Genomic DNA, 256815 nt, shown 5'->3' with positions numbered 1-256815 from the left:
ATAAGAAGACTATAACCTGCAGCTAGAAACTAATTCCATAACTTGTCTGTTATGGCATATTTTTGAATCAGCACCCACCAACCTATAACATGACATTGTAAGGGGTTATCTCCTGGCCTTGAGTTATTTATTACATTTTTTTCTGGTGAGTAGGGGGAAGAGAAATGTGCTTGCTTTTTAATATTTAAATGTAGATCATTTTCATAGGGCTGAACACTCATGAGACAGAACTGTTTCTAGTGGACTGGTGGGAAAGCAAGTTCCTTTGATCATTGATGACTTGGTTTCCCCATTTAGCCCATCAGAGTACTGTTTGATGTTAAGCATTATGCACTCAGTTACATTATAAAAAAAAAATCTGTAAATCCAACTGGCATTTTAAAAAATAAAATTGGAGTGGTAGAAGGTGAGGAGAGACCTTAAATGTTCAGAAAACTTACTTTCAACATTTCATTTGAAGATCAAATAAGGCCATTGACAAGGATGTGTGGACAAAAATGTGGACAAATTTTTACCTGAAAATGTCCAACTCCTTTGGTACAAATATTTTCTTTTTTTTTTTTTTTTTTTTTTTTGAGACAGAGTCTCGCTCTGTCGCCCAGGCTGGAGTGCAGTGGCGCAATCTCAGCTCACTGCAAGCTCCGCCTCCCGGGTTCACGCCATTCTCCTGCCTCAGCCTCCTGAGTAGCTGGAACTACAGGCGCCCGCCACCGCGCCTGGCTAATTTTTTTTGTATTTTTAGTAGAAACGGGGTTTCACCGTGGTCTCGATCTCCTGACCTTGTGATCCGCCCGCCTCGGCCTCCCAAAGTGCTGGGATTACAGGCGTGAGCCACCGCGCCCGGCCAGTACAAATATTTTCAAGGCCAGACGTGATGGCTCACGCCTGTAATCCAACAATCGGTTGTAATACCAACTGAGACAGGAGAATCACCTGAGGCTAGGAGTTTAAGACCAGCCTGGGCAACACTGTGAGACTCTGTCTCTACAAATGTAAACAAATAAATTAGCTGGGCATGGTGGCACGTGCCTGCCCATACTCCTAGCTAATCAGGAGGCTGAAGTGGGAGGATTGTTTGAGCTCAGGAATTTGAGGCTGCAGTGAGCTATGATCATCCCAGTGCACTCCAGCCTGGGTGACAGACAGAGACCCTGTCTCTAAAAAAAGAATTTTTTTTTTTCAAATTCGGTCTGCTCTTGCAAGAGAACTTTAAAGGCCTGAATATCTGAGCACGATACAGTTGATGCCCTCAGGTCAGTGTGACTTCAGTTATTTCTCAGTCCCCCTCCTTTTGAACTATTTTGCCATATCCATTCCATCTCCAGTGCACTCTTGTCGTTTTAGAGTGATAAAACAAAACAATGTGTAGGTGTAGGGTGTAGGCTGAGCATGGTGACTCATGCCTATAATCCTACAACTTTAGGAGGCCGAGTTGGGTGGATCACTTGAGCCCAGGAGTTCAAGACCAGCCTGGGCAACATAGTGGGACCCCAAATCAATCAATCTATCTATCTATCTATCTATCTATCTATCTATCTATCTATCTATCTATCTATCTCAAAACCAACCAAACAAATAGAAACATACAAAACAATGAGTGTAAAAAGAAAACTGGAAATGTTGTGCAGCCATTCGCTTGTTTCATCTTCTACTCTGTACTCAGGACATTTTGTTGTTAGGTCAGATCCATCCTTTCACCATGAACCCTAGAGACATGCTCCATTCAGTTGGCAATAACCAGTCCAGAGGACTTCAGGCCATGGCCCAGCTGATTTCCATTCTCTGAAGACACAGCTAAGACCTCCTGAGGCCAAGAAGCCTGTTACTCAGCCTGGCTGGCACACACTTAAGTTTGCACTTCCTGTAGTCAGAAAAGGAGTATGGAGCTGGAGACCCACCTGGCTGTGCTCATGGCAGGTTGGAGATCGATATGTCACCTTCTAGTTCCTTCCCCAGGCCCTAGGAGAATAATGGAGTGGTGTTTGGATAGGTGATGCTCTTGAGTTATTCCAAACTCTCAGAAAGGAGCAAGGAGACTCAGGTGGAACCAGAAAGGAGCTGGCTCAAAGCCCCCTATTGCAACAAAGCTCTAGGTGGGAAAACATCAATGAGGATTGAGATTCAAGAATGCAGGTCCAAACAGAGCTGCTTTGGCTGCAGTTGCACATTCCTAACCACTCCACTCCATTGTCATCTTAGGAGGATACACCTCTCACTGAGCAGTTTTTCCGTGGTGAGGGTTTGGGAGAGCCCAATTCTGGGAAGTGGTCACTCCTAATAGGGCAACTTCTGAGCAGCTTCCATGATGTTTTTGAGATGAAAATGATGGTTAGGTTTAGCCTCAAAGAGCAGAAAGCTGGCTCCATAAAATAAACATGGGAGAACCTTATTCAAGCAGAGAAGGGCACAGGCTGCACCTGGAGACCAAGTAGAACTCCAGAGAGAGGAGAACTGACTAGAGGGGCAGAAACTTGACCTGGAGGAGGAGCCAGCGACTCCCACAATAGTCCTTTATTCATAAACAGGACTTTATTGGGTTAGCTTCTTTGCAATTCTTTTGGCTTTTGCCTCATAGTCACAATATGGCTGCTGTAGCTCCAAATATCTCAACATCCAATGGCAGGAAGGTGTATTTTTTTTTTTTTTCTAAAATGTCTTTTTCATTACTTTCAGTTGCAAGATCACAGTTACTTTTGCACTGACCTAATATTAGGGAGGAAAGCTTTTACAAGTAGCTTTCCTGTAAATCACCACCATGAGGTATCTTCTTAAGGCTTTCTCACAATCACAAGGAATATATAATTTTCTTAGTCTAAGCAATATTGATACCCCTGGGTCTGGGGATGAACCCTCCTTCCCAAAGTACATTGCTACTTGAGACCTGAAGTCTGAACCAAACCAATGTTCTCTTGTGACACAGAAAGGGGAGCAGTAAGACATGGAGTTGGCAGCCAACTCTGTTCACCATATCAACATACTTATCTTCCAATAATAGTGCCTAAGTTCAAATGAAAATATTTCAATATATTTAATGCCCAACCTTCACCTCCTGACTTTGTCCCACAGAACTGGCCTCTTTTTCCTTTAGGCCATTATGGTACCCTGTATATATGAATACGTATAATCATTGTAGTGCTCATAACATATTTACTATTCCTGTTTGTTTACCTGTCTGAAACAGTCTCAAAGACTGGACAATATTTTATTTGTCTTTGTCTCCCTAGCGCATAGAAAATATAGAAGAATGCAGAAGGCACTTATTAAATGTTTGATAAATGAACGAATGAATGAATGAGCAAATAAATGAGATGGTGTGTTCAGAGAAGCTGCTAACAAATGAGCCTAGAATTCTGAATTTAAAATCCACAAGGGAAATCGCAGACCACAGAACTAGCTGGCTAGGCCTGGGCTTTGCAGAAAGCTTAGGTGCAGAGAAAAGGCAATAGCTCAGGAGTCAGATGAGGAAGGAGAAAGGGAAAGAGTCAGGGTCTGGGGTTTCCATTCCTCTCCCTGGGCTGGGGCTGCATCTGTCACAAGCAGCTCATTTTTGACAGAGACAGCCAAGGAGAGCAGAAGCTCATCGATCGTAATCTATGGTCTAGATGTAGGCTAGATACAAACATCTTCCATTTTTTATGGGAGGTCATAGACGCTGGGAAAACTGATTTCAAAGTTGCAAGATGTTTTCACACTTGTTATTATGGCCAAATATCCAGGCAGCATGTCAGTCTGTGGCTATAAATGAAATCCTGTTAACATAAATAATCCACAGTTCTCTATCTTGTCTCCACTTTCTACCTGCCCAAATAATTAAACGTCTTCCCAATTATTGATTTTCAGGAGTGCCCAGTGGGTTACATTGGCAGAGTGGGGTGTGGGGAATATGATGGGGTTGCTGGATTTGTTACAGTCTTCCTTTCCTGCTCTGGCTTTCCCTGCCACTGCCACAAAAAGGGACCCTCACCACTTTATGATGCCTGCTATGAGAACATCAAGGCCCAAGCCAAGAGCGTTATCCTTCAGAACCCACAGGGCTTCCACGTTTTCAGCAAAGCTGGCAAGAAGGGTTACCTCCCCATCTCTAAGCCCAAAGCTACACTGCTTGGGCTCAGAGTCTTTAGGAACAGCCCGGCCTGGTATCCTAGCGCTCACAGTTGAGAGTCCAAGGGAAGTAGAGGGGCCTCCATTGACATGCCTAGGCCAGGGCTATTGGTAGCCCTCTTCTAGGCAACTGCCTCCTGCCTTTCATCTAAAAGAGGGCAAGATTGGGGATGGAATGAGGGAGTGAACCCCTCACTCCTTATCACATGTATAAAGATAAAATATTTTAATAAATTGTATTTTATCTAGTTCTAAAGACATTGGTACTTATTTTATAAGCATGTAACTGAATTTTGGAAAACTGCCTTGGATATACAGCCACAAATGAAAGCTGGTGGCCTATCAAATAATTGACTCAAAATGGCCACCAGAATATAAAACATCTAGTTTGTGTATTGTTGTTTTAAGCCATGTAAGGTGGGTCCTTAGGATTGAACTCTGGGGCTGTCTGTGCAGAGCTAGAACTTGGAAGGGCTGTTGGAGAGAGGGACCAGGGAGATTGATATAAAAATCCAGAGGCATTTGTAGAGTGTCCAGATGGAAGGCGAAATATCCCACTGTCCCCAACACCCTTCACTCCAAATAATCCTTCTTAGTGAATGTCTTATCTGCAACAAGGCAAAACAAAAGTATTAACACCTCAGCTAAACTTTCTTGAGGGGCGTGGTGGGATATAAGGTAGATTCTGAAGATTCTCTCTAGCCATGAGCAAAGCATAAAGAGTAACGTGATTGCCCATAATGAGCATGTCTTACATGTCATAGCTATTTTATTTGGTGTGCTAGTTTTATTATATTTTTGTATTTCATATTGAAAATACAAATATTTACAAAGATTTTCCAAAATTTTCTGGAGTCTTCTTTACCCAACTCTGTTTTTTCCACAGGATCTGGAATTCTTCAATGGGAATTCTTCTACCTTAAAGGGTTTTAGGAAACCGATTTATATGGTTTGGCTGAGATTATTATATGTATGTAGTGCTGATTAAGAATAAATATCACACACTTGAAAACGTGTTTTGAATGAAACAAAGCTGTCTTTTATTTTGCCATTGGAAAGGGAAGCTCTAAGGAAACAACTGCCCTTCCTCCATTTCTCTATTTCAGGGTTTCCCGACTGTGACACTGTTGACATTTTGGTTAGGATGGGTAATTCTTTCTTGTTGGGAGCTGTCCTGTGCATTATAGGGCATTTAGCAGCACCCTAGACTCTATCCACTAGATGCCACCAGCATATTCCAGTTGTGACTATCAAAAATGTCTAGAGACATTGCCAAATATCCTCTGGGAGACAGAGTACCGCCCCGTTGAGAATCTCTGCTGTATGTTAATACATCTCTTGTATTAACAGGGTCATTGTGTTTGTAAACCTGTCAAAGCTGAGATCTGTGTTGTTCAGTGCCTGAGTGGGTAGAGTTCAAAGAAGCAAAGTCCTGATAGGAATTCTACTGTTAAAAAATGAGATACAAGTGTATAATCTAGAGCAGTTCTTCTTCTTCTTCTTCTTTTTTTTTTTTAGATGGGGTTTCACTATGTTGCCTAGGTAAGTCTTGAACTCCTGCTTACGGGATTCTCTTGCTTCAGCCTCCCAAGTAGCTGGGACCATAGGTGTGTGTCATAGCACCAGGTTGGAGCAATTCTTATCAAAATGTTTTTCCTCTTATCTTCTCCAATATCCAACAAAACCAAGATCCCTCACCCTCTTTCCCCAGAGTATCATGCTCTCCCATCCACCCATTCTCTCCTTCTATCTCTGGCTGTCTTCCTGCTCCCACTTGGTGCCTCTGAACACATCAAGGGCCCCCACTCTCAGTTGCCTCTTGCAAGAAAAGCTTGACTTTGATTCTTTTCTCACTAGAATGTACCCATGTGGCTTATGTCATTTCTATTCCTCCCTTATTTTTTACAGTTTTGTATCGAAATCCCAAAGATCCGGTCTGGACCCTCCACGCTCTTCTCTACAGTTGGGTGTGGGTGGATGGGAGGAACTGAGCAGCCCAGGCAGCATCAAATTTAGCAGAGTGGGGAGGAGGACGAGAAAAACTGGCAACACTAGTATGTGTGAAGGGTTGCAGATTTTTTTCACCCTACCCACAGATGTGCAAAGAAGATGTAGCATCTTCATTTCTCTAAAATTGTTCTTCTCTGCCTTATGAGTCTCCAATCACTGAATAGAGGGGAAAATATTCTGGTGCACCAGTTTGTTTGTTTGTTTGTTTTGAGATAGGGTCTCACTCTGTCACCCAGGCTGGAGTGCAGTGGATGATCATAGCTCACTGCAACCTCGAATTCCTGGGCTCAAGGGATCCTTCCGTTTTAGCCTCCTCAATAGCTGGGACTATAGGTATAAGCCATTTATTTTTATTTTATTTTTTGTTAAGATGGTGGTCTTGCTTTGTTGCCCCAGCAGGTCTCAAATTCCTGGGCTTAAGCAATCCTTCTGCCTTGATCTCCCAAAGTACTGGAATTACAGGTGTCAGCGACCTAAATAGACACACTATGTAAATGGTCCATCCATTTAGGTAAATAATGCTCAGCGCCTTAGATATCTGCATTCTTTTTCTATTTTTCTGAGATGGTGTCTGGGTTTTTGACGGAGTTGTGGCTAAATGACCCCATAGAGACAGAGAAGAGGCAGGGTCCTCATATCGATGCAGTATCTTCTGCATCTTTGCAGATTTCTGCTGTGGGTGGGTAGTCTGGATACTTCTTTTGAGGGTGAAATGGGCTCAATCCTGGGAGTTGTGTGAGGGCCTGCTATTGAGGCTGTATCTATAGTACCTGTGGTTTGGTTTCTCCTGGCTTGGCAGGGCCTGCTTGTTTACCGTGATGACTCAGACGCCACTCTGGCTGCCTCTCAGACCCTACATCCTCCATCTGGCTCTTCACTAGAATGCCTCTCCCCAGCCTTGCTGCTGATTCACCTTTCCTTTGTGATGGCTGGTGCCTGGAAGCCTGGTGGCTACCAGCTCAGCTGCTTTCCAGGCCTCTTCCCTGGAGTATGTGGGAACTCCTTGGTCCAGTCTATTCCATACTGGTCTTGGGGGAAGCTCAGGAAATTATATTTCACCCCTTTCCCTGCAAGCTATGCTGTACTATTGAGTTAAACTTTGATATAGCCACTTCCGGGGTGGTGTCAGGCAACCGGTAAGGTGAACTCCTCCCAGGGTCCCAAAGATGTGGTACTCCGAAGCCCTCAGACTTTCCCCTATCTGCTTAACAAACCTCTTCACTTTGGGCAGGATCAGGAAACGGAAGATTAGATGTGGCCTCCCTTACCTCTCTCTTCTTTTTTTCCTAGGTAGTCCCCTGGGATGAATAGCGGGGAGGGGTTTCCTCTTTTTCTTATCTTTCCTTGTGTAAAACTCCAAGATTGGCCAGGCGCAGTGGCTCACGCCTGTAATTCCAGCACTTTGGGAGGCCGAGGCAGGCGGGTCGCCTGAGGTCGGGAGTGTGAGACCAGCCTGGCCAACATGGTGAAACCCCATCTCTACTAAAAATACAAAAATTAGCTGGGTGTGGTAGCGTGCGCCTGTAATCTCAGCTACTCAGGAGGCTGAGGCAGGAGAATAACTTGAACCCGGGAGGCGGAGGTTGCAGTGAACCAAGATTGTGCCATTGCACTCCAGCCTGGGCAACAAGAGTGAAACTCCATCTCAAAAACAAAACAAAACAAAACAAACAAACAAACAAAAACCTCCAAGATCAAGGAATCTAGAACATTTTTTCTCTCTCTTACAAAGCCTAGCTTTTAAGTTACTACCTGGCCAAAAAGCCCCCAGATCCTATTTAGAAGTTGATAATTAACTGTGTTTTCCTCTTTTTCTTTTCTCTCTCTCTTTTTTTTTTTTTTTGCATTCCCTCTGTAACAATCCTAAACCTCCCTGAGACAATTGGAAACCTCTAAAGATTGGGGGAAAGGTAAGTATAAGAACATGTAAAAGAAGCCAGCAAGTTGAGGGACTTCAAAATTATATTATCACCATTATATACATTGAGAATTTTTCCTACGCACATCATGTTCTAATGTGGTTATTCCATAGAGGCTTGCAAGCCTGAGACCACAGCCCTGTGGGTAGACCACATCTGTCCAGCCAATGGCTGAAAGAAGATGTAGGTCCTCAGACAGGAAACCAGAACTCTGAGGGCAATCTTAGCCGACAGGAGAAAGCGTTCTTGGCCATCTCAAGGTTTCTTGGCCATCTTAAAGTTTCTTGGCCTGGCCTCACAGGAGCCTCAGGACAGTCCTCCCACATGTGGGTCAATTTCCTCTCTCAAATGGAGTCAGGCCAGGGTCTTTGAAGGCAGACTTCTTTGTAGGTCTCTGCTTCCCCGAATCTATAATTCAAAAGATTAGCGAAATAAAATATTTTTAGTAAGAGGACTAACATAGGAGTATCACTTTTTATTTTGCCAACATGATTGTTTAAAACAAAGCATTGTTTGTATTGCAAATGTTTCTTTCAAAAAAAGTAAAAGTATTATTTGTATTGTCAGTGTTGTATTTAATACCTGAAAAGTTGACGATTTTATTTTAAGGAAGGTGTCATTTACTGACAAGCAAGAAAGTCACTTCAGATGCCTGGATGGCATGGAGCAAAGGCGTGGAACAGAGGCAGAGAAGGGAGATAAACACGGTCATTCCAAGGCTGGTAGGTATACTTCTTTGCCCAGGATTTGCACGGGGGCTATGGGAGGTGGGACCACAAGGACTCCGGAGCATGTCCATCCTTGAGTAACAGGGTGAGGACTAGAATGTCCACTCTGAGAAAGTCAGAGCTTCTGTCTGTTTCATGAGGAAGGAATTGACTAAGAGAAAGCCATATTTGGGAAATTTAAGTTGTAGGTTATGTGCAGCTTCTGGTGGAATTACTGCATTTTGTGGGAGAGAAGTGAGAGGAAGGAAAGCCATTTAGGAGAGAAAGCATGGAATCTATCCCAGACTTTGGCTGAAGTGTAACATCTAGTGCGACATGAATGGGGCACTTTTTCTGCATCTGTTAGTTATTGTGTCTGTTGGTTGCCATGGGGGACCGGATGATTTTAAGAGAGCCACAGACACTCTTAAAAATCCAATAGATATGCACAAGGTAGATTTGAACATTTTAGACAATTTCTGTCTCTTCCCTACAGAACTTAGTCCACATTTGTACAGGTCTTCCACCTTGGTGCCTGTATCGTAATATGGCTTGCCCTTTTGCTTTGGGTCACTTACCACAATTCAGATTATTTCATTAACATGAGCTTTTCATTAATATCTGTTTCCTTCACTAAACCATGAGGTCCGTAAGAACAGGGCTCATGGCCGGCGCGGTGGCTCACGCCTGTAATCCCAGCACTTCGGGAGGCCGAGGCGGGCGGATCACGAGGTCAGGAGATGGAGACCATCCTGGCTAACACGGTGAAACCCCGTCTCTACTAAAAATACGAAAAATTAGCTGGGCGCGGTGGCGGGCGCCTGTAGTCCTAGCTACTCAGGAGGCTGAGGCAGGAGAATGGCATGAACCCGGAAGGAGGAGCTTGCAGTGAGCCGAGATCGCGCCACTGCCCTCCAGCCTCGGTGAGAGCGAGACTCCGTCTCAAAAAAAAAAAAAAAAAAAAAAAGGCCGGGCGCGGTGGCTCACGCCTGTAATCCCAGCACTTTGGGAGGCCGAGGCGGGCGGATCACAAGGTCAGGAGATCGAGACCACGGTGAAACCCCGTCTCTACTAAAAATACAAAAAATTAGCAGGGCGCGGTTGTGGGCGCCTGTAGTCCCAGCTACTCAGGAGGCTGAGGCAGGAGAATGGCGTGAACCCGGGAGGCGGAGCTTGCAGTGAGCCGAGATCGCGCCACTGCACTCCAGCCTGGGCGACAGAGCGAGACTCCGTCTCAAAAAAAAAAAAAAAAAAAAAAAAGAATAGGGCTCATTATTTTACTTACGATTGTATCTCTAGCACCAAGTATGTGCCCGACATATAAAAAAGGCACTCATAGGCCAGGCTCACGTGTGTCATCCCAGCACTTAGGGAGGCCAAGGCGGGCGGATCACAAGGTCTGGAGATCGAGACCATCCTGGCTAAGACGGTGAAACGCCGTCTCTACTAAAAAATACAAAAAATTAGCCGGGCGTGGTGGCGGGCGCCTGTAGTCCCAGCTACTCGGGAGGCTGAGGCAGGAGAATGGCGTGAACCCGGGAGGCGGAGCTTGCAGTGAGCCGAGATGGCGCCACTGCACTCCAGCCTGGGCGACACAGCGAGACTCCGTCTCAAAAAAAAAAAAAAAAAAAAAAAAAAGGCCAGGCGCGGTGGCTCAAGCCTGTAATCCCAGCACTTTGGGAGGCCAAGACGGGTGGATCACGAGGTCAGGAGATCCAGACCATCCTGGCTAACCCGGTGAAACCCCGTCTCTACTAAAAAATACAAAAAACTAGCCGGGCGAGGTGGCGGGCGCCTGTAGTCCCAGCTACACGGGAGGCTGAGGCAGGAGAATGGCGTAAACCCGGGAGGCGGAGCTTGCAGTGAGCTGAGATCCGGCCACTGCACTCCAGCCTGGGCGACAGAGCCAGACTCCCTCTCAAAAAAAAAAAAAAAAAAAAAGGCACTCAATAAATGAATCAACGCATGAATGTACCTCTAGTAAGAGTGATTGGAATCTCCTCATCAAGTACACTTTACTGTCAGTGTGAGGTATAATTTGTTTGTTTTAACAAAGTGAGCTTCTTTTTTTTTTTTTTTTTTTTTTTTTTGAGACGGAGTCTCGCTCTGTCGCCCAGGCTGGAGTGCAGTGGCCGGATCTCAGCTCACTGCAAGCTCCGCCTCCCGGGTTCACGCCATTCTCCTGCCTCAGCCTCCCGAGTAGCTGGGACTACAGGCGCCCGCCACCGCGCCCGGCTAGTTTTTTGTATTTTTTAGTAGAGACGGGGTTTCACCGTGTTAGCCAGGATGGTCTCGATCTCCTGACCTCGTGATCCGCCCGTCTCGGCCTCCCAAAGTGCTGGGATTACAGGCGTGAGCCACCGCGCCCGGCAACAAAGTGAGCTTCTTAAAGGCCACAATCAAACACAAATAAATAATGGATCCTACAGTTGCTGTTACGCGAAGTGGTCTTGGTAGTTCCCGGCAGCTGAGGCACGGTGCTAGTGTAGTGCCCCCTGTTGGATAAAACAGAAAATTCGGCTTTTTGCACAATCACATTGTGCCTTTACAAAGAAACATGTAGTCCCATCTGAATTTTGTGGCATCTCCTCTGGCATTAACAAATTTTTATATTTGACCTCATTTCCTCAGCTAAACTTACTGTTTTCTCACTCTTTCTCTATTAAATAGTAGCTTTGTTTCACTCCATTTTCCACATTTCAGATAAGGAAATCTTATGTAGTAAATTGTAGTAAAATTTCTAATTCACAAAAGTAGTCAGGGAATTGAAGTATTGCATTAATAAATTACCTTATGTGACATGTATGGATCACTTGAAGACACAGATATTTGTTATAGAAATACATTCTATAGTGATGGTATGCCAACACATTCATAGAGAAGATTATTGAGAAGAGATACTCATATCAAAACCTATGGCATACAGCAAAAGCAGTATTAAGAGAGAAGTGTATAACAATAAATGCTTACATTAAAAAAGTAGAAAAATTTCAAATAACCAACCTAATTATGCATGTTAAGAAACTAGAAGATCAAGAAGAAGCCAACCCCAAAATTAGTAGGAAAAAAGAAATAACAAGGATAAGAGCAGAAATAAACAGAACTGCGACCAAAAAAATACAAAAGAAATAAGGTGTTTTTTTGAATAGATAAACAAAATTGCCAAACCATTTGGCAGACTAAACAAAAAAAATAGAGAAAAGACCCAAATAAATAAAATCAGAAATGAAAAAAGGAGACATTACAACTGCTACTACAGAAGTCCAAAAGATTGTTAGAGACTGTTGTGAACAACTATACAACAAAAAATGAGAAACATAATGGAAATGCATAAATTCCTAGACATGTACAACCTACGAAGATTGAACCAAGAAGAAACAGAAAACCTGAATAGACCAATTGTAAGTAAAATGATTGAATCAGTATTAAAAGTCTCCCATCAAAGAAAAGTCCAGTACTTGATGATTTCACTGCTGAATTCTACCAAATATTTAAAGAAGAACTATACCAATTATTTTAAAACTTTTCCAGAAAGTTGAAGAGAAGAGAATTCTTCCAAATGCATCTTTGAGGCCAGCTCATCCTGATACCAAAACCAGACAAGAACACAACAACAACATAAGAAAACCATAGGCCAATGTCCCTAAAGAACATAGATGCAAAAATCCTCAACACAATACTAGTAAACTGAGTCCAACAGCACATTAAAAAGATCATTCATCGTGATCTACTGGGATTTATTCCAGGGATGCAAGGCTAGTTTAGCATATGCAAATCTATAAATGTGATATATTACATCAAAAGAATGAAGTACAAAAAATCATCTTAATAGATGCAGAGAAAGCATTTTATAAAATTCAACATCCCTTTGTGACTAAAAAAAAACCCCTCCAAAAATTAGGTATAGAGAAAATCTACCTCAATACAATGAAGGCCATATATGAGAAACCCACAGTTAATATTATACTGAATGGGGAAAAACTGAAAGTTTCTTCTCTAAGAACTAGAATAAGACAAGGATGCCCATTCTTACCACTCTTATTCAACATAGTACTGGAATTCCTAGCCAGAGCAAATAAGCAAAAGAAATAAAGGACATTCAAATTAGAAAAGAGGAAGTCACACTGTCCCTATTTGCAGATGACATGATTTTATATATAGAAAACCCTAAAAGTTCCACTAAAACAAAACAAAAAACTCTTAGAACTGATAAGCAAATTCAGTAAAATTGCAGAATAAAAAATTAACATACAAAAATCAGTATCATTTCTATATACCAATAACAGACTAGTGGAAAAAGAAATCAAGAGATCAGTCTCATTTACAACAGCTATAAAAAATGTAGGAGTAAATTTAACCAAGTTGATGAAAGATCTCTAAAAGGTAAACTATAAAACATGAGTGAAAGAAATTGAAGAGGTCACAGAGAAAATGGAAAGACATCCCTGTTCATGAACTGGAAGAATTTATACTATGTAAACGACTATACCACCAAAAACAATATACAGATTCAGTGCAATCTCTATCAAAATACCAAAGACATTCTTCACAGAAGTAGAAAAAATGACCCTAAAATGCATATGAAACCACAGATGTCCAGTAAGAATGTTAGCTTAAAATTTTCTTTAAAACAAAAGAAACCACAGAAGGCCCCAAATAGCCAAAGCAGTCCTGAGTGAAAGACAACAAAACTGGAGGCATCGCATTACCTGACTTCAAAATATACTGCAAAACTATAGTAAACAACACAGCATGGTACTGGTATAAAACCAGACACACAGACCAATGGAACACAGTTGAGAACCCAGAAATAAATCCATGTGTTTACAGGCAATTAATTTTTGACAAAAGTACCAAGAACATTCAAAGGAGAAATGACAGTCTCTTCAGTAAATGGTGCTGGGAAAACTGCATATTCATAGACAGAAAAATGAAACCCCTATCTCAATCATCAGCAAAGCCTGAGTCCTGTCCTCTCACTCTCCTCCCTGGACAGCATGAGCTTCACCACTTGCTCTACCTTCTCCACCAACTACTGGTCCCTGGAGTCCTCCCAGACACCCAGCTACAGCACCTGGCTGGTCAGCAGCGTGCCAAGTGTCTATGCAGGCGTGGGGGGCTCTGGTTCCTGGATCTCTGTGTCCCGCTCCATCAGTTTCCGGGGTGGCTTAGGGTCCAGGGGTGTGGCTGCAGGGATGGCCGGAGGTCTGGTAGGAATGGGAGGCATCCAAAGTGAAAAGGAGACCATGCAAAGCCTGAACAACTGCCTGGCCTCCTACCTGAAGACAGAGAACCAGAAGCTGGAGAGCAAAATCCAGGAGCATCTGGAGAAGAAGGGACCCCAGGTCAGAGACTGGGGACATTATTTCAAGACCATCAAGGATCTGAGGGCTCAGATCTTCGCAAATACTGTGGACAATGCTTGCGTGGTTCTGCAGATCGACAATGTCTGTCTTGCTGCTGATGACTTTCGAGTCAAGTATGAGACAGAGCTGGCCACGTGCCAGTCTGTGGAGAGGGACAACTGTGAGCTCCCCAAGGTCATTGATGACACCAGTGTCACTCGGCTGCAGCTGTAGACAGAGACCGAGGCTTTCAAGGAGGAGCTGCTCTTTATGAAAAAGAACCACAAAGAGGAAGTAAAAGGCCTACAAGCCCAGGTTGCCAGCTCTGGGTTGACTGTGGAGGTAGATACCCCCAAATCTCAGCTCCTCGCCAAGATCATGGCAGATTTCCAGGCCCAATATGACGAGCTGGCTCAGAAGAATCGAGAGGGGCTAGACAAATACTGGTCTCAGCAGATCGAGGAGGGCACCACAGTAGTCACCACGCAGTCTGCTGAGGTTAGAGCTGCTGAGATGACGCTCAGGGAGCTGAGACGTACAGTCCAGTCCTTGGAGATCGACCTGAACTCGATGAGAAATCTGAAGCCCAACTTGGAGAACAGCCTGAGGAACCTTCCTGCTATGCTATGCAGATGGAGCAGCTCAATGGGATCCTGCTGTATCTGGAGTCAGAGCTGGCACAGACCCGGGCAGAGGGGCAGTGCCAGGCCCAAGAGTATGAGGCCCTGCCGAACATCAAGGTCAAGCTGAAGGCTGAGAGCACCACCTACTGCTGCCTGCTGGAAAATGGCGAGGGCTTCAATCTTGGTGATGCCCTGGATGGTAGCAACTCCATGCAAACCATCCAAAAGACCACCACCCACCAGATAGTGGATGGCAAAGTGGTGTCTGAGACCAATGACACCAACGTTCTGAGATATTAAGACAGCAGAAGCAGGGTACCCTTTGGGGAGCAGGAGGCCAATAAAAAGTTCAGCGGTTAAAAAAAAAGACACTCCTATTTCTCACCATACATAAAAATCAAATCAAAATGGATTAAAAACTTAAATGTAAGACTTGAAACTACTAGAGGAAAACATCAGGAAAGTGCTTTATGATATTGGTCTGGGCAAATTTTGGGGGGTTAAAACCTCAAAAGCATAGACAACCAAAGAAAAAATAGGCAAATAAGATTGCATAAAGCTAAAAACCTTCTGCACAGCAAAGGAAACAATCAACAAAGTGAAGAGACAATCTATAGATTGGGAAAAATATTTGCAAAGTATCCATTCAACAAGGGATTAATAACCAGAATATATAGGGAACTCAACAACAACAACAACAACAACAAAAAACACCAAGTAATACAATTTTTAAAAGGGCAAATGAACTGAAGAGACATTTCTCAAAATCAGACATACAAATGGCCAACAGGCATATCAAAAATGCTCAACATTACTAATTGTCAGGAAAATGCAAATCAAAACCACAGTGAGATCTCACCTCATCCCAGTTAGAACAGCTATTATCAAAAACACAAAAAAGCAGATGCTGGTGAGGATGTGGAGAAAGGAAAACACTTATACACTGCAGGTGGAAATATAAATCAGTACAGTCACTATGGAAAACAGTGTGGAGGTTCCTCAAAACACTGAGATCTAAAAATAGATCTACCATATGATCCAGCAATCCCACTGCTAGATGTATGTGCAAAAGAAAGGAAACCAGTATATTGAAGAGATATCCGCATACCTATGTTTATTGCAGCATTCTTCACGATAGCTAAGAAATGAGATGAATCTAAGTGTCCATCAATGGATGTATGCATAAGAAAATGTGGTACATATACACAATGAAATACAACTCAGTCATAAAAAAGAATGAAATCTTGTTACTCGCAGCAACATGAATGGAACTAGAGATTGCTATGTTAAGTGAAATAACTAGGTGAGTAAAGTGAAAAAAGACAAATACTGCATTCTCTCACTCACATGTGGGAGCTTAAAAAGTTGATCTCATGGAGGTGGAGAGTAGAATGATGGTTGCCAGAGGTTGGAAGATTGGGGGATGAATAGAGGTTGGTTAATGGGTGCAAAAAATACAGTTAAATAAAAGGAATATATTCTAGTGTTTGATGGCACAGGAGGATGACTAAGTTAACAATAATTTGTCATATATTTCAAAATAACTAGAAGAGAAAATTTGAAATGTTCCCAACACAAATAAATGATAAATGTTTCAGGTAATGGGTATTCTATTCACCATGATTTGATCATTACACATTGTATTCATGTTTCAAAATATCAAATGTACTCCATAAATATGTATAATTATTATGTATCAATTTAAACGTTACTACTCACTAGAAGAAAGCTATCTTAAAGTTCTTATGGAACCTAAATAAAAGCCCAAATAACCAAAGCATCCCTAAGCAAAAAGAACAAATCTGGAGGCATTACATTGCCTGATGTCAAATTATACTGCAAGGCTATAGTAACTAAAACAGCATGGTACTGGTACAAAAATAGACACATTGATCAATGGTTCAGAACAGAGGACCCAGAAATAAAGTCACATACCTACAACCAACTGATTTTTGACAAAGTTGACAAAAATAAACAATAGGGAAAGGACACCCTTATTTAATAAATGATTCTGGGAAAATTGGCTAGCCACATGTGGGAGAAGGAAACTGGACCCCTTTGTCTCATCACATACAAAAACTAATTCAAGATGGATTAAAGACCTAAATGTAAAGCCTGAAGCTATTAAAATCCTAGAAGAAAATCTAGGAAAAACACTTCTGAGTATCAGCCTAGGTAAAGAATTTATGACAAAGACCCCAAAAGCAAATGCAATAAAAACGAAAACAGACAAATGGGATTTAATTAAACTGAAATACTTCTGAAATAATCAACAGAATGAACAGACAACCTACAGAATGGTAGAAAATATGTGCAAATTATTCCTTCACCAAAGGACAAATACCCAGAATCTACAAGGAACTCAAACAATTGAATAAGAAAAAAACCAATAACTCCATTAAAAGCTGGGCGAAGGACATGAATGGACATTTCTTAAAAGAAGAAATATAAGCAGCCAACAAACACATGAAAAAATGCTCAACATCACTCAGTCATTAACGAAATGCAAACTAAAAACCACACTGAGATACCATCTTACATCAGTCAGAATAACTACTATTAAAAAGTTAAAAACAACAAATGTTGGCATGGATGTGAAAAAAGAGAACTGTTGTACCCTGATGGTGGGAATGTAGATTTGGTTCAACCTTTATGGAAAAAGCTCAAGGAACTAAAAATAGAGCAATCCCACTAAAGGAATCTACCCTGAACAAAAGAAATAAAATTTAAAAAAAAAACACCCACACTTGTGTGTTTATTGCAGCACTATTATTTATCATAGCAAAGTCAAGGAACCAATGTAGTATCCATCAATGATTGATTGGATACAGAAAATGTTATATATATATATTTATATATATACAGAAAACATGATATATATTTATATATATCACGTTATATATATATATAAAAACACAAAAAAGCAGATGCTGGTGAAGATGTGGAGAAAGGAAAACACTCATACACTGCAGATGGAAATATAAATCAGTACAGTCACTATGGAAAACAGTGTGGAGGTTCCTTATACAGAAAATGTGATATATATATTTATGTACATATACACAGAAAATGTGATATATATATATAAGTTACTACTTATAACCTACATTTAAATAAGAGCTTTGTTGAGATATAATTCACATACCATAAAATTCACCCATTATACTTTAAAATATAATTAAATGTTTTCAATTTATTTTTTTAAAAACTTTTTTTGAGACAGAGTTTCACTCTTGTTGCCCAAGCTGGAGTGCAGTGGCGCAATCTCAGTTCACTGCAACTTCCACCTCCCAAGTTCAAGCGATTCTCCTGTCTCAGCCTCCCAAGTAGCTGGGATTACAGGCACCTGCCACCAAGTCAGCTTTTTTTTTTGTATTTTTAGTGGAGACGGGGTTTCATTATGTTGGCCAGCTGGTCTCGAATTCCTGACCTCAGGTGATCGACCCACCTTGGCCTCCTAAAGTGCTGGAATTACAGGCGTGAGCCACCGCACCTGGCCTTAAATGTTTTTTAGTACGTTCGCAGAGTTGAACAACCATCATCACAATCAATTTTATATTTTCCTCACCCCCCAAAGAAACTCCATACCCATTAGGAGTCACTTTCCATTTCCCTCTTACTCATTCTCCCTCCCATTCCATCCCCACCCTATCCCTAAGCAACTGATAATCAACTTTCTGTCTCTGTAGCTTTGCCTATTCTTACGGCTGAATGATAGTTCATTGTGCGGATAGGCCACGTTTTATCTATCCTTTCATCAGTTGATGGACATTTGGGTTGTTTACACTTTTTGGTTATTATGAAGGATGCTTGTCTTCAAGTGTGTGTATAGACATAGGCTTTCGTTTGTTTTCCGTGAATTTCACTTCAGCCAGGAGTGAAATTGCTGGGTCATGTGGTAACTCTGTTTAATCTTTTGAGGAACTGCCAAATTGTTTCTAAGGCAGCTGCACCATTTTACATTTCCACCAGCAATGCATGTGGGTTCCAATTTCTCTGCATTTTCCCTCATACTTGTTTTTATCTTTTTAAAAAATTATTATTATTACAGCCACTCTAGTTGGTGTGAGGTGGTATTTCATTGTGGTTTTGATTAGCAGTTCCCTAATGGCTAATGATGTTGGACATCTTGTGTTTATTATGTTGAGCATCATGTGTTTATTAGCCATTTGTATATCTGAAAAAATATACAAATGTGCATGTTTCCTACATGAGTATATTGTATAATGGTGGGTGTGTTTCTAGTGTATTCATCACCCCAAAATTTGGGCAAAACTGTCTATTTAGATTCCTTGCCCATTTATAGATTGGGTTGTCTTTTTGAGTTGTAATAGTACTTTACATATTTTAAATATGTCTTTTATCAGACACATGATTTTCAAATGTTTTCTACCATTCTGTGGGTTGTCTTCATTTTCTTGATAGTGCCCTTTGAAGCATAAAGTTTTAAATTTCGGTGATGCCAGTTCACCTATTTTTTGTTGCTTGCGCTTTTGCTGCCATATTTAATACATAATTCACCTTTATAAGTTATCCTGATATACAAATATTATTCATTATGCAATAGAAATTAATATGTTATCTACATTTATATGAAATAATTTAAATATCTTGGGTTTATGTGTACATTCTTAATTACTAGAAATCCAGAAAACAAGATGTGACCTACATGCAGCCCCATTGAAGAGGAAAGGCTTTTTTTTTTTTTTTTTTTTGAGACGGAGTCTCGCTTTGTCGCCCAAGCTGAAGTGCAGTGGCGCGATCTTGGCTCACTGCAAGCTCCGCCTCCCAGGTTCACGCCATTCTCCTGCCTCAGCCTCCCGGGTAGCTGGGACTACAGGCGCCCGCCACCACGCCTGGCTAATTTTAGTAGACATGGGGTTTCATTGTGTTAGCCAGGATGGTCTCAATCTCCTGACCTCGTGATCGGCCCGCCTCGGCCTCCCAAAGCGCTGGGATTACAGTCGTGAGCCTCCGCTCCCGGCCGAGGAAAGGCATTTTCTATCTGAGACAATTGCTTTAAAAGTTAGAGGAGGGTGAGGTTGGACTGAGGGGATGGGTTTTATCCGTGTGACTCACAACACAGTTATAATAACAATAACACTAAATGTGGGAAACATTTCATGAGCGTCTGTGATATGAAAAACATTTTCACCTGGGAAAGGGCTAAGCCCAGAAAGAACCATAAAGAGGTTTCCCAGGATCGGGGGTGGGGGGAAGAATTCTGTTTTACTCGGAGGGAACATAAAAGGAATTTTGTGAATCCTTTAAACCCAGATTCATGGAAATTTGTTTTTCTTAGGACTGAACACTAGATGTCTCAGTTACATTGAGTCTGCAATGAGAAATGCAGACATTTACAAAACAGATTGACAAAGAAATGTAAGCTGTGCAATCTTGTCTATGATGTAGCTTTTTATTTGGGGTATTAGACTTTAATTTTAATTACGCTTCCTTTGAAACCAGGCAATAGATACTCATTACCTTTAAAGTCCCTAACTAAAAACTCATTGAAATGTCAGAAATGTCCTGTAATTTCCTGGATGAGGAAATAGAAAGTTATTCGGAGAGTTGTTAAAAGCTGTAGATGCAAGTGGCGTTAGAAATCAGGTTAGAATCCAGAAATGGCCAGTTCTTTACATTGTTCTCTAGAAAGCAGCCATTTCCATTAATTTACAAGAAAAACTTTGTTAATATAAAAATAGAAAGTGCACCAGATGATACAGATGTATTTAACAGAAGAGCGGTGTGGAGAGAAAAGCACTGGAACCCCAAACATGATTTTTAATCCTGAAATCACTGTTTTTATGCTCCATGATGCCAGGCAAGTCCCCTCCATCTGGGTCTTGTTTTCCTCAACCTCTATGGGGAGTTCAGCATTCTCCTCCTGGAGGAGGAGCTCAAGAATCAATGGAATTCTTATGGTGATATGGTTTGACTCTGTGTCCACACCCAAATCTCCTCTTGAATTGTAGTTCCCATAATCCTCACGTGTTGTGGGAGGGACCTGACGGGAGGTAATGGAATCATGGGGGCGGTTAACCCCATGCTGTTCTCATGATAGTAAGTTCTCATGCAATCTGATGGTTTTATAAGGGGCTGTTCCTCTGCTTTGCTCTGCACTTCTTCCTGCTGCCATATGAAGAAGGACATGTTTGCTTCCCCTTTTGCCATGATTGTAAGTTTTCTAAGGCCTTCCCAGTGCTGTGGAACTGTGAGTCAATTAAAACTCTTTCCTTTATAAATTACCCAATCTTGGGCAGTTCTTTATAGCAGCATGAGAACACACTAGTATATATGGCTACCACACAACTTGCAATTTTTTGGTAAAGAGAAGTAAACTAAGTGCATATCTATTAAACTATAAAATGTTTATGTGCCACTGAAATGATCTCAGATGCCTCTTGTGGTACACATACCCTGGTCTTAGGGGTCTTAGGGGAAATGGCTGCCTCTACTGCAGCCAATGCAGAGTCACGGAAAAAGGACGGAAGTAGAAGTAGAATAAGGAAGAAGGTGGAAAAGAGGCCAGGAGGGCATGTGACAGCAACGATGACCCCAAACACACCTGTTTTTTACCAAGTTGGTCCCATGAGCTCCTCCCAACCATGAGAGGGAGGGGAAAGACTGGCACCCTGTGGAACCAGAGCAAGCCCTAAGGGTGGGTTAATCACTGCAGGTATAACTCACTCTGGCCCTGCCCACTTCCCCACACTCACACTCAGACCCTGATCTCTTTCTCTCTCTCTCTCTCTCTCTCTCTCTCTCTCTGTCCCGGCATTCAGGGATAGCCTTGGTCTTGCCTCTATAACTATAGAGAAAGGATAGAAATAAAAGACCAATTGTTAGTATATGAACCTCTTAAGTGACATTTTTGGTACTTCCTGGAAAATCACCCTTTCCCCTCACCTCTGGTCCTTCCAGGGTCATTGCCCACCCCCACACTCCTCCTCACAGTGCAATTTATCCAGGCTCACGTGGGTGTGCTCTCGAGGTGGAGCTAGCAAGGGAAGCTGAAGGTTAGTCAGTTCTGTTCCCAGACTGCAGAGTTTCATTGAGAAGGAACAAACGATGACTGTTCTGGAAGGCCACACAATGAACTGCTTTCTCCTAAAGCCATGCCCTTTAGCCAGGAAGAGGCCAAGCACACTTATCAAGTCTCTGCATTTGCTGCAGCGAATCTGTGGTAAACAGAGCGAGAAGGCCCACATTGTCACTGAGGGCCTTCAGAAACCAGTTTATTTATTTAGTTAGTTAGTTATTTTGGAGATGGAGTCTTACTCTATTGCCCAGGCTGGAGTGAAGTGGCGTGATCCCAGCTCACTGCAAACCCCACCTACTAGATTCAAGTGATTTTCCTGCCTCAGCCTCCCAAGTAGCTGGGATTACAGGCACCCACCACCACACCCAGCTAATTTTGTATTTTTAGTAGAGACGGGGTTTCACTATGTTAGCCAGGCTGGTCTTGAACTCCCAACCTCAGGTGATCTGCCCAACTCGGCCTCCCAAAGTGCTGGGATTACAGGAGTGAACCGCCATGCCTGGCCCCATAAGCCAGTTTTTTACAAAGAGCCCTTGGTTGCCTGATCAAGGCCTATGATCCAATTTTACTGTGGCAATTGGTTATTTAAAGTTAAAAGGTAATTTATTTAGTTGGGTTTTGATTGGCCTGGATAATTGCCAAGGACTGCCACTGTGGCTATGCTATGGTGAACGTGTTTGTTGTTTACCCATAACTCATGTCTTCTCTGTCCATACTCATGGAGCCTCGATTCTGTATAGCTATTCAGTAACCATGCCACCACTGTCAATGGAGAACCCTCATAGAAGCCATCCCTTTCCTCTTTGCTAGGGATTGGGCTATTGTGAAGTGCTGAGGGTCTGTAAGGAGGGGAGAGGGTCCTGTCATGCTGCCCTTTCTCCTTGCTTTTGGACTCGTGTAAGGGCCTGATGCTTCCATTGGCTTTGGCCTTCTTCTGGTCATGAGGGTAGATATTACAAACAGAGTTGACAGGTGTGAATAAAGGCCCGAGTCCTTGTTGACATGGCTGCGCTTTGGAATTGCTTCCTTTGGGACACCTTGTTAAGGTGGTTTTTCTGTGGATTGCAGACCACAGCATCCTAACTGACACAGATACTTCTTCCCAGCTGACCTAACATAATCAGCCACAAAACAAAACCTTCAGCAAATAGTTGATACCAACACTCTGGTTCTGTTATGGCTTCAGACAAGATGCTGAACTCCAGAGGATTTCTGATTTCTTTTGATTGTGTCATTACACTACAGAGCAACTGGAAATTGATTTGAACAATCAGCATCAGGCTGGATGGCCAAGGAATACCCTTTTCTGTCAAGACCACCGTCCTTTAACCTCAGAACCCACTTCCTTTTTTGTTTAGTTCTTTTTCTGTCCCTGAAGGATTTGGAACAGAAATCCATCCATCCATCCATCCATCCATCCATCCATCCATCCATCCATCCATCCATATCTATTAAACCCCCTGCATGTGAGCATTTACCAGTGTGGGGGTGATGGGATCTCTGTGTGCACTGTGATGACTGGCAGTGCTGTGGACCACGGACTGTGGACTGTTTGGTTCACATCCTTCTCCTTCCAAAGCTAGGCTCTTTTGGAGGTAGCATCAGAGGCAGTTCTGGAGAACTCAGCCTAACAAAGATTTATCCAGTGCCAATTATGCCAGGACCACTGTGTTAGGGGTGGGGTAAAAGATACCACAATCGTGATACAGGATCTATTGCATCAAAACATGCAGAATGAATTTTGCTGGCTTAGAAGAAAGTTTCTAAGAGGAGACTTAGGAAATGCTGTCTCAGTAACATTCAGTTGACAAATGAGGACACAGATCCATAGAACTTGTCACTCGTTTTACATATGTTAAGATTCATTAAGCTGCATGCAAGATTTGCATACGGTACCGTGGGCATGTCTTACTTTAACAACAACAACAACAAAAAAAACCCAAAAAGAACAAAAGAAAAAATGTCCTCAATATCTTTACCATCACTAAAAGAAAGGAATAAAGGCACTTCTTTGAATAAAGGGAGTATCTGTGATATTTTACACATTTTAAATTCACAATAGTGGGAATGGTCCAATTAATTCGTATTTATCATTCCTTTTCTGCTAGAATCTCTTCTAAATCTTCAGTTTCAACTTCATTTCCAATAAGATGCTGTTAAGTCTGTGTTGTTTTTTGCAGACAACATGTAATAGGACAGTTATTACCTCTATGTTAATCTTAGACTCAGATTTGTGCCTTGCAATTGCTAGGTCACAGTCACAAAGATACAGAATGGCCTAGATGTTTGCATGGGAACAAGCATATCACACATCCATTGCCCAAAGGCTGTAAGGTTCAATGACCTGGCTGCTCAATTACCTGGTGCTTGGGTGGGGGACAGGCCATACATCCTAATGGCTCCTGTAGTTGGTATTTTCACCTGGCCTCTGAGGCCGGCAGCCTCTTGGCCCGGGCCAGTATGTGAGGCAGATGGCATCATGGGACAATGCAATGGTCTGTAGGTGCCCAACTGCTTCCTCCCACATTTTACAGTTTCTTCTCCTCCATCTTTAATTGGTGTATGAGCCCTGGTGACATGTCTTTGCTCTGATGGTGGCCATTGAGAGGGCTGGCAAGTCAGTCCATTATACATAGGTGCTGTCTGTGGCTAGCTCTTGGCCCACAAGTGGCTCATAGATGCCTCTCATTTATGGGAGCTCAAAAGGTGGATCTCGTGGAAGTAGAGAGTAGAATGATGACTACCAGTGGCTGGGAAGCAGGGGTGAACAGGGAGGCTGAATAATGGGTACAAAGATACAGTTAGAAGGAGTAAGTTCTAGTGTTTCATAGCACAGTAGGGTGACTATCGTTAACAATAATTCATTGTGTATTTTAAAATAGCTAGAAGATTTGAAATGTTCCCAACATCAAGAAATGATAAATATTTGAGGTGCCATATCATGGAATCATTTCCTTCTCTAGGAGGGTCTTGTTGTGTGCGTGGGGTGAGTGTATGTGCATGCGCATGCACACGGGCTTGCATCCTGAGGTGGGAGTCTACTCTCAGTCACCCAGGCGAGAAGCAGGTGGATTAAGTTTATCATTGGGCTAAACATGGAAAAATACAATCCAAGGTGAAAGCAGAACCCGCTGTTCTCCTGTGTTCTTATTCTGAGTATTAATGTTAAACACCCTTAGGTTTGGGATATCAAAGCCTACTACTGAGAAAAAAACTGCTGATGGCCCGCGCACACTTGATTAGTGCAACACTGCCATTTATCTCCTTCACTGAGCTAAGCAGTCATGAGGTTAAGAAGAGGGCAGGGGAGAGGCGGGCACAGCCTTGTGAGGAGGCTGTCCTGCCGCTGACTCCCAGCTGGTACAGCAGTGACCTCTGCTGGCAGGAGTTTCCTCTCCAGTGTGCACAGAGAGTAGGAGTTCCCTCGGAGTCTGTGTGGTTCAGCAGTGTTCTTCAGAGAGACGCCCCAAGACTGATGCTCAAGGAAAGGGCCGACTGGGCTTTCCTGTTAAAACTGTCACTAGGGGCTGGGGTTACCCTAGTGAGTCAGGAGTTGAGACAGATCATTACCCTAGCTTCAGCGGACTTTCTTTCAAACACATATGGCTTCTTTACGTTACTCATTTTCAGATTGAAACATATTTCTTTAAAAATTTGTTCTCCAAAAGAACAAAACAAGTGTTGGTGGGCGCAGTGGCTCAAACCTGTAATCCCAACACTTTAGGAGGACAAGATGGGTGGATCGCTTGAGCCCAGGAGTTCAAGATCAGCCTGGGCAACATGGCGAGACGCCGTCTCTACAAAACATTAAAAATTTAGCTGGGTGTGGTGGCTCATGCCTGTAATCCCAGCTACTCAGGAGGCTGGGGTGGGAGGATAGCTTGAGCCCGGGCGTTCGAGGCTGCAGTGAGCTGAGATTGTGCCACTGCACTCCAGCCTGGGCGACAGAGTGATACCCTGTCTGAAAACAAAAACAAAAACAAGTGTTACCCAAACAAGTCCATGACATTGCTTGAGAATAACACATTTACAATCTGACAAGGTGATATGAAAACATTCTCAAAACTTTTGTGTGTATGTGTAGGGACAGGAGCTGAAGCATCCTTTACAAATACATGAATCCTACTCCTCAATTCAGCACGCCACATCTCACCCACAAATAAGTGTGAAATGCTGTTGTTGGACAAGACCTGGGCAGAACTTTTTCTGACCTATCCTGACATTATCTATAATGGAATACTCTGGGTTAGAGAGCTAGACAGCCAAGTTGAAGCCATCGTGACGGCTTTGAGGGTCCCTCATGCAGAGTTACTAAGCAGCTCTTGTCCACAAAGCTCTTGTCCCCATGGGACCACATGGTGGCACTTGACGGCCGTTCCCACCCCACCCATCTCCGATCACCGTGTTTGTCCTTGGCGTGGGGCCCCTGCAGCCATCTTCTACGATAGGGCTCTGTCCCTTGCGCCAGAGCTCATCGGATCATGGGGGAACCAGTCTCTTTAGTGGGTGTGGGGAAGGAGGGCCGTGGATTCCCTTGCCTATGAGGTCCTGTAGGGCTGGCTAGCATCTTCCATCCGCAGGCAGGGAGAGGCAGAGAAGGCTGATGATTAGCACAGACAGAAATGAAGAAAGGTGACACAGGGGGACACAGATGACAAGAGGTGGAGAGAGGGAAGTTTTCTGCTTCCTGTTTCCAACTTTTCCCTGTCCTCCCTTAGTTTCTATCTTTTTTCCTTCCAACATCACATTTTGCTTAAGCAACTAAAGATCCCTAAGACACGAACTTCTGTTTAGTTTGCATTTAATACACAACAGAAGAATTCCGAAAAGTTTTACTTGAGAGCTGAGAATTTGAATTCTCTTCGTTCCAACTTCCAAGAACCCTCAGACTATCGTATGGCCTCTGTTCATCATATTTTCTGGTTAAATAAGAGTTAAGCAGAAAGCTTTTTTCTCTTTGTTTATATCTCTATTATAAAAATATGTCTAAAACGTAAACACAAAAGCAAAAGATTGGAAACAAATGCCAGCCAATTATTAGATGATGGGTTAAAAATTCATACAATGTCCCATGATTTGAGGGAGCCTAAACAAATTCATACAATGGAATACTATGCAGTCACTAAAAGAATAAGACAGATCCAGCATAGAAGCTTTTCCATTATCTATTGTTAAATAAATGAAATAAGGCAGAGTGGCATGTGTAGTGTGCTCTCATTTATATACAACAAGAAAAAGGAAAAAATTTGTGAGTTTAAATGCACACACACACACACACATATATATATGCGCTTAGATATGCACGGGATATCTATGGAAGGACACCCAAGATCTGGTAACAGTATATACTTTTAGGGAGAAACCTGGGGGCAGAGAGGGAGGGAGACCCATTTTTCTCTGTGTACCCTTGTGCAGCATTTGAAAATTATTTTTTCTGTTTACATGTGTTAGCTTTTTAAATACATACATAATACATAAGTACACACAAATGCATTATCCCTCTTTCTACTATAATTACAGAGTAGTCATTTCTCTTAATCATATGAGTTCCTGGAACTTGGGGTAGGCAGATCTTCATACATGTCCACACTGTTTGGGTCACTTATTCTAACATGTTTGCATTCATGCATAAAAGCCATTGGGTGGCCAGGTAAAGGCAGGAAGAAGTGAAGTCTGGTGTTCCAGGAACCACACAAGGTGAGGGCAGAAGGGAAACGTGGAGGGTGTAGTCTGAGCACCAGTAGGTTGATGTCTGAGGTTGAGGAACTGCCAGTGAGTAAACTGGGGCTATCATTCCTGTGTGGATTGTCATCACTCAGAGCAGTGGAGTCCTTGGACTTGGGCCTTCACTTGCTGCATTGATTAAATGGTGAAAACAAGACCTTCTTTCCAGGTTCTTCTGAATAAAGCTGAAAGTATGTGCCTGGCTCAGTTAGTCTTAGCTGGATGCAGAGTGTTCTGTGGTCATTTTGATAAATTTTTCTTTAATGTATCCTGAAAGGAGGTGCGTACCCTATATTGGTAGAGTTTCTGAGTGTCAGCTCTGATGTCAGATGTCCCGGATGTGGATTCAGACTCTGCTCTTGAGAGGTTATTATTAGAAATATCGCTGCTCTCTTTCAAGACTTTTTTTTTTTTTTTTTTTTTTAAGAGTGCGCTTTCACCGTTTTGGAGAACTCCATCCCCTCAGCCTGGATCTCTCTGTCTTGCAACTGGGGAGAACTGGTCTGAGACTGAAGCTAATGCAGAGGAAAGTAAGAGAGAAAAGGGACAGAGAGTGAGGGTTGAGAGAGATCTCATTTTGCTAGAGCCTTGAATTCAGCTTTGCTTAAAGTCAGCTACATCCTCCCCATACCATGAACAACTGGGTTTCTATCTCTGGCAGTGGAGAAGGTCCTGACTCAGTTCTTGTGTTGAGATGTAAAAAAACTCGTGCTAGAAACCAGCTTATATGCCTCCCTCCCAGTCCCATCAGGTGGCCACTGATCACCTGATCCTGATTGCAGATACGGTCTGAAGGTGGAGCTGATGAATAAGAGGGTGAGGGGTTGCTTCTAAAGGAAATTCAGGTGCCTTCACCCATAAATGCAGAAAAGGACTCAGCAGGAAAACCCATAGCTTTCCTCCACACTGGGCAGGGTGTAGTGGAAGACTTGTACTCACTGTTTTTTAGGGTGGACGCTATCAAAAATTCTGAGAGGCAAATGCTTGTGTGGGCAGCTGGAAGCGGTATGATGAGCTCGGTTTCCCAGGAGGTTTTTCAGAGAAATGAGAGAATTAGGAGTGTCTGGGAAATCACTGCAGGATTTTAGTAAGGCTCTGGAGATTGGGGCCCAAGGTTCTTCGCTCCATTTTCTCAGGCCAGACTTGCACAGCCTGGCCAGATTTCTGTGTGGCCTAGGTGTTTCCTCACCGCTCAGGAAAGACAACGTCCTCTTAGTTGTTTGAAACTGAAATTGGCCAATGAGTTCTACTTCTACCATGACTGCTGATGCTCCCTCCCTTTCTGAAGAGGCTCTTCCCCGTTAGGGTGACCCATCGTCCTCATTTGCCTGGGACTGTCTCAGTTTTAGCACTGAATGTTTTGCATCTTGGAGAGTCTTCAGTGCGAGGCGCACCAAGACAGTTGGTCATCTGGGGTGGCGAATCGGCAGACTTCATAGATGACTTTGACGGCAGCATGCTGATGCTGGGAACATCCCGGAGGAGCTCGCTGGCTGACGGCAGAGGCAGAATTGAAAACGGCTGAACCCAGAGAGCTATGGTGGGGCTTGAGGTCAAGGCAAGCAGAGGTCTGAGGCTGTCTCATACAACACTGCAAGGAAGAGGCTTTTGATGGGGCCTTTGAATTAGGTACTGAGAAATGATCACATCGGTGCATGGGGCTGGGGTAGGGATGGGAATGAACATGTCAGCATGGTCAGGAGCTTGTATACACAGACAGCGCGATGAGAAGCCAGGCATTTTGGAGAGTGGTGACAGCCGCCCCCTCAACACTCGCAAGGCGGGGAGCAAGTGTGCAGATGGAGGCGTGTATATCATGTGTCTAAATATTTAAAAGTTATAAACCAGGCTAGCAAGTTCTTAATTAAATACATTCTATTCTCCTCCCTTGACAAATATACCTTCACAGCAATCTGGAAGACCGTGTTGGAGTGCAGAATTCCTAGTTTCTGGCATTTCCTGCTGGAATGAGACAGCAGGGGAAGAGGTGGGTCAGATCCTCTCCCTCCCCTCCTCCCCTCACCCTGCCCTCCCCGCAGGCTGCTAGGGGCCTCAGGCACACATGTGGACCCTGAAACTCCATCACAAACTAGGTCCACAACCCCTGCAAACAGCTGCCCTTTGGCTGTCCCAGGGGTGTGGCACTGGCAAGGAAGCGGCCAGAGCAGGCCTTGAAAGTCTGCAGGGAATTCTCAGGTTCTGGGTACCCGAGTGCGGTCTCTGGCGATGGCGTGGACACTGGGTGGGCACATCCCTGTTGGCCCTGCAGACTCTTTGCCCCGTGCGGCTGGGCACCTCTGGAGAAGGGCCAGCACGGAACCCTGCTGCCTAGGTCTGAGAATGATACTGAGTCCTGAGCAGTTCCCCGCGGCTGGAATGTAGTCGTGTTCAGCGGGAGCAGCCGCAGAGGAGGCTGATTCCTATCGTGAGGAGAGACGATGAAAATAGCGGCCCTGAATTCCTACCTCTGGTCTTTAGGAAGAGGAATGTCAGAAATAACGGAGTCTGATTTGGAAAGACCTGGGACATGGCCTGATGCTCTTCCACTCACCACACTCACGCAGATGTCGAGCGGGTCCAAATCAGTGTGTGGAACCTGCCTTTCTGGCCCAGAAGTTCTAAGAAGCTACACATTGAAAAGGGCCTAAGTTACCCACTGTCTCAGGTTGCTAGAGTTCCAGAGAGAAACCAACCACTCCAGAGGTGAGTGGGCTTACTTGTGGCAATACCCACTACTCCTGTGATGTGACTAACCTTTTTGAAGTAGATATGTCATTTCCTTGTCCTTCCATTAGAGGGAGCAAATGTGCGTAAGGTCCTCGATGACCCAGACATTTAGCAGACGATGCCGAAGGAGCTTGAAGATCCCTTCTGAAGCTGGTCTGCACTGCAGATTTTAACTCCCTGGTCCAAGCCTTAGTTTCTCCCAAATATGACCCCTTTGAGTATCTGACTAAAGGTTCCAGATTTTAATTATTTATAAGGAAAAATAACACACACATGCCCCACCCACCCCCGCCCACCAACACTCTTACATTTTCATTCTTTCCTGATTGGAAAGATACATGAAAGTATGAAGGCTTCCACTTGCCTTGGGTCACATGAGACCATATTTTCACCCCCAACATAACAACAGCCTTGTTTAGACAGTCCTTGACGTTTCCTAGTATTTTTAGAATTTCTTCCTTTTCACTGATCCCTGATAGATGACTCCAGGACTCTCCAGCTCTGCTATGAATAAGGCTGTGCTCGTCACACCCTGACTCTGCTGTGAGTCTGGGCTGTGCTATTGGGCTCCAATCCCTTTTGCCTCTCCCAGCAGGCTCTGGAACTCAACTGCCTAGGATTAACTCTGTTTATCCACATACCAGCTGTATGGCCTTGGGTAAGTAATTTAACTTCTCTGTGCTTGGTTTTCTCATTGGGAATGACCTGTCATTGTAGCTTACCTCTGAAGATGGCTGCCATCAATTCCTTCCCTCCCTATAAGTGTCTGTGACTCCCCCACTGAGGACTAGAGTATACTCCTTCACCCCCTTGAAACTGGGTGGACTGTGGCTGCTTTAATGCCAGCCTGGTTATGCCTTTAGATGACTCCAGCCTCATCACCATCTAACTGTAACTGCGTGAGAGGCTCTGCCCGGCTGATCCCAGTCAAACCACGGAACCATGTGAAATAATAATAAATGGTTGTTTTAAGCCACTGTTTTGTGACACTGTGCAGTAAAAAGATACCCACACTAAACATTGATGGCAATGATAATAATGTTTCCCTCACGGGGTGATATGAGGATTAAATTAATCTTCATTAGATGCTTAGAACAGCGGCTGGCAGTACTAATTGTCATATAGAATATGTTGAATAAAAAAAGGAATGACCTAGGTCTCTGAAAGTATTAGAGTCTCAGGCTAATAAACACTCATTTTCAGGAAAGGACAGTATTTTTTATTGTTTTAGCTCTAGGTTCTTCCAAAAAATACCTTAGTCAATGTGGAATCAGTAGGATGAAAACAGTGTCTTGGAGACCAAAAGGCTCAGAGTTGGTCCTGTCTGGCCTGGGCAAGCCCCTTCACCCCGCTGTGCCTCAGTGTCCGCAGCTTCCAAATGAAGACAGTCATTATGCCACCACAACAGGACTGCTGCGAGGGAGGAAGCAGACAGTAGTTGTGCAGAGCTTCAAAGATCATAGACTCTAACCTTATTGAGACACCTTGTTTCTGGACCCTCCATTTGTGTCATTCTATCAGACATTGAGGTCTGTACTTCTCTGGCCTCTTCCCTGCCTTAGTTTGTGATATGGACTATTATTTGACTCATCTTTCACATACAGATGCTCCCTGACTTATGATGAAGTTATGTCCCAATCAACCCACTGTAAGTAGAAAATATAACAGCATAGGCCGGATGCAGTGGCTCACGCCTGTAATTCCAGCACTTTGGGAGGCTGAGGCGGGCGGATCACCCAAGGTCAGGGGTTCGTGACCAGCCTGGCCAACATGGTGAAACCTATCTCTACTAAAAATACAAAAATTACCGGGCATGGTAGCATGTGCCTGTAATCCCAGCTACTCGGGAGGCTGAGGCAGGAGAATTGCTTGAACCTGGGAGGCGGAAGTTGCAGTGAGCCAAGATCGCATCATCGCACTCCAGCCTGGACAATAGAGTGAGACTCTATCTAAAAAAAAAAAAAAAAAAAATCTACCAAATAGCTTAGCCTAGTCTACCTTAAATGTGGGTCAAACGCTTACTTTAGCCTGTAGTTGGGCAAACTCATCCAATGCAATGCCTATTTTATGATAAAGTGTAGAATAGCTTATGAAATTTGTTGAATACTGTACTGAGTAAAAAATGGAATGCTTGTATGGGTACTCAAAATATGGTTTCTACTGAACGTGTATTGCTTTTGCATAATCATGAAGTCAAAAAATTGTAAGTGGAAACCTCAGAAGTCAGAGGCCATTTGTACTAGTGTTTTCTAGATTCTTCCTTCTCTATACAAGCTTCATGGGGGGGGACATCTTGCACTCCTAGCTTCAACAAATCTAAAACCCAAAGACTATCCTTGATCCATCCCTAGCCCTCAATTCCCATGTACCATCAAACATCAAGTCCTGCTGTTTCTGTCTCTTAAGTATCTCCCAAATCCTCCCCTTTCTCTCCATCTTCACTGCAATCACATCATCAGTTTAACTAAATTTGGCCTAAGGATGCCTTCATACTCAAGTCCGAAATGAACTGCAACCTTACTTAGTATGTAAACTAACTAAAAACCTAAACTAACAGCTGAGTCTCAGTCAGTTCAGCAGCTGAGTTTCAGTCAATCTCAGGCAGCTGACTGATTCACATAAGGCAGAACACTGAGCTGCAGCCAATGAAGCTGTCTCTGTACCTTACTTCTTCCATTTTCTTCTTATAAATGCTGCCTATGTTGTAGGCTGGAGTTCTTAAAACCTCTTCTGGTTCTTAGGGGTCCCCAATTCACAAATGGTTGTTTGCTCAATGAAACTCTGTTACATTTAACTTCTTTAAAGTTTTTCCAGTTAACAAATCCAAGCCACTGTAATCTCCAGCCTGGACAACTGCAGTAGCTTCCTAACTGCTCTACTTCTGGCCGCTACTGTCTTCCAAGCCATTGTCTATATTTCAGCCACAGTGACTCTTTTGTAATACAAACCTGATTAAATATACCTCTTCTTGTCCCAACCTGCTTTAAATAATTCAATGGCTTTCTGATGCTCTTAGTATAAGATCCAAATTCTTAGCATGACCTTGAAGGCTCTGCATGGTATGGCTCCTGTTCTCTAGTCTGATTTTAAATCAATTTCTCACATACTCTGGACACCACTGGCCTCCAAAGAACTGTGTTCCCTCCACAGGCTGCCCTTGATATCTGTTAGCCCCCAACCTAGAAACTCTCTCTCCTTCCAACTATTATTTATCTCTTAGGCCTCAGCTCAAAAGTTACTTCCTCAGGTCTAGGTCTGAAAAAAAAAAAAGTTACTTCCTCAAAGACAGCCTCCCTTGAACCTCCCAACTAGGTTACATTCCCCTATTAGATGTCCTCAGAGCACCATGCAGCTCTTCATAGCATTTACTATGGTTGTAATTAATCAGCTTTTCAGCCTTTAGTGTTCCCGTCTATGCCACAGGCTCCAGGGACTATTTGTTTTGTCCATTCTTGTACTGTACTCCCACCTCAAATATATTTTGAATGAATGAAATACAACTTTCAAATCCGTATCTCAAGTCAGTCTCCTCTTCTGAACTTCCAACCCAGGTATCTAGTTTGTTGGCAACACCATCCTTCTAATTGCTCAGGCCCAAACCTTGGTGTCATTTTTCATTCCTCTGTTTTTCAACCCCTGGTTGAAAAATCTATACCATTAGCAAATCTATCATATCTGTCTTCAAAATACATCCAATATCTCAGCCACACAGAGTGTACCTCAAATACATCCAATATCTCAGCCACACAGAGTGTACCTCAAATACATCCAATATCTCAGCCACACAGAGTGTACCTCAAATACATCCAATATCTCAGCCACACAGAGTGTACCTCCTAACAGAAGAATCCCCCACCTAGGAAGTTGTCTTGTTTCTTCCTAGACTATGATCACAGAATTTCTTCGGAACGAAATTGCAAAGGGAAAAAATAGAAAATCTATAGATTAAAGGACAGGTATATCAACTAATTGTAGAATGGGACTTTAGTTGGATTCTGTTTCCAGTTGTAAAAAAAATTATAATGATGGGACAACCAGAAATTTTAACGAATGGAACTTGATGATATTAAGGAAATGTTAATTTTTAAGGAATGGTAATGATATGGTTATATGAAAAATGTTGTTTACCTTTTCAGAGATGCGTTCTGACATATTTACAGATGAAATGGTATGATGTCTAGGATCTGCTTCAAAATAATGCAGTGGAGAAGGAAAGTAGATGAGGGTATTGATGAAACAACATTGGCTATGAATTGTTGATTGCTGAATGATGGATACACTGGGTTTTGCCAAACTATTCTACCTCTGCATAGGCTTTAAAATTTCCATATTACAAAATTTAAAAATCTGTCTCCCGAATGTGACCCATTTCTTACTGTCTCCACTACTCCCACCCTCTTCCAAGCCAGTGTCATCTCCTGCCACAGCCTCCTATCTCATCTCCCTGCCTCCACTCTTGCCCCGGCCTGTGGTCTATTCACTACACTGCAGTAAGAGTGATCCTTGTAAGCACATCAGATCCTTCCACTCTCTGCTGAAGTCCTCCAAAGGCTTCCCATCTTGCTTGGATATTGTGTTACCTCTCTCTGAGTTCACCTCCTACTACCCAGCCCCTCCTTTGCTTGCCCACTGCCTTATGCTTTCAGGATAGAGGTTCGACTCTGGCAAAGCCAAGGCCCTGACGATGTGTCCCACGTGCCTCTCCAGGTTCATCATCCCAAAACCCAGGCTTTTGGAACAACCTACATTCCTCCGTGGCTCCTTTGTTTTAGTCGCTCCTCTCTAGACCTGACCCCTCTGGTGAAGCCAAGCTCCACTAGTCTCTGCTCAGTATCACTTCTCTCTGCTTTGGTTCTAGGCCTCTTAAGAGCTCAGAGTTTTGTTTTATAATCATCTATTGTCTCATCAATCTCCTTCACCAGACTTAAGTTCCTCAAAGGCACAAGCTACCTCACATCTCTATAGTCCTAGTTCAGCAGTAAAAATTAAGTATATTTTGAATAAATGAATTACACTTTTACATAAGTTAGCATTATTATTTTTTGAGATGGAGTCTTGCTCTGTGGCACAGGCCAGAGTGCAGTGGCATGATCTCGGCTCTCTACAACCTCCACCTCCCAGGTTCATGTGATTCTCCTGCTTCAGCCTCCCCAGTAGCTGGGATTATAGGCACCTGCCACTACGCCCAGCTGATGTTTTGTATTTTTAGTAGAGACAGGGTTTCACCATGTTGGCCAGCCCATTCTCCAACTCCCGCCTCGGCCTCCCAAAGTGCTGGGATTACAGTTGTGAGCCACCACGCCTGGCTGCATTATTACATCTTTAAAATGTCTGTTTACCAGTTTCTCTAATTGGAATAAAATACTTTTGGGTATAATTACATACAAGTCATATATTTTAAAATTATTGCAAAAAAGTGTTTGATTTTCCAGAAAAACATTCTAAATAGAATGTTTTAGATGTTACTAATGAAATAAAAATATAACATTTCTAACTAGTTCGTCCATTCGTTGTCTAAATTTAGAGTGAATAGTTCTAAATTGCACACCCAGCCAACCTTCTTGCTCACTGACCATCTTGCTTGAAGAATTGGGTTAGGAGGTACAAACTAGGGAGGGAGCAAAGGGGGCTTCTCTCTCCAGAAGAGAAATCAATAGCTGGTCAGGATTTGGGGAGGGGGAGTGGGATGGGGATGAGTTCTTGGGATATGGAGGAAACCTAAGTGGAAGAACTGTTGCTTCTCTAAAAAGAAACTCATACAGACAGATGGGAGTGGAACCAAATCAATCAGTAGGTGATGAGATAAGACAAAGAGCAGTAGGAATGAAAATATCCGAAGTGATGGAAAAGAATGTACTAACATTTTTTGTTTTATGCTTTTACTTTCTCAATTGTTACGAATTCTTTCAATATTAAATGTTTTCTTTTAGATAATGAAATTAGTTTTAGCAGATAACAGTTATCAAATTTTTGGTGAATCTGGTTTGGATTGCCCTTCCAATACAAAATTGATGCTACTGGCCAGCCATTGGTAGGCCTGGCAGTAATTTTCTCTGTGTTGGTGATGGACTGTGCTGCCTGAGCCACCGACATCCCCTCTCACATGGCCCACTGGGACAAACTGCAGGCATTTGCAAGATAGTTAGCTAAGTTTAGGAGTAGAGTCTATGACGACGGAACGTATTTTTTTCTTTGTGTGAAAATTACTAGCCTATAATGCCATTACAATTTTACTCCATATCCTTAAAAAAGTGCACAAATTTTACTGATTTTATAGGGCAATCTCCTGAGATATAAGGGAAGCCCAATTCAGGGGAAGCTGAACCCGACACAGCCTCCTTTAATCCCGTTCCAGGGCAGTCACTAACTGCCATCCTAAAGCTGCATTACTTTATCATGTCTCCTTTCCTCATACTCTGTTCAGTTTCTATAAATCACTTTTCTCTACAGTGTTGAGAAGGAACAAAAACATGGGCTTTGGAGTCAGGCAGACCTAGGTTAGCATCCTGGCTTTGTCTGGTTGTGAGACCTTCTCAAAGTCACTATAAAATGAGGATAATGAGGTTGAATTCTGGTGTGTGTGTGTTAATGAAATAGCCTATGTAAAGATGTTGCCTAGTGCCTGGTACTCAATATATGTAATTTGTTTCCCGCGGATGAGTGCAGCAGAATGCTTCCTGGAGAGCATTTCATTCTCTGATTTATCATTATAAGATCAGGCCTATCCAAAACACTCAATCATCAGAAGACTTCAATCTCTTTTATTCTGCTTTTTTCCTAATGTCATAATCCATTTGACTCCTAAGCATGTAAGTAGGTACCACGGAATGTAAACAAGTAAGGAAACAGAAATATACCAAATGAATAATATGTGGAAACAAAGCTGTGACTCAGATGAAATAGCTGCACGAAAGAAATAACATTAAAACATTTAAAAAGAGACTTAATATAGGAATAAGCTATTTTAATCAAGCAAAAACAAATTTATATCCATTATTTCTAAAAATAAAATTAGACTTTTCCAATCCTTAACATCTGCATTTAATAATATCTTCTAACCAAAATACAGATGCTAAAACAGCAAGTTACATTATATCTTGTACAGCATACAGTATGTTCACTGTTTACACTTACTTTAATTCTAGTTGGTCATGTACTCAATGCATACTTAAACATCACTCAATAAAATTTTCACAATTAACAAAAAAAGTGACAAGGCTGTCTTAAAACGGCTCTGCTATAAATTGTATAGAATATACAGAATTACAAAGTCAAGTATTTTTTTATCAAAATATACACCCCTCCCTGAAACTAACACAAGCTATCAACATTTTAAATGAATACAATTATAGAAAATATTTGCAAAATTATTTTTTCATGTATAAATATTCTGCCATATTTACTTTGGTCTAGAATTATCAGCATACAAGTCCCACTTAAAAAATATCCACATGTAAGGGCTGGGAGAGAAACATCACTACAGGTAGTTTTATATTTGGGGTTAACTGAAATCAAAATGACTAGAGTACACACTAATTATCTTTGATTCATATTATTAACTGATAAAACAAATTAGTGGATCACAGGATTGCTTCTTCAGTGTTCTAATTATCAATTCAAAAATGATTTTCATAAGCCCTTTGTGACTATCTAACAAAACCCAAATGAATAGTGTAGGGTATACATATATACAGTGTATAAAATAAAGTTGAATTTGCTTGCATTTTCCCATTTTTCTCTACTTATATAATACTGTATGTAAGTGAAAGTAGATGAACAAAAGATAAATGCAGATACAATAGTGGGGTTACTTAACAGCAAGGTACTACAGTATTAAAAGGTCAACTTTAATCATGTCCTTTCGTGGGTGTTTAAATGCTTTCTTACCCACCCAAATCCATACTAAGTCTTCTTCATGGAGACATCACACTTGTAGAGAGAAACCGGAGTCCTTTAAGCTACTTCTTCACAATGATAACCTTCCAATCTTCGATAACCTTGGGTTTCCATTCGTCAAATCCAATGAACATGAATGACTGCAGGTCAGGCTGAAACTGCATTCCGGATTCTGTTCACACCGGTGATCAAAGGGTAAAAATGTTTTCTCTCTCCCTCCCATTCTGGCAGTTTAAAAAAGAATCATGCATTCCAGCTTTCCAGGAACCTGGTCCACATGATAGAATATGATGTAGGGCAATTAGATTTGAGGGTAATGTTGATGGTGTGGGTCAGTGTAAAAGAACATTAAAAAGACTTCAGTGGGTTTTTAGCAAGGGGTGTAGATGTCTGCAAATATGACGACAGAGCATCTGGCTTTGTAGATATATTTCTGAGTCTCATAAGTAAACGATAGAACCATGTCACTCCACATTCTACCTTTCCATCCCCTAAAAACAAAGCTATTGTTTTAGGCAAGGAAGGCCATCACTTCTTCTTGCCCACTCAAGTCATTAATGGGTGGGGTGGAGGGTGGGGGTTCCTTTGCCCTTTTGCTTTATACTAGTCTGTACTTGTGGGCTGCATAATCTCCAAGAAGGCTAGTAATTACAATTACTTGGGATTAGGCAGTCACTTTCAAGTGCCTGGGAATTCACTACTGCAGTGTACCTTGCACTAAATCTCTTGGACAGTCCTTCAGTGGAATGGGAGATGGCAGCTTCCACTTGAACCCTTAAGTCTGTCTGGAATAGACCCCCCACATCCATGGCCTTGTGGTGGTTGGAAGACTGCAGAGAGTTTCAGAAGAATGTGACCCTCTTTCATTCTCTGAGATGAGGCCATTGCAAAGTAATATGCAGCACAGGCAATCACAGGTAAATTCTGGGAGGGTGTTCCCCCATAGATAAGGCATGACCTATGTTTTCTGTGAATTGAGTAGACCAGTTCTAAGAACAGCTGAGCCATAACTTCAAGGGAACAGCATTCCATCTAAAAGCATTCACATGCTCTGAAATCATATTCAAAATGCTTTCTACTGATTTTTACATCAGTCCTCATTATTTGCAGATCTATTGCTCCTCATAATTCTCTACAGGGGATATGGACAGTTAAAAGTTATAGTGATTTATATATGTATTTTACAAGGTTTGTGTTGCAGAAAAGTAGTTCTACATAATGTATGAATGTCCTACTTTAGGTTACTCATTATGCACATAATTTCAGTTATATTGTTTAAGTATTTCATGTGTATCCATTAATTTAAACAAATTTTAATAGTGCAGAAGCCAGATGGGAATAAAGACCGTCACACAGCTCATTACCACGTAACATATTTACGAAGATGCCATCTTCATTTTCTCCAGTGACTAAAGACAGTTCAGCAGCCAGTTCCTATTAGCAATTATTAGAAAGTTTCAAACTAGGCTAAAATTAAACTCCTTTTTTCACTGGTAGAAATACCACAGCTAAGAACTTCATTAACTTTCACAAGAAACTTGGGATACTGGAGGAGTCAGCTATTTTGTTTTTGTGCACTTTGCATAAAGTTAATGCTAAAACCCAAAGTAGATATTAGGATCCTTTTTCTGGAATTTTCACAAATGAGTGTTTTTTTGTTTTGTTTTTAAATTTCACTCCTTCATGACTGTTATGTGAATAAAATTAAACTAAACTTAAATCATAACCAAAAAAAAAACACCAACTATATTTTTGAAGATTTTTCTAACTCTTGCCACTCAAAGGACAACATTTTCCACACCGGTTTGTATGTTATCCTTTTGATCATTGTCTTCTGAATCAATGAAATGTTGATTCTCCAAGGGATTTGAGTTTTCCTGGCACATTTCACCTATTTTCTCCTGCTGACTTGGGCTTTTGAATAAGTGTTTCTTTTGGTGCATTCCAAGGGCAGCAGCTGTTTTGCAAATTTTGGGGCACTGGAAGCAGGCATAGCCCTTCCCATTATGCTCCCGAATATGCCTCTGCTCATGATTCCTTTTGGTGGAGAGATACAAAAATCTCTGAAAGCAGAACTGACAGTGGTAACGCTTTTCTCCAGTATGGATTCTTTCATGGATTTTGAGGGTCTCATTCAAGGTGAACGCCTTGTTGCAATACTGACAGACAAACTCCTTCAAGCCCAGGTGGATGCGTTCGTGTTTCTGTAAGTTTCCTTGCACCGAAAAGCACCGTCCGCAGGTCTTGCACTGGTATGGCTTTTCCCCGGTGTGACATCTCATGTGCATTTTGAGTGTAGAAGGGCTCTGGAACTGCTTGGCGCAGAGCTCGCAGGTATATGGCCGAGAAGTAAGATGTCGGTGGGGCCTTCCTTGGTTTCCAGCCCCCGCTGCTTTGTCTCCGTCACAGAGTTCACACTGCAGCTTGGGCATCTCTTTAGTTTCTTCTTCCTCAAAGGGTTTATCCTGAGGAGCCTTCCCCACGGCGCAATCCAGTTCTGCTGGGTATTTACATTTATGGCTCGGGCTCCTGTTTCCGTGCTCCTTCCTCCAGTTGACTTTCCTCATTTTTCTCAACTGTCTGGATTTCTTTTTGGGTTTGTAGTTGTAGTAAGGGCGCCACGGTTTGTCAGTGGAATCCTGGTCACTTGCGTCATCGAACACTTCACTCATCTCCATGCACTCGGATTGGCAAAGCCCGAGTGGGCTGTCTCCACTGGGTTCCGGGTCATTCCCCTGTGGCAAAGGCTCCTCCTGCATCTCATACTTAGGTCTTCTCCCTCTTTTATAAAACAATTTAGATCCTAGGATGTGCCTTTTCACAATGGCTTCGTTTCCAATTTTCACTGTTATTTGGCAAAGGGGTGCAACGTTACTATTTGTGGAGGTTCCCGGCAGAGCAGGTTTTGCAATGTAGGTTTCAATTTTACTGGTTTCTTCAGTAATATTTGTGGTTTTGCTCAATGATCCTCCAGGATCGGCAACATATTTTGACTCCTCCGGTATTTCTCCCCTGGTATGTGATGTAGTTTTCTTTTTCTCCTTAATGCTTTTGGGTCTGCTTGCAAACTTACCCACTTTATCTGGCTCAGGCTTACTGTCATCTTTCAGGGACTGACTGACAGCTGGGTCTGAAAAGGCTCTGTGGTTGCTGCTGGTCATGGCAGCAATGGCATTGCTGTGCATGATCACCGATGAAAACTGGCTGCTGTGTACAATGACCGAGGGTGCAGAGCCACTGTAGCTGATCACAGAGGCAGCATTCTCACTGTTATTACTCAAGGATAAAACAGGTACATCCCCTGCCCGGAGGTCAGAACTGACAGCATTTTCAGTGGAAGAAACTGACACCTCAGCTGAATAAAAGTTATTGTCAAGATCAATTTTCAATGCCTCCTCTCCCCATTTGGTGCCCTCTGCATTTTGTACATTGGCAGAAGTGGGTATGTCCTGACATGCAGATGTTTCCAATGGGATGGCTGGACTGTTGGTCAGGGTGTTTACAGTATCTTGGAAATTCAGCGTAGGTAATTCAGAGCTGTGTGGATTCTGAACAACATAGGTACCAGGTGCAGACTCATTCATTTGACTGTTTTCTCGTGCATTTTCATAGGAAGAATTTCGGTAGCTCTTATAAGGGGCCCTTTTGCATTTCATAGGCAGTAGCCTATAAAGTTTATATGGATAGACACTAGGCTTCAAGCCTCCATTTGCTGTTTTTTTACTGATGGAAAGTCTATGATCGATGGCATGGAAAGACTTCTGATGATTTTTGAGTATATAGTAGGTCATGAAAGTTTCAAGACAGAAAATGCACTGATATCGTCTTTCTCCCGTATGCCAAATTTCATGCCTTGTCCTGTACTCAGCCAATGCAAATACTTTGTTGCAGTAATGGCAAGGATATGTTCTTCTCCAGGAGTGAACATTTGCATGTCTTCGGAGGCTAGATAAGGTCACATAACTACGTTTGCACACAACACAACTATAGAGCATTTGCCCATTAACAAATTTAACCATGTGGTCCGTGTCTGGCAAAGTACTTCCGGTACTGGAAAATTCACCAATCCTATTTTCAGATAATAAAGGTTCTGGACCCGTGAATGAACCTCCATTTTGTCCAATGGTAGGATAGTTTTCTAAAAAGCGTTGGTTTCCTCCAGGAATGGGCATGTGGCTTGACCTCATGCAGATCTGTTCATGCCGATCCAACCTGTTCAGGGTGGTGAACTGTTTGTTGCAATACTTGCACACTAAAGGCTCCTGGGTTGGCTTGTGAAGCTGCATGTGGGCACTGAGCAGAGTGCTGCTGTCAAAGGCTTTGGAACAGCAGCTACAGTTGTACACCAGAGGTGGAACCTCTGCTGCTGGCGGCCCGGGAACATCAGAAGATTGATTTTCATCTTCCCTGGAAAAATGGACATCTCCTTCATTGTTTGGAGATTTTGAACGAGCGAGAACGGCAGCTGGCTGTGGACTTCTTTCTTGATTAACCTCTAAGTTGGATACTGGAGGGGGTGGTATATTTTCTGTGGCTGAATCAGAATCCTGTGGTATGGAGAATGTCTTTGGCTTCCGACATGTTTTCGGTTTTGCTGCAAGGGCTTCGCAGTTTTCTTTCCCTGTGTTACCAGGTGAACTGCCATCATGTTCACGTACAGGCTGACTTCTGTAAGCCTCAGCTACGGAAGAAACAGCGTATGAGTGCTCAGCGAGTGTGCGGACAGGCTCTGCCTCGTGGCAGACGTCCGTCCTCTCCAGGCAAAGGCTAGCTGTTCTCATGGAGTCAGAGACCTTTTTGAAACTTGCCCTCAAGTCCAGCGGGGAAAACATGTTATTACTATTTTCTGTTTCGATGATGGAAAATGCATTTGTGATCCTTGGCCCATTAGTGATGGCTGGTTCTTCATGCCTTTTTTCATGTTTTTCTTCTTTAACCACTCCCTTTTCAGTAATACAGAATACATACGGACCCGGGGAATTTGAGAAGTTGCGATCAGTAAGGTCTTCCAAGAATGATATTCCCAGCTTTTTTCCTGCAGCTGCAAGATCAGTGACTGTTTCCTGTCTCTTGACAACGACTGTGGAACTGTAGATATAATTAAGTATTTCGGTAAACACTTCAGCTTTGAGATCGTCCAGCTCCAGGACATGGCTGGAAATACAGATTGTATGGCTCCAAAAGATATTTTTAAAATACAGGCTTGAAGCTGCCAGAACATTGCTGTGGGCTTTAAATTTGGTATCTTCCACAATGATAGTGACATCGCATAAAATGCCCCGAATGCGCTGCTCATTTAAGATGGAGAGCACCGTGTCACTGTGAAAGTCGTCCTTGAGGTCCCTGGAAAGGGACATGACTGTCATCTGAAACAAGAGGAGAGAAATGGTTAGAGACTCTTCCACAGGTGGCTTCTTTATCTCTAGACTATTTTCCACTTCTGTGAAAAACTGTTCTTTTGTATGAAACTTCAGGTTTTTATCTCTCTGTTGATGCTCCCAAGGCTCAAGAGTCAACATTAGAAGCTAAATCTTTTTCTTGCCCCAGCCTGTTTCTCATACCATTGCTAATAGTTGTTATCATTGGAAATCCTCCCAGAACTCCTTCCCCTTTACTCCAAAGTTGGAGATATATATACATGTCCAAATTTGGGAGGGGAGGAGGTTTTATTTTACTTTATTTTTTCTGAAATGTTAAGGGTCTCATCATCACTCAAGGCTGCTGCTTTGAACTACTAGAGCTGGGCAATTCCATGGTCCTGCCACAAGCTTCCTGCCTATTTTCAAAGAGGACTCTGATGATCCAGTCATAACCATGAAGCAGGAAAATGATTTATTATTTTTTTTTGAGACAAAGTCTCACTCTGTCACCCAGGCTGGAGTGCAGTGTCACAGTCTCTGCTCACTGTAACCTCCACTTCCCAGACTCAAGCTATTCTCTCACCTCAGCTTCCTGAGTAGCTGGGACCACAGGTGCAAGCCACCACGCCCGGCTAATTTTTGTATTGTTGGTAGAGATGGGGTTTCGCCATGTTGCCCAGGCTATTTTTTTAAATGAATTTTCCTTAAGTGGTACCTATATGCAAAGCTATTGCCCACTCAGAGAAGCAGCAAGAACTGAAGGAGCCCTTCCTGGTTTGTGGCTCAGAAGGGTCTCTCTCTCTAGAGTTGCAGGATGTGTAATCGAGTCTGACCACCAGGGGCACCCTGCCTTTCTGCGCTATTGGCCCTGCGGGGACTCATCAGGTTCCTTTTCTAGTTTCCCCTTTAGTAGAGACAAAGTAGACTAGGGCTTTCAAAAAGAACTGTCGGGTACTGAAGGCAAATACAAAGGAGATAAAACGTAAAACCAGGAAAGGACATTTCTAAATCCTTTGACAAGAATGGACAAGAATGAATCTAGTCATAGGTTCCTGAATTAGCACAACTTCAAGGCACAGTGGCTCTTGTTCTGGTCTGAGGATCCCATCTCTATTCTTCTCTGTATTTGCTATATTCTCTATATAAGTCCTACTCCATGAGCTTGGGGTGCTAGAGTTTACTAACTGATATTTTAGTGAGGGGCAGTGAAAAGCAGCAGCTTTCGTACTTCCCACAGTAAGAGACAGTGACCTATCTCTTACGATCTCTGTCACAGTACATAGTGACCTAAGACACAAATGAAATTAACACTCACCCTTACTAGGTGTGATGCATTCTGTTCTGCTCTAGTACTTTGAGATGGAGTCTTGCTCTGTCGCCAGGCTGGAGTGCAGTAGCATGATCTCAGATCACTGCAGCCTCTGGCTCCAGAGTTCAAGCAAATTCTCCTGCCTCGGCCTCCCAAGTAACTGGGACTACAGGCACATGCCACCATGCCCAGCTAATTTTTGTATTTTTAGTAGAGACGGGGTTTCACCATGTTGGCCAAGATGGTCTCGATCTCTTGACCTTGTGATCTGCCCGCCTTGGCCTCCCAAAGTGCTGGGATTACAGGCGTGAGCCACCATACCCAGCCTTTTCTTTTAAAGAATGCTTACAGCAACTCACTAATTTCACTACCCACTAATAGATCACCACATGCAGTTAAAAGTAAAGCAAAACAAACAAACAAACAAAACACACACCAAAAAAACCCCTCTGGTCTAGAGAACATACTAACCAGCTATTCATCCAGTCTCTCCATGCTATTCTGTATTAAGTGACGTCTCCAGAAAGCCTTACAGTTTGATGATACAACTTTAACTCAGTGGCAATGCTTTCCTGGCACTAAAGTATAACATTTAGCTCATGGCATTTATTTAGTTGGATGGACCAGATGGCCACACAAAGAACCTCTCTTTACCTTTTTGTAAAGCTGCTATTATAAGCTGTGACTATTATGTTATTTAATGTCCTTTATACAAGGATCCATCTGACAAATTCTTTTTTTTTTTTTTGAGACGGAGTCTCGCTCTGTCGCCCAGGCTGGAGTGCAGTGGCCGGATCTCAGCTCACTGCAAACTCTGCCTCCCGGGTTTAAGCCATTCTCCTGCCTCAGCCTCCTGAGTAGCTGGGACTACAGGCACCCGCCACCTCGCCCAGCTAGTTTTTTGTATTTTTAGTAGAGACGGGGTTTCACTGTGTTAGCCAGGATGGTCTCGATCTCCTGACCTCGTGATCCACCCGTCTCGGCCTCCCAAAGTGCTGGGATTACAGGCTTGAGCCACCGCGCCCGGCCGACAAATTCTTTTATAGTATCCAGTCATAGGAAAAAAGTACCTTTCTATTAACAAATTCTTCAATTCAGATAATGAGAACACTATATTCACCATGTTTCTGTTTTAATTCTCAAGACAAAGAAGCTCAGAACTAACTTTTATCATCAATTGTTGTAGCTATTCTTGGCCTGGGTTTCTGGTGTGCCTATTGTTTCATTTTCTTTAACATTAGTTCTTCTGCTCTTGTCTACCCTGCCTTTAACTGTAATCTTCTATGAATCTTTTCCAGAAGTATGGGGGATTATTTCTACAAATAAAACTAGAATGAAATGAAATGGAATCTTATGACTTCCTCTTTGCCCCTGAAGGGGAGAAAGGGTCACCCCGGAGTGAAGGAGTCTGTCCTTCACCGGGTCACAGATCGATAGCATACTATGCTGATGTTTCTTTTGCCTTCTTTGAAGTCTCTCTGCTCTGGGCCCCTGTAGGATCTCCTTTCTCCCCTGACGCATATATTTTTATCATGTTTGGCTTCTCAGAAGCCCACACATTATTTTAATACTTTATCAGCCTGACTAGATAGCTTCAGATCTGAAAAGACACATGCTCTATGATTCAGAAAGGTGGCTTAGGTCTATGCTGACATCATCTATTTTGTCCTTCCAATTCAAAACTACTGCTTCTTCCAAAACATTCTGCTTCACAGCATCCTGAATCTCCCTTTAGGCTCTGCTTCCATTTGGGGAATACGGCATTTCACATTGGGCTAATGAACACTCTAGGGTGTCCTGACTCAGATTTATAATATACAAAGCCCCAGCCACTTCTGTGGGATTCTGATTCTTCTCTCAGATTGTTCAGCTAGGATGGTCAGCAAAAGGCTGTGTTACTTTTAACACAGAATAATACCGTAGTCATACTTAACAGAACAACATATACAATAAGTATCATTATATATGTCATTAAAATATTGTCATAACTTTGCAAAATCAAAGCATGACATTTTTCAGGGGGGATATCTACCTTTGTGTGGCAGAAATCCTTTAAAAATCATAGTTACTAAGTAGCACCTTGACTTGCCTTCTTGACACACCTTCTAACAACTTTATTCAGTAAATATGTTAATATGGTCAGACATAGTACTTGGGTGCTAGAGATATACTGGAGATATGAACAGGAGGAAGGCAAGTCGCTGATCTCAAGGACCCCAGAGTCTAGGGGAAGAAAGAGAACTGTCAACTAATCATTGGAATCCATGAGGGCAGGCCATATACTGGAGATAAGTATAAAATGTTAGAAGAGTAAGTAAAATTATTTACAGAGGCCCTGGATTACTTCCATAAATAAGTAAAACAGGGGTATAGGAAGGATTCTGTAAGGAGAAGGAACACTATAGGCAAAATAAATTAAAAATGATCAAAGCGGATACTGTTCTCAGGGGCTGATGAGGGAGCCTGAGTGGTGGCAGGAGTGGTGTGTGCAGCCCAGTCGACAGTGTCTATATGGGGTCAGGCACATGGCAGGCCTCAGCATGTATCTGTTGAATGAGACGGCCTGGGAAAGAAGGGTCAGACCAGATCATAAAGGGTCCTAAAGGACTCTCTACAGTTAAATTTTATATAGAAGTGAATAGGGAACCATTGAGAGTCATGAGATCTGAGCTAAGAAAGTGGGATGAGGTGGGTGAGGCGTGGTGGCTCATGCCTGTAATCCTAGCACTTTGGTAGGCCAAGGCGGGTGGATCACCTGAGGTCGGGAGTTCATGATCAGCCTCACCAACATGGTGAAAACCCGTCTCTACTAAAAATACAAAATTAGCCAGGCCTGGTGGCACATGCCTGTAATCCCAGCTACTTGGGAGGCTGAGACAGGAGAATTGCTTGAACCCGGGAGGCAGAGGTTGTGGTGAGCCAAGATTGCACCATTGCACTCCAGCCTGGGCAACAAGAGCGAAAATCCGTCTCAAAAAAAAAAAAAAAAAAAAAAGAGAGAGAGAGAGAGAAAGTGGGATGGGGTGTTGGAGGTGGTGATGGCATCTGAATTCAAAATTTACTTTAATTCTCTTAACAAACATTTACTGAACAATTGCTAGGCAGAAGGCATCAGCTAAGTGCTATAGAAACACAAGCAATCAATCAGCTGGGCATGGTGGCATGCACCTGTAGTCCCAGCTACTCAGGAGGCTGAGGCAGAAGAATTGCTTGAACCCAGGAGGCAGAGGTTGCAGTGAGCCAAGATTGCACCACTGCACTCTAGCCTGGGCAACAGAGCGAGACTCCATCTCAAAAAAAAAAAAAGGACAAGTGTTCATTCCTCCTTTGAACGAATGCTTACTGAATACCTATTATGTGCTTTGAGACAGTGGTTCCTAAACCTGGTTAGGCATCAAAATCACCTGAGAGGTATTCAGATATTACAGCTTTACAGATTCCATCTCCCCTGCTCCTACAGAGATTCTGGTTTAGAACAGCTGGGGTGAGACCCTGGAATCTGTATGTATTTTTACACCTTAATTTCTTTTGTGAATAAGTAATAAATTCATATGATATCAAATTGAAAAAGCATACAGAGTAAACATTGGAAAGTCTCCTTCCCACCTTGTTCCAGAGGAGCACCTTATTTCAGGTAGTTTTTAATCAACCAGCCAGAACTATTTCTAAGGGCTGAAATCAAAACTTGGTGCCATAAGAGAAACAAAAATTCTACCCTCAAAGGTTTGCAGGGTGGCAGGGGAACTAAGATGTGCTCATGAAACACTGCAAAAAAAAAAAAACAAAACAGAAATTCAGGGAACATCCAGGATCAGGCATGCAGGGAAAAGGTATGGGAGTCAACAGAGAGTAAGGGAGGCAGAAGGGGGAGGCTGAGAAACTCCCTGAAGGAGGAAGTGGCATGTACCGGATTCTGCTGCTGGAATTAAGCACTGCAGATATGGACAAGAGGAGAAAAGGCAACTTCAGGCAGAAAGAGACAGAGTCAGAATTTCATGCCCTCAAGAAGTTTATAATCCAGGAGTCAACGCACTTGCTTAAAACAGAGTCTGAATCTGCAAATGGAACTTGAAAAAAAGCAGTGAAACTTGTTGGAGAAGCAATTTAAAGTTAAGACTCTATATCCACCTCTCCAATCTTAACAGTGACCACTCCCAAAACCACCAAGTGTTGTCAAAACTGTCTTCAGAGCACATTTATCCAGCTCATTGGATGATCTCAGAAAGTGCTACGGCTAAAAGCCATATTCCACAGGTCCAAAGTGCAACAAGGAAATCAGTTCTAAATCTGCAGACCAGAGGAGGCCCACTGTAAGCCATACAGCAAATCTGGTCCCCACAGGTTTTGTTTGACCCGTGTGATTTTTAAAACCATATTTTTGAAAATCTTACTTAACCATGTTGAAAAACTCTAACATAAAAATCAATGTAGCCGGCTGGGCGAGGTGGCTCACGCCTGTAATCCCAGCACTTTGGGAGGCCGAGGCAGGCGGATCGCTTGAGATCAGGAGTTCAAGACTAGCCTGGCCAACATGGTGAAACCCCATCTCTATTAAAAATACAAAACTTAGCCAGGCGTGGTGGTGGGTGCCTGTAGTCCCAGCTACTCAGGAGGCTGAGGAGGAGAATCGTTTGAACCCAGGAGGCAGAGGTTGCAGTGAGCCAAAATCATACCACTGCACTCCAGCCTGGGTGACAGAGCAAGACTCTGTCTCAAAAAAAAAAAAAAAAAATTCAATATAGCTTTTTTGAAAAACAGGAAGACCAGGCCACACTGGGGTTGTAGCCTGCCTGGCAAAAAGGACTGGTGCCAAGTGGCTGTGTCCCCAGCACACACACTGCCTGCCCAGGGATTTATCACCAGGCAGCTTCTCTCAGTAATGTGGCCGCCTGACCTCTTCGGCAGGTTAGGTTTGTGTGACTGATAAGAACAGTAAGTAAAATAACATTGGACCCACTTAGACATACTTACTTGAAGGATATCCCCAGGATGAAAATTTAGACTTTAAAAGAGCTCATGTGGGAGAGGGAAAGTCATTTTCACCAAAAACAGTATTCTTTGACTTTACTTTAAAGCAACCTCCTCCACTACATTTCTTCACGAAGAGTAACTTAAAACAGAAGTCTTAGGAGCTCCTGCCAATGGAAAGCCCCAACAGATTTCAGAAAAAGAAATGTAAGTTAGAAAGAAGATGAGGTTTAATTTACATGTAACTTTCTAAAATATTTTCTAAAAAGCAAGTTTTGTGCAATAAATTCACCGAGATGGAATAGATAAGCATAAAAAGGCTAACAAAAATATTCTAGATATAAAAATTTGGGTAAGTCAATATTTTTAAAAACATAAAGTAATTTGTAATTGGATAACTGGCCACCTGACTTTAATGTCACTATTTTCCTGAGTTTGCATTTTAGCTGGAATAGCTTTTAAAATATATTTTTATGTTCTTTTTTTTTTTGAGACGGCGTCTCACTCTGTTGCCCAGGCTGGAGTGCAGTGGCGCGATCTTGGCTCACTCAACCTCTGCCTCCAGGGTTCAAGCTTTTCTTCTGCCACAGCCTCCCAAGTAGCTGGGATTACAGGTGTGTGCCACCATGCCGGGCTAATTTTTGTATTTTTAGTAGAGACAGCGTTTCACCATGTTGGCCAGGCTGGTCTTGAACTCCTGACCTTGTAATCTGCCCACTTCGGTCTCCCCAAGTGCTGGGATTACAGGCGTGAGCCACTGTGCCTGGCCTAAAATATATTTTTAAAATGTATAGTACACATATGTATACAGCCACATGTGTGTGCAAATACAAGCATGCATATATAAATACATGGACATATATTATATTTAAATACATTTTATAAGCACAGATATAGAAATAGGATGAACATATAATTCAGCATCCAAAACAGGACACTTGAGAGAGAAAGGAGGTACAACTAATGCCAGGAAAACAGGTATACATTGGGATTGTACCTCAAAAAATCAGGATGAATGGTCATCCAGTATTTTATATATAAACAAAATATAAATCTCTATATACATTATTTTACTTTTATTATCTTTTTTCTTTTTTAAGACAGGGTCTTGCTCTGCCACGCAGGCTGGAGTGCCATCAGACGGCAGTGGTGCTGTCATGGCTCATTACAGCCTTGAACTCCTGGGTTTGAGTGATCCTTCCACCTCAGCTTTCCCCCATCCCCCAACAGTAGCTGGGACTACAGGCGTGTGCCACCATCCTTGGACAGTTTCTAAATTTTTTGTTAGAGATGGGGTCCCACTATGTTGCCCAGGCTGGTCTCAAATCCTGGGCTCAAGTGATCCTCCCACCTTGGCCTCAAAAAATGCTTGGATTACAGGCCTGAGCCACCACAGCCAGCCTGTATAAATTAAATAAAAAATTATATATCATACTTATAAGGACATTTGTGTATATTTACATAAAGTATATTGTACAAATATTTAAAGTACTTTAAAGAATTATATAAATATATGATAAACATATTTTATAATTAGACTTTATATAAATGCCACTGGGAAATTCTAGTAAATTAGCATATTTGGAATTTTCAGTTTTTATCTCCTGCTATGCTTCAGCCTTATATAATTAAAAACATATACACATAATGTAAACAGAGGCACTTAAGATACTTTTGATGACTGAAATGAACTTTCTTCACTTGCTTTTTAGAATTTCCTAGCTTTAGAAAAAGAAAATGAATCTATGTTCATGGTCAAAGACTGAAACAGCACAGATATGCATTAAGGTAAAAAGTAGAAGTCCTCTTCTCCATCCTAGCCTCCCCACTCCCTACATCCATACTCCCCCCCCCCCCCAACACACACACAGCACACACTCTCCCTTGTCATGGGTCCCTTTTCTTATAACTTTGGACGACTTCTACATTCTGCCTGAATAAAGCCTTAGGAGAGAAACTGTATTTCCTCTTAAGATCATCCTTCTCAGGCCGGGTGTGGTGGCTTATGCCTGTAATCCCAGCACTTTGGGAGGCCGAGGTGGGTGGATCACGAGGTCAGGAGATCGAGACCATCCTGGCTAACACGGTGAAACCCTGTCTCTACTAAAAATACAAAAAATTAGCCGGGGGCAGTGGCACACGCCTGTAGTTCCAGCTACTCAGGAGGCTGAGGCAGGAGAACGGCGTGAACCCGGGAGGTGGAGCTTGCAGTGAGCCGAGATCGCGCCACTGCACTCCAGTCTGGGAGACACAGCGAGACTCCTTCTCAAAAAAAAAATAAAAAATAAAAAGATTATCCTTCTCTCCCAGTCCCTAGTTCCCCTGCCTGGCAATCCTCGCTTGTTCATGTCTCAGTTGATGTCTTATCTGGATAGCCTTGCTCCTCCAGAATTTCTAGTTTTTGGTTTCCCATCATTACAATGTATGGTATCATGCATTTGTTCACATTTATATCTTCCCTATGAGCTCCTTGAGAACAGGGACAATCTGATTCATCTTTGTACTCTCTGCACCTGTAGGCATGACAAGCCGTTGCTGGTGATGTTGAGAGTGAGCAGAGGGGAACTTGCCCTAGAGAGCAGCCTCGAGAAAGTGCCTTCGAGTTCTAAGAATGTAGGATTGCTTCACTCTTCTCTCTGCAATCTCTTAAAGATTTACTAATAAAAACACACTTTTAGGAAATTATCACTTGTCAAGTTTTGGTGTAGTATCAAAGAATATCCATAATTAGCTGAAAAGGCTATTAAAAAATTCCTTCCCTTTCCAACTACCTATTTGTGAGAAGCTGGATTTCCTTTACATACTTCCACTAAAACAGCGTGCCACAGCTGAAGGCAGGAGCACAGATGAAAATCAAGCTCTCTTTCTATTAAGCCAGACTTTAAAATATTTGCAAACATGTAAAACAGTACTAGTCCTCTTACTATTTTTTTTTTAGAAAATAGTTACTTTTAATAAAATGTTATTTTATCATTCCGTTGGATTTATCACAGTCATTTTCCATCAGTTAATAAATACTAGGTAGGTGCAATTAAAAATAGTGGCAAAAACTGCAATTCCCTTTGCATCAATCTAATAGTTCTTTCAATTCTTATTTAAAATGTTGAATATGGTAAATATTGATAGAAAGAACTCAAATAAAAAAAGCTCTTTGTATACCCAATGATTGTAAGAGTGTAAGGGAGTCTAGGGACCAAAAAATTTGAGAACTGCTGTGCTAACCAAAACCAAAACAAAAAAAAGTCAAAACAAATTTAATTAAAAATCTTAATTAAATAATTTTCTAAGAAATTATTTAAAAATAATTTTACTCAATAAAATAAATCTATATAAGCCTAAAAGGACTAAAGAGACAGTGAATAAAATGTGGTGAAACACAAAGCAGAAATCCTCAGGAGACAGATGGAGACCAAGGGATACAGAAACACAGACACACCCACAGTCACGCAGATATACACACTCTCCATACCTGTCCTTAATTTTCCAAGTTTGAGGCGATGACTATTTCTTGAGTTTGAACATGGCTGAAAAACCAGGTGGAGCAACAGTCCACTCCACACTGGACACAGGTGAAAATTGTTCTTTGAGGCTGCTACCTATAATCTGTTTATACAATCAATCTATCACTGCTTGCATCCTGGCCTTCCAAGTCTCAAAGGTTAGCTTGGTCACAGTAATCTATCCTGGATATTGCTTTTTAAGTATTGGTTCACTCATTCTGGGAATGAATTTGAAAATAAGGGAAATAATTCTTGGCAATAATCTGACTTTAACTACTTCCCAGTATTTCCAGCTTAATTAAATTTTCTCTCCTTTCAATTAGTTAAGGCGATCTTACTGAAATGCACAGAAAACTTAAAATGATAGTTTCCATATAAACCCTAATTCTTACAATGCAAAAAAAAAAATAACTTGAAAAATCTCTTTAAATTGTTAACTAATGCATTTATTATGCAGATCTTTATAGGGCTTGTTAGTAAAATCTGGTGTATTTTTATTAGTAAAGCTCTAAGACATTACAGAGAGGAGAGTGAAGTAAACCTTTTCAGTCTACATTCTTAGAACTACAAGTCACTTACTCAAAGCCACTCTCCAGGGCCAGATTAAACTCCATTTTTAAAAATCTTCTAATCAGAGGAAAAGGCCAAGAGCCCTCTTGCCAGCCCTTGGCCACGCAGCTCCTAACGAACGTACATAATAACAACTGAATCGACAGAGCAACTTTCTCCTCCCTCTATGGCAAGTTGTCTTCTATAAAAAGAAACTTAGAAATAAAACCTAACTAAAAAAAGAACGCACTGTATTAGGATACTGACCTGGAATCCTGCAAAAGTCAAACCTGCAGTCCATACTGGGCCAGCGCAGGGGCCATATCAAAGTGAAATCTATTGCACGGGTCTGTTATTCCCTGCGGAAAGTTTTCCGACAAAGGACATTTTGCTTCAGTGAGCTGGCTGCACCATCCCACACACATCTTTGCAGTATATTTTCTCATAGTCATGTTGGGTGACTACGTCAGACCTCCTCACGTGACGGGGTGTTAGAAACACACGCATCAGATCTCGAAAACAGATTACAAAACAGAAGTCCTTTATGGAGTTGAGCTGTGTCTAGGAAAAGGAAAATCCTGTTGATGTTGCCTTCTAAATGCGGCCTGAAACGGGCACAGAAAAGCTACATTTATCAGATTTTACTGCACTTAAGCTATCAGATTCAAGAAGGCATAGTGTGACAGGGGAAGCTTATTTTTTAACTGAAATTCAGGCTGTTCTGAAGGCCAACATCGGGAAGCTGCTGGAGTGCTCTCAGCAGAGAGGGAGGCCAGCTTGGACAACCTCACCTATTATCTGGAAAAGGTAAACATTAGGGCCCTGGACTTGTAGTTGCGTGCACATAGGATTGTGAGAACGAGTACTGTCAGATTCATGAATGATGCAATGGGCCCAGTTAAATATTTTAGGTTGCTTGTTTGGAAAGATGAAAGGGGGAAAAGGTCCTAGGTTTCTTTTTTCTTTTTGAAATGCAGCAGTGTTTCAGGGTAGCTCATGCACCTTGAGTTCATCTCAGGATCAAGCTTGCCTGGGCACCTGCTTACTTAAGAAATCTGGCAAACAGGCTTAGAGAATCTCTCTGAAGCCTTTTGAGTGCTGTCTTCATTTCTTGTTTTACCCAAATTCCACTGACACTCAGAATCCCCCCAAAATATATATATATATATACACACACACACATATATACATATGCATACATATATACGGGTGTGTGTGTGTGTGTGTATATATATATATATTTTTTGACATGAAGTCTCACTCTTGTTCCCCAGGCTGGGTGCAATGGCATGATCTCGGCTCACTACAACCTCCACATCCTGGGTTCAAGCGATACTCCTGCCTCAGCCTCCTGAGTAGCTGGGATTACAGGCGCCTGCCACCATGCCCGGCTAATTTTTGTATTTTTAGTAGAGACGGGGTTTCACCATGTTGGCCAGGCTGGTCTTGAACTCCTGACCTCAGGTGATCCGCCTGCCTCAGCCTCCCAAAGTGTTAGGATTACAGGTGTGAGCCACCGTGCCCAGCCCCAAAATGTGTTAATAGAAGGCATTTTTAATCTGAATGCTGTGGGGAATGATGTGTCCCAGAGTTCCCCAGGACAGGGTTCCTGTCCCCTGAAAATTTTCATTTTAGGAGTCAGCTTATCAAGAATTGATTTCAAAAGCCAACCATCATTTCCTTGTGAACCCAAAGGGCTGGCTGATTGAATGGAAGGTGGCTCTGTACCTCTCAGTTGATTGCTACCTCTGGGGGAAGGCAGAGAGAAGAGCCGTTTACATTCCGGCTTCTGAACAAGAGTGAACCTCCAGCTAATCACAAGAATGAGTTGTCCTAAAATGGACGAAGCACCAGCTGCTGCTCTGGTGTTAAATCTAAATCCGCCTCCCCCACTGCACTGCCGCTCCCCACTCCCTGCCCCTCTGCACGCTGGGTTTCTCGGGACTCTTGCAAGACAGTGAATCACAGCTTACAATGGTACTTCCTGGATAAACCAGAAACTGGGCAGTGAGGAGTGAATGAGATGATGCTCCTGAAAAGCACCAAGTGTGGTCCATGGCACCTAGCAGGGGGTTCAAGAACTGTCAGCTGGAATTAGCTTGAGAACTGACTGCATTCTGCCTAGTTGGTGGCTATGGAGAGAACTGCTCATGCGGCTTACCCTTCATGCAGTATGTAGGGTGATCTTTAAAAACTACAAATGAGGCCGGGTGCGGTGGCTCATGCCTGTAATCCCAGCACTTTGTGGGGCTGAGGCAGGTGGATCACCTGAGGTCAGGAGTTGGAGAGCAGCCTGACCAACATGGCAAAACCCTGTCTCTACTAAACACAAAAAAAATTAGCTGGGTGTGGTAGCACATGCCTGTAATCCCAGCTACTCGGGAGGCTGAGGCAGGAGAATCACTTGAACCCAGGAGGCAGAGGTTGCAGTGAGCCAAGATGGCGCCATGGCACTCCAGCCTGGGTGACAAGAGCGAAACTGTGCCTCAAAAACCAAAACAAAACAAAAACCAGAAAAACAAACCTACAAATGAGATCAAGTCAAGCCCTGCTCAAAGCCCTTCAGTGGCCTTCCCCTGATCTTAGGATAAAATCAGACCCTTCCCAGTGGCCAGCAAGGCCCTGCGCTGTCCACTCTCCAGACTCACTCGTTCCCTCCTACTGCACTCCTTGCGCTGCCTTTCCTCAGGCACACAGGCTCCCCGGGCTGACTGCACCTGCCCAGTCTCTTCTGGCCCTGTGGCCCTGTGGCCTTTGACACACACGGTTCCGGCACTGCCTGTGGCTGGCTCAGGCTCGTGCTTCAGGCCCAGCTCAAATGTCTCCTCGGAGGGGCCACCCCATCTCTCTATCTGCTGCCCCTTTGGTTTGCCCTCAGATCACCTTGTTTATTTCTTCATACTGCTTACCTCAACCTGCAATTATCACCTGTCCTTGCCTGCTTGTTTACTGTCCACTCTGCCCGCCAGAAAGTAAGCTCCAGGAGGAGCTGCTTATCTAGGCTGCTCACTGTTCACTGTTGTATCTCCAGGCCGCAGCACATGGTGGGGGCACGCAGTAAATGTCTGGCACGTTAAGAGATGTGACCACGCCTATGAAACACAAACCAGGCTCACCCCGACTAAAAAAAGCAACCTGCTGCCGTCCCCTATACTCACGATCCCCCCAAAAGCAAGCTGCCACCGTTCCCTGTACTCACGATCCCCCAAAAGCAACCTGCCGCCTTCCCCGGCATTCACGATCCCCCAAAAGGCAACCTGCCGCCGTTCCCTGCACTCACGCTCCCCAAAAAAGCAACCTGCCTCTGTCCCCTGCACTCACGATCCCCCTCGCCCTGCTCTGCTTTTTGACTTTTCCATGGCACTCGACATTCCAATATACTGCATACAAAATGGACTTATTTATTGTCTGTCTGCTTGCAAAAATGTAAGCCCCACAAGAGTATCAATCTTTGATTTTCTTCACTGACATATGTTAAGCACCTGACACAGAGTAGGCCCTCAGTATTCATTTACAAAATGAACAATCTGTACTATAAAAAGATATATGTTTATAAACCAACATTACATGAGCATAGTCACCATAAATAATGCCAATTACAATTTTCATCTCTCTGAATTCTCCAATATTGAATAAAATTGCTTTTATCAGATATATTTCATGTTATAAAGCACTTTGCATATTAATTCATTTAATCACCTCTACAACCTCCTGTGGAGGTTGGCACATAAAAAATGGAAATACTGGTTGGGTGCCTTGGCTCACACCTGTAATCCCAGCACTTTGGGAGGCCAAGGCAGGAGGATCATCTGAGGTCAGGAGTTTTAGACCAGCCTGGCCAACATGGTGAAACCCTGTCTCTACTAAAAATACAAAATATTAGCCGGGTGTGGTGGTGGGCACCTGTAATCCCAGCTACTCGGGAGGCTGAGACAGGAGAATTGCTTGAACCCAGGAGGTGGAGGTTGCAGTGAGCTGAGATTGCGCCACTGCACTCTAGCCTGGGCGACAGAGCAAAACTCCGTCTAAAAAAAAAACACCGCAAATACTAGTATGTACTCATAGGATTCAATGAATTAACAGTTAGTGCTCAATATGGAAGCTAGTATTATTAACATGCTCATAGTACAGATGTGGTAACTGAGCCTGGAGAAGTGATCTGCCTCACATGTATGTGCGCACATACAGCAGTAATTAAGTCAGAGCAGGTGACTTGTTCTATATGGCACAAAAGGGCCCAGCAGTGAGTCCAAACCGCAGGCTTGTTATACAAGATCCCCACGGAAGAAGCTGGCAGCTGGAAAAGACCCAGAATGGGATTCAAGAGGTTGGGCAGATGGGGGCAACCAGCCTGAGTCATATGCCAAGAAATCTCAGAGAGATAGAGGAATGTGCCAGAGAGGTCTCCAAGCAGGGCAGCCGAGGATGGTAGTTAAGGCATGCAGCCCCTTGATCCCGGGTGGCAGTTGCCAGGATAATCTGAGCATTGCTGGGTGGTGGGCCTTGGGCCTGGGATCCTTCATGGCTGGCCAGGTGTACAACAGATGTCCAGCAGGCATTTTCCAGATGCCGCCTGATATGTAATCAATCTGTGTCTGCCCCACAGCCCAGAAAACACTGGCACAGCCAGGATTTGCTAATCTAAAGTAAATGCCTCAGGAAGATGGGTTTTCATTCACCTCCCCTCCCCTACCACAAGTATGTAGGTTTACCCTCTTATTACAGGTCTGTGATAATGCAGTCCCTAGGGATTATGGGGCTCACGCTGGGGACCTGCCGGTCAGGGTGCAGCATGAGACTGGTGAGTGTGAAGCCTCAGGGGAGCACTGGGGGAAGACAATCTCCAAAGGCAGAGCTGGCTTCTGGCGTGAGCCTCCTCCATGATGGAGGGAAGAGTCTCCTGGCCAATACAGAGTGGAGACTGGTCAGCAGGGCTTGTCAAAACCCTGAATCCAAATCTCAGCTGCCTTACCAAGGCTTCTAAGGTCCCCTGTCATCTGACCTCCTGTCCTGCCATTCTAACCCACATTAGCCGCCCTTCTGTTCCTTGAGTGTGCCCGCGGCCTTCCCAGCCCAGGGTGTTTGAGCTGCTTCTGCAGCCTGGAATGTCCTTCTAGCCTGGGCAGCAGCCCACCCTCACCTCCATCCACCACCCACTTCTCTCCTCCCATCTGGTGCCTCTGTTCTATATTTTTTAGCATACTTTTCTTTCATAGTACTCATTATGATTGTAATTAAAAGTTACTTGACAAGTCTGTGCCTTTACTACAGAGTAAAAATTATATGAGGGCTGAGACTTTTGACCAGTTTTCCTAGCACTCAGCCCTGCAACTGCCACATAATAATTAATAAACCTTTACTTAATGAATACAAAAACAGAAAGCACCCAAAACTAAGCTTTATAGAGCCCACCATACCTGGCACTGTCACCGAGCTTTCCAGACCCAGTGTCAGGTCAACCTGAACTGCCCTGCTATTTCCCACCTATGCTAATGGGTGGTCATAAAAAAAAAAAAAGCCAAGAAGGTTGTTCTGACATGAAAAAGGAAAAAGAACCCACCCCACACACAAATCAACATTGCTGGCCTAAAGCTGAGCTGCGTAAGATAAAACAGAGCTATCTGCTGCCCACAAAGCTATTACAGCCCAAACAAGTTAAAACACTGAACCACAGCTCTGGAACACTGAAAACTGCTTACTATCACCATTTTGGCCCAAAGGAAGAAAAAGAGCAATCTTTCAAGCACTACGGACATGCTTTGTTCAAAGTCCAGGAATTTGGCCTTTGTCTTGAGTACCTGGGCTGAATTGGCAACAAACTCTTTACAATTTAATACTTAAAAAGTTGTAAAGGTGGCAACATGGCGGTGTCGTGTAAGGCCCTGGTGCTGGGTGTTTGTGAAGGACTTAGCTTCCACGTGACATCTTCCCTTCCCACACTCTGGCAGCTTTCCACCCTGCAGTCACCGGTCGCTTCCTTCTGGCGTCTGCTCCCTCCCCCGGCCTCCTCTCCTCCTCTCCTAAGAAGCTAATCTGGACACGGTGCTGGGTCTGTGGCCTCCTGCTGGGTCATGGAACTGCAGGTGCTTTGCATCCCGGCACACCAATCTATAAGCCCTTGCCCCCCATCAGGCAATGAACAGTAGATGGAAGAGGCACGATCGTGTGTACTTATAATGGTGGTTCTCAGCAGAACTATGCATATCAGACTGACCCGTGGAACCACAAAAAGAATTTGAGATCAGTGATATCACTGACACTGAGCCAGGGTGTGGGAGACACGGTCTGGGCAGGTGTGCTTTTGCATCCTGCTGAAAATTACCAAGATATATAGCCCACACGACCTGGCCCGTGACTTCTGACTACACTATGAAGGAACAGCTTACCATGTCTCCTGCTTATGCTGGAGCCCCTCTGGGCAGCTGAGAACTGCTTTGAAGTGACATCCCCACACTCCTAACAAATGCAACAATGTCCCCATTGTGACTTATCATTTGACAGGAGGAAGTCACCTACATATGTCATCCAAGCTGTGTCCCAACAAGCACATATGTGCTGTGTGCTCAGCACCGTTCTACACACTGCATGTATATCATTCCACACTGCATGTATATCATTCCATTTAGGCCTCACAGCAACCTTTCTCATTTTACAAATGAGAAAAGTGAGGTTCAGAGAGGCTGTGGAACTCAGCCAAGATTGTTTAGCTATTGGTGGCAGAGCTGGGATTCAAACCCAGGCAGCATGACTCAAAAATCACACTTTCCATTTCAGGTGCAGGAGCATAAAGAACTTAGCTTGTCCATGTTTTTCTTGGTTTCATTTAGCGACCCAACTATTGAAGGCTCATAGGGCATCACACCAGCCTACTGACCAGTTTACAACTGGCAAAATGTAAGAGGGCCTGGAGCAGGGCTGCCACGTGTGGGGTACAGGCTATGCCCTGTGGTAAGCTGAGAGGCAGCCCAGGCTCTGCTTGGTTGGGCATGTCCCTCGGTGCAGGGCTGCAGTCCCTGCCAGGAGGAGGCCACTTCTTACTGTGCACAAAGATGCCATATGGGACCACCAATAGCTCTGGGGTGAATATTTAAGGGAAATTCAGTATTTTCCATAAATTCTACTTTTAATTCATTTTCTTTTTTTTTTTTTTTTTTTTTTTGAGACAGAGTCTCGCTCTGTCGCCCAGGCTGGAGTGCAGTGGCCAGATCTCAGCTCACTGTAAGCTCCGCCTCCCGGGTTTACGCCATTCTCCCGCTTCAGCCACCCGAGTAGCTGGGACTACAGGCGCCCGCCACCTCGCCCGGCTAGTTTTTTGTATTTTTTTAGTAGAGACGGGGTTTCATCGTGTTAGCCAGGATGGTCTCGATCTCCTGACCTTGTGATCCGCCCGTCTCGGCCTCCCAAAGTGCTGGGATTACAGGCTTGAGCCACCGCGCCCGGCCTTTTAATTCATTTTCTTAAAAAATGTATACTTCAAAGTAATATATGACACTTATGAATATGACTTATTTTGATTTTTATCCCCTTCCATTTCAAGATAATATTGAGTGTATATGTAGGGTTACCGTAAGATGGGGACATAGAAAAGGAATGGTGAAGAGATTAAAGTTGTCGAACTAAAGGAACTGAGACACTCCCAAAGCACTGTTATGTCCATTCCTAAAATAGGGCTCTACGATACTTTAGGATAAGGCATACCACGTCCAGTCTGGTACAGTGGCTAAAAGTCTGAACTTTGGTATCTGGGGGACCTGGTTCTGTCATGCTCTGGCTGTGACCTTGTGCAAATTTTAAAAACTTGCCCTTCAGTTTCTTCCTCTGCAAAATGGGAGCTAATACTAGAAGATACTCGGGTTAACATGAGGACTAAGCGATACCTTTAAAGTGCTTGGCATAGTGTCTGGCATAAAAATCAAGCTTCATAAACATTAGCTATTATTATTATTACTATTACCAATTAATTCTTAGTCAAAAATGTCAGCAGAAGCAAGTATTAGCTAAGCCTTGGCCCCAGGCCCCAAATTAGGGAAAGTGAAATTCCTTAATGGCAGGGACAAATGTCCTGTTTCACTGTGTGCCCAGAGATCCCCAGACCCCGTCACAGTGCGTGATACCCCATAGGGGTTCATTAACTAATTATTCTTTCTTAATTCAGAGAGCAGTTACACCTGAGCTTTGGCCAACACACACACACACACACACACACACACACGTATGCACACACATACAGGCATTTAATTACAACTATCATTTAAATAATTTTCTTTCTTTAGTTGCATTGTTAGCATCTCTTCTAAGCAAATGGAAAAAGGAATTATTGTTTTTTTTTTTTATTTTTTACTGACAGGGTCTCACTCTGCCACCCAGGCTGGAGTGCAGTAGCTTGATCATTGCTCACTGTGGCCTCGAACTCCTGGGCTCAAGTGATCCTCCCACCTCAGCTCCTGAGTAGTTAGGACCACAGGTGCCCGCTAACATGCCCAGCTAATTATTTTATTTCTTTGTAGAGACAGGGTCTTGCCATGTTGCCTAGACTGGTCTTGAACTCCTAGGCATAAGTGATCCTCCTGCTTTGGCCTCCCAAAGTGCTGGGATTACAGGTGTGAGCCACCACACCAAGCTGGCAGTAACCATTTAAATAAAAAATATTTCAAGTTCACTGTTTATTACCTGTCCCAGTAAAAAGCTTGGTAGAAAGGAGGGTGTTTAAGATATATACTTGAATCATCAATACATTTCTATTATATGTACTTATCCTCTTAAATCAGAAGGTCACTCAAATTTGGGTATAAATTGATGAATAAAAACAAAGCTAGGGTCTTATCTGTGTATTGAGTTATATGTCTGTTTTAGATAGTGAAATTCTTTCACCTTCCTAAAGAAGCCTCTCGTGCACTGTTTACAGACTTGACAAATTACATCTGTTCCTTTCTCTTCATCCAAAGGGGGTTTTTAATAACATATTAATTTGGTTACAATTTATTTTAGAGAATATTTTGGTGTTTTGGGTTTTTGATTTTAGAACCTTTTTTGTTTAATTCTCAGTTTAATGAATTCATTAGTTTGTATTTTGTTCAGTAAAAAATAATTAAAAATTTGGGTTCACTTTGGGATTTGGCATGTTTGTTGTGCTTTATTTTAGATTTTGGTTCAAGCTTCCCTTGAAGTCCTTGATTAAATTACCAGGAACTGTCAGATGTAGTCGATAGTTCCAAGCTTTCCCTTCGTGTTCTGTGGGGCATCCTTTTTCTTCCTGGATAGTGAGTTATCTTTATCTTCAGAGGTAGAGCACTGCTTACCCACTCCTGGGTTTAAATTACTGTTCCGCTAACTTGCTAGCTGTATGCACATGTACAAGTTAATTAGCATCTCTAGACTTGGTTTTTAAAAAAATCTATAAAGTGGACACAGCAGTGTGACCTTGTTCTTATGAGGATTAAACAATACAGATAAAATGTAGTATCTCATTCTATAGATCCTTTTTGCTCTTGTAATTTTCCATGAAAATTCCAGAAAACAAACAAAAACCTATAACCACAGCTTTTTCTCTAGCTCATCTCATTATGATACTAGCAACCAATTAAATGCTCGGCGGTTGAAAGGCATTGGAAGCAGGGTCAGTTTGTAAGTGGGGATTTCCCTAGCGCTGAAGTGCAGCGCTGAGTGGCCTGGAGAGATTCAGGCTTTAAGAGCTTCCTCTAAGTCCTGGCAAGATCAGCTCTGCAGGCCGTATGGTCAGGAGCTGAGGGGCTCAGGCCAGGCTGACCCTAAAAGAAGGGAAGCCAGGGAAAAAGTGCTTGTGGAAGGCACATGCAAAACCAAATTTTTAACAAAATAGGGGACTATAGGTAATACAGTATGAGTTCATATATTAAGGCCTTGGGAGAATATGTTAATATTTTTGGTACAGTGAAAAAACCCTATTTTTTGGTATTTTCATTGTATAAAAAAGTATTTTTATAATACTTTCAAAGAATAGATACATGCATCATGATGTAATATTGGGATAAATACAGTCAATAACTGTGTGTTAACAGACAAAAAAATTAAGTGACTATATTGTTTTGGGGAGCCCTGCATGCCCACTAAGGATAAGGCACCCACACAGCTCCACTGTGAAGAACAAACAGAGAAGAGGTTAGGGGTTCAACCAACCAGAGGGGAGCTTCTACCCCTTGAGTGGCTTTTATAGGCCACACGTTGCCTCTTCCCATTCAGGGAAAGAGATTGAGCAAATCCACCCTCAGAGCATCACTTTACCCTGAATTAGATGATTATTCAGTTTCTTCACACATAGAAACATCAGGGCAGCCAGCTTAGGAGTGTTAGGAGACTGGGCGAAGAAGGCCAAAGAATTTCCGCACAGAAACACTCTGTTCCCTTCACAGCCTCATCCTGGTCCATCCTCGCCTTGGTGGTGAGGGGCCTTTTAAACACAGTAAGGTGACTTATGCTCTGAGAGGCAATGAGTACCAGGCCAAGAAGAGGAGGCAGGGCAGAGGAGTGTCCTGGCCCAAGAGGTGGGGCAGGATGCAGGATGAGAAAAGCCAGAGAGCAAGGGATATGGGGCTCCCCCTACCCGGAAAGCCTCTGCTGTCCTCCTGAGTGAACGGTAGGTAGCCCAGTGCTGCAGCATGCCCCTGGAAAGGCCTGGCTCTTTCTGCATTGCTGAACCTGCCCATTCTGCTCTTTCAGGTGTCATGGGCTTAATAACGAGGTTAGAGTCATAAAAGTGAATGCCCCAAGGCAGTTCCTAGCTCTGAGGGCAGGCAGTCTTTCTTAAAAACAGGATTCCTTGGGCAGAGCCCTTCCCCAGTGGCACCTTTTTCAGGGATTTGTTTTTGGGTTCCTTTAGATTTGATGACCACAGCCCATCCCCAGTTCACAATGCTGTGTCCACAAGATGGTGCTGAGACCACACAAAGAAATGCTCCTAGGTCCCAGGTAGCCAGTCATTCAGCCCCAAGACCTTTCTCAAAATGGGCAGATGAGTAAGCATCACTTCACTAGGACCAGAGCTTGAGGTGTTTTAGATAACAAAAAGCACAGAGGTCATGATGCTTAGTGGAACACGCACTCTGACTCATTCTTATTTGCCACAAATGGATTTTAGAGATTCTTCAGATGGGGAGTGGGGTGGGGGGCTGAGGATGGCTCCAGCCAGTGTGTGAAACTCCTAGTTACAGATGTCCCCACCAAGGAGGGAGCAACTGAGGGGCCCTCAACTGTAGCCTTTGCCAAACGACAGCCCTTTGAATGTTTACCCTTTCCTGGGCTATATATCTCCAATTTCTTCAGCTACTCCCTTGTAACAACAAAAACAATACAAAACAAAAAAACCAAAACTTTACAGAAAAGCCTAAGATCTCATAGTGTGACCAAAAGAAGTTTCTAGACTCCTTGATGGGTGTGGTAGCTCACACCTGTAATCCTAGCACTTTGGAAGGCCGAGGCAGGAAGACTGCTTACAGCCAAGAGTTCAAGACCAACCTGGCCAACATAGCAAGACCCAGTCTTAGTTAAAAACAGAAAAAAAAAAAGAGAAGTTTCTAGACTTCTGGTTCCACATGGCTTATTATGCCATACTCCTCAAATGGCAGATGCTGGGACCCCACTTATTAAAGTGGTTGACCTCACTGTAAGCCTCAGTTTCCTCATCTATAAAATGGAGTGACTACTATACATATCATGCAGTTTGGGAAGGATTGAGAGTGTATGAGCACTCAGCAAGTACACAGCAAGTAGTAAGTGCTCAATAATTGATTTTATTTATAATATACAGACTTTTTTTTTTTGCCCGAATTTCTCCTTTCTTCCCTTGTTTTATTCCTCTCCTTTGGCTTCCAAACCTCCAGGACTGGATTTTTTTTTTTTTTTTAACTGAAACTCAAAATTTCCCTTGTTTATTCTGGTTAAACTTAATTGTGTATGCTTTATCCATCCTTTCTCTGCCTGTTGAGGTATTTTAGAATGTCAGTTCTATCTTAAAATACATCTACTGATCACTTAAACATGCTCTACTGATTCCTGCTCCAGAAGCTTTCAATAAGTTCAGGACAGTGATGACTGTGATAAAATGACATGACTGTATTCTAGCTCACCTCCACAGAGCAGCAGAATGGGATCATTCTTCTTCCCCAAAAATCATATTTTGAGATCAGTACTGTTATACTTAGAAAATATTTTTAAATCTATTAGAATAAGAAAAGAGAAAGCCTTGGCTTCATCTTTAAAGAAGGAAACTGAGCACACATCATCAGGATGTGACCCTGTACGAAGCAGTTCTGAACAGCTTAATCCATCAGTATGTTTGGACTCAAGATACTGAGGCCACAAGGCAAGTAAGCTCTTGAACTCAGATCCAGAAAGTTTCAGAGCTCCTGGGAACAGAATTGCTGGGAATAACCTAAGAATAAAAGATCAAGATATCAAGCTCCCTGGAGCTGATCTGTAGTCTCTGGGCTCGTCTTTGGTTACAGGTGACCCAGTGCAAAACTCCAACCAATTACATTCTCTCAGCTCCACGGTTTCAAAAACACAGCAAGACTCTAATTTTCAACTGTTCTTCTCTGTTCCCTCATTCTCCCTAAGTAGCTCATTCCAGTTGTTTTTCTTGGGCTCACATCCCAGCATCCTTGTGCCCCACCCTGCCTGGAATTCAGGCAGCCTGCGATTGTTTCAGCGCCCATATCCGCTTACCCAGCAGAACACCACCTTCCTTATCCTGACTCCTCCCAAAGGCCAACCTTGTCAACCCAAACACAGAACAAAGACAAAAACACCCGGCCATATTCCTGTGTAGCCTTGTACCATTTGCAAATCATTTTTTTTTTTTTTTAGATGGAGTTGTACTCTTGTCACCCATGCTGGAGTGCAATGGCACAATCTTGGCTCACCACAACCTCCGCCTCCTGGGTTCAAGCAATTCTCCTGCTTCGGCCTTCCCGAGTAGCTGGGATTATAGGCATGCGCCACCACACCTGGCTAATTTTGTATTTTTAGTAGAGATGGGGTTTCTCCATGTTGGTCAGGCTGGTTTCGAACTCCCGACCTCAGATGATCTGCCTGCCTCGGCCTCCCAAAGTGCTGGGATTACAGGCGTGAGCCACTGCGCCTGGTCTACAAATCACTTTCATACATGTCACCTTATTTTCCTTCTCACAATGCTACTGCAGGCAGGGAAATTGTATTTCCATTTCAAAGATGGGACACCAAGGCTCAGAAAAATGAAGACAAAGTCCCAGCATCTCATCACTTGTCACTGGAAAGGCTGGGTTTTCAGCCCTGATCTTGTGACTCTGAGCTTCAAACTAACTTCTAACATACTTAAATGGAAGACTAGATTTGTGTGATTCTAAACATTAGCAAATATAAACCACCATCTCATCTTTTGATTGGTATGCTTGACAGCTGTGCTTGTTTTATGCCAAATTCAGTGTCAAACATGTATCTGCCACTCAAAAGAACTACATATGTGATATGGTTTGAGTTTGTGTCCCTGCCCAAATCTCATGTTGAACTGGAGGAGGGGCCTGGTGGGAGGTGACTGGATCATGGGGGCGGATTTCCTCTTTGCTGTTCTCCTGATAGTGAGTTTTTACAAGATGTGATGGTTTAAAAGTGTGTGGCACTTCCCCCTTTGCTCTCTCTCTCCTGACGCCATGTGAAGAAGACGCCTGGTTCCCCTTTACCTTCCACCATAATTAAGTTTCCTGAGGCCTCCCAGTCATGCTTCCCGTTAAGCCTGCAAAACTGTGAGTCAATTAAAATTCTTTTTTTCATAAATTACCCAGTCTCAGGTAGTTCTTTACAGCAGTGTGAAAACAGACTAATACAATATGGTTAGCTATTTTTACCAACAAAACCAGTTTTTCCTGATCAGCCTATAGCATGCCATTAACACACTGCTGGCCAGGTGATCATGTAAATATTCTACTTTGTATTTTCTACCATCTTGCATTACTTGATCACACAGCATTTTGTTTAACTTGTTCTATAAAATGAGAATAACTCCTGAGAAGATTATTGTGATAGCTGAAGAAGGCGGTGAATATAGAGACCTTAGCTAGCAAATATTCAATTAATAGTACACCATATTACTACCACTAACAAATTTTCAATGCTTTCATTAAAATCAAGCAGAGTTTTGTTTTCTTAACAAGTATCTGATGAGGTATAAAGCAGCATCAGTACAATAATTCAAAGAAACAGAATGATTTCCTCTCCTTGGCCTTTTTGAATCCTTTATTTCCTCCCTCATTCAGCAACCTCCTGGAGCCCACTCTCCAATGGAGGAGAGGGATGTGCAGACAGTTCCTATGATGATGAGAGTGCTCCACCGATGGGGCAGCCAGGGCTCGGGAGGAAGCAGCCTTAAACTGGGGAAGAGGAGTCAGAGCAAGGGAGGTGGGGCTCGCTCTTGAAGGATAGGGAGAATTTCCTTGGAATCCAAGAGGGAAAAAGGCATTCTTTTGTAGGAAGAGGTCTAAGCAAAGGCAAGAATGATGCACTTGGGGAGGGGCAAATAGGTGGGATGGCTGCGTCACAGCCATGTGCAGGGGCATGTTAGGAGATGGGGAGGAACCCTGGTGGGGCCTAGTCATGAAAAGTTTCCAATATTGGATGAGTTTGGACCTTATCCTCTAGTCCCATAGTTCTCACCCCCTAGCACATACTGAAATCGCCTTTGGAAACTTGAGAAGACACCAATACACAGGCCCCAATTCAAGATTCTGATTTGTTTAGTCCTGGGTGGGGCCTGAGTATTGGGCTTTTTATTTATTTATTTATTTATTGAGATGGAGTCTCGCTCTGTCACCAGGCCGGAGTGCAATGGCGTGATCTCAGCTCACTGTAACCTCTGCCTCCTGGGTTCAAGCGATTCTCCTGCCTCAGCCTCCTGAGTAGCTGAGACTATAGGCATGCACCACTACACCAGTACATACTACATTAATTTTTGTATTTTAGTAAAGATGGGGTTTCACTATGTTGGCCAGGGTGGCCTCCATCTCGACCTCGTGATCCGCCTGCCTCAGCTTCCCAAAGTGCTGGGATTACAGGCGTAAGCCACTGCACCCAGCCTGGGCTTTTAAAATAAGCTTTCTACGTACAACTTGAGCAACGGCAAGCCATTTAAAAGGTTTAATACGGGAATGATTTGACAAATTTGCAGACAGGTCACTCTGAAAGCAGTTTGTGAGAAGGGTGTCTGCAGAAAGTCTGAAAAGAAGGCAAAGAGACATGTGGGGATGAAAGAGGGGGGAAAATTTGAAAGCTATTTGAAAGGAAGAATCGACTAATTGGAAATTAGGGACAAGGCAGTGGGGCAAGAATGACTGACGTGCCAGTTCTACTGCATCTAGATGTGCCACTAACAGGTCGGGAGCCCAAATCAAAGAGCTGGTTTGGGAGGAGGATAATGAAGTTTGTGAAGTCTGAGCCCCCTCTGAGAAGCCTGAGAAAATGCAGGTGGCTCCCTCAATCAACAGACATCCAAAATGGACTTCAGTGCTGAAAGGGAGCTGGAGTGAAGATTCAGATGTGCAGTGCAATGACGTATGGGAGGTGGTTGCAAACGTGAGCATGAATTTTGCCCAAGTTGAAGTAAACTGGATGAAAAGAAAATAGGGCTAAAGGCGGAGCACGAACAATGGATGCTGGTGCATCAGAACCACCTGCAGACCCTTACTACAATTTCATTTCTTCAGGCCACTCCAGACTGAATCTGGTAAGCCCCAGAATCTCATTTCTAACAAGCTCTCTTGTGCTGCAGGATCAAGGCTAGGTTTGGACACTGTACTTGTTTCCTGGGGCCGCTGTGACAAATTACCTCAAACTTGGTGACTTAAAACAACAGAAATTCATTATCTCACAATTCTGGAAGACAGATGTCCAAAATCAAGGAGTCAGCAGGGCCGTGCTCTTGGCTGCAGGGAGAGAATCCTTCCTTGCCCCTTCTAGTTTCTGGTGGCTCCAGTCTCTCCTTGGCCTGTGGCTGCGTAATGCTCATCTCTGCCTTCATCTGCACATGGCCTTCTCCTTTCTACAAGTGTCTCTTATAAGGACACTTGTCATTGGCTTTAGAGTCCACCTCTCATCTCAGAATCCTTAATTACATCTGTGAAGACCCTTTTCCCAAATGAGGTCACACTCACGGGTTCTGGGACATGGACACATCTTTTGGGGGGCAGCCATTCAACCCATTACTGACACCATGGCAGTAGCTCACATGAATGAATGTGAGAGGGAGCTGGAATCCAGAACTCCACGCTAAGCTTCCTGACAGTGGTAGGAAGAGGAAGAAGAGAGGAAGGGAGAGCAAGCCAGCTCAGAGACTCCTAAGATACCCAGTTGCACTCCCAAGTTGTGTTCTGCTCAAGGGACCACAGGCCACTGTGAGTTCAGGGCAAAAGACCACCTGAGAGTACTCCACAGCATGGAAAAAAAATCACAATCATAAATTCACAAAAAGCCAGGCCATGCTACCCTTAAAATGTAGGCAAGAACTTGGAAGGGCTGAAAAGGCTTTTAATTCATTTTTAAACTAGATTAATGCAATATGAAGCTGGAATTTCCTCTCTAAGATTCTGCAGCCCTTTTCTCACCACCCTAGTAGTTTCCAGTCCAGACAGGTCACCATGGCAGCATGGGATTAATTATTTCTGTCTTTCCCATTGTTTTCTTAGGAGCAGGCAATGCCCTCAGCCATGAACATTAAAGAAGTTCAGTTACACTTCCCTTTTCACCACCTACAAGGGTCCCATAAATATTCACTGAGAGCAGATCACCCCTCATTTTTATACTGATACACGTTCCACCATTAAAATCCTACATTATTTGTGTCAGTTGCCTGATACACAAAGGTTTTCTGTCCCCTAAAACAGGACTTTCCCTGCTTGGCAACAGGGTTTCCAAGGCCAGAAGGTCAGTGGGGCTGGAGATGGTAGAAAGGAATGAGGCACTATAAGATTAAACTCACAACCAGGGGACAACAAGAGTCTTCAGAATCAGATTCTTAATGTGGTCAATATCACCCCATCATACATTTCTACAGCAGGGCTTAAAAGGCACAACCCTCAACCCCACCCCCTAAGACCAAAGCATCCAATCCACCTCCTAGTTAGCAAGTCCACAATCTTACATAGGTCAATCTCTATGTCAGTCTGTCTCTGTGCTTCGCCGGAGTGTCTAGAGCAGCACTCCTCAAATGTCAATGTGTGTAAGTCAGCTGAGGATCTTGTTAAGTGCATTTTCTGACACAGTGGGTCTGGGGTAGGGCTCGAGGCTCTGTATTTCTAATGGACTCCCAGAGGATGTCCATGCTGCCAGTCTGAGGACCACACTTGGGGTAGCAAATGTCAGGTCTCCACTGCAGCAGCATCTGATGGCTTTTCTTTGGTCAAGTCATCCTGGAACAAGTTTCTAGAATGATTCCACCCTGGCCCACCTAGAGTCCAGTCCACATAGCATAAGCCCTACAACTTCACTTACAATGGCAGACACTTGTATTTCTAATAAAAGCCCAACTCTTACAACGGAAATGGGTGACATAAACAGGACAAATTCCAGAAAAGCGTCTTGTATGTCTGGTCCATCTTCATCTATGTCAGGGTAGAGATGGCTGAGGTACCCCTGAAGATGTGGTTTAAATGGAGTGTAGGGAAACCAAGTTCCCTGACCTCTGGTGAAATAATAGCTAGAATGGAAATGATGATGATGATGCCAGTAACAAGAAAAGCTAACACTGACTGGGCACCTTTTACATCCCAGGCCCTGTGCTATGTGCGTCAAAGACATTATGACTCAGCACCAAGAAAGAAAGGGCAGGGTTAAAAGATGTGTAGAAAAGAGGGAAAGCATTGTAAATTCCAGGGTTTGTGGAAGGTCAATAAAGTGTCAACAGAGGGAGACTGTCAATAAATTGTCAACAGACAATTCTCAGATTGTCCCAGTCTAGGACTAGTTAGGAAGTCATTGTTGAGATATTTCAGAAAACATCCTTGGACCAAACGTACCAAAGACCAATTATATCAGGACATATCTGCTGTCCCTTGCTGTTGTCCATCACCTGATGCCATCCAGGTTAGCCTCTGCAGGCTTGGTTCCATTTGGCTGCCTTAAGAGGGACATGCCTGGACACGGAGGGGCTTCCTCCAATGTTCTTCCTGTCTCACCCTGGGATCAGTACACTGAGCACTGGGCAACTTAGTCAGGGCTGCTCTGTCTGAAGCCTTCCAGATATGCCTGGACACAAATACCATGCTCTGCTACTGACCCCACTGACATAATACTTTGCCTGTATGAAATGGACATAGTTATATCCAAAGCGACTGACTTATTTGTGGTGAGATGGAGAAGGTTCAATGGCCTTTATTTTTCCCTGGGCTGGGCCTTAGACAGCTTCAAGCCCAACGCTCTGCAGGAGAAGACTGGGCAGGTTGCCACTGAGGGAATTCAGATCAGTGGACTGAGTCAAATTGCATGCAACTGCCATGCAAGAAGCAGCCCATAGGCTCCATTCGGCCTGCAGATGCTCTCATCAGGCCCCGATCTATGTGAAAAAGTCTCAAACCTCCAGTTTGCCACAATCTAACCACTTGCTTACCTTCTCATACCAAGCCCACATTTAACGTTCAGATTACCTTCCTGTTCCTGTATGTGAGTTTTAGATCTTAGTCTATAAAAATGTAAGTATAAATCACGTGTAGGTTTTGTTCTGCCTGTGAAATTTTAATCTCTGCACGGTGATTCATTGTCCTAAAATTTAAATGCTGAGATGTCAGTATTCAAGTTTTCAAAACTCTCAGAGTGCTTCGTCCTAATGAAGGACAGGTGTTGAGAAGCCTTACCACAGAATATATTTGGGTGATATACTATTTCTTAAGGATTCCTTTAGTTTGTCCATTCCTATGGGAAAAATTTCCCTACATAAATCCTCAGAGGCAGAGTGGCAAATATCAAACTCTTCACTTTGCTGCAGTCAGTCACATTAATGATAGTCTGTTCAAGCTTCAGGAAAAAGGGGTACCTGACTCCTAATAAGCATTTCATGAAATCAGATTTTCTATCAGAGGCACTCAGCTCTCCTTCTTTAAAACAAGCATCCTACAAGTCATCATGAGCAGGTGTGTAACGGGAAGCAACACTCACTGAGTTTTATCGGTTCCAGTATCCTGAGCTGACATCATGCTCCCTCCTGGGTTACAGTAGGTGGGAGTTGACATCATGCTGCATCACTGTGTCACACAAATACAACAGTTCCAAAAAACAGATCATAGAAATAGGGCCTGGACCATCCAGCTGTCAGGTGTTCCAAACAATAGGGTCAACACCATGAAGCATCTCCACCAAGATCACAAGTACCCTCAAGGAATCCTCAGAACTGCTCAATGAAAATGGTGGCTAAACCCACGAAGCAGATTTCAGCTTTAGCGACATCAGGGGGGATGTGCAGCTGATCCCTCAGTCCGGGGAGCATTCTGACTGTCTGGGGCGTGAGGACCTCCTGCTGGAAGGCGGCTGAGGCTCTGGGCCGGGTCTTCCCCACCTCCTCCCCACTGTCAACAGACACCTGGCTCCAGGTGCAAAATGCCAGCGTACAGAGATTATCTGTATGGGCCTGGGCCCTCAGATATTTATTTAAGTCCACGTACACACTTTCCCTGCACAAACATTTTCTTCTTCCCCATTTCCCACAATTCCTCCTCCCATGTTTCCAGTTTGAAGCCACTGCTGGCAACACTACGACCTCTGGAGGGAGGCCAGGCCTGGCAGCACAGAGCGCGAATGCAGCACAGGATTGTGAAAGTTGCCTCTTCATAGGCTCAGGAGACGCAGGCGCTTGGCAGAGCTGTCAAGCAAGCCCACCAGCAGGTCTGAGGTACACGGAGAGGCACAGAAGCTTTCCTACTATGGAAAAGTGACCAAAACTCTGGCCAGTCTTTCGAATGGATGAACAATGGTTCAGACAAAAAAAAAAATCGAGTGGAAAAAATTGTGGGGGGGGGAAGAATATTAAGGGAGCTACGTTCCAGTCAGCTGTTGCCAATTTCACCCCAAAAGAAATTTAATAGAAACAGAAGGAAAGTTTCTGGCAATAGTCAGGTACCTACATAGTTCCCCTATTCACCTAGTTTAGGGTAGAATTATCTGAGCAGAAGGAGCAATGACGTTGGTAAATAAGTTGTGTACATTAAAAAATAAATAAAACTCCCCACGCAAACTCCAAACCACTGCAGGTAAACACTCGCAATATGTTGTTTAGAAAAATTATGCTTTAAATATACTGATCTAAAAAAAAAATTGAAAGAACAGACTGTTCTGTAGAATAGCTTGAGTTTCTGCCTGTGCTTTCATTTTAGAAAACAAATGCTCATAGACCTCACAGCGGGAGGAGTTTCACACAGGGATTCAGCTCACAGAAAATGGCCACCGCCTTTGACAGACCTTAACACAACAAACAGGGCACCCAAGAGACCTTTTGGGAATATGAGGCACTTGCCTTTCACAAGGGTAATCGTCTAGAGATACACAAAAACCCCTTCTTTTTTTTCTTCCCGACCAGTAATATAAATCATGGCCTCCCAAGTACTTGTTTACAGAATACCACAATGACTAATTACCAGAACTTTTCTTATTCTCTCTGAGCAAAGGAACCTCATGGGAGAAAAAAAAAATAGGTCATTTTTAATGTAAGGGAGTTGCTAGGATTGGAGGTAAGACAACTATTTAAACTTCATAAAAGGAAAAAAAAAAAAAAAACCTCAAAAAGTATTTTCTAAAATAGAGAAAGGCGCAAATCTTCTTATCAGAAACGCATTATAAATAGAAAAGAAATTCTTAAAAGAGATTGTTCAAATGTGACAAAAAGCTCTCGGTTTCCTGAAAATGTCAAAAACAAAAACAAATATCGACAATACTCTAAATATCCAACAGACAGAGTAAGAACTTCACTTAGAAGCAAATTTCCATTTAGGTAATTTACGGTGCTTCTGTGCACAAAGTTGCTTTACACTGTGTAGTCACTGAAGACACTCCAGAATTGCTAGACCTTCACAGGAAAAATTTTAAAGGTCAGGGTTTTTTTTTTTTTTCTTTCTCTAGTCAGCACAGCACTCCGGGGCAGCCAGTTCTCTAACGTCTGAGTAAAACCCTACACAGGGCTTCATTTCAGTGCCACGTCATGGCTTTTGCAGACTATCTTCTTGCCTCTGCTTCCTCAAAGTGGTCCTTCTGTCTCCTCCCATTAAAGCAAAGGTGGAACTTGCATTAATCCAAGAGAAGGGCTGAACACACCACAGAAGGCATGGTTCAGCCACAGGCACCGGTTATGGCTACATTGTAAATCTCTTCCACCAAAGAACATCAAAGACCCGCACGGAGACCGCACGGAGACCTCGAGAAACCTTGCTCTTTGAGCTCAAGTCAGGGACTAGAAGACCAGACTAAATAGGTTTAAGCAGGGACAGACCAGAATGCTGAGTAGGTTTTTCAAAAAGGGAATCCTCATTTAGGTTTCTGGGAGCCAATCACTGTGCTATTAGAACTAATCGGAAATCTCCGTGCTTACATGAAACGCACAAAAGTATGGGGAGACTGATCTGAATATGCGGGTCTCCCTCGCCTGGCAAGATAATAAATTCATCTTTGTTCGGACTGAATTGGTGGTCTTATTATCTAATTGTAATCAACTCTACAAATAGTCAAAGTTGTTCTAACACACGAACAGGAAAAATAACATAAATAAAACAGGGCCTAGAAACAATATCCAACTCACAAAGCAGGAAGTGACAGCTCATATCTGTCTCACCTTGCACAAAGCCTGCCTTCATGGATTGCTGAAATAATCCCAGGATACCCTTCCAGGACTTAAATAGCCACTGGATTTCTCACGAAAATGCATCCTGGTATGAACACTCACAGTAGTGGCCAGAAAAACTGGGGTGCGCAAGCTGGGTCTTCCTCCCTCCCCAAGAAAATGTTTAATTTCTTTCAATATTAAGTTATAATATACCTTAGGAATTTTCATTTACATGAGAGAGGAGAAATGCTTTTGTAAGATGGAAAACAGCCTTCTGCCTCTCCCAGGTCAAAAAGAAATTTGCTTGACTATCTTAATTGGCAAAAACCCAAGGGCTCCAACTGGACCGGAAGCTTTGCATCACGGTGTCCTACTGCGTGTGTCTGCTGGAAGTCCAGCAGATGTCATGGTCAGCTCGCTCGCATGGGACAGTGCCAGTCCTTTAAGCTTTGCTGCTGACTGCCATCTCCTGCTTTTCTGATAACCTGCCTGTTTCTGGCAGACTGGGCCTAGGACAGTGGGTTCTGTTCCCACTTTGCCACTAACGATGTGGCCTTGAGCAAGTCCTAAGACTTCTCTGGACATTTCTTTCCTTATCTGGAATGCAAAGAGGTTGGGCTAGTTTATTTCCCAGGTTCCCTATAAACATTATATTTGAAAACCACGATTCCCAGCCAGTCCCAATCCTTCTGTAAGAGTCTTCATTCCTTCAAAAGTGGACAATCTCCCACCCTTAAATTCATGCACTTTCCTCAAAAGTGTAGAAGGTAAAGGCAGAACCCAAAGTCTGGCTAATATCGGCATATCTATGAGGACAGGAGGGAGCTGCTACATTGAGACCCCTGGGAGACCTCAGACTGAGTCCCTGCCCCTGCTTGTCCCAGCACCTCTGCTTTTCTGCTCGAAAGAAAATAAACTACTACACCTTAGAGCCGGAGGAAACAGCCATCATTGAGCGAAACCTTCTCTGGTTACAGGTGAGGAAACCAAACAAGCGAAGTCATGCTGGGAACAATTCCTAGGCATCCCCTCTGGATTCTCACACGGATGTCTTTCTTCTCACCCCAACCCAGCCCTGCAGGAGCTCTGGGCAATTTTCCTAGCCCCCTGTAGAGTTCCTCAGGGCCTCAGAGGGTAATCAACAAACATTTACTTAGCCCTCAGGGCAATCCCCCAAGGAGCAGTTTTAATCTTTCAACTGGTACAGGCTCTGGGAACATTTAGCCCAGCATAGTGACAGTGACAGCTATAGCAAGACACAAATTAATTGATCTTATCAGTGTGGAACTCCATTGGTATTTTACTCTAAAAGAAAAGCTTGCAGCAGCACAGACAGTAGATAAGGATAGGTTAGGGAGATAGGGAGGCTCCATGAGGCTGGGGTTCTGATCTCCTACCTGGCGCGTAGTTGATACTAAGTAAATATTTGCTGAACAAATTCAAATTTGCACATTATCTCTGCTCCATTTGCTTCTTGTCAAAAAGTCTGAGGTTACAATAATATTAAGGATGAGGATCTCTGAGCCTCTCAGTTAAAATCACGAACAGGCCGGGCGTGGTGGCTCAAGCCTGTAATCCCAGCACTTTGGGAGGCCGAGACGGGTGGATCACGAGGTCAGGAGATCGAGACCATCCTGGCTAACACTGTGAAACCCCGTCTCTACTAAAAAAATACAAAAAACTAGCCGGGCGAAGTGGCGGGTGCCTGTAGTCCCAGCTACTTGGGAGGCTGAGGCAGGAGAACGGCGTAAACCCAGGAGGCGGAACTTGCAGTGAGCTGAGATCCCGCCATTGCACTCCAGCCTGGGCGACAGACGGAGACTCCGTCTCAAAAAAAAAAAAAATCAGGAACAAACACTGGCTTCATACTCTCACTATGTGGCTGGGGAGGCAGCCCAGAGTGTGGAGAGAAGAGGCTGGCCTTGTGAGTCAGACAGACCCCAGAGTGTAAAAATCTCATCTCAGGATGGGCACAGTGGCTCACGTCTGTAATCTCAGCACTTTGGGAGGCTGAAGCTGGTGGATCACCTGAGGTCAGGAGTTCAAGACCAGCCTGGCCAACGTGGGGAAATCCCATCTCTACTAAAAATACAGAAATTAGCTGGGCATAGTGGCAGTCACCTGTAATGCCAACTACTTAGGAGGCTGAGACAGGAGAATCACTTGAACCTGGGAGGCAAAGGTTGCAGTGAGCTGAGACAGCGCCACTGCACTCCAGCCTGGGCAACAAGAGTGAAACTCCATCTTAAAAAATAAAAAATAAAAAATAAAAAAAACCTCTCATCTCTACAACCTTGGCTATAGTTGTTGAGTTTCTTTTTGCTTCACTTGCCACACCATGTTGTCTGAGGTTCTAAAAGATGGCAGAGATAATGCATACAAGGTATAGACCTAACTCCATGAATGTCAGTTCCATCCTCTTTCCTTGGAGCTGTGGGTATAGAGAGAGAAACTCTGTTTCTAGGAAAGGCTCCAGGCCATCAGCATCCTCCTCCAAAGAGGCAAACCAGCAAAAGGATGCTGACATCGTTTTAAAATGACTCAATATAGTTTTCATAAATATATTCCCACTAAGTCATCTTATTTCTAAATTATGTATAGAGAACATAACGAGCAATTCAATATACATGTCAAATGTTTTATACTTTCCATATCTAAGTTAAACACCAAACATGTCTATATACCTCAATCCTTTGTTGTGAATAAACAAAGAGGGGAGCTAGAACTAGGAAGAAAAAAAGGATACATTCTTTTTCTCTCTCTCTCTTTTTTTTTTCCTTGAGATGGAGTGTTGCTCTGTCACCCAGGCTGGAGTACAGTGGTGCGATCTCAGCTCACTGCAACCTCTGCCTCCCAGGTTCAAGTGATTCTCCTGCCTCAGCCTCCCCAGTAGCTGGGGCTACAGGTGTGTGCCACCATGCCCGGCTAATTTTTGTATTTTTAGTAGAGACGGGGTTTTGCCACGTTGGCCAGGCTGGTCTCGAACTCCTGAACTCAGGTCATTCATCAGCCTTGGCCTCCCACAGTGCTGGGATTACAGGCATGAGCCACTGTGCTCAGCCAAATGATTTTTTCATCTATAAAATGGAGTTGGGATAGATGAAGAATATGAACTTTAGCCTAAAACTTAAGTGACTTTAAGATGCAAAGATTGAGGGAAATAATATAATGACAGAGATGTTTATCTACCAGAAGACAGAGTCATGTAGAATAATTTAATGGCATGACTGTGTAGTGTTGTCACTATATATATTGCTAACAAACAAGTTACAGTGGTTTTGCAAACTCTGGCCATGGGACAAGGTGTCATCACTTATTCCACAGGAAAGAAACTGGTTTGTGGGCAGTATGTTACCCAGTACTGTGATCACACAGCAGAGAGCAATGAGATGATGCGGGGCAGGAGGGTGCAATAATACCACCATTCCCTGACTCTCTGGAAAGTATTTGCTTTTATCTGATTATGCATATAATCCATTAACATTAATGATATAAAAATTTTGAGCATAGACATATCTCTGGTAGAAACAGGATTTGAAACTAGCATCTCAAATCTCAGGTTTATCTCTTCCTCTGCTTCACAGAAGTTGGCAATTGTTAATCTTCGTCACCAGCCATGACAGTGCTGTTTAAAATACAGATTCCCTTGCCCCACCTGGGAATCTACATTTTGACACGTTCCCCAGGTAGATTCTTGTCCATACTAAATTGATGGTCACTGGGACTAACCCAGAATAAATCAGTGGTAATAGGAGGTGTGTGCTTTCCATGATAAAATTAACAAATTAAAATGAGTCTTAAAGATAAGGCTTTATGTGTAGATGCACATTATATAAATTTATATATCTATACAAGGTTGTGAGGGGAAGGGAACCAATATTAATTAATTGCCTGCTACGGTATATAGAGATCCTGACCAAATTATATATTAGTCAGTTTTCCAAATAATCCTATATGAGTTACGGATGGAAAAAGTCAGGCTTAGAGAGAAACTCTTCTAAAGTCACAAGTCTGGAAAGTGGCCCAGCTAGGTTGTGAAACTAGATTTATCTGACCCCAGTCTCCTCATTCCATTGTACTAAGCTCATATGCACGTGAAAACACGCAGACACGCATATGTCATACAGTAGCCATATGGTAAAAGGCAATGGAATGACATTATTGTTAGAAACTTTTTGCATCAACAGAAATGTAGTTTTTAAAGGACTCATTCTATTAAGGGATATTCTTTAATTTGTATGCTGACAACAGAATACAGTGTATGACTACTATTAAAACCACATTTAACAGCTTGAATTTTCATAATCAGAAATGTGTTCTGGGACTTGCCCGGGACAAATTTAAGAGTGATTCTTGATTTGTGTAAGCTACACACTTATGTAAATTAAACCACTTAATATTCATCATATACGTCATATTACCTTAAAAAGGAAAACACCAACAATGTAACTTCGCACTTGTCAATCCAAGGGTCTTCCTAAGCTCATCCCTCACCTTCCAGGGTCTGACGTACCTGGTTCCCTCCATTGGGAACCTCCTTCTGCTGGCTTCTGGAGTTGCGTTCCTCCATGGTTCTTCCTTACTATCTTGCCGGACTTCTATCTGCCTCCCTGGATCTTCCATTCTTTTCGCAAAAGGCTCCATCCTCAACCATTTTCCCCCTATATTCTCTCTCAAAAATCTCTTTTCCCGTCTCTTGATATTCTCTCTCAACAATCTCTTTTCCTGTCCCTTGACTTTTTGTTATAAACCAAAGACTCCCAAAGGAGCCCTGGCCTTCCTGTGGAGCGCAAAGCCCCCTTCTGCCTGGGAGACAGCATGCTTCAACACTGCAAACACAGCACCTCTAAAATGTAGCTCCTTACCTCCTTCTGAGTTTCTTCCATGGGAACTACTGCTCTGGAAATCGCAGTGTCAGCTTTAGCTGTTCCTTCTCCACTGACACATCAGATTCTGTCAGTTCTTCCCTCTGCATCTGTTCCTTTCCCATTTCATTGTTATCAACCATTTCAGGCCTTTCCTGCCCCTCTTTTTCCTTGGTGGGTCATAGCAGCTTAACTGGCCTTCTGGCCTCTAGTTTCTGCCCTGCCTCTCCTCCTGATCTCCCCCAAGCTACTCACAAGAGCCTGGTCCTGAAGCACAGCCACAACACTCCCCTGTTCAAGTATCTTTAATGACACCTATTGGTTAATGCATTCACATTTCCTAATTGGCATTCAAGACTGTATCATTTGGCACCGAATGTTCTACAGTTTTGATGCCTGTATATAGACCAGTTCTAACTCAATTGGACTTGACCCTTTTCCCTGAATATGCTCCACGTTTCTCCATCTCCTACTAGTCCTCCTATCTCAAATGCCTCTTCCCTGTTCTTTTATTGAAATGCCACATCATTCAAGGACTTGCTTAGATGTTTTTTCTCAAGAGCCTCTTGACTGCTAGGGATAAAAGAGACCCCTTCCTCCTCAAATTACCAAAATATCTTCTTTTTGCATTTATCAGACGGTTATTTCTGCATATCTTCTTTCCTCAACAGAGTCTGAGAGCGAAGAGACCAGATTTTTGTGGCAGCTGAATTCTCCATTCTCTCTAGCACAGTCATACTTGTAGTGGATTGCTGTACAGCATTCATAGAACACCTTAAAGTTTACAAAGCATGTTCACATTCAACATCTCATTTGTTTTATTTGGGGATTAAGTTATTACAGGTAGCATTCAAGTCTTGCAATTTGATTTCTGTGGCTTATTGCAATTCTTAGAGCTATCTCTAATTTTCTACCTTATAAATTAAACAAACATATTTCTTAAATTACTTTACTTTTGAATACCCACAGTCTTCTGTGGCCTACAAAGCTAAGAGAAGAGAACGTTTCAAATCAAACAAAACCCCCTTGCCAAACTGCTTTTTCTTGGATTCTGAGTTAAATGTACAAATAAAAAGGCCTCTATAAGCAGGTAACAAGAATGACAAAATCAAAATTTTAAAGAGAAGTGTGAAATTCCTTTCTAAAGATATTAAGACTTTTTAAATGGCTTTCCTATATATCCATTTGGAATTCTACGTATGGGTCAATCTCCAACATCCATGAGCTGACGTTCCAGCATATTAACAATAGAAAATTGCTAACAGTTGAACAACAAATTCTTTGCTAAGAGACTGGAAATGACTAATATGATTGTAAAAACAAATCTGTCTGGTCTTGAGTACCCAAGTGCCTTGTAGAAGCTCAATAAACATTTGTTGATGAAAAATAAATCAATGAATTCAGAGAAGGCCTTACTATCATTTATAAATTGAGGGCATAAGTTTTAATAGATGGGCGGAAGTATAGATTTAAGTGGAGAAAAAAGAAAAATTGAATTTAGAGGTAGAAATTTTGGTATGTCTATGACTCTGGTCTGTCCCTGTGATGGACCCCACTCTGCAACTTCTGGAGAAGCAGGGAAGGAGGTGGAGGTGAATGGCAAGCACCATCCATCCTACCGTGCCTCTCTGGAATCAGGCTGCAAGCTCCTCCAGGATGGTCACTTTGCAGTGCTGGCACAGCGCTGTGCCCACAGAAGGGACTTCATACATGTAGTATGAGATGCAAAGCCCTCCATGACCTGTCTCTATTTTCACATTTCAATCCTTTACGCCTATTCTTCCTCACCTCATAGGGCTATCGTGAGGGGTAAATAAAAAATACTGTGCTTAAAGCCCTTCACACACTGCCTAGCATACACATGCATACAAATGCTTGATAAATGGTAGTTGTTATTGTCACCATCTGGGACTTTGTATATGGCTCCAAGGTAGAGCTTAGCGTGTTGGGCCGTCAATACTTGGCTGTGACAGCTGCAAGTGTCCTGGGGATGGTCTCTTCACGTTTGTATACTCTGTGCCTAGCAGAGCTCACCTCACAGAGGGCCCTGAAGCTGGCTACGTGACTGAGCAACGAAGATCCAAGGTCCAGTCCTGCCTTGACCCCCAACTCACTGGGTAACCCTGAAGCGTCATCTAAACTATCTGGGCCTCAGCAATGTCAGTGCATCCTTCCAGCCTTGGGAAACTAGAGATCTGTGAAGAGACATGTAGAAGACTCCAGAATAATTGCTGACAGAACTGGAATGAGAAACCAGCTGTCCTAAGGCCTTGATCTCCTAGTTCCCCTTCATCACAGGGGCTTTACACATCCGGTCTCCCAGTAACACATCACTTGAGTGTCATGGTCACTTTGTAACCCCAAAACTTGATGGATTGCTGTCTTGAATCATATACCCTTTGGGAGTCCCTCAGAAAGACCATTTCCTGTCTCATGTAGACTAAGGAGAGACGCGAATTTAGTTACCTCAGTTAGAACAGACCAGCTTTAACAGAGTTAGATTCCTGTGCTTTGGAAGAAATCACTTGGAAATCCTTGGTTCTGAGTCCTCCATTTCTTCCACATCAAGATCTAAAAAGAAAAAGAAAAGTGCAGTGTCCCATGACTAGCTGCTAGGATTTGATGTTTTAGCAACAATAACTGCAATCAGCACATATTGAACACATAAGTCAAGCACCCACAAAGTGGTTGACATATGTGGTTTCGTGTTGTCTTCATAACAACCTTCAGATGTAGGGAACATTCCCCCATTTCACAGCTATAGAAACGGCGACTCTAATGGGCCACAGAACCTGTTCAAGGTCACACAGCTGGTTTATGTGACAACTAGGACTCAAATCCAGATTCAATTGATTCCAAAGCCTGGGCCATTAACCAGTAAGTCAGGGTTTTAAAAACTTTTCAGCCAGTGACCCACTGTTTTAAAAATTTATGTTATATAAACTGAAAACCAAAAGTCTCATAAGACAATGCTTACCTTCACTATGTGCAATGCATGTTATTTTCTATTCTATGTTTCTCTGTATTGTACTGTATATTCTATATCGTTAAGAAGATTTCCAGTAGCAACCCACTAAACTGATCCCAGAGTCTTCTAATGGGTCCCCCACTCTTGAAAAACACTACACTTAGATATAGCGCCTCACTAGCTGCTTCTCTGAAACCAGGACAAAACTCTTCCACATTTTTTAACCATGAGAATCTGACCAAGTAGTTGAGCTTCACAGAAGAAGTCTTTAATCTTTAAAATGTGTATAAGGCACTATAACACATATCACCTATAATCGATCCTTAGAAGGGATACTCAATTAGGGCCAACGTCCAGAATGGAATTAGGCACTTACCTACCGCAGTGCAGGAGTTATAAAGCGGAACCGCGGACAGACTAAAATCTCAGGTGATTTATGATGTACCCTACAAAAAAGTGGCTAACGGCGGGCGGTTGTGTTGTATGTTGTACCAACAGAGCAGACCTAACTACTGCAGAAGTAGGCGTCTGAGACTGCAAACCCCTGGGGGCAGGGCTCTGCCTTTGCACGTCCCGTTCAATTCCAGAGTCTTGGTGTTGCATCAAGGAAATTATCAAGTTCCCGCAGGGTCAGGACTAGGGTCCGATTCTCAATCCAGGAGACGGGAGGTGTGACTGTCAACGCAGTGCCCGAGCCCGCTGGACTCGAGCCCACCACGTCCCCAGTCCCGGGAGCGCATTCCTCCTCGGCCCCCGCCCTCTAGCACAGCCGCGCAGTTGGGCCACGAGATGCGGCGCAACCTGCCCGCACTCTCCAGCCGAACCCACCCCGCCCCGCCCCGCTCCGCTCCGGGCGCGGGCCCCGGAGTCCGGGCACCTGCGGGCGCTTCCTCCCCGCGGGCAGCTCGGCTCTGCTGCGTTTTCGGAGCTCAACCCTTGCGAGGGTTTCCCCAGCTCGGCTTCCCGGCTCCCTCCAGAAGCGAGGTGCAGTCGGGCCGGCGGCGCCCCGGGTCCCATGCCCGCAGGCCGCGCCTCGCCCCGCCCCCGGCCCCGTGAAGACCCTGCAAGGGGCACTTACGGGGCTCGGCTCCTCAGCCGTCGGCGCGTTTCCCCGGGGGTCCATGGTGCTTCCGGACCCGTGAGTCCGGCCGCGGCGCTGCACAGCACCGCCCAGAAAATGGACGCCGGCGGCTCGGCTCTGCCGGCCCGGCCCGCCCCCGGCGCGGGGCAGAGGACGCAGCCCGTCCGGGAGGAGGTCGGCCCGACACGCAGCCCTGCGGGCCCGGGGCTGGGGGAACCGCGGCGCCAAGGATCAGGCCTCAGGAGGGCGGCGGCGGGACCCACGAGGGCCCCGCAAGGCCCCATGCCTGACCCAGGGGCCAGGCGGGGCCCCCCACCGAGTAGGCAGCGGCGTCAGCCTCCTCCGGGAGGACACAATTCAGAACCTGCCGAAGGTCAACGCAGTTAGGACTCTGGGCCACACAGCCTGGTGACTGTCAGAACAAGGCCCCGGGCCGCAGAAGTGTCCGTGAGCTCCTGTTCCAGACTCTGCACACAGGATTCGCAGAGTCTGGTGCTGTTTCAATTGCATCAAATGCTCAGGAATAAGGAGTCACCTGTGTTTTTCCATGGCCGTCAAGAGAGGCCTAGATTGATTTTTCCCAGCGTGGCATAGAAACTATTTCACGCAAAAGACCCAGTCCTCTTCTTTAAATGAAGGGCCCTGGCCGCTGGCATCTTTCTTCCAAGATCCAGGGACTGCTCATTGAGAAAGTATTCAGAGAGGGCCTGCCACAGGCTGGCCATGTGGAGCTAATGCACGAATAATGGACAGGTGTTTGTTTTTAAAACATCGTCCATGTTCCCTTGTTTTGATAGTAGAGTCTTAAAGTTTCTTTTAAAAAAATTCAAGGGCACAGCTTAAAAAGATTAAAAAGTCAATTCTTTGCATAACTTACGTTTTTAGCTAGGAATCTATAGTACTTGCAATTCTGCATCCCAGTTCCTGACCATGTTTTAAGAATGTGATCACTTGATGAATAGACTCCAATATTAAATATAAAGCCAACAAAACATTTTAAATAATGAGGGAAAAATATATTGACTCCAAGTCAGATTAAAGAATCGTGTTATTTAAAAATAAGAGGAAGAGTTTTGAAGGCCGACAGTTTAGGCAACATGCATACACATGTATATTAGCATTTCCGAACCTCCTCAAAGCCAAGCACCCTTTATTCTTCCTCCATATGCCACATGTTCAGCAAGATCTACTCCACTAAATTGCATTTATTAAGTAATGATTCATCTTCCTACTTAAACAAAAACAAAAACCTGCAATGTTTTTGTATATGCAATTGCCAATCAGAGCTTCCTCAAAACCTGAACTAAGCTGTTGTTAATAGTGGATTCTAACCTAAAAAACTTGTGGTCTATTAATAATTGCATGTTTATATGTTTCCACTGAAGCTTTTGGAAACTCTGAAAATTATTCAAAGATCTCCAAGAAAACTGAGGCACATGGATTAGGAACCAGGGTTGGGAAGTGCTAGTATTCGGTATTGCTGTCTGTGTTTCCCTGTGACTGGAAGGTGGGAGGTGGTAGGGCAAGGCAATTCCACTTTGGATTCAGCCTGCCTGGGTTTAAAGCCCAGCTTTGTTGCTTACAAGGCCAATTTAGGCAAGTTAGCTAAACTCCCTTGGCTTCTTCATCTATAAAATGGGACTAATTTTAATATCAGTGCCTACCTTGTAGGACTTTTTAAGAATTAAATGAGATAATACATGTGAAGCATTTGCAAGAGTACCTGGTATTATGTAAGTGTGCTGTGACTGTAGGCTGTTGTGGCTGCCGTTAGTACTGGAAGTATTCAGAGTTCTGAGTTCCTACCATCCAAGCAGTGAGAATCATAGCTACTGTGTGTAAAACAACCTTTACACCCTAGAAATTTTCCATGGGTAATCTGCCAGGGTCACATGGTGAGTGACATAAAGGGATTGAAACAGGTCTGACTCCACATCCACTTTTTTGTATTGTTAACATGTTCCAGGTGGTACCTTGATCAGACTCTGTCAACAGCTTGTTAAGGGTAAAACCGGCTCTGGGTTTCCTAAGAGGCTTAGCAAGTGAATGGGTCTTTACATCCACTTGGGAATTCACAAACAGTGGCATTTCTTTCTTATTAGCGCCAAATGTTTCTCCAGAACTGACTAGATTTCCCCAAATTGTTATTAATAACTAAAATATCACAGCAACAGTTTTAAACAACACAGTCTAAAAATTACATAATCAACCCGTCCTTCAAAATTTTCCATCCTTCCTCATAACCAGTCACAGATTCTCTCTCTTAATCATTCTTCTGAGTATGGGGAACTATCTGGAAATTTCCAGAAAGGACCCAAGTTGTCATAATTATTTTCTTTTCTGCAAAAGTTTATCATTTTCAAGACCACTAAACATGATGTGTTTCCTCTATCTTTATAATACTTCTCATTTCAATACATTTGCAAAAAAAAAAAAAAAAAAAAAAACCAAAAAAACAAAAAACCCAAGACTTTCAAGATTATCTCCTCTCTTAAATTTCCACCAGTTCTTCACCATTCCCACAGTATGGTTCCTGATTCTTTTCCAGGGGCCTTTTCTAGAAGGTTTTCCTACCTCATTCATTTAATCTCCACACTGATTTTTGTTATCCTACAACTGCCTGCTTGCACTTTCTGACTAGGACTCTTGGCCAATTTAACACTTACTAACCTCTTCTCTTTAAGGTTTCAATATTATAATATATTAAAAGACTAAAGTATCTTTTTTAAACCAACTTGCTGTCTTTGTTTCCTACTATTGGTTAGCAATCTGTTAACACATTCCAACTTTCATACTAGCAGCACTCTGTTAATTTAATTCATGGTTTTACTTTTTTTTCCTCTTTCCCTCAACCTGTGTTCTCACCAAATTCTGTAACTCGGCCTCCCCCAGTTTGGCTGCTTATCACTTTCCCTTCAAGCACTTTAAGGAAGTCTCTTTCCAAATCATTTTTTCTCATCTCTACTATGTTCTTGAAAGGCCACTTGTTGTGTGTGATGTATGTGTTTGGTAGGAAATCTACCAAAGCCCCTGAAGAGGCAATGTTTAGAATAGGGGTGTCAACTTCCCATGCCTGTGGGAGCCAGGCAGATAAATGTGTGAAACTGCTTATGGGAAGTGGCATGAACTTTGGCCTGCAGGAGAATTCAAGTCCCACCTAAATGGGGTTGGGAGGTGAGGAATGGGGATGGTGGCTACCCAACCCTGGACCAATTGTTGCCAGGTGGCAGCACTTCCTAAGGGAGCCTGAATCAGGATTTTTACATAAAATCTATGAAATGTTGACTACTTAAAAAGAAAAAAAGGAATATAAATCTGATCAAGTCTGTAGATGTAACTCCCAATTTACAGGAACTCTCTGAGATAGAGAAACACATAAAACAGCACCAAGGGAGGTAATCACCGATTTCAGATAGGAGGAAACTCTACAAACAGTTTCTTCAACAAAATTTTTACAGCAATAGCAAGGAAAAAAAGAGAGGAGGGAAACCTATAAATTAAATAAAATTTAATCGTGTCAGTTGCACTGTATGGACTTTATTTGGATTTGAGCCTTGAACAAATAAATTAGTTTTTTTAAAAGATGACCTTTCATTTTTTGAATGCTATGATGTTCTGCTGTAATTAAAGAATCATTGTTCTTTGTTGGTGTGGTCTAGTACTGTGGTTATTTTTCCTTTTTAGTAATCCACATTTTAAAAGTATATTTTAAAAGTAATCTACATTTGTAAAACTTTTTATTTCAAAATACTTCAAACTTATAGAAGTGTTGCAAGAACAGTGCAAAAAAAAAAAAAAAAAAAAAAAAAAAAAGATTCCTGTATACTCTTTACCCAGACCTTCCTGAACCATATGAAAGTTACAGACAACATTCTCTTTTACCCCTAAATATTTTAGTGTTTCTTTTCGGAGAGAAAACCCTTTTTCTTAGAATATTTAGCTTTTAGAGAATCATACTAAATCATACTAAAATATTTAGAAATTATACGATGTCTGAGATTTGCTTCAAAATAATACAGAAGGAGATTTACATGAAACAAGATTGGCTAGCAGTTGACAATTGTCAAAGAACTAACAAGGAGTTCATTAAACTAGCCTCTACTACATATGTTTAAAGATTTTCATAAAGTTTTAAAAGGTTGGCCGGGCGCGGTGGCTCAAGCCTGTAATCCCAGCACTTTGGGAGGCCGAGACGGGCGGATCACGAGGTCAGGAGTTCGAGACCATCCTGGCTAACACGGTGAAACCCCGTCTCTACTAAAAAAAAATACAAAAAACTAGCCGGGCGAGGTGGTGGGCACCTGTAGTCCCGGCTACTCGGGAGGCTGAGGCAGGAGAATGGCGTAAAAACCCGGGAGGTGGAGCTTGCAGTGAGCTGAGATCCGGCCACTGCACTCCACCCTGGGCGACATAGCGAGACTCCGTCTCAAAAAAAAAAAAAAAAAAAAAAAAAAAAAAAAAAAAAAAAGGTTATGTTAATAAAAGTATTTATTTAAAATGACATAAAATGCTTCTGCTAGGATGTTAAGTAGACAAGCAGGTACATAGTTTGTCTACAAATTACTATCTCAACTATTAAAAAATACACCATGCATAGATAAAAGGCTGAAGGGATCCGTGCCAAAATGTTCAACACTCCAAATTACCTCATAGTAGGGATATACTACTTTTATAATTTGAAAAAAAAAAAAAGTAATATCATTTTAAAACCAAGAAACAAAAATATTGGCAACTTATTCAACTAAAAACATTGTTAGAAGTGAAACAAACACACAGGTGGACTGAATCTGGCCAATAGGGCCCCAGTTTACAGGTTTCCAATTAGAAAATGGGCCTTCAAAACCCATTAGGTCCCTCGGGCCACATCTGGCCTGATACCTGTTTTTGTGTAGCCTATAAGCTAAGAATAGTTTATACATTTTTTACTTATTGGGAAAAAATCAAAAGGAGAATATAAACATAGCTCGTTTTACTGCACTCCACTTTATTGGGTTTGTAGATACTGTGGTATTTTTTTTTTACAGGTTGAAGGTTTCTGGCAACCCTGCGTCAAGCAGGTCTGACTGGTGCCATTTTCCTAATAGCATGTGCTCACTTTGTGTCTCAGTGTCACATTTTAGTAATTCTAACAATATTTCAAACTTTTCCATTATCATTATATGTGTTATAGTGATCTGATGTTACTATTGTAATTGCTTTGGGGTGCCATGAACCACGCCCATATAAGATGGTGAACTTTATTGATAAATGTTTATGTTCTGACTGTTCCACTGACTGGCCATTCCCTACCTCTCTTCCTCTCCTTGGGCCTCCATATTTCCTCATCTACAAAAATACTGAAATTAGGCCAATTAACCCTACAATGGCCTCTAAATGTCCAAGTGAAAGGAAGAATTGCGCATTTCTCACTTTAAATCAAAAGCCAGAAACAATTAAACTTCATGAGGAAGGTATATTGAAAGTCAAGACAGGCCAAAAGCTAGCCCTCTTGTGCTAAGCATTTAGCCAAGTTGTAAGGAAAAGTTCTTGAAGGAAATTAAAAGTGATACTCCAGTGAACACGGAAATGATAAGAAAGCCTTATTGCTGATATGGAGAAAATCTGAGTGGTCAGGATAGAGGATCAAATGAGCCACAACATTCCCTTTAGCCTAAGCCTAATCCAGAGTGAGGCCCTAACTCTCCTCAATTCTAGGAAGGCTAGGAGAGGTAAGGAAGCTGCAGAAGAAAAATGTGAAGCAAGCAGAGGTTGGTTCATGAAGTTTAAAAAAGAAGTTGTCTCCATAACATAAAAGTGCAAAGTGAAGTAAGTGCTGATGTGGAAGCTACAGCAAGTTATCCAGAAGATCTAGCTAAGACAATTGATGAAGGTGGCTACATTAAAAAACAGATTTCCAATGTAGACAAAACAGCCTTCCACTGGAAGAAGATGTCACCTAGGACTTTCATAAATAGAGAGGAGAAATCAGTGCCTGGCTTCAAAACTTCAAAGGACAGGCTGACTCTCTTGTTAGGGGCTAATGCAGCTGGTGACTTTAAGTTGAAGCCAGTGCTCATTGACCATTATGAAAATCTTAGGGCCTTTAAGAATGATGCTAAATCTACTCTGCCTGTACTCTATTAATGGAACAACAATGACTAGATGACAGCAGATCTAGTTTAGTGAATATTTTAAGCCCACTGTTGAGACCTACTGCTCAGAAAAAAAGATTTCTTTCAAAATATTACTGCTCATTAACAATATACCTGGTCATCCAAGAACTGTGATGGACATGTACAAGGAGATGAAGGTTGTTTTCATGCCTGCTAACACAACATCCATTCTGTAGTCCTGATCAAAGAATAATTTTGACTTTCAAGTCTTATTAAAAATATATTTCATAAGGCTGTAGCTGCAATAGACAGTGATTGCTCTGATGGATCTGGGCAAAGCAAATTGAAAACCTTTGGGAAAGGATTCACCATTCTAGATGCCATTAAGAACATTCATGATTAATGGAAGGAGGTCAAAATATCAACATTACCAGGAGCTTGGAAGAAGTTGGTTCCAACCCTCGTGGATGACTTTGAGAGATTCAAGACTTCAGTGGAGGAAGTAACTGCAGATGTGGTGGAAATAGCAAGAGAACTAGAAGTGGAGCCTAAAGATGCAACTGAATTTCTGCAATCTTATTATAAAACTTGATCAGATGAGGAGTGGCTTCTTATGGATGAGCAAAGAAAGTGGTTTCTTGAGGTGGAATCTATTCCAGGTGAAGACACTGTGAACCTTGTTGAAATGACAACAAAGGAGATATAATACTACATAAATTTAGTTGATGAAGCAAGGACAAAGTTTGAGAAGACTGACTCTACTTTTGAAAGAAATTTCTACTGTGGGTCAAATGCTATCAAACAGTGCCACATACTAAAGAGAAATATTTTGTGAGAGTCAATAAATGCAGCACACTTCACTGTTGTTTTATTTTAATAAATTGCCACCCCAACCTTCAGCAACACAACACTGTTTAGTCAGCAGCCTTCAACATCCAGGCAAGACCCTCCGACTGCAGAAAGATTATGACTTGCTGAAGGCTCAGATATTGGTAGCAAATTTTAGCAACAAACTATTTTTAAACTAAGGTATAAACATTTTTGTAGACATAATGGTATTACACACTTAAAAGACTACAGTATAATGCAAACACAACTTTTACATGCACCGGGAAACTAAAAAGTTTGTGCACCTTGCTTTATTGCAACATTTGCTGTATTGAAGTAGCCTGGAACCGAACCTGTGATATCTGAGGTATGCCTGAATTTCATCATGTGAAAATTATATGAAATGCAGATTTCAGAGTTTATAAGTGAAGTTTTGAGACACAGTCACATTCATTCATTTCTGTATCTATGAATGATAGTATATCTATCATTATTACTATACTTAATATTACAGATTGTTGTACTTTGAATTTCATCAATACAAAACTTATGAAAATTTGCTTTGTCAATTGTTACATAAGTACCTATGAATTATCTTCAGTTTTGCCTTGACCCACTGTTAAATTAAATGTATAGGAGGCCATTGATTTAGACTGGCTCCTGCACTAAGCCCCAAGAGACCAAACCAAAATGGAGTCACTCACGCCAAAGTTCCACATCACCAAACTGAAATGAAGTTGTTTATCTGACTTGAGAAATTAGGAGAGAGATAATAGGCCAATTTTAGTCACAATAATAAAGAAGTCCCCTCTGCTTTAATCTTTATAAGGAAAACTACCTGCAGTAACCTGATGTTAACCAATCTGCTTTTTGTATTATGTTATTTCCTTATAACTGCCTAAGCTACCTTATAAAAACCAACTGTTCTGCCATGCCCAACAGAGTACCTTCCTATTTCTTATAGATAGCATGTTGCCTGATTCACGAATTGCTAATAAAAACCAAGTAGATCTCTAAACTCAATTTGTTGAAAATTTGTTTTTTTCATGCCATAAAGCGTAAAGTATTTGTTGTCTGATTCTTTATAGAAAAAGTTTGTCAGCCCCTGGTTTAGAACTGGCCCTTCCCTGTGACCTCAAGGCAGCTTTAGTAGAAAGAGCACTGGTCTAGGAGTCACACATGGTTTCATTCCACCACTTAACTCTCCAAGAGACCTTGAGAAATCCCATCTTCTCCGGGCTACGGTTACCTCAAAGATAGAATGAAAAGAGTAAAATCAACAAGGCAACTGAAACTTGTAGTTCAGATTCCCATAAGAGCTTAGCAGGAAGTACAGGGATGACGCAGTGCTAAATGCTGGTATGCCAGCCAGGTGTGGTCTCCTGGAGACCAAACGATTTAAACAATCAGAATATCCTTTGAGGATGGCTCCACAGGCACTCAGACCCGGGGCTGGATAGGCTGGTGAAGGAAGGAAGAGGAAGGCTCTGGGGGTTCCCAAAGCAAAGTAGCACGCCTGCAGTGGGCAACCTGACTTTGGGGAAAATAATTTCCAAAATCTGCAGTGTACAGCAGGTATTTTGGGTAGGTCGTCGGTCTGTGTTTTGTAGAAGACCAAAAGCACCTGATCACACAACATGAATAAAAAGTCTGCTTATTTCATTTAATGTTTAATTCAGATCTAGTACAGGAACAGGGAGGAGGGTGGTAGGGGGTGGTGGGGAGTTGTGGTAAGGGGGCCCTCTGGCATCCTCAGCATGTAGAATAGGAGACTTGGGATAGAAATGGAAAGTTCAGGCTGGGCGCAGTGGCTCACGCCTGTAATCCCAGCACATTGGGAGGCCGAAGCGTGCAGATCACGAGGTCAAGAGATGGAGATCATCCTGGCCAACACGGTGAAACCTCGTCTCTACTTAAAAAAATACAAAAATTAGCTGGGCGTGGTGGTGCTTGCCTACAGTCCCAGCTACTCAGGAGGCTGAGGCAGGAGAATCGCTTGAACCCAGGAGGCGGAGGTTGCAGTGAGCCGAGATTGCGTCACTGCACTCTAGCCTGGGCGACAAAGCGAGACTCCGTTTCAAAAAGAAAAAAGAAAAAAAAAATGGAAAGTTTATATGACATTGCAGTAAATCACCTTTAAAGACATCAATCTCTAAGCGCTTCACAATAGGCAACATGGGGCAATTAAGTAGCAAGGCCAACATTATGAGCGAAGCCAGAGAGTACATCATAGCACCCAGTCTGTATGCAGTAGGCCTGCAACCTGCATTGAGGGTCTCTCCTGAGCCTTCTTTTTCTAGTTGCAATCCCTTCCCACTTTCTCCCTGGTACCTTGCTCCCCCAGCTCCATGGCGCAGCAGAGCGGCATCTCCTTTTGTCCCCCAGCTGCCTCCTGACTGCTTCCTTTGTTCCCTCTTTCTTACCTTCTGCATCCTCACCCTGCCCCGTGCTGCCCTCTCTATCTACAGCCAGCTCCCCATTTTGCTTCCCAGATGACCACCCCATTCTCTTCAGCATTGTTTCCCCAGTACCCTGAGTACTTCAGAGAATCTTTCCATGGTGTAGTTCCTTCCTTTCCCTGCTCCAGGTTCCTCTCTTCCCTTCCTCAGTTCAAGAAGCAAGAGAAAAGGAAAAATAAATAAATTAATTAAAAAAAAAAAAATGACAAGGGCACTGCCCTTCTGGGATTTAACCACACTCTCAGCTGGTGGCTTTTGTTTTCTGGCTTCACTGGCTTGTAAGGCCCTCGGGGCAGGGACTCTACGTCATGCTCAGCACTGGGGAAGGTCGGCAGGATTGTTAGGCCTTAATTAGCGCAAGGCCTCAGACAGGGTGGGAGATTTTAGCAAGCAAGAGGAAAAGAAATTTCAAAATATCCATTTGGCAGCAATGACCACAGAGTAAGGAAGAGGATTGTTTGATTGTAGAAAGCATGTAATAAAAGCCTCCACTGCTTTTCATGAGCACAGAAAGAATATTTACACTGGCATTTTTCAAACCAAACAGCACCAGAAAACAAACTCCCTCCACAGGCCAAACAGAGAGAGTGTAGACACAAGTGCTAGTCCTGAACCCTGAGCAGGAATTGCTGCAGAAGCAAGGAGGACATTAAGGGGGAAAAATGCAAAATGAGTTATGAGATCAAAAGAGCAATTTTCTGGTCAATGAGACATTTAGGCTAAGGCAGTGGCATGCTGGGATCACCTAACAAAGACAATTGATTTTGCAACTGGTCTCTGATTTACCTGCTGCCCAGAAAACCTTCTGCAGAACAGCCAGCATGGAGACCCCCCACTGTCAGCCAGGGAAGGTAAAAAAGCATCTTGCCTGCATCACAAATTCAAATTTTTGCATTCGAGGGCTTCTCAACTTAACATCTGCTCATGAATGCAAAAGTGGCAGCCGTTATTGAGGTCACCTGGCAATGCAGGCAGACCAGCTTGGAGAAGGGCAGCCAGACATACGGTGGCTTATTAGGAGCCAAGACATCTCGGGAAGGTGGTGAGGTCAAGACACAAAGTCCGAGTGAAGAACTGTCCTTGTCATCAGCTGAAATGCCCCAAACTGAGTGATGGCCTCCAGCGAACAGCATAAAAGGCCATTAAGAGAACAGCACGCCATTTATTTCTTCCTGGAACAGGGAGGATACACAATTGTGCTTGTCCATACAATGCTCTACCCTTGTGTGGGAACCTGACTGCAGTTTCATAGGGGACCATGTCGTATTTCATTCTGCTTGGCTTATAGCAGTGTCTGGCACATAGCAGATGCTCAAAAAATGCTCAAAGAAGTAAACTGAATTGTTGCAGTCTCCTTCCCCACTAATGGGCAGAGAGCCCCTTTACACCAGTCCCCTTCCCCCACTCTACTACAAAGGAACTGAACAAGCTTGTCTTCATGTAGTGGAATGTTTCAGGACCTCTCAAAACCAAATGAAGTATAACATGCCAGCCAGGCCACCTCTGCTGTGATAAGCAAAGTCTGCTAAGTAATGAATCAATCTTAGAAGGTGCTTCTGAAATGTTTAGAAGGCTCAAAAGAGCCTTATGGTTTCTAACTCGCATAGCAAACTTCTCCCTTTGTTCCCTGACCTTTGTCAACAGACTAACCTGAAAAGCATGAAAGACTTCTGGTTCTTAAGAAGATTTTTTTAAAGAATGACTTGCTCTAATAGAGAAAAAAAAATCTCACTAGTTCTTTAGAAAGCCACCAACAGGCAAAGATGTGTGCAGAGCTGAAGCATTTTAGCAAAACCTGAAAAAAACTTCACTCTCGTGGGAGGCATTTTAGGACTAAGACAATCTACTGGCCAGATGAGATGAGACAGACCCTTCCACCATTTTGCCTTTGAAAAAAATTCAATGACTATCTCAATGTTTTGCCATTGGTTTAAATTCTGGAATTCTTATGAAAAATAAAGCAAGAGGCTTCTCAGAAATTTCTTTACTCTGAGAGGTCTTTCTTCTGTGGATTTCTTGGGTTGACACTGAATCTGTGCCAGAATTTCATCACCACCTAGCACTGCAACATACTGTACCTTCTGAAGCAGTTTCAGGGTCGTGATTGGGTCAAAGGCAATGACCCCATGAGTACCAGACTCTGGGAGTTTGACTGGCCAACACCAGTCACAGGGACCCGGGCCATCCTCTTACTGTAGGGGAAGCTTACCTAAATAAGCCTCAGCCCTTGAAGCTGTCAGACTTGGCTCTGAGACAGCAACATTTACACAAAGAAAGGAAAGTTTGAAGGCTGAGCATGAGCGCTCCTCAGCCTGGTAATGCCCCACGTCAGATCTTCACCTGACTAGATTCTTCTCAGCACACAGATCTCCACTTAAATGCCACATCCTCAGAACATTCTGATCAAACATTCTAAAGTGGCTCTCCTCCCTAGAACCACATAACCCTCACTTTTTATTTTTTTTAATTAAAAAAATTTTTTTTTTAGAGAAAAAGTCTTGCTTTTTTGCCCAGGCTGGAGTGCAGTAGTATAATTCTAGCTCACTGCAACCTCGAACTCCTGAGCTCAAGTAATACTCCTACCTCAGCCTCCCGAATAACTAGGACTACAGGTACACACCAGCCACTATGTCCAGTTAATTTTAAAAATTTTTTGTGGAGATGGGGTCTTGCTATGTTGCCCAGGCTGGTCTCAAACTCCTGGTCTCAAGCAATTCTTCTGTCTTGGCTTCCCAAAGTGTTGGGGTTACAGGCATGAGCCACCGTGCCTGGACCACTTTCATTTTAAAATTTTTAATTTTCCTCTGTGTACTCGCCTTCTTTATTTACATCTATATTTTTGCTTATTCCCCTCCCCACAAGCACCCTCCCGGCCTCTGGAATATGCCTGGCATATAATAGATGCTTAATAAATGTGTGGACTGTTTATTTACCAAGAGAGCTGTTAAGAACAGCATTTCCTCTAGAACGGAGCTATTAGAATGAACCACATGGTACCAGGAACTCAAAGACTTAGCATGACTTAGTACTAAAGAGAAAGTGCTAGATCTCTTTCTAGATTCTTCTCACATAACAGTGAAGAGGCTCTAAGTCATAGTCTGATTACCAGTCCATCTCTGGGAGATCCATGGAAATGGATGAGGTAGATCAATACCACTCTAGTATTATGGCAAGAGATGCAATCTTGGTATTACAGGATTATAAATATTATAGTATTTTATATTATAAATCATTCCAACAGAAAACCACATATTTGCCCATTTTGTTTTGGTGAGAACAGTGCAATTGTTTGCACAGTCTTCTTGTCGCACCTGCTCTGGCCTGTCCAGTAAAAATACTGGAGCCAAAAAGTGTAAATGGGTTCAGGATAGCTTTTCAAACAATGAGATGGGGTAAATGCCATCCTCTACAGTCATCAAGAAGCATTTTCAGCTACTCTTGGAAATTCAATAATAATTGTAAATGGGTAAGTTTAGGAAAGCTTGGTGCCTTATCAAGATTGCTGTGAAATATGAAGGCAAAGTATTCAGGTGAAACACAACGAAGTAATATATAGTAATTATTATTCTATTCACTGATTTATTTATTAGAATGACAATGATACGATACACTTCCCAACAATCTTATTTGGCTTTCTAGATCCTTGAGTTGGGTTTAAAATTCTTTTAGGCAAGACTAAGAGCAACATAAGTGAATAATGCCACAAAAAAACCCCATTAAGTATGAAAATCTACAAGATGACGCAACCATGCTTGAGTTACAAACAAAAGAATCGACATTCTACAAAGAAGAAATACACTGTTAAATCTATCATGCATTCATTTTAATGGTAAAACAACTGCATTGCATCCATCTAATCTTGTTATTAAGATTCAAATAGGTGCAAAATGATTACTTTGTACTGGCCTATCAAAACAGAAGACATTGTAGTTATAAGCTTTCTGACTAGCAGTAGTGTTTTAATTATAAATGCCTGGCTCATTATTTGCTCAAGAGTGAATGACAATTAGCTTGATCCTATTGCAACTGTTAATGCTGTTGGTACGAAAAAAATGGGCAATATTGAATCAGGTTTCTGATATTTCCCTTCAGTTTACAATCTTCTGATTGATACTATATTCAAAATATACTTAGTCATTTAAAGTCACAGGCAAGAAGGAAAATGGCTCCCAACAGCCAAAAAAAAAAAGGTGTTGCAGGAAGGGTATTTCATGGCAAGCCTGGAGAACAAAATCAGTATGAGATGAGTCACGTTCTAAAATAATTGAACCAGAGAAAGACTCCAAGCAAAATATTTTAGTTGGCCACAAAACAACATGACAACAACCACCACCACCCTTCAGCCCATTAGAAAGGTTCAATTCTACGATAGTGCTATGGAATAGAATATTAGATAAACTGCTAGAATAAAGCAACCATTTACACAGATGGTTTTGAATCTCAATGTTCTTCACATTGAAGCAAACCTCGGGGAGGTTTCAGGTTTAGCACCATCTTCCTAACACATCTATAGAGATATTTCCACAAAGGTTCAGGGTGCACTTGTCATTGGAGGTGTAGGCTTGGATTTGGGTCCTTTTCTACCGAGAGCACTGAGGTTACCAATGGAGGGATCAGGGAAGGCAAGAGCACAAGCATTTTCTGATTCTCAGAATTTCTGAAATACCTTTTGTTTCAGTGGCGCTGGTGAACTTGTGATAATGAAACTACACCTCTGTACACAAACCTTGACCTGCATTCTGGAGCATATTGCAAAGAAAACCTTAATTTTGAAAGTGTTGAGCACAAAGGAGGGAGAGAAAAGCTGTCACTGTGCAAGCTTTCTCTATATGTTTAGAAACATGGCTTAATTTTTAAGGCTTGAAGACCGCATTAAAACCATCTGAAACCAGTTCAGATTCTATATGAGAGGAAAAAGAACTGTAAATTTTTCATTAAACATTTGTTTCCTTTTTAAAGACATTCTTTTGCATATCTGTTATTGCATGTTGAAATACGATTTGGTTACCAAGGAAACAGGTTCTGGCCCAGTGTTAAATTTGAAACTAAAATATATTTGAGAAGTTAAGCTCAAAAGAAAGAGCTCATGAAATTATTTTGAAAAGTGCCAGAACCACAGCTATATGGTCTGCAATGAACCATTCTAGGGGCTCGGTTTCATTCAGTGAAGCTCTATTTCTGTTAAGAGGGCCATCTATATTTAATATTTCCCTCTTTGAAAATTGCAACTCCTCATCTCCCCAAATTATATACATAATATAATATATTCTTGTATATTACCTAAAATTAATTTTGGAAGCATATTAGTTTTTATTTTCATCTTTCATATAACACGTTTAAAGACCGCTTCTTAAAATTTAAATATTTTTAATGTTTCTTATTAAGCTTGTTTACGCTCTTTGAAATCATCTCCAGAAACCCATTTATTTTTAGTTTCAAGCTGAAATGGAGCTGAATCATCACTCTTTTCAAAAAATTCTTTTGTTGTCTAATGGCACCACACCTATCATATATATGATTTTTAAAAAAATTAATCTCCCTTTTATGGCAGAATCATTTAGTAAGTTTGTAAAAGCTATACATTTATATACTATCTGAAGAGCAGAGGCTATCCAATTAAAAACCCTCCCCCAAAAGATTACAACTGTCTTATTTAATTTTTGTTTTTTTAAAAGTCATATTCTAATGCATCTAATGTTCTTGCTGCATGGCTAAAAAAAAAACTATAAAAACATGCAAATTTCAACCTACCTGTATGCATCACTTAATGCAGTGCTAGCATGACAAGACACTCAGCCATTTTTATGTAAAGCGATGGAGACCAACTGATTTCTCTGTCTTCTTGCTCACAAGTTTTAGATGCAATTGTCACATACACACAAAAATCATACGCAGAACAGCTTGAATGAACTGTGATCACAGAACTGAATTTATCAACAGGAAAACAGGATTGAAAAAAGAAGTTTCTCATCCAAGGTTTCTCTGAGACTGCAACCAAGGAGGTGGTGTGTTGAATTTTTTTCCCCTTCCTCCTCTGAGAGTTCAAAGCTCGGAGCTGACCACTGCAAAGGCCACTGTCACATTTGCTGAAAATCAAACCACTGATACCAGCATTGAAAATACAAATTTGAGAACCCAAGTTGCTTGCACATGATGGAGTGCATAAGAGTTAAAAATAGAATCCACCTTGCCTCCTACCTGCATAATAAACATGTAAGTTTCAAGTGTTTAATTTGATATTCACATTAATTAACAATACAACATACATTATTTAAAAGACAGCAAATGCACGAAGAAAGGAGAGACACCATCTGGTAGCAGAGTTTTGTTGTTGTTTTTGTTTTTAGGGTTTGTGGGGGGTTTTGGTTTTGTTAAAAAAAAAAAGGTAAAATCATATTTTGAATGTGATGTAAAGCAAACATCCAGAAGCAAATGAATCGGAAATGAAAGGTGATGTTGAAATATCTAAGGCTGTAATGAGGCAAAAACAAGTCTTCGCTACCAGATGATATGGCATACAGAGCATTTACATACTCACATCTGAAATACTAGGCAACGTGTAATGAATTCTAGACACAGCATGCACACACAGCACAAGCACGACTAATCCTGCCTGCCATCTTAGGCTCGCAGAAGCAAGATACGTACTGCATGCAGCACACGAGCACTGGGGAAGGAGGAGGCAAGGGACAGCTCACCTTAAATGCAGTATCTGATTAATGTTGTAAGTGACATTGCATATCAGCCTCAGAGTCTTGGTTCAACTGGGTAGGAGGGAACAAAGAAAAATGTCATCAACTGGTGATGCAAGATGAGCCCAATCACTAAACACTGTTTAGCAAACTCCAAATTCTGCAACCAGACAGAAGGCATTTCATACACTTAAGCAGAGCTGCTCCACAATGAATGTGTCCTTCTGCTTCTGAGAATCAAACAATCCTTTTGCTAAGGAAGAAAATAAGCTGGAAAGAACACTCTCATATTCTCTTCTTGAAGAAAGCTTTCAATACAGTATGTATCTGGTCCGGGATGCATTTTATAGATTGTTAATTTTATAGAATTGCTAAGAAAAAACCAAAACTGTTAAGCTGTTGCAAATTAAAGAATAATTTTGATAAAGGGTATAGCATTTCTAGATTATTTTTCAAAACCCTAAATGGTGCCGGCAGGCTTGTAGAAGAATGCATGATCAGCTGTCTGTATCCGTGCTATAACCTTTAACCACAAGCAGTGTAAATGTATCCTGCTAAATGGATCTGCAGTACAGAGCGGCAGATACCGCCTCAGAATTTTATTAAAATATGAATGGATTTTTTAAAACTTGGAAGCAGAATAAAATCAGAACAGAAAAATAAATTGATGCTGAATTCCTCTGGCTGTATAGCTGACCATCATGAACGATAAAAGCTATCCTTAGGATACTGACCTAAATAATACGAAGACTTACACCAGCATACTGTATGCGTTCAGAACATAGAAAATGCAAAATGATTTTTCTTCTCCCTCCCCCTCCAAAAGCTAAATTTTAAAGTAACAAGCCATTAATAGGAATACCAAAAGGCTATAGATAGTACATACTGTAAGAGAAGAAATCGTATTGTGCTGAGATGCAATGTTTCTTTGTTTTACTTTGAGGCTTATTTTAGCTACGCTTGCATGATGACATTGACATCAGGAGGTCAGTGCTGACACCGGGTTGATATCTGTTTTATGAGTGAAATGTTTTCCGAAAATTAAATCTCATCTACTCAAACACGAAATTTCATGTCATCTTCAATACCACCTCCCTACCCCCACTGCTCAGGATTGATGGGATTTAGTTTGGCGGTATGTAATAAATTGGAATCACCTTCTGCAGATACTCCACTACGTAATGGTGAGGAATTAATTTTTTAAATAAAAAACCTTCAAGAATTCTTATGCACCCCCTTTCATTCCTTCCTATCAACACACACACACACACACACACACACACACACACACTCGAAGCTCGAATTGCAATGAAATGTTTAACATGTGGAACAAAAACTGTTGAAAGAGCTGCTTATTCAGGATTTTAAAGAAATGCCTAATAAGCAAATACGGTTTTGCTACAAAACCAGTGTCACCAGGTCCCCAAAGAGGAAAACAGCATAGCTTGCTAGCAAAATTTCCTCCAGATCCTGCCGGCAGGTAAAAAAACAAAAAAGCATTTTATTTGCCATGCTGTATAAAACAAGAAGTCTTTTATTTTTAAGGAAATAGAACAGATTCTTTTCCACTCTATTTCTTTAGCTACAAAGAAACCATACCCACCCCCACCCGTAGATCCTGGACATAAGCCAACATTTTTATAAAATGCTGAGACTGATTTTGAATATGTAATATTTATAGTTTTCTTCTTCTTATCTCTCCAAAAGTCTTTAATTGCCTATTGCCTCACTGAATATGCTGTTGTTAATTTTAACGTGTGCAAAAATGAGTTGATATTTTCTGGGGTTGCTAGTTTTCCAGCACCTCAATCTTCTGTAAGGACTGGCTGAAAATAATCAGGTTAGCAACATATTGAAGTTCCCCAGAATTTTTTTAAAAGAGAAAATATGTTCAAACACCTCAGCTGAGGTACTAGGTTTCACAACTGGATCTTTTGTTTCTAGCTCTCATTCTATCTCCTGCCCCAGAGCATAAGTGATTTTTAGCTTAGTGTGTGGAATGTAGCCTGCCTTCCTATATCCTATATACTTTAAAGTCTCTGAGTTGAGTTCTCCAGATGGTCGGTCATACCTGAACCATAGCGAGAGTCCTCTTCTCTTTGGAGTACATCTCTCTCTCACAACTACTCCAGAAATAAATGTGGCTCTAACGAAAACAGTAGCTCCTGGTCTCATACCAATAGTGGAACCATCTTCCCCACCCCCACATCACTGCTCTATGAGTTCTGGTTAGCATTGACAGCATCAGAAAATTAGAATGGAGTGTCCTTAGGCCAATTCCTCCTTTACCATGGGGGTTGAGAATTAGAGGGATGATCACGGTGAGTTATAAGGCACCAATTCAATATATGGTCATCTATGAAGCAGAGTCCTTAGAGTGGGGTGGGAGGAGGTTGACGCAAACACCTAGGCATTGAATGCTCTTCATGTCTGTTGAGATATTCCCCATTAATGACGTCTGAAAGCTAGACGTTCATTTAAAAATACTCACAAATTATTATCATGTAGGCTAAATATACACGTTACGGAATCAACTCTGACCACATAGAACTAAGTCGTCTGCCTCCTCTGTCGGGAATAATAAATGACAGTGACAACAACAGTAATCCATATTAGGCTCCCGGGAGATGAGTAAATAGTATTCTATTCCCTTTACAGGGAAAGGTGGTGAATGTGGTCAGGTCCCCTACTGGTACTTGTAAGCCAGATGCCAGGGCAGTTTCCAAACCCCCTATGGGGTTCTCTGTCCACCCTCAGCCTAAAAGCCACGTATTGGTTTATTTTGTGATGTACCAAGACACTCATTCAGTAAATGTGGTACGTTTACCAGACCTGCTCGAGTTAAACAAATACGAACTATAGTTGAAAATATTCAAAGCAATGAGCTTGTTTAGGCAGACATTATCAACTAGTAAATCCTGTTTTATACTTTCAGAAAACCATGATCATGCCTGAATTACTTAAGCTTTGTCATGATTACTAGTGGCAAGGGTATGCATTCACTTATGATTTTAAAAAATTGCGTGCTTCTCATCAGCCTCCTCGGGGCATGTGCACAAACATTAATTTAAAAGGCAAATCCCTTTTCCACAGTGAACATTTTAGCCTGTTTCTGCCACTTTGACGAGTCAAATACGAGGAACCCGAAATAATCTGGCAGGCACAGGCTGGAAAAGGACAGAGCTAGAAGTGAAGGGTGAGCCTTTCACTTTGATTAACGTGCTTACTTGCTCGCGGTCTCGTTGTTCCGCAGGCTGAGCTAATTTTCTTTGCAGTCCTGTGGGTTAAAGTTAAATTGCACGGCTAATGCAATGTACATAATTCAAGTATGAACAAAGCTTGACTCTCTATGTTTTTAAAAAAACATAAAGTCAGGGCACTGAGTCCCAGAGGAATACTTGGTTTATAAACATTTGGATCAGTTTGCATGCTCCTTTATGCTGTTCACCACATTAAACATTACAGTTGGGTTCTTTTTACACCTAATAGAGATAGTCAACATTTGTGGGTACATTGTTGTCAGGTTAGGTTATTCTAATTGAAATAAAAAAATAAAAGTGTTTACCAATTACACTTTTGCTTAAATTCTTAGTATTTAAAAAGTTTAAGTTTTTTAATGAGGTTGGTTATTAAATCTGTCTATAGTGTATTTAGTCCTGGAAACAACACGGTGACTTAATTTACCAATGACCAAAAATGCCTTTGGATTTTTGAGAAAGTTCAATGCTACTTTGAACATCTTCATCTTCCCTAGAGACCTGGGCAGGAACTTCTGCCTTCCGCATTGATCAGAGCTAAAATGTCTATACTAGCTACCCTTATGGAGGACCTACTACATTCTCAATATTTTAGCTACATGTCCAATGTTTATTTCATTATAACCCAATAATTCTGCAAGCTGAGTATCATCAATTTTAGGTGAGGAACTAATAGAGATTATACACAGTAAATAGCAGACTTAGTGTTCAAACCTAAGTTTGATTGATCGCAAAGTCTACGTCTTTCCACCAATCCTAAGAGGATAAAACTTCCTCCTACGTCCACACTCTATCCCTGATGTCAGTAATCTTCTTATTGTGCAGACACCTGGTAGAGGACCCTATCTCCCTGGAGCCCTGACTACCTCCGTTTATATGAATCAGCCTCTACCCTCCAGGCCCTAGGAATTGTGGGAACCTAGGATGCCACCAGCTGGAGACAGGCTGGGCCCAGCAGGTGGAAAAGACACAATGAAAGAGAAGGAATCAGCTGGACCATGTTGGAAAGTTAAATGTACAAAGCAGAGTAAATATTTTAGTGGGAGATTTGCCATAATTCAAAAAATATTTTATGAGGTAAAATAAATGAAAATAAATGACATAAATATATTTCAGATGGAATGTTTATTTTTAATAAATACATTTTCAAATGGAAATGTATTTATTAAAAACCTAGTGGAGTCTAGTTTTTTCCCTCTCACAGGTGACCAAACAGGCTGAGAGAGATCCAGTGATTTGCCCAAGATCACACACTTCATGAGTTTATTATTAATGCAGCCTTTCACTATATTAAAAATTATAGCTAGTTTCCTTTTACACCCAATGTATTCAGCATTTGTGAATAACTTTTTTATCAGGTTGTTAGACTGTTCTGCTCTAAATGATCAGTTAAAGAAAAATCAATGTAACAATCAGACTAGCCTGTTCTCTTTTGTTTGTTTGGTTTTGGGTTTTCTTGAGACAGAGTCTTGCAATGTTGCCCAGGTGGGACTTGAACTCTCAGTCGATTCTCCTGCCTCAGCCTCCTGAGTAGCTAGGATTATAGGCTCATAACACTGTGTCCAGCTGAAACTGACGTATTTTCAACTCACAAATAGTATTTTTCTCCTAAACAGATAGCCTAAGTAGCTATTATGATTTTTTTCCAACATATTTTTAAATGGACTTTTAAAAAGCCTAATTTTGAAGAGATTTTCCTCAACCAAATTTACTGTTTTATTTTATCATTAAAATGATTTAAACACTAAAACCATTTTAATGACCCTGTTTGTTAACATCTGTTCATTTTGCCTCTGTCTCGGGTCCCTTCCAGTTCTGAAAGTTTGTGATTCTAAAAAAATCAAGCCCAGCTTGTTTTCTAGGTCAAGTAGGCCAAGAGCTGGACTCCAACTCTCCTGCCTTCTGGTGTACGTGGCCAGCTGACTATCCTGTTTCATTTGCAGTAATTGTATATGCCAACAAGATGGCTCTCAAAGGGGGCTTTCTAATCCACCAGCTCCACCCCACCTGGGAATAGGAGAAGAAGACTATCTTGCTCAATGCTCATAGGCAGTAGAATGAAGGGTTGGGTGAATGACATGCTTGAGGATTCTGAACTCCAGGAAACATTCTCCAGTTCTTAGACACGAGCGTCCTCACGTCCATCCATTAGCATCTGCATAGGATGTGAGAAAGGTGTACACACCTGTTGGCAAGGATTGAGCAGCAAACCTTGTGGACCAAACTGGGGTTACCCTCCAGGAAAGAGCTGGAAGGAAAAGGGAACTGTAAACCATGTGTTTTTTAATAAAGGAAAAGTGGCAAATGACATAGGCTGTAAGGCAGACTGTGGCGGACAACATCTCAACCCAACCTAACCCAACTCAAATCCTCCTGTGGGAGCATCCTCAACAGGTGTCACCACCATTATGGAAATCACTACCTCAGCTTTAGCAACAGAATAGTTGCTGCTTTCATTTCTCAGTGCATTTGAAACGTGGCATGAATAACGACCTTGAGTGCCCATTCCTACTACCCAATCACATGTTCATTTTCTGCCATGACTGCTTGTCACGCACCAGATGGAGAGCAAGTGAAACAACAGGGCCTTCTAGCTTCTGAATTGGTAAAATACATTCAGCAAGGAAGTAGAGTTTCATATTTTTGGAGAGACTGGCAACTAGGCTGAAAAGGGAAGGTGGGGACACAAATGAAGGTAAAAAAGTAAGAATTCTTACAGATCCATAAAAATTCACCTCATGTGAGAGCATAATCTTCTCTTTGTATCTTTCTTCACACCCTGGGCAACAAATATTTCAAAACTTAAACCTGGGAATAAATTTACTTGCTTGCTCTTCTCTCAGATAAATGATGTTGCAGCTCAGAAAGGGCCACAACAATGCACCTCTTCTCAGTCAGAGCAGCTTAACAAGCCTCAGTGAGTCTTCAACTCCTTTCGACTAAAGAGAAAAGCACAATACATTTGGGTTGTATTGAATTATCTACCTAGGCCCATGTCTCTGGCTTGCTTCCTGCAAGATCTTTGTATCTTCCAGGGCACTAGAGCATTTCCTAACACAATGGAGAGGCTCACTGAGGATGTTTTGGACTCACCAACACCAAACTCCAGAGTCCTTTCTCTACCACTACAGTGGGATCCTCAGCTTTGTATCATGAAGCCACTTCCTAAAGTTCAAGTACTTGCTTCAGGAGTTAAGGAATGGGCTTGGGGGCTGAACATCTTTCAAGTACTTAATCACTTGTTTACCAAGGGCAGCCACAAGTTGTCTGGCAAGCAGACCACAGTGCTTTGTGTAAACCTCTCTCTCCTAGAACAGGGAAAGAGGAGACAGGAATAAGAGTGGCCTGACAACACTGCCACAGCCTCCAAAGAATACCTCAACATTTTCTCAGGCCCTCAGTGGCACAGCATGTTTCACAGAATTAAAGGACAAGGAAGACTCTAGAAAATTTCTTTCAGGGAGAAGAAAATTGCGTTCAAAGAGAGTGTCATATTTAAATAAAGGCCTCAGCAATGAGCATAGAAGCCATATTCCTTAATTTCTAGCATTCTGCTCTTTGTAATTCAACACACTGGCTCAATTAAAAAAAATTCTAAACTTTCAGATATTAAAAACAGCTATAGGTTAATTGAATTAATGACTAGATGACAGAATGGAGGGTTTATGACATGTTTTCCAGTCCCTCTCATGAAAATATCATACTACATTTGTTCAACTAAAAACAAAATTCAACTAAATATAATTTTAAGCAAAATAGTCAATGTTGGCCAAAATATCACCTGGAACTTCTCAAGTTCACTTCAGACTTGCCAGAGAACCAGACTTGATTGCTATATTAAGTCAATTGACTAAGTTTAACCTGCTGAAGTAGCCTTTATCCTCTTTGGTTTGCAAAGAAAAATCTCATGATTTAGCATGAACGGCTAAAAATAAGCTGCAGGTTTCATTTTCCGTTGTTCAGTATGGTTTTGAAACTAAAAGGTGCAAAACTATGAGATTCACCAACGACTACGGAAAGTCAACGATTAAAATTGTCACCTTTCTAGCATACGATCCTGGTTGCCAACTCAGCCAGGCCCGAGAAATGTGCACCGCTGTCCCTCTCATCACGGTCTCTTGAGATGAGTCCCTCTAATAACTAAGGCACAGTTGGAAGCTGGGGGCTGAGGCCAGTCCTGGGGTAGCAGTGGCTTGTGAGTGTATTGTCACATCCGGACAGGATGCCGCACAGACTTCAGCCCATATGCTCAGCCTCCATCTTAGGTGATGCTGGGGACTCCTCTGCAGAACCTGGGAGTAAATACAGCTCGAGTTTCATTAAGATAGGACTCCGAAGGTGGTGAGTGCAGCGAGTCCCTCTTGACCTAAATGCCCATGACCTTGTGCAATTCCACACTGCCAACCCAGGGAGCTCACAATAAATTTAGTTTCAAAACTGTCTTTCCAGGGCCAAGTCTGGCAAAAAGGTGTTTGACAGAGACGTAAATGCTTCAAAGAGAAGGCAGCCATTTCACTCTGTAGCATTCAGCTGTGGCACAAGGCCTGGAGACAGCAACGCTGTTAAAAGAAAGCCCTCGGCTGAATGAGATTGAAAGGGGGTAAAGAAGGGTTAATCTTCTTCCATTAAAGGAGGGCCTATTTAGTGAAGGTGAAGAGTATAATCTGTATGAAGAGCAGAGCAAAGAGCCATTCCAGAAAAGAAATTATGGCACAGGGGCGAGAAGGATGATTTGTCCTCGATTTTCACCATGAGACCATTGCTTAGATCTGAATCTACCTAGCTTTGAAGTTACGGTCTCAGGGAGGGGCAAATGGGGCACATTCACATTCAGTGCTGGCATACTTGAGCTCTGATTCCATCAGAAATGGGCTATCAGTCTCTGAGAAGCAGAGGGTGCGGCCAAAGCCAGCAGGACATTGTAGACTTCAAACCACAAGTTAGAAGGCAGCAAAATAAACAGCAGGAGTTGCTCATAAGGGAGAAGCTGGGGATAAATCCCCCTCCTCAGGGTGGGAAAACCTCGTTTTAAACATAGTTTTAAAAACTTTTTAAAAGTTTTAATACCTTTTTTTGTGAAATAGCATAAGATGTACAAGTTATACAGTGTCTACTTTCTCCACCTTCCCCCAGTGATGTCTTACATAGCTGTAGTACTTGGTCTAAACCCAGAAACAGACTCTGGTATAGTTCAAATAAACACAGATACAGTCTTATGTGATTTTGCCAGTTTTTACATGCACTCTGTGTGTGTGTGTACCTGTATGTCTACAGTTCTATGCAACGCATCACACGTGCAGGCTGGAGTAATGACCATCACCATCAGAACAGAGAATAGTCACCACCACAGTTCCCTGAGCTCCTCCTCTAATAATCACATCCTCCAACCTAACTCCTGACAATCACTGATCTGTTCTCTATCACTGTGTGTGTGTGTGTGTTTTTTTTTTTTTTTTTTTTTTTGCTTGTTGAGACAGAGTCTTGCTCTGTCACCCAGGTTGGGGTACAATGGCACCATCATGGCTCACTGAAGCCTCAAACTCCTGTACTCAAGCAATGCTCCCATCTCAGCCTCTCAAGTAGCTGAGACCACTGGTGTACAACACCATATCCAGCTAGTTTTTTAAATTTTTGCAGAGGTGGGGTCTCCCTGTGTTGCCCTGGCTGGTCTCAAACTCCTGGGCACTCCTGCCTCGGCCTCCCAAAGTGCTGGGATTACAAGCATAAGCCACCGGGCCTGGCCTATCACTATAATTTTGTCAGTCCAAGAACGTTCTCTAAATGGAATCATGTAGCATATAATTCTTTGAGATTGGCTTTCAGCATAATGCCCTTGTAATCCATTTGAATTGTATGTAAAGAGCACGTGCATGTTTATTGCTGACTAGTATTTCAAGGTGTGGATGTACCAGCGTGTTACCCACTAACTTCCTGAAAAACATCTGGCTATTTTCCAGTTTTTAGGTATTACAAATAAAGCTGCTATAAATGTTCATGTAAAGTTAATTGCGTGACCATAAGTTTTCATTTCTCTTGTGTAAATACCCATGAGTAGGATTGCTGGATCATGTGGTAAGTGTATGTTTAACTTTTATAAGAAACTGCCAAACTGTTTCCTAGAGTGGCTGTACCATTTTACATTCCTACAGGCAATGTAGGAGAGATCCAGTGTCCTTACATGTTTGCCAGCATTTGGTAACCTCAGTAATTTTTATTTTTGTATCTACTAGATGTGTAGGGGCTCCTTTTGATGGGCCACAGTCAAGAAGGCAGTTAAACTCTGTGGCCTTCCAAGCTTAGCTGGGGTAACCTCAGACGTCTCTCATTGCTCCAGTTTTCCTGGTAGCTGTCTACACAGCAGTTTGGGCTGTCTGGCACTTACATGATGGAAAATGGGGTGGTCTCTCTGGATGGGGGGGTGAGTCTTCCGGTTTGCCCAGTTGCTCTTGACTGCAGTGGTGGGACATTGCTATCTGGGGATGCTGAGACTCTTTGAGGCAGTGCCTCTTGGACCAGCAGGAAGACTTGATACCAGTGGCACATGCTCCCATGGGGTGGGGCAGGTGAAATGACAGCTGTGGGGCAGGAACAGAGTTTGCCTGGGCCAGGGTCTTCCTGTAGCTTTGGACAGAGGCTGTGTGAATACTTTTAATTTCTCAGGTTAGATCGTTATTAGCATAGTGTGAGAGGAAGTGGGACATGGAATCAATGTAGAGAGGCAAGGGTGGGACCACCAGTGGCACTTGTCAAATCTTGGGACCCACTGAACAATCTTTGCCCTTGAACTTTGTACTCTGTGACCACCCAAGACTCTCCAGCAGCATGTGGACACGTTGTCTGGATGCCATGGAACTCCTATTTTTGTCTCCTGTGGGTGAGATTTGGAAGCACTGCTGTCACCACCACATGGGCTTTCCTGGCCCAGGGGTCCAGGTCTCATGAGCAATTAGAATGTCATCTGAGTATCAGAAGGTGCCTCATTCAAGAAAGTTGTGCAGGACAAGGTAATGGGTCTTACATAGGGCAAACATTATAGTGAGGACTTGAACTGGCCCAGCCATTCTTGGAAAGTCACCCTCCATCTGATTCAAGGTACCTCTGGTTCAAGGGAGGTTGTAGACTTTGCCAGAACTCTTACTCATCATGACCCTGGAGCCATGAGTTTGGACCAGGAGGCCAAGAATCAGGAGAGTAGCGATCCTGAACAGGGACACCCTTGAGATAATGGAGACGTGCATGGGGCAGTGAAGCTTGGGGATCATCCTCAAAATTCCCTGGTGGCTAAGCCCTGGGAGGGTCCTGTGGAGGAGCTCCTGTGGGTTCTGGCTCTTGTGTGTCACCAGGTGCCTTTGCAGGGGATTGACATAGACGTAGGCATGGAGGAACCTAAAGTTGATTTCTAGAACCTGAACATGAACTGGGGATGGTAGGGAGCTGAGCAATCTGTCCAGGCAGAACTTGAAAGTCAAGTGATGCCATGGTGGGCTCTGGAAGTTGAGGCGGTGGAATGAGAGGAAGCCGGGCAGATACCGTCAGGCAATCAGTGGGTGTGGGTTGATGGGTTTCAGCAGGGTTATGCAGTCAGGATGAATAGTCAGACTTCCTCTTAGAAGGTGGTGAGAGTTTAAAGAAATTGGTTTTTTGTTCATTATGGTCTCTGCTATAATTGTTTTTTGCATTGTTTCCTAATTTCCATTTTCAGGTTCCTCCTGCTCCGGCCTGCCTCCTCTTAGGCTGTGCTTCTACTCACCTGCTGTCAGAAGGCAGCCCAGCACACAGCACCTTTCAGATTTAAAAAGGCAGGCACAGCTTGGGGCAGGTACTGTGAGGTCACACAGTGGGACTCCATCCTTGAGGCTAATTCCTCTGCAGCTGCCCTCGAGCTCTTGCTTGTCTTCCTTTCAATTCATCCCTGCCTTGACCTCAAATTTGCCCACACATTTTAGTCTGGCACTTGCCCTGACCCTGCTCCGCTGTCTTGGTTTCTGACCCCAGATCCCACCTCCTACTCTGCTTTTGTGGCGCTGATCACATGGATGCTGCCTGCACGGCTGCCCTCTCTTCTCCTGGGTCCAGCTTCTTCAGTGCTACCACCTCAGGGATCAGGGCACACCATGGTCTGGCCCCACTAGGTGACCAAGATGGGCACTTGGGTCCCTCGCTAGGTCTAGGCTGCCCAAGAGTGTCTTGAAGTATGGGCATGCCTATCTGAGGGCAGGTAAAAGCTCCTTGGCTGAGACAGGAGGTTGCCTCAGGGGTCAATCTTCTCACTGGTGCCTTTTGTCTCTTACCCAAAGGTTGGGTGACTCTGGGCCCTTTGTCTAGTTCAATCTTTGCCACTAAATCTCTGAGTGACCACCAGGAAGTAAATGAACCATTATGGGACTCAGTAATTTCATGTGTACAATACGGTTTCTTGCCTAGCTAATAATCTTTTTACTACATCATATCACAGTTAAAGGAAACTCTAAAAATCAGAAGCCAAAAAAAGGCTTTAAGTTAAATTCTGGTATAGATATACTAGCTTAGAGTTTCCTATTTTTTTGGTCTAATAAATGTTTGCCAACTGAATATTTGTTGAACTAAATGCAGCATGTCAATAGTTCTCAGGCATTAATGCAGAAGAATTGGGAGGGCAGATTAAAATGCATATCCCCAGGCTCCTCCTCAGAGCTTCCAATACCACTGGGGCCTAGCAGCATGCATTTTAATATGAGAAATGAAAAAAGACCAAGGTTTTGAAATAGACACTGGTACCTTTCTAGAGGCCAATTCACCAATATGCATTAGAAACTTTAAAAATAGTAGAACACTAAAGTCTATCAAAATGTCCAACAACAAAAATTTGATACATTAAAATGTATCAGTGCAATGGAAACACAGCCATTAAAAATCATGTTTTCAAAGACCATTTAGTGATTTGGTAAAACGTTTACAACATAATGTTAAATGGGGGCAAAACACCACATAAAATACCATCTCAACAATTTTTAACATTTTGATGTATTTTTTCCAATTTTTTCTTGTATATATTATTCTCTCCTTTTAAAAAGGAGAGAATGGGGTGGGGTTGGGGTGAGGGGTTATACTAATGCTCTTTTGGACAAAGATGAGGGCTCCACTCTCTCCACTCTGGCTTGGGAGGCACTACCCAAGGTCAATGCCTCCGTGGAGTAATTTCCAAGCCTCCTTGTCCCAATACACTAAGAGCCCCATAGAATGCCAGGAATCATCTTCTTTTGGCAGAGAGATGACTCATCCATCTTTCCTCAAAGGTTTCAGTGAACCCCAGGTTAAATGTCCCTGTGAATAAGATCAGAAGCCTCTCAGTGGGGATGACCTAGAATCAAATATGCTTTGGCTAGTTAGAAGTTGTGCTAAGGCTCCCAGATGAAAGTCAATTTAGAAAGACAAAAAAATATTTAAAATAACAAAAATAACAATATCAAAAGTCAAAGCACCAATACTGACCATAATTATGATGATTTTTTTAAATCAACACTTTTTTTTTTGCTCTGTTGCCTAGGCTGGAGTACAGTGGCCCAATCTTGGCTCACCACAACCTCCGCCTCCTGGGTTCAAGCAATTCTCATACCTCAGTCTCCCAAGAAGCTGGGATTACAGGCATGTGCCACCAAGCCTGGCTAATTTTTGTATTTTTAGTAGAGACAGGGCTTCGTGATGTTGGCTGGTCTGGTCTTGAACTCCTGGCCTCAAGAAATCTGCCCACCTTGGCCTCCCAAAGTGCTGGGATGACAGGGTGAGCCACCGCGCCCGGCCTTTATCAACGCTTTACCTTGATGTGCACTTTTCTAAGCTGCCCAAATCATTTTGCATATATCACCTACTTATTCTGACAGAGTCTCAGCATTACATTTTCTAACGATACTATTTTGGAGGTAGGAGGGAGCTTGAAAGTTCTGATGAAAACCAGAAACTTCTTGAGTTAAAAACAAAACCCTGAAGTGTGGTATTTTCCAACTTGGTTCTTGACAAGAAATTAGGGGATTTCAGTGTGAGAAATTATAAAGCCCTATTACTATGAATTCTTAGTTTTGGTGAATATGATGTGGTATTTCTGCCAAACTCTCTAAGGAGAGTGACAGAACATTCATGATGCTGACCCATGGGGAGAAAGGAGCTTGCACATCTGTGCTATGACAATTCTAAAACCTCAGGGATTAAAATACCCAACTAGTGTAAGAGCTGCCTGTGTGAGACTGTGTGCTCAGTCCACATCTGCTCATCATGGCTCAACAAGGCCAGGCTCAGATCTTTAGATAACTTAAGCTCTGAAAAGACTACAGTGCCTCAAATTTGAATTATTACTCCTATGTGAAATTAAAATAGAAAAAAATAACAAAATGCAAAATTAAGGTTAAGAAAGCTCAACAACGTCTAACTTTTCCCAGACTGTCTACTTTGATGCTTTTTTTGAAATGTCAAATATCAAAATATTTACAAAATGTGTGTTTGTACACAATCCTGCTTTGCTGGTGTTGTCTGCGAGGTCACTCAGCATCCAGTGGTCACAGGGATCTATGGCTTTCTTTCAAACACCAAGTGTTGAACAGTAATGAAATTCTGGTACCTGATGTGGTGGTCTCACGCCCCTTCCTGTAGTAATATGCAGCTAGAAATTAGAAATCAGGAGGCCGGCCCCTCCCCCAACCCTAACACCATTCATATGTCAACTCCTGCTTACTTAGTGCTTTGAGGAGTCATAACAGATGGTAGTTGAAATTAGCAAGCTGTGATTAGCCATTCTCCCACATGAATGGACCCTGACGTTGACTGAGACCTTTGGCTCTGCCCTTCTTGAAAGACTCTGTTAGGCTAGGACTTCCAGCAACACATCATCCCCATTTGGCTCCAGCTTTTGAAATCTGGCACATATTCTTTTTTTTTTTTTTTTTTGAGACGGAGTCTCGCTTTGTCACCCAGGCTGGAGTGCCGTGGTGCGATCTCGGCTCACTGCAAGCTCTGCCTCCCGGGTTCACGCCATTCTCCTGCCTCAGCCTCCCAGTAGCTGGGACTACAGGCGCCCGCCACCACGCCCGGCTAATTTTTTTTTGTATTTTTAGTAGAGACGGGGTTTCACCGTGTTAGCCAGGATGGTCTCGATCTCCTGACCTCGTGATCCGCCCGCCTCGGCCTCCCGAAGTGCTGGGATTACAGGCGTGAGCCACCGCGCCCAGCCAAAATCTGGCACATATTCTTAATTTACTCCTTCAACTGCGCCCTTCTAGCCGGCACTGTATTCCTCATTCACCTGGTCTTTTTTTTCTGAGATGGAGTTTCTCTCATGCTGCCCAGGCTGGAGTGCAATGGTGAGATCTCAGCTCACTGCAACTTCTGCCTCCTGGGTTCAGGCAATTCTCCTGCCTCAGCCTCCCAAGTAGCTGGGATTACAGGCGTGCGCCACAGTGCCTGGCTAATTTTGTATTATTATTATTATTATTTTTTTTTTTTTTAGTAGAGATGGGGTTTCACCGTGTTGGTCAGGCTGGTCTCAAACTCCTGATCTCAAGTGATCCACTTGCCTATGCCTCCAAAAATGCTGGGATTATAGGCGCGAGCCACCGCGCCCAGCCCAACCTGGTCTTATCATTAGCTTACACCACAGCTAGCAACCCTATCAATAGATACTTTCAGTTCCTAACAACTTGGAAAGACAGACTTTCAGAGGTTGAAGTATTTTTGCAGCAACTCATCTTGTTATTCTATTCCACTCCTCCTCAGCTCCATCCTGATGTGAGGGGACTGGGCAGAGGTTAGGCAGCCATAACAGGAGAGTAGGCCAGGCATCAGCCTCTGTCAGATACCTGAGAAGCTGTGGCAAATTGGCCAGTAACAGGCATCCCCACACAATAGACAATATGTGCTCTTCAGGGTGTGGATGTGGGTGCCAGAAAGGTCAAGTCCAGGGGCAAAAGTCAATCAGAAACCAGAATGTTTAGTCAGATATTGACAAAACTAGAGAACTAGGTACCAGGCACCTCAGACTTGAGTTCATTTTTATCTCACACCTTTAAGTTTGGGGCGTCACAAGGCACCCATCATATGGTTTCTATTCACCAATGAGGGGAATACTTCGCCAACATCAACAATGGTTAGAAGGTTACATAAAATGTTAAACTTATTAACAGTTCTCCAAATAGAGCTTACAACTTTACCACTTGTTATTTCAGTAAATGTTTTGAAACTTTTCCTGAAAATGAAAAGCTAGACATATATATCACATCCTTTGGGGCAGCATTAATAGCCCCAGCCTGAGACTTTTTAGTCTACTTTTAAATGTTTCTCGGCTGGGCCCGGTGGCTCACACCTGTTATTCTAGCACTTTGGGAGGCCAAGGTGGGTGGATTGCTTGAGCCCAGGAGTTCAAGACCAGCCTGGGCAACATGGTGAAACCTTGTTTCTACAAAAAATACAAAAATTAGCCAGGCATGGTGACGCATTCCTGTAGTCTCAGCTACTTGGGAGGATCGCTTGAACCTGAGAAGTTGAGGCTGCAGTGAGCCATGATTGCGCCACTGTACTCCAGCCTGGGTGACAGAGTGAAACCCTGTCTCAAAGAAAAAAAAAGTTTCTTGGCTGGGCGCAGTGGCTCATGTCTGTAATCTCGGCACTTTGGGAGACCAAGGCCGGCAGATCACGAGGTCAAGAGATCAAGATCATCCTGGCCAACATGGTGAAACCCCAACTCTACTATAAAATACAAAAATTAGCTGGGTGTGGTGGTGCATGCCTGTAGTCCCAGCTACTTGGGTGGCTGAGGCAGTAAAATCACTTGAACCTGGGAGGCAGAGGTTGCAGTGAACTGAGATCATGCTGATGTACTCCAGCCTGGCAATAGAGTGAGACTCTGTCTAAAAAAAAAAGAAAAGAAAAGAAAAGAAAAAAACAGTTTCTCTAATAATTTGGTTTAAAGGTCTCACCTTAGGGAATTTTTCCCCGATCAAGTATCTCAAGACCTGGAGCAGATTAGGTAGGATACATTTCCAAAGCCTCCAGAAGCAGAGAAAACTACAAGCTAAGGAAGTCAAGAGCTTTCCTACAGACTACTGGGGCTCCTAGTTGGGGAAGCAGAATTCTGTCACAATTCCAACTAATATGACTAGATCCAGGAAGGAGACAAAGCCGGTATAGTCCTAGACCAAGAGGATACTGAGGGGAAAAATAAGGAGAAGGAAATAAGGAAAATGTCCTTCGTGGTTCACTGGCCATGGGCAACATGATGGTGCTCACTCAGGGTCATAATGGACAGAGGTGTTGAGAAATCTCATCCATTGCATCTTGCGCTCATGGCCAGATGTTACCTAAGAGTGTCAGTCAGGAAAATCTAAATGTGGATAATTTTTTTACTTATCCCACTGTTTCTATGCAACTTTATCCTTGAGAGTCTCCAAGTTTCTTTTATGTGCTGTGCCAGAGAGAACTACTTCTTCTTTAGAAACCCTCCAGAGCTGTCACTGCTAAGTGGCTGCCCCATCAGGGACTACATTTCCCAGACTCCTCTGTGGTTAGTTGTGGTCATGTGATGGAGTTTTAGCCAATGGAATGTGAGTAGAAGTAATACGCACCACTTCTAGGCAGGGCCCATAAAAAACTCCCATGTGCACCTTTTCACGCTCTTTTCTTACTTCACTGAGGAGTGGAGACACCCCCAGGCGACCTTGAAAACCACATGCTGCAGAAGGCAAAGCCCCTTTCTACCTGTGTCTCTGAATGAATGCATGAAAAACAGTTGCCCCACTGACCTGTACTGTTACATAAGCAAGAAATAAACTATTGTGTTTGAGCCACTATAGATTTGGGGTTCTATTATAACAATTAGCCTATCCTAATATTGTTTTTGATACAGCTATTATCATTGTGTACAGAAATCTCTGTGCCCTTTCCCCCTTTCTTTAAATCTTACCGTAAACTGAAAAAGGAGAATTGGGAGACTTAAATTTAAGTAGCTGTTGGGGACAAATGACACTTACCAAATTAGTGGTCACAACATTCAGATCTCAGAGCCACAAGAACAGGAGTACAGCAGAGCCTCACTTCAAGACCACCTAATATATTAAAGTAAAACAAAAAGTAAAACATAAGGCCTATAAAACAGATATTTTAGTGTGTGACAGTTAATTTCCAAAGGGAGTTGTCCGTTTACAAAGGAATATGCCACTGTTTTCCAGTAAATGACAAGCTTCCTTACTGCCTTTAAAATGAGGCACCCCCGCTCCCCAATAATTTTAACATAGAATTTCTGAAGAACACATCTTCTCCGATACGTCAGCTGTACGAAGACTAGATGCTGACTCAGGGGATGACTTTAGAAGCCAGGAAAATCAGGGTATGATTTCTATGCCTGTGTGCCGTTCTCATGTACATGTCAAAACTTTTCTCTTGGGAACTTAACTTTCTTGGGTAGGAACTTCCAGAGGCTGTGAAATTACAGGCTTTGTGAAGAACTATGAGTTTGTAGTCAAAGTTAAAACAGACACATTGTGTCTTTGTGTTTAATGTCATCTGAGATACGATGGCACAAGTAGGAATGAAAATAAGTCCTCTGTAAACAGGGCAATAAGATAATGTAGGTTCATACACGGAACAATCAGAAACGTGCGCAGTAAAGGCAGCACGGTTGTGTGCATCTTTTTACCAGGGCTGTCATCTTTTACCAGGTTAAGTGTGAAAATACCATTTGATGGCACAGGACACGTATTTGCCTAGAACAGGGTTTATTTTTACGTCTGATCGCTCAGTATAAGATCTAGGAAGCAAACAATCCAGAACTCTGAACAAACATTCTGACCGTCTGAAACAGAGTACTCAGGTGAGGGGAGGAAGAGGAGGCAAAACAAGAGGGTTGACAGGGAAAGGCATCAGTTGGGCCATTCTTCCCTGGGTTTCCGTCTTAGTATTGTTCTTTTTTTTTTTTTTTTTTTTTTTTTTTTTTGCATTCTTTTCTGATCCTGTGGAGAAGAGAGATATCAGATCCCTTTGGGGCCGTATTTAGAGGGTCTCCCAAATGCAGTCCCTACTCCCAACTCTGGGCTGGGGCTTGGCAAGCTGTAGGCGTCAGGGAACAAGATGGCGCCCTACGGTGAAGGGCGCTGAGTGAGGGGGTGCCAAAAGTGGGCCTTCACTTACTCGGAGGCGCTGGCTCCTCTGAAGCCCAGACGCTGCCAACTCCCTGGGCCCAGGAGTCACAACCGCTTTCGTGCCCTGGGTTCTTCACTTCTTGTGACGATCAGCTCCACATATTTTTCTGATGATGTCACCCATTCTGACTTCCTACATTTTGAAAGTTGATCTACAAGTAAAATCTTTCGTGAGGCTTAAAAAAAAGAAGAAAAGAAATAAAAGGTGTGCTGTAGGGAGATGGAGAGGAGGAGAAAGGCCGTTGCCTCTTTATTTTGAGATTTGCTGCAGCTGCGAGTGCCACTCCCCAGCTAGTTTCCTGGCTTCAGAGGGAGGCCAGTGGCCGGGCGTGGGTGACGTCAGGGCCAGGCCTGAGTCATCGCCAGCAGCCCGGCTGGGCTGCCCTGCCACTCGGAAGGGGACAAAAGGAACCTTTGATGTCCAGAGGCCCTCCTCTCAGCACACTCGCCGGCACAGACCAGCAGGCCAGGAGAACATTCCTGCCGTCTCCCCACCCCCAGCCGCCCTTCCTACTTCCGGAACAGCCCCAGACAGATTCAACAAGGCCTCCCCAAAGGACATCACCCTCCTGCATGGCAGAGGCATGGCCGTGCTCTGTCAGAGAAGCAGGGAAGAAGAAGAGGCTGTTTCCCTGGGGACCTCTCACTGCCCCTCTGCCATCCCCCTTCTGTGTGGTGCCCACCTACTCAAGGAGTTGCAGTGGTATTGAAAGAGATGCGGAAAGGTGGAAGGCACTTTTGTCACCATCCCCGGGCAGCTGCTGGTGGTCAGTGTCTATTCTCCTCTGCCTCTGTACTGTGGCCCTGGGCTTAGCTCCCTGCCCTAGGTGCCAACATGAACTAGCTCTTCCTGGATTTAAGACATGACTGCTCTTTAAAGGGGATATTTATATCTCAGTGCCTGGCCTGAGGCTTGGTAAATATATGATGAATTAAGGAATGATAATTGCAAAATAAAATAGTAGAGGACATATGTTAAATACTTAGAGTGAACATTCAAGCCTCTGTGCTTTATGAAGATTATTTCATTTATTGGTTATCACAACAAAAAAGCTGTGAGGTACGTACTATTAATAGTCTTAATACTATAGAGGAGGAAATGGATGCTCAGAGAGGTTAAGACACTTTTCTGAAGCCTCACAGCTAGTTCGTGGCAGAGTCTGGATCATCTAATCTCACATCCTGTTTTCTTAATCACGGTGCTGAGTGGCTGGAGCGAATGAAGGAATATTGACCAAGGGCACCCTGGCCAGGAGAAAGGAGACAAGGATAAAGATGGGACTTGAAACCAAATCCTACAAGGAAACAGTGAAACAATTAGGAATGTTCTGGCAACATGGGCCTCAGGCCTTCTTACTGCGTCAACACCAGGTCTGAGGTTTGGCAACTGGGCGGGTTACTCAGCGTGGCCAGGAGGGCGAGTCAGTCATCAGGTTCAAGCAGGGATGAGAAACTAGGGAGGTCGGATGGACGCAGGTCTGTGGCATGCAAAATGCAAAATCCGAGAGCCACGGGGGACAGAGTACCTCGGCGGGAGCCAGAGTCCACGCTTGTCTTTTTGTTGCCTTCTGGCCTCATGGATATGGGTGGGAAGGTCAGTGAAATTAAAGGGATACATCTGGGGTAGACAAGAAGGCTACAGGAAGAAGGACATGACGGCACTCTCAAAGACTCTGGACTCAGAAAAAGAGTTGGAACTGTGGTGTGGTTTTAGAGTGCAGGAGCAACGGGAAGGGACAGGGAACAGATCTGGACTTGACAATGGTAGTTACTTTCTACTCTTAGCGCCCTCCTACCAGGAATCGGCTGCCTTTCTGGGCCTGAGGGAGAGTCCTGGCAATGACTGTGGGCAAGCAAAGGCGAGGAGGGGTGGCGAGAAGAGAACATCTGCTTTTGGGGTATCTGGGCCCAGTGTAAGAATGACCTACGAGGTAGCCTCTCCCCGTGTGGTTTATGATTCTGTGGTTTGTACTTTTCCATGATTCTTTTAGAGTAAATGTCTCATTCCAAGAGGAAGACAAAACCAGGAATTTTCAGCCCCTTGTGGAGGCCTCCTCGATAACACACCCACAGCTTTCCTTCCCACTGTGGGTGGGGTGTCAGGTCACAGAGACCACTGTCCCTGGCTCAGGCAATCTGTGCCTCTGATGCCTGGGACATTGTGTAGTTCTACCTTGTTCCTGGGAGCTCTGCCAGTTGCCACTCTGAGGAATTGCACTTGTTCCTTGTAGTTTGAATCCCTAGGCAGGTGGAATTTATAGAGGTGAATTTCACAAGAGAGAAAGCCACATGCTTTTAATCAAGGGAGCAGCAGCAACTGATCAGGTTCACTGTCAGTGTCTGCACACAGCCTGATCTTGGGCTGAGGAAATCACTTTAAGTTCCAGGCATTTTTGGCAGAAGACTTGTTTATTCTTTTCTTCCTTCTCTGCAAAAAATGCCTCTGGGCACCTCCCTGCTCTGTTTCCCCAAAGACTCAGTGGCCTTGCTTGCTTCATACACACAGGTATTTATTCCTCTAATAAGATGAACAAAGGCTGATCATTTCTTCACCCTGCATCCTATCAGGATAATGTGAACAGAAAAATAAAGAAAAGAAGCAGAAATGATCAGTAAGCTTAAGTGAGACACAGATTCTTGGGTTATATGCTCTGGGGTTGATACTAACAGTGAACATAAAATCAGAGAACTGGGACAAATATCCATTTGAAGATACAGAGAAGTAAGTACAATATCACTTCCCTAGCTTCTACCTGAAGTGGAGCAGCCTCCTCCTTTGCTACAACAAATGCAGTTAAATGCTGGTAATTAAAACCAAACCTTTATTAATGCAAGGAATTCCTTGGAAGACTTGTCTATACTTGCTGCCTTAGATTTCTCTCATTTCATTCCCTCTCTTTAAAAAAAATTATTAAGGTATAATTTACATACCATAAAGTTCACCCACTTAAAGTGTACAATTCAATGGGTTTTAGTGTATTTACAGAATTATGTAATTTGTAATCTATGTTTTTAACGTTTTTTGTCACCCCCCAAAAAAACACCGTGCCTATTAGGTATCACATTCTTCATTTGTCCCCACCTACCAGCCCTAGACGACCACTCATCTAGTTTCTGTCTCTATAGATTTTCCTCTTCTGGATATTTTCTACAAATGGAATCATACAATATATGGTTCAAATATCTGTCCTCTCCAAAACTCATGTTGAAATTTAATCTCCAATATGGCAGTATTGAGAGGTGGGATCTTTCAGAGATGGTTAATCCACTCATGGATTAATGATTAATTGGTTAATGGATTAATGGGTTATCACAAGAGAGAGACTTGTGGCTTTATAAGAAGAGGAAGAGGGACCTGAGCTAGCACTTTCAGCCCCCTCACCATGTAATGTCCTGTGTCACCTTGGGACTTGCCAGAGAGTCCCCACCAGTAAGAAGGTCCTCACCAGATGTGATCCCTAGACTTTGGACTTCTCAGCCTTCATAACTGTAAGAAGTGAATTTCTTTTCTTTATGAATTACCCAGTTTCAAGTGTTCTGTTTAAGCAACAGCAAATGAACTAAGGCATAGAATAGTTTAGTACTTCATTCCTTTTTATGCCCAAATAATATTCCACTGTGTGAGTATACAACATTTTGTTTATCCAAATCTCAGTTGATGAACACTTGAGTTGTTTTCACTTTCTGGCTGTTATGAATAATGTTGCTATGAACATTCATGTGCAAGTTTTTTTTTTTTTGTGGACATGCATTCATGTCTCTTGGGTAGACACAAAAGAGTGGGATTGCTAGGTGATATCATACTATGTTTAACATTTTGAGAAACTGTCAAACTGTTTTCCAAAGTGCTGCATCATTTTACATTCTCACCAGCAATTTATGAGGGTTCTGATTTCCCCACATCCTCACCAACGCTGTTATTGTCTGTCTTTTTTATTATAGCCATCCTAGTGGGTACAATGTGATATCTCATTGTGGTTTTGAATTGCATTTAACAAATGACTAATGATGTTGAGTGTGTTTTCAGGAGCTTATTGGTCACTTGTATATCTTCTTTGGAGAACTGTCTATTCAAATCCTTTATCTTTCAAACTGGGCTTTTTTTTTTTTTTTTTTTTTTTTTGATGGAGTTTCCCTCTTATTGCCTAGGCTGGAGTGCAATGGCACCATCTCAGCTCATTACAACCTCCACCTCCCGGGTTCAAGCAATTCTCCTGCCTCAGCCTCCCAAGTGCTGAGATTACAGGCATGCGCCACCATGCCTGGCTAATTTTGTATTTTTAGTAGAGACGGAGTTTCTCTATGTTGGTCAGGCTGGTCTTGAACTCCTGACCTCAGGTGATCTGCCTGCCTCGGCCTCCTAAAGTGCTGGGATTACAGGTGTGAGCCACTCGGACTAAATTTTTTTTTTTAAATTTTTCAGTTTTAGGGATTCTTTATATATCCCAGACACAAGTCCCTTATCAGATATATTTTATAATATTATCTCCCTGTCCATGATTGTCATTTCATTTCTGGTTGGTGTTATTTGAAGCATAAAAGTTTTGAATTTTGATGAAGTCCAACTGGTGTCAAACTCCCAACCTCAGGTGATCCGCCTGCCTTGGCCTCCCAAGGTGCTGGGATTACAGGCGTGAGCCACCGTGCTCAGCCTATTTTTAAATTTTTTTAATTTTTGAGTTTTAGGGATTCTTTATATATCCCAGACATAAGTCCCTTATCAGATATATATTTTACAATATTATCCCCCTGTCTATGGTTGTCATTTCCGGTTGGTGTTATCTGAAGCATAAAAGTTTTTAATTTTGATGAAGTCCAACTTATCAATCTTCTCTCTCATCACTTGTACTTTTGGCATCATATTTAAGAAAACATTATCTAACCCAAGGTCATGGAGATTTACACCTGAGTTTTCTTCTAAGAGTTTTATAGTTTTAGTTCTTTTTTTTGAGACGGAGTCTCGCTCTGTCTCCCAGGCTGGAGTGCAGTGGCCGGATCTCAGCTCACTGCAAGCTCCGCCTCCCGGGTTTACACCATTCTCCTGCCTCAGCCTCCCGAGTAGCTGGGACTACAGGTGCCCGCCACCTCGCCTGGCTAATTTTTTGTATTTTTTTAGTAGAGACGGGGTTTCACCATGTTAGCCAGGATGGTCTTGATCTCCTGACCTCGTGATCCACCCGTCTCGGCCTCCCAAAGTGCTGGGATTATAGGCTTGAGCCACCGCGCCCGGCCTAGTTTTAGTTCTTACATTTAGATCTATGATACACTTTAAGTTAATTTTGCTTATGGTGTGAGGTAGGGATCCACATTCATTCTTTTCATGTGGCTATCTGGTTGTCCCATAACTATTTGTTGAAAAGATTATTTTTACAACAATTCTGTACATATAAAACTATTCTAAAATAAAGAGTTTATTTTAAAAAAAGTTTATTCTTTCCTCTATTGAATTGTCTTGGCCCCTTTGTCAAAAATCAACTGACAATAAATATTAATATTTATTCCTGGAGTCTTAATTCTATTCCATTGATTTAGATATCTATTGTTATGTCAGTACCACACTGTTTTGATTACTATAGCTTTATGTTATGTTTGGAAATTAGGAAGTGTGAATCTACCAACTTTGTTCTTTTTCAAGATTGTTTGGCTATTCTGAATCCCTTGAATTGCTGTATGATTTTTAGGATCAGCTTCTCAATTTCTGCAAAAATCCAGCTGGGGTTTTGATAGATGTTAAATTGTACCTGCAGATCAATTTTGGGAGTAATCCCATATTAGCAATATTAAGTCATCTGATTCATAAACTTAGGAAGCCTTCTCATTTATTTAGATCTTTGATTTATTTCAGCAATGTTTTGTTGTTTTCAGTGTACAAGTCTTGCAATTATTTTGTTAAATTTATTCTCGAGTATTTTATTAACTGGTATTGTTTATACTGGGAATCATCTATGCTCATGGACTTAAGAGTTTCTGCTTTCATGATCAAAAGTCTTAAGTCCCAGTCCTGGTTTCACTATTTATTACCTGCATGTAATGTAAGGTTACTTCGACTGTATCAAGTTCTTTTTCTTCATGTGAGAAAAAGGAAATACTAATACCACCTTATGGGTTTGTTATGCAGATTAAATAAGATAATGCACATGTAACCCTATTCAGACCATGACCCACAGGGTGCGGTCTTGGGGAGGGGGCAGGGTTGCAGTCCAAGAAACCCAGTCTAGTTGCCAAAAGTAACTTCTAATTAACTCATATTAATACTTGCATTTCTCAAACATCACAAAGAGCCCCTTCAATTCCCCTTAGCATCCTTTCCCTCTCCTATCCAAGCCCCTTACACTCCATAGCTTCTGCCTCCCTTTCTTTCTCCCAAACTCCGTAAAAGCTTTCTTTCCAGTCCTAATCAGCATTCCTCTGGTTCTTCTGCTTCTGTCCAGTTCTTCTTCTGATGGAGCAGAAAAAGAAATTGGACAGACAAATCCAGAAATCTTGTTAGTGGGCAGGAAGAGAAGAAAATCAGGGAACACTTAAACTTAATGTATGTCCTATCACTCATGTAAAGTGCTTAGTGCAATGTCTGATATATAATAATGGCTCAATAGATGTTGGATTAAAAATGTTTTTTTTTTTGTGCTGGTTATTTTATGCTATCCATATTTTATGTTAATGATGTGGGGTTTAGATCATAACCTCTGAGAATCCAGCCTAGAGATTGCTACCCAATAGCCCATCATCACTCATTCGGGTGAATTTTGGGAATTCGAATTTGGAATTATTGTTCTATTTTCTTCCTCCTGAATCATGCCTCAGAGAATGAGCCCTTGGCAAACTGTAAAAAGTTCATCTTTAGGGCTCCTTGAGTATTGTTTGGAGGCCACATCTGTTTCCTCCCTAGACCAGCCCCAGGACCCTATACTCTTTCCCCTCCACAAAACCTTCTAGTATAATACCTTCAAGCGTAGGTCAGGACTCATTATTTAGTGGGTCAGCATTGGTTTCAAGTGATAGAATAAAATAAAACAATAGAAAAGATCCAAGTACATTATAACAAACACTTTCAATTTTATAATATGTATGTGAGCTGGGTCTCTCTGTGAAACATATTTTCTATCGTGGTTCAGGGTTTTAAAAAAATGTTTAAAAACCAGTGTCGATATAGATCCCTCACTTTCACTAAGGTGTTTAAACAACTCATGAGAGATAAACTCCTCTTAGTGATGTGTCCACTTATATAGGGTTGGAGACCTTAAGTTCTAGGGATGAAGCTCCATCAGTAGTGAAGTATTTGGGGGCACTGAGGCTCTTTCCTGTAATATACAACACTTGGAGAAGGAGTAACTTCTGTTCCTGCTCCCTCATGCCACCCCGTAGCCATCCCCTTCTCTCATTCCCACAATATCTACACATCCACACCTTGAACTTGTGTGGTTTTCTATTTTTCAAAACTCTTTCACGTACTCCATCTCATTTGGTTTTCACAACTATTCTATGAAGTTGATGGGTCAGATGCAAGTCCTTGCTTGGCCACTTAACATACTGTGTGACCTTAACTTCTCAGCCTCAGCGTCTTCAGTTCCGTTATTTATATAAAACCAGAGAAGTCAAGAAATTTGGCCAACATCACACAGCCCAGAAGTGGCAGGACCAGGAAGAGAACTAGATTTTCCACCTCCCAGCCTGGTTGTCCTGCAGGCTCCGCTTATGGAAATGCATATCTTTTTTTAGAGGCATGATTCATCTGACTGCCTTACAAAGAATGTTTAAAAAGCAGAGAACATTTTGCTCTCCCCTCCCCGCCATATCTAAAAACACTGACTTTAATGGCACCAGGCACAAGACAAACAACTCTTCATGCTTCATGGTGAGGGGTTATCACACTCAACATCAAAGACTATTTATTTAAGGCTGGGGCGGTCAGAAACAGAAACAAAGTCAAGAGGAGAGGAAAACAAAGTTCCCAGAGTGCTCTGTTTTTGTCCTTTGTGTAGCAGAGTGTCCCCTCTAGTGGTTCTGGAGGAAAATAACTTCTGGAAAACACATTTACAGATTTGACATTGATGGAGTCAGAGAATTTGGTGCTTCAGGGGAGCTTAAAGCACTCGGTTCTGTGCTTCCTTTTATTGATGAGAAATTGAGGACAAGAACAGTGATTCTCAACCAGGGGTGCGTTTGCCCCCTGGAAAACGTTTGGCAACATCTGGAGACATTTTTTATTGTCATTTTGGGGGGTAATACTGTCAACAGTGGGTAGAAGCCAGGGATGCTGCCAAACATCCTACAATACACAGGACAGCCCCCCACCCCAACACAACTATCTGGTCCAGTAAGTCAATAGTACTGAGGTGAAGAAATCCTAGACTAGAAAAATAATGGGACCGGCCCAGGGACTTACAACTTATTCACAGCTTTTGACAGCTCAGACTAAGCATTCTCTTTTTGTTCCTTAATTTTTTTAAATTAGAATTGTTAACAATTCAAAAATAATACATGCTCATGAGTAATATAATAAAATATAATTAAAAGATTTTCCATCCCCTCATGCCTCCCCAGAATCAATGTTAACATCCTTGGTGGTTGATTAGGCTGAACTGTATTAGAAATGACAACTGCAGATCCTTTTTGATGTAAAAAATGGCAATTTCTGATGGTGAAGCTTAAGACATTCATCCCTCTCTCCAGGCACACACCGAAACAAGCATCAAGGCACACAGGGGATTCTTTTGACTTTGCTTGTCATACAGGAGTTAGAGTCAATAGCACAAATTATAATTTTTCATATTTAATAAACAGAGTACCTCTTCAGATCAAAGATAAGGATCTACTGCATGTTCCCAGAAGCTTAGGATGCTTAGCACTGTGAGGTCCCAGAGCTAAGATGGTCTATGACAGACATTAGAGGACACTGAATCGTGTGGTGCATGTCTTTAATGCCTCTTTGACACTTGGGATCTCACCCTTTTGTAGAGAGCTTGGCTCAGGATTAGAATCTTCTGCAGGCTATGCTGTCTACCTAGAAATTAGTAAGATTCTTTTGTTGTTTTTGTATTTATTATTATGGACATTTTATAGGAAGCACGTTTGGTTTTCTATTGAATATGAGGTTTTAAAACTTCATTTTATGACAAGTTTATAAGGAAAACTGAGACAACTCAAAAAAAATTTGTTGTTTTTGTTTATGAGACAGGGTCTTGCTCTGTTGCCCAGACTGGAGTGCAGTGGTGTGATCATGGCTCACTCCAACCTCAACCTTCTGGGCTCAAGCAATCCTCCCACCTCAGCCCCCTGAGTAGCTGGAACCACAGGCATGCACCACCATGCCTGGCTAATTTTTTAACTTTTTGTAGAGATGAGGTCTTGCTGTGTTGCCCAGGCTGGTCTTGAACTCCTGGGCTCAAGCGATCCTCCTGCATTGGCCTCCCAAAGTGCTGGGATTACAGGCATGAGCCACTGTGCCTGGTCCCGTTATATTTTTATTGATTACTGTTTTTCTTATCTTCACTATTCCAGTTGACCACATTCTTATCTTCAAAAAATACTGTCCTTTGCTGGACTAAGAATGCTCTGCTATCCTGGATCTTCTTTGTCTCTTGTGGCAAACACTGTTGTTAGCCTACACAATTGCCAACACCTCTCCTTTCCTTCTTGCTGGGCAGAGCTCACCACCCACCACAGGGGTTGACAATGGCAGACAGGCACATGCTCAGCCTACCTCACAACTAAGGCATGGATGTGTGGTATGATTCTGGCCAATGGCACATGAGGGGAAGTTTCTTGGGTAGGGCACTGGGAAAAAGTTTCCTTCCTTAAAATCCAGAGTTTCAGGTTTCTGTAAGCGATTGTATGAAGAGGTGATTCCTTGAAGAGCTGCAGCATCTTCCAACAATGAGGGGGAAGGTCAGAGTGTAAAAATCAGTACCTTAAGATGGTAGAGAGAAAGGTGGAAGAGCTGGGTCCTTGGCAACACTGGTAAGTCATGGGTCAACTCAAGAACCACCTACTTCCAGGTTTCCTGTTAGTAAGATAATATGTCTTTGTCATTTATGCTATTTGTACTTCAGTGTTCCTTACTTGCAGCCAAAAGCTTCCTTACTGACCACTCATATGACCACATAACAGCTACTCACTGGCCTCCTAATGGCTCTCCTTGACCTCCCAGCCCCCATCCACCATCCTGAATGCAGTTCCTTCTCTTTAAAGAGCCAGTTTGGTTACAGAATTCTGTAGTTCAAGCCTTTAGTGGTAGTATTGTGCCAAATCAAATAAGCCACTGACAAAAGACCACAAATTCTATGTTTTCATAAATATAATACATCCAGAACAGAGAAATCTATATGGGCAGAAAATAGATTACTTGTTGCTTAGGGATGGGATGGAGATGAGGGCTTAGGGAGGTGACAGTCGAAGGGTATAAGGTTTCTTTCTGAGGTGATGAAAATTTTCTAAAAGTGACTGTGTTGATGGTTGCATTTGTCTGTGACTATACTAAAAACTTCTGAATTATACACTTTAAAAGGGTGAATTTTACACTTTAAGTAGGTGAATTGAATGACATGTGAATCATATCTTAATAAAGCCATTCTTAAAAGAACATTTCGTGGTGATCTATTATCTAGAAAATAAAGCACAAATTCATTTCCTTGATTTTCAAAGTCTTCCACCCTCTGGCCTCAAACTACCATATAATTTAACTCCTCATGACTTTCCTATTGGCAGACAATTGGACAGATTGCAAGGGTTCCAGACATACAACCTGTGCTTCCCTGCTTCTCTGCCTTTGCTCCTTGTTCCCTGGGCCTGGCAGGATCCCTCCCACCATCTTGGTCTATCAAAATTTAACTTGCCTTTGAGGCTGAATTCAAATGTTCTCCCTAATATTTCTGCCTGGAAAGCCAGGCAGAAATGCCCCTTGCACCTCTGAATTAGTAGAATTCAATAGACTTCCTGTGGTACTTACCTTGTACTCTTTCACGGGCTGATGGCTATATGACCACAGTTTCTGAATCAGAAGTTGGTTCTAATGCTGTGTCAGTAAGAAAGACTATTAGAAACCAGGATCACTTTAGAAAATTTGGATTATGTGGTTACCATAATAGCCTTCCCACTAGAGTGTATGATCTTTATTGGGTAACATCTTTTCCTCTCTCACAGACTTCTCACCACGGTCTCTCAGGTGAATAAAAAGCTTAGGTTCCTTTTTCTCTACAATGCATATGAAATGTGGTTAGGTGGTGTTAATTAAGGGTCTTACCTCTGCATTATACAACAAATAAATAAAAGCTAAGTTGATGATACAAACTTTTTTAGAGACCACAGAAATGACCAGGCGCAGTGGTTCATGCTATAATCCCAGCACTTTGGGAAGCTGAGGTGGGCAGGTCACCTGAGCTCAGGAGTTCAAGACAACAGTTAACTGGGCATGGTGGGGGGTGCCTGTAATCCCAGCTACTCAGGAGGCCGAGGCAGGAGAATTGCTTGAACCCGGGAGGCGGTGGTTGCAGTGAGCCGAGATTGTGCCACTGCACTCCAGCCTGGGCAGCAGAGTGAGACTCCATCTCAAAACAAACAAAACAAAACAAAACAAAACAGAAAAGATGACAAAAATACCAAATGGAAAAATGAAAGAGAATATTTCTATAATGGAGGATGCCTTCCTAAATAAGTCACAAAACCCCAAATACCATAAAGTAAGTCATTGATAGATTTCTTTGCATAAAAACCCTCTGTTTGGCTAAAGACACCATAAACACTGTGGAAGGACTAATGACATACTTTGAGAAAATATTTTCAGGAGAATAATAAAGGATTAATATCAGCGCTAATTGAACAAACAACACACAAGAATGAGGGCAAAGAAAAAAAAGAAGTAAGTCATAGTAAAAGTACAAATGACAAATAGTATATAAAACATGTTCAGTATCACTAGCATCAGGGAAATGGAGACCAATACAAGGAGGGTTATTTGCCTATCACACTGGCAAACATGGAAAAGATTAAGAATATGCCTAATGGTTAAATGTACGGAGAAAAGATCAAACACAAATAGTAGTAATGAGAAAACAAATTGGTTCTATAACATTTATAACATATACATAATTTTGAAGAGAGCAATTTGGTAGTGATCTAACTATTTTCTGCAATTAACAGATATTACATTTGTAGTTCCCAAGTGAACTTTTAAAAAAAGTCATTCTTGATGGTTAATGAAGGAAATCTCAAATCTTTTTTTCCCCAATTTCTCCATTCTAAGACACTTATATAGAATACACTTATTAAGATAATTTCCCAGTTGTTTACAATATCAAATAAGGAAGCCTAGCAGGAACAATCATCTTTAAAAGCCCTCCTCTAACACTTTAAGTGAGAATTTAAGAATTCTCCATATTTGCCTGGACTGATACAGCCAGAGCACTTGACCAATTGACCAACTAGATGAGGAGAGGAGGAAGAGAGACAAGATGCCGCTCTGCCTTGGTTTCCCCATCCCTGGCTTCCCTTGATTGGTATTTGGTTGTGTCAATGCTTTTTGTTTCCCTGATGCTTGGTGAGGCTTTCATGTAAGGTTAGATGTAGTACAGAATTGTGTCAGTCTTTGTGGTCGACCAAATACCGAGGCTTCCCTTGAACCTGGCATATTTTCTTATCCCACTGTCTTTCCTAAACAGAGCTGCAGCAGCCCTTAACACTTTTGTATGAGTGAGAAAAAGGCATCCCTTGAAGTGTAGCCCCGTGCCAGGATGCAGGGCTGGGCAAGGGAAGAGCCGTCTGTCTTCTCGCCCCTGGGCCACTGTATGAGTAGTCCTATTCCTTACACCAGCCCTAGTCCAACTGCTGCCCAGGAAATCCTTGCAAATTGCCATTTCCTCATTTCCCATGGTCCCAGGGCACAGCAGCACCTGCTACAGTTAATGCTTTCTTCTCATGGCTCCTCTTTCAGAGCTGCCCTTTGAGATTTCATCAGTCTCCACATCGTCTTTGTTAATGCATTTGGCCACACAACCCCCGCTCCACCACAAATACACACCTATAGGTTGAGTATTCACCCATGAAACAGAGAGTGGCAGAGAAGTTAATTGGTGTCCTTTTTACTGCTGTGGTCTTACCAGCAAAAAAGTATGATAAGGGAATTTTTTTTAGCTTTGAGTTTTGTGTCTTGGGCTGGCTCTCCTTCCTCAGGGAGAAAGAAAGAAATAGCCCTTTGTACTTTGGAGCCTAAAACAGAGAAGTTTTTGGGCTCCCAGGATAAAGCCCCTCCACTCAGATCTTTGTTTGAAATTCAGACTGATTAAGAAGAATTATTCAGGATGGTGGAGACAGTTGCTGTGGCTAAAGGAGGAGAGGGTGGTCCAGCCCTACTGGTGACCCCCCTAAGATGGGAAGTCTGTGTGAGAGGTGGGATTTTGGGTTAGAGATTTCCAGGGTGGCAGGGATCTATATCCCACCCCTGCTGTGTGAACTCAGGTGGGAGCTACTGGAAAGCCTGCGGAGGCTGCACACTGTACACTCCAACTTTGAGAGCCGGGGTAGGGCTCTCCATGGATAACCTGTGGCCAGGGAAGACAAGCACAGCACCAAGACATCTTTCCATGGCCCCCCAGAAGGCCCAACTAGCAGAAAAGGCTAGAGCATGGAGTAGCAGGAGTAGCGGTTACCATGACAACCACCATGGTCTGTGAATCAGGATATCCCCATTTCTCTAAGCACGTGAAAGCCTGGGGCTCCTGTACATGCCCATTGAGGCATCAGGAAGACCCAGTAGTCAGGATATTAGACTATTTCCCAACCTTGGAGAGTAAGGACCTTGTAGCCAAGTTTAATGTGATTTGAGAGAAATACAGAAATGTGACATTCTTTGCATCTGGGTATTGTTGTTATACTGCATTCTTACCTGTTACCCACATTTATCTCTATAATGTAATCTATGAGATTCCTCCTTGGAAAGAGAGGAGTGCTTGTATTTTGAGCAGAGCTTCCTCAACTCTCCTTCCTCTCATTGTAATCTTCACCTCTTAGAAATTCTCTCTAAGAGAATATAAACTAAGCACGTATAGCTTAGTTTATAACAATGTGTGCATATATTAATTGAGTGGAAACATGACTTCTTAGGATCTTGCCATGTACTCCACTACCCACCGTAAAAATAAGATGAAAACAGGATCTTCAAGAAGAATCGTGAGAAAGAGGCCTGGAATTAGGCCTAGACCCTCCATCTTGATTATGCCTATCATTCTCCCAGTGCCCATCATCTGAACTGGGGTGAACTGCAAGTCCTTAGACGAATGGATTTAGTTCCTTTGACTCAATCAGAGTTTTGCAATAACAGTCATTATGCAAAAAGCAATGTGTTCAGTATTCTGAGAGACAGAGAGAAGTAAAAGATATGGGTACTTCCAGGAGGAGGGTACTGCCTGCCTGGAGAGAGATGCCGATGAATCCCGAAGTGCACTGTGGGGTTGTGCTGACCATGAGCAAGGCGGGGACATGGGGAACCCAGAAAGCTACAAGGACTGGACCAGTCAGGAAGGCTCCCTGAAGGAGACTTCTAGAAGGAAACCTTTGCCCATATAATTTCTCGATTTCAGTCAGCTGGGAGAGAGAGGAGGGGAAAGAGAGAGAAACTCCAGGGAAGAAGCTGGCTGGACAAAGGGACAGAGATGAGAATGGCCACCACCTGATTGTGAGGCAGCATGTTGGAAGCAATGCGGAATGCATGGAGTGCGGCCTGGAAAGTGGGACCAGCGTTGGCTTTCAGTGCTGCATAGAGTTTTTCAGACACTGGGCAGCTGGGTTTTCAGCACAGGAATTCCATGCTGAGAGCAGGGTTTAAAGAGGATTAGCAGGCAGCTCACGTGGGATATACTGAGTGTTAAGGGTTTTGTAGGTTAGTAATGATTTCCTTGTAATAACATTTATGGTGTTTTTAAAAAGTTAACTTTGAGATACAAGCATTGTGTGTATTGTGCATAGAACTTTGAAAGAGATTTATGCCTTGATACCACTTAATCCACACTATTTGTAAGAGAGTGAAGGGATTATTGACTTATGAAATCAACAAGTCCAACCAAGAGGGCCTGAGTTGAAGAAATTTGGGATAAGACCAGATACCCAAGTGTTGACTTCATAGGGTGGTTATGAATTCCCGCAGCAGTTAGCTAACCATCGTGTTGTTCTGCAAGACCACACTTGCCGGAGGAACAACTGGAGTGTTCCTGGAGATAACTGCTGGAGTCCAGGATAGCTTCCAAGAAGCCGTCTCCATCTACGGTGAGTAACAGTGAACCAGGACTGTCATCAGACAGCTAGGAGCAATCTCACCGCACTCAATGCCTCATTTGCTACGCTTATGTGTCCATTCATTCATTCATTCATTCATTCAAGTATTTCTACCTGCTAAGGTGCTGTGGAAGATACAGGCCTCAGCAGTGTGTGGCATGGTCCATAATACATGGGAGAAACACACATGCATACAAATGATGGTAGAGCCATTGTCCTCTCTTTCCTTCCCCCTTCTCCCCTTCCCAATACCCTTTCCCTCTGGAAAACTGAAATATCTATTGTATTGGTAGGTAATTGACTCTCAGTTTTCTTCCATGAGTTCTAATGTCAACTTTTGCTTTTTGGTTAGTAACAAGAGTGAAGATATTCAATGAGAAATTTCTAGAATTCTTTTCTTTCCTCTATTTTCTAAGAAGAGCGGATTGGATGAAGGTTGTGGGGTAAGTGATGCATAAGGGGAAAGATGAAAAATGGGCATCACCCTCAGCGGGGAAGGACCAGAACTCCTAGAAAGAAGAGAGGGTTGGGTTGAGGTCTGAGGGCTTGGTTTGGAAAGAAAGAAAGAGGGGGAGGTAAAAGAGTGGAAGAGAAATGGTGAAGGTGACAGAGACAGAGAGACTGATGGGGAGAAGAAAAGCAAGAGCCTGTGGGCCTAAACACCCCTGGTGAGCTGAGGGATTTGGGACAAAGGGACTCTTGTCTGTCTGGAGGAAGTTTTGCTGTGCATTATGCCCCGAAACTCCCTTATCATGGTCTGCACGTGCTCTGCTACTTTTCAAGGTTTGGGGATCGGGGGAGGGGAGGTCAGGGTTTGTTCATTTGTTTGTTTGGCATGCAAACTAGTACTACTAAGACCGAAGGCAGCTTAGTCTTATTTGGGGGTTCTTATGTTACCTTCAATTTTTCAGTCGAGTGTCTTCAGAATTCCTCTGTCTGTGCGTGTTTGATATCTGAGCTCACTGGCCTGTGAGTTTGTCATGATCAGAGATATGGCTTTTATGGCTGCAGCCTGTAGTGGCCCAGCTCAGTAGTGCCACTCCTCCATCTGGGGAAAATACAGGCTTCACTCTCTACTCCACCTAGAGAGCTGCTTTGTGGCAAAGATCATCCACCCTCTCGTCCACTCTCTGGCTTACTCCATTTGTCATGTATTATGCCTATAATTCATTTTGCTTTAAGTTCTCCCCCAGTTCCCTTCACCCATGTATACCATCGTCACCCCATTTTCCTAGCTATTCCTTAAGCCCACCCTAGCTGGCTTTGCCTTTATGAAATGCTTCTTCCATTCTTGTCTGCTTACTCATCTCTCAAACTTGAAGCCCTCCCGTTCACCTTCCCTCCATCTGTATATCTTCAGTCTAAACATACTGTGAATCTAACCCCTTCTACAACATTCTGATTCTGAGAGTTCAGATTATCATGGGTTCTTTCATGGTCTATACATACCTTGAGGACAGAGACATATTTATTTGTGTAACCCCAGAAGGAGGCAGGTGCTGGGATTATACATCCCAGATAGCTACACATCTCCCTCTCTCATTTTCATTCGGGTTTCTGCATGAAACAGCAGCCCCCTCTCTCCTCTCTAGCTTCTTTTTCTGCTCTATTTTTCTTTATCACTTGGTATATAACAAAATTATTTATTGAATTGCTGACTATCTGTCGCCCCTGCTCCCCTAGAGTGTAAGCTTGATGAGAGCAAGGACTTTGTCTGCAGCTTTAGGCCAAAACCATGCCTGGCATATTTATCGGGTAAATGAATTCTTGGTAGGTCTCAAGTACTCAGTCAATGTGGAACTGAGTTAAATTATCAGCAGTAAACCTCTAGAAACATAACCTTACAAAAACAAGACTTTATCTTTGTATTGAAATCTCCAACAACCTGAGGTTCAGATAGTATCTTCCTCTCCCATGGAATTTAAAAAACCCTCAAAATATAAGCTTAACTCATCTATAAAGAAATTGTTAGATAACAGCCTGGGTGACAGAGCAAGACTCCGTCTCAAAAAAAAAAAAAAAAAAAAAAAAAAAAAAGAAATTGTTAGATAACAATTGCACTTAATACTTAACATTTTGAACCTATAATATTGAATCTGAGAAAAACGAAAAGGGAAAATTAATGATAATACTTTTTTTTTTTAAGAGACAGAGTCTTTTTTTTTTTTTTTTTTTTAAGAGACAGACTGGAGCACAGTGGAATGATTACAGCTAATTCCCAGGCTCAAGTAATCCTCCTGCCTCAGTCTCCCAAGTAACTAGGACTACAGGCATGTGCCACTGTGCCTGGCTTCTAAAATTTTTTTGTAGCGACAGGGTCACTATGATGCCCAGACAGGATCGGTCTGGTCATGAACCCCTGGCTTCAAGCAATCTTCCTGCCTCGGCCTCCCAAAGTCCTAGGGAGAGAACTTTCTCTCCACCATGCCTGGTCTGATATATGTTTTTTTGTACTATTAAAGAAAATTATTGATAATATTATCTTTGCAAGACAATTTTTATTTTGCTAAGCTGACTTGGACCAGACATTTACATTGGCATTTGGAATGAATGTATATGTCATATGCCTCTTTTTAAAAATTGTGAATTGCATATTAGGAGAATTCACAAAACGTGGTTGTACTATTTAAAGGATAAGTATGAAGCAAGCAACTGGTCAATTACTTTTCAAGTCAAATAACAGTAATGCCAGTTCTCTAGGAGCCCTTAGCATTCCTTTCTGAGTTCTGAGCACAACCACCTCCCTACCCTAGAGATAACACAACCCTGCCATGTGTGATAATCTTTCGCTGGCTTTTCTTTATGGTTTAGCAATCCACGTTTTATAATATAATTTTTTTTTCAAAATAATAATGCACATTGTTAAGAAAAAATAAAGCAATGGTGAACTGTCTTCCCCAGTACTACTGTACAAGGCAATCGTTTCTTACCTTTTTAGACATTTCTTCTGCTAGATATCTCCATACCTTTAAGCAATAGGCTTATATTTCTATAGTGAATGCTGTATCCATTTTAAGATAGTGAGAGTAGAGGAAAGGAATGTTCTTACCAACAGAATGAAAATTGAATTTTATCAGAACTGTTCTTAGCAACACTTGATGCTAGAAGGCACTGGAACAATTTTTCCATGTTTCAAGAAAAAAAAATTTTCAGGCTAAAAATACACTTTTGACCAATGTATCAATTAAAGGTGATAATTAAATATGATGTCAAAGAAAATTAATCACCTACACATCCTTTCTAAAGAAGTTGCCTGAGGATCTGTTTCAGCAAACCAAGGAAGTAAGACCAAAAGAACAAAATGTAGACTCCAAGCAATTTAATCCAGTGAAGACCCTGGGTGATTCCTGTGCAGGAACCCAGAGAGCAAGATGTCCAAATTGAAGTAGGTGAGATCTCAGGAGCAAAGAAAAGATTTGATAGAATAACTGATTACATAAAGAGATTGAATAAACTTGAGGGATAAAATGATGACAAAGATGCTCAGAAAGGCAAATACAAACTCCAGTGAAAAAAAACAAAAGACTATACAAGAAAAGAAATGTAATCAGAGTGGTTACTAACCCTACAATATTTTTCATGGTCACCATAATGTAAGCCCTGTTACTCATATTCAACTCCTAGACTAAACCTATAAAGAGAGCACAAAAGACTTCATTTTAGTCACAACACAGATTACGAATGTCATAGAGGATCATTTCCTTATCCCCGATGTGTAAATGTAATGATTCTATGTCTAATGAACTCATGTCCTTCAGCTCTAGGAAATGTCTTCTATTTCTCAATATCCATTTTCTCTTACTGTCACTACTATTAGTCAACTGTGGATTAGCCCTCTAAGACTCCTTTCTTTTCTTTTATGATTTCCATCTTTTTGTCCTCTTTGGGAGATTTCTTCGAATTTATATTCTAATGCTTTGTTTAAAAATATATAGAGATTTTTTTTGTAAATGTTTTTAATATCCAAAGGCTCCTAACAATGCTCTGATTTTTCTTTTTTCATTGCATCCTGTTCTTTTATGATGCAATATCTCATCAAATTTCTCAAGGGTGCCAGCTGGGAGTTTCTTTCTTCCCTTCTGTTTCTCATGTTTACTCTTTCCTTGGGCCATTCTTGTTTTTATTTTTATCTGTCTTTCATGATGTATTTTTATTTATTTATTTATTTTTTTGAGACAGAGTCTCACTCTATTGCCCAGGCTGGAGTGCGGTGGCATCATCTCAGCTCACTTCAACCTCCGCCTCCCAGGTTCAAGTGATTCTTGTGCCTCAGCCTCTCAAGTTGCTGGGATTACAGATATGCACCACCATGCCCAGCTAATTTTTGTATCGTGTTGTATTCTTTCTTCAAGTATCTGATCATCCTCAGTTGTCTTTACTTTGGAATGAGACAATAAGGTACTAATTGGCTTTGGGTTTTTGTTTGTTTATTTGTTTTTTGCACCTGGAATGAGCTTACTAGTGGTGATTTAACCTTGTGGTGATTTAGCATTGTCAGTTAACTGCTGCATGATCTCAAACAGCACTATGTGCTTTAGTTTCTTCCTAGAGTTGTGAATATTAAATGAATTAATATATAATGTCCTCATTGCAGTGTTTTATAACTATTTGCTGCTTCTATTACATGCATTATAATTACTTGGTAGGGACTCAGCTATTTAGCTATTTCCTAAATGTCAGGATATCAGTAGTTTCATTTTGGGGGCCACCTCATTTTGTAGAGAGAACAAGGCTGTCAGACTTTTAGTGGGGTGAGGGAGTAAAGGTAAAGGTAAAAGTAGAGGAGGGCCTGTCTGGCTGCCAAGTGGGGTTAGAGGCTAACTGCTCCTTTGGGGTATTTCATGAATCATGGTGATTTCAACCCCATTACTCCCTCAGCTGATGTTTATGAGTTGCCTAGTCTCCTAGATTTTGCGTTGCAAAGACTTCCTCCTCAGTTCTAGCCTCCTCCACCCTTACTCTTGTAATTTAGGTTTGGCTTCCTTTATCTTTCTTCTACCTCCACTCCTCCATTCACTGTTGACCCTCCAGAAATTCTGTAAAATTGCTTATCTGCCGAGAGTCCCTTTACCATTACTATGGTGATTATCACTTTTTAAATGCCGTTACTATCGTTTTAGTGGGGTCTTGGTGAGGATAAATCAAGTGTGCTCATCTGCCATCTTTAATCAGACACTCATTGGCTCTTGACAGACACAATGCCTGGTTCCACGTTTGAAATCCTAGCTCGTTTATGTGCTTTACTTACACTTGTAGGATCCTTTAAGCTTGAGTAAGATGAGAAAAGGAGAGAAGAAAGGAAATGGTAGCCAAATTGACTTGCTTTAGTTGAGGGCCCTTTGACGACATTTTACTAATGCATTCCCCTCCTGGAAGGACCTAAATTTGCAGTCAGCAGGAGAGAGGATTTTAGGCTAAGGTTCAGGAAAGACACTGCAAGTAATGATAAAAATAAATCACTTGAAGAGGAAGATATAATTACTTCCAAGTTCCAAAGCTATTATGAGCATTTCTTTTACTGTAACTATTACTGGATCATTCCTCCATGGCACTATTGCTGGAAGTCAGTATGTATATTAGCTCAAGAATAGATGCGGGCTATTTCTACAAAATACAGTAGTAGTCCCATTATGAATAACAATTATTAACTGGCTTACGATTTATATTTCCATTACATTTACCATGTGAACATATATTGTAAAATTAGGCCATTCCTTTGAAGCTCAGGATGGTGGAATTCACAAGCATTTATGATATTTAAGCATTTTAAAATGTTATGGGCAAATACAAATAACTTCAATAGATTAAGAACTACCCTTCAAACAAATAATTACAAATAATAATAGATTGGCAACCACAACTATAATTAAAGAATCTAATAATATATAATCTATGTTAGAGGAAAATGTGTTTTAACCATGACATATGTATCAGTCGGGGTCTAATCAGAACAAGAGAAACCATTACATGTATTTATAACAGAGGGAATTCAATATACAGACTTGGTTACACAGGTGACAGAGAACCTGAGAAGCTTAGAATAGTGACAGCAGGAAGTCACTCCCAATCCTGGACTGAAGGAACCATTGGAGGAGACGGTGTTACCAACGCCCAGGGACTAGGGTCACTCAGAACAGCCACAGCCATGGCAGCCTTTCTGGCAGTAACTGGAGCCAGACCTCTGCTACTGTTAGAGGCACCATCCACATCTGAGAGGCTTAGGGAGAGAAACCCTGGCTTTTTCCTTCCTCCCACCTTCCAGTATTTCTCATTGCCTGAGCCCAGCTGGAGCCTAGGTGACCCGGGAGCCAGAGAAATCTGTTTGCAAAAGTGGGCACTGGTAAGACAAAGAGCAGAGTAGGTGAAGGGTGAGGAAGGAGTCTAAAAGCAAACAGGCCCGTGTATAATGTATTTTACACGGCATTGTCATTCCTTAGGTTAAACATATGCTAAGAGACTATGTATTATAGAAATATATGTGTACATGCCTCTACAGCTCTATATATACTCATATCAAATTACATCTTGTCCAGTCAAGTCAAGATTGTCTTAATGAATTCAGATCTAGTTCAAATAAGCCATAAACTATTGCTCCTCTAACTACAAATTAAATGATACTTTTAATTTTTTAAACCAAGAAACACATCACCCCACCACCTTTGGAAGTGGAAATGATCTCCCTCCTCACATTTTGTCTCTAATCCTGACACTAGGAGCATACAGTCTAAGATGCACAACTAAAATTCCCATGACTGCAGAAATGCCATGCAGCCTACCCATATGTAACTCATCAACTGTGTGGCTTTTGAAACCAGTGACAACTAACTTGAATATTCTTTGGTAATTTTCATGAGAATATAAAAGCAGTACATTCTGAAACCTAGGCTTCACAAATAATGAGGAACAGTTCTTTGGTTCTTCCTTTATAAAAGCTAGTGGTGGGAGTGCTGAACTAGCTGTTTTTCCCTCACTAATTTCTGCCTGGCAGATGGCAGAATAAAACATTCGTAGTAGACAGTGCTTTCTTTCAGAGACTGAAATGTACAGCTACGTGAAAAAAGCTTGAGGTTTGGCCTTCTTCAGATGTGAGCATTACATCACCAAAAAACAAACAAACAAACAAAAAAACCAAAACCAAAAACAAACAAAAAAACCTCAGAGAGTTTGAGAGGCAGCAGGGGTGCCTTCAGCCTGTGCTTTCTAGAAAGTCTGATGGCTGGCAATGTGGAGTGGACCAGGCTAAGCCCAGCTGGTCATTCGCTCATTTCCTTTTTACCCATCGTCTGAGCATCTCACTGTAACACTCCCTTTATTCAGTAAAACTTTACACCAAGAGGAAGTCAAAACACGGAGTTGCCAACTGCACTGCCCTTTTCATCCCGACCTTTGTTGCAACAGAGTAATAGCTTGGATGAACGAAAGGGAACTGTATGATTAATTCTAAATAATTTATAACAAAAATGGGTAGAAGGGAGAAAAGGAGAAAGAGTGGGATAAATTAAAGGGGGAGTGGCTCACGAGGAAATTTTTCCAGCCAATGGGAAGCGTTTATTTCAACGCTGCTAAGCCCTCCCTCACTCCAGCGTCAAGGTTATTCACGGAGAAAATCCCCTAATAACAGGTTATCAGCTCTGGCTAATCACCAGGAGTGTTAAAATAGCTAGAGGACCAGGCCTGTTTAATCAGACTCTCTGGGGTGACACCTGGGTATCAGTATTTTTTAAAGATACCCTGTGATTTCAACGTGCAGCCAGGGTGGACACTCTCCAAAATGAGCCCCACCTTGGGTATATCATGGCCAAAGGTTGAACAACAGGAGCTTCAGAGAGAGATGATTGTTTTAACTGGTAAGAAATCACACTATTTAGTGCAGTGGAGCCCAGTAGGTATTGTTCCAGGAAATTTATTCAGCCTCTATAAGCTGGAAACTGCCCCCGCAGCCCTGCCAGACATTGCCTTCCACTCACCTCCCTCTGAGCCGAAGTTCTCAGTGGGGGTGGCCTTGTCCCCTGGGAGGTCTTTGGGAAATCCATGGGGGTGTTTTCTAGTTGTCACAATGATTTGGTGGGTGAGGGCCTGGGGGAAAACTAAGCTGTTAGAATGGGCAAGGGAGGGATGGGAAGGAAACCAGCATTGGAAGTTATTGTAGGTTAACTACTGCCAGTCTCCCACCTCCCACCCTAAGACACACCCACACACACCCATGCACAACAATTGTAGGCAGCCTTTCTGAGCTTAGGGAGAAGTAATGTGCCAATGCAGGGAAGCTAAGAGATGGAATCCAGGAAAGAGATGGGAGAATACTCTCCTTGCATAGTAAGGCCAGGAAAATTAGTTTACATAAAATAGGGTCAAAGTTGAATTAGCAGAAGCACTATGAATCTCACATGCAAACAGATGGGTTGAGAAAAGAAAAGTCCAGGAGAGAATGAGATGCAGGCCGAGCAGAAGCCCTCATTTCTTCATGCCCACATGCATACACCATCATGGGCCAGAGCTCACCTCTTCCCAGCATAGGTAGTCCAACACTGGCTGTCCAGGCCCTTGCAGCCATAGCCAAAGGTAGCCCTGTGGTTGCTCCTCCATATCTGTGTCACAGGACTGACCTTTACCAACTCTCCCAAAGCCATTAAAGAAAAAAAAATAAAAAGTTCTGCCATCCAGGAACACTATGCCTCCCTTTCCCACAGAAACCACTAGAGCTTCTTCCTAAGCCATTTGTCTATCTAGAGTGGGTGCCCCATTTTTCCAACTTACCCCAACACAAAGTCTTCTCCCGCTTCTTTTGCAAAAGTTCTCGGTAGCTCATGCGAGAGGTTGATGACTCTTAGCAATATACAGTTAAGCTTAGATCTCTAGATGACAAGAAGTGTCTGTAAATACCATAGGCCTGCCTCCCCTCTCAGGGAGATGAGAATATCCTTAATTTCTTCCCTAGGATTAACAGCAGGGCTTCTTGCAATAGCAGCTGTGATAGACAGAATAATGGGCCCCCAAAGATGTCCAGGTCCTAATTCCAAGAACATGTGAATATGTTACTTTACATGGCAAGAGAGGCTTTGCAGATGTGATTAAGATTATGGACCTTGAGATGGGGAAATTATCCTGCATGATCTGAATAAGCACAATATAATCTTGAGTCCTTAAAAGCAGAGGACCTTTCCCAACTGTAGTTAGTGAGAGAGAGACACGACTATGAAGAAAGGTCAGAGAAATGCACAATGCTGGCTTTGAAGATGGAAGAGCTGGGTGCAGTGGCTCAAGTCTGTAATCTCAGCACTTTGGAGGCCAAGGCAGGAGGATCACTTAAGCCCAGGAGTTCGAGATCAGCCTGGGAAACACGGTGAGATCCCATCTCTACAAAAAATAAAAACAAAAAATTAGCCAGGTGTGGTGGCATGTGCCTGTGGTCCCAGTTATTCAGGAGGCTGAGGCAAGAGGATCACTTGAGCCTTGGAGGTTGAGGCTGTAGTGAGCTATGATTATTCCAGTGCACTCCAACCTGGGTGACAGAGCAAGACAACGTCCAAAAAAAAAAAAAAAAAAAAAAAAAAAAGATAGAGGAACATGGAGGAAGGAAGCCATGAGCCAAGGAATGGGGATAGTCTCTAGAAGCTGGGATGGGCAGGGAAAGGGATTCTCCCCTAAGCATCCAGAAGGAAACACAGACCTGTAGACACCTTGATTTTAGCCCAGTGGGACCCATGATGGACTTCTGACCTATGGAACTGCAAGATAACTGTGTGTGTTAAGCCACCAAGTTTTCAGTGACTTACTACAGCAGCAAGAGAAAACAGCAGCTGGCTAAAACACAGCCAAAGTGGACTACAGTTGGAGGTCTCCTGTCCTGCTATTACTAGAATACAAAGTACACCTGGGTTCCTAAGGTAACTGAGAGACATAGAATCGATTTTGTGCTCTGGACATATTGATTAGATGCAAGTCCCTCAAAGTTTCAGCATCAACATTTTCTCTCTTCTACCATTAGAGGCCCTTGGGTGAAAAAGTTTGAGAATCACTGACAAGAGAATGTTGTCCTGATTCGTGTCATTTACACAATGGAACTCATCTCTGGGGCATAAAGACAAAAGGAGACAACAACACGAATCTGAGCCATGGAACTATCTCAAGATGATATGATGTTCGAAGCAGATTTTTGTGGATATTTCTTTATCCAGAAGGAGAGTTGTACTTTGATCCATGCCTGGTCCTGGCTCTGTTGAGATTGCTCAAGATATTGATCCATTTTCTGTGTCGTTCCCAGCTTGCCTGGTATCTTCAACCAACAGGGGCTGAGGATAATTATCCTGATTGATCTGTACCTCTGCTGGTATAGATCAGGAAACAAAGCTCCTGTGTGGACGGGAAGACTATGTATGCTGTGATAGCCTTAGTCACCATCTTCGAGAATCTATGGGATCCCATTTGCTCAGAGTCCTTCTCCTCCCCCAACCTCCAAGGGTCCTTGTATCTGCTTGTTGACAATCCCCACCTCCCTGGCTCTCATGACCTAACACCATTCTTGGAAGTCCCCAAATGATACTACTGTCCTGCTCCCTTGGATGGAAACCCCATGGGATTCTGAGGTAGTTCATAAGGGTAAACTGGAGTTTTGGTTTAACCAATACTCCTGTGGTCTTCATTGCTGTGAATCACCCATCTTTTCCCTGAGTGGGGAAGGATTACCATTTTTACCCCGGATGGCTTTCCTGTTGCCAGTCGTTCACTTCCTTACCCTAAACTTCCTCCAATCCAGCAAGCCACATGGCTGCTGTTCTCTTAGATCAATCCTGACAATACAGTATGCAATGCCCAACATGTACGAAACTGATGGGAAATAATTTGCAGCCTTGTTTCTGATTATATATTCAGTGTCATAAACATATAGACTTGCAGACATTTGATCTCAATGGAGATGGAACACAGCTCCATATATTGACGTTGCAGGTTTGTTCATGCTTATTCAATTTTCTTCACATCAAATAATTCCCTTCCACCCCTTGCTTAAAAGACCTGTCCTCTCCCCTTCCTGAGCTCTTGTTCCTATTTTTTCTTCTCTCCCTCCCTAAATCATTATTTCTCTCAGTAACACCTTCCATCTTTAGCTTCTTAGTAGTTCTTCCCACTGCCTGTACAGAAACCCAGATCTGTGGGGAAAAAAAAAAAAAAAAAAGTTCATAGGACCTTATTGCCCTCTCTAGTTTTTTTTATTTTGGGCTAAACTTCTTCATGAGGGTTTGTGCCCACTCCCCAGCCTCACCTCAAATCCCCTACAATCTGGGTGTGACACCCGCTTCTCAACCACAGCTATGTTCTCAGGTGTCACCAGGATTCTCCTAACTACCTAATCCAGTGGCTTCTTTTCAGGTTTTGTTTGTGTGGTTGATTGCTTTAGATTTTCCAAAGTTTTCAAATGGACAAAAAACTAGGGAGAATAGTATAGTTAATAAATGTATATACTTGTTACTTAGATTTAACCATTGTTACTATTTTTTTTTGTTTTGAGACAAAGTCTCACTCTGTTGCCAGACTGGAGTGCAGTGCGTGATCTTGGCTCACTGCAACCTCCGCCTCCTGAGTTCAAGTGATTCTCCTGCCTCAGCTTCCTGAGTAGCTGGGACTACAGGCGCACGCCACCACGCCTGGCCAATTTTTGTATTTTTAGTAGAGACAGGGTTTCACCATGTTGGCCAGGACAGTCTCGATCTCCTGACCTCGTGATGCACCTGCCTCGGCCTCTCAAGTGCTGGGATTATAGGCGTGAGACACTGCACCCACCCTCATTGTTATTATTTTGCCTCGTTTCATCCATTTTATCTGCTAAATTATTGTTCATTACAGACATTCTAACATTCCACCCTGAAATAATTCAGTATGCTTTTATGAAAAAAAAAAGAACATCTTCCTACACACCCACAGTATCATATCACGCCTAAGAAAATTAACAACAAATCTGTAATATCATCTTATACACACTTTCCACATTCCTATTTCCTCAATTATTCTGGAAAAGTCTTCACAGGTGATGTATTCAAATTGCAGTCATGGATGTCCACCGTGTTTGGTGGTTGTATCTTGGTTTTCACTGATGACCTCCCTCTAGCATTTGCCTCTGTTACGCAGTTCCTTCTTGGAAGACTTTCCCTTGGTTTCCATAATATCGACTCTTCTTTCTCTTAGTATTCTACTCCTGACCATCTGTTTTCTTCACAGATCTTCCTTTGCTACTTGTCTTTTCAGTACTGGTGCTTCACAGGATTCTGTCCTTCACTCTCCATTCTCACCTTGAACTTGCTTCCCAGGCAATTCTCCTGAATAATATTCCATTGCATATATGGATACCATCTATGGTGTGGCTACACCACATTTTGTTTACGCATTTATCAGTTGATGGACATTCGGGTTGTTTCTACTTTTTTGGCTATTATGAATAATACTGCTATGTACAGCATTTGTATACAGTCATGTGTATTGTGTGCAAGTTTTTGTGTAGACATATGTTTTAATTTCTCTTGGGTATATACCTAGGAGTGGAATTGCTGAGTCATATAACTTTATGTTTAACATTCTAGGAAACTGCCAAACTGTTTCCCAAGCAGCCGTACTGTTTTACAGTCCCACCAGCAATGTAGAAGGGCTCTGATTTCTCCACATCTTCACCAGCACTTGCTACTGTCTGTCTTTTTATTATAGCCATCATAGAGGATGTGAAGTGGCATCTTATTGTGGTTTTAATTTGTATTTCTACACTTGAGATTTGGCACGGCCCACTCTATTGCTTCATTCATGTCTCTGCTTGAATGCCGCAACTCCAGGGAGGGCTTATCCAACACCGTTTCTAAAAAAGCCCTTCTGCAACTCACTGTCCCTTTATTCTGCTTTACGTTCATTCATAGCATTTAATGTTCCCTAGAAGATGTGTGTTTGTTTACCTCTTCTGTTCCCCACTAGAATGTCAGCTCTAGAATCTAGAAGGGCAAAGATCTCATCTTTGTTTTATTTTCTTTTTCTTCCAACTTTCCAACTTTCTTTTTTGGTTCAGGGGGTACAATGTGCGGATTTGTTACATAGGTAAATTGCATGTCACAGGGGTTTGGTGTGTAGATTATTTCATCACCCAAGTAACAAGCATAGTACCTGACAGGAAGTTTTTTAATCCTCACCTTTCTCCTACCCTCCACTGTCAAGTAGGCCCTGATGTCTATTGTTCCCCTCTTTGTGTCCATGTGCATTCAATGTTTAGCTCTCACTTCTAAGTGAGAAAATGCAGCATTTGTTTTTCTGTTCCTGCATGGATTCGCTTAGGATAATGGCCTCCAGCTCCATCCATGTTACTGCAGAGGGCATGATCTCATTCTTTTTATGGCTGCATAGTATTCCATGGTGTCTACATACCACATTTTCTTTATCCCATCCACCATTGATGGGCATTTAGGTTGATTTCGTGTCTTTGCTATTGTGAATAGTGCTGCGATAAACATATGCATCCATATGTCTTTACAGCAGAATGATTTATATTCCTTTGGGTATATTTTTTTGAGTATAGTAATAGGATTGCTGGGTGGAGTGGCAGTTCTGTTTTAAATTCTTCGAGAAATCACCAAACTGCTTTCCACAGTAGATGAACTAGTTTACACTCCCACCAGCAGTGTATAAGTGTTCCCTTTTCTCTGCAACCTCACCAGCATCTGTTATTTTTCTGACTTTTTAATAATAGCCAGTCTGCTTGGTGCAAGATGATATCTAACTGTGGTTATTTGCATTTATCTAATGATTGGTGATATTGAACATTTTTTCACATGCTTGTTGGCTTTGCTTACTGCCTTGTTTACTGATGTATTCCTAGTGCTGGGTACCATTTCCAGCACATGACAGACATTCAATGAATATTGTTGAATAAATACATAAATGATATCATAATTATTATCTGAGAGTAAGCCCTGGGTTTGTGTCACTTACTAACTGACTTGCCTTAGACAAATTTTGTAATCTCCGCAAGTCTCAGTTTTCTTCCCTGTAAAAATGAGCTAGTAATACCTCCTGCGAAGGACTGTCATAAGGATTCGAGATAAGCAATGAAGGTGCCTCATATTAAGTGCTCAATTCATAGACCTGTAATTACCCATAAAAGTAAATATCCTCCTTTACGCATTTGGTTGAAGGACAAAGGGGATCATCAAACCTGCTTCCTTAGAACCACAATTTATCAACTAAAAATGCCATGCTAGAAGCTAAAAAAGGAAATGAATCCATTTCAGTGCAGTAGGCTCAGAGAGCTGTGTTTACACAATGCCAGAATACCCAGGCTTAGAGATACTATGTTCAAATTCAAGTCAAGCCACCGCTTTGTTCTGTAAACTGCGGCAGGGTTGGAGGGGATGATTCAAAATGACCTCAGCTTTTGTCTAATTTGGTCCTGTGACCAGACCACAGGCAACGCCTCATCCAGGGAACTGATTTCTTTTGCAGCTCTCTGCTAGGAGGCCCATTGACATGATAAAATGCTGTGCAGCCTTTATGTATTACTCAGCCATAGGATGAAGCATTTCTCCGTGTTTGGACATGGAAAGACCTTCAACAAGTATTGTGGAGTAAAAAATTCAAGTTGCAGATGAAATACACAGCACAAACACACACCAACAACACTACATTATACTTGTATGCAGGTTCCTACATCTATATATAAACATAAAGCAAAGGGTCTTGAAGGTAGAAACCATGTCAGTTACTCTCACTTCCTCAGAGAAGCAGGGAGTGACTAGAACTGGAAGTGGGCGTCAAAGGAGACTTCAGCTTCATCTATAGGATTTGTTTACAAAGAGAATGTGTTATTTATGTAATTAGAAATTAATTTTTTAAAGTTGCTCAAGCAAGATGATGCTAACACACCCCATTTGAAGTAAAATGAAGGAATTTACTTTTCCCTAACTAGTGGTTCTCAAATGAGCAGTCTCACCCATCAGAAGGTGTTTGGAAATGCCTGGGGGCATTTTCTGGATGTCACAAATTCTCCTGGGGGCTACTGGCATTTAGTTCCCCAGGGACAGGGGATGCTAAATGTCCTATCGTGGGGAAATCCCACACCACATAGTAGTATCTCTGCCCAGAGGCTAACAGTGGCCCTAGTGAGAAACTGCACAAAAATTTGGGTTGGTTGTACTAGTAAATTCATCTATTACTGCCAGGTGTGGTAGCTTACACCTGTAATCCCAGCACTTTGGAAGGCTGAGGTGGAAGGATTGCTTGAGGCCAGGAGTTCAAGACCACCCTGGCCAACACAGTGAGACCCTATCTCTATAATAAATTAATTTTAAAAAGGTAAACTATATATTAAAAAATATATTACATACAATTAAGAGGTGTTTTTCTGTCTTTGAACTACTGAGATGCCCAACACATGTTCTCTCTATATAAAATAGTAAATTTTATCACTGATGATCAAGAGAAGCAAATAGAAAACCATGCCAGTTGCTCTTGGTGGGAAGCCTGGGTTTTAATGGAGCTATTGGCATGGGTTTGACACCTCCCATTTAGAGTATGTGAATATTTCTGAGAATAAAGGTCGTCCAGGCACCAGCCAGTGCCTTTGTACTTTGCTGATACTTTAAGACAAATGTCCCATTGGCCAGGCAAGGCTGAGAGCCTTCCAAGGAAAGTTGGGAGGGTCCCTTCTCCCGTGGGTAGCAATTCCAGCACAGGACTGTCTGCTTTCAGACTACTAACTCTTAGAAAGCAGCTTTCAACTCACAGGAGCAACAGAGAAAGGTGATAGGCAAAACGGAAAGAATATATGATAGTTCCCCCTTCAATTTCATACCCTTTGACACTACTATGGTTCATACATTCAACACATATTTATTGAGCATCTACTATGTGTCAGCACTGTGCTAGGTGCTGGGGCGTAGTAGAGAACGAGACATAAATGCTTGCATTCTAGTGGAGAAGGCATAATAAACAGATACACATCAATCAGGTCATTTTAAGTAGTGGTTACTGTTGTGATGAAACAGCATGCTGATGTGATTGGTAAAGACTAGCGGGATCAACATATCATGCAGAGTTCAGCAGAGACGCCTCTGGGAGGTGATCTGAGGCCAGCTGGGCCCTGTTGTGGGGAATGATAATTGTGCCGTCAGTGGCCAAGGTGGCAGCCATGGAAGGCCTGTGCCTGTTCCTGTCTCTTCCAGCCCAGCCCAGGGCATCATGCTGTCTGGAACAGCAGATGCAGTCCAGATCTTGTAGGTTATCTGTGCTCCAGGGCCAGGAAAAATTATGAGGAACATTCACACTTCTTATTTTGTTTTTCAGTCATCTAAGCCCAGGCTTTCAGCTGCATCTGAGGCCAGGATTTCAGCTGTATCTAAGGAAGTTGATTTCATTTGTTCTAGAGGTATAGGACTAGCGTTTACCTGTGGATAATCGGCATGGGACTTTAAAAATTACTGTTACTTAAAACACTTGTATGGCCATCACTTTGTATCAGACACAGTTCTAAACACTACAAATATTAAGTCATTTAGTGCTCACAACAAATCTACATAACATGAGCAGACAACTATTATCCTCAGTTTATGCATGAGGGACACTGAGGCTGTTTCTCTAACAAAGGCCTTCCAACCAAGCACCCTTTCTAGGGATACGCAGTGTGGTTCTGGCTGACAGGTAGTGCCAGCATTGGGTGGGGCAGACCTGGCAGTGGTGGCAGCAGCAGAGGCAGTAGTGTCAGACATGCAGATTCTTGACCTGCCCCAGAGCTACTGAACCAGAATCTGTGCTCTGCAGGTGATTCTGATGGATGGCCAAGTTTAAGGACAAGTTAAGGCTAAGTTAAGGCCAAGTTAAGAGATGTAGTCCACTTTTTCATTCTTAGAAAGATGATCTGAAAGATTAGCCTTCCATATGTAGCTAATTGTTCAAAATCAGGTATTTTAATTTTATGCAGCCTTTCCCCTTTGTTAAAGCTCACTTCTCAGGTAGAGGAACTGGGCACAGCAGGGTTAGAATCAACTCGTTAATCAGGGGTCATTACAGCAGGATGTAGTGCATGCAGGGGACTGGGATATGTGGTGACGGGGGCTGGGGAAGGTACAGGGAGAGGCACCACAGACCACAGGACAGTGTCCCTGCCTGACAGAGTACCTCACCCCCATGTGCGAGAAGGGGAGAGGGACAGATGGGGCACTGTCCTCTTATAGTGACATCCCATGTACAGCTAGCCTAAGGCAATTTAACAATATATCCTTGTCAGGGAGAAAGGAAGAAAGAAGAGAAGGAAGGAAAGGAAGGAAGGAAGGAAGGAAGGAAGGAAGGAAAAAGGGAGGGAGGAAGGAAGGCAGGGAGATGATTTAATGTTGAAGGCATCCCCCCTCACATTCCCATGAGAAGATGCCTCAGAGAGAACCTGCATTTCCCTGAGGTTCTAGGTTACCATGGGCCTTTTTAGCACATAGCTTTTTTTATATGTATATATACCTGAGAAGGGATCTAAAGATTTTTCATTAAACATGACCCCGAATGCAAACCAACCATTTGCATTGGTCGTCAGCCAAAAAACATGGTCTGTCTAGTGCTAGAAGAAAATGGCTATATTAGGGCTCCTGAGAGATGTATGCGTTCCATTCTTTATGGGTGATTTAAAGGATTCTCAGGAGACATTTTGATTCCATGTATTTCCCTGTGTGTGCTGACTTTAGACACTACCTTTTATGTAAGAGGCAACCACACTGTTTATGAAAGCCTATTTTCTGACTTTCCATGTTGTCAAAGCTGAAAAATTGGCTAACCAGATTCTACCCTAAGCTGTAAGATCCACACTGTGAGGGAGAAACTAGACTGCAGCCCTAGAAGGAAGCAAGAACTAACAATCATTAGTGGAAGCTGGCTGTAAAAATATCCACTGCAATATTTCTGTGCTTACACAGTGAGTGTGTGCTCCAAAACCCTACAAATTGCAGGGCCAGGTGTCTCTGGGTCTGTGAGGGTGCTAGGCAAGGGGTCAGTGCACTCTTTCCCCACTCACACTGCCCTTGTCTTGGCAGCTTGGGCTCTACTTGTCCACCTTCTGCAGCCAGCGCTGTTGGTGCTTCTTGATCCCGTGGTGACCCCTTCCTCTCACTGATTAGGCATGGAGTGGACCCAGCAGGGGCTGTGCCCAGTCAACCTGAGCCTCCCTCTCACAAATGTGATCTGAGTGACAGGCCATCTGTGGCTGGCCATCCAGATGGCAGCAGGCTTTGGAGCCATGAGGCCCTGTGGACTCTGGGCTGGTAGATGCCAAGCAGAGACAAGCAGACAGAAGCAGGGATGAAATGGGCCTGCAGTGAGCAACCAACCATGTAAGCGACTCTCCCGCGCTGGTTTCCTGGGCCTCACTGAGCCTGATTTGCTGTCCTAGGTCTCCTTTACCTATAACCTCACACCAACCCCAGTCCCCTATTAATTGAGCCAGTTGGCATTGGCTTCTGTCTCCTGCATCCGAACAAAGCTTTACTGGAGCAAACAATGAGGCTGAGCTTTACACTGTCCCTTGGGGCCCTCAAAGGCCTGCTAAGGATTTTACAAAGGAGCCAGATCTCTAACCCCTTGTAGAACTCACTGTGGCGCTTCAATCACTTGTGACCTCTTAAGACCCAAAATGCAAACTTTTACATGGTCTTGGCAAGTTCGTTAAGAAACCCCTTTCTACAGGACAGGTATTTTTTTTCCTGGCGCCATGTAAAATGCCCACACTTGTTCTGTATCCTTCCTTTTCTGATGAGTTCTCTGTGCCACTGAATGTCGGGTATGAATTTCCCCTAGCTTATCAATTAGGTGTAGAAACAATAACAGTAGTTTCCAGTAGTTTTCAAATTTTCAGCACAGAAACTTTTTTCTTAAGCTAATGTTACTTGAAATCTCAGTACAGAAGAGAGATAAGCAGAGCTGCCCTCTGGTTTCTTCTTTCGGCATCTCTCCCCCACTCCATCTGCAGGCTCTTCTAGAAGCCAAGGATGCCAGGGCATTGCTCAGGGCGGCAGATCATTTCATCCTTATCTAGAGCAAATATCATGGAGCACCCGTTACATATTATAGCCCCTGCCAAGCCCTGGAAATACAGCAAAGTACAAGACACATCCCCAACATAAAGGAGAGGCGGCTGGGCGAGAGCCTATGCCAAGTTTGGAGGTGCGGCTAGGGCTGTGGGGCTCAGAGCTGAGAGGAGTTGCCAGGGGCTAGAGTAGTTGGGTAAGGCGCCACTGCCACTCGGCATGTGGGACTGCAGCAGAATTTCCTTAGGTTTACATAAAAAGAGAAGGGATGCATACAGACAAGACACAGACAAGAGGAGAAATGTGAGCAAGGGTGGAACTGTCTGGGCGCACTCAGGGAATGGCCAGCAGATGAATTTGGTTGGAGTAGCAGGGCATTCTCAATGGGAAATAGGAAGGGGCCAGAATTTGAATGACAGGCTAGGAAAATTCAACTCATTTCAGAGGCCATCAAGAGCCCTGAATGATTCAACTTAGGAAAAAAAGCATTAGGAAGAAAAAGAAAAACAAGATAAGCACAAAAATGAGACATCAAGCTGCTCAGTTGTGGTGTTTGATGTGGATCTGCAGGAAAGGCGAACGGTCAGAAAAGGAAACATTGGTGACACAATTCCCCACTGCTGACCCTCTTCCCCAAAGGGTCACACGTCTTCCAGACTGAAGACAAGCGCATCATCTTCCACTTATTTGTCAGGCATCAGAAAGCACAGTGACTCATTTGAAGCCCCCAGCCGAGGACTCCCAGGGGCCCTGACTCACAGGCCTTCCCAGAAGAATCCTGTCCAAGCACATACGTGTGATCACCAGACACTTGTTCATCGGCTGGTGAAAGCAGCCTCCTGGCCAGGTCAGTGCTTCTCAGATCTTTCCTCTTCTGCTCAAACCCATGAACAGCAAACACCTAAACTCTCTCCCAGCCTCAGGCTCAGCCTCAGCTTTACTATGACACACTTGCAGCCAAAGGAATCCAGAGAAGAATGGCCCCATGTTGAAGCCTCTCCTAAAACCAGCAAAGTGAACACAAACACCTACACAAAAAGACAGTAATTCCTTCTCATTTGTGTGTGAGCAATAGCAAAAAACAAAAACAAAAACAAAACCCAAACACAGTCATTCTTGAAGCAGGCATGAGCATCAGTGCTATACAGATGAAAGCTGTACTCAGGCTACAAACTTCCATGGGGACAACAGTGTCAGCCATTCCCTCATTGGACACAATTTGATGGTGACACATTAGGGCTAGCCAGCTCTGTCTCTGTCTCTCTCTCCTACATAATCAGTAGCCTGAATATGTCCAGTAGAAGACTAGAGTGAAATAGATTCTCCAGGTGGGAACATAACAAGGGACTTTACCCAACCACCCCAGAGCTCTTAGGCATGTTATTGCATAAGGCACATGTTCACCTGTGTCACCCATTGTGTGATGCATGCTCCAACAGAAGAGTAAATGAGATATTTAGAGTTGATGTCATGACTCATGAGATGGAGGTGGAATTGAAGATCTTATAAGCAAAAGTTTAAAGAGATGCAGCTAGTAATAAATAATATTTGAGCTGACAGGGGAACTCTACATATATCTTCTCTTTGATCCTTATAAGGATCTGGAGACATGGGGAAGTGCATGTCCCTTTTCTGTTGCTTATAACAGAATACTTAAAACTGGGTATTTTATAAGGAAAGAAATGTATTTCTTATAGTTATGGAGGCTAGGAAGTTCCAGGTTGAGGGGCCACATCTGGTGAGAGCCTTCTTGCTAGTGGGGACTCTCTGCAGAGTCCTGGGGTCCTCACACGGCGAGATTCTCTTCCTCTTCTTATAAAGCCACCAGTTCCCCTCCTGTGATAACCCATTAACCATTAATCCATGAATGGATTAATCCACTTATGAGGGCAGAGTCCTCATGATTCAATCACCTCTTAAAGGCCTCACCTCTCAATACTGCCCCATTGGGGATTAAGTTTCCATGTGAATTTTGAGGGGAGCATTCAAACCACAGCAGTGCATTTGGGCAGGGCGGCAAGAACAGAAGCATAAAGAGTCTGAGTGTCTGACACAAGGTCCCTGAACAAGGGAGGGCTTGGACACCCTTTCAACCTGGTCCTCTGGTTTCAGAGGCTGTGTTCTTTCCAACAACTCCACAGGGTGGATGAGAATGACATCATCAGAAAAGGGACACAGAGGGACAAGGACAGCCACCGTACATCCCCCATCAGTGGAGGAAGGCTTTCTGGCAAGTGGGTTGCAATGGACTTCCCAGCACCTTGCTCAGAATTTCCAGGAATCTGTTCCCAAGACTCTGGGGGGCAAGGGCGGAGGACGTTCCATGGTACCCTTAGTCAGGACGGCGCATCAGCTGCAGCTGCAGCCAGTGACTCAGCACTGATGGGAAAGCTGTCAGCTGGAAGCCAGACCAGACACGCTCCCTGAGGCCACTGGCTATAGTCAACACTGGACACGTACACCTCCCAGTGCCCATCACGACTCCAGAGGAAGGAACTCTTCAAAGAACCTCCTGGTGACTGTGCTGCCTTTCTTCCACAATAAATATGTCATCTCTCCTTCATTATTTTATATATATATAATACATACATACATATATATAAATTATATATAATATTATTATATATAGATATATAAAGTTTTTTATAGAGGCAAGGTCTCACTATTTTGCCCAGGCTGGTCTTGAACTCTTGGGCTCAAGCAATCCACCCACCTTGGCCTCCCAAAGTGTTGGGATTACAGGCGTGAGCCATCGTGCCTGGCCACTCTTCATTATTTTTCTATTCCAACTAGTTTTCTAAAATTTTCTAATTAAAAAAAATTCAAACAGTACCAAAGGCTGTAAAATGAAAAGCAATAGAGGTTGAAATATAGGATTCTAGTTATTGACACATAAATGTAATGCAGTATCTGGAAACTTCCATTTTTACAAGATGAGAAAATTAACCTTCCATTTCTGCTCTCCACCCCTGTCCCTAACTTCTGGGTCCCTTGATATCACTGCTCCATGGCACCACGTTTTATAACTTGTATGTCTTGCCCTAGAAATATAATTCTTTGTGCTTATATACCTTGATTCTTAAAATTAAAAACAAACAAGTAGCATGTGTAATACTCTGCTTGTGGTAGTCTTATTCTTTCCAGAGGCAGGTGGAGACCCTCAAAGGAGGATGTACAGTCACGAATCATTAAACGTGTGCTGCTCCGAGGGAAACAAGTTGGGAGAAGGGTGTGGGAAGGGAAGGAGTGATGTACTGAAGTTATTTTTCCTGAGCATGTTGAAGGCATTTCTCTAATTCCTATCATTATCATCCATGAAGGATGGGAGGAACACAGTCAAGGACCTTCCTTCACATACTTATCTGTATTTTTGAGCACTGGCCATGTGCTGGGCACTATGCTAAGTGCTTAAGAAGCATGTAAAGAATGGTTCTCACCTTCAAGGGGAAGACAGGAAAACCAGTGTGCAGAGAGTAAAAGCTCCAAGGAGGCGGGGTTTTTTGTCTTTTGTGGCTTGTTCGCTGTTGTATTTGTAGTATTCAGACTAGCCAATTATTAAATGAAAGAATGAGAGCAATGGCAGAGCTATGCATGGCTGGGGGATGAGGAGACAGGTAGGGGAGGAGCACCTATGACAGCACTCAGGAGGAGTCCTGGAGGGCTCAGAGAATGCTCCCAAAGAGAGCTTGGGTTGAATTTTGAAGGCCAAGTAGGAGTAGGACATGGGAAAAAATTGGGAAGGGGAATCCCCAGTAGTTTGGTGGAAGCAGAAGGTGAGTTTGGGAATGTGAAAGCAGATGAGGAGGGAATGATGAGGGGAAAGAAGGGCCTTGTGTGCCAGGCAGAGAAGCCTAGCTGCATTCCAGGGGTGACAGAGCGCCTCGGAGGGTTGTTAGCACAGGAGTAGTGTGGTTGGGCTGTTTTAGAGACGCTCTGTGTGGGTAGTGCGGGGGTTACCTGGGGGCTGGAGGAGTCTAGGTAGGGGCTCTGTGATGAGACATGATAAGAAGCTGGCTAAGGTGCTGAGGTTGGAGGGAAGGGCCTAGACCCAGGAAACATTTAGGAGGTAGAGTACGCACAGTTTGGTAGCCGAGGGGCTTTCTGGGATCGACAAGAAGTCCACAGAGTTTCTGATCTGAGTAAATGAGGGGATGGTGACATCATTCACAGAAAGAGAGATTAAGAAAAGAGTAGTGGCTTCAACAAGTTTTGAGGAAGTGCTCAGTGCCACTGCAGATGTGTTGTGCATGTGGGATATTCAAATGGGGATGACTCTAGACAAGTGGATCTATCTCTAGATCTGAGACTTATTGGCAAGTAAGTGGTAGATGAGGCTGAGGACAGAAAAATGTAGGGTATTATGCACATGTATGAGAAACACCACCTTTAAGCATGGATAGACATAGAAGTCCACGAAGGAGACGGGGAGAAGATGAACTGGAAGAGAGGTCACTGTTTCTGTGCAGCGGTATGTGAACAAATGAATGATGAATATATGTGTATGTGAAATGATGAATTACCTTACCTTTCCTCCTGGCTTTCCCATCTTGAACTTCAAGCATTAGACTATACAACTAGAATCTTTCCCCATTAATCTTGGTGCAGCAGCCACCAGAGGCATGACCTAGTTCTGCATGTGGTTATAAAGTTTCTCAAGGGTTTTCAGGAAAGATTGGAAGACACAGAGTCTCAGTAGTTTTCCAACCAGTAGTTTCCCTGGCAATTAGCTTTATATATTTTTAAAATAAACTTTCTATTTTGCAGTAGTTTTTAGATTTTGAGAAAAGTTGACAAGATAGTACAAAGAATTCCCATATACCCAATACCCAGTTTCCTCCATTATTCGTGTATTACATTACTGTGGTACATTTCTTATAACTAACGGGCCAGTACAGATATAGTATTATCAACTAAAGTCCAAGCTTTATTCAATTTCCTTAGTTTTCAACTAGGGTCCTTTTTCTGTTCTAAGGAAGCACCCAGGTGACCACATTCCATGTGGTTGTCATGTCTCCTTAGGCTCCTCTGGGCTTTGACAGTTTCTCACGCTTTCCTTGTTTTCTTGATGACCCAGATAGTTTTGAGAAGTGCTGGTCAAGTATTTATAGAATTTCCTCCCATTTTATTTTGACATTTTTCTCATGGTTGGACTGGGGTCATGGGTTTGGGGGAGGAAGACCACAGAGGTAAGGTGCTGTTCCCATCACATCAGATCAAGGTACAGACCATCAACATCATCACTGCTGATGTTGACCTTAATCGCCTGGCTAAGATAGTGTTTGTCAGATTTCCCTTTTTCCCCCTTTCCATGCTGTACTCTTTGGAAGGAAGTCTGTGTGTGGCCCACACTTAAGGAATATGGAGTTATGCCCCACCTCCTTGAGGAAAGAGGTAGTTAGCTTTTTAAATCTCACCCTGCCTTTTCATTTGAAGAGAACATCTCTTCAACTTCTTTTCCTTTCTTTCAGACACCCTTTTAAGAACACACCGGCCTGTCAACTATAGAGTCTGACTTTATAGGGACCTTTTATGGGACTTAATATTTCTAAATGTGTCTAAATACACACACCTCAAAAAAAACTACATCACAAGATTTTAAAATGCAGGTAAAATGACTTCCCTTCGGGCGTGGAGGTCCCCTTCGAAGCAGGCCTAGAAGGATGCCTCCTTGTCCAGGGGTCCATCTGGCAAAGCCTCACCCTTTGTCTGCTCTGCTGGTGCCACGAGTGAGCCTGGCCTAACTGCAAAGTCAGAAATAAGTGACACCACCCTCCTCAAGAGGGAAGGATTAGAAAGGAAGTACTTGAAAAGAAAAATGATGCAGAAGATATTTTCATTGTATTATAGATAAATAAAGTCCTACTTTGTTTCAAAAACAACACTTTGTTCCTATAAACCAAGAATATCATTGTAAAAAACACAACATGATCAGAGATTGGATCACTTCAAAGAGAATTAAGGCACAGAGTTTCACACCGAGACTGTAGAAAAGAGGATTATTATTTAAAGATACTGAAACTCTAACAAGAATAATTGTCATGTGAGTTAGGAAACATAGTACTTGTATCTTAGCACAATAAATTTTTACAATTTAATAAAACATTATTGCACTCTGATAAGATAAAACCTTAATCCCCCTGCTTTGTTTCCCTCCCGTGGCTGTTTCCTGTCCCCCACCCTGCTCCCCTGCAACCCCGCTGCCTCTCCATGGGTTGGGAGGAGCAAGGAGGCAAAGCACATTAACTGTTTTTCTCTCATTCTCTTTTCCTCCTTATTGCCTGGACTTTGAAGTTCAATGTCATGTAAACATTAACTTGCTTCTTAAATAAAGCTGCAAAGAGCAAACTGTAATCTGAGCATATGATTTACCTCAACATTTTCCCATGAGCTCTAAGGATTCTGATTTCTTCTCTACCATCATGTCTCTGTCTCATAGAGTTACTTTGAAATAGTCTTAACTTATCATTATTATTGTTATTACTTTGGTATTGACATGTTTTCCAAAGAATGTCTCTTCGAGATGATTTTAGATAGCAATATTCACTGAGTTTTTAAAATGTTGTTATATTTTTTTTTTAATTAAAGAAAAAACATGTTAAATGGCAGCACAGGTGGTAAAAGATGGGGCAAAAATTATACTGGCTGAAGTTTGGGACTCTCTGAACACCTTCATTAGTCAGTTTCACAAGTAAAATTGATTGCACAGGTAAAGCCTTAATCATCTTATTATAATTTTAGGAATAATCCACAGCAGCTAAGATGGTACATTTATTTTTTTGCTAGTCACCAGCCATCGTCTGCTTATATTATCAACAGTGTTTGTTTGTTGGTTTGTCTTTTTTACAGTTGTGCTAATCATGGTAGTCTAAATTAGTCTAGCAAACACTTCAACTCACCAAACTCTATGCTTCACTAACGCAGTCTTTGCAAAACTGGTGTTAAAAGGAAGAGTTTTCTGAATTTGCCTTGGAGATGTTTTTATATTTTCTCCTAGGTTACATTTTATTTTCCCCAAATTAAGGAAGTATACAAATATAGTGACTTTTCCTAACCTTGAGAACTGTAATATATGTTGCTACCTGGGTTGCTGAAGAAAGAATCCCTTAGTCTTAACAGCCTGACTCTGTATAAACTATATTTAATTACTCCCCTTCTATCTCCACTGTAGGTGGGTTCTTTTGCAATGAACAGTGTATGTCATTTAAAGTTGGCTTGCTGGACCTGAAGTGTGTCAATGTATGATTTCAAATAAATGAAAGACTGATACTAAAAAAACTGCTAATTTTCTTAATTTTTTTCCCCTGCACTGAGCTGTTTTTCCTTGACACACAATTAAATAGTTTTGAGCCTTTGCTAAATTACTGTGTGGTTAATTTCGCTCAATGGCAGGAAAGTTAGATATTTGTAAAGTTCCTCAGTGTATCATTCCTGATTAGCTGACCTTTTCTAAATACCAAATGGACCAGTTGCAATCAATTCTATCACCACCATGATCAGCTTGCATTTATCCATAAGACATCTGTTTGTACACCAAAATAAAGTTCTTCACTGTTTCAATTCGCTTTTGAGAACTGGCATAGACACAGAACAAATGGCTGATAATGTTACAGAGTTTTGAATTTATCTTAAAATATGATCACTGCTGTTTACACCTAAGTTTCAAAGAATACCTTTTTTGTTGTTATTCTGCTTGTCTGCTATTATTTTATCTTTATAAATACACTCTTCATTTTACAAAGTAACTTCAATTGCTTTATTGATTCCAGATAGCAGGGATAACATACCCAATTAACTTTGAAAACAAGACTGTTATCATCACATGATTTCTGAATAACATTAACACTTTTTACATTCATACCTACTCTCCAATCCCTTTTTCTTTCTCTTCTGCCATTCTTTCCTCCTGTCTTTCTTTTCTTTCTTCATCAATTATTTATTGAGCATCAACATGTCAGGTACTACGCTAGATGCTGGGGAATCAATAATAGATAAACTCTTGGTCTCCATGAAGCTTATTCTATTGATTTAAAATCTTTCCTATCTGTTTGTTCCAAGGGTCACTGAGAGAAAATACACTAATGGAATTCATGGGAAAGAAAGCAAACATAGAGAGCTTTCACTAAGTTGGAGAAAAAGTATGTCACCAACCTTTAGCTGTTGCAGAGTAATCTTCTTTTCGGGCTCTGGCTATATCAACAGTTCCTCTTTTCCCCAAGAACTGGCTCTGGAAAGGGCATTCTTCTTCCTCTAGCATAAATAACCCTGGGTGGGAATGTTTAGATGGATACCAGTTGGATGAGACCCAGGGCAGAAGAAGAGGCCTCCTAGAAAACTCAGATGCCCATATTCATTTGGTAGGGCTGCCCGAGGCCTTGGCTAGAGGGCTTCTGTAGACAACCACAAATGCACAGGAAAAATTGGGGAAAATCAGATAAAGGCAAACCATTAAATGACACATGTACAGAAGGGAAACAGTTAAGAATTAACTCAAATTAATTTAAGGCTACAAGAGCAAGTGGTGCAATGGCTTAGTTAATAAGAAGCTAGTCTCCAAAGCTACAGCTTTTGAGCCAAATGACTAAGGGCCTTCAGAGCTACCAAGAGGCAGGTGGCTGGACAAAGGGACCTATCACAGAGAGAATCATAAATCATCATGGGGACTAGGAGTATGCACCGTACAATGGATGGAAACAGATTTGTTCACACATCCATCTACCCATATATACATCTACTATTATTGATTCAGCAAACACTTGTTGATTACCACTGTTCTAGGTAATGGTGCTGGGGATACAGCAGTGAACATGCCCTCATGAAGCTTAAAATTCAGCTTAAACATGCCCTCATGAAGCTTAAAATTCAGCAACACGCAGGGGGCTTGTTGAAAAATCAACTGGAATGTAGATAGGGATTATACAAAGAAAAAAACAATGTTGAAACTTGAATCTGCCAAGTTTGGCTAGTTTCTTTGGAATACCAGGGCCCAAAGAACCTACCCCTTCAACTTTTCACTAGTCTGAAGTTGTGCCCCTTTTTTATCTTTCTCTCAGCTCAGCAAAACCATATAAGCATCCACATCTTTAGGCTCAGGCTCATCTATACTGAGGCCTTCAGTCCTGCTCTAACAGGAAACATGAAACCCTTGGATGTCTGCACTTTCCTAGGAATCAAGTTCTTGAATTTCGGATTTCTTTATGATTTTTGACCTCTAAAAATTGAGCTCAAGTTCCTGGCTTTCCCATGCTCAATATTTACCCAATGTCCTTTGCTTAACGGATAGCCATCCATCTTCATGACCCCACTCAAATATCTAACCTGAAGAACTGGAGTTGAGGGTGTAACAGCCCATTCAGAATGTGTAGGAAGTGCAGTCAGTGGACAGAGGTGAGCAAACCCAAAACTGAGATGGGTTAAACACCTGGAGGCCAGATCAGGAGATATAGATCACAGGCATCATAGTTTATGGAGAGCACATTTCTTCTAGAAGACTGTCCCAGAAATTTTTCATGCTGTATTGTGATTTGAAGACAGTTTAGTGGTGAGAGTAAGGGGCTTCTTTGCGAATAAAATCAGGGAAAAGACTATTTGTTAATTCAGACAAAACAGAAGGGTACAGGACAAATAACTACCTGTAGAAGAGTGATTGTCCTTGAAGAGTCTGGAAAAGCTAGGGAGTAAGGATTTATCACCATGTCATCAGCACTGGTGGGATGGATGGACGGATGATTGACTGGTCTTCTTGTCCATTTGGAAGCCATGTCCTATAGACATGGACTATCATAATTTCATTTATTCATTCATTCATTCTTCTGTTTATTGATTTTATTTTACTATTTTATTTTTTTGAGACAGAGTCTCACTCTGTTGCCCAGGATGGAGTGCAGTGGCGCCATGCTGGCTCACTGTAACCTCTGCCTCTCAGGTTTAAGTGATTCTCCTGCCTCAGCCTCTCGAGTAGCTGGGACATGCAACACCATGCCTAGCTACTTTTTATAGTTTAGCAGAGATGGGGTTTCCTCATGTTGGCCAGGTTGGTCTTGAACTCCTGACCTCAAGTGATCTGCCCATCTCGGCCTCCCAAAGTGCTGGGATTACAGGCGTAAGCCACCGTTCCCAGCCTCCTTTTTAAATCTAGATACTATTAATATAACTTGATAGATAAGACACAATCCCTTTCCTCTTGGAGCTCACAGTCTAATGGGAAATACAGGCTTATACTCGACTAATTAAAATACTGTGGGTTGAGGTTTCTGACAGAAGGTTCCTTGGGATCTCAGAGCAGAGGCAATCTAATGCTCCCCCCGAAAGTGAGAGAAAGCATTGCTAAGGAAAGCAACCTTTCAGTTGGACAAGGGTCACAAGGATATTTCCAAGGTACATTTTTTTTTGGTCTTCACTTAGCTCTTCCTAATGGGAAAAGATTTTTTGGCCAGGCGCGGTGGCTCAAGCCTGTAATCCCAGCACTTTGGGAGGCTGAGACGGGCGGATCACGAGGTCAGGAGATCGAGACCATCCTGGCTAATACGGTGAAACCCCGTCTCTACTAAAAATACAAAAAACTAGCCGGGCGAGGTGGCGGGCGCCTGTGGTCCCAGCTACTCGGGAGGCTGAGGCAGGAGAATGGCGGGAACCCGGGAGGCGGAGCTTGCAGTGAGCTGAGGTCTGGCCACTGCACTCCAGCCCGGCGACAGAGCGAGACTCCGTCTCAAAAAAAAAAAAAAAAAAAAAAAAAAAAAACCAAAAAGATTTTTTAGGACTAGTCTACCATGAATAGTTCAGTATTCCTGAAAAAATACGGTTCTCACTGTTAATCAGTGAATTCCAATTAATTACTTAGAACTAGTGTGTAAATTACTTACTTAGGCCTGAACTGAATTTTGTTTTGAATCTACAAAGCCTAAGACTAATCCTTTAGCAGGGGTATAAGATATGATAACTGAAAGACCCAGCCTAATTGGCCAGACATTCCTATTTTTCTTTACCAACTTACTATTGGCAACTGGCTCAACCCAGGAACTTTTAGGGCAGTGTAACAGCAAGCTCCACGCTTCCTAAAGAAAAAGTAAATATGTGTATGGGAGTGTAGCACGGGCCTCTTCTATACTTAAAGAAGGTATTTTCAAACAGTTCCTAATAACAGTTAACTGGAGGACTTGAATTAACTTCTATTTTCCCAGGACCCTAAGCCTTTAGGCTTTCAAGCCTCTGCTAGGGCTGTCATAACAAAACACCATAGACTGGGTGGCTTAAACAAGAAAAACTTATTTTCTCACAGTCTGGAAGCTGAAAGTTCAAGATCAAAGTTGGCAAGATCACTGTTGGCAGGGCGGGCTTCCTCTGAGGCCTCTCTTCTTGGCTTGCACATGGCCACTCTTTTGCTGCCTCTTCACATGGGCTTTTCTCTGTGCCTCCACATCCCTAGCGTGTCTCTTCTGTGTACAAGTTTCTCCTTACAAGGAGACCAGTCATACTGGATTAAGGACCACTCTAATGGCTTCATTTTAACTTAACCACCTCTTTAAAAGCCCCACCTCGAAATACTGTCAAATCCTGAGATATTGGAGACTAGGGCTTCAATCTATAAATGTTAAGGAGATACAATTCAACACGTGACATCCCCCCTTTGCAGATTCCTGCTTTCTGATTGCCCTGTGATTTACTGTGTGGACAACTGCATGAACCACTAAGGAAGCCAGTGACCACAGGGTCCTCTACTTCTTAAAAGAATGCCCACTTCAAACTAAGAGAGAAGTGGAGAGTCTTGGGACCTGCATACCATAGGCATACCTGCACTCGACTGCAGAGTGAGCCTCTTTTCATGTCCTCCCAGGATTTGGGACAGCTTCCTGAGTTTTACGAGTGACATAGTGAGTTTCTATTAAAAGCAGCTGAAATGTCCATTTTGTACCTCAGGAGCACATGGGAAAGATGCAGACCATCGGCCACCAGAGGCTTCGGACTAACGAGTCTTCAAAGAGGTCAGGCTGCTCTGTAGAAGCAAAATACAATGTAATAATAGAGTCAAGATGACACAAAGTAAAAAGAACTCTGCAAAGCACAGTTAGTACCACTCTGAAAATCAGTGTTTCCTGTTTGCTAACAAACCTCATTCTCCCGGGGCGCCCTGGTCAATGTGAACAGGTCCTATTTGCCAGTGGCTGTAGGTCAATTTGCTGAATGCCAGTTGTTTCCATTTTACATGTGTAGTCCCTGCCAGTCCCACCCCTTCTCTTCCTGTCCCTCTAAGTTTCTTCAGTTATTTCCAATCCCTCTCATTTGTTTTTATTTCCATCAGTCCCTCTAAATGCCTTTTATCTCCTCTCCCCCTCCCCCAATCAATCCTAGTTCTTCCAAATCTCTCCTGGCCCCACACATCCCCCGCCTTTACATTCCAGTCCTTTAGTACCTCCCATTGTGTCCATTCCCCTAGCCCCTGCCACTCTTCCCCAGCTCCCCACTACCTCAAAGTGTACACATGCATTTTAATGTTGATAAGGGGTCCAACTGCCTACCACAAATGCTGTACCAATTTACATGCACATCAACATTAAACTCAATGAAAAGGCTTGATCTCAGAAATACCTTCAATAACCCTATTACTCTTTAACTATCTGATAATAAGCTTTGTGAAAATAAACATCATACTGCTACTTTATTTTGTATTTTTTTTGAATACTAGTAATGTTGAAAATCCTGTCATATGTTGGTTGGCCAATTGTGTTTCTGATTCTGTAATTACCTGTGATATGGTTTAGCTGCGTCCCTACCCAAATCTCATCTTGAACTTCCATGTGTTGTGGAAGGGACCTGGTGGGAGGTAATAGGATTATGGGGGCAGGTCTTTCCATGCTGTTCTCATGATAGTGAAAAAAGTCTCATGAGATCTGATGATATTATAAGGGGATATCATCTTGAATTTCCATGTGTTGTGGAAGGGACCCAGTGGGAGGTAATAGGATTATGGGGGCAGGTCTTTCCATGCTGTTCTCATGATAGTGAAAAAAGTCTCATGAGATATGTTGATATTATAAGGGGAGTTTCCCTACACAAGCTCTCTCTTTGCCTGCTGCCATTCATGTAAGATGTGACTTGCTCCTCCTTGCCTTTAGCCATGATTGTGAGGCCTCCCCAGCCATGTGGGACTATAAGTCCATTAAATCTCTTTCTTTTGTAAATTGCCCAGTCTCAGGTATGTCTTTATCAGCAGTGTGAAAACGAACTAATACGGTAAACTGGTAGCTGTAGAGTGCGGCCACTGCCAAAAAGAAACCTGAAAATGTGGAAGTGACTTTGGAACTGGGTAACACACAGAGATTGGAACAGTTTGGAGGGCTTGGAAGAAGATAGGAAAATGTGGGAAAGTTTGGAACCTCCTACAGACTTGTTGAATGGCTTTGACCAAAATGCTGATAATGATATGGAGAATGAAATCCAGGCTGAGGTGGTCTCTGATGGAGATGTGGAACTTGTTGGGAACTGCAGCAAAGTTACTCTTACGTTTTAGCAAAGAAACTGGCAGCATTTTGCCCCTGTCCTAGAGATTTGTGGAACTTTGAAATGGAGAGAGATGATTTAGGGTGCCTGTGGAAGAAATTTCTAAGCAGCAAAGCATTTAAGAGGTGACTTGGGCACTGTTAAAGGCATTCAGTTTTATAAGGGAAGCAGTGCACAAAAGTTTGGAAAATTTGCAGCCTGACAATGCATTAGAAAAGAAAATCCCATCTTCTGAGGAGAAATTGAAGCTGGCTTCAGAAATTTACATAATGAGGAGCTGAATGTTAATCCACAAGACAATGGGGAAAATGTCTCCAGGGCATGTCAGAGGTCTTCATGGCAGCCCCTCCTATCACATGTCTGGAGGCCTAGGAGGAAAAAATGGTTTCATGGACTGGGCCCAGGGTCCCTATGCTGTGTGCAGCCTAGGGACTTGGTGCCCTGTGTCCCAGCCACTCCAGCTGTGGCTGAAAGGTGCCAATGAAGAGCTCAGGCTGTGGCTTCAGAGGGTGCCAGCCCCAAGTCTTGGCAGTTTCCACATGGTGTTGAGCCTGTGAGTGCACAGAAGCCAAGAATTGGGGTTTGGGAACCTCTGCCTAGATTTCAGAGGATGTATGGAAACACCTAGATGTCCAGGAAGAAGTTTGCTGCAGGGACAGGGCCCTCATGGAATACCTGTGCTAGGGCAGTGCAGAAGGGAAATGTGGGGTAGGAGCCCCCACACAAAGTCCCTAATGCAGCACTACCTAGTGGAGCTGTAAGAAGAGGACCACCATCCTCCAAACCCCAGAATAGTGAATCCACCAACAGCTTGCACCATGCACCTGGAAAAGCTGCAGATACTCAACGCCAGCCTGTGAAAGCAGCCAGGAAGGAGGCTATACCCTGCAAAGCCACAGGGGCAGAGCTGTCCAAGACCATGGGATCCCACATCTTGCATCAACGTGACCCAGATGTGAAACATGGAGTCAAAGGAGATCATTTTAGAGCTTTAAGACTTTACCGGTCTGCTAGATTTCGGACTTGCATGGGGCCTGTAACCCCTTTGTTTTGACCAATTTCTCCCATTTGGAACAGCTGTATTTACCCAATGCCTATACCCCCACTGTATCTAGGAAGTAACTAACTTGCTTTTGATCTTACAGGTTCATAGGTAGAAGGGACTTGCCTTGTCTCAGATGAGACTTTGGACTGTGGACTTTTGAGTTAATGCTGAAATGGGTTAAGACTTTGGGGGACTGTTGGGAAAGGATGATTGCTTTTGAAATATAAAGACATGAGATTTGGGAGAAGGCATGAGATTTGGGAGGAGCCAGGGGTGGAATGATATGGTTGGCTCTGTGTCCCCACCCAAGTCTCATCTTGAATTCCCATGTGTTGTGGGAGAAACCTGGTGGGAGGTAATAGAATCATGGGGGCAGGTCTTTCTCATGCTGTTCTCGTGATAGTGAATAAGTCTCACGAGATCTGATAGTATTATAAGGGGAGTTTCCCTGCACAAGCTCTCTCTTTGCCTGCTGCCATCTATGAAAGATGTGACTTGCTCCTCATTGTCTTCAGCCATGATTGTGAGGCCTCCCCAACCATGTGGAACTATAAGTCCATTAAACCTCTTTCTTTTGTAAATTGGCCAGTCTTGGGTATGTCTTAATCAGCAGTGTGAAAATAGACTAATACAGCCTATTAATATTCTTTGTCCATTTTTCAATTGGGCTGCCTTTTTCTTACTGATTTATTTTTTATTTATCTTGTGAATATTTTTCTCCTACATATACCTTGTCTTCGAACTAGCTGGGCTAAGACAGATTGAATATTCCTTAAAATGCTGTTATACAGACATAAAGGAATACTGGCCAACAAATATTTTGCAGAAATGTTCAAAAACTGTTAAAAGAGTACTATCCAGTATGAATTGCCAAAAACCTTGTAAATAAGTAAAAGGAGCAAGTAAATGTGGTGAATTGGTCAATCATTGAATTGGCTTTTAGCAAATGAGGCTGCTTATTTTACCAGCATATCTTCTCAAATACCTCAAAATATGACAGCATTTCTTAGTTTTATATTTCCATTTTCCCTTCAATTTCATTACCTTTATTTCTTTCCTTCTTTAATCATGTAGGCAATATATTTTATTGTGGAAATAATTTAAACATATATAGGGAATTGTAGCAGGCATTTTTTTGTGTCTAATAGTCATGCCCTATCTTCCATGTTGGCAAAGCTCAAATTTTGTTCAAGCATCTACCAATCTTGTTAATTGAATTATTTAATTCTCTAATATTATCACAGGAGCTGGGTGTGGTGGCATTCTCCTGTATGCCCAGCCACTTAGAAGGCTGAGGTAGGAGGATCACTTGAGCATAGGAGGTTGAGGCTACAGTGAGCTCTGATTACACCACTGCATTCCAGCCTAGGTGACAGAGCGAGACCCTGTTTATAAAAAAATAAAAATAAAAATAAAAATAATTTTATTATAGCTCGTGTATCACTTATCCAAAATACTTGGGATCAGGAGTATTTTGGACTTTTTCAGATTTCTAAATATTTGCATTATACTTACCAGTTCAGCATCCTTAACCTGAAAATCCAAAATCCAAAATGTCCAGTGAGCATTTTCTTTGAGCGTCATATAGGTACTCAAAAAGTTTCAAATTTTGGAGCATTTTGGGTTTCAGATTTTGGGATCAGGATGTTCAACTGGCACCAGGTTTATGCATTTCTAAGAGTTACATTAAAAGAAGGAAACTTGTCTTTGATTTATGAATTTCTAAGAGTTACATTAAGACAAATTTGCTTTTCTAGCCCCAAGGCCCTTTGGAGAGAGGGAGGGACCCTGGAACCACATTCGGTGATCACACTGGGAGCAGGTCCACTCACTCAACCATGGTGTAGTGAGGCCACCTTTATGCCTCTTGTGGACTTCCATTTAGAAGGTGCTCAGATGAATTCCTAAAGTGGTCTGAAGTGGATTCAGGGTACAGCAGCCACCCCAGTATATATCTATTCATGAGGGCTTTTGGTGAGAGAATCTGGCAGACACTGTATATGTATGTATGACAAGTGATGACATCTTGCCTGACCCTAGGGGAGAGAGAGACTACACCAGAATCCATTGAGATCGCATATGTGGCTAGACGTCTGGAGGCTCTCAGGTTACAAAAACAGGTGTGGTGGTTTGTGCCTGTAATTCCAGCAACTTGGGAAGATCACTTGAGGCCAGAGTTTGAGACCAATGTGGTAATGTAGTGAGATCCCATCTCTCAAAAATAGAAAGAATTAGCCAGGCATGGTGGCATGCACCTGTAATCCTAGCTACTCAGTAGGCTGGGGCAAGAGGGTTGCTTGAGCCCAGGAGTTCAAGGCTGTAGTGAGCTATGATTGTGCCACTGCCCCACCACCTGGGCGACAGAGCAAGACCCCATCTGCTGGAAGAAAAAAAAAAAAAAGTCACAAATATGTTGCAGAGACAGACTCAGGAAGCTGTGAAATGTGCATAAAATTTTTCAGAGCCAAACAATGCACATTCAGGCACAATATATCAAATTTTTCTTTGGCAAATCTCCTTAATTTTCTGGCTTAATAAATGACAGCTGGGTTCTCAGCTTCCACATTCCTGTCTATTCTGATGCTTTAGTTAAAGTATATGCAGAAAATCTGGCCTACCAGAGATAAGTAGTTGGAAATGGGGAGATTATTTTAACAGCTTTTTAGGTAACTGTGAATATTATTCTTGGATACTATACCAAAACTCAACAAATATATAGCTTGTTAATGTTTAGAAGCAAAGTGGAATCTACAACTACATCCATGAACTTCTTGAGTTATTATTACCTTAAAAATCCATTGGACTGTCTTGCTAGATTTTTTTTCTTACCCATCCATCATGGTTTTGTACCATCATGAATAAAATACTGGTTCACTTAAGTGTTATTAAAATATATCCACATATTCTTTGATACTCCTCACTTTTAAGAGGTGGAGCTTAGGCCTGGTGCAGTGGCTCATACCTGTAATCCCAGCACTTTGAGAGGCTGAGGTGGGTGGATCACGAGGTCAGGAGTTCGAGACCAGCCTGGCAAACATGGTGAAACCCTGTCACTCCTAATAATACAAAAAATAAGCAGGGTGTGGTGGTGGGCACCTGTAATCCCAGCTACTCAGGAGGGTGAGGCCTGGGAATTCCTTGAACCCGGGAGGCGGAGGTTGCAGTGAGCTGAGATCATGCCACTGCACTCCAGCCTGGGTGACAGAGCAAGACTCTATCTCAAAAAATAAAATAAAATAAAATAAAATAAAATAATAAAAAAAAAAGAGGTGGAGATTAATTCTCCTGTCTTTGATTGTTGGCTGTGCATAGTGGCTTGCTTCTGTCAGAGGCATTTGAACCAGAGCAACTCCATCTTAAATAGGGGCTGGGTAAAATAAGGCTTGAGACCTGCTGGCTGCATTCCCAGGAGGTTAGGCATTCTAAGTCACAGGATGAGACAGGAGGTCAGCACAAGATACAGGTCATAAAGACCTTGCTGATGAAACAGATTGCAGTAAAGAAGCTGACTACAACCCACCAAAACAAAAATGGCAATGAGAGTGACCTCTGGTCATCTTCTCTGCTACACTCCCACCAGTGCCATGACAGTTTTTCCATGGCAACATCGGGAAGTTGCCCTACATGGTCTAAAATGGGGAGGCAAGAATAATTCACCCCTTGTTTAGCATATAATCAGGAAATAATTATAAAAAGGAGCAACCCCAAGGGAGAAGCCATTCTTCTATTCCTTTACTTAATACTGCCTATGGAGTAGACATTATTCCTTCACTTTTTTCTTTTTTTGAGGTGGAGTCTCCCTCTGTCGCCCAGGCTGGAGTACAGTGGTGCCATCTTGGCTCACTGCAACCTCTGCCTCCTGGGTTCACACAATTCTCATGCTTCAGCCTCCCAAGTAGCTGGGATTATAGGTGTGTGCCACCATGCCTGGCTAAGTTTTGTATTTTTAGTAGAGACAAGGTTTTGCCATGTTGGCCATGCTGGTCTCAAACTCCTGACCTCAAGTGATCCTTCCGACTCTGCCTCCGTAAGTGCTGGGTTTACAGGCGTGAGCCACTGAACCTGGCCTATTCCTTCACTTTCTTAATAAACTTCCTTTCACTTTATAGACTCGCCCAAAATTCTTCCTTGCATGAGATCCAAGAACCTCTCTTGGGGTCTGGATTGGAACCTCTTTCTGGTGACACTTCTAACAAATAGAATGTGACAAAGCATGACTTCTAAGGGTAGATTATAAAAGACACTGAGGGTTCCATTTTGTGCTCTTTCTCTCTCTCTCTCTCGGATCACTCGTTCTGGGGGAAGCTAGCTGTCATGTTTTAAAGATACTGAAAGCCCTGTGGAGAGGTCCATGTGGTGAGGAACTGAGGCCTCCTGCCAACAGCCAACAAGGAAACGAGGCCTCCTGCTGACAGCCATGTATGTAAGGCATCTTGAAAGCAGATCCTCCATCTCCAGTTAATCCTTTAGATGACAACAGCCAGCAGGCATGTTGACTGCATCTTCAGGAGAAACCTGAAGTCAGAACCATGTGGTCAAATTCTTGACCCACAGAAACTGTATGATAATAGGTGTTTGTTGTTTTAAGTCACTACGTTTTGGGATAATTTGTTATGTAACAACAGATATCTAATACATGAAGTTATGCAGATCTTCCAAATGTTGGCACATTTCTTTATTCAATGTTTTTTAAAATCACATTCGTTAATACTATCACCAAGCTCATCAGAAAAACCTTTTACGTACTGGGATGCTGTTAAGCTCGTGGTGGCAGATATGTTTTCTTTTTCTTTCTTTCTTTTTGGTGATAGGGTCTCACTCTGTTACTCAGGCTGGAGTTCAGTGGCACAAACATGGCTCACTGCAGCCTTGACCTGCCAGGCTCAAGTGATCCTCCTGCCTCAGCCTCACCTGTGACCACAGGCACACACCACCATGCTCAGCTAATTTTTTTTGTAGAGATGGGGGGTTTTCCCATGTTGCCCAGGCTAGTCTCGAACTCCTTGCCTCAAGTAATCTGTCCTCCTTGGCCTCCCAAAGTGTTGGGACTACAGGTGTGAGCCACTGTGCCCAGCCTGGATATGTTTTTCAAAATTCTAACCTTTTCCTTGAAAACTCAAATTTTCTCATTGGCATCAAATAATGTCAGTTGTTTCCCTTGAAGTGGTTAGCTTACTTTGTTTATTTTTTAGAAAATATCTATCAAATACCCAGGTCCAAGTAATCATACTATCAGCTGATCAAGTAAAAGAGGTATTTTCCACGTATATTTATTGCAGCACTATTCACAATAGCAAAGACTTGGAACCAACCCGAATGGCCATCAATGATAGACTGGATAAAGAAAATGTGGCACATACACACCATGGAATACTATGCAGCCATCAAAAAGAATGAACCTGGAAGCCATCATTCTCAGCAAACTAACACAGGAACAGAAAACCAAACACTGCATGTTCTCACTTATAAGTGGGAGCTGAACAATGAAAACACATGGACACAGGGAAGGGAAAGACACAAACTGGAGCCTGTCGGGGGTGGGGAGCAAGGGGAGGGAGAGCATTAGGACAAATGCCTAACGTATGCGCGGCTTAAAACCTCGATGACGGCCGGGAGTGGTGGCTCAAGCCTGTAATCCCAGCACTTTGGGAGGCCGAGACGGGCGGATCACGAGGTCAGGAGATCGAGACCATCCTGGCTAACATGGTGAAACCCCGTCTCTAGTAAAAAATACAAAAACAAAAACTAGCCGGGCGAGGTGGCGGGCACCTGTAGTCCCAGCTACTCGGGAGGCTGAGGCAGGAGAATGGCGTGAACCCGGGAGGCGGAGCTTGCAGTGAGCTGAGATCCAGCCACTGCACTCCAGCCTGGGCGACAGAACGAGACTCCGTCTCAAAAACAAAACAAAACAAAAAAAACCTTGATGACGAGTTGATAGGTGCCGCAAACCACCATGGCACATGTATACCTATGTAACAAACCTGCACATTCTGTACATGTATCCCAGAACTTAAAGTAAAATAAATAAATAAAAGTTTGCAAAAAGACAATGAAAAAAAAAAAAAAAGAGGTGTTTTCCAGAAAAAAGGTCTAGTTCAGCTAGGAACTCAACCAAGCACAGAACTGCTTTTCCTCAGGACATAATACCTTTGTGTGCAGCAGACTTGCTTTATGCACACTTCCCATTTGTCACACAAAATATTTAAATGCCATGTAATCAAGGCTCAAAATGGAGTAAAATGAATACTCTTTATAACTTCATTAAGGACATTAAGTTGAACTGGCTTTCCCATGCCCTTCCCCTACAAGTATAGTGGTGAAAAATACAGTAACTGCCAATATAGTTTGGTGTCACTGCCTTGAATCACACCAAGGTGCCAGCAGTTTTACCTACAATTTTAAACGTAAATATCACAACAGTGAAAAATGCAAATAAACCTTAGTATTACTGTGAAAACAGTTTTGACCTTGCAGATTCCCTAAAAGGATCTCGGGGACCTCCACAGGTCTACTCAGGTAGGAAATGTGTTAACATGGAGCAACACGGGAGAAGGGACAGGCACCTCTGGGAAGCCTGTACTTCATGAAACTGTTAGAAGACACTGAGTTACCAGTGGTGGTAGCTCCCTAGGAGCGGTTGTGATGCAGGACAGCAGAGCCACAAAGTGTGGCTTTTTCCTTGGCTTTGCCCAGGAAAGAATTCAAGGGCTAGCTAGTGGCAGGGTAGCTGAAATCAGCTTGATTGAAGTGGCAGTGTTACAGCTCCATGACTGATCCTGCAGGGCAGGGCGACCCCACAGGCAGAGAGTAGCTGCTCAGGGCAGTTCTATGGTCATATTTATACCTATTTTTAATTGCATGCAGATTAAGGGTTAGCTTATGCAGAGTTTTCTAGGAAAAGGGGAGTAACTTCTGGGTCATTGGGTCATTGCCATTCAAAGAGGCAGGAACTCCCCGGTGTTGCCATGGTTATGGTAAACTGACGGCACACTGGTGGGTATGTCTTATGGAAAGCTGTTTCTGCCTCATCCTTGTTTTAGCCCATCCAGTTACGCCCATTTCTTGAGAGGTCCTCTAAGTGGCTCCAAAGGAGAAAGGTGAAAATATGCCATGGGGCCCATTGCTAGGATCTGAGGGATGAGGCTGGGAGTGGAGGAAGTGAGGAAAGAGGCTGGCCACCTACAGAACTCACGCATTTGAGGATATGAGCTGGATAAGCCCAGGCCACAGGAAAATTATCTTCTTGGGAACAGAGGTGGCAGATCAGGAGCCACAGATCTTCCCGCCACCCCCTAGCTACTGTCCACACCTGTCTCCACCACCTGTAGCCCCTCCTCCGATAGCCACAGCTAGAAGTAGAAGAGCTGCGGAACTCACATGTAGGGCTCTGTGGGTTTGGCTCTTAGAGTCAAGATGGTCACTGCCTCCAAGTGGCAGATAAGCAATGCAGGATTGGAGATAAGGGACAGACCATCTAACCACCAGCCTCTATCCCCTAGAGACACCATGAGGTGGGCAGAGAGCAAGTACTGGCTACAGGCAAAGCCAGAGCAGGCAGAAGTAGTGTATAGAACACCCTTGACATAAGTAACTCCATCTTAGCAAAAGACTCCAATTTACATTTCAAAAAATTTACTTTCCACTTTACATGCCAACAGAGACCCGATGTTCGCCTAACCAAAAAAGACTGTACCCAACCAAATACGGGCATAAACAGGCACACTCCTTCACTGTCAGTCGTCACCAGAAGACCCCCGTGGCCACAAAAAGAGCAGGACTTCACCAGCTCTAAATGGCCGTCTTAACAGACCCTATCTTGCGGTCGCCCATGATAAACACTCAGCATCTGCTGCCTAAGGCTCTGCCCACATCAAAGACTCTTCCTTGCAAGACACTGAGACCAGGATACTTTGTCTCTCCTGGGACTAGTTTGTTAACCCCTTTTCCTATCTATCTCCTTTGCTCTTGATGTTAAATGTTACCCTGCTTGATGTGGAATGTTTAATCTACAACATTTAACACGCTGACTAAGTATACTATTTTGTATGCTTTGCAATACCGACTTGTGTAGTGGCTGAAGCCTATGTGCCCATGGCTCTGACTACCGAGTGAGTGGGTAGTATTAGGAGAACTGCCTCCTTGGGAACTCCATGTAGCTCCTGGCTCTTAAGACTGGAATAGCATCAGTAAAAGTCTGACCTTGCGGAAAGACACAAACGACCTGTTTCTGTCTGACTTTCCTTGCTCCGCTCACGACAGAGAATGCGCTGGGAACCAGGGAAATGCACAGCCAAGAGCGGAAGGGGTGTGGCCAGGCACCTTCCTTCCTAAATCCGGGTTTCTCTGGCTCACGAACGACCCCTGGAGGTAGACACCCGACGAAACCGCCTACCGGTCTACCTCTTCAGAAACCCTATGCCCGCCCGGTTGGCCCGCCTTCCGCTTTCGAAAGCAGAGGCAGTTCCGGGGTGGGAACCGCGCGGAGCTTTCTGGGAAATGTAGTCCTTGTCAAGATGCTTCTGGGAGTCGTAGTCCCTACCTGTTGTCTCCGCGCACCGCCTTTCCGTTTTCCTGTTGCGGCTTCTATCCCTCTGCGGCGTGGGAAAGAGACGTGCGCGCCCTTGCGTGGTCCTGCTTGGACCTGTGGCCTCTCTGGCTTCTGGTCGCGTGGAGAAGGTTTATGGGGTGGAACGTGACAGACAGGCTCGGGCACTTTTGCGTCTGGCAGTTAGGCAGCAGGTGGAAGTTTCCGTGATGGGGATTCAGGGGCAGCGCCAAAGGGCCCCAGAGAACGAGGCATCTAAGGGGGAAGGGGTGTGAGATACGAGCGGACTGAGGGGAGACGCGCCCAAAGCCGGGGACCTCACGACCGCAGGGTCGACCTTGAAAGAGCCCTGGACTCATACCGAGGAGATGGGCAGTGTCCTCCGACAGTGGAAAGCCGTTGTCCGCTTCAGGGGAGGCGCGCTGCGACCCAAAAGTCATTTTACCATCGTCTCTGTGGCTGCAGTTCAGAAATGTTATGGGGGAGGCCACTGAAGGCTGAGCAGGAGCCCGGGGAGAGGTGATGGGGGCTGATGGTGGGGGTGGGAGCGTGGATTCAGTGGATGATGAGGGATCAGAGAGTGGGACGAGTTGAGGATTCCCAGATTTCTGGTGTGGGCTGTAGGCCTGTCTGCAGATACTGTCACCTAGTGGAATTCTTTTCCGTAACTTGTCTTAACTTAATGAGAGGCTTGAAGGTTAAATGGTTAAGGATGCACGTGCACATCCATTCACCAAACCATTCAGATGCTCACACTAAACCCAAAGGCCACTCGTTCACATATGCACACAGCTCAGTTATACCTACCCTTGTGAACACACCGGTGTGTAATACACACAGCCACATAACAATTCATGATCACATACTCGTGGCACCAAACAAAGGGTAAATGTATCCATCTCTACTTAAAGGTCCTCTGCTATCTTGGGTGAAGTGTGACCTCCACACAAGAAGGACCCAGGTTGACTTCCTCAGTCCTCTCTGGAAGCTTCAAACAGCTCAGCCTTTTTCCTTTCTCTTGGCTACATCCACCTCCTCTAAGGCCCTCTAACTCTTCCTAGTCATCTTCCTGCCACACTGGCTTGATGGGAGGGAGATAAAAATGGGCTTGAATTCAGACAAGGGCTTTGCTTATCTGAAATGTGTTTGCTGAGGATCTTATTCCCAGAGCAGTAGCTCTGAACATATTAATATTTTGGGTGTGCTAAACTCTGTTAAGAATCCAATGAAAGTTGTGAACCCTCTTCCTGGATAAACACACATCTTTACATCCACACTGTTTTGAAAGCAAAATTGAAACCCATCTGTGGGGTCCTGGTTAAGAACCTCACCGGAAGGAGATCAGAACATCAGTTTCCTGATTGCCCTGTCTTAGCTCATTCAGGCTGCTATAACAAAATATCTTAGACTAGGTAATGTATAAGTAACAGAAATATATTGTTTATAGTTTTGGAGGCTAGGAAGTCCAAGATCAAGGACTGGACTGGTGAAGGCTTACTCTCTGCTTCAAAGATGGTGCCTTGTAGCTGTGTCCTCACACGGTGGAAGGGCCAAGTTAGCTCCCTTCAACTCCAACTCCTTTTATAAGGCCACTAAGCCCATTCCTGAGCAGAGCCTTCATGAATTAATCACTTCCTCAAAGGTCCCATCTCTTAATACTATCACATTGGGTTTTGGGTTCCAATATATGAATTTGGGGAGATCACCAATATTCTGACCATAACACCCTTTCTGCAGTCTTCAAGTGGCTCAAGAGGGGAGAAGAATAGGGTCTCAGTCCCCATGGGGATTGGAGTGTGAGGAAAGGGCAGCCTCTTCTCCCATCCATCTGTAACCCTTAGTTATGGAGCCAGACATCAGGTATTGTAGGTCCTCTGCTGGGCAGTCAGTCATTCAGCTGGTTAAAGAGTCAGTCATACAGTCAGTTTAAGCTTGTCAGGTGTTCAGTTACTTACGGTTAGTACATCAGTAAGAAATTCAGTAGGTGGCCAGGTGCGGTGGCTCATGCCTGTAATGCCAGCACTTTGGAGACCGAGGCGGGCAGATCACGAGGTCAGGAGATCGAGACCAGCCTGGCCAACAAAGTGAAACTCCGTCTCTACTAAAAAATACAAAACATTAGCCAGGCGTGGTGGCAGGCTCCTGTAGGCCCAGCTACTCAGGAGGCTGAAGCAGAAGAATGGTGTGAAGCTGGGAGGCGGCGCTTGCAGTGAGTCGAGATCGTGCCACTGCACTCCAGCCTAGGCGACAGAGCGAGACTCCATCTCAAAAAACAAGCAAAACCAAAAACAACAAAAACAAGAAGTCCATTAGGTCAATCAAGTGATTTGTGTGTTTAGATGTTTAATCAGTCAACCAGCCAGTCAATTACTCAGGATTAATTTTTAGGATAGACAGTGGTCCATCAGGATCCATCAGTCAGAAAGTCAATTTAATGGTCCGTCCGTCAATCAGGGTGCTAGATGTTTAAAATGCTAAACACCTGGCTCATCAGTGGGACAAACGGGCAGCTGGGGTGAGGCCATCTGGACTCAGAGCGTGTCTCCACTTGCTACAGCTTGAAGATAATGTACACAGGTGGGGAGAAGATTTGACTCCTCGTGGGCCTCCGGAGGGAGCTTCAGTTTGCTGGGAAAGAGGCCTCACCTGGTGTGGTTGACAGGGAAAGAGGAAAAGCCACAAAACATGGGCCAGGCGGAGTTGCCACCAGAGGGTGGTGTGGCATTCCTTCACAACCCCACTCTGCACACTCCATGGACTCAACTTTAGGCTTGAAGGAGCCTGTTTCTGGCCGGCTTTTGAGGAAAGGCCCCTGGAAGGACTTCCCCTCCTAGGGAGTACCTGAGACATGCTTGGCTCTGAGCTGGGAGGAAGCCAGCCAGCTACCCACCAGGAGAAGGACTTGCCCTCCCTGGTTGTCAGGAGCATGCCAGCCAAAGCACCGGGCAATGGGAGAGGAGAGAGAAACTGGGGTGGGGATGCTGGGGTATGGGGAAATGAACACTGTACCTGCCTGCCCAGGAGCAAGGCGGGGAACAGCTTCCTAAAGCTGAGGCACTGAGGGCAGGATCTCTGGTTTGTGGGGGTCTACACCATATCCAGGGCTACTTCTCGTTCACCTTCTCCAGGGGCCACACTTTGAGCCTCCAGACTCCCATTCTTTTGCTGAACTCTGTGGTCAGCAGCTTCCTCTCAGATGAACAGCAAGTCCAACTAAAGCAGGAAGGATGGAAATTAGACATAGATAATGAAGAAACAAGGAGAAAGGATGAGCCCTTTTGGGGGAATAGTGGAGATGTTTTATAAGGTTCCAAACACAGTGTTGGGCACGAAGGCAGGACTCAGTAAATTTGAGTTCCCCTAAGGGAGGTGCGTGTGGCTAAGGCGTTGTAGCTCCAACTTATGCATAAAGCATGATTTGATGCCTCCAGGCGGGCGTCTTGGCTTTAAAAAGTGGGCAGGGCAGCTTGGACAGGGCATTGTGGATGGGAGCTACAGCTGAACGTTATCTGGATTTATCTGTTTCTGCAAGCAGGCTGGTGTTGCCATCGGAAGATTGTGTGAAAACTGTGACAGCAAGCGTGTGATTTGTGACCGCTGTGTGTGTCCCTGCACCCTGGTGTGCTTATGTGATGAGTGTAACAATGGCTCTTACCAGGGGCACTGTGAGATCTGTGGAGGCCGTGGGAGTCTCTGATGCCTATTATTGTAAGGAGTGCACCAGCCAGGAGAAGGATAGAGATGGCTGCCCAAAGATTGTCAGCTTAGGGAGCTCTGAGACAGACCTCTTCCATGAACGTCAAAAATACAGCATCAGGAAGAGGTGATTGGTGGGTGGCCCCTTCCTCCCCTGCATCAAGCTGCAGCAGCTGCCAGAAATGACGCCTACCACTACCAGCAGAAAGGGAGCGGAGCCCGGGCATTGCCGGAAGTGCCTGCCGGTGTACTGGCACCCTGCCACCTCTCCCTCCCCCTTCATGCAGACGTGTGATAGGGATGGAAAAGGATTCTTTACAGAACTCCCTGGCAGGCTGAATCATGGAAGAATTGATAGATTAGTTACTGTTTTTTCTTGAATTTTTGAAGCAAGGTTCTGTCCTGCATGTGGATATGTCCTCCCTACCCGGAGAGCTTCTAAAAAGGAGTCATGGTTCAGTCTTCTGCTTGAGGAGGTGATTGTGAAGCTGCACGCAGTGAAAGACCGTCCTTGAGGAGACTTCACATGGCAGGAAGTTATCAGAACAAGAAATGCGGGCCTTTCATCTTTCACATTTTAAAAAAATGTGGGCAGGGCTGTCATTCTGGTTCTAACTGGTTTTGGTGTCTCAGAGCAATGGAGAGAGTCATTGGTGAGAAATAATGACTTGTGCCAGGTGGAGATGGTCCATGTGTCTGGAGCTTCACATACACTCTGCGGGAGTCATCATCCCTGGTTTAGGGATTGTAGGAGCCTAGGTACCTTGCCTGAGGCTCCACACCTGCGAAGTGGTAGAGAACTGTATTTGAGCTCAGTCTGTATGGTTCCAAAGCTCTTTTTCTAGGTGATCACACTCGAGACCACAGATGCGGAAGGGGAGGAGAGCGGAGGACTGAGAAATCACTGGCTTCTGAAGTGCTCTGGAAGCGACTGTCCTCTCAGAGATCCTGTCAGTCTCACACCCCTACCATGATGCCAAGACTCTTTTTCTGTCTTCCAGACATGCAGAAAATCCGTCAACAACTGCAGTCCATGTACACACCGTTCATCCTTATACTTACTGCAAGTAATAAAGCTGGAGACGTAGGTGGGAACCAGACCCTGGAGGGCCTCATGGGTTACCTTAGGGAGCCTGGATTTTATCTAGAAGGCTGTGGAGGGCCAAGGAAGGGTTTTTAATTTGATTTATGCTGTCATGAATGTACAATCTATACATGCCAGAGCGAAACATTTAGTATGTATTGGTAAGCCATCACACATGCTTTCTGTAGACCCCTGTGAGGAATGTTTAATATAATGATATAATGACTATAAGTAAGGGCTTGAGTCACATTGGTTTGCCTCCCAGTTCTGCCACTTCCTGGCTGAGAGGCCTTGGCAAGTGACCTCTACTCTCAGTTTCTTTCCCTGTCTTAAAAATGGGGATGATAGGCTGGGCAGGGTGGCTCATGCCTGTAATACCAGCACTGTGGGAGGCTGAGGCAGGCAGATTGCTTGAGCCCAGAAGTTTGAGACCAGCCTGAGCAACACAGCAAGACCCCATCTCATACACACACACACACACACACACACACACATATATATATGAAAATTAGCTGAGTGTGGTGGCTCGTGCCTGCAATCCCAGCTACTCGGGAGGCTAAGGTGGGAGGATTGCTTGAGCCCAGGAGCTTGAGGCTGCAGTGAGCTATTACTGCCACTGTACTCCTGCCTGGATGACAAGGGTGAGACCTTGTCTCAAAAAAAAAAAAAAAAAAAAAAAAAAAAGGATAATACTCTCTAAGTCACAGGTTACTGTAAGATGAAACAAAGCTCTACATAAAAAGCACACCGCATGTCTTTGGGCATTGAAATGCTCAGCAAGTGCTGGCCCATCCTGCACATAAAATGCGTCTCGTGCTCCACTTCCAACCCTCTTAGTCTTTTTCCAGTCACTGATTTCTCTCTCTTTTTTGCCTTAAATAACAGACATTTATTTCTCACAGGTCTGGAGGCTGAGAAGTCCATGGTCAGGGAGACAGCACTTTCAATTGCTAGTGAGGGCTCTCTTCCTGGCTTGCAGATAGCCACCTTCTTACTGTGTCCACACATGGGGGTGGGGAGGGAGGGAGGGAAGGAGGAAGAGAGAGAGAGAGAGATTCTCTTGCTTCCTGCCCTGGGGTTTCTCTGATGCTATGGTGTACAGGGCATGTACATGGTGTACAGGGCACCCTCCTGCTGGGCAGTAGTGCACGTGCAACTCAGCAGAGCAGGGAAGGCAGCTGTAGATGGGAGCCAATGGATAAATGTTTCCCACAAGTGAACACTTCTGAGATGTCTTTCCCAAGCCTTCTTAGGAGGTCCTGTGGGATAGAGGACCCGGTTACCTCCTTATGCATCCTTACATTGGCTTTCCCTCCTTCCCCTTCTGTCCCCTCTTTCGCTCCTGCCTCTTTGGGACCACATCCCCTACAAACTTAACAAACTACCTACATTTAAGCTTTTTTTTTTTTTTTCCCCCTCACACTCTGCTTCAAGGGAGCCCAGGCTGAGACAATCTATTATAAGAATATTCTATTTTCTTGGAAAAGCTACATTAGGAAAAAATGGGAAAAGAAACAAAAGGAGCTAGAAATATAAATATCCATATAGAGATGCGAGAAGGGGATCATCCTCTTGAGCAGAGTAGACTCTTGACTGTAGCCCAAGTGTCAAGTTCACTTATTCTCTTGTGTGGTTGTAATGGAATAGGGGGTGCAGGGAGAGGTACCAAGCTAGAGGGACCTGGAAGAGCTTTATAGTCTAGGATAATCCACATTCCAGTCCTGAGTTGGCCACTTACTATTGACTGTGTGATCTTACATACATGACTACGTCCGAGCCTCAGAGCTCAGAGCTTTCCTTACTAGTGAAATGGGGATAATAAATGCCTTCTTCAGGTGCTCGCTCATACTGTGAGATGCACAGACTATGTTAGTTGAATGCTCAGCCTAGTGTCCAGCCCATGGTACATGTTTAACAAATGGTAAGTCTTGGTGTCACAGCCCTCTGTAATTAGCTTTGGATTGTCTGAAATCAAATTTTTCCTACTGCTTCATATGTGCATACTTAGCTTCTGTAATAAAATGGTAAGCCTCTCGAAGGCAGTGAGAAAAGATCTATTGGTCATCAATAGACACTTACCCCTTTTCTAGAAATAAGTCCAGCTTTCCTGCCCATGCTAGCAGAGACCTTAGCCTCTAGGATTTGCTTGCCTTCCATTGAGGTCAGTTCCCAGGAGGCAGATTCTGAGACAGATGTGGGTGCAGGGGGTTGCTGGGGAGTGCTCTCAACACTGTGAAGGATGCTGGATGAGGCAGAAGTTGGGCTGTGTTGCAGTCACAAGGCCTTGGCTGACCCCAAAGGAGCTCTGAAGCTGGGATGGCCCCTCAGGTTGTCCCTGGGCCTTCCAATCCCTATTCTGACCAATCATTGGATGTGGCTGCCCTGGGAAGGAGCACGTCCTTCAGCAGATGGCTCTCTGCTCCAGAGCAGTGCCCTGAAAGCACTGACAGCCGAGCACCACCAGCAACTGGGGGAAGAAGTCCTGAAGTGGGGGATCTGGGTGGCGCAGCATCCACACCTTCGGTATAAAGGTGGCTTTGGAGAGTGTGGTAGTCACTGCTAGTTCTCTACCCAATACCACTTCCCCTTTTTTCTCAAGTAAAAGGAGGCTGAGCTTGTTTGGGACAGCATTGTGCCCAATAAAGATCCTCACTTTCCTAGACTCCTTTACAGCGGAGGAAGCCAAGGGGCCCCGCTCTGGCCAGTGCGAGGCGAACGGGAGTCTGGGTTCCTGATGACATCGTGGTGCCACGGGCGAGAGTGAAAGGCTTTATTGCTTAGGCCACTGTCATCAGGTTTCGGTAGCACGGAACCAAAGGCAGTCCTAAATGGTTCAGGAGGCATTATCATATACCCTGCTTAAGAGCATGGTCCTGCATGTGAAATGGGCACAGCGGGAGTCCCAGCTCTGCTGCACACCAGCAGCCATGTGGAGCCTCAGACGAACTACTCCTGTGGTTTCCTTTTCTGTAAAAGTGGGAATGACAGTAGTTTCTCACTACCGTCTCAACGTATAACACCAGGGTAACCAACTTGTTCCAGTTTGCCTGGGACTTTCCTGTTTTTTAAGCACTGAAAGCCCCTCATCCTGGGAAACTACTCAGTGCCAGGCAGACCTGGACAACTGCTCAATCTGTTAAAACACCCTCAAACTACCCTGCTTCCTTTACAGATGGAAGACTGAAAAATTGTGTTGATGCTGCCCCCTAGTGGTTGAATGTAATGTAACTGCTGCAAAGATACATTTTACATTGTAAGTTTTCTTAAGAGCAATCCACAGATGGTTAGAGGCAGAGTTGGAATATTCCCCTAACCGTTTAGATTTAAATGTAGAACTGCTTTAACCCCATTATATTATTCATCGATATTTGCCAGCAAATATAGTATCTGGTAGGACTACTGTGAAGATTAATGAAATGGTGTAAATGTTCCCATGGTATCTCATATGGTGGTTTTTGGTTTTTTGTTTGTTTTGAGACAGGGTCTTACTCTGTCACCCACGTGGAGTGCAATGGCACAATCACGGGTCAATGCAGCCTCAACTGCCGTGGGTTTAAACAGTCCTTCCATCTCAGCCTCCCAAGGAGCTGGGACCACAGGCATGTGCCACCACTCCCAGCTAATTTTTTAAATTTTTTGTAGAGATAGGGTCTCTCTATGTTACCCAGGCTCATCTCAAATTCCTGGGCTCAAGCAGTCCTCCCGCCTCGGCCTGTCAATGTGCTGGGATGACAGGCATGAGCCACCGTGCTCGGCTGTTAAGTGCTCTTCAGTTCACTGGTATCGTGTGAACATGAGTTAGACTCAGCTCTGACTCTTCCTTTGAAAAAGTGACTTCAACCCCTGCCGGCCCCCCCAGCCGCTGCCTGTTTTCCTCATTCACATTAGGGAACTAGGACTTTCCTCAGAATGTTGTGAAGACTGATGAAGAAACACTTATGGAACCCATGTAGTTGGCACTACATGGCAACTTTACTGCTGACAAAGTTGTCCGGAAGGCAGGCCTCAGGCCATCCCTCTGCTGAGGGGCTCTGTAGCTCTCAGGAGCTGAGCTGGCCCTCAGGGATGCCTTCTCCTCATCAGAGCCAGTCTCCGCTGGCAGTCGGGCTTCGAGAAGGCCTGCCCAGCTGCTCTGATGCGTTCAGCCGCTTCCTCTTCAGCAGAAGCTATTACTCATCTGAGCTGGCTGCTGGGCAGGCACAAATACAGGGGGACAACCCAAACCTTCAGTTCAGTGGCCTTAGGCAATGGGAGTTAACTGGTGTTTAGGCCAGAGCTCTGTGCTGGCTGCTGTTAAAGCCACAACTGCAACATAAACGCCAGCTATTTTCTGCTACTTGTGGTTGTGTTTAAACACATAGGGGCACACCCACCCTTGTCCGGGCTGCTAAATCTGTTCAGAAGGCTTCCCAGAGATTCAGAGAAACGGAAGCATGTGTCTCTGCCTCTCTCTAATCAGTCCTTAAGACTTCTGGAAAAAGGAATCACCTAAATCTTCCAGAAAGTCTAATTCTGCTATGGCTATGAAAACCCTCAAATAGGCTTAATAGCAATATTAGATTAAGTTCCTTAATTTCATTTAAAGCGAAGTCAGAGAAAGAATATACTTACACCAGGCTGGGCACAGTGGCTCATGCATGTAATCCCAGCACTATGGAAGGCAGAGGCGGGTGGGAGTTCAAAACCAGTCTGACCAACATGCAGACACCCCATCTCTACTAAAAATACAAAATTAGCTGGGCGTGGTGGCGCACACCTGTAATCCCAGCCACTCAGGAGGCTGACCCAGGAGAATCGCTTGAACCTGGGAGGCGGAGGTTGCAGTGAGTCAAGATCATGCCACTGCACTCCAGCCTGGGCAACAAGAGTGAAACTCCATCTCAAAACAAAAACAAAAACAAAAACAAAACTTATATCAATAAATACCTGAAGCCACAATGAAGAAGTCTCCACTTTGCTCTGTGTAAAGCCTTGTAGTCCTGTTTTTAGTACCTTGGTTTTAAGTTTCATGGATTTTTAATGAGATTTAAAAAATATGTCTAATCTATACCATGAAATATTATTCAGTGGTTATAGTCATCTACATTTATACACAATCAATCAATCATCTATCATCTTAACATGGAAATATCTTTAAGACATACTGTTAAGGGAGGCAAGTTAGTGAGAAATACTTCTAAGACATACTATTAAAAGACACAAGTTAATACATTTTTTTTTTTTTTTTTTTTTTGAGACGGAATCTCGCTCTGTCGCCCAGGCTGGAGTGCAGTGGCACAATCTCAGCTCACTGCAAGCTCCACCTCCCGTGTTCACGCTGTTGTCCTGCCTCAGTCTCCTGAGTAGCTGGGACTACAGGTGCCTGCCACCATGCCTGGCTAATTTTAGTAGCCATGGGGTTTCACTGTGTTAGCCAGGATGGTCTCCATCTCCTGACCTCGTGATCCGCCCGCCTCGGCCTCCCAAAGTGCTGGGAATACAGGTGTGAGCCACCGCACCTGGCCAATAAAAAATATTTTTAAAGGAAAAATATTTTTAAGGGAAACAAGTCACACACACACATATATTATATTTACATATATATAAAATGATCTAGTTCCTATTAAAAACTACATATATTTCTGAATCTGCATGGAACTTTTCCAGAAGAATGTCTGTCAGACAGCTCACAACGTTACCTCTGGAGGCAGGATTAGATGAGAACGTCACTTCTGAAGTTGTTTTTCAGTATTGGTTATTTTCTAGTGGGCATGTATTAATCATAAAAACAAGGAAGCTAAATTATGCATGTATACACCCAGGCCTGTCATGAATTAAGTCATTAGACCACTGCCCAGAAACCAAGGACTATGACTGTGTCCGCTGATCTCACCTCTGTGCTTAGTGTTTGTAATGGAATGAAGTGTCTCGGAACTTGATAGTGAGGAAGATATTTTAATGCTGTGCGTACCAGTGTCTTAGAAGACAAAACTTTTATCTACACTTCTGATGTTGACTCTTAGCCACAATATTTACTTTTACCAACAGATATTATCAATTGATTTTTTAAAAAAATCTTCTGAGTCACCTATTTTTAAATCTTCAAGCTGTGTTTAGCAGTTCTAATTCAGATACATTGTGAGTGGGAAGAAAAAAAAAAACACATTTAGTCTTCGAATACTTGAGAGATAACACAACTTTCAGCAATAAGTGAAGCAGTTAAAATAAAATTGTAAAATACTGGTTCTCTGCATGACATCTGAATGAAGGGGGAAAAATAAAATACTGGCTCTCACTTGAAAATAACTCAAGTGACTTACAGGTACAAACCGTGAGTTGTATAGTATAGGTATTCTTCAAAAATTTATTTATAGAAACAGACATATTCAAATGCAACACTGGACAAAAACAAAGAGAAAAAGTTGGAATGCCAATGACGCCAGAGAATCTCACTTGCACTTCCCATATCTCTGAATTAGCACCATTAGTTCAGAAATCACAGATGTAATCATAATTGCTTCTAATATATAAAACACCTTATAAAGATCTGTAAACTATCGAATAGCAAAGTTCTTCCAAAAACGTATTTAAAAATCAATCAGAATTTACCATTTGAAACTGATGAAAATAGTTTAAAAACGAACCCAATTCTACGGCTTGTCAAAGGGAATGAGCCATAATTAGCTTTATTGGAAGAAAGTGCCTGAATTCATCTTCTAGCCTCCTTCTAACCACCAAGCAGGTACAGTACACTGAATATTACATCAGGAATAAGAGTCATCTAAAACTCGTCTTAGAAAATATTTTCCTAAACTATAAAAATACTAAATGGCATACAAAAATTTCAGCATATACAGCAAATAGACTACAGCAAATATTTAGAACATACTTAAAACTATCTTGTACCACAATCATCATGAACATCAAGTATTCTTCTAATCAGTTTTCTATGATTCATTCTAATTCAATGTTTATTTGCCCTCAAGTTTTGTTCTAGTGTCAGATACAGACCAAATTCTGTGTTTCTAGCAGAAGTTACTGGAGGAACCATTGAATAATTCTTGGTATTCAACCCGTTCTCAAAGTGCTGGAAGTGCAATTGTAGTATAGCCTATTTTTTAGATCAGGGGTTAGCAAACTACAGCCCAGGAGCCAAATCTGGCCACCATCTGTTTTGTCTGGCCTGGGAACCCAGCTACACATATTCCTTTACATACTGTCTGTGGTTGCTTTCCTGCTTCAGGAACAGAGTTGAGTAGTTATGACAGAGACTGTATGTGGCTTTTTGGTCCACATAGTCTGAAATAGTTACAATCTGGCCCTTTACAGAAAAAGTTTGCAACCCCTATTTTAGATAAATCACTTTAAGAAATTCTTAGAAAGGGCAAGGTAAAAATGTCTAAGATTAAAAAATTTTTGGCTGAGGTGTGCTGGTTCCATCACATAGTACCATGGGGCAGGCCAGAAGAGTGCAAACTTGGATTGGTGACTTCGGGTCTTGAACTATATTATTCTGGCATTCTAAGCAAAGTCTGGCTGTGACAAAATACCTTCTATTCCTCTATGAACTGGCCATTTTATACCAAGAAATTCACATACCACATTACAGCAACGTGCTTACTGTTCAACCCCAACCATCTGTGGTTCCCACAAACAATATTTAGCCTTTAAAAAGCAATAATTTTCTACCCTTAGCAACAGACAGAACTAGAAGTGGACTTTTCCCAGTGCCCTGTATTGGCACAGATTCTATGCTGCTGTACTGCACACCTTTTAGAATCCTTCCCTGTGACATGCATCATAATAATTTGTACTACTGCCACCCAGGGCTACAAACATGTCCCTTTTGACAAAGCGGACCAAGTTTTCCAGCGGGCACATGGGCTTGGGAGAACGCTTGTGGTGGTCTTGGCAGAAAGAGGTGTGGAATGTGACATCGACGCCATTGTAAAGAATCCGGACGGAATGTTCATTGGGCTTTTCTCTGTCTTGCCAAAGCTCAAAGATCAACCTGGCTGCAAACCTTGGGAATCTGGCTTCTGAAAGGCCCAAGGCACTGAGAACTGGTGACAGAGTGACATCATGAGCAGAGTAGAGGGCAAAGAGCTCTTCTTTCCTGCCCTCGGTGGCACGCTGCATCCGGCCGATGGTTTGGTTCAGGATGGGGTGGGCACCCAGGAGAGAATACCCAAGGTACAATTTCTTCTCCCGCCTCTCCCTTTCATCCTCGATCTGATGGGTCTTAATTACCTTGAAGTGCTCCATGTCAACACAGCCATTTCTGGTACAGGGAAAGCTGACATTGTGGCAGAGGTGGCAGAGCATGGAGTCTATGGGGTTGGCAGCTCGAAGCTGCTTGGTGGGGACGTCCACGATCTTGGCCATCTCCCCATAGGTCTTCTCCAGTTGGCTGTTTTTCAAACGTAGGAGGTACTGACGACGCTGCTCCTTTTCCAGATACTGGTTTCTTACCGGGCAATAGCAGGTTCCAGAGCAGAACAGCGCACTTGGCTGGTGCCTGAAATAAATCTTCTTCCAGTCAAAATCTGGGAGAAAGCCATAAAGCAGGGCCAGCCCACTTTGTAGGGTCCGACTTTTCCCAGTGGTCTCTAAATACAGCTGGTCTGCAGACCAATCATTGGGCAGGAGTTTGTGTTTCTTTAGATAGATGTCCCTCAGCAGCTGGCCGTTCTGCAAATGCTGCACGACTCCTGAAACACAAGCACACAAAGCTTTCCTTACTTCCAGCTGAGCAAAAGAAACAGCAAGGGGAGGTGGAGTCCGTGTCCAGCTCTGGAGTGTTTTAGGGCAGAGTGTAGTGCAAGAGAGTGGCATCCAGCCTGTTTCCCCATGGTGTGGAAGTTACAAGCTCCAGTTCACAACAGCTTGTGAAGGGAGCCTCTTGGGGGTATCCATGAAGGATGAGCAGAGTGGGGCCCTGGCCTTGGGAACCACGGCCTTTGGACCATCTGCCTCGCACCTGTCCTCCAGACCGGCCTCTTCCCTGGGGAGAGTGTTGTGACTGGTGGGTCTCAGGGTTAGGAGTCGCCCAGCCAGGGGATATCTGTAATTGCAAGGGCCTAAGGAGAGGTTTTTCCCTCCTGTCCAGCTTTCCTCCGTGTGCAGGGAGTGCTCAGGGAAACGGCTCAGGCGAAGGCTGACCGCAGATTCCCTGCTTGCTGCTGTCTCCTCACTGCTGGGGAGTCCCCTCCATGACCCCATCCTCCCCAGCCTGCCAACCGAATGTTCTCTGATAACCTGCTGGGTACGTTCTGCCTGATCCTGAGGGCTTTACAGACTCGTCAACACACATGCACTCTCTGTATGATATGGAAGAATCTCCTGACACCCAGACAGAATACTTGAAAAAAGCCAAGTGTAGAGCAGTATGTTGATTATGCTCCTTTAAAACGAAAGAGAGGGAAAAATAAGAATATGTATTTGCAGTTGCCTGAGTTTTGCATAAAGAAACTTTGGAACATTGTATAAGAAACTAATCTCAATGGTTCCTTGGGGGTGATGGAGGTACAAAAATGAGGTGGATGGAACATGGGTGGAAGCAAGAATTTAAAGTTTACCTCCTAGTACTGTTTGAGTTTTGAACTATCACAGTATAATAAATGTTTAAAACTGGAAAAAACCTTATCTTTAAGCAGGAGAAGGCAACCCAAGACAAAAACAAGCTCACTCTCATCCTGTAGGAGAAGGTAACAGGACACAATCTGTCATGGGCATGAGTTCTACACACAGGCCCTGAGACCAGTGACACCATTTATCCAGATGTCCAAACAGTATGAAACATCCCTCTGCAAAGATGAGACAACTTCAGCTGAAAATCGTGAGACAGAGGGAAATACATTCCCCCGGGAAAGGGAACAGCTCAGCAAAACCCACAAAGGATGTCTGCATCCTACTGTGAATGAAGAGGGCTGAGAGCAGAACTCCCCCAGGAACCCAGGAACTAAAGGCTGGAACAGGCTTTGGCATTTCCAAGACGCTTTGCAAAAAACACGCAAACCATGAGAGACAAACATTAAGATTCTGTGTCTCGCCCTAGTTCGCTGCTGGGCCTATTTTATTTGGTTGGGCCACATAAAGTTAGAGTGCTTACTGCGTGCCAGGGCTTTCTCATTTAACCCTCAGAAAAACAAAAACCCAATGAAGAAGGTAGATTATTATTACTATCATCCCAATTTTCCTTATTTTATAGATGAAGAAATGAAGGCCTTGAACCATTCACAGTTAAAAAGTGGCAGAGCTAAAACCCAAGGCCCCATCTGGTCCTAATTTTATGCTCTTAAAATCCCTTACATTTTCATGCTGAAATACTAAGTTCTAGCTATTTAGGGCTTCTTATACTTGCCAAACATAGCCTGCATCTTCATGGCTTTGTTCATACTGTTCCCCTTTCTCTCCCTAGAGAAATCCTCCCAGGGTCTGGCTCCAACACCACCTTCTTTGTAGTTCTTTCCTTCGTCTTCTCCCTGGTCAAGTTAATAATTCCTTCCTCTTCCCATATGCTGCTGGACCATGACGACATCAACTGCATTTATTGGGAGCCTCTCACATGCCAGCACTGCACTAGGCACTCTACACATGCTACCTCATCGAATTCACCACCAGCCACTGGGAAGACAGGCTCCTCCCCATGCTACAGGTCTGACTCCAAGGCCTGTGTTTACTCTCTAAGGCCCTGCAGTATCCAGCATTAAGGGCAGTTGTCTCCACGTGCATTGTTTGCTGCAGCTGCAGGCTCCTTTAGGACAGGCAGGAGGGTCCTATTCATCCTGCTACCCCCACACTCAGCAGCTGCCAAAGCATCTTCAACAGGGTAGGCACTCGTGAGCAATCTTATCTTACATAGTTACTGTGGGCTGCCATAAGTGCACCAGGGACAAAAGCTGTTTACAACAGTCATGCATTTTTCATGATATTTAAAATAGAAATAAAAGTGACCATTAAAAGAGAATGAGGAAACAGGAGCAGACAGTATTACAAAAATGATTTCTAGAGTAATACTAATTTAGAAACAATGACGATGATAGATGAGTGGAGAAGAAAGATCTGAATGAATGATTAGGTGTGTGAGGACCAACCCTCCAGCCTCTTCTCAGGTAGCAGCTCCTGGATCTAGAGACTGGCACCCTCACCTCCGGTTCTCTGCACAGTCACCCTGACCTGTTAGCCAGGGCTGATGGATGCTAACCCCAGGACCTCAAGGATTCTCTCTCTCTCAAGAATTTGGATTTGCAAATTCATCTGTGTGTGTGTGGCTGGGATTGTAATTCTGTTGATAGACACAGCAAAAAATTAGAGAGAGAAGCAGGGACAAGAGAGCTTTTTTATTCCTGGTTCCAGTCTCTAGAGGTCTGATCAAACTCTTGGTCTTGGAGTCTGTGAGTCATTCCTGAATCCTTATAATAAATTTCCCTTTTTCGCTTGAAGTGGTTTCTGTTATTTTTAACCAGAGAGTCTAACCAGCAGTTCTCAGCAAGAGTGCTACTGCCTTCAGACAGGGCTTGGGGGTGGAGTTATCACAATAATATGGGGAAGGGCATTCTTGGCACCTAATGGGTGGGGGCTGGGGCCTAGATAGTCTCCAGAAAGGACACGCGTCTCTGTCCCACAAAACTTTTGAATGCAGCACAAGACACTCCATCATGTACAAAACATATTTGAGTACTTTAGCCTGTAGAATCTAATTCTGTTTTTTTGTGTCTGGAACACAAAACCATTTTTGAATAATATTAACGTTGGCTGAATTTTCCAGAAATACAATATAAACTAAGGAACATCTACACTTTGTTTTGATCAGAATTTCAGAAAAACCATGTCCTAACATGTGGTATTAGAGTCACCAATACAGCATCCATCAATCATCTGCATTTGTAGCTGTCAGAGTCACATTTATGTACAAGCATTTGAAGATTTCATTCTATTTTCTAGTGTAGCTGTTCTTAGGCATTTATAGTGAGACACATATAATTAGGTAATAAATCAATTTCTTTTTGTTTGTTATAGCTGGGGACCCTGGTATGACTTTTAAATAATTAACTGTATAGAAAGATTACATTCATTCATTCATTCATTCATTCATTCATTGAGACAGGTCTCACTCTGTCACTCAGGCTGGAGTGCAGTGGCATGATCGTCATGGTTCACTGCAGCCTTGAACTCCCCTGCGCTCAAGTGGTCCTCCCACCTCAGCACCTGAGTAGCTGGGACTACAGGCACGTGCCACCATACTTGGCTAATTTTAAAAAATTGTTTGTAGAGATGGGGCTCCACTATGTTGCTCAGGCTGCTCTCAAACCCTTGGGCTCAAACGATTCTCCTACCTCAGCCTCCCAAAGTGCTGGGATTACAGGCGCGAGGCACCATGCCCGGCTGGTTATATTATATTTAAATTTCACTTCATGATAGTTGAGGGAGACTGCAAAATAATTGTGTAATCAAAGAGGGTGTTGGATCTGTTAGGATGAAAACCCTTGTTCTAAAGTAATGCATGTGGAACTAATTGCCAAAGGCTTTTGACACAACTCCTTATCCATGACTAGTCCTCCAGAGGCTTCAGCTTGCTCCACTCTGTCACCCAATATCATTCCCCCAATAATAATGGCAAAACCTAAGAGGGCCAACTATAGGACATGGACCTTTCCCCCATCCCCGCTGAGGTCCTAAGAGGCTGATGCAACATGAAAACAGAACGTGGCCAATGGGTCTTCCCAATTCACCCAAAAAGGCTGGTGACCAAGCGAAGGTCCTCTGAGGTTCCAGACTGAAGAATCAGAAAACTGAAACCTCTTGAAGGACCACCTGTTCCTCTATTCACAGCAAAGATGACTCCACAGTTAACTCACCAACCTACCCTGACGGTGAACTGACTGCACATGGTCTGACTAGGGCTGCAGAGGGAAAGCTGCGCTTCCATGAGGACTCAGCTCAGCCAAACAAACTCCACGCGCAGGAGAAATGTGCCACGCATTTTCCTCCCTGAGGTCTTGTACATGAAAACCTATTAGACGTTTTGTTAGAAACATCTGAGAACATGAGATTAGTTAAATAAATGATCAATTGCCCATCCAGAGTGAAGGAATATGGAGCTATCACAAATGATGTTGTGGATAAACAGTTATTCATAGGGAAATATTACCAAAATGTGTTGAGTGGAAAAGTGGGTTATGAAATAGTGTGTTTAGTAAGATGTGTACGCGCATAAGCACAGGAAGAAGGGTTACTCTTAAGGGCCTATTTCTGTGGTGGAATTACGGTTGCTTAAATTTTTTCTTCCTTTTACTTGTCTTTCCTAATTTATCTTCATGAACACGTATTGTTTTTGTAAGAAGGAGAAAGGTTCTATTTAGTTTTGATAACTCTGATGTTTATTTAGAGGCCCTCGTGACCAAGCTCCTTGCAGAGCCAGTCCTTGCTTACCCCTCTGAGCTGCACAGCACCGCGCCGAGAACTGCTCGGAAGGTATGCAAGCAGAAGAGCGGGTCAGGGAGCCCCCGAGCACGTGGCTGTCACACATACCTGTCTGGGTGAGCTCTCCCATCTCACACAGCGGGTGATTTGGGTAAAGAGGCAAGGAGTTCAAAGGGCTTTCGAAAGAGGCTCCGGATCCTTTTGACATGTGACTAACGAAAGCTTCCAGTTTTGGGTGATACGGTTTCCTAGAGAGACGATAGAGAGAGTTAGAGGTCAGAGTGCTACAGAGGAGTCCAAACAGTTTCCAGCTTCAGCCAGCCAAATCCCACGTGTGTCGTGGCCTTTTGCACCCACCATAACAGGTAACGGCTCAATCACTTTTCAATTATAATTTCATTATTTCTCGACCACTGACACTGACACATGAAATCCCCTCTGTGAGGTTGGTCGGAGTTCCTAACCTCTGCTGAACTCAGTACTGTGGGATTCAGCTTCGCCGTCTACCTTCCGGCTCCCCAGCCTGCACCGTCTTCCGGGCTTGCTCTCTGGGAGGTGCCAACACCCACTCAGCAGTCACGCCTAGACTGGGTGTCGTCCCACTCTCTCCATTCCCTGCCCCTGCACATGTTGTCTGCTCCCCATGTCTTGCAGATTCTTCCTCCTGGTGCTTTTCCATCCCCTTCTCCTTCATACAGCTACTACCTGGGTTCTGGCCTCAGGCAGCTTTTGTCTGGCTGGCAATGGGCTCTTTCTTGGTCTTCTTGCTGATTAAGCATGCCCCTCTAATAATCTTGCCTTCTCCACAGCCAGAAGGATTGATTTAAAAGGTAACCCTGACCAGTCACTACCCTTCTCTATCAGCACCTTCTGGAAGGGGCCACACACAGCCTGTCACTCTGTTCTGGCCCCGCCCTCGTACTCACTGGCCCTCTCTACCAAGCCAAAGGCCTGCTTTCCTCCAAAACACAACACACCTCATTCTGCAACACTTCCACCACTTTCCACAAGCTATCCCTTCCTCCTAGAAAATCTACCCTATCCTTTACCAAGGTCGCCCATAATCCTTAATTTTTCTGACCTCTGAAAAATCTTCCTTCAGGAAAATTGTTAACTGAGTAAAATAACCAGGATCTCTTACAATTCACTCCACATTTTGGACATACAACTTCTCACTTAATATAGGGTGATAATAAATGTCAAAAAAAGTTTATATATGAGATCTGAGAGTATCTATATTTCTGCCACAAAGTATATGTGGTAAATCTTTCTAGTCACTAATATACAATTACCCTGAATAATGAAATGATCTATGAATATAAACATCTTTTCTTTGAATAATGAAGTAGCCTATGAATGTATATACATTTTCCAGCTGAAGAGAAGTGGACAGATAGAGTAGTTCATGACTAAACTCTGTAAGAATCAGCATAAAAAGAAGCAAAGATAAACTGTTCTTATGGCAAACTCCTGCTGTCTGAGGGCCCAATTACCTTCGAAAGTGCTTTAAAAATGGCTGCCAAAATGAGTTTATTATCTATCAACAACATAAAGCTAAAAAAAAATCCATCTTTTAAAAAATATGTTTTTAAATTAGAGAATGCTAATCCAGACACGTAGTATAGTCTAATAAATCACCCTGGATGGCTAAAAGGAGTTATGCCTTTCCATAAAAACAGGGTATGTTATTTTGCCTGACACTAAAGCACATTAATGTTTGCAAACTGGGAAATAAAATGTCCAGACTGACAATGAGGCTGCCAAGAGTAATACACGTAACAAAGGCTATCCATCAACAAGAGTCAAATGTTCGGCGCCAGGCCATTATTTCAGGCTGGAGATTTTTTTGAGGATCTGAGAAAGCTTTGCTGCCAATTTTAGAAATGGAATTTCACAACTGGAAGTGTTTGCTGAGATGACCCAGCTTTTCAGGGCATCTGACTGCTTAATTATATCTAACTGTATTCATTCCAATGTTTTTTATTTTTGTTTTGTTCTGTTTTTGTTGTTTGTTTGTTTTTGTTTTTGGCATGCAAAGATGAAGACTCGTGGAAGAAAAACTTCACTTAAAGAATAGCTAACAGGTCGGGCATAGTGGCTCATGCCTGTAATCCTAGCATTTTGGGAGGCCAAGGTGGGAGGATTGCCTGGGGCCAGGAGTTTGAGACATAGTGAGACCATGTCTCTACAAAAAATACAAAAACTAGCCAGGCATGGTGGCTCAGGCCTATAGTCCCAGCCACTCAGGTGGCTAAAGCAGAGGGATCGCATGAGTCCAGCAGGCAGAGGCTGCAGTGAGCTGTGATCATATCACTGTACTCCAGCCTAGGTGACAAAGAGAGATCCTGTCTCATTAAAAAAAAAAAAAAGAAAAAAAAAGATTTGACAACAAATGGCTCTATCTTTTTAGTGGAAAGTGGACCAGGTGACTCAAGTCCTGGGCCTGGATCTGACCACCCAGGCCCTGTCTGCCTGGTCCACTGCTCCATCCCTGGAGCCCAGAGGGTGCTTAGCACACAGCAGATGTTCCAAAATTATATGTGAGTGAATTCAACTGTGAAGTGTCCCATCCTTGGATGCTTCATGAAAATAGCAAGCCTTCCATAATCTGTAGAAATGATTACGATAAGTTCCCATACTGTTTGTTAAAATATTCAGATTTTGATGAAAATATAGTCAGCCCTCCATCTCCTCAGATTCTGCATTGGAAGATTCGACTGTGGATCCAAAAATATTTGGAAAAACCCAATAATAACAATACAACAATAAAAATAATACAAATAAAAAACACAGTATAACAACTATTTATATAACATTTACGTTGTATTTGGTATTATAAGTAATGTAGAGATGATGTAAAGTACATGGGAGAATGTGCGCAGGTCCTATGTAAATACAACACCATTTTACATAGGGACTTGAGCATCTCAGATTCTGGTTTCCAAGGAGGATTCTGGAACCAATCCTCTGTGGATACCAAGGGATGACTGTATAAAAACTAAAGGCTACTGTGGCTGAGGCTAGTGTACTAGTTGCACACTAAAATCTATTCTCTTCTTAAGAACTTGGTTAGATCCTATTTCTAAGGTCCTGAAATGAGGTAAAGCCACATTCGCCAATAGAATGGAAAGATGTATGCCACTTCTGGGTTTAGGCTTTCTGATCGTGAGTATGCCCACTTCACATTCTCTTCCTTCCTTCCAGCCATTATTTAGGCATGGCACAACCAGGGTTCAACCATGTAGCCATCCCCAGGGGATGGTAGAAGCAACAACCTGGAGAAACCTGGGGCCCTGAATGACCAGGTGGAGCTGACTAGCATGATCTGGAACACACATTTCAGACCTTCACATGAGGAAGAACTAAACTTCCTTGTTATTTAAGGTAATGCATTGATGAGTCCCTGTGTGACAAAATAAGCTTATAAAATAGGTGTACCCTGACTAATGCAGACATAATTATATCCATGAAAATTACTTTTTCTTGAGTAAAAACTCATATTATTGTGGGGTCATTGAAAATCTTCTTTCATAATGAAAACTGGAAGAATCAAAAGTGTTACTATTTTAAGTCTTCAAGTCATTCACTTTGGAGTCCTTATTTTCAATTTTATATGCATTATTCACATCTATATATGCCACAAAGTTTGAGGCTGAACCCCAAGGCTAATCTACACACCCATGAGAAAATTCATTGTTTATTTAAAACCTCAGCAATGACTGACTTCTGCACAGAATGTTAAGGCAAGCAGAGGAGGCAGATGACCAGTGACACTGTTACCAGAAAACACAATCCAAAAGAGCATACATAGCTGGAAACTGGAATCACACTAGATTTTTAAAATTCATGCCAATTAAAGAATTTATCATCTTACATATTAATAACATGAGGTTATGGAAAGATAAGCCCAATGTACTTTTCTTAGTCTTTAGCTTTCTGGACCTTTTGGCCTTACTTGATGTGATGCATTGCCCTGCTTTCCTTAGCTCTCATAACATTGCTCTCCTGACTTTTCCCTGTTTGCAACATCCCTAGCCCCCCTTGAAATCCGTTTTTCTCTCTGAGTACCACAGGCTGGTGTTTCCCAGGACTCTGGTTTTGGCCCATCCCTCACTTCTCAGGTTCTGTCTGTAATATAAGCCCACAGCTTCAAATGCCATCAACATGCTGAAGATTCTCAACTAAACCTCTCTCTCCCAGCAAACCATTGCCCCTCAGCTGCAAAATTATATAGGCTAGGCTGGCTCACACCTGTAATCCCAGCACTTTGGAAGGCCAAGGAGGGCGGATCATGAGGTCAAGAGATGGAGACCATCCTGGCCAACATGGTAAAACCCCGCCTCTACTTAAAAAAAAAAAAAAAAAAAATTAGCTGGGCGTGGTGGCATGTGCCTGTAGTCCCAGCTACTCAGGAGGCTGAGGCAGGAGAATCACTTGAACCTGGGAGGCAGAGGTTGCAGCGAGCCGAGATCACGCCATTGCACTCCAGCCCAGTGACAGAGCAAGACTCTATCTCAAAAAAAAAAAAAAAAAAAAAAATTATACAGCCTACTACTGACTAGAAACTATCTCTTGAATGTTTCATGACAGCTCAAATGTAGCACCAATGCCTGTACTAACTTTCCCCCATACCTCCCTTCTGTGTTCTCTAACTCCAGGGAGGGGCCCCATCCTGCCTGTCTTTCATACCCATGTTCAACCTGCCACCAAGTCCTATTGATCCCACCTTGTAACCTTCTCTAAGACCCATCTACTCTCCATCTCTGCTGCCACTTTCTGAGTTTCAGCTGCCATCATTTATTCATTCAACGAACATTTAATCACATCCCACCACTCATATGCCAGTCACTGTCCTAGGCACTTGGGATGCAGGAGCAGTGAACAAAAACAAATAAAAATATCTGCCCTCAGGGAGGTTATATTCTAGCCTGGGGAAACAGACAATGCATAGTGAACACTGTGTGTGTGTGTGTGTGTGTGTGTGTGTGTGTGTGCATGTCTGTCTGTCTGTCTGGGTTAGAAAGTAACAGATGCTGTGGCAAAGAGAAGAGCAGGCTAAGGGGGTTGTGGGAGACCAGGGTGGAAGGAGGAGCACCTTGTCATTTTAACTGGAGTGTTCTGAGTAGGTTTTATGGAGAAGGTGACCTTTGAGCAAAGACTTAAAGGAGGTAAGAGGACTGGCCATAAAGCTATCTGTGGGAAGAGGCTTCCAGAGACAGAAACCAGTCTGTGCAAAGGCCCTGAGGCAGCATACGGTGCCCGAATGTGCAAAGAAGAGCTAGGAGCATCGTGGCTGAAGCAGAGTGAGCAAGCACGAGAGAGCGGAGGGCAAGGTCAGGCGGGTAAGGGGTGGAGGAAGGGCACTCAGGCCTTGTGGGGCATTTTAAGGATGTGGATTCTGACTCCGAGTGAAGTCTCTTCTCTGGATCACTATCCTAATAATACCACCACTAGCTGCCACCAGCTTCAAGTTCATCTCCCACACTATGGCTGTCAGAAACCTTCACCTTTTCATCCCTTTCACTCCCCGGCTCTCTCGCTGCCTTCATGCCTGGACACACTCCCCTGCTGGGTATTCAAAGCCTCAGATAACCTCGTTCCCACCCAGTTTTCCACTCCACGCTTGAGCCTGTGAAACTAACTTTGAGGGCCCCAAAGTACCAAGCTATCCACCACCTCACACTGCACGGGTTGGTCTCACCGCCCAAGGGGCCATTCAGCACCAGCTGCTGTCTGACTTGCTCCTGCACACCCTCTGGTCCCTTTCTCTGTGTGGCCTTCCCTGATCTGCCACCCCGTGTCCCCTCCCTGCCCCAGGTTGGGTCAGGCTGCCCCTCTTCTGGCTCATGCCCCCTAATATGGCACCCAAATTACTTCCATTTCTACTTCTTGCTCTTCTTCCGTTTCTTCCTCTTCTTTCTCTAATGCTGCCACCACTGCTGCCACCTGTGCCAGCTACCATTCATGGAGGGCTGCTGTGTCCTGGGCACTGGGCCTGAGGGCAAGGGCGGCCCCAAGGAGTGGCCTTTCTTCTGCAACCCCTCAGAAGCCCACTCCCTCCCTCACTGCTCCAGCCCAGCCATACCCTGGTCTTATTGTGGCTCACAGCTGCCTAGTTCTTCCAGCCTCAGGCCCCCTGCACTTGCTGCTTACTCCATCGGGAACGTTCTGTCCCCTGGACCATCACAGGGCTGGCCCCCTCACTTCATGTGGGTGCCTGCTTGTGTACTACCTTCTGGTACCTGGCACATGAGAGAAGCATAAAACTAAAATTTGTGTAATAAATGCTGATCAAAGTGAATGTTTTCTCTTCCTTGGATGTAGAAAAGCATATTTAATTCATATTTATGAATGCAAAAAAGCATTTACTAAATATGGCATATAAATAACTGATAACCTTAATGCTGGCTAAACGTAATACTATGAGGGTTAAAATAGCACCTTCCTCATAAAGCACATGGCATTCACAAAGAGGCAGCTTCTACTACAAAGGCTTTGAGAGTCACAGGGTGTGTCATCATGGATGGAAACCCTGGGGCAACAAACTTGTGGCCCGCCAGCTAGTGTTTGGCTCAGTTGACTGCACCCCGCCTGCTGGCCCCAGTATTCCGTTTCACTAGACTAGAATAATGGGCATGCTCCAGGGCGCACCACCTTTTAGGGGTCACAACTTTAGTAATTTTTAAAGCTGAAGTAGCACCTGGGAGGACAGCAGGTATTGCTGGTGACCCAGATCCCACAGTCCTGGGGGAGTCAGCAGCCCAGAGAGGGTCCCCTTCACCGGGGTTCCTGCTCACTCATCCTCTTAAGTACCTGTTTATAATGATGAGTCAACTATTACTGTTTTTAAAGATTACATTAATTAAATGATATTAAGTAACAAAATATGCATACTCCACCCTCTTTACACAAAGGATTTAAGGTGGCTTCTAAAAATACAGAATGTTCAATAAAATAAAACTAGGCAAAGGAAAATGAGGGCAGAGGCAGCCAGGCCACCTGGTCCCTAGGAACTGAATCTTTCAAATGGGAGCGCCAAAAATGGCCCCATTAGAGGGTCCTGGCATCACTGTGACAGGGGCCCTGCAAGACGAGCTGCCAAGTGTCACTTTTAAAGAACAGCCCTGGCTGTAGTGAGGTAATCCATGACTTCACCAGGCTCGCCCTCCCGGGGCAGGCTGGCACCCCAGAAGCATTCCATCAAAATAACGTCTTCCCCACTTCCTTCATCTCCCGACCTCATTCAGTAAACTCTGCTAGAATGTTATGTGCCTTCAGACACATTTGCTGAGGTCTAGCCCAACATTTTATTGCTAACTATGCCTCTAATTTTAGGGCCATGCCATTTCCATACAATTTCCACTCTCTGTTCAAATATTTTTCATCCTAAGGGCTTTCAACCAAGAACAGGCTGCCTCTACTCCTGTGAAAAATTAGAAGGGTAAAATAATTCTTACATTTATATAGCCCGGCAATTGCTAATGTGCATTTGTCTGTGTCATCTCACTTACTCCTTGCCCCAACCTTGCAGGGGGAGCCTTGTGATCCCCCTTTCAGAGGTAGGAGGCTGAGGCTCAGAGGGCACTAAGGGGCTTGCCCGCTGCTCTGAACGGAGCAGGTGAGCTGGGGTGGAGGACTGTTAACTCAGTGCTCGCTGTACGGTGTCCCAACTGTTTATTGAAGTGAAAAACATCAGGGTGGGAGGGTGAGCCGCAGACTGGCCTGGGCTCAGTATATCTGCTGTGTTGCTTCAAACAGGTGTCCTTGCTTCTGTGGGCCTCCGTCTTTTCAACTGTAAAATGGCACTCACATGTAGGACTGCTCTGAGCCCAGGCTCCTGCAAACAGTATGGTTCACCAAGTGTAGGTCACTCACCTATCCTGTGATTCTCCATCCTACAGGATATAACAGATACTTGAAAATGACTTTTAGAAAAAGTGCAATTTACCTGTTAGCCACCAGAGTGCAGTCAATTTCTGGTCGCTTTGTCTTGGGAATGACATACAGTGGGTACCTGTCTCCGTGGCGAATGAACACATGCACTGAGACCAGCTTAAAATGATGCGGGGCATGACCTGTGAGAGAGAAGCACATTGTCTGGTTATCACTCAATAGGTGTCAATCCTTTTAGAAGGGGGCCAAGGGGATGACCTGGCCATGTTCGTGCCGGGAATCTGAGCGGGAGGCAGCAGGGGCCACCATGGGGTTGCAGAGCCACAGTGAAGGGGCCCTGGCTGCCATGCCGGATGGGGGCCACTGAACAGTCGTACAAGGCGGGACAGAGGAACGTGAGTAGGCTGATTATGTCCCAGACCTCCTGGAAACCACGGGAGGCTGGTGAAATGTGGGCATGACTACTAATGTGGCCTCACTCACAGGCACAGACTAGGGAGAGATCCACGGAAATACTAGAAACAACGATTTCTGCTTTAAATCTTTCATAAGACAAGGGAGGCCACAAAGAGATCAATAAGGATTCAACACTATGCTCTGATACACTTTTAGAAAAGCAAAACTTGTAGAAATTGCCTCACTTCCATGGCAAGACGCCAGCAGGACATCCTGTGGACATCCTAAGTCCCAAGAGGCTACCCTGAAAAGCAGAGTGTCTCAACGTGCTGCGCTAGTGCCTGCCAAGGCCACCTTTCTACCTTGCTGCTGTCTCACTGAAGATCATGATGATGGCAAACATTTGTGGTGGGTTGATCGTGAGCCACGTGGTATGTTCAGAGCAGTTACTGAAACCTCCCCAGTCCCAGGCATAAGTCCTGCAAGTTACTCCCATTTTATAGAGGAGAATGCAAGGACCCAGGAACTCATTCAAGGGCACAGCCTGGTGGCAACTGCAGCACTTGGGTCCTGGCCATCTTGCTACTTACCGCTATGCAATGCTGCTGGAATAACTAGTCCCCAAAGGGGTGTCTGTCCTGGCGGCACAGTCAGGCCTACCTTCCATGCTGCGCTCAGCCACGCTGGGGATGTTGCAGTACAAAAGAGCTTCGTAAACAGGGTCTGTCACAGGGGGCTCCGTCACAGGGTCGGGCATGATTCTCTTTCGACTCTTGCTACTCACTCCATTCTTAGCTGTTGACACCGGGATCAGGTGGACTGAAATGAAGCAAGGCAGGTTGTGATGCATAGTTCCTGGGGCACCAGGCCAGCTGCACGGCCCAGTGCAGGGCTGGATTTCACTTTGAGGAGCTATTCTTGCACTGAGAATCAGGGTACACTTCAGTGGAGCAGAAGTCAGCTTCCCATTCGAGAAGGGCTTCTGAGCCCCAGTGTGTCCTGCCCCTTCCTCACTGCCACTACCCTCTCCTTGCCATCTACTCAACACCAGGGGGGCCTCCCAAGCAAAGGGGCCTCACTCAGGGCAGTTGGAGGAAGAACTCACACACTAACTTCTTAGGACCTGATTACCTCTTCCTAATGCCCTTCAATTCCAGTAACAAGGAGGAAAACCGTCATCCCTCATTGAAGACCTGCTAGGTGCCAGATGTGGGTGTCTGACATACCCCATTTATCATCATCTGCTTTATGCTTTGTGGGCCTTCAGAATCACTCATTTAACCCATGAGAGCACTTTACAGAAGAAAGCCAATGACCAAGGCATGTGTGGTGGGTGAAAGACTGTCTCACACTCACTCCTTGACTTCGGGCCAGCTTCCCTGCCACTGTCTTGGGGTGGCATGTGTGGGTCCTGCAGTCTGTGTGCTTGTCCATCTACCACCCTCATTCCATTAGTGAGCTGACCCTTTGCCACAACGTGTGGTCAGGCTGGACTGTCAGTCACGGTGTCCCTACCCTCTGATAGGGGTGGACATGTGACCAGAGTCAATAAGGATAGTAATGGGGCAACTGGACTCCCTTTCCCCGAGATGGGTGACATATAGACAATAGAAGAGGTGTTCTTTTTCTTTTGGATGCTAATCTGTAAGAATGGAAATGTGGGGCTGGTCAGCCATCTAACCCTCGTGAACAGCTTCTATCTCAGTGGTCCCGAATCTCTCCATGTCTAGGGAATGTGTTTACAGCATCATAGATCCTCTACAACTCCCAACACAGTAATAGTCATACTTTCAGCATCCGCCCATTGAGGGAAATAAATGAAAATAAGTGTGCTCACAGATCTATTTAACTTCTAAAAGGTTTATTAGTCACCATAATATCTATACATACACACGAACAATAGCTAAAACAGGGACCAACCACCAGCCTAAATCAATGTAAATTCCCTAATTACTTCTACAGATTCTTCTGCATAAATATTTAAAACTTCCCTTTGGCAAACAGATGCCATAAACAAAGATAAAAGACAGGCAACACACCGAGAGAAAAATATTAGCAACTAACCTAACAAATGATTAATATCCAAAGTCCATAAGAGCCCCTACACCTGAAAAATCATTAAAGGATATGAACAGGCCAATTGCAGAAAAATAAATACTAATGGCCAATAAACACATGAAGAGATGCTTAAGATTAAATATAAAACAATGTGGTATTATTTTTCATAATTAAGTTTATTCATGATTAAAGAAACAGAAGTCAAACAGTAGACTATATTAATAATTTTTCCTCATCAAACCGGCAAATCATGTTTTAATGATAACACTCAATATTGGGAAGGGTGTGAGAACCTGACGCTTCCAAACGTCGTAGGGGAGGGTGGAAATTGGCGCCTTTCAGGAGTGTTTGGCAGTAGCCATCAAAATGGAATATGTGTACTATTCCATTTTGTGTACTATTCTGTGCCTTGGAATCCATTCTGTATGTATAAAGATAGCGATGCCCACACACACAAATGTAAATATATGGCCAAAGAGATTCCCTGCAGTGCTGTTTGTAATAACAAAAAAGGGAAATAACCTAAATATCCATTTCTAGCAGAACAGAATGTTATGTCCCTGCTGTGGAACGTTCTAGCCCAGTTAAAAAGAAGGGAAAAGAATCAAAGATAAATTAAGTGAAGTGAATACACCAAGTCACTGGCTACTGATATAATCTTCGTGTAAAGAAAAAAAAAACCATAAATGCATAAATATACAGGGATTGGTTTATTACGTAACTGCACAGAAAAAATGTCTAGAAGGTTACCCACCATAACACAGCAGTGGTTTTCTGCTGGGGAAGGATGGAATGGGGCGTGAGAAAGTATTTTTACTTGTTTCATATATTCGCACACACACATACGTACAGTCAGGAGTTGCGTAACAATGGGGATGCACTGAGAAATGGTCCTTAGGCAATTTTGTCATAGTGTAAGCATCATAGAGTGTACTTACACAAACCTAGCTGGTAGAGCTTTCTACACACCTAGGCTATTTGGAACAGCCTGCTGCTCCTAGGTTACAAACCTGAACAGCCTGTTACCGCACTGAATGTTGTAGGCAGTTGTAACACAATGGTAAGTACGTGTGTATCTAAACATGTCTCAACATAGAAAGAATACAGTAAAAATATGGTGTTATAATATGGCACCACTGTCATATATGTGTTCTGTTGTTGATGGAAGTCTTTATGTGGTACATGACTATATATATTTATAGTAAGCACATATTAATGTATTCTATATGTATAGAAATATATATTTCTGTATTTCTATGCTGTCTAGGTATGCATTTTTTTTTTTTTACAGTGAACATATTTCCCATCATTACTTGTGTTACCAAAACAACAATCAGAGAGATACAGAACTGGTGATTCACCCACCCAACATTAGCCCTTTGGTTGCTCCTAGAGCCACTTTCTTTCCAGTAGTTGGAAGGTGCTAGGATGACTAACACAGCCCAGGTGTTCAGAGGGAATTCACTACAGGGAGATTAGCACAAGAGCATGGAAATATAGAAAAGTGCTAAGGCCGTCTCTTAGGGACCTGGCCCTTCTGGCTGGCTCAGTCCTTGATTCTGCTCTTTTGTGAAATATACCAAGTCCTGGTCCCTTGGCCATGCCTGTGGGCACACTTCCTTACGGTCTGGGCCAGGGAGAGAAGCAGCTAAGGAGACAGGATAATATGAGTGACACAGAAATGGAGGGGCACAGGTGAGGACAGTGAGTGTCCTAGAGTGCCCACAGTTTGCTAGTTCATCTGTAAGCACCCGGGGTGAGGCCTGTTGTGGCTGCCACTTGGGAACCATGGTGGTCGGGTGCAAACGACACACCCATGACCCAAAGAAGCAGTGGTTTGAAAACCACAGATAAAGATCAGAATGAGACCTTCCATCCAGAAAGATTTTATCTGCTGCTTCCTCTGGTATCTGGGCCTGTCAACCTCGTCCACTAGTTCAGAATGTGAGATCACCCTGTACTATCTGTGCCTCCCTGAGTCACCAGGACATGGCATCAGTCCACAAGGGGCTCTCCCAATACCAGGCATTCAAAACAGGTCCTGACCCATAGAAGCTGTGAGGAGAAGTCTTGACCCCAGTTCCATCTTGACCCCAATCCCAACCTGGTTCTCACTGTTCTGAGTTGCTCTGAGTCGCCCCACCCCACAGGATGTTTCTCACCTATGCTCCGCTGTTTGCTGGTAACTCTACCCTCACCCTCTGCTCCTGAAATCTGGCCAACACTGTAACTGGTCCTAGGGATCACCTCCTCCAGGAAGCCCACCCTGAATCCCCAGATAGTTCCCATATCCCTCTTCTATGAGCCTACCCAGTTCCTGCTGCCGCCATGGCTCACAGCATAGCATATGCAAGCAGGAGTGTCCCAGTTTGTCACCCTGCCATCAAGGGCTGGGACTGTGCCTCTTTCACATTTATGTCCCCTGCTGACTGACAGAGGATAGGTCTTCCAAAAATACCTGCTGAACTGGGCCAGATGCTGTGCTCCATGCTTTTGAGGAAATATCTCATGGACTCCTCATGTGGAGCACTGAGGGTTGCTGAGCCAGTCTGGGGTGAGGGGCATCCAAGACAGGCTTCCCAGAAGAGACACCTAGCTGGGCCTGAAAGGCTGATGAAGCTGCTGTGTGGAGGGGAAGAGGAGAGGAGCAGAGGGGAGGCTGTGAAGCACAGCCGAACACGGCAGATGAGGGTCAGCAAGCTGGCTCAGGATATGCCTTGGGTCCCGTAAGGCCTGGTCAGGATGGCCTCACCAGGGTCGATGTACAGGCTGGGCTCCAGAAGGAAGGCTGGGAAGGGGCCTGGAGGAGCAGACCCCAGGCTGCAGCCCGCCTCTGCCCTGGTGTGGTGCTACTCACCACATCAGCTCTTGAGGCTTGCCCTGATCATCTAGATAAAGGGAACTGAGGGACAGACCCAGGGGCTGGGGTAGACACTGCTCCAGGACACTGCTCCTCCCAGCAGGCTCTGCCCAGGCCCCCTGTGCCTCTAGCTGGCCTGTGGGACAATTAGAAACTCTGCTGACCTCAAGCAGATGACAGCAGCTCAGATGTCACAGGGCAAGAGAAAGAGGCTGTGGGGGCGTCAGAAAGAATAGTGGGCAGATAAATAGATGGAAGGATAACAAGTTTCTTTATGTAGGTGGGAAAACCCATAAATCTAAATGAGTGCCCTGGGGCCACTGTGCCACCAGGACCAACATGAATAACATGATATGAGATATCCTTTACTGATGATTAACTCTGTACCAATAGGCATGCAATTTCTCTGTGGTGTGATTACCAAGTAGGAGGGCACATTTCCATAAGCTACCTTTGGAAATGAGCCTCTCTTTTATGGTAGCGTTCTCTGCTCATCTCATCTACGATCACTTTCATCCTGTCCACACATCTACAACCCTCATGTGTAAAGATGCCGATAAGGTCGCAATTTCAAAGAAATGGCAGAGAACATAGAACATGACCTCTAAAGCATCTCCTTGGGACCCTCCCTCTCAAAAGCAACCAACACATTTCTTAGAATCATGAGTAAAACAACCAGATGCTATCCCATGCAGGCTCCCTTCCCACTACCCTTCTCCACCCCATCTCCCAAACGCACAGTGGATGACTCCGTGTGTATTACTAGTAAACAGTCCCATAGCTATAGCTAGGATGCAAGCCAAACTGATCCTCTCTCTGCTTTTCCCAGCTTTGGATCTCAACCTAGAGTTGTATCCATCAGCCAGATAGTAGACCTCAGGCAGAGGCAGGTCAAGGGAGTTACCCAAAGTCCTACAGCCTGTAAGCCCAGGCCTGCTCACCCACTAAGCTCCGTATTCATGCATTTGTCCATCCGGCCATCCAACATGCATGCAGCACATGCTGGGGATTCTTCAGAGAATAAAATGGACAAGGTCTCTGCCCTCACCGGGTTTACAATCCAGTTGTGGGGGACAGTCAGACATTGAATAAGAAAAGTAGGGGAGAAAGCACATGGACCATAAGAAAATAGCCTTCTCAGTCACGGGGCCCCCTGCACTGCCTGGTTGCTGGTTGGGGCGTGCAGGTATGGAAATGATGCAGTGAAGATATGGATACAAAGAAAATATTGGGAAGTTACCAGAGATGATGGCTAATACTGGGCGTCAACTTGATTGGGTTGAAGACTACAAAGTATTGCTCCTTGGTGTGCCTGTGAGGGTGTTGCCAAAGGAGATTAACGTTTGAGTCAGTGGGCTGGGGAAGGCAGACCCACCCTTCATCTGGGTGGGCACAGTCTAACCAGCTGCCAATGCAGCTGGAATATAAGCAGGCAGAAAAATATGAATAGAGAGGCTGGCCTAGCCTCCCACCTACATCTTTCTCCTGTGCTGGATGCATCCTGCCTTTGAACATCGGACTCCAAGTTCTTCAGTTTTGGAACCGGACTGGCTCTCCTTGCTCCCCAGCCTACAGATGGCCTATTGTGGGACCTTGTGATCATGTGAGTTAATACTTAATAAACTCCCATATATATATATATATATATATATATATATACACACACACATATGTATATATATCCCTCTAGAGAGCCCATGAGTTCTGTCCCTCTAGAGAGCCCAGGAAGGGTCAATAACAGCTTTAAGCAAAACATGACCTAATCAATTAGACTTTGGTTGGCAGCCAACACTAGAAACTTGTCTAGAGACATGTTTCATCTAACGATGATTTGCTCATTTTGATTTTTGTTTATTCCATTGATGGTCCCCATGGAACAGAAAAAAGGAGGGAAAAGGTCAGGGTCAGAGTCAGATCATAAGAGTACAGGTTGCTAGGCCACAAGCCCCTGTCTGGCCTTTGAACCTCAGGGCACCTTAGTTATCCCTGAAACTCAACAACCCATAGGGGCAGCAGATAAAGTTACAGCCAAGCATTTGCTGCTAGCTCATTATCTGGGAGTTACTTTGACTTGCACAAGGACACACCAGTTTCTTTCCCATAGGGTGCCAAGCCAATCTCCCTGATCTCCAGGTCACCTCCCTATACCAAGGCTCTGGGATAGGGCTGAGGACAGAAATCTACCTGCATACGTGGCCTTCTTCGTGCCTTAGGAAACTGCTGTATGCAAGCTCCTCACAGGTGCCTTGAAACTGACTTTAATGGAGCACAAGGAAGGGCCCCATCCCTAGGTCAGCTCATTTCTTCCCACTTCCTTCTGTGGAGACAGACCCATCCTCCTTTGGGAGCAGCTCCTCTTCTCATGCCAACCCCATGGCCCGGTGGGGGGTGTCATGCTGCTCCTCCAGGACCATGTCTCCACCGTGCTAACCAGCCCAGGGATGGGGATCTGACTCTAGTCAGCTGTGCCAATAAGGGACTTTACCGGGAAAGACAGGCTGTCCCATGTGGAAGACACTTCTGCAGTGGCACTCAGATGGCTTCCAAACCCCTCCCTCCTGCCATCCTCATGCTGTGTGACAGCCAAATCACCTGATTACACAGACACCTGGCAGATTACAGCTGGGTATCAAGGATCCAGAGTTTCCCGGGAAATGTGAGCATGATGAGGCTAAAGTGTTGGCTCAGCTCTGTCTCCATTGCTGTGGGCTCACCTGCCACACAAGTCACCCCACTGACAACACCAGCGAAGAACCTCTCGGGGCCAAGGTCCAGCTCCACTATCTGTTTTCTACCTTCTTAGCTCCAGGGTCTGCCTTGTCCTTTTTGGGACTTCAGCACTGGGCTAGTCACTTCCTTAGGGGATTATAGTCACTTTTTCCTTGGAACTCCACTGAAGTCCGTCCTCAGTTGCCCCTGCTACCATGGTTCTGAATGCAGGGAGGTAGCCTGGGGCTGGGGGCTGCAAATGAGCTATAGTATTACAAAGATGTGAGTTCATGCCCTGGCTCTGTTACCTCCTAGCTGTGTGACCTGGGGCAAGTATCCCTGCTCTCTGTGCCTCACTTCTTTCATCTGTCAAATGAAGGTGATGATACCTACAGATCAGGGTGGTAACGATGATGATGAGATACCACCTGTGAATGGATTCTGGTAAGGAATCAATAAATGCTATTTTCAATTTTTAAAAAAGTGAGCAGGACATGGTGGTGCATGCCTAGAGTTCCAGCTACTCGGGGGACTGAGGCAGGAGGATCGCTTGAGCTCAGGAATTTGGGGCTGTAGAGCGCCCTGATCACACTACTGCATTCCAGCCTGGGTGACAGAGTGAGACCCCATCTTATAAATGAATGAATGAATGAATGCTATTTTCTGCATCCATCCCCTGGATGTGATTATTCCTGTTTCTTGCAGGCTCTTAAAAGGCACTCCCTTCAACTTGGGATCTGGAAGGGATATTATTAAACCCCTGTGTCCACCCCTTCACAAAAGCACAACCAGCCAATCTCCCTTCTCCTCTCGGCCACTCCAATTTTAGCAGCTTTTCTGGCTCCCTTAAATACATTCAGCTTATCTGAGATAGTGCCTTCTCATAAGCTAAAACACCCCCAGTCCTGCCACCTAATTTCTCCAATTTTCTCCCCCAAATAAACCGAAAGTCTCTTGAATTCTCTCTCTCCTTCACTGATCTGCCAAGGAATAATGACTCGCTCTGTCAATTCCCACAATTCCCTTAGTGCTCCTCAACCCACTAAATTATCTTAAATGTCCACCCTGTCTCTAACCTGTACTGAGTTTTAAAAGTGCACTGTAACCGTCAAATGAAAACCAGAACCACAACGAAGAGCCCACAGTTGTTATCTGCCTCTCATCATCTGCTTTTAAAGGCCGGAGTGGGAATCATGTTATACAGGTGAAATGGGAGAAGTCCAGCCCACATTCGTAGACTTTGAGACACTTGGTTTTATATAAATGAGATTGATCAAACAGTTGAATCCGCTTTTCCCATTTTGATCTATCCACTTTGAGCCGCAATACACCAACCTTTCTTGTTTTCCTCATTCTTAATGTTGCCTCATGGTGAACCACATTAGGTAAGAATTTATTAAGTGCTTCTGATACGCCTGGTAGCATTCAGGGAGCCAGAGAACTCCAGCAGAATTCAGGGCTGGGCATATCCTATCAGCCTGGAGCTCTGCTCCCTGGGCTATTTGCAAGCTCTATCTCCTCCCTCCCTGACCCTTTCCTCTGACATTTGCCTCCGGGACCTAAGTCCACCCATTGCTAGGGCATGGGGGCTCCCCTGTGGCCTTGGCTTGAGCCCCAGTTGCAGCCTCTCAGAGGGTTGGGGAAACCCCACACTCTTCTGGGAGCTGCTGGTAACTGGCCTGACCCTAACAGGGCCATTGGATTAGATGATGCCAACACCAGACTCCACATCAAGACAGAAGCTAGAAATAAGAGATTTCCAGGACAGGCCTCCAAAAAGAACCATGAAAAGAACCTGTCTCCTTAACCTTTTTGGGTCATGAAGGTTATGACCCTCATCTTTGAGAATCTGATAAAAACTATTGATCCTTATCTCTGAAAGAGTACCTTAAACACAGTCTTGTGAATTTGACTTCTGGGGGTTTACTGGACCCCTGAAACTCCATGGGACAACGCAGAAGTCCACGGGTTCAGGCTAAGAACACAACGTACCTGGAAACAGGTTTTCAATTTCAACACTAAAGAAGAGATGAACACATTTTCTTTTTTCAAAATAAAAAGGGATCTTCAGGCTTCATAAAAACACGAATTCATCCTAAAATAGCCATTCAACACTAAAGTATAAAAAGAAAAGGAAATAAATCCTACCACCCAGAGAACCCCAAGGAATATTTTAGTGTATTTAAGTATCCATGTGCCCTGCCAGAGGCTAAACATGTGCTTCTGTCCCTGCTCTGGTGGGAATGGTGATGGATGGTCACTAAGGCCCAAGGACATTGTTCTCTCTCCCCAGAGGAGCAAATAAGTTTCCTGTGTCTCAAAGGTCTGCAACCTACTGAGGCCACCAAACCAGCAAGCTGTCCTTGAGGGTGGGTGGGTTGTCTGCCTTCTCTGTAAAGGCTCAAAAGAGACAGCCAGGCAGGTGAGGGGCTTTGAGGAGGCCACCTCAAGGAAAGAGAGAATGTGGCCCAGGGTGGGGCCTGTACTCTCAGGCATCTGGACATCCCACAAGAGCTGCCCCACCCTCTGGTAGATACCTAGGGCTGGTGAGGACAGGCAGACCCCTGGCCAGTGGAGTCCAGCCCCTCGGATGACACAGGGAAAAGAGAAAGGCAAAGAGAGGCAAGAGGTGATGCCGAAGCTCCAGCCAGGTAAATCCTAGAGAGGGGCCATGCATCCCACCTACCTCCCCATCCTCTCTCACCTGAACCCACCCCTGAGCTATGACTCTGAGGCACAGTGCATCTGCAGTGTGTGTGGCAGCCACACTGGCAGGAGGGCAGGATGGTAGTGAAGTTAGGATGGTGAGGGAGTCCCAGAGCTCTCTCCCAGGTGCCTGCCCTATTTCACCCTCGTGTACAGGATTCAGATTCTGCCCTTGTAGCCTCTTTTAGATCAGCCTCTTCCCTCTCGCAAGGTGAGGCTGCTAGTACGTGACAGGGTTCTGCCTCTGATCAGTATTCACTTCATTTCAAGGTGGGGTTCCTCCTTTTAATGTCATCAGCATGGGGCCAGAGCCCTGTTGCCAAGACAACAGGGAGTGAGTGGGGTCTGTGCTGGGTGGCTTCGCTCAGCGGGTGCACACTCTGCCTGTCAGACTCCAGCTGGCCTCGTGCTCTCCCTGCAGTGGGTACAGCCATGTAAATCCTGTGGCTTTCTATTCTGTTCATCTCTTCAGTGGATCTTGGAGATCTACAGGCACTCTCCTGAATTCACTGAATACTTCTACTGATGCTTTCTATTTTTACTAACTAGCCATGCTAGTATTTGCTCTTGCTGACTCAAGACACACACACACACACACACACACACACACACACACTCACTCTCTCTCTCTCTCTCCCCCCCCCATATAAAGGTACTATTTTTAAATTTAATATATTATGCACACCTTCGAAGTCAATAGATACAGGTCTACGTGATCATGAGGTAATGGGGTATTTACTGTTGTACAAGTTGGTTGCCTTCTCCTTTGTTTCCTATTACAAATGATGCTGCAGTAAACATCTTTAAACAGATATCTCTATCCCCTCATCTAGTTATTGATAAGAACTTCTTTAAGATAAGGAACTAAGAAGAAGGAAGGGCAGAAGGGAGAAAGGGAGAGAGGGAAGGAGGGAGAGAGGGAGAAAGGGAGAGAGGGAGGGAGACAGAGAGGGAGGGAAGGAAGGAGGGAGGGAGGGGGTGAGGCCATTATCTAGCTCCACCCTGAGAGAAAACTAGAAATGACCCACAGACATAAATGTGTCCATTCTCAGCTTGCAGAAGAACCTGCTACATGATACTCTCACTTTCTCACTCCAATGCATCTACAACATGAGCTTAAGAAATTGTGACAGTAGCTTATTTGTCAGATTTAATTTTGTCACTCATCTATGGTGGTTTTTTTTTTTCACCTGTAGATATTTAACTCTATGTGACAACTGGACATAAAGTGTTCTGAGGAAAAGCAAAATTAAAACTCCCAGAAATTACACAGAAAGTAAAATCGTTAAGAAAAGGACCAAAATTAATAAAAAAAAAAACAAAATTTAAAACTTTGGTCACAGTGATGAGATGGCGATATGACAGAACTCTTAGGTTAAAACTGTAAACTTTCACTTTCAATTTCTCATACTTTTTGTCTCCAGCTCAACATAATAAAAGCCCAGGAGGAAGCACACTGGGGCTTTTAGGATAGAGGACACAGTACGTTAGACCCTGGGCATTCTAAGGGCTTACATCCCCAAACCTTTTCCATGAAGCATACTGAGATCTTCACACATCCCCAGATTCAAGCATATCACTCTGTGCTTTTCTCCACTGAACGTACACAGGACAAAGAACAGAGGACAACCACCTCCCCTGGCTGTGTGGCAGGACCTGGCTTCCTCAGCGGCTGAGCACCTCACTTCCCGCTACTTTCATCCAGATGTGTGCCTCAGCAGAGTCACTGTCACCATGTACTACAGATCTCAGGGGTCTCTGCAAAGAGGCGAAACCACAAATGCTAATGGCCATCTACAAGAGTGAGCAGGACTGAGGACACGAGGGTCTGAACCACCTAGGAAGGTGTCACAGCACCCTGGCACCTGTCAGGGCTCTTCGCTTGCCTACTCAGAGGCAGTTCTATGATAATGTACTCACTGTTCTATCAAGCATTGTTGTTTTCTTTCTTAGCGGATATCAGACCGAAAAGCAGCACAGAAAAAGGAAGGGGATATAGGGGATCGGGGCCACAAGAAACATGATAGCTCTGCAGGTGGAGAGTTCCCAGGGAAACTATGCACGCTCTTTCTCTCTCCCCCTCCCCCCGTCTCTCCCTCTTTCCTTCCCCGTCTCTCTCGCCCCTTCCCCTGTCTCTCCCTCTCTCCCCATCTCTCCCTCTCTCTCCCCGTCTCTCCCTCTCTCCCCATCTCTCCCTCTCTCTCCCCATCTCTCCCTCTCTCTCCCCATCTCTCCCTCTCTCTCCCCATCTCTCCCTCTCTCTCCCCATCTCTCCCTCTCTCTCCATCTCTCCCTCTCTCCCCACATCTCTCGCTCTCTCTCCCCATCTCTCCCTCTCTCCCCATCTCTCCCTCTCTCTCCCCACATCTCTCCCTCTCTCTCCCCATCTCTCCCTCTCTCTCCATCTCTCCCTCTCTCTCCATCTCTCCCTCTCTCTCCATCTCTCCCTCTCTCTCCATCTCTCCCTCTCTCTCCCCATCTCTCCCTCTCTCTCCCCATCTCTCCCTCTCTCTCCCCACATCTCTCCCTCTCTCTCCCCATCTCTCCCTCTCTCTCCATCTCTCCCTCTCTCTCCATCTCTCCCTCTCTCTCCCCATCTCTCCCTCTCTCTCCCCATCTCTCCCTCTCTCTCCCCATCTCTCCCTCTCTCTCCATCTCTCCCTCTCTCTCCCCATCTCTCCCTCTCTCCCCATCTCTCCCTCTCTCTCCCCATCTCTCCCTCTCTCTCCCCACATCTCTCCCTCTCTCTCCCCATCTCTCCCTCTCTCTCCCCATCTCTCCCTCTCTCTCCCCGTCTCTCCCTCTCTCCCCATCTCTCCCTCTCTCTCCCCATCTCTCCCTCTCTCTCCCCATCTCTCCCTCTCTCTCCCCATCTCTCCCTCTCTCTCCCCATCTCTCCCTCTCTCTCCATCTCTCCCTCTCTCCCCATCTCTCCCTCTCTCTCCCCATCTCTCCCTCTCTCTCCCCACATCTCTCCCTCTCTCTCCCCATCTCTCCCTCTCTCTCCCCGTCTCTCCCTCTCTCCCCATCTCTCCCTCTCTCTCCCCATCTCTCCCTCTCTCTCCCCATCTCTCCCTCTCTCTCCCCGTCTCTCCCTCTCTCCCCATCTCTCCCTCTCTCTCCCCATCTCTCCCTCTCTCTCCCCATCTCTCCCTCTCTCTCCCCATCTCTCCCTCTCTCTCCCCATCTCTCCCTCTCTCCCCCATCTCTCCCTCTCTCTCCCCATCTCTCCCTCTCTCCCCATCTCTCCCTCTCTCTCTCCATCTCTCCCTCTCTCCCCACATCTCTCGCTCTCTCTCCCCATCTCTCCCTCTCTCCACATCTCTCCCTCTCTCTCCCCACATCTCTCCCTCTCTCTCCCCATCTCTCCCTCTCTCTCCATCTCTCCCTCTCTCTCCATCTCTCCCTCTCTCTCCATCTCTCCCTCTCTCTCCATCTCTCCCTCTCTCTCCATCTCTCCCTCTCTCTCCCCATCTCTCCCTCTCTCTCCCCATCTCTCCCTCTCTCTCCCCACATCTCTCCCTCTCTCTCCCCATCTCTCCCTCTCTCTCCCCATCTCTCCCTCTCTCTCCCCGTCTCTCCCTCTCTCCCCATCTCTCCCTCTCTCTCCCCATCTCTCCCTCTCTCTCCCCATCTCTCCCTCTCTCTCCCCATCTCTCCCTCTCTCTCCCCACATCTCTCGCTCTCTCTCCCCATCTCTCCCTCTCTCCCCATCTCTCCCTCTCTCTCCATCTCTCCCTCTCTCTCCCCATCTCTCCCTCTCTCTCCCCATCTCTCCCTCTCTCTCCCCATCTCTCCCTCTCTCTCCACATCTCTCCCTCTCTCTCCCCCATCTCTCCCTCTCTCCCCATCTCTCCCTCTCTCTCCATCTCTCCCTCTCTCTCCCCATCTCTCCCTCTCTCTCCCCATCTCTCCCTCTCTCTCCCCACATCTCTCCCTCTCTCTCCCCATCTCTCCCTCTCTCCCCATCTCTCCCTCTCTCTCCCCATCTCTCCCTCTCTCTCCATCTCTCCCTCTCTCTCCATCTCTCCCTCTCTCTCCATCTCTCCCTCTCTCTCCCCATCTCTCCCTCTCTCTCCCCATCTCTCCCTCTCTCTCCATCTCTCCCTCTCTCTCCCCATCTCTCCCTCTCTCTCCCCATCTCTCCCTCTCTCTCTCCATCTCTCCCTCTCTCTCCATCTCTCCCTCTCTCTCCCCATCTCTCCCTCTCTCTCCCCATCTCTCCCTCTCTCTCCATCTCTCCCTCTCTCTCCATCTCTCCCTCTCTCTCCCCATCTCTCCCTCTCTCTCCATCTCTCCCTCTCTCCCCATCTCTCCCTCTCTCTCCCCATCTCTCCCTCTCTCTCCCCACATCTCTCCCTCTCTCTCCCCATCTCTCCCTCTCTCTCCCCATCTCTCCCTCTCTCTCCATCTCTCCCTCTCTCTCCATCTCTCCCTCTCTCTCCCCATCTCTCCCTCTCTCTCCATCTCTCCCTCTCTCCCCATCTCTCCCTCTCTCTCCCCATCTCTCCCTCTCTCTCCCCATCTCTCCCTCTCTCCCCATCTCTCCCTCTCTCTCCATCTCTCCCTCTCTCTCCCCACATCTCTCCCTCTCTCTCCCCATCTCTCCCTCTCTCTCCCCATCTCTCCCTCTCTCTCCCCATCTCTCCCTCTCTCTCCATCTCTCCCTCTCTCTCCATCTCTCCCTCTCTCTCCCCATCTCTCCCTCTCTCCCCATCTCTCCCTCTCTCCCCATCTCTCCCTCTCTCTCCCCATCTCTCCCTCTCTCCCCACATCTCTCCCTCTCTCTCCACATCTCTCCCTCTCTCCCCATTTCTCCCTCTCTCTCCCCACACCTCTCCCTCTCTCTCCCCATCTCTCCCTCTCTCTCCCCATCTCTCCCCATCTCTCCCTCTCTCTCCATCTCTCCCTCTCTCTCCCCATCTCTCCCTCTCTCTCCCCATCTCTCCCTCTCTCTCCACATCTCTCCCTCTCTCTCCATCTCTCCCTCTCTCTCCACATCTCTCCCTCTCTCTCCACATCTCTCCCTCTCTCTCCCCATCTCTCCCTCTCTCTCCACATCTCTCCCTCTCTCTCCATCTCTCCCTCTCTCCCCACATCTCTCCCTCTCTCTCCACATCTCTCCCTCTCTCCCCATTTCTCCCTCTCTCTCCCCACACCTCTCCCTCTCTCTCCCCATCTCTCCCTCTCTCTCCCCATCTCTCCCCATCTCTCCCTCTCTCTCCATCTCTCCCTCTCTCTCCCCATCTCTCCCTCTCTCTCCCCATCTCTCCCTCTCTCTCCACATCTCTCCCTCTCTCTCCATCTCTCCCTCTCTCTCCACATCTCTCCCTCTCTCTCCCCATCTCTCCCTCTCTCTCCATCTCTCCCTCTCTCTCCCCATCTCTCCCTCTCTCTCCCCATCTCTCCCTCTCTCTCCACATCTCTCCCTCTCTCTCCATCTCTCCCTCTCTCTCCACATCTCTCCCTCTCTCTCCATCTCTCCCTCTCTCTCCCCATCTCTCCCTCTCTCTCCATCTCTCCCTCTCTCTCCCCATCTCTCCCTCTCTCTCCCCATCTCTCCCTCTCTCTCCCCATCTCTCCCTCTCTCTCCCCATCTCTCCCTCTCTCTCCCCATCTCTCCCTCTCTCCCCATCTCTCCCTCTCTCTCCCCACATCTCTCCCTCTCTCCCCACACCTCTCCCTCTCTCTCCCCATCTCTCCCTCTCTCTCCCCATCTCTCCCTCTCTCTTCATCTCTCCCTCTCTCTCCCCATCTCTCCCTCTCTCTCCACATCTCTCCCTCTCTCTCCATCTCTCCCTCTCTCTCCACATCTCTCCCTCTCTCTCCATCTCTCCCTCTCTCTCCCCATCTCTCCCTCTCTCTCCATCTCTCCCTCTCTCTCTCCATCTCTCCCTCTCTCTCCCCATCTCTCCCTCTCTCTCCACATCTCTCCCTCTCTCTCCCCATCTCTCCCTCTCTCTCCCCATCTCTCCCTCTCTCTCCCCATCTCTCCCTCTCTCTCCCCATCTCTCCCTCTCTCCCCATCTCTCCCTCTCTCTCCCCATCTCTCCCTCTCTCCACATCTCTCCCTCTCTACACATCTCTCCCTCTCTCTCCCCATCTCTCCCTCTCTCCCCTCCTGTCTCTCCCTCTCTCACACAGACAGAGCTGGCTAAGCAGGCCTCCTCAGCTCCCCACCTGACAACTTCTAAGCAGGTTGCCCCCTTGGCTTCCAGACCACTCCTGTCCGCAGGCCACCCCCTGGCTGCTGCTGTTCTGTCTCCTTCGTGGCCCCTTGTCCTCTGTCTGCCCAGATTTTCTTCTTTGGCTCTCTCTTCCATCTGCACCACAGGGCACAAATTCAGAAGCTGAGAGGGACTGGGCAGGTGGGTGCTGTGGCGACCAGGAGAGCACTACCCCCGCCCAGGGAGGCAGACCCCACTCAGCTGCCTGGCTCCTGCCAGCGGCCCCTGTAATGCACTGCGGGCCTCAGGTTGCTGGAGAGTCTGGTTTTTCAAAGAGGGGCTGGAAGTTTACATGAAATTGCCTAGTTTTAAAACACTGGTAAATAAATTTAAAAATCTAAAAACAGGGGTTGGGCCAAACAAAACAAGTTCACAGGCTGTTGGTCTGGAGCAGCTTCCACTGCTCCAAGGAGCCCTGGTCGTCCGGAAACCAGGGCTTCACCAGCAGGGAATACAAAGTCCCCAGATGGTGGCTTCTGACAGGTCTCTTACAGGCCTCAGACTGTCAGGTCCACTCTCAGGCAGGACACTGCATCCAGTGGCCTGCTGGCTACCTCCAGTGATGTCCATGCCCTTCAATGACTCCTCCCAGCCTGGTCTCTTTCCTGCTCTGCCCCCAGCTTGTCCTGCTGCCTGGGCCCTGTCCCACTTCCCTTCTCGCTCTGAGCACTTTCTGTTGGCCTCTCCCTTCAGACCCAGGGAGCCACTAGCCCCACATGGTTGACTTCCCAATCTGTGTTCTGAGAATTTACTTCCACCTTTGGCAGACTTATCCCAGAAGGAGATGAGACATTTATGTGAATGAATGCATGCATGAATGAAGTGTCTACTGAACTCCCCAAGCCAGACTCCTGGCTGCCGTGGTAGTCCCCTCGACCCCAGCATCCTAGCCCCAAGACACCACTCAATTAGCTAGAGTCCCACAGAACCACCATGACGTCTCTTGGCTTTGCTTCTTCCTTTCAGGGTCAATACCTTCACTGGGGCCACCCTCAGCTTGCTACTAGATGAGCAAAACAGCTTCCGAGGTGCCTCCCAGCATCACCCTTTCCACCAGCCTCTGAACTGGCAGTTCTTAGATTTTGTGTGCATTAGACTCACCCAGGGAGTCTGTTAAAGATGCAGATTTCTGGGTTCCGCTACCACCAAGATTCTGATACTGTAAGGAAGGGCACAAAATGTGCTTTTATTTTGGTTTTGGAACATGCATTTTGACAAGCTTCCCAGGTGCCTCTGATGAAGGTGCTTTGGAAAACATGTGCTGGACTGTAGTCTTTCCAAGACACAAATCTGATGGTATCTTCCTGTCTTCAGTGGCTCCTCACAGCCTCAGAAATAGTATAGTGATAGGAGGTGGGTCCCAGACTTCGTTCCAACTTCACAGTTACCTACAGGTGACTCACCCGGGCCTGTTCTCTTACTCTGTCTTTGCACATTTGGCCAGGAGCACCTGTACTCAACTGCCTCCTTGACCACTCCTGCTTTCCTTAAAGGATGAACTCAGATGCCACCTCTTTTAGGGGGTCCTCCCCAACTCCGAGATGGATTGGGTTCCTGTGCTCTAGTCTCTCATACTACCCTTCCATAAATGATCTCTAATTCATTTGTTTAACAAACACATACGTAGTGATTACTATGTGCCAGGTACTGTTCCGGGTGTTTTATAAATATTAGCTCGCTGAATCCTTTGCCAACCCTATGAAATAGGAACTATCATTGTCCTCATTTTACAGATGGGGAAATCAAGGCACAGAGAGGGTAAAGAAGTTGCCTGAAGTCACATAGCTGGTAAGCGACAGGACAAGGATTTGATCCAGGCAGTCTGGCTCCAGAGCCCATGTTCTTTCTGACCCCACTGTGCTGCTGCCTCTTACCCGTCCCAGCACACAGCACCTGGTATTCCAGGGTGTCTGCTTATGATTCTTTTCCACTGGACAAAGAACTCCCTGGGGCCCATGAGAGATTAAACTCTCAGCCTGGGGCCTAACACACAGTGGAAACTAAAGAACATTCGCTAAAGAACAAAGTGTCACATACTCATGGCACTGGATCAATGAGAAAAGATAAAATTCATCAAACCTCAGAGTTTAAAGAGACTTTAACTGGGATCAGACTCAATGACCTGTCCAATACTTCACTCTTCAAAGAGCAGCCCTCCAGGGCTTGCAGACTCCAGTGACGGAGAACACACTATCCATTCCACCTCTGCGTGGCACTGACTGTTAGCAAGTTCTACCATATGCTTAACTGAAATGTGTCTCCACGTTCACCTCCTCTTGTAGAGAGGGCCCTTCAGATACTGACGACAACCCCCACTCTCATTTTTGCAGGTTAGCCCTCCTCTTGTCCTCTTTTCCCACTGGGAATCTGAATCTCCAGTTCACCGTGAGCATTCCCTTCGACTCTGCTCTGGCCAATCGGGGCCTTGCCCAAGAGGAAAACCCCAGATATGGGTGCCATGTGCTCAGTATAAATTAACCCCATCATGGCCAACGCACTCTGATTAAAAACAAATACATGTGTGATCTATTTCAAAAGGTTTCCCCACCAAGTGGCTGAAGTAACATAAGCTCTGGCAACTTCTGGAACACCAGAAGCCCTGGTTTCTGATGATGGTGCACTATGACAGAACTCTGCGCTGGTTTGCTTAAAGGGTTTACGTTGGCTATGCTTCCATGAGCCAAGGGTTTTCCCATAACATCTCTGTTCTCACAGCAACCTTGCAAAACAGCAATAATTAACTCTATTTTATAGAAGAAGGAACAGGACACACAGTCGCTTAGCAGGGAAGCTGACATTGAAATTATGATTCTAGAGCCTGCGTGCTCCTGTCACGCCACCATTTTGGGAGTGGTGGTCAGAACATGGAGAAATGAGCATAACATCAGCATTAAGAAAATGCAACGGCCAAGGAAGGAAGTGAATGATTACAAATGAGCACAAAAAGCAGAAACATAACTCACGATTCCTAAGTCTTCACATCCTGACAGTCTTTCCTTGTTGCACTAAAGGAGTCCTTTAATTTGAAGTTATTTTTCCACTTGTACATATTTTAACCACAATAACTAAAAATATCTATGCCTTGTCTGTTCCCTTCTACAATTCAAACATCAGAAATTTCAGAATGTTTCACCTTCCAAACACAAAACATTAAAGACCTGAAAACATAAATGGAATTATTTTTATTAAAGACTACTAGCATGTAGCAAGTCATGAGCACCATTTAAGATGAACATATTTTGAGAAACTATGAACTGTATCTTAATCTTTTCTGTATTTCCGTACTACCTCCACCTCCACACTGTAGGAAAATGTCAAACACACATAAGCACTTAATAAATGTATGTGGGTTCACTATATACTTTCTGTTTCCAGAGGAAGACATACTTATTTAAGCAATCTGATTTTTGAATCGTATCCTGGGCTATTTCTTTTTCATATTCAAAACATCAGAAAAAGAAAACTACCAACAAGACCAAATAAAATATATGATCATTTCAGATAACAAAGCCATACTCTTTACTTAAAGCATGAGAAAACCAAGTTATACTTAGTTGTCTCAAATATGTTACTTAAAATAGTTATATGTGCTAATTTGGTATTCAAAAATAAGAAGAAATGGTAAAGAAAAAGTCCACATATTTTAGGATAAGAATGAGAACATAAGTGGTATATAAGCGTAAACCTGCGTGTTATGAATTAGTGCCGTTTCTTACAGCATAATACTAAGCAACCAACAAAGCAATTAAATAAATGGAGCGATTAAACTCATTTCTACAGAAATGGGGAAATTCCAAAGTTACGGTTTACCTAAAAGAAGAAGAGCAGTAAGAACGTCCATATCTTAATATCTTTCCGATCTCCAACGTATCCAAGAATAAAAGAGCTCAGACCCAGCCAGGCTAATTTACCCTGCAAAATTTTCCTTAAAAAAGTATGGCTGAAAATTGGCTGTCCTAAAACAGAAGGTACTTTCAGAAGAGTTATATAAGCAAAACACACAGGCCAATTCAGTGACGTGGAAACCACCTCATGCAAGAGAAATGCCACAAACACAAGTAACACACATTCATGTCTCAGAACCTGTCAGCCTCTCAAAATAAAATCAGGGTTGATTGTAACATCCTACCTCTCCAACCAAAGGATGGAAAATTTTTAATGAAAATTTATAAACAATTAAACTACTGAAAATCTTACCACACTTTTTGGAAATGATTCATATTTTACAATTCATTTGCCATATGGAATATTTTTAAACTTCTGATGCCCACCTTCTTTTGACCTCTTTTCCAATTCTGGAAGGATAAAACGAGAATTTTTAATTCTCTTTACTATTAGAAATAGTCTGTCATATGCATGTGCATGGGAATATGTCACAATTGGAAGTGAATCAGGGAAACTTCCTCAAAGCCTCCTCTCCTGAAACCACCTTCTCCTACAGCCAAGCCTTCCCCATGTTCCTCTGTGCACTCATAACATTCCTCTCACCCAGCCACCTGCCCTTCTTTCCATCATTCAAACTGCAACAGAAATGCCCCTCCTCACACAGCTGTCCTGAGCGGTGTGGGTGCCAACTGCTTGTCTCCCACCCATCAAGGTGAGGTGGTTAAATGGAGAGAAGGCAGGTGACAGCAACCACACAATTCCTGGCATCGCACAGATGTTTTCTCAGCTTTAAATACACAGCAACAGAAGGAAAGAAAATCAGGGTCTGCTTTTTAGAGCAGGCATGGATTAATGCATTCAGCAGACATTTACAAAATATTACTATGTGCTGGGCAGTGCTGGTTCCTGGGATACAGAGAGAAACAGGATGTGGTCCTGCTCTCAACAAGCAGACAATCTGGTAGAAGGAAAAGACACAAGAACTGAAAATTATAATAGTGCATGGTTAGTGAAAGGAGGGGGCTGGGTATAGTGGTTCACGCCTGTAATACCAGAACTTTGGGAGGCTGACATTCTTACTGCTCTTCTCCTTCTAGGTAAATTGTGACTTTAGAATTTCCCCATTTCTCTAGAAATGGAGTTTAATTGCTCCATTTATTTCATTGCTTTATTGGTTGCTTATTATTGTGCTGTAAAAAATGGCAGTAATTCATAATGCACAGATTTATGCTTATGTAACACTTATGTTCTCACTTGAGGTCAGGAGTTTAGGACCAGCTTGGGCAACATGGTGAAACCCTGTATCTACAAAAATACAAAAAATTAGCTAGGTGTGGTGGTGCACGCCTCCAGTCCTAGCTACCCAGGAAGCTGAGGTGGGAGGATCACCTAAACTCCTAAACTCAGATGTTGAGTCTGCAATGGGCTGTGATCGTGCTGCTGCACTTCAGCCTGGGCAACAGAGTAAGACCCTATTTCAAAAAAGAGAGGGGGAGGAAGGAAGGAAGGGAAGGAGGGAGGGAAACAGGTTCAAAGATTCAGGGCATCCTGATGTATATAAAAGAAGCACCAAACCCTTAAGGATTGCCGGAAGGGTCCTAGAGGAGAAAAGGCAAGGGCTGAAAGGGAAAGGATGAGAGGGGTGAGGAGGAGAACGCTCTTGGCAAAGGAGCACCAGGATCTGAGCACAGAAGAAGCAGAGAGGGGCCACAGGAGGGCAAGGGGCCTCCCAGAAGACCATGGGCCACCACTGAGGGGTTGCCACTAAGGAGATCCTGGGGCCACATGTGTGTCTGAGAACAGCCACTCTTAGGTGAACTGTAATGTGCACAGATTTGGGGCCTGGCCTGAGCTTAGGAATCTCAGTGGAGGATGCTGCATGGTGAGGCCCATGGCCTGGCTTTATCAGAGTGCTCCTGTCTCGTCACAGGGGATTTCCCATGCAGCCCCTGCTGCCTGTGGGGTGGGTTTGATACTAGTGACCTAATCTCCCCACCCTCCCCCAAACAACTCCAGCCCCGCGGCTGACGGAACGCTAAACAGACACCCAACTTTCAAGAACCCAATCAAAGGGCCAAACACCTCTGCTCTGTGAAGCTCAGCATAAGTCAAGCAGGGCCACTCAGCGTCTCCATTTGGGGAATCTGAACAAAAAATCTAGGAATAACCAGGCAGTTCAGGAATTCATGCAAAAGTCAAAAGAGCACACAGCACACTGCTTGGTGGTTTAGGGTCCCTCCTTGCAACCGGCCAGTGTGAGCGCCAACAATAAAAAGACTTTGTTGTTCATTTATAAAACAAGGCTTTGGGGCCTCCTTGTTTCGTACGAAGCCCCTACCCTCCCACGACCTGCAGTGCCCGGCTCTACTCACAGAACTGCAGGCTGAGGCTCACAAAGGCCAGCAGCGCAGCCAGGGCCAGCAGCAGCAAGAAGCGGTTGCGGAAAAGCATTATTAAGTATTCTATTTTCTCTTCATGGTTTCACCTCAAATCGGGAACATGTCCTGTGAATAAAGCAGAGGTGATAAATGAGTGTTTAGAGATGGAAAACCAAATTTGTCAACTGAAAATAATCTGATTAGCCCAGTCCCCTGGCAGGGAAGCATACATGTCTAGCTGGAGAACAACAGCATGCTCCATGATTAGTCTGTGCCCCCAAATAAGCCCAAGCGAAGAGAATGCTCCCTTCGAGTTAGTAGGAGAAAACCAGTTCATGAATGCTTTGTTTATCTGACATCAACAGGGAATGAGATATTTTACAGACATGACCTTCTCAAGGAAAAACACAAAGGATGTTTACTGAGTATTTACAGTGTGCCGGACAATGAGGGAAATCTTCACATGGACTCATCTTGCTGTGACCTTTAAACTTTACATCTTCAACGTTTTTTGATGGACATTCTGTTGAAATGATCTTGGTCTTCTTTAATAGTAATTGTTAATCTGAACAACAATCCTTGCAACATGTCCTACAGTAATTCCTTGGGGGATGGTTTGGGTGTGCAAAAGGATTTGCTCCTACACTGACTGGCTCCATCTGCTAATTGAGACCACCTTTCATCCTGGACCACTAAGCCTATTTCAGCTGTATGGATGGGTCTTCTGGAAGCCTCGTTCTGCCTATTCAAAATTCCCCTAACCACATTAGAAGTGTGCAAAAGGACTTTTTAAAAAAGCTGAATAAAGCCCTAAAAGTCCCTTCTGTGGGAAAAAAAAAAAAAAGAATGACTACTATAACTTTTACCCTATCAGTTTTAGAAGTCAAGTTTATTTCCTGGGTCTCTTTGGGATTTTAAAGAGAACTTGCAAACCATAGTCTCTCTAGAAATGGTTCTTAAACTACAGTTAGATTGTAACAGTAATTTCAAACTTGAATCTTTTCCCCATTCAAATATAATCTCCTTCAGAGACCAGATAGATAAAATCAGATAAAAGCTCATCTGCTAATGTATGAGGGTTGCATAACTGCGAATATAACTGAATATAGCCATTGAGCTGTACACCTGGGGTGAATCCTATCTCAATAAGCTGTACTATGAAAAGCACAACTTTTGGGAATGAAGCAGGAGCCAGACTCCCGGAGCCCCTTGCCTCCCACCTCCTCCCCAAGGGCCCAGAAGGTGACTTTGAAAACCCACTTGTTTAAGGGACCTGTCAGACTTTCTACCAAAAGAGAACATTTGCTAACAGATTGATGAAAATACACTTGTACCTTATGATTGCACCTGTGTGTCCAGCAACCAGCATCTTTGTTAATAAACAGATCCCAATTTCATTTTATTTATTGATTTTGTGGTTTTATAACTCTGTTTGGCATATTTGACAATCAGCAGTTAGTTCTCATCCATAATGACTAGATTTTTGAATGTGGTAACAGGTACATAGGTAACCAAATAGCTTGTTTGTTGAATCTTCATCCTCATTATGTTTCCCGGATAGCCGCGCATGATGGTATGGGACGTGCCTTAGTCCTCTGGCCCAGACAGCTTTGTTGAACCTGGTATCAATGCGCACATCTGAACTCCCCTCCCCTTCAATCCCTCTGAGTGCTGGAGAGGCACCTTCTTGAAGCCCCTTCTTCAATATGCTTCTTGAATATGCTTGTGAATATTGATGGTGTATTTTCAGGTCACCATCTGGTTAATGGCGGAATGGCCTTTCTTCTTGCCACCCTTCTTTGTGGGAGCCATTCTCCCAGGCCCAAAATGGAAAGGAAGAGTTTGAGGGAAACGCTTCTGTCCCATGAGTCACTATCCTTAACCAAGAGTCAGTGCCTCCGAGCTCAGTACTACACGTACACGTGTTCTCCTGCGCATCCCTCCCTCCGCAGCTCTGGCACAAATCTTGTCTTCAGGCCTCTCACTCTGGGACTGGGAAGCCACTGTGCTGGCCCTGGGGAATCACTCACCTCTGGTTTCTGATGCCGCGTGGTGTCTTTTGTGTCATCACCTCAGAGGCCGACCTGCCTGCTGGTTGCCCTGCATTTGCATGTGGGAAGCGAGGGCCTTGTTTCTGTTGCTGGGTCAGGTCTTGTCCCTCAACCACTTCCTGCTTCCATGCTCTTAAGGGATTTCCCCTTCCCTGACTGGCGGGAGAGGCCAATAGAACAGCTAAGCATGTTTCCTATGGTCTCACTTGATACTACCTTTTCTTCTTTCTTCTTCTTTTTTTTTTTTTGAGACAGAGTTTCGCTCTTATAGTCCAGGCTGAAGTGCAGTGGTGCGATCTTGGATCACTGCAACCTCCGCATCCTGGGTTCAAGTGATTCTCCTGCCTCAGCCTCCGGAGTAGGTGGGAATACAGGTGCCCATCACCACACCCGGCTAATTTTTGTATTTTTAGTAGAGACAGGGTTTCACCACATTGGCTAGGCTGGTCTCGAACTCCTGACCTCAGGTGATCTGCCTGCTTTAGCCTCCCAAAGTGGTGGGATTACAGGTGTGAGCCACTGCACCCAGCCAACACTGCCTTTTCATACGGGATTAGCCACTGTATGGTTTAGAGTTGTCTTCAGGCAGGCATTCGGTGGAAACAGTGGCTACTTGCTATAAGTCTCGGTTTTATAGCATGATAAATTGTTGCAGTAACAGCCCCCAATTTTTTCATGCCCTTTGTATCCATGGGCTTACCCGGTCTTTTCCTATACTGACTTTTGGCTTGGCGGAGGAACCTGTTTTGACCATGGGGCAACAGCAAATCTGTTGCAAGCAGGGACTTGAAAAGTACTTATGCATTAGGGCTTGTCTTCCTTTGCTACTTTTGCAACACTGAGACTACCATGTAAAGACCCTAGGCCAGACTGCTGGGGCATGAGAGACCACATGGAGCCAAGGTAAGCCGTCCCAGCTGATGCTCCCTTCAAACAAACTGTGGTGACAGTTTGCTGTCACCACACCTGTGAATGAGGCCATCCCAGACCACCCTGCTCCAGCCACGCCACCAGCAGATGGTTATCAGTGGTCTGCCCAGACTAAAAGAACTGCATGGCCAGTCCCCAGAATTACAAGCAAATATAATGGTTGCTATTTTAAGCCAGTAAGTTTTGGGAGTTTCATACAAAGCAAAAGCTAACCGATAGAATAAACAGGAAATGCCTTGCATCTTCACCAGGAAATTCTAAGCCAGGATCTAGATCTCAATATCCTCATCTGTAGGCACGACATGAAAATCTCCATCTTGTCTATGTTCTTTAATATGTGGAGTGCTTTTTGGGAAAGAAGCTATATTTAGTTTTAGATTTAAATATGTTAGGTTAGCCAGATGGCAGGGATCGTGTAACTGCCTGACTGCTTCTAGTCTGCACTGCTGACATCCCCACCTATCTGTGACTTTTCATTTGCTGAACAGTGGGAACATCCACCGTTTCTCCTTGATACTCTCTGGGGTCTGCACCCTCCCACTTCTGACTCTCCTCGGACAGCCTCTGCCATGGTCAGCATTTTGGTTATTTCTACTTGTGCTAGGGACTAGTCTGGTGTGATCACAGCCCTAGGGGTAGGTACACAGCCTGGCCAGAGGAACACCAAACCCCAGGATAAACACATGCCTTCTTTTGGAGCCCATTTCACTTGAAAACTTGAAGATAATGACTATACTTTAGTCTTGGTTTTTTAAAATGGCTAAATAATGATGATAACGAGGCTCCGGAGATGGGCAGATCTGTGTTCAATTCCTCGCTCTGCTGCTTATTTTCTGTGTGTCTGGACAACTGGCTACCCTTCTCTGAGCTGCAGGATCCTGCTTTTTAAATAAGACTGAGGATAAGAGACAAAAGAGCAGGTGGTGGTGGGGAGCAAATCTCATAACAGGCAGAAGCCTGCTGTTGAGCAGATATGTACTATGCCTGACTTCCACACTCTGGAAGAATCACACAGACACCTATACCACAATCTAAACATAAGCATTCACCCTTTTCCCTCAACTATTGCTTCTGCTCCATGCTGTGGCTCTGCTTTCAAATCCTGGCCACTGGCCCCTCCCCTACTCACTGGCCCCATCCCATCCATCAGGGTAGGCAGCCATGTCTGCAACCATGTTCATGGCTCCTCTGCCACTGTTAGCCTTCCCCGGGGCTGACTCAGCTGTTGTGTCCCTGCCTTGCCCTAGGTTTTCCAGCCTGGAACATCTGCCTCAGCTTCTGTTGGGCCCCACCCCAAGAGGATGAGGCACCAGTCAACTGGCTCTTTCTGGCACTGTGGTCCAATCTCTAGCCTGAGTTTTCCAGAGCTCCCTTTCCCCCTTTCCATCCCCACGTAGGTAGGAGGCTCCTGCAGCCACTCAAGAAGTCACGCAGTCCTTGGTTTCCTTCCTGCCATCTTCCTGCACTTCTTTCCATAGGAGTTCTGCGTCTACCCCTGGGGTCTACGGCAGCTCCTCAAGACACCCGGTGAGAGTCATACAAGTCATGCCAGGCGACAGTCAGGATTCTGAGCCCAGAGCAGAACCCCCACAGCCTGCTTGCTCACAGCCCTAAAAATAAGATCCACAGGAAGAGTCCCTGCTGCATCGGCAGGGTGAGATGTTATGGGATTACAGCTCCCACATCTTCTAATCTCCAAACATCTCTCAAGTCCCATCATCTTCTGTGGAAAAGATGCTCTTGGCTCAATATCGCATCATGACCAAATCCAATTCACACAAATACTTCTGTGTAAATGACTGTTTATGTCCAGGTTGAACATAAAATAGCTGTCAGTCATCACATGTCTGTTGGGCACACCTCCAGTTCCCTGTGCTAAACCCATGTGGTAAAAATATTTTTTTTTTTTAATTTTTTTTTTTTTAGACGGAGTCTCACTCTGTTGCCCAGGCTGGAGTGCAGTGGCACCATCTCGGCTCACTGCAAGCTCCGCCTCCCAGGTTCATGCCATTCTCCTGCCTTTGCCTCCCAAGTAGCTGGGACTACAGGCACCCGCTGCCACGCCCGGCTAATGGTAAAAATATCTTAAACCTAGAAATTGAATTATTACTCTGAATTCGTGATGAAACAGAAGAACAAAACAAAAAACAGAAAACCCAGCTAATTCAATTCAACCTTATTACAAGTTTGAGCTGTGAAAGAAAAGATTTTAGAATACAATTTTGAAATATAGTACTAGTTAATAAGCAGTTCCCATTACATTATGATGAATACCATTTCTGAATTAAAAGGAAAAAAAGAACATGTCAAAGGCATTTTTACAAGCTACTATTCTACCACCAGAGAGTTCCAGAGCCCAAGCCTTGGCCTATTTTTTACCTTGTAAGAGCTGAAAACACCACATCTAGTGATAAACTCTGGTCCAGGCTCTCCTTCAAAGCACACAGAATTTAAGGTTTTAAACATGACCACAACTGCTAGAAAGAAAATGTACAATTACCTTTCATTTGTGCAGTTAAAATACCATTACCAAGAATAGAAATATAGTATTAAAGAAAATGCTTCAGATAGATTCTACACGTTGATTTTTTTGGTCAGAATCATTTTGGCCTAAGTAAATACAGCACTATAATTTAAAAAAAAAAACCCTTCAAGTCTGCAATTGTGAACAAAATATGAGTCAAGCAAAGGTAAAAGCTATATCTTAATAGTTCTCCCTCTCCAAGGTCACATCAAAATGGAGTTTAATTGCAAAATCAAAGATGCTTGCCTAAGAAAAATCAGCCTTGAAGTCTGATGAAGATGGGCAGATTCCAGAGCCTCCTGGAAACCTCAGGAAGGCACCTGGGATGAAGGGGCTGTGAGTTCACAGCAGTTATTCACATTCCAGAGTTCTCCACTTAATTTGCAGGCTCATTTCTAAAAGCTGAAGCCAGTTCACGCACTCATTCATTCATTCTGTCAATTCAAGATAACATTTCCTGAGAGCCAGTAGGTGCCAGGCACTATTCTAAGTGGTAAGAACACAGGACACAGGATACAGGACACAATTTTTGTCATATGGAGGGTCCCAGCTGAAAGGCACTGAAGTATTTATGGGAGAAATGATACAAGACCCAGGACTTGCTTTAAAATATTCCAGAGGGGCCGGGAGTGGTGGCTCACGCCTGTAATCCCAGTACTTTGGGAGGCTGTGGCAGGCAGATCACTTGAGGACAGGAGTTCAAGACCAGCCTGGCCAACATAGCAAAACCACATCTCTACTAAAAATACAAAAAATTAGCCGGGCATGGTGGTATACACTTGTACTCCCAGATATTCAGGAGGCTGAGGCATGAGAATCGCTTGAGCCCCGGAGGTGGAGGTTGCTGTGAGGTGAGATCGTGCCATGCATTCCAGCCTGGGTGACAAGGAGAAACTTCACCCCCCAAAAAAAATTATATATATATTTATAATTTATATATTATATATAATATACATAGCTAATATATTAGTTATACATATTATGTGTTAGATATAATATAGATTATATATATTAGTTATATATATATATTATCTATATATTCCAGAGGAGATAAAAAGGTCAAGGGGAATAGATGAAATAAGATTGGCAATATGGTGACAATAGTTGAAGCAGGGTGACAGATCCTTGAGGGTTCATTATCTGCCCCTCTCTGCTTCTGTGTATGTTGGAAGTTAAAGGTGTTGTTTTTTTCAGAAAAGTTTCAAGAAGTTTTTTTTTTTAAAAAAAGAAGTGTAGAGTCTGGAGAGGGAAGTAGGGAGTACACAGATCACTGGGCTCTATCAAACCCGTGCTGTCAGGAGGAAAGAAGACTGCATCCAGGCTAGGATACGGCAGATTGGTCTTCTGAAGTGGCAATGCCGGAACTCGATCTCGAAGAGCAGTTTGGTGTTGGTGCATCTGTGACTGAATTTTAGGAAAACAGAATGAACTCAAGGGATGGTGTTAAAAGTGGTGGGGAAGTATTGGGTTGTAAAAGGAGCCAGAGAAGGGAGATGATACATCGAACATTGATACACGCAGGGAAGTGTTGTGTCTAGAGAAAGCCGGCTGCCCAGAGGCCACACAGGTGGAGCTGGGGCGCCCCTGCCATGTCTGGGTCTGCTTCTCCAAGGGGAGGGCTTGCCTGGCCCAGCACCCACAGCCCTCTACCCAGGCCAGCTTCCCCACTCATCTCAAGGTGTCCTACCATCAGTGGGACCAGACAACGCACTCACTGATTCTCACTCCCTCCCTGGAGTGCCCTCTGGACACTAAGCTGACTGAGCTGCAGGATGGAGCCGGAAGAGGGGTCTGATTGCAGGATCCGCTCTACCAGGCAGGCCAGCTTGAAAGACAGGCCCACTTCATGGACCTGCCCTTATTTTCTAGGGCCAGGGTCCTATCTCCTCCCAGCACCTGGCCTCCTTGGGGAATACTGGACAGGAGCAGGCCCAGAGGCCTCCCTGCCCCTCTCAGCAGGGGCAACATATTGAAGGATATTTAACAGTCATGAGGCGTGGCTCCCCTGGAACATTCTGCACGTTGCCGCACTACAGACCCTCCAGGCACCTCTCTCACCTGGGGGTGTCCTCCTGAAAAGCAGCCTGTCTTCTACCCTAGGGTGGTGAGGGGTGATTTGACCTGTGTCACTGTCATGCCCGGATGTGATGTGGAGTGGCAACAGCCACCTCTTGGCTGTGGGGGGAGCCAGTGGGGAGCTGAGGTGGTGATATGGTTTGGATGTGTGTCTCCTCCAAATCTCATGTTGACGTGTGATCCCCAGTGCCGTAGGTGGGGCCTAGTGGGAGGTGTTTGGGTCATGGGAGTGGATCCCTCGTGAATGGCTTGGTGCTGTCCTCTTGGTGGTGAGTGAGCTCTAGCTCTGTTAGTTCATGTGAGAGCTGGTTATAAGCAGCCTGGGACCTCCTCTTCTGTCTCTTGCTCGTGTTCTCACCATGTGATACGCTGGCTTCCCCTTTGCCTTCCACCATGACTGTAAGCTTCCTGAGGCCTCAGCAGAAGCAGATGTTGGCACTACGCATCTTACAGCCTGCATAACTGTGAACCAAATAAATTACTTTTCTTTTTAAATTACCCAGTCTTGGGTATTCCTTTACAACACAAAATAGACTCACACAGGGGGTGTGCTGATCAGTGCTGCAGATTGATCCTGAAGCAGGCCCTGAATAAAGGGCAGCACCAAAACCAATGTTCTTTGCCCTGCTTTAAGGACCTGTTATGATCTGGCCACACCCCACAAATCCCACCTCATTTCCCAGTCATACCCACAATAGGTTGTTAAGTGCATGGGCCCAAGGGTTAGTTGGCTGGGTCTAGAGCCCTGCTCTACCTGAGAATGAGCCACAGTTTCCCCATCTACGAAGTGAGAACAATCATGGGGCCCATTTCATAGGTTGTGTAGGGAGGGACTCACGGGGTTAAGATATGTAAGGAACACAGTACAGTGCCTAGCCTCTGATAAGCTCTCAGTAAGTATTAGCAGTGATTTTGCTGATGGTTTTTTTAATACCCACCAGCCACATGTGAGCTACTTACCCTACTTCTCCCTTGTCTTTGTTCCCTCTCCCCAACTCTAGAAATAGAATCTCCACTGGACCATGCCAGAGAAAGTCAGAGTTTGAAGAGGTTTTAAATATCATCTGCTTCAAACCCCTTGGTTGACCTGAAGAGAGGCCAGGGCAGGTCAGAGGGGCAAAAGGCCCCAAGCTGCTCAGGGAGGCTGGCCTGCGTGGCTGAAACCCTTGCTTCACATTCAGAATGGTACCCAGCAATCTGCCCTTGTCACGTTCTTCTTCACTGTAGCAGACACACTATATTCTAATTGCCACAGGTGTCTATTCCTTCCTTCCTCTTATGAACAGAGCCCTCTGGATTTTAGCTGGATACATGACCATCCAGCTAAAGAGAATATTTCCTAGACTCCCTTGTAACTGGTTGTAGTGATGTGATGAAGTTCTTCCAATGAGTCGTGATTGGACATAATAGGGCCATTCCAGATCAAAAGGAGGCTGCCTGCCCCAGCCCATCCTGACCTTTTTTCTCCTATTCCAGGCTCTGAAACACTGACATGATGAGGAGCAACTTTCACCATGCAGATGGAAGCAACATCCTAGTGGATGACAGAGAAGGACCCTAGATGTCCCCAAGGGGTAAGGCCACCCACTCCTTGATTTCCTTCCAGCTCAAATCGTTTTGGGAGACAGAAATTAATCTCACAGCATTTTAATCCATTGTTATTTCACTTCTGTTTAAGCAGACAAACCAATATCCGATCTAGAACTTGCTGTTAGCAGAACGCTGGCACTCTTCATGGGGCTCCCTTCTGGAGGTGTAATGAGCAAGTGCTCAGGCGTTCACAAGCTGCATTAGGCAGAAAATCTCATCACTGACCAGGCTGAATGCCACTCTTAGATATGATATGAGACACTGTCGTGGTCACCTTTCTTCTTTTTGCACTTTAGTTTTTGCTTTACTTAAATAATTCATGTATCTATAAAGATGGCTTGGCTGCAGATAACAGAAAACCCTAGCAAGCAAAGAGACTCATCCACATTCTCACATGACAAGCCATAGTATTAGGACAGCAGCTCCAAGGCTAGTTGATTCAGCAACTCCAAGCATCAATTGGAAGCCAAGAGCTTTCCATGTCTGTCCTCTTACTAGGCTGGCTTCTCTCAGGGTCGCAAGCTGGCAGCCACACTGCCAGGCATCACAGCCACACTCAGCCATGGGCGAAGGCAGAAGGGATAACTCTGTTCATCTCTACTAGCAGCAAAGAAGCCTTCCCCAGAAACCCCTCCCCCAGGCTGCCCATCGCATCTCACTGGCTGACGTGTGTCACGTGCCCACACCCAAACCAATCACTGACACTGGGAATGGACACAACGACTGGGTGGAACCAATCAAGATGCATCTCCTGGCAGAGGCCCATGCAGGGATAGAATGGGCAGAGGCCTGAATAGAGTCAGGGCTCTGTTAGGAATAAGTGAGCAAGGGGATGTTTGCAACAACTCACAACTGGAGAAGGTGTGACAACATGCACAATTATTCTGAAAGAGTATTCTCAAACACAGTCATCTGATGACAGTACCAGAACTTTTCAAATCCAGTAATCAAAACACATACAGTCATAATTATATGTTTAAAAAACATCAGTGCTGGTTTGCTCAGGTGTAATTCAGCAGTGACAAACAGCAGAGCAGCCTCCTGCAGCCTACGGACTGTACGTGTTCCACTAACAGACCTTTTGTTTCATATTTTACATGTTTTTAAAATAGGCAGCATTAATTATTTACCTGCCATTTTTTTCCTACAAGGATTTGAGGCTGATAATCTGCAGATTTAGTATTTTTAAATCCTTGAAATAGTAAACTTTTTTTTTTCTTTTGTGAACTACATGTTCTAACCACTCTCTCCTTTGAGGTTTTTTTTCCCCAGCTCTACAAAGGATAAACTTGTCAAGGCATCTGATCATTTCTCAGGGCCAGAACAGACTCAAATAACTAATTCATCAAGCCAGGATTTTCACTTTTATGTACTCTTCAGTTATTATTATCGTTTGTTTGACATTTTGGAACAAGTCTGTGTTCCATCCAACGTTACTGCTTTGCTCTTTCTTAAGTTTCAAAGTAGTTACATCTGAGACTGGCATTATTATTTTAGAATGTCAAGAGCAGCTCTAAGTACCTCAATAAAGAAAGGAGAACATGCAGTTGGCATGATTTTACTCACCACAAAGCCACTTAAAAAATATATCTGTTTTTAAAAAAATTTTGCAAGCAAAGTATGTCAATTAAAAGTTTCTTAAAATGTCAAAGAAAGCACGAGAGGATTAAACAGGCAGGCTGCAAGACTGGAAGTGCAAGTGGCATACAATAAAGGCTTGAATGATAAAAGTCAAACTTATAAAGGAAAAAAAAAAGGCTTACAAAGTCCTGAGACTCATAGCTGTGCAATGTAAATCAGGCACACCTGAAAGCACAGGTTACCAAGGCCTGCATTTCTGTGTTAACAGTATTATCTAGGAATGGGATTTTGCTCTGGATGGACACACAGACTCATGGACGCGTGGAGCACTCACGTATGCCACTGAGAGGCGTTTTGCCCAATGAGGCCTTTTTGGGCTGGGATCACACTTACCTACAGAGCTTTGGCAAGACCCTGTACTCACTGGCAGGTCATTCTATGACTCATTCATGAAGAGTAGTGGGGCACCAGGAACCCTGTAGCTCGTTATCACTGCCAGTGCCAGTGGGCATGAACTTTATGTCCTTAGAAGTAAGTCTGAGAACACAGCTGTCCCACTTAGTGGGAGGTTGACAGTGTCAGTATAGAATGAGCCCTCCTGCCCATGGAGGTGGCCAAGCGTATGTCGCCACTGCTGGTGATGCTATAGAGAGGCTGATGTGGGTGACCTTTTGGAGCCCTCCATGTGCTGAGATCCAAGGATTCTCTGACTCAGATCCCAAAACAAGCTCTCAAGACACACACACACACACACACACACACACACACACACACACACACACACACTATCTCTCTCTCTCCATATATATATACACACACATATATATACACACACACATATATATATATATATATATATATATATATATATATATAGCTCCTTTGCACTCATAAAGTGACACCTAGAACAAAAATAGAGCTAAGGGCACTGTTACCTACAATTATGACATTTAGCTTTGGAGGAAATCTGAACTGCATAGAGTCCCAGCTCCCCACTAATAAAGTAGGTAATAAGACTCTTAAGGGGCCGGGCTCAGTGGCTTACTCCTGTAATCCCAGCACTTTGAGGCCAGGGCAGGTGGGTCATTTGAGGTCAGGAGTTTGAGACCAGCCTGACTAACACGGTGAAAATCTGTCTCTACTAAAAATGCCACACACACACAAAAATTAGCTGGGCATGGTGGTGAGCACCTGTAGTTCCAGCAACTTGGGAGACTGAGGCAGGAGAATTGCTTGAACCCGGGAGGTGGAGGTTGCAGTGAGCCAACATTGCGCCACTGCAATCCAGCCTGGGTGACAGAGTGGGACTCCATCTCAAAAACAAAATAAAACAACAACAACAAAACCAAAACTCTTAAAAGCTCCAAAGCTTTGATTCAGCTTAGCTAAAAGTTGTAATGAAACACGTAACTCCAGGTTGATGTAACTTAATGAGAAATTTGGGAGCAAAAGTGGTTGACACAAGTAATTTTGAGAATGAAAAGCAATGGGGGGTGGCCATGATCCTTATTTACACACCAGTTTCCACAAACTGCAGCTAACTGAGCAAGTACTTATTCTGTATTATCAAATTTCTAGATGGAGTTTCTTACTTAATATGTCTATCAAATAGGGCAAAAAGCTATACTGTAATATTTAGAGGTTTGTTTTTGTAGTTCTCTTACAAGGCCCATGGAGGTACTGCTTGGGCACTGTTGTGTGTTGTAGGAAATTGCAGTGGTGGGACTGTTTGTTGTAGAATGCGAACTCTTGGTTATAGAACATTGACTGTGGGCACCAACTCTGTGATAATGAACCACAGACTGCCATATCACTGATTGTGATAAAATAACTGATAGAATCAGATGGACATCCATGCTTCCTCCCTTTAAGTTAGAGATCAAGTAATCCTAGAGGACACGTGCATTTCAGGGACATACCTGAAAGCCTTGTTTTATAAGACAAATCATTCTAACGGATTAATTTTAAAATGTAATACAAATCTTGTTTTCCAAGAAGGACTATCTTCTGTAATCTTCCCGTTAGGGAGTCATCAGATCTCTGGTCTTTTAGGGGTTTCCTGTAATGCTCCAGGGATGTCAACCAAATACTGCCCATGGCCTCCATGGCCCCACCTCAAGCCCTCTACCACTACCAGCGCAGCCTCACCTCAAGCCCTCACACTATGCCTCCCCCGGACCCAGATATCTCTCAGCCCCACAGAAGAGCCTTGCTCACTGGGGACTTCAGGCCTGGGTCAGCTAGGCAGGTGCCTGGAATGACAAAAGGGCATCACTCCTATTCCCCAAGAATGAACCTGAGGTGGAGAAAGCTGTTACTCTTGGAGCTGCCTGAGGCAGGGGAGGGAGGTAAGACCCCAAGGAGCATGCTGGAGCCAGCACACAAGGCCACTGGACTGCCTTTCCGGGAGGAATCTGGTGAGCTGAGACAGGTAGTGGGTTTGAAGCCAAGGCTGAAGTGCTCAAAAACACAGAGAATGAGACCAGTTACTGCCTGAATAACTGTGTGAGACACATGCATGAGAAACAGCTGGCTGGGCCCGGTCTACCTCCAGACTATGAGGATAAGTGTAAAATGATGGCTGTTTTAAGGCACCAAGTTTGGGAATGATTTGCTATGTGGCAACACTGAGCTCCATGAGGCTGGGAACTTTGTCAGTCTTGCTCCCTATACGTGTATCCCCAGGGCCAAGAACACTGCCTGGTCCAGAGCAGGTGCTTAACCGATATTTGTGGAGAGAGTGAATGGATGTATGAATGAACAGATGAATGAATGGAGGAGAGACTCACTACAGCCAGTAGCAATCCCTCCACCTGCCTCCAGCCAGCATGCTGCCTTTCCTCTGTGCCTTCACTTTCTCACCTTGTTGACTGCTGACCATGCCCTGGATCCCAGCTCCAAGATCACTTTCTCAGAGAGGCTGCCCTTCAACTCGCCCACCTTGTTTAGCACCCTGTCTCACACTCTCAAGTCACCTGGTGTTTCTCCTCCATGACACTTCTCAGCACTGTCATTATGTAATCATACGACCATGGGGAAATTCCTGGCTAGCTGGCTGTCTCCTGCGACTGACCCTAAGCGACATGACAGTAGGAATAGTGTCTGTCTGTTTGCAGAGAGCTGACTGACCGCCTGTCAGAACATTTCTGAAAACTGGCAGCATACAGCCAGTCTCATTATTAGAAAGTGCCAATTCTTAGAGAGCTCTCTTTTAATGTTAAGCTGGAATTGACCTCTAACTGCTAGCCTATCCTCCACCAAGCTTTCCAAATCCATTACACCCAGGTCATCCTTGCCACACAGACCGCAGGTGACCCAAAAGGTTAAGCGTCTTCTCCAGGTTTACTTGGTCAGTCGGGGGAAGAACTAGAGTCTGAAGCCAGCTCTCCTGACTTTCCAGTTCAATGCTATTTCCATCACACCACACTGACTCTTGGATGTTTCCACTGACATTAAATGCTCTGAAACCATCATAATCTCTCTATCCAAACAACAACAGCAAAGCTGTGTACTTTTCATAGCAGAACGCATGGAACAGGTCAAGCTTAACATATAATACAGAGTATACAATATCCATATATAACGAGAGCTCATGGTGATATTTTAGGGACCTCCCTCCCAAATACCTAAGTGATGAGCCCCTGAGCAAATATCTAATTCTGATTTTCATTTGGTGCTTGTCTACTGGACACTTCTTGTGCCAATTCTCTGCAGGACGTATTTCTTCTGCTTTCTTTTCTATGACTTGTCATTCCCAGGATCTTTGAAGATCAAGGACATAAATAAACTAAAATAAAAAACACTCCAGGTTATCTGCAATAGCTCAACAGGCCAGCAACCCGGAACAACTGAGCTTTTGGAGAGAATGCGATGACCAGATAAAAAGTCCCTGACCTAATATAAAAGGAAAAAAGGATAGAGAACAAGGTATGGCATGATTCTAATCAATGTGTATAGTTATGTATATGTTTGGAAAACCAGGATAGAAATACATATACATTTAAAAATGAGCTGATGGCCAGGTGTGGTGGCTTACACCTGTAATCATAGCACTTTGGGAGGCTGAGGCGGGTGGATTACCTGAAGTCAGGAGTTCGAGATCAGCCTGGCCAACATGGCAAGGCTATATTTAGTAGAGACTCCTGTCTCTACTAAAAATACAAAAATTAGCTGGCTTGGTGGCAGGCACCTATAATCTCAGCTACTTGGGAGGCTGAGGCAGGAGAATCGCTTGAACCCCGGGGGCGGAGGATGCAGTGAGCCAAGATTGCACCACTTCACTCCAGCCTGCACGAAAGTGCAAAACTCCGTCTCAAAAAAAAAGAAAAAAAAGGAGTTAGTGGCATTTCTTACCTTTCAGATTGGCCAAAAAAAAATTCACCTCTCACCTCTCTTGAATGTTAGTTAGTCTCAGGGGGGTGAGTTCTTTCATACACTGCTGGTAAGAGGATTAATTAGAATGGTATCTGTGAAGGGGAAATGGTGGTCTCCATCAAAACAATAAACATGCACATCTTTTGCCCCAAGCATTTGTATTCCAGGTTTCTATCCTACAAAAATGTTACCACCTATGTACAAAGCAGCATTAGGAGTCATTATAAAAATGTGAAAATAACTGAAATGTTCATCCATAGGGAAAGAGTTGGAAAATCACAGTTTGTCCAAACAATGGAACACGATTCAGTCTTAAAAAAAGAAAGAAGTGGGCTTAGGTGTGGACAGACAAACCTCCAAGAAATATTGCCAAGTTAAAAACAAAAGACAGAAAACAAAAGTAGCAGCATGCTAGATACAGTGTAATCTCACTTAGGTAAAACCAACGCTCGCATATCCCAACATATATATGTAAATTTTCGAAAAACAAATTTACAGAAAAAGGTCTAGCAGGAGATGGCTGCTCAAATTAACAGTGTCATCTCTATTGTGAAGCAGGAAGAACTTTCCATATTTACTCATATATTTTAATGCTTTGATTTTATAGTATGTTGGGTACAAATAACAAACAAACAAAAAAAGGTTAGTAATGACAGAGGAAAACATTATATTGTTAAGTCAAAAAGACAAGCTACAATACAGCATGTACCGGCTGGGCTGAATGGCTTGAAGCAGGGGTGGGAGCAAGACTTTTTATTGTACACTTTAGAATTTGAACCTGTGCTATTTAAAAAAATGAATTTAAATAATTGCTATTTGTAAAAGTAACAAAAAAAAAAAAAAAGGAAAAACATTAAAAAGAGAAAAAGAGAAAATGTGTCCTAAATATTATGAGTGGTTATAGCTGCACTGACAAGTAATCTAAATTTTCTTTAAAACAAACAAATTACAAGACAGAAGATTGGCTCAGCACTCCTTAAGTAAGTAGGAATCCTGGCAGGCTTATTTTCTCACATATATTTCTGCGTTTTCTAAATTTTCTTAAAACAAACTTGTATTACTTTTAAAAATCAGAAAAAAGGAGTACTGTAAAACATATTTAAATTACTTTTAAACAATGCAGTTAAACAGTATTTCACAGGGCAGGCACATGATAAATTACAGAGGCCAGTGGTTTTAAAACACTATCCTCTTTCAAAACTCATCACAACATGGAATCTGATGTGGAATTCAGGTAGCAGTCGAGGTGCTTAGGTGGATTGGGAGGAGCCTTGTGCCCCACTTAGCAGCAGCCCCATCTACCTGCAGAACCCAGGGTTCCAAGAACATCCTTAGGAAATGCACGGTACAGCCAGACAAAGGCTACAGGCACCTGAGGGGTGGGGGACTCTGCGCCGGGATGATCAGTGAGATGGCTGCATGAAAGAGGCAGAAACTGTGCTGAACTAAAAGGCAGGGAGGATGTCAGTGGGCGTGCCTGATGTGAGGATAAATGTTACAGAGGCAGGCTGCAAAGCCCACCCCCATGCCACTGTACTGTGGATGACAGGCCTTATGCAGTGACTCATCAGTGAACAGGGTGGAGGAGGGCTGGAGCCAGACTACGTTCCTGTAGGAGTAGGGAGCCACTGAAAGTTTCTCAGCACACGCCTGACCGGATGAAGGTGGTATTCTTGAAATGTCACTCTCAAGCTGCTGATAGATACAGCCTGCATATCACCCCACCCCTGAGTTACAGCATGGCACTGGCAGCAGGAAGACACCCTCCAACCCCCGGGTCCTGACATTTGGGCGCTTGCGGTTCTATCATCATACAACTGGTGGGTTTTGCCAGGATTGTGCTGTGTTCAGACGACCAGACCAGGCAGGCTCCGGCCCTCCTACACTGCTATCCTAGAAGTAGCCCTCATTCCAGGGGCAGTAGGGTTGGGGTCCCCAAGTCACAGCTCATGGTCCCTCCCTGGCACTGAGACCAGGCCTTTTACTCTACCACTTAACAGCTTGGGCAAGGTATTTAATCTCTCTGAGCTGCAGTGTCCTCACCTGCAAATGGTAATTCATTCATTCATTCATTCAGATATTTACTGAGCATCTGCTCTATGCCAAGGATAGTTACAGAAGCTGGCGATTCAAAGTGACCAAACCAGCCCCAAATTCCTGCCCTCATGGAGCTTCTATTCTAGTAGAGTGTAATATTGCTGCCTGCCTCAGGGGACATGGAGGGGATTAGATGAGATCCATCCTGGAAAACATAAGACAGTCATGATTTCCTTCTCATTATTATTTGCATTCCCTGCGGCACTTGGACCAAGAAGGCACCCAATAAACAGCATCAAACTATTCAGTCTCTGTCCACGAATATAGATTAACCCACCTTGAAGCAAAGTGCAGTTCGTTCAGCCCTTGGCTTAGACTAGCATGATGGTTCATCTCTCTGTGCCCCACCCAGCCAGCACTGTCTCTAGTCCACCTTAATAAACAGGGCTGGGAGGGAGAACGAAGGAAACCACGCTTGGAACCATTCATCACAATCAAGGCAGCTGACAGCTTTGCTAAACCCTGGCTCAGCCCTCATTTCCTTAGGGAAAGAAAGCACAGAGCTATCAGAACCCTTACCTTCTCAGGCAGTGCTGAAAGTTCCTTTTTCGGCCCAGGGTGTCCTGCCTTATATGGGACACGAATACCTGATGGACTGCACGCCAGCCTCCACTGGGCCCCATGGAGAGGACTCAGCCCCTCTAATCAGGCCAATCTGTGGCAAGGTGAGCCCTCATTTGGTGGATTTCAGGGTTGAGTATTCTTTGCAATGTGTCCCTGAGGGCATGTATGAGCCTGGGGCAGGGGTGAGTAACAAGCACAACCAGTACATATCCCAAGTGAGTGGCCAGAAGCATTGGTATCAGTCCATGGGAGAAAAAAACTATAAACCAACTTTAGAACCTCATCCTCAGGGATCCAAGAAAGTGCTCCATCAAAAATCTCCCTGGCAAGTATCTTGATATGTAATGACAACTTCAGCTTTCTTCACCAACTACATGCTGGAGTTCTGGTGCCAGCCTCTATTTTTATAGCCTGAGTAATGCCCGGGCAAAGGACCAATCAAGAATCAGACACAGAGGGATGGGGCACAAGAGGTGATGGCACAAGTGATGGGGCACCTCTCCTACTCAGCCTCCAGCAGCAGACCCTTTAGAGCACAGTCTGGGACAGCAGCCAAGCCCTGCTCAGATTCTGGCCCAAACTCCTCTGCAGACTCATCCCCTCTCACAGCCAGCCCATGAGTTCCACAGGGGCTGGTCCTTTTCTACCTGCAAGACCCTGTAAGGCCAAGCCCCATGGCACAGCAGTGTTGGACGGGTGAATGGCCACACCATCCCGCCCAACTCTGGCACAGTTGATTTGCTGTTCCCCCTTCTCATAACTCAATGTCTACGCCCATTCCACTTTCTTGGCCCAGATGCCTTCTTGACCTGGTTAACTTCTGTTTATCCTTAAACTCAGCTCAAGCACCACCCCCTGGAAGCCTTCCCTGACCCCAAAGCTGGGTGACATCCTCCAATACTGAGCAACCACAGCCCTCAGAGCCTACCCCTCCCACTCTACTCATCAACACGACAGACTCATGTCAGCTTCCTTGCCCGCCTTCCCCAGGGCTGGGTGGACAGACAGCAGAGCAAGCAACAGTGCTCAACAGGTGTGTAGGGGAAAGGAGGGAGGGTGGGAAAAAGGAAAAGTGAGCACCAGGAAGAATGCTGTGGATGGAGTAGCCCCATCACAGAAACCTACAACAAACTAAACAAGAATAAAGCACTACACCCCAGTATATCAATATATCACTCATCAATTACTACTGAGGAAAACTAGCAGGAAGTAGTGGGAAAACACTTTTTAATGAATTACAGGGGAATCAGGTCACTCTTTGCTGTGTCCTCTCCTCCTCTCCAGATGTGGGCTGGGGCGGGGGCTAGAGAGGAAGAGAAGCTTTGGAAGGTTGGGTGGGCAGGGGTACTTGAAAAAAAGGAGCTCTCATAGGCTCGTCTGGCCTTGGGGGACTGAAGACCATTTCCTCTGGGGTAACCTCCTACTGCTGATGTGAATCAACTAGGACACATTCCCACAAAGCTGTTAAGAACATGCCCTGTGTCAAGACAGGGGGATAATGAGGGCCTCCCACTGTCCTACTGAGTCATCTGGCCCAGTTCCCAAAGGTAGGAACAGAAGCAGGGATATAGAACAGATGATCTCCTGGGAATGAAGACGACTCTTGGCTGGAGCCTCTTAGTACAGCATTTCCTTCTAAAGAAAACACCCCCACTTGCCCCTCAATATCCACTCATTCTTTCTTGCTAAGAGAATCCTGAGTTTTTGAGGGGGAGGGGGCAGACAGTGTAGCAGAGACTGCCAGCTAATTGTGATACCCATCTCCTCTCCCTCCTGGGCATGTGGCTGGACCACATTTCCTCCCCTCGGAAGGTATGCTCATGTGACTGAGCCCTGGCCAGTGGAATGTCAGGGCTACTAGTTCAGCACCTCTGAGCCTGGCCCACAAAACCCTCCCACACACCATCCTCCATGTTCCTTCCTCTTCAGCTGACTGAGGCAAACGAGCATGGCAGCCTTGAGAGCCTGAGTCCCTGAATCTCCTTTTGGAGGAGAGCCCCAATCAGAAACGGCCATTTTGGACTGTGTGTGAGCGAAAAGTGAATGCCTACCATATTTGAACTATTAAACATACTTGGTTTGTTTAAGCAGTGAGCCTTCCTCAGTGTGCCCCGCTACATACTCACATGGCCCGTTTAACTGGGGGCAGCCCATGTGATACAGTTCTGGCCATGAAATGTCAGGGGAAGTCTGGTCTGCTGGTGTTTTTTGCCATCATGAAGTAAAGGCCAAGAGAGTAACACAAGTGTCAGTACAGACAGATGTCAGCTGCTGAAACCAACACCAGCAATCACCTATCTTCATGCATTTTGTTACATGACAAAAACAAACCCCTATTTGCTTACGCCACTGAGGCAGGGCTTCCTGCTACTTTCAGCCGGACACTTTCATAACTGATATGTTTTGCAACCACTCACCATTCATTCATCCAACTTTTATTGAGCCCTGTTTCATGCCAGTCCTTGTGCTACAGGCCAAAGCTTTAGAGATGAGCTGGGTATGGCCCCTGCTTTCTAGGGGCTCCCTATCAAGCTGGAAGACAGGCCCATGAGCAGACAATCAGAATACACTGGGAACGGATGCTGTGGTGGCACATGATGTCCCAGGACAGTGTGAGCACTGGGCAGTGGGCCGGCACTGAGGTGAGGCGTTCCCAACTCCCCTTCTGGCATTTGGCACACACAGTAAATAAACACTTCTCAAGCTAAAAAGCAAGTAAAAAGAACTCGAGATCCTCAGCCAAGCCAACTGCGATTACTTAGTGTAAGTCGAGTCGTTAAACACCATCAATTAATGCAGCTGTTTCAAGATAATCAGCAGTCATTAGAGCAAGATGCACAACAGGAGAAAAAAATCATACGCTGCTAACTTAGCAATGCTAGAAATTATGTGAACTGAGGATGAGACAGGTTTGCTTAGATCTTCCTGCCTGCTGACGCTAGCCACCTCCCAAAATATACTTTCTTTCTCGAAGATGATGGTGATTTTTCACTTTGAAGACAGAGCCAAAAAAATCAACCATCCATGCCACGACCTTCGACCATAAATGCCCAAGCTTTGATTTTTCAGGTCTGTGTTTCCATTAGGAACTGCAACGGAGACAGACAAATGGGCGACAAAAGAGGTTCCAGTCTGGGAATTCAAGAGCTGATCACGACCAGAGAAGTCAGAGCACCTGGGGAGCCATTTGTAAAACAGAGAAAGGGTTTTCCCCCTTTTATCTTAATTCTCCCTACATACGTAAGATTGGCATTGTCTGCTGTTTCTTTGTTTTACAAGTGTGGGGCAAGTTTTTTTTTTTTTTTTTTTTTTTTGAGACGGAGTCTCGCTCTGTCACCCAGGCTGGAGTGCGGTGGCCGGATCTCTGCTCACTGCAAGCTCCGCCTCCCGGGTTTACGCCATTCTCCTGGCTCAGCCTCCCGAGTAGCTGGGACTACAGGCGCCAGCCACCTCGCCCGGCTAGTTTTTTGTACTTTTTAGTAGAGACGGGGTTTCACCGTGTTAGCCAGGATGGTCTCGATCTCCTGACCTCGTGATCCGCCCGTCTCGGCCTCCCAAAGTGCTGGGATTACAGGCTTGAGCCACCGCGCCCGGCCTTGTTGTTTTTTTTTTTAAGACAAAACTTCATTTAAAATTCCAGGACATAGGTCTACCCTTGAACAACATGGATTTGAACTGAGCAGGACGACTTACATGTAGGTTCTCTTCCACCTCTGCCACCCTGGAGACAGCAAGACCAACCCCTCCTCTTCCTCCTTCTCAGCCTACTCAATGTGAAGACAATGAGGATGAAACCTTTATGATGATCCACTTCCACTTAATGAATAGGAAATGTTTTCTCTTCCTTATGATTTTCTTAATAACATTTTCTTTTCTCTAGCTTATTGTGAGAATACAGCATATAATACATACAACATACAAAATATGTGTTAACTGACTACATTATCAATAAGGCTTCTGGCTGAGTAGGCTATGTATAGTTACGATGCTGGGGATTTAAAAGTTATACTTGGATTTTCAACTGTGGGGGGCCATGGCGGGGCGCCATCAGTGCTCCTAACCCCCGAGTTGTTCAAGGGTCAACCGTAGTTAAAAATAAATAAAAATAAGCTGGTTGCCACTAAGATAACTGATGACTGGTTTTCCAATCTGACTGCTGACTTATCGGTATGAAGTATTCCAGTGTATGTAGAGTACAAGCTGGGCTAATCACGCTCAAACGAGGCAGAGAAGCACTCGAGTTCCTGAAGCAGCAATCACAGAAGGATTTTCTGGTCGACAGCCCATTGCTGGAGGCTGTGCCAGCTCCGTGATGGCAGGTGCTAGTCGGGCAGGCTGCCATGCTGGGGCCTCTCTGTAGGATGCACAGAGCAAGCAAAGCGAGGTCTGAGGAGGAAGGACTTCTCTTTCCAGCACCAGTTAGCAAACCCATGCCCGTCGACATAGTTTCTTTGGGTCAAGAAGTTTCTAGCTACAGCAGACACAGGAAATGCGGTGTTCTGGCTTCCTGCCTCTGGCTAGTCCCCTACCTGCTCTCAGGAGCAGCTGTGCCATTTCTTGCTAAGATAACTGGGTCTCTGATAGTACCAAAGGTTTCTGGGGCTGCTGAAGAGCCAGTCCAGTCCAAAATAGTAGCCAGGGCAGCATTCTGTCAACCAGGACCAAAAATAGTGCTGGCAAAACCAGGTGAATAAACAGATCTAGGATCTCTTATCATGCTTCCCACTAACAACCTGTGGCCAAGAGTGACAGTTAAAACAACCAGCATGTGTCAGACACAGACAAGTCAAAATGAGTGCCTGTTTCAAAGAGCTGGCAAGGTCACCACCCCATGGTCAGCCCTTTCACAGCCTCTCATGGCTGTAAGTGAGCAAGTGACTGGAAATCAGTCTGCACCACCGTTCACATCCTTCACCACAAACTGAAGTATAATGTCCTCTGTTCCATGAGGACAGAGACCATCATCCTGTATCCATCATCTCAGTGCAGTCATTTGGCGCCTAAAAGGTAATTTTAAGAAACGAATGAATAGGAATAGCAGCTAACATTTTTAAAGCATGTACCATGTGGTAGGTGCTTTTCTAAGCCCTCATCATGTATTATTATATTTCAGTTTCACAACAGTACCATGAAGTAGGTATTATTATCACCACCCAAATTTTACAAATAAGGAAACTGGCCCAGAGAAGTAACTTGCTCAAGGGTATATCGCTAGTAATGGTAGATCCAGGGTTTAAAGTCAATTTGGCCTCTGAAGGTACACACTCAATCACTGCACTGTGCTGCATACACAACCAACTCAGGTACTCTAGTATTAGGAAGTCATCAACAGAGAACCGCTGACATCCACAAACCTTGAAAAGTCCGTCCAGGTTTCTGGATACTACATATACAGTTTTTGTTTGTTTGACTTGTAGAAAATTTTAGAGAAAACCAATACTTACTTTCACCCCTAAGAATAGGACCACCTACAATTATCAAAAAACTATATAACCACATCCAGTTATCAAGCAACTGTGGGCAGGAATATCTAGGTTTACATAGTATTTCTCTGCTTAAGGGATCTAAATTCTAGAGGAAGCCTTTTAACAATCCCAAGGTCCCATCTTCCCATCTCTAAGCAGATCGCAGGCTTACTGGATCAAATGAGATCATGGACAAGGTTCATATTTATATCTCTCCATGTTTTAATGATATTCAAGCTTAATAGTTTCTGTAAGTCCTTCCATTACTATTTGAGCTTCCAAAAATTCATGCTACAACTTTACTAACTTTACGGTAATTCAACTGCCACTTTCATTTTAGAAGCATAAAGCCTTAACCAGACAGTAAATGTTTAATTCTAACTAGATTCTCCTATGTCTGCAGAGGACAAACTTAGCAAGTAAGAGCTTCATTTTATTTTACAGTTAAAAAGTTCAAAATGATACTGCTATATCTCTGAAGGCCTGAAGGTTGGTGTTGGATCCAAGAATGAGGTAAGCCTAGGAAAGCAAGCTGTGGTTTTGTTGGTTGGAAAGACACATGTCCCTGAATAATTGAGGGGTGGGACAAATAGTATTCAAAATGATTTGTAACTTTAATGTAAATGATGGCTGTAACCACAAACAGAAGTGGAGGAGGAAAGGGGAGTGGAAGTATCAAAACCAGGTGCAATCATTTTCATCTTAATATGCTTTTTAATTAATATGCTATTGATTACAGCTCTTTCTAAGGAAGTTGGTCAAGCCCGGGGGCAGAAAGGGTGGCAAGCAGGTGACAAAAGGATGCCCTGTAAACTGAAACATGAATGTGTAAATTGGGGAAATGATTTTGCAAATACAAAGAGAATTTTAAAGTTACTACAGTCTCTACTACTAGATGTTTGAGTTCCCCCAAACTCTCCTCCTCCCCAGAGTACACAACTCAGAGGGAGTTCCACTGATGGAGGGAGGGGCAGATGCATGCACAGATGACTTGGCCAAGGGGATGAGGTGATGGCTGCCTCCTGACTGCAGGAACTACTCCCCAAGCTGCCATCCAGTTCTTCTTCTATGCCTTTTAATCATTAACTTCTTCCACACTCCTGAGATTGTTCCTGCTATCACTGCAGATTGAACTTTTTCCAGAAGCCAGTGGCTTCCCCAGCCAAAGTCCAAGAAGGGTCAGAGAAGCCTGCCAGTGTTGAGGGTGGAGGATAAACAGGCCAGAGTCTGTGGTTCAGTTAGGTGTTAGTTGGCTAGGGCCCTCCTACCTTTTGGAGTCAGAGCAGAGCCTGAAATTCATTCTGGGTTCACGGGTGCCTCCTCGTGGCTGCCATGCAGCATCTCCAGGTTGAGAGGCTCCAATGGGCCCTCGCTCACCTGCAAGGCTGCGCAGCAGGTTCAAGAAGAGTCCCTGGGAGATGCTTCTGTCAAAAGGCCCACCATCCTACTAGAAAGCTGCCCCCTCTTCTTCACCTCCTAAGTACAGGTGCACAGACCTTCCAAGCCACTGCTCCTTTTGTCAATTACCTAGACTCTCTCCTCAGCGCCTCAGGTGAGATGGTCGTAATTTGAAGCGGCCAGGAGGGCTCTCCAAGTGGCACCCTGTCTCCCTAGGAACTTCCTCCATTGGAAAATGGGGGATGTCGAAGGGGTCTGGGGCTACAGCTCAGGGCCTATAAATTAAGCCATGGTAAAGTGGCTTCCCAGGCCAAACCCCAGATCAATCTTGCTCAAACCATTATTTCCAAAAGGGCACACACCTCATTCAAAAACTTCAAACAGCTCAGTGCTCTCCTACTGTGCTAAGCCCAAGTCTCAGCTGGCTTTCAAGGCCTTCTCAAAACCAGACTGATGGGCCCAGCAAATGGATTTCAGATTCCCATGGGTCCATTTTTCCTATCTCAGTGACTTTGCTCCTAACTGATAACCCCTACACTGGAATGTGGGCACACTTCCTTATCCACCAACCAGGAACCTTGTCCAGGGACAGGTTCTGGGGCCGAAATCTCCCCCTATGAATTTTCAGGACCTTGAACATTCTCCCATCCTTTCTCCCACCCACCTCTAGATAGTAGTCTCTTTCTCCTTCTCCTCCCTTTCTCTCACTTGCAGACTGCAGGCATTAATTAAACCTCTTCTACAAAACAGATTTTCACCAGCTGCAGGAATTCTGAGCCAGATCTGAAGACAGAGACAATCTGGGTAAGAAAGATAAGTTCGTGACAGCCAGGGGCAGTGCAGGCTTCCACAGTCAAGTGGTAGAGTCAATTTTAGCCCTTTCCAGATTCCCCAAAAAAAAGGGGGACATGAAGTGTTCCCACCCCCTCAGCACTTGGCTGTACTGCCTGGGGCTGGCCTTTGACAGACACCTAAGAGCTGGACCTTGCCCCATCTGCCAGTGGGTCATAGCCACCTCCAAGAGACCAAAGCACTGGCTCAAAACACCAACCTCCCTCCCACCAATACAGCTGCAAGCCATAGAGCCAGGAATGTGCAAGAAGAGGCACTCCCAGCCCGCCACAGGAAGCAACACCTGTGGGGCTCTGCAAGTGGTACCCTGTCTCCCCGGGAGCTTCCTCCATCAGTGGGCAGGGATAGCAAATGTTAAAGGGGACTGGGACTACAGCTCTGGGCACTCTAGGTGAAGCTGTGGTGGGCTCAACCCTCAGCAGACAAACTTAGTAGCTCCCAAGGGTGCCCACCACCACCCACCCCAATTCTTGAATGAAGACAACTGATTTTCTTCATAGAAATCCTGGAGTCCCCACTGAGGTTAATGACCCACCATCAGAGCCTGATGTGTAGATCGCACTCCCTGCCCCAAACACACGCAAAAATGAGTTTGTCTCTAGTGATATGACACATTTTAAAAAAACAAAAACAAAAACTGCTGAATTTAAGGGTAACATTTTGAATGCACAGCGTAGCAAAGTGTAGAAGATATTGGTTGTGAACTCAGACTAATTCACGGGGCATCCATTTTTTTTTCTCACAAACACTGAGTACCCCATGTGGTAGATGGGGCCGAGGGAGGGGGGGAGACCAGGCAGGGACCTGGGGCCCCAGAGATGGTTCCACCCATCCCTGAAGATGCTCCTGCACAGTGAGGCATCTGACAGTGACTCATCACAGAGCGGTGTAGGGAGGGCCAAGGAGAAGCCCACAGGAATTTCTGGACAGTCAGAGAGACCCTACTGAGCCCCAGTGTGTCCTTGGGCTACTTATCTAACAAATAGTGAAGTAAGATTGAGCTAATTACTATTCAAGCTGATCAACAGAAAAAAGAGTTACAGATATTGCAGTTCCACAAACACTCAGAGTGCTGTGCTCCAAAGACCAGGTGGCCCACGCTGTTCCTGGTGCCCAAACGCAGCCTCCCAACACATCAGTGAGGGTGGGCTGGTCAGGAGCCAATCCCTAACAGAGAAGTTTCCCCTACACATCCTTTCTCTGAGACAAGCAATTAATTTAATCCAGGACTTAATGAAAGCCAGGAGAAAGGATGGAGCAGATTCATATACTGGCTTTCAGGCTGTCCCATGCATCTCCACCTCTCTCCAGGGACCACGAGGGTTTTTTGTTTGTTTGTTTTAGACGTTGTTTTGCTCTTACTGCCCAGGCTGGAGTGCAATGGCGAGATCTCGGCTCACTGCAACCTCCGCCTCCCGGGTTCAAGCGATTCTCCCGTCTCAGCCTCCCGAGTAGCTGGGATTACAGGCATGCGCCACCACGCCCGGCTAATTTTGTATTTTTAGTAGAGACAGGGTTTCTATGTTGGTCAGGCTAGTCTCGAACTCCCGACCTCTGGTGATCCGCCCGCCTCGGCCTCCCAAAGTGCTGGGATTACAGGCGTGGGCCACCGCGCCTGAGGCTTTTTGATCCATCTGCTATAATCCCCCTTCCCACAAATGTCCCGATTGGGCACCAACACCTCTGAGGAGGGTAAGTTGTTGCCAAGCCCGACCGCGGTCGCGCCCCGCACTGCCAGCTTCACACCCACGGGCCTTCTGCAAATATCAACAAACGAACCCATTTGTGGAGCACTCTCCGATCCCCCATCCACCCCCCTACACTTGCCCATTCACAGCTCGATCTGATTCCACCTCTCTCCTAATTTTACTTGTTGAATGCTTACAAAGGATCCCTGCCTTCCCACAAAGACACTGGCTGGCCAGGCGGTGATAACCTCACTCTCCCACAGAGCCCCCTCGCAATCGCTGAACTCACAGCCGAAGCGGGAAATATGGCTCCACGTCCTGCACCGCGAATCCTTTACCATCCACAGGTACAATTTAAAAGGCAGCTGCGGCTGCAAAGCAGGCAACCTACCCTAAGCAAATCCATTCATATTCTCTCTCTCTCTCTCTCTCTCTCTCTCTCTCTCTCTCTCTCTCTCTCTCTCTCTCTGTCTCTGTGTGTGTGTGTGTGTGTGTGTGTGTGTGTGCAGGCAACCTACCCTAAGCAAATCCATTCTGTGTGTGTGTGTGTGTGTGTGTGTGTGTGTGTGTGTGTGTGTGTGACAAACCCAGCTTATTTAAAAGATCAGGACATATGCAAGTTCACCAGCAAAAGCAACGTCGTGGGTCTACACCACATGGTCCTAACCTGCGCATCCAGGAATGTTAACCTGCACTCGGGCTGCCCCGCGGCCAGGCCCGGGACTCCCGGAGGCGTCAGGCTGCAGGTGGCTGCCAAAAGGAGCCAGCCCCGTCTCCGGGAAAGGCCGCGAAGTTGCGGCCGCCTGCTTACCTGGAGACCAGCCGGCTCAGGACCACCCGGGAAGGGGTATCCTGGGAGCTTGAATCTCGGCTGGAATCCGGCGGCGGGAGTGCGGGGTCCGTGCGGGAGAGGGCTGAAGGGGCAGGGGCGAGGTTGAGGCGGGCTCCGCGGGACAGTGCGGGGCTGCAGGGGACGAGGGCTTGGAGACAGAGCCGGGGGTTCGCAGCGGGCGTGAGACGGCGCCAGCGCTGGGAGAGGGGGCTACGGGGCGGGCGCTGGGGCTGGGACACCGGGCGCACGGGGGGAGTGGCAGCAGAGAGGGCGCAAGTTCTAGGCTCTGGGGCGAGCGGGGGAATAAAGGAGGAGGCTTAGTCGCGGGATTCAGACCCGACGCTTCGAAGCGCCCCCAGCCTTCCCGCCCCTCTCCCACTGGCGAGTTAGGGGTACCCCGTCAGTCTTCCAACCCCGGACCCCGGATGCCCACCCGCCTCGAGCTTCTGCGCTGCTCAGCCCCAACGGCAACCGCCCCGGCCCAGGCCCGCGCCGCACTCACCGCCCATGGTCCCAGGCCGGCCCCAGCTCCGCCGCTGCGCGCCCGGCTCGGCGCTCGCCGCCAGCTCCTCCCGGCGCTAGGGGAGGCGAGGGCGGCACGCACCGGCCACCGGGCAAGTCGCGGGGCCCGGCAGCGCCCCCTGCCGACCCCGCCGTGCCCCGGCTCAGCTCGGCCCGCCCAGCACCAGGCGCCCCGGAGCTCCGCCCTGGAGGCGGTGTTGCCGTGAGACTGGGTGGGGGCGACCGCGCGGGGTTGCTGGAAGACGTTGCCTCTGGGAGGCCCAACACAGCCCCGAGAGACTGGTCAGTCTGCAGAGCCCTCGGCGTGCAAAGCCACGGGCACGGACACGCCAAGCGCGCGGGGACCACGACCACAGACGCGCGGGGCCCCTGCGCGCTTCACAACTCCCGACCTACGGACGCGCGCCAAGGCCCAGGAACACAGCCCTGGCCGGCCCGGGCCCTGGTGTGGGTGCTTTGGGGCCACGTGCCTGCCCCGGCGCCGCTGATCCTATTGCCGGGTGGGCGCGAGCGTCTGGAGTCAGCCTGCTGCCACGTAGACCCAAACTGTCACCCCCAACCACCCACCCCTTTCGGCCTATCCCACACTTCTCTTCCGGCTCAGAACACATCCGGCCTTGTGTTGCTCTAGTCCTCGCTGCTGCTCCGTCTCCAACTGCCTGCAGGGACCCAGGGAGGTCGCGGCCCTGCGCAGTCGCCCTTCCCACCTGCTCCCGGCCCGCGGCTTCCTTGGAGCAGCTGCTGAAGAGCCTCAGAGCACTTGAGGGCTGCCTGTAACGCCCCGTTAGACATCTGATAGGCGCACGGTTGTATTTGGTTTGATCAGTATTTGTGGGTCATTTATTGCAAATCTTAGGTACCAGCTGGTGGAGATTCCCACCAGATTTCTCTGTGGGAGATGAAACGACCAACAGCGATTGTCAGAGAGGCCTTCGCTGTCAGCTCGAGGTCTACAGCTGTGTGACCTAGCACAACTAGCCTCAGGCAAAATAGATACGGATTCGAATTTGCTGCTATATACCTTTAAGGTGCACTTTTGGGAGGATCTTATCCCTTGACCTCTGCTTTCTCTCCTTTATTGATGACTCTCAAATCCACACACTTGGCCCGGATATGTTAGCCATATTTCCCCCTACCCTCCGGTTTTTTTCTTAGAACTTTCCGCCTCAAGTTACCACGTCTGGCACCAAATTTTACCTCTTCTAAGCTCCCAACTCCATTTATCCCCATGGTTTCGCCATTCTCTCAGCCACCGGGCATGCCTTCTTCATCAGGTGCCTTAATGGCTCGTCAGTACCTGACTCGCTGCCTGTCCCCCTCTGGTATTCCCCCGATGCGGCGCTATCCTGGGCCTTCTTTCTGCCCTGAATACTGACAGCCTCTCCCAATCCATGAGCATGAAATCTTTTCACTGTCCCCTTTAGCATCACCCCCAACTCTCCCACCTGGCCCCCACAGAAGCCCACCCCAGCCCACCCAACAATGTCTCCTCTCCCCCTTCTGATTGTCCTGTCACCGATTCCAGGCTCTACTGCTTAGCTCACACTGTCACCCTCTTCTCTACATGGGTTAGTCAAGGTGCTTTCTGCTGTAAAAGACAACCCAATTCACACTAGCTTAAACCACAAAAGGTTGATGGGCTGTGTACATGAAGAGCCTGTCTGCTTCAGGCCTGGCTTTAGTCCCAGGGTCTCAGGGACTCCCCCTGTCAGCTTTGCTTTCTTCCACATGAGCTATGCTTTCATGCGCACATGAGACCCTGGCAGATCCAGGCTCACAGCCTCACAGCTCTAGTTCTAGCAGAAAATCAGCTTCTCTGCCAGCGATTGCAACTAGTCTTGGACCTGGCTTTGTTTGCAGGATTGGGCCACATGTCCATGCTGGTGCTGTCAGCCTCTGTGACTCCATGGCAGCTGGGTTCACTCGTGGACACACTGTCACCCTCTGCATGGAGCATGTGGGCACTCCTGGATCCCTTCTCTGTCACAAGGGGACTAAAGGTAACTCAGGACACCATCTCTAGCCATTTCTCTGCAAAATTTGCCACACCAGCGCTTTGCTTGATGGCGCAGGGCATACTGTGGGGGCAGAGTCTCAGCCCAGAGATAAAACACAGGCCCTCTCTGCTTTCAGTTTCCTCCTTAACCTATCTGATATCTGTGTCTTTGTACCACCCCCTTCGCTAGGTCCACACTTGGTATAGGGATGGCCTCAGGTCCTCATGGAATCAGACATCATACACTTCCTAGACTCATGTCCTGTTTCTTTCCCTCACCTTCCCAGTTCCCTGAGGATGTCTATGCTACCTTCCGTTCTAGAGGAGGCATCTCCTCCCTCTTCCTGTGGACTCTGAGTTCTGAGTGGTACCCACCGAGCCTTAATGGAGAAAGGGGCTACAGGGAAGGAAAAAGAAAAGCTTCCTACAGGGAAAATAGATATGGGGAAGCCTCTCAAGACCATTATTCCCATTAAATCTCTTTCCTCCGTGGTTGCTGAAGAGGTAGGATGGCAGCCTGACACAGCTGGGGACCATCTGGCCAGCACCTGGGGAGACTGTGCCAGAGACTGCAGCTGACAGAGGAAAGCAGAGTGGTGAAATAGGCAGATTTCTTTCTTTCTT

At 44.2% G+C, this 256815-nt stretch overlaps 2 protein-coding genes, 2 long non-coding RNA genes and 1 pseudogene across 34 annotated transcripts; 2 read left to right on the top strand and 3 right to left on the bottom strand.

Annotated features, from left to right (window-relative positions):
• Window positions 1–8055: 8055 nt before the first annotated feature.
• LOC123571707 (uncharacterized) lies at window positions 8056–10345 on the bottom strand. Its single transcript, XR_006695925.2, has 2 exons — window positions 9316–10345; window positions 8056–8438 (listed from the first exon to the last, which is right to left on the bottom strand). It is a non-coding gene; the product is annotated as an uncharacterized lncRNA (long non-coding RNA).
• Window positions 10346–13734: 3389 nt separating this feature from the next.
• On the top strand, window positions 13735–15005 carry LOC102125927 (keratin, type I cytoskeletal 18 pseudogene; annotated as a pseudogene).
• A 22142-nt stretch (window positions 15006–37147) lies between these two features.
• ZBTB38 (zinc finger and BTB domain containing 38) lies at window positions 37148–176102 on the bottom strand. Of its 28 annotated transcripts, XM_065540004.2 has the most exons (9): window positions 176010–176102; window positions 165180–165260; window positions 161420–161658; window positions 118969–119155; window positions 117813–117887; window positions 100571–100636; window positions 99624–100070; window positions 82911–83015; window positions 37148–43460 (listed from the first exon to the last, which is right to left on the bottom strand). In XM_065540004.2, exon 9 carries the CDS (start codon window positions 43458–43460, stop codon window positions 39873–39875), a length of 3588 nt encoding a protein of 1195 aa, XP_065396076.1. In that variant the 5' UTR covers window positions 82911–83015; window positions 99624–100070; window positions 100571–100636; window positions 117813–117887; window positions 118969–119155; window positions 161420–161658; window positions 165180–165260; window positions 176010–176102; the 3' UTR covers window positions 37148–39872. The 28 variants fall into 28 exon arrangements, 24 of the variants coding, with proteins under 24 accessions (XP_065396076.1, XP_015300640.3, XP_073887273.1 ...); XM_015445154.3 differs by lacking the exons at window positions 99624–100070; window positions 165180–165260; window positions 176010–176102 and adding exons at window positions 91017–91261; window positions 106007–106069 and having other exon boundaries at window positions 161420–161678; XM_074031172.1 differs by lacking the exons at window positions 99624–100070; window positions 100571–100636.
• On the top strand, window positions 134106–134809 carry LOC135969640 (uncharacterized). The gene is made up of 2 exons (XR_010584964.2): window positions 134106–134234; window positions 134596–134809. It is a non-coding gene; the product is annotated as an uncharacterized lncRNA (long non-coding RNA).
• Window positions 176103–187464: 11362 nt separating the features above from the next.
• Window positions 187465–254247, bottom strand: PXYLP1 (2-phosphoxylose phosphatase 1). Of its 4 annotated transcripts, none has more exons than XM_045386871.3 (6): window positions 254176–254247; window positions 225646–225777; window positions 203489–203647; window positions 202488–202614; window positions 194648–194787; window positions 187465–189825 (listed from the first exon to the last, which is right to left on the bottom strand). In XM_045386871.3, the coding sequence occupies exons 2-6, from the start codon at window positions 225722–225724 to the stop codon at window positions 188888–188890; spliced, it is 1443 nt and encodes a 480-aa protein (XP_045242806.1). In that variant the 5' UTR covers window positions 225725–225777; window positions 254176–254247; the 3' UTR covers window positions 187465–188887. The 4 variants fall into 4 exon arrangements, with proteins under 4 accessions (XP_045242806.1, XP_045242807.1, XP_065396075.1 ...); XM_045386872.3 differs by lacking the exon at window positions 254176–254247 and adding an exon at window positions 253653–253830; XM_065540003.2 differs by lacking the exon at window positions 254176–254247 and adding an exon at window positions 253131–253257.
• Between the last annotated feature and the right edge of the window lie 2568 nt (window positions 254248–256815).

The sequence above is a fragment of the Macaca fascicularis genome, chromosome 2, assembly GCF_037993035.2.
Source record: "Macaca fascicularis isolate 582-1 chromosome 2, T2T-MFA8v1.1".
Lineage (NCBI taxonomy): Eukaryota > Metazoa > Chordata > Mammalia > Primates > Cercopithecidae > Macaca > Macaca fascicularis.
The sequence above is the reverse complement of the archived record's forward strand: the minus strand, read 5'-3'. Positions and strand labels throughout refer to the sequence as shown.

What these genes read in the sequence shown, in the direction of transcription:
- PXYLP1 (XM_045386871.3), bottom strand. Translation starts at nt 225,724, where the DNA reads ATGCTTTTCCGCAACCGCTTCTTGCTGCTGCTGGCCCTGGCTGCGCTG. An exon ending in GAGCCTCAGCCTGCAGTTCT is followed by an intron (nt 203,648 to 225,645) that starts GTGAGTAGAGCC and finishes GCTTCATTTCAG; the next exon opens with TCCACCTGATCCCGGTGTCA. An exon ending in GGGAGAGCTCACCCAGACAG is followed by an intron (nt 189,826 to 194,647) that starts GTATGTGTGACA and finishes CTTGTGTTTCAG; the next exon opens with GAGTCGTGCAGCATTTGCAG.
- ZBTB38 (XM_065540004.2), bottom strand. Translation starts at nt 43,460, where the DNA reads ATGACAGTCATGTCCCTTTCCAGGGACCTCAAGGACGACTTTCACAGT.